This window comes from Eumetopias jubatus, unplaced genomic scaffold (genome assembly GCF_037043125.1).
Source record: "Eumetopias jubatus isolate StellerSeaLion01/CBP00866 unplaced genomic scaffold, mEumJub1_p1.0 scaffold_6, whole genome shotgun sequence".
NCBI classification, from domain to species: domain Eukaryota; kingdom Metazoa; phylum Chordata; class Mammalia; order Carnivora; family Otariidae; genus Eumetopias; species Eumetopias jubatus.
In genome coordinates, this window is record NW_028274812.1 from 15,548,492 (window position 1) to 15,836,849 (window position 288,358).

The 288,358-nt window shown below is 42.1% G+C and overlaps 5 protein-coding genes, 1 long non-coding RNA gene, 1 other non-coding gene and 3 pseudogenes across 11 annotated transcripts in view; 6 read left to right on the plus strand and 4 right to left on the minus strand.

Annotated features, from left to right (window-relative positions):
• Nucleotides 1-794: 794 nt before the first annotated feature.
• CCDC170 (coiled-coil domain containing 170) lies at nt 795-105,316 on the minus strand. Of its 3 annotated transcripts, none has more exons than XM_028103253.2 (12): nt 105,233-105,316; nt 85,878-85,992; nt 65,906-66,034; nt 64,314-64,570; nt 60,080-60,224; nt 54,215-54,400; nt 43,618-43,935; nt 35,683-35,883; nt 29,469-29,642; nt 26,659-26,892; nt 14,467-14,703; nt 795-2,023 (listed from the first exon to the last, which is right to left on the minus strand). In XM_028103253.2, the coding sequence occupies exons 2-12, from the start codon at nt 85,908-85,910 to the stop codon at nt 1,784-1,786; spliced, it is 2,154 nt and encodes a 717-aa protein (XP_027959054.1). In that variant the 5' UTR covers nt 85,911-85,992; nt 105,233-105,316; the 3' UTR covers nt 795-1,783. The 3 variants fall into 3 exon arrangements, with proteins under 3 accessions (XP_027959054.1, XP_087879965.1, XP_087879964.1); XM_088023838.1 differs by lacking the exon at nt 795-2,023 and adding an exon at nt 10,045-12,212; XM_088023839.1 differs by lacking the exons at nt 29,469-29,642; nt 35,683-35,883.
• A 362-nt stretch (nt 105,317-105,678) lies between these two features.
• LOC148164041 (uncharacterized) lies at nt 105,679-124,730 on the minus strand. The gene is made up of 4 exons (XR_015768293.1): nt 123,824-124,730; nt 116,593-116,667; nt 110,209-110,288; nt 105,679-106,050 (listed from the first exon to the last, which is right to left on the minus strand). It is a non-coding gene; the product is annotated as an uncharacterized LOC148164041 (long non-coding RNA).
• LOC114209370 (small nucleolar RNA SNORA70) lies at nt 120,424-120,557 on the plus strand. Its single transcript, XR_003609342.1, has one exon. It is a non-coding gene; the product is annotated as a small nucleolar RNA SNORA70 (small nucleolar RNA).
• LOC148164042 (large ribosomal subunit protein uL16-like) lies at nt 120,425-120,940 on the plus strand (annotated as a pseudogene).
• Nucleotides 124,731-126,668: 1,938 nt separating the features above from the next.
• DCPH1 (damage control phosphatase 1) lies at nt 126,669-139,750 on the minus strand. 2 transcript variants are annotated; one of them, XM_028103258.2, is made up of 5 exons: nt 139,419-139,502; nt 137,294-137,399; nt 136,557-136,801; nt 131,286-131,451; nt 126,669-128,428 (listed from the first exon to the last, which is right to left on the minus strand). In XM_028103258.2, exons 3-5 carry the CDS (start codon nt 136,589-136,591, stop codon nt 127,661-127,663), a joined length of 969 nt encoding a protein of 322 aa, XP_027959059.1. In that variant the 5' UTR covers nt 136,592-136,801; nt 137,294-137,399; nt 139,419-139,502; the 3' UTR covers nt 126,669-127,660. The 2 variants fall into 2 exon arrangements, with proteins under 2 accessions (XP_027959059.1, XP_027959058.1); XM_028103257.2 differs by lacking the exon at nt 139,419-139,502 and adding an exon at nt 139,507-139,750 and having other exon boundaries at nt 126,670-128,428.
• A 204-nt stretch (nt 139,751-139,954) lies between these two features.
• On the plus strand, nt 139,955-181,097 carry RMND1 (required for meiotic nuclear division 1 homolog). The gene is made up of 12 exons (XM_028103348.2): nt 139,955-140,078; nt 144,267-144,784; nt 150,576-150,684; nt 152,889-152,964; nt 156,881-156,920; nt 157,734-157,834; nt 160,041-160,147; nt 161,055-161,119; nt 161,834-161,910; nt 164,501-164,621; nt 179,982-180,098; nt 180,800-181,097. The coding sequence occupies exons 2-12, from the start codon at nt 144,281-144,283 to the stop codon at nt 180,839-180,841; spliced, it is 1,359 nt and encodes a 452-aa protein (XP_027959149.1). The 5' UTR covers nt 139,955-140,078; nt 144,267-144,280; the 3' UTR covers nt 180,842-181,097.
• On the plus strand, nt 157,550-157,670 carry LOC114209362 (U4 spliceosomal RNA; annotated as a pseudogene).
• An 11,112-nt stretch (nt 181,098-192,209) lies between the features above and the next one.
• Nucleotides 192,210-217,033, plus strand: ZBTB2 (zinc finger and BTB domain containing 2). Of its 2 annotated transcripts, none has more exons than XM_028103375.2 (3): nt 192,210-192,507; nt 208,730-208,914; nt 214,240-217,033. In XM_028103375.2, the coding sequence occupies exons 2-3, from the start codon at nt 208,742-208,744 to the stop codon at nt 215,609-215,611; spliced, it is 1,545 nt and encodes a 514-aa protein (XP_027959176.1). In that variant the 5' UTR covers nt 192,210-192,507; nt 208,730-208,741; the 3' UTR covers nt 215,612-217,033. The 2 variants fall into 2 exon arrangements, with proteins under 2 accessions (XP_027959176.1, XP_027959177.1); XM_028103376.2 differs by lacking the exon at nt 192,210-192,507 and adding an exon at nt 192,918-193,043.
• A 7,723-nt stretch (nt 217,034-224,756) lies between these two features.
• Nucleotides 224,757-288,358, minus strand: part of AKAP12 (A-kinase anchoring protein 12) — a 95,201-nt gene continuing 31,599 nt past the window's right edge. The window contains exons 2-4 of the mRNA XM_028103412.2: nt 267,891-268,005; nt 228,111-233,094; nt 224,757-227,436 (exon numbers count right to left, since the gene is read on the minus strand). Coding sequence (XP_027959213.2) covers nt 228,119-233,094; nt 267,891-268,005 — 5,091 coding nt within the window. The 3' untranslated portion in view covers nt 224,757-227,436; nt 228,111-228,118. The remainder of the gene's footprint in view (nt 227,437-228,110; nt 233,095-267,890; nt 268,006-288,358) is intronic.
• LOC114209354 (adenosine 5'-monophosphoramidase HINT1 pseudogene) lies at nt 239,254-239,632 on the plus strand (annotated as a pseudogene).

Genomic DNA, 288,358 nt, shown 5'->3' on the forward strand with positions numbered 1-288,358 from the left:
AACTCCTTTGGAAGACAGATTGGCTGTTTCTTTCAAAACTAAATATGCTCTTACCATATGAGCCAGCAACTATGATTCTTAGTATTTACCCGAAGGATTTGAAAACATGTCCACATGAAAACCTGCACCCAGATGTTCATAGCACCATTATTCATAACTGCCAAAACGTGGAGCAACCAAGATGTTCTATGAGTAGGTGAATGGATAAATAAACTGTGGTAATCCAGACAAGGGAATATTATTCAGTGCTAAAAAGAAATGAGCCTACCAAGTCATCAAAAGACATGGAAAAATCTTAAATGCATATTTCTAAGTGTAAGAAGCCAATCTGGAAAGGATACATACCATATGATTCCAATTGTATGACATTCTGGAAAAAAACGAAACTATGGAGACAGTAAAAAAAAAAGATCAATTGTTTTCAGGGGTTGAGGGGAGGGAGAGATTAATAGGTGGAGCATGGAGGATTTGTAGTGCAGTGAAACTACTCTGTATGCTACTAAAATGATGGGTATGCGTCATTATGCATCTGTCAAAACTCCATAGAATGTACAAAAGCAAGAGAGAACCCTAATGTAAGCTATGGACTTGGGTGATAATGGTGTGCCAATGTTGGTTCATTGATTATAACAAATGTACCACTCTGGAGGGGAGATTTTGATAGTCAGGGAGGCTGGGCAAGGCGGGGCAGGAGAGGGGAGGAGAGAGTATGTGAGAAATCTCTATAACTTCCACTCAGTTTTGCTGTGAACCTAAAACTCCTCCAAAAAGTAAAGTCTATTTTAAAAAAAAACTGTTTATTCAAAATTTATTTTTTTTTTATTTATTCTATCCTAGTCAAGGATTAAATGTATTTTTCCCCTAAGGATTTATAATCCTTTCCATTGTCCAAACCACTCAGTTCATTTCAGCTAAATACAATGAATAAGAGCAGTTCCAGAAAGGGAATCTGAGTCATTGAGACCAGTAGCGTTCAGTGCATGTACCTGAGTCGGCCCATGTAGCAAGATTAAGTCTCATGTCACATCTCTTCAGCAGCCACAGCACAAACAAGCTCTCATCGCTTCAAATCCAAGAACGCCCAATATTATTTAGTCAACTTTTTAGAGCTCTCTGGAAATGACTGAGTCCTTACTCTACTCTTCTTACTAACCACATGTTTTGGAAGAACACCATTAGGGTGCAATTGGCACTGATATTTTCCAAATAAAACATTTATTTCTGAAAGTATAAATTGTCTTATTTTTCTGTTGTAAGCACTGGTTTTGTTGGCAAATGGAAATATGAGTTGCAATTATTGTGGCAAGGCAGTTGGAGTGCCTGTGGGTTTTTTTCACAGCCACAGTGATGTCTTTCCCATCAAGCAGGAGTCCTGGCAACTCCCCAGGTACCTTCTGATAGATTTCTTGGCAATAGGACATGGGTCCAGGATGCAAATGTGCCACTTTAAGTTCTTTGAAAACTCTTCTCTTTCTCCATAGCCATGCATTTGCCATTGGGATGATAGTATTCGTGCTGTATTTTTATGACTACAGGTTTGGCAAACAGTCATCTTTCACAGCATTATGCATACATCACAGAGGATGTTTCAATCATCTATTGCTGCATAACGAACCAGTCCCCAAAAATCAGTGGCTTGAGACAATACTGATGCTATTTCTCATGATTTTGTGGGTTGTCTAGGAACTCCTTCTGTTCATTACTGGAGTCTACCATGTAGTTGCATTCAGCCGAAAGATTGGCTCAGGGTTGGACCCAACCAGAACACTGGGATGGCTTTGCTTCACTCTCCATGTGATCTTAGTATCTCTCTCCAAAAGACCAGCCAGATCTGGTCTTTCTTGCATGGCATCTGAGTTTCAAGAGGGCAAACCCCAGTGTGTAAGTGCTCATCAAACTTCTGTTTACACCATCCCTGCTGATGTCCCATTGTCCAAAGCAAGTCACATGGCCAAGCCCAAGGACTATACAAGGGCATCAATACTGGGAGGTGTGATTCATTGGTGGCCATCCATGTATCATTCTACGCAGAGGGAGGAAAAAATAATTATCTGATTGAACGGATTTAGTTTAGGAACAAAGGCATTAAATATGAAAACATAATGATTGGATATATAAGGGCTTAATATCAGTAATAACTAATATGTAAATGGACAGTTATGACACACCAGGCACTGGACTAAACATTTCACATTTATTATTCCACTTTACCCTCATACCAACTGTACAAGATTGGTACCATTACAAATCCTCATTTTATGGACAACAGAACCAATGCCCAGAAATGGAAACAAGCAGTAAAAGGTAGGGTTCAGGGTGAGAGTCCAGTGAGTACAACTCCAAAGTTCATGCTCTTTACCCCCGTATTTTCATACTTCTAAACAGATGGTGGAGAGGTCCCCACTGTAGTGACAGTGGCATGTCTTTCAAAATTCACCTTCAACATTAAACTGAAGTCAATCATCCTAGGTCCCAAACTAGTGAGTCAGAATGGCCTCCTGTCAGCAAAGCTCTCTGCTGAGCAGACTTCTTTTCTGCTTGTCCAATTCACCTAGATTTCTGGCTAATACACAGGCCCAGAGACAATTCCCTCTCATTTAAGGTAGAACACAACCTGGCCAGCCACCTGCCCCCCTTTCAGAGCCTGGCAACAGGCTCCTCTGTGGAGGAGGCAGAATAGCCCAGGAGGAAAACCACTGGTTAGACCACCCAGAGAATGATCTGACACCAGTCACTTAACCTCCCTTAGACTGTTTCTTCAGCTTTAAAAAGAGGCTAATAACAGTGTCTGCCTCAGAGAGTATAGGGGAAGATTAAATTAGATAAAGCTTACAGGGAGCTCAACTGCAGCCTCTAGTACATAAATAAATGGTAACTATTGTTACTAAGATTAAGTGCTTTCCAGAACTTCTTTGGAAGCTGCCTTTTCCTTGCCAGTCATATACTTTGAGAAAAGCATCCCAGGGGCTTTATCATCTCTGTGGAGGACCTTCTAAGGACAATCAGCAGAACCATGTAGACTCTGTGTCAGCTTATTCATAAGAAATAATCAAAGAAAAGTTTTAAAGAAGCTATTTGACTTGGCCAGGAAAAAAAAAAAGGCAACGTGATTCTCCAAAGTATGTGAACCATGTTTCCCAAAGTCATTTATTATATATCCTGTCCGTTTGTATGTCAGCTTAACCTCTGTACTGAGGATAATAAAATCAAATCACATGGGTGAGGAATCACATTCAAATGCATTCATTTAAATCTAACATTTTACTTAATTTTATGTATTCTTGCTAAAAGAAGAAAAATTCAAAAACAAATACTGAGTTAAGAGTCTTTTGTTTAAAGACACATAAACACTTGTAGATATTCTTTTTTCATGCATTTTACAAGGTTAGCATTCCTCACATTGCTCCAACCGTGCACAACTGGAGTTCCCCATGTTCAACCTCTGTTGCACCAAAATGGAGGTGCCTAGGGAAGTATTTTATGTCACGCACAAACTCTTCCAGTCCCTTTCAACACCACCACAAGCAAAAGGAAGCTACGGAAGATATGAAACCAGAATAATGCCCACAATTCCCTGTTGCTTACAGAAATCGAGGTCCCCTAAAGAGTGAAGGGTGGTTTAGGAAACTTTTAAATAAAATGGGAAACTTAAGTATCCACTCAAATGTCTCTTTGTCTAAAACAGGAAAATTTCAGTCTTCTCAATAAAGTCTGTTTTGAGTTATTTTTTTCACTTCCACACACCTGGAACAAATATGAAAGCAATAGAGACATCCTGGTACAGGAAAGAAAAGCAAGAGCTCAGTCTGCCAGAACTAAGTACAAGCTCCACATTCTTGCACTTGCTAGTTTAATGACCAAGAGTGAGCCCCATCATCTGTAAAAATGAGAGCCATAATTCCTCCTTTAAGAATTAATGTGAGGATTACATGAGTCATTGTAGATGAAAATGCTTGGTACACCAGTTGGCACAGAATAGGCATTTGTTAAATGTTTATTTTGTTCTGCCTTCTCAATACGCTTTTCTTTCTTAACACCAATTACCTTCAAACCTACAGCATATTAGGAAAAAGGTCGCTATGAAAACCTTAGTCATTGGCAAATATAAGCTTTTACCTAAAAGCTCTACATTAAGAGATTAAATTCTTTGCAAACCATAACAGCAAAATTAACAGCCTCCTTCCAAATGTGGGGCAGGTGAACTAATCATACGGTTCACATTCAACATACACCATCATGCTTTTAAAATGAATCATGAGATTTTACGCCTATGTGCATAATCAGAAACTTAATTAAAGGCAACTAATATTTTTTAGGAGTACAACAGTTGATGCACAAGTGCATTTGCTGCCAAGATGACCTTGTGAGCTTCATCCATCCTCTACCAAAAAAATCCCAAGATACCAATCACCCTTTCTCTCATTTTTTCCAGGTATGGGTCCAGTGGATCATTAGCACACAGAGCTATTGCAATGCTCTCATTTACAGAAGGAGAGACAGCTGCTGGAAGGACTGGAACCCATTCTCCTGATTCTCAGTCCACTGCACACTATGTCGTATCACTAAGTCCCTCTACGAGCAGCCTTCAATCCTTTTTGTTAACTTAGGGGCAGGAGAGGGAACATTGTTGATTGGCACCCAATATCCACTCCTCCCTTCTTGTGATCCAGTATTTTTTTTCCAAACTGCTAGTTGCCATCCACTAGTCTGTCATGAAACCAACTTAGGGGGTCAAGACTGACATTTCTTAATGGAGTGGCATAGCCTAGAGTAGCACTGAATTGCACAGCAAAGACTAGAATAGAATCTATCAGGGCATCCCATTGTCTTATGAATCTTTTATCTCAGGTAGACGTGAATGTGACTGTGTGTATGGGTGAGTTGAATTTTAGAGTTCATCAAATAGTTTGAAAAACATTGTTCTGGCATGCCTTTCTGTACCTCTGACATTGAGAAGCTGAATACTATGTTTCCCAGAATCCCTCCAGAAAAGATTCCAGGTGCAATTTGGGTTTTGCCAGTTAGATGCCCGAGTGTGAGATCTGGAAGATGACAGTGGTCACACCTCTACTCCACAGCTATTTCTGTTGGCAAGCAACGTGATGGACACTTGTGGTTTTCTGTGGCATCAGTGGCAGAAGACCCAGCATGTATGCTGGGTCACAAGATGTTTGGATTCTGGGAGGCAAGCACAAGGCATCCATTTCCTACTGGCCCAGATGGCAGCAGGAAATAGAGTTAGCAGCAGGAGGGGAGGCACAGTAAAAGTGGTAGCTTCCAGATCTTGGTAGTATCAATGATATTCTGGATCTTCTGGCTTTCTGACTACAGAAGTAGCAGCAGCAATCTTGGTGGTTTCATTCTATGGTGTGCCTTTGGGAATCGCTATGGAAAACTCAACCTCAAGTCTGTTCTTCAGCCCTCACATGATTCTGCAAGCCACTTAATACCCTATAATAAATCCTTTCTTGGTTAAGCTACTTGGAGTAGTGTCTCTTCTGTACTCCACTCTGCTAAAACTAACAGGAAATGTAAAAATAGAATAAAATCTTCTTTTGGTACCCAACACTATACTAGAACCTAATTATGTATCTCGACAGAGAATTCTGAAAAGAAGGAAAAAGCCAAATCGTTTAAGTCATAGATATTTGGGGGGTTTTTTCGTTGTTGTTCTGGTTTTTGTGGGTCCTATCTCACCAAGCGATCAATAAACACTTGTTCATTGATAAAACACATGATGGAAAAACACCAAATGGCTTCATACTTTCATAACTAGTTGCAAGGAGAATGAATGAATCTGTCTAAGGTCGGACAGACCTAAGACCCTAAAAAAAGGGTCCTGGAAAGACCCTGAGATGGGAATTTGGAGGCAGGGGTTTGTTGAATTGCACACTTAGAACAAAACCTGTAAGAAAGTAAGAAAACAAGACTGGGCAGAGGAAGCAGTTGAAGTGTGATGAAGTTGCCACAGAGGCCTTGGCTGATTTGGGGGCAGGGGCGGTAAAATGGGTGGGGGGTGTAGTTCTGAATCTGACATGACCCTTCAGAGTGGTTCTGAATTAAAGAAAGAAGGTCAGGTCTTTGTACCCCCCCACACTGACCAGTCACTAGACACAAACTGCCTTAGGGTAAAGTCTGTGACCCAGGATGAGGTAGCTCCCTTCAGCCAAGGGCAAGTCCTTGCCAGGAACTCAGCTATGGGTTGTCAAGAGCCAACAGCTCTGGGCAGCTGAAGAAGGAGTGCTTCAGTCCTAGACGGGGGCCTGGGTGGTAAATCACAGCATCTGCTCAGAACCCAGAGAAGTCTGAGTGAGTGAGAGATAATGAGGTATAAACTATTGTGGTGTTCATGTGGAAGAAAGAGTAGATAGATGAGGGAGAATACAGGAGGTAGAGCAGACATCAGCTGTGGGAAGAGGGAGAGGGACAAGTCAGAGTTCCCTCCCTAAACCCTGCCTTGGACACTTGAGCAGATGCCAGGCCATTGGCTGAGGAAGGAAGCCCAGGAGAGAAGTAGGTTATCGGCAAGAAGAGGATGGAGGCAGAAATTATAAATTCAATGTTGCCCATGTTGAGTGTGAGATACCTGTAGGATATAACAACATTCACTGAGCACTTGCGACGTCCATGTTCTAAGCTACGCACCTTATATACATCAACTCATTGAATCCTTATATAGGTATTCTTCTATGAGGAAACTAGTCTTGTTATTCCTATTCTTGTCCTGAAGCACACGGGTTTTCAAAGTGGTAAATCACCTGGCCCAAGTCACTCAGCAGAGCTTATATTTGAACCCAAGTCTCTTTTGCTCAGTTCCTACAGGGGTCCTCTCCACACCTTCCTACAGATGAAGAGAAGGGCAGGAATCTGATCTAGAGAGAGAATGGTTGGCATCATCATTGCAGAGATGATAATTAAAGCCACAAGATTAGGTGAAACTAGTTAGCGATATTTACAATAGCAGTATTATTTGCTAACATGTGCCAAGTATTCCCCATGTGCCAGGATATCTTCTAAATGCTCTACGTTATTTAAACCTAAGCAATCTTGTAAGATGAGGCCTAGGCTCCCAGGGCTGCGTTAACGAAGTTCCACAAACCTCATGGTTTACACAAATGTTTTGTCACACAGTTCTGGAAGCCAGGCGTCTGAGATACCAGCTGAAGCAGTAGAAGCAGAGACAGAGGGAAGTTGAGTTTTCATGGCATCAAAGGAAACCAGGATGCATGGGACAAGCAAGAGCACCTAGCCGTGAGAGCCACACTGGATCCTGCATTTGGCGCTCTAGTTGTTGGACCATCGACTACATTCTGGTTTCTGAGATGTATGATTGTTCCTCACTGAGTTCTGGCGGTGAGGTCAAGATTCCCACCCACGCTCATATTCACACTTATCGTTACATTAAACGCTCATTTCACTTCTGTTTCTTATAACCTTAAACTAATCCGACTCAAGCACCCAGAGAGGGAGAGGGAAAGAAATGGATTGAATGCCACATCATGGAAGCTAATGCAAAAGAATGATTTGAGAAGGAAATGGTCAATTGTATTACATGTTACAGAAAGATCAAGCAAAACAAGGACTTTAAAACTAACAGGTTTGCTAACAAAAAATGCGAGAGCTGGGTGAGTGGCAACAGAAGCCAGGCTGCCGCGGATGATGACGGAAATGGGAGGTAAGACCAGAAAGACAGCCATAGAAACCACACTTTCAAGTGGCTCGACTGTGAAGAAAGAGAGGGAAGTGAGGCCCTACCCAGAAGCTGTTGCAGAGTAGAAGGACTGATTTAAGATGAACACATTTGAATGCAGAGGGAAAGGAGCCATGTGAACATGAGGTTGAAGAGAGGACAACTGAAGGGATGAAGTTGCTTGGATGCAAGCGGCCGGGGGCAGGAAAGAGTCCAAAGCAGGAAGAGGGAAGGAGGCAATGAGGGGTGTGCACACATAGCAGGCTATTTTAGGATCTGATATTGAAGATATTTCCTGTAATGGCTTCTATTTTGTGGGTGAAATAGGAGACAAGATTATCTGCTGACGGTGAAGAAAGAGACAGGTTAAGAGCCTTGAGGAAGAGAAGATTTTCGTGAGTCATTTCAGAAAATGGCAGTGAGCTCTAAGTGGAACGCTGTGGAGGATTACCAGTTAGTACAGAGGGCTCGGGTGAGACCAAAAGACCTGAGTTTGGCATGCCCACCTGTGATTCCCTCCAGTCTCATCGGGTGGGGCAGGAAAAGCAGCAGAAACATTGTTAGTTGGGATTAATTGAAACCTGAGGGGAGAGGGGCAAGGGCACAAGGAGTTCAAGGTGTTGGGAAAAGAATGATTGAAGAAAGGAACCAGAGGATCTCTGCTGACCCCAGATGCCAAGGCTAGTAGGGAGAAAAATAGGAGAACCAAGGAGACTCAAAGAACAACTGTGTGGGGGTAAGAGATGGAGGTCTGCAATGGTAAGAGTTTATGGAGATTTGAAGATTTCAGAGGTGGAGAAATTGTAGGTGATTAGAAGACTCTAAATTGGACCATGTGTCATAGACCTGTGTTGTGTGCCTGTCCAGCTTCTCTTCTTTTGGGGAGTTTTCCTTCTGTCATTACATGTGCTTTTGGTTGAACAGATCACCCTGGAACCTCACCCCACCGCACCTCTGCTACAGGAGTTGGCATGGGATGATGCAGGCCAATGAGTTCATCCCCTGCCTAAAGTGCTTGGTTGAGGAATGAGTACATGACCAAGAAGAGATGATCAGACTCTTCTTTCCTGACATTCTTTCCCTGAATGTTGGAGGCAGAGTCTCTCATTTTCTCAGCTGTGAGTTGTAAAGATCACGTAGCTGCTTGTGGCCATCTTTCCAGCAGCATGGAGGAACCACCTCCAGAAGGAGAAAATGAGACCAACATGCAAAGACAAGCAAATTAAGGAGAAATGAAAGACGGGTAGAAGCGAGAAGAATCCAAGTAACAATTTTAAATCACTGGATCTAACCATGCTGAAGCTAGTCTACCCTAAATCTTTCAAATGAGCCCCCCACCACCACCAAATTCTCTTTGGGTGAAGTTCGTCTAAATATAATTTTTTAAAGATTTTATTTATTTATTTTTGAGAGAGAGAGCACAAATGGGGTATGGGGGAGGAGCAGAGAGAGAAGCAGACTTCCCACTGAGCAGGGTGCCTGATGCAGGACTCGATCCCAAGACTCTGGAATCATGACCTGTGCTGAAGGCAGATGCTTAACCAACTGAGCCACCCAGGCACCCCAACTGAAGGTAGTCTAAATTGAATTACTATAAACTGCAATCTAAGGTTTAAGTAGCTGAAACTAAAGGAGGTAAATGTATGGGGGTCAAGAAGGCCAAGAAACTAAAGATAGGGTGTTGTATGAGTTTTCCTTATGGGCACTAAAGTCATCCAAGATGAAGGCAGTACTTAACAGGGTGGAGAAGACGCCTATGAACCATCTGCAATAGTCTTAAGTAGGAAGAACAGACAGGATGTTAGTAGGTAACTGCAATGAAGACCAGAAGAAAGTTATGTATCTGTTAATAGGAGCCTCAAAGGAGCGATGGTTTTTATACAAAGGTGCAGGCATAAAGGTGTGGAGGCTGCATAGGGGAGAGAGAAGCATCCAGACCCCACTTACTGATGAGAAGCTAAGTGGAGTTGTGCAATAATGTGGATAAGATCGTTACTGCATAGAGCGGGCAGAGCCTTCCCGATCCAAGGTTATATAACCATGAAATGCTTCCCAGTGAAGAATAAACTCCACTTCTAAGTCCTAAGTATTATTACAATATAAATAATGGAGACACCATTTAACCACTTTTCAGCCCATCACCTCTTGACCTTGAATCACTCACGTTTATCAGTAAGACAAAACTACAAGGTAGAACTGAAAATTTAGATGGCTCAGGCTTCTTTTTTCTTCCTAATTGAGATGTTTTATGCATACATTTAAATGTCTCAATGACCAGAATAATAATCTCAAAGGTAATTATCATTCAAGTGTATTTGGTAGAAGAGTTGGTATTAAATATTTTAAAGGCCTATTTAGAAAATCTCATCAATCTAACACATTTTATTGGACAACATAAAATATACATGGGTATTATGGAAGAACAAAAATCTAACACAAAAATGTGAGCCTGGGTTGCCAATTCTAGAATGAATGCCACAGAGGGAAAGCTAACGATCAACTGGCATTTCAACAAGGAGAGAAATGGCTTTATTAAGGGCTTTCAATTTGTCCGAATGACAAATAGTTACTGTGTCTATGGACTATATATATAAACAGAACTTCTTTTTCTTATGCGTGTGTAGTCTTTCCACCAGAAATGGAAACATATTATTATGCCAGTTCATGGTTTTAAAGTGATGCTGTTAAAAGTATCTCTGAATAGCGTCGAAAATGAAATTTACAGAGAAAATAAGTGAAGTTCATTAAAGATTGTATTTGGAGAATGAAAACAGAGGGAAGGTATAAAAACAATTCCTCCATCTCTAAACACCCTCCACCTTTCCATGGCATGGATGAAACACAGCCACTCAGCAATTCAGTCCTCTAGAGACCCAATCGGTAAAGTCGCCTCTACCTCTCTGGGTGAGTGTGGGTCCAGACCAGTAGCCATTGCATCTTTGGAGTGGGGTGGCGGGGAGGGATCTCCAGAGACCACAGGCCTTCTGCTGGGAAAATACAAGGCCAAGTCTCCTGCCTGTTGCAGCCCTAGCTCATGTCCTCAGTCATGGCTGTGCAGGTATATTTAATCAGTCACAAATGCTACTTCATACTGTCCTTGCACGGGAGGGAGAAAGCCAGGCAACCCTGACCATTCCCCAGGGGACATCCTTAGTCATTCTCCCTCTGTGTGATCTGTCATCCAGCCTCTAAGTGTCAAACTCCTTTTCTTTCCTCTAGAATTTACTTTTTCTCTTAATATTTGAGTGTAATCTATTTCCCCCCTCCTTTAATTAGGCACCAATGCTTTTTTTCAGACATACTTTCATATGGCGAAAATAAGATAATCACCCAAAAAAGTAAAAGTTTTTCTCAATAAAGCTAAGAATATGGTTTCCTGAAAAATACTTGTGAAATAGAAATTTAAAAAGAAGGCAGAAAGGGATGGGAATTTGTAATAAAACCCTGATCCTAAAAAAGTACTCTTGTTGTCAGTACACGTGATATATTGGTGAGTAAACCTGGGCAGGATTTCTTCATCTTATAGGTTTCACATTAAAGGTTTCACTTTTAAAGGACTGAGACCAACCCTGTTCAAACATGAAAAATTACCACCAAATATAATCTGGCAGCAACATTTAAAACCGGTTGGCTTCTCATAGGACCTCAGACCTATGTATGTTTTATCCAAATAATTAGTTGTAATGCTTTTTAAAGAAATCATATGCATGACACTCATGAATCTCAGTCACTTTTTGGACTTGATTGAATGTATGAATGTTTGCCTTCCTTTATGGGGGCAACTTTCACCAGGATCACAGGATTTCAGGAGAAACTGGAGGAGTATAGAGTAGCAGAGAAGGCACAGCCTTTGATCAAGGGCCAACGTGGTAAGGCTGCTGGTTCAATCACTAACCAACTACAATCTTGGGTAGGTAACACCCTCTCTGAGCCCCAGAGAGGTTGTAAAATAAAACATTAAAGCTTCTCCACGTGACCATTATGAGAATTAAATTGGGTAGTAAAGCCCCTGACTCATAAAAAAAGAATCCCATAAATGCTAATCCCCTACCGCGCATTGCCCATTCTAGATATGCAATCTACTGGACTTCTTCTGGGTCCCAAAGTGCTAGCAAATAAAATAACAGCTGTTCTTAGTGTCAAACATTAACCTACAGCTGGCACCTCTGAGATCCTTTTTTGCAAATGATGGATTTGCACGCGCGCGGTCATCGAACTACATGGTATTCACACACTGATCAATGTCAAAGGCTTGGGGAATTTGTGAAATTGACAGTTGTGTCCCATCTCTTAGCTCCACCTCCCCCAAGAGAGATGGTATTCAATGAAGGAGTTTTAAGTGACTCTGTGGGTGCCTATCTCCCCCGGGCGTCACATCTTTGAGGCAGGCACAGGTGACAAAGTGATGCTGATGTGAATGGATCAGTCTTTCAAGACATTTGATGATTTCATAGTCTGGAAGCGCAAGACTGGTCATGTTCAAGCCCAGCATCTGGGAAACCACCTCCCTGAAGTCCACCAGCTGTAATATCAAACACACACACGAAGGGTGAGAACAAAATGTATCAACTACTGCTAGTCCAAATGCAACCAAACAAACAAACAAAAAAAAACCCGTGGAAAGCCCAGGTGTGCATGAGGTAGGCAAATCACTTCCTGTCTTTAATGTCAGTCCTCTCGCTTATAAAACAGAAAGGTGCCATCTACTAAATTACCTCTAACATGCTTTCATCCCCAACTTTCGGTGATTTCATAACCTCTTTTCTGATGAGTCAATTAGTGTGGCATTGGCTATGAAGTGAAGAATCTCAGTAGGCAACCATGAATGAGACCCTGACCTAAGACTCCGTGTTCTCACTTCCCAGTGGGAATAACCATACACCTACTTCTCAGAGCTGTTCTGAAATTTGGATCCAATGAGACAATGACTGTGTATGTGTTCCATATACTAAGAAGTGCTTTACAAAGGTGTGGTTGTACCCATGGGTGATAAGTACTTACCCACTGGAATTTTAACTGGGCATGGAAACTTTTTTTTTTTAAGATTTTAGATTTAAAATTTAAGATTATTTATTGGGCGCCTGGGTGGCTCAGTTGGTTAAGCAACTGCCTTCGGCTCAGGTCATGATCCTGGAGTCCCGGGATCGAGTCCCACATCGGGCTCCCTGCTCAGCAGGGAGTCTGCTTCTCCCTCTGATCCTCTCCCCTCTCATGCTCTCTCTCTATCTCATTCTCTCTCTCAAATAAATAAATAAACATCTTAAAAAAATAAATCTATAAAAAAAAGATTTTATTTATTTATTTATTTGAGAGAGAGAGAGAGAGTGTGTGTGTGTGTGATGGGGGTTGCTGAGGGAGAGGGAGAGAGAATCTCAAGCAGACTCCATGCTGATCGTGGAGCCCAACGTGGGGCTCGATCTCACGACCCTGAGATCATGACCTGAGCCGAAACCAAGAGTCGGGCACTTACCTGACTGAGCCACCCATGTGCCCCTGGGCATGGAAACTCTTAAGCTAAAGGAAGAACAAAGGGCAAGAAAGTATGAGCTGATAAAAACAAGAAGGACTGCTAAAAAAATGACCAGATCACATCACATGACAGCCTCCTTCACAACCCATAACGGCCTCCTTCACAACCCATAACGGCAGACTCTCTGGGACTACTCTCTGTCCATCACAATAGGAAAAATGGAGAGGTGGGGAGGTTGAAGACCATGGATGCAAATGTGCCTCAGACCCCTTAAATTCTCGTGCGCCGGTTGCTGTGATTCTGCGCTAGAGCAGAAGCAGGTAAGTCAGGGCTATCTGGGAAACCCCTTGCTAGAAGTACCTTCCATTTTGGAAAGATGTGACCCAATAGACATTGCCTCCAGGAAGAGTGCCTTCCAAACATTCTCACCCTGTCTTCCTTCACTTCCCAACCTCCTTCCCATGCTGAGTCCAGTTTAGGGGAACACAACACTCTCTCCAGCCTAGTGTCCCTGATGAAAAAGTTCCCCTCAAAGTTTTCTCGCCTTTCACATATGGTCAAGGCTCTTCATTCCTGAGAGGTTTCCCTCTGAGAACACATACTTTATAGTTTGGCCTTCCTCAACGCTGCCTGACACATGAGCCAAAGCAGAGGCAGCCGAAGAGGAAAAAAAAAAAGAAAATCCTAAGATCAGAGTCCACTCTGTGCCCTTTTGAGCTTCAGCAAGAGAGGGAGATGAAAGCCAAAAGCAATGGGGGTCAGGCTGCCCGGGGCAGTTTCTTTATGCTTGACCTCCTGATGTGCTCACCAGATAAAACTCTCCTCCTTACAACCAGTCAGCAAGTGAGTACGGTTTATGGCTTACATCTGGGCAAGGTTGACCATCGAGTCTGGGTGCCACTGTTTGAGAGTTGGGACAGTTTCCTGACACTGATCTCTGCTGAAGATAAGCTTTCCCTCCTGAGGTTGAAGCCTGGGATGATGCAAACTTCAGAGGCAATCAGTGAACATAATCAAAACCTCTCCACAACCAGAACCTGGCTTTCCACAGCCTTTCCACTGCTTTGATGAGAAGGTCTTTTTCTTTCCTACGATTCGTGCCATCAAACTGTGAATTATTTTTCTTAGCAGAGTAAATCATAATGGTCATTTTAATTCCAGAAAGATGTTAGAGGGCAAGCAGATACATTGAAACGATAAAGAAAGCTTTGTAAATTGTTTTTGAAGAAACGTATGAAAAATTATCAAGCTTTCGAATTGTCCCATCTTTTCCTAAACAAGATTTCACCCCCAGATTTCTACCCACCTGCTTTTCTCTTGTTTCTGCTTCTTCCAGACATTTTTTTAGTGTCTTCATTTCGTTGGTTACCACTTCCATTATCTTCCTGGCCCCCTCTTTATCCTCCTGAGTCTCAAGCTCTGCAGTACCCAGTTCTGACTTGACAGACATTAGCTTTTTCTCAGCTTTCTCCTTCATCTTCTCAAGTTTGTCTTTGGACTTATTTAGGTCTTCGGTGGCTTTGGTCTGTTCCAAAGTTTTAATCTATGAAGTCAAGAGAACGCTAATAATTTCTTTCGTATTTGTTTTGGACAATTGTATTAACAAGATAAACTAGAAGTCAATGAAATTCACTTAATAACTTTTTTATAAATAAAGAATGGAATCCATCCCAGTTATACAGACTTTGCTAAGCATACACGCTGGACAAATATACCTTAAGGCAGTGACAGTTTATAAACATGTCAGAGTACCATTATTTGGAAAATCAACGAGACAAATGGTAGATAGCACAATTCTAGGGTTAAATATTAAAATAAAATCTGCTGGTAGTTACACACAGACTCTAATGAACTCCATTGGCAAAAGCAATTTGCACTTTGGGCCCTACAAAAGGGTCGTCCCCAGCATAGAAACACTAGGAAAAGTAAAATATCGCCTCTGTTAGTGGTCTATGACAAGGGAGCCCAACTAAAATCCCCATAGTAAGTCTTCACTACTGCCATAAGGAAAATCTAGAACAGCAATATTTCAGAAGAAATGCCTTCTGACTTAACCAATGAGTATGGGAGGCATGAGGTGCCCATAGCATTCCACTACAAACAAGAGGAAAGGGATGGGGGTGCCTCTCTCTAGGAAGCAGTCCCAGGATCTTAAAGTCAACACAAAGAGCATCCTGGAGCATAAGGCACATTTTCTTTATTAGCTTAGTATTTAAAATTTTGCCAGATCTGCTTCCAAAAAAGAATTTGAAATCAAAAACTAATGATGTAATGTATGGTGATTAACATAATAAAATAAAATTTTTTTAAAAAGTTTGAAATTCTGACAAATACTATAACATGGAGAACTTTAGACATTACAACAAATAAGATAAGCCAGACACAAAAGGATAGATATTGCATAATTCCATTGATAAGGAGGTACCTAGGATAGGCTAATTCATTATAGAATTCCATCCCCAAGGGAGGAATGGGGAGTTATTTAATGGGCACTGAGTTTTGGTTTAGGATGATAAAAAGTTCTGGAAATGGATGGTGGTGATGGTTGTACAACATTGTGAACGTACTTAATGCCACTGAATTGTACAATTAAAAATGGCTCAAATGGTAACTTTTATGTTATGGATATTTTACCACATTAAAAAAAAAAGAATTGGAGGTAGTTTTACATACTTGACACAAAATTTTTAACACTGACCATTAAAAATAAATATGAACGAGCTACCATTTAACAACCTCAGGGATGGCTACAGTCAAAAAGAGAGACAGTCACAAGTGTTGGCGAGGGTGTAGAGAAATCAGAACCCTCACGTGCTGCTGGTGGGAGGTGGTACAAAATGGTGCAGCTGTGAGAAACAGTTTTCCAGTTTTCAAAATGTTAAGCTCAGAGTTAACACATGAGCTAGCAATTCCACTTCTAGGTTTATATATTCAAGAGAACTGAAAACTTCTGTCACACAAAACCTGTCCACAAATGTTCACAGAAGGACTATTCATAATCACCAAAAAGTAACAACAACCCAAATATCCATCAACCAATGAGTAGATAAATAAAATATTGTAGATCCATACAATGGAATGTTATTTGCCAATAAGAAGGAATGAAATACTGATACATGCTATGGATGAACCTTGAGAAAACTTCTGCTAAGGGAGAAAAGTCAAGTCACGACAGACCACTTACTGTATTTTTCCATTCGTATGAAAGATCTAGAAAAGGCCAGGGACTGGTGGGAAGGGAGACTGGGGAGTAACTGCCAATGGGTTGTTTTTAGGGGTGATGAAAATGTTCTGAAATTAGATAACAGAAATTTGCTTTCATCTACTATAACACACACAACTTCTGAGGAAATTTAGTTCCTTTTCCCACAGAGAGGAGGCCAGTGGCAGCCATGCCTGGACAAGTTCAAAGCTTTGAACTGGCTCCATGCAGGAGAAAGGAAATCCTCGGGAAACTGACAGCTGCTGTGGGACTTGCGATCAAGAAGGCATAAAAACCACCACCTCAGGTTTGAGAAATCCACGGGTGAGACAATGCCAACCACAGTTGAGGAAAGGAACTCGGAGTCAGTTTTTGAGCCAATGAAATGGCATTAGAAGACCCAGCACCTGAGCCAAGTTACTGCCACCCACTAAGTGCAGGTCTGCAGAGGCTGACCTTGCGGATCACTCATGGATTCCAGGTTATCAAAACCCATACTGGAAAATGAACAGCGTATCGGATACAGCATAATAGAGTATTACCTCAACATTGCTTCCTGGGTGTGATGATGTACAGGTGTCACATTGAAGAATACTCTTGTTCTTAAGAGATACCTGGTATTTGGGGTGCCTGGGTGGCTCAGTTGGTTAAGCGACTGCCTTCGGCTCAGGTCATGATCCTGGAGTCCCAGGATCGAGTCCCGCATCGGGCTCCCTGCTCAGCAGGGAGTCTGCTTCTCCCTCTGACCCTCTTCCCTCTCATGCTCTCTCTCATTCTCTCTCTCTCAAATAAATAAATAAAATCTTTAAAAAAAAGAGAGAGAGCGCTACCTGGTATTTAGGGGTGACATGTCACAATGCATGTAACTTATTCTCAAATGGTTCAGAAAAAAAGAAAACCTCCTGCCCCCATTAGGCAAAACAGAGCAATTGGTAAAAATGTTATTATGCAAATCATTATGTGAAGAATAAAATACTGTCCATTATACTGTTCTTGCAACTGTTCTCTAGATTTGAAATTTTTCAAAACAAAAAGTCGGGAAAGGGAAATGTCCCACGCATGATCAATACAACGTGCATCCTCGGGCGCCTGGGTGGCTCAGATGGTTAAGCGTCTGCCTTCGGCTCAGGTCATGATCCCGGGTTCCCGGGATCGAGTCCCGCATCGGGCTCCCTGCTCCTTGGGAGTCTGCTTCTCCCTCTGCTTCTCTCTCTCTCTCTCTCTCTCTCTCTCTGTCATGAATAAATAAAATCTTTAAAAAAAAAAATACAACGTGCATCCTCTCCGTAAACGTTTTTGAACACATACGTATACTTATTTATGAATTAGAAAAGCAGCTGCTCTAAATAATATAGTCTGTCGACTATCAAACTTATTACAAATTGGGGGACATGACACGAATGAAATGTTCATCAATTTTAAAACAAAGTTATCTCCTTTTAAAACAAAGAGATTCCCTTCATGTGCAAATTATCACATTGCTGCAGAGAGACTATGTGGCCAAGAGGGAATTTGCTGAGATTGGGACACTGAATTCAAAAGCTTGTATTAAAGGATACTTTCAGCCTTTCTGCTCAGATTGGAAAACCATTTACAGTGGGCTATCTACCAAAAGTGACGGAACACAGCTTGGAAAGCTAGAAATCCATAAATCAGGTCCTAATGAGAAGAATTCATAGCCAAAAATTTCTGAAAAATATGAGACTTTATCACAATCCTAAAGGCTGCTTCAATTCTTGTTATTGGGGAGCAAAGGCAAGCCATGGAGCTTTGAGCCAAGCCACCAGAACAGAACTAAAAGCCAGGGGATGACAGAGACCTCGGGGTCCTAAATCAAACCCAACAAACGAAATTCCTGGAAGTGGGGTGTGGCTAAGTTGGTTTCTTAACCCTCCGGAAGGAGCTTCCCAAATCCAGCCCAGAGTTCAGCAAGAGCCTGTGCTCCTAATGGTCTTCCAGTGGGGCAGAACTGGTCATCAACAAGACTGATGTGCCACCCAGACTCCAGCAGGGATAGAGAAGGCTCCAAGTGGCCTTTACGTCCAAGGAACACCCTATCTAGTGTCAGACTCCTTGAGCGGAAAAAAAAGTCAAAATCTGGTAAACAATTTTCTCTCATGTTAAAAGCGCCCAAGGCCCTGAAAGAGATGGTGATTGAACTTAAAATCTGATAGGCTGAATCCCCCAGAGGATTTAAATTCTCTAACTGGAGGGGTTTCGAGAAGCCGCATTGAAAAATGCAACCCTGCAGGAGCTAGGCGCTGCAAGCAGGTGCCCTGAAGACAGGGGGACAGCAAAGTGGGAGACTGTCCCTGTGGCCCAAATACATGCTGTGCCCCTCCTCCTAAAGACAGCCACAAGGATTTCAGCAGAAGGAAACTGAAGCAGAAAAGAGAGGAAGGTGTTCAGCTTGGCAGTGTGAACACACCTCCACTACCATCATTCTACAGCCCAAGAAGTTCTTCCTTGAAGGTTCTGCTTGGGGCACACACTCAAAGTAGGGAGAGCTCAAACTCAATCCCAATCTACTATTGGAGATCCATTGAGCCCAAGATGGTAGGTTACAAGAAATATATATAAAGAAAGGCTGCACTGACCAGGTTGGAGAAAGTTCTGGAGTGGAGAAGGAGCATGGGGAGCAGCTGTCTTGCATGGGAGATGATCAAGAGAGGTAGCAAGAGGGAGAGACCTTTGCTGCTGGCTAAAGAATGTTATTCCTTTTGGTGTTTACTTGAGAGACTACAATGAAGATAACAATGGCTTTTCACTAATTTTTGGTTATCTGACTACTGATTTGGGGGCACAGCTCCCTACTAAAATTGGGCCACGGGGTACAGACAGAAAGCTGATAACCTCTCCACCAAATATCATTCTTTCTTTTGTTCTTACTGCCCAGAATAGACCCATTTCTCAAGCTGACTTCATCTAAGGGAGGCCCGGGGACTAAGTTCTGGCCAATGGAGATACAAAGCATTGTATTGTTCCTGGAAAGTGGCCTACAGGGTGTCCTCCCGCATCTCCTCCTCGCTGGTGGCTGGAATGAGGCTGTAGCCCCGGCAGCTAGCTTGTGTTAGGAAGCAGCATTGAGGATGAAAGCTATTACTAGAACAGTGAGGCAGGAAGAACAAGCCAGGATTGCTGATGACCACAGAGGCATCCTGCTAAGCCCGGCATGTCTTCTTTTCTGTGAGAGAGGAATAAACATCTCTTCTGTCTAAGCCACTGTTATTACAGGGGTGTTCTAATATATTTAGCTGAAACTAATCATAACCGACGCAGGCTGAGAAGCAACTTGTGTTATAGGAGTTACACAAAGCATTTTCTGGATCCTCTGGAGTTCTTCCACATGATTTCAGTGCCTGCATTTGCATTTGTGCAAAGACCTACGTTTGTGCCAATTAGTAGTGCTACTTTAATTATTCTAGGTTAATGAGAAAAGAGCAAAGGTGGAGTTAACACATAAATAATAATGTGTTCATGCCAAGGGAAGGCCAAACTATGTCAGTGTGTACAAACAACATATCTGCAGCATTCAGTTAAAGCACAGGGTGTCCTTAGGCAACATAAACCACAGGCATGCCAGACTTCAGAAGAACCTGGGCCACAAGCAATTGATACTACACCTTCTCATTAATGGTAACTAGTGAAATAGCATAATCTAGCACATTGAATTAATATCGTTAATGTTTTCAATTCGACTTTTACACCTCATTTTGCTTTCTCAATTGGTCCGAATTTTACGGTGGTAAAAATGTAGCAAGATTAGGGCGCCTGTGTGGCTCAGTCAGTTGGGCTGACTCTGGGTTTTGGCTCAGGTCATCATCTCGGGATCATGGGATCGAGTCCCCTGTCAGGCTCTGTGCTCAGTGGGGAGTCTGCTTGAGATTCTCTCCCCTCCCTTTCCTCCCCCTCTGCTCCTCCGCCCCCAACTCATGTGCTCTCTCTCTCTCTAAAATAAATAAATAAAATCTTTAAAATGATGAAAAAATCTGTTGACCACTTTTTAAAAAATGTAGCAAGATTAAGAAATTTTTATACAGTGTTAAGTTTGTATATATGAAAGCAATATTATACTAAAATTATTTTGACTCAACACAGGGAGGGTAATCTATAAAAGAATATTATTCTTTCCAAAAGAGATTTTCTACAGTAATCATGTTTGCCTGCCAACTTAAAATTTAATAGTTATCTGGAAAGGTCTACACTTTCCTGGTTGAGAATTCAGGGGGAAATGTAGTGCATGAGTCTTAAAAAGGGAGACTGGGATAACCTAGGAGTCAAGGTCTTCAAGCATGGTTTTGCAACAGACAGAGAAATGCGCACAAAAACTCCACACAAATGTTCCTAGCAGCCTTGCTCATAACAACCAAAAAGTGAAAACAATCATAATGTCCATCAAATGCTGAATGCATAAACAATGTGTGGTATAGCTAAACGATGGAATATTATTAGGCATAAAAAGGAATTGTGATGGTTAATATTATGCGTCACCTGGGCTGGCCCACAGAACCCAGATATATGGTGAAACATGGGTATTTCTGTGAGGGTGTCCTGGGGAGAGATTAACATTTAAGTTAGCGGACTTTCAGTAAAAGTAGATTTCCCTTCCATAGCATGGGTGGGCTTCATCCAGTCCATGGAAGGCCTGAACAGAACAAAAGTGATGCTCCCTTAGCAAGAGGGAATTCTACCAGAATCCAGGCTTTAGACTTGAACTGCAACATGAGCTCTTCCTGCCAGCCTAGACTGCAGATTTTGAACTTGCCAAATTCTATAATCACATGAGCCAATTCCTTAAAATCAATCAATCAGTCTCCCTGTAGCCCTCCCTCTCTCCCCCCTCCCTCCCTCTACGATATAATATATATGAAATATATATGTGCACAACATGGATGAAAACTGAAGACAGACGAAGTGAAAGAAGCCAAAGGCAAAAGGCCACATATTATGATTCCGTTTATATGAAATGCCTAGAAGAGGAAAATCCGTAAGACAGAAAATAAATTAGTGGTTTCCAGACGTTGGGGAAGGGGAAAATAAGGAGTAACAGGGATAGGTATGGGATTTTTTGGGGGGGGGGTACTGGAAATGTTCTAGAATTAGGAAGTAGTGATGCCTGCACAACCCCATCAATGTATTAAAACCAGTGAATTGTGGGGGCAGCTCAGTCGGTTAAGCGTCTGCCTTCGGCTCAGGTCATGATCCCAGGACCCTGGGACTGAGCTCCGTGTTGGGCTCCCCGCTCAGTGGGGAGTCTGCTTCTCCCTCTCCTTCTGCCCCTCCCCCTGCCTGTGCTCTTTTTCTCTCAAATAAGTAAATAAACTCTTAAGAAAAAAAGCCGGTGAACTGTACACTTTAAAAGGGTGAATTTTATGGCCTGAATTTTTTAAGGTATAGGAATGTAGTTCAAATTAATATCTTTTATATCGACCTTCCATAAACGGCGAAATTAATTCTTAATTTAATAAGTGTAGTGGGCTGAACTGTGTCCCTCCCCCCCAAAAAAATAAATACGTGTCCACCCAGAACCTCAGAATGTGACCTTATTTGGAATAAGGGCCTTTGCAGGTATCATTAAGGTTAAGGCTCTCACGATGAGATCATCCGGGAATAGGGTGGCCCCTAAAACCAATGGTGGGTGTCCTTACAAGAGACAGAGAAGGAGGGACACACGAGGGGACAGTCGCCTAAGGGTGTCGGCAGAGAGGAATCCCGCTCGTGCAGGCAGTAAGCAGAAGCCCAGAGAGAGGATGGAGTGGATGGGCCCTCATCTTCCCCAAAAGGAATCAACCTTGCCAACACTTTGCTGTCAGGCTCCTGGCCTCCAAAATTATGAGAGAAAAATTCATGAAGTTAGCATTCACTCTGTTAGTAAGTTAGAGAGATCTCTGTTCTCTAGCGGAAGGCAGACTTAGCATCCCATGTTCGTGGTGAAGGGCCTGAGTCATTCCTGAGTCACTCAAATCCCACCTCTCCTATACCTTTCCTATAACCTTAGCTAGTAAAAAAAGTGGATCTCTTTATGCAAAATAAAGCAAATAAACACACAAGCCCACTTTATATACTCTCCCAACTCTTCCCCTCTCCATCCAAGTATTCCAGAAGAGCAGGCCACTGATTTTTGTTTCTACTTCTCCTTCACCCCTTAGCATTCTGGCGTTTGGCCTATTCTCAACGTCCTCACCCACGACCGTGTGCAATCGACAATACACATGCTTGACTCATAGGCGCCCAACGCCAAGCGCAGTGGATGGCCGTTCCCCCTCTACCTTACTGCCTCACTTGAGGCTATCGGTCACAGCCTCATTCTGGAGACCCCCTGCTCTTGCTCCATGTTTCTGTTTCTTTTTAGTCTCTTCCCTGATGACTGCACTCTCCCGTCTGAAAGTCTGCAATGGCTCCCCAGGACCCAGAAGACAAGTCCAAGCATCTTAGGAGACACACAAGGCCCTGGGTGATCTGGGCCCTGCCCGCTGCCCAGCTTCTTCTGCCACCGCCCCCTGACTCTGGACATCAAGCATGGTGTCAGCGGCAGCTGACCGAGCTTCTGTCCGCCTGCTGATTGCATCTGGTTATCACTGGGATCATCCCCTTCTTCGATCTATTCATGTAGACTTCAATTTCTCCGATTCCACGTCCACAATTTTTGCCATATCCACATATCACCTATGGTCATCATTTTTTTTCTTTAACTCAACCATCTTTTGAACTTACCTTAATTTAGTTCCATGAAAAGGAATTTTGTATGATTTCAGTAGAATTTGCCACAACTGGAAGATAACAATAAAGCAAACACGGTACAATGACCGTGAGGAGCACTGAGGCAGTATGGAGCAGCTGATCTCTATATTATACAACTGAAACTAATACAACTATATGTTAATTATCCGAGAATTAAAACTGTTTTAAAAAGAAGAAAAAAAAAAAACCCACTGTACAATGAAAACAAAACAGTAAAACTAGGTACTATTGCTTGTACTCAGCCCTGAGCTTAAGGCTTATTCTTTATTTAAAATGTAGACTAGTAAATGTTCTAGGGGCATAAAGACATAACAACCTCTAAGATTTTCTCCTTGATAGTGAAGGAATTGGAAGAAAAATTAAAGGGAACCCATCTTTCACCTCGTGATTGAACATTATATAGTGACCTGTCATGCAGCACCTAGAAGTATTTTGTGTGTCCCAAGAGCTATGTGCCCCACACCTGAAGATGTTGCTTTACCCCACGGACACTAGAAGAAGAAACTGGTAAACCTGACACTATCACCAGAACGACACATGGCATAATCACGTCACCCAAAGAGCAAAACTTAATTACAAGAATCAGGCTTGCCTGTGAAAGGGTACGTGGAAAGACCACTTGCAGACAATTATAATCATCCAGGCGAAACACAATGCAGATGTGAGGCAGATGTTGTTGCGACCAAACATACTCCTCAGATACAGGGCTCAATTTCCACCAGCTGTTTTCCCCCTTCTGCTATAGAAAGTGTGGGCTCCTCTCTCCCCAGCACCATCTCCAGCTTATAGGGCTGTCTTGGCTAAGGGTCCCAGCACTACTGTCAATACACATAGCCTGGAAGATGCCCTCCTCAGACCCACACCTCCAAGGTGCCATTCACCAGGAGCTGCCCCACTTCCAAAGCCACTCTTTCTCCACTCTCACCCAGCAGGTGCTGGGCCCTGTTCCCGGACGTTGCCAATGGGGAATCCCTTGTTCCATCATCACCCCATTGGCTGCTAGACTGTGAGCTGCCATGCTCCATGCAGGCCAACCTTACTCAGGCTCTGGAGGTGTGTGGTAATTCTAAAGGCTCCTCCAGCCCCACAGTACAAACTGCCACCCTCAGGAGTGATAAAATTAGCTACAATGGCAACTGATATTTGTACCCGGCTTTATAGTATATTCATTCACCACAGTATTCTATTTTAGCTGTACCGTATCTGGCCAGATGCGGAGAGCTAGCTGGAACCTGCCAGTTAATGTCACTGAGTCCTGACAGCCCTTCGTCGGGCCCAGCCCAGGTCATTCGGAGACGGAAGCTCAGTTCTTAGAAACTGGCAAAAGCAAGGCAGGCCTCCAGTCTCAGGGGAAGCAAGGGGCTCTGAGATGATAAGGGGACGGGCGGGGTAGAAAAAGCACAGCTGCAACCCAATTACGAGAAGAGATGCTCAGCCGGAAGCTGTGTAGATTTCACAATGAGGTTAGCAGTGAAATACACAGCAAGGTTGAGGCAACCCTGACTTTTTAAATTAAGCTTCTTAATTTCTCCCAAGGACAGAAAAGTACACTATATGAGAAGGGGAAAATTTGTTGGTAGGGACCAGATGTCTCCAGCCGCAGGGTGGAGGGAACCAGGGAAAAGAAGCCAAGCAACTCACACGGTACCTACCAGCACCACCGCACCTTGTTTCCGAAACACAGTTGTGGTCTTATGAGGAAATCCTCACTCAGGTCCTTCCTCTGGGAAGCCATCAGGCATCAGGCCTCCCCAATGTCCCCCCCACTTAGTCATCCTTAGCAATCACCCAGACCGCTCCATGTCATTCTCTTCTCCTCCGGCTTTGAGGAGTTCGGCAAGCTCGGTGCATGAAAATCCCCAGTGCTATCTACGCTTCCTTCCTATCACAGATTTCTTTGAGGAATTCCATTGACACATGCTTACAGTGAAACATGTCCCTTTTTTAATGACCGAATTTACTTCCCTGTTTTGAGATCTGAGTTCACTTTATTTATCATTCCTAGTCTATGCTCTGCCACCTGCCTATTTAACACCAATTATGGGAATTATTCTCATCTCTCCCCCCACATGAGGAAGCCAATGAATAGAACAGATTCTTCCCGGGCCCAAGGCTATAATAGTAGTAAAGTAGTAAATAATAGTAGTAAAGACATAACTTCTGATCAAGATTTTCTCCTTGACAATGGGAAGAATTGGAAGAAAAATCTAAAGGGAACCCATTTTTCACTTCAGGACTGACCATTATATAATGCCCTGTCATGTACCACCCAGAAACACTTTGTATCCACCACAGGACATTTGAAAATCTGGCTTTACAACACAGATGCTCCCTCGGCACCCCTGCAGCCCCTTCCAGCCAGGGTGGGGAGCAGTGGCTTGTGGACCCCCACCCCAACACCCCCCCAAAGATCAGTCTCAAGGTGTGAAGGGGTGTGGAAGATACTTACCTCAATATTTGCTCCTCAGTTTTTGCATCCCATCAGAAGATGCTTTCCCTTGTTTCCTGCTTTCCTTATTTTTAAATATGTCCCCTCCCCTGGCCTGTGTCTGCCCTTTTTCTCCTGGAGGGAAATAAGCCTCAACTCAGAAGGGTTTCAGGGGAAAAGAGCTAATGACTCAGAAGAAAAGAATACAATAGGAAATATTTCCCAAAATACTGTCCCCACCATACATATTTAAGCGCTAGCTTAATGCCAGGTTCCTTTTCCCTCTTGGTCTGTTTCCAGATTCAGAAACATTCCAGAAGTCCAGTCCAGAGCGCTCATCTGCAAAGAGCCAGGACATTATTCACACCTGTATTCACAACACGCACATCTGCCAGAAGTGATAGGTGCCTATGAAGTTACATACCCTTTCCAGGGGGCACACATACAGGACATTTAAAGATTCTGATTAAATTTGTTTAAGTTGTCATTCCTTTCTTCTCCTCAAATCCAGGAAGCACACTGCCCTGATCTGAGTACCTTCCTCCCTTCCGGGGATAAGGCATCTCACCAAGCTCATGAAACACTGTTGCCTGCCTGACTCTTCTCAGTGAACGGCTGTGCTCATTTGCTCACTTCTTCCTAAGCAGATTCCCACGTGATAGCTCCCTACGTGATCCCAAATACCACACTTGGGAGAAATGCTTATATTTTCTCTATGTCACATCACCCCTTTCGTCTCTTTTTTCTTTGAATTCCAGGATAGTTCCTACACGGTGTTCTATTCCTTCGAGGTGTACAATATAGGGACTCTACACTTCTACATCTTATTCAGTGCTCATCATGGGAAGTGGCTTCTTCATCACCCCCCACCACCGACATCACCCTTTTTTGATGGACTTTTCACGCAGCAACAACCATGGCTTGGGTTCAACTATCGAGGAGACTCTACAATGATCTAATATGCTGATTTGTGTAGCTTTTGCATTTCCCCCACAACTCTAGAAAACCAGAGGAAGCTTTTGTCCCTGTTTCTCTTCTGCTGTGTCTGTTGTGAGACTTCTACTCTTTCACATAAACTAAAGGGGTACCTTGCAAAAAGCAACAAGGGAACCAAGCTGAGCACTTGCCTTCAGCTCAGCCAGCTTGGCTTTGAGCTCCGTGTTCGCTTCTCGACACACACTCAGCTCCTTCTGCAGCCTCTCCACCCTCTTCTGCAACTTTCTTAGGGTGAGATTGGTCTCATCCCTCTCCACAGCCAAGGCCAAATGCACCTGCTTCTCCTCCTCCAGCTGGGCGATTTTCTGCCGCAGGAGGCTCATATGTAGTTCTTTGCTCTCCAGCCTTTCTTTCTGAGTCCTGAGCTGATATGATACAAACAGGGATTTTTTTTTTTAAATAATCATTGAACAGTCAGTAAATATAAATGAATCACTTGGATCATGTTGATCTTTATCTACACTTCAGTAAAACTAATTTGTAAACCACCAAAAAAGGTTATTGGATTCCTTTTCCCGATTGCATATTTTATTCCTATTTTTCCAAGAATTAATTTTGTAGCTGCAAAGGATGAGACAAAAGAGCCACAGAAGACACAGAGAGAAGTAGGCATTCAACATCTGATTCCCTCCCACAGTATGTACAGCATAATAGACACATAAAATTACTTTTAAAACTACTACAATGGGCTTATCAAGATCAGAATAGGGTAGAGAGACAAAATCCTCTCCACAACCCCATGGCAACTATACTGACACTGGTCTTTTCTAAAGGAAGCCAGAGTGCAGGTTAGTACCAAAAACCTAGACTGGCTAATTTCAATCCCTTAGAACCAGACTGAGCAACACCAAACATGAGAGTTGATATATTTTTAAAGTAAGCTATACCAGGGAGAGTTTAGAGAAAGCTTTGTTTACATGTTTAAAATCTTTGAAATAGAAGGGACATCAAGAAGGTTTTAGTTCACTGGTATCTTTATTATACGCCTGGACTATGCCATCCACAAACCAAGCAGAGAACAAGTTCTTCAAACAGCACTTATCACTCACAGTCAAACTTGATGAAGGAAATTATGGTGGTTTTTAAAAAAATATTATGGACTCTAAGGGGGGGGAAATCCTCCTAGGCTTCAAATGTCACATTTAGTGAGTAGAATATTAAGTACAGAAACCTCCTTCATCCATTGCAAACACTGGGAATTGGAATCGTGTAGAATTCTAGAATGTTAGAGCTGAAGACTGTCGCATTTTCGCTAATTATATACTCTGCATTTGTAAAGTGTTCAGAGATGTGAAGGGCAGACTGAAACGCAGGCTTGTCTATGACAGCATAGTCCATACCCAGATCCATCTTTAACAAAGCCCTTTTTGTGTTTCTCTAGCCAAATTCCCTTCCTTGAGCTTTTTCACGTCAAATTCCACTCTACTGCAAAATTACACTGGTAAGTTCTGTACACTGGTAATTTTAAAAATTATACAATACTTAAGAAGGAATGGTGTTGGATAAAGAAGAAGAAATCCATTATCTGAGGAGAACCCAAAGAATTATAGCTTAATTCAATGTCTCTGATGGTAATAGGGTTATCTGCTTTTTTTTAAATAAAATATTCCTAAAAATCCAGTAAATGGAGAAGAGGTCAAATGTGAATAGAGTACAGTCTATAAGCCAAGAGTTTAAACATGTATTTTATTAAAAATGAACAACCTCATGAGGAAGATATTATCCCCATCTTAAACATGAGGAAACAGAGACAGAGAGGTATGTGATTTGTCCAAGGTCACAGAGCTTGGTGGAACCAAACCAGGATCCCAGATGTGACTCATTACACAGCCTGTACACTATAATTCCACCACAGAATTTTCTCCTAAGAACTATTACAAGAACACATCTGTGTTTTGCTCTTTCACCAATGCCAATAATTATATAACTAATCATTATATTTTTATCCTTTTCATCCACTCATTCATTTATTTCATCTAAACTGTTTCTCCTCTTTTGAGTGAGTGGAAAATTAGCTCTTCTCCTCACTTTACTATCCAATGCAAGAGAGTTTATCCAGGGGTGCCTGGGTGGCTCAGTCGTTAAGCGTCTGCCTTCAGCTCAGGTCACGATCCCAGGGTCCTGGGATCCAGCCCCGCATCGGGCTCCCTGCTCCGAGGGAAGCCTGCTTCTCCCTCTCCCACTGCCCCTGCTTGTGTTCCCTCTCTCGCTGTGTCTCTCTCTGTCAAATAAATAAATAAAATCTTTTAAAAAAGAGAGAGAGAGAGAGTTTATCCAGTTGGAGACTGCTACATGTTTCCCAGCTCCCCTCATCTCCCTTAAGAATAAACAGTGAGATTCTTAGTGAGGGAAGTGGCTACCCAGAATAAAGACTACAGTTTCCAGCTTCCCTTGCAGCTAGTTTCAGCCATCAGAACCGTGGGATACAAATACAAGTTTACATAGAAAACTCTGGAAGCCTCCCGTCAAAAGACAGCTCACACATGCTCTTTTGCATCCCTCTTCTTCATCCCTTTCTTCTCCAAAATCTGTCTGGAACACAGACATGATGATTCTAGGTACCATTTTAACCATCAGGATGTGGACCACCCTAGGGATGGGAGATTAATGAGCTGAAATCAGCTGGGCTCCTTGAAAACTTCACAGAGCAGACTTGCCACACTCAACCTGAGCCGCCTCCCTCCAGAAATTTATGCGAGGTGAGGGGGCCACTTCTAGTCATTTAAGTCACTTTTATTTGGGGTTTCTATTACTCACAGTCACACATAACCTTAGGTGATATACTTACCATCCCTCAAACTTGAAACAGAGATTCAAATTCTAAATATGTATTTGTATGTTTCCTAACTACAGTGGCAAATAGAAAGGAGGGGTACATTATTTTTCAGTATTTAAGTCTCTCTGCAATTCCTTTTCTCAAGCAAGTTTCAATATCCCCTACCTTTCTCTGTAAATTGTGGGCGATAGTCTTGTTTTCAATGACTGCATTGCTCTCGAGACGGACCAGCTGCTCCGTGCGAGCTAAAACTACATCCAGACGCATGTCAAAGCCAAGTTCAGCAGCCATCTGGTCCAATTTCATTTTCTCTGAGAGCTGATCCAGAAATTTAAGATACTAAACCCAAGAACAAAAATTAAAATGAGACACAAAAACAAAATTAACAGGTGATCTCACAGGATCCCAAGCTTACAGATAGGTCTCATTAAACCCAGTCTGTAGCCCAGCCCAGGACCCCAGTGCCTGCTAATGAATTCCTGAACCACCCTGCCAGTTCCATGTCCTGCTTCTTGTCCAAATTCACTCGACTCTCCTTGTCAGTGATCTTGATGTTCAACCTAACATTAGACACTCTTCGTCACCCCACCGTGGGACAAATCTGGCACCATCCTGACTACATCCACATGTCTCTGTTTTGACTACTTGCCGATACCATGATGCCTCTTCCAGGTTAATCCAACCCCTGAGATCTACTCACTCACAAAACTTCCATGGCAATTTTTCCCACCTAAGTGGGCCCTGGCCTCAAATGTGAAAAAAAAAAATTACAACAGTCACCACTCCAGTCACTCCAAAATCAAAGCTCTTGCCATACAAACACACTTGGACAATGTTTTTGCTTTTTTAAGTTAGAATCCTATACAAAAAAACATGTCTTTAAGAGTTTTTAATGTATCATACTTTAAGGAATAACACTGTAAATAGAGCTATATCAAGGAAGTAAAGGTTCATATTTGAACAGGTTAGCGTCACAAAACTGTTCTAGGATCTTCCTCCACTTGATTTCCTTTTTCTTTCTTCCAAGTTTTAATTTAAATTCTAGTTAGTTAACATATAGTATAATATCGGTTTCAGGAGTAGAATTTAGTGATTCATCACTTACATACAACACTCAGTGCTCATCATAAGAGGTGCCCTCCCTAAAACCCATCACCCATCTAGCCCATCCCCTGCCCACCTCCCCTCCAGGAGCCCTCAGTTTGTTCTCTATAATTAAGAGTCTGTTTTATGGTTTGCCTCTCTTTTTTTTCCCTTAATGTTCATTTGTTTTATTTCTTAAATTCCACATATGAGTGAAATCATTTGGTATTTGCCTTTCTCTGACTGATTTATTTCACTTCGCATAATACACTCTAGTTCTATCCATGTTGTTGCAAATGGCAAGATTTCATTCTTTTTTATGGCTGAGTAATACTCCATCTCACACACACACACACACACACACACACACACACACACACACACACCCCACAACTTCTTTACCCATTCATCAGTCAATGGACATCTGGGCTCTTTCCATAATTGGGTTATTGTTGATAATGCTGCTATAAACATCGGGGTGCATGTATCCCTTTGAATCAGTATTTTTTGTATCCTCCATTTGATTTCTGTGGTTTCTGGCCATGCCAGCCAGAGTGATGCTTGCTGGATGAGTGAACCAATCAATGACTTTTCTGCATCATCACTTCACGATTTGGGTTCTCTCTTTGAAACTTGCTTCACATTGCAATAAGTACTCATCTATCTGGCATCTCTGAGGCAATTATATGTTTAAATAAGTATAATTTCCTGATGACTGAAGCATGCTAGTGTGAAGCCCAGAACTATCTATACTTTCAGTCATCAAGATGAAATTGTGAATATTTCCAAATTTTGCTGAATGGCATATCTAAAATTTAATCTCTTCTTTGGGAGGCACAGTCATAGCAAAATATTGCTTATTGGCTGTGTTACAAGACCATGGGTTACTGTGTTATGCTATAAGACCATAGGTTGCTTCTTTTGTTCTCACATCATCAATTTGTCACTTCTTTTTTTTTTTTTTTTGAAGATTTTATTTGACAGAGAAAGACACAGACACAGTGAGAGAGGGAACACAAGCAGGGGGAGTGGGAGAGGGAGAAGCAGGCTTCCTGCTGAGCAGGGAGCCCACTGTGAGGCTCGATCCCAGGACCCCAGGACCATGACCTGAGCCAAAGGCAGACGCTTACCAACTGAGCCACCCAGGCGCCCATCAATTTGTCACTTCTTAATGCTGTATCAGCTCTGCCCTTGGAATTACTCATTTTTTTTTTTTTTTTGAGAGAGAGTGAGTACACGAGTGGGGGGGAGGGGCAGAAGGAGAGGGAGAGAGAGAAACCTAAGTGGGCTCCACGCCAAGTGCGGAGCCCCACATGGGGCTCCAATTCACGACCCTGAGATCATGACCTGAGCTGAAATCAAGAGTTGGATACTTAATAGACTGAACCACCCAGGCACCCCTGGAATTACTCATTTCTAACATTTGTGAATGAAAGGAAAATAACTGCTATTGTTTGTTTTGTAAATAGAATCAGTACATTTCACATGGAGGTATAAAGCCTCTCTTGCTATGTCTACAGGTGACCCATCCACTTAGCATGCAAAGATCTATAACAGGCAAAAAGGGATAAAGACAGGACAAAGCCAACACCCCACAGAACAAGTGCCCATTTCAAGGACCTCGGCTGTGCCTCAGAAAGCGAGGGTTACTCGAAGGATTTACTGTACAGCTTGTTTCTTTGAGTCACAGATTAGCCTAGATATCTTCTATTCAGTGTGAACCTCAATTACCTATATCTAAATCTCAACTCTGTACAACTTAGATTTTCCTGTTTACACACCCATCCCCCTCACTAGGATGTGCATGTTGTAGGTGGTTATCTACAGAATAGTCACCGGGACGGAATCTGTTTACATAATTCGCTTTCATAACTGAGAGTTCTTTTCGCGCAGTCTCAGCGAAAATTAATGAGTCATTACAATGAAAAAAAAAGGGAAGAGACACCAATCTACCTAAAATTTTTGCCTTTTATTATGTTTCTTCATAATTTAAACACTATTTATTTAATTCTTCCCTAAGTGCTGGAGAAACCCAGAAAAAAAGAAAATAAAAATTTCCCCTGGCCTCAGGAATCTTGGAGTTGACAGGAGAAGATGAATTAAAAACTGAAGAAAGGGGCGGTGGGGGGGCGCGCCTGGGTGGGTCAGTCAGTTAAGCGTCCAACTCTTGGTTTCAGCTTAGGTGATGATCTCAGGGTCATGAGATTGAGTCCCATGATGGGCTCGATGCTGACTCTCTCTCCCTCTCCCTCTGCCCCTCCCCCCTGCACACACGCTCTCTCTCAAATAAATAAATAAATCTTAAAAAAAAAGTTAAGATAATAAACCTAAGTGCTGTGACAGACACAGACACATGTTGCATGAAGGAAAACTAAGCCTCTAAGGGACTCCCAGAGGAAGTGATTATTGGAGCCAAGTCGTCAAGGGACAGCTACTACCAGGTGAAGGAGTTAAGGAGAACATTCTCTCAGAGAGAACAGCAATGTGCAATATGGGATGTTAAGGGGGCTCTCTCCCTCTTTTTTTTTTTTTTTTTTTGCCAGGTAAGTGGGGTTTTTTACAAATTTGAACATGGGTATCTTTGGACTCAATCCCCCCACACCCTTGCAGGGCCCTGTTGGTCCGCAGAGGCCTTCAGTTTGCCACCGTGGGCTGGAGAGATGGCAGGGTGATGGGAAGCCTGGAGGGGGTACCTAGCCAGGTCACAGAATGCTCAGCCATGGTGAGAAGGAATCTGTAGCTGAGCCTAAGGGCCACGGAGAGCACCTGGCCAGTTTTAAGATGGAGAAAGGTAAGACTAGACATGCCTCTTATTAAGACCTCCCCGGCACAGCGGGGAGCTGTCAGGTTGCTTCTGGAGTCCGTGCAAATGACCATAATGCTCTGAGTCAAAGCACTACCACTAAATACAGAGTTGGGGGCAGAGGGTATTTGAGATATCTTAAGGAGATGGAAACTATAGTGTTTAGGAATTGCTTAAAAAGAGGGAAGCACTGGGGCATCTAAGTGGCTCAGTCATTAAGCGTCTGCCTTCGGCTCAGGTCATGATCCCGGGGTCCTGGATCGAGCCCCGTATCAGGCTCCCTGCTCGGCAGGAAGCCTGCTTCTCCCTCTGCCTCTCCCCCTGCTTGTGTTCCTGCTCTCGCTACCTCTCTCTGTCAAATAAATAAATAAAATCTTAAAAAAAAAAAAAAGAGGGAAGCATTATGGATGACTCTGGGGCTTTTGGCTTGGACACCTGGAGGCAGATGACCTGATCATCCCTGAGGCAGGAGGGGGCAAATCTGTGGAGAGGTGATCATTTCCATTTGGAATATGTTTAGTGCAAGGCATACGTGGGACATCTAGGTGGACAGTCCAGCAGTCAGGCTTCTTCCAATGGAACATACTGTATTCAGGGGCAACATGTCCTTTCAAACTTAAAATTTCAACAAACACACCTTTTTCAGATACCCTTCACCCTCCCCAATATCTCTAATCTACCCCTTCATTCATAAAACCACTACTTGGTCCAAACATTTATTAGCTTCCATTCTGCACTATTCGAAGAATCCCTCAGCTGGGCTCTCTGCCTTTAAGTCTCTAGGTCCTCAGAGCCAGTCTGCTTTCAGAGACTCAAAACCCTTTCTTTCTTTCACTTTCTTTTACTCTAAAACCTTCTACAGTGTCCTGTTACCCAAAGGATAAAGCCTTGGGAAATTAGCCTTCTCTATGCCAATTACTCCTACATGCTTGTAGAGTCTCGTCACGCCTCTGGCCTCACCGCGCACCATGTTCAGTCTCCCCGTGCCCCACTGGCCTCCTGAGCAGTCTGGCACATCTCCATTCCCTCCTCCTTCCTGCTGTTCCCTGTACCCTGAATCCCTTCCCCACCTCTTCTGCCTGACAAATTCCTACTCATTCTTTAAAGCCTCTCATGAATGCCACCTCCTATGTGAAAAGGGCTCATTTCCTCACACAGAAATAGGAACTTTACCCAAGTTCCTGTTGAATTTTATACCTATTTCCATTAATTAATTACTGTGTCCTCATTTGCCTGTCCCATCCACTTAGACTAGGATTCCCCACAGACCCCTTCCACATCTTTGCCTAGCCAACCCTCAATGCAAGCAAGATGTTTCCTCGGCTTTTTTAAGTACAGAAAAATGAGCATGAACGAGTCTCCAGGGTGCGGATTTTTTAACCTAAGCGTGTTTTTCATGCCAAATTCCAACCCCATTTGTCCTTTTCTTCCCATGCAGACTCCTGGGACCCACAAACATGTACCTTCCCATTCCATCCGATAAAACCTTTCTTTGGTCCTCCTGCTACATGTCTTTTTTTCCCTGCTCACCAGACTTCCTAAGAATCTCTTTCTACATCTCTAGCCTTCCCTTCTCACTCACCTTTCAACCCAGGGCAAACTGGCCTCTGTTCACCACTCTACTAGAAGGGGGGGTCCCGCCTCTTCTCACTCCGTTCTCCTTCTTGCCCACGGGGCTAGCGCCATTAGCATTTCTGAGTCTGTCCCTACTGTAACTTCAGCTTCACAGGGACATCACATCCTCTTTCCAAAACATCACAACACTCAAAGTCACTTATTAGGCTCCATATTCTACAAAGCAGAGAATAAAGAATCTTCCTAATCCAAATAAATCTAGTCTTCTCTCTTGCCACAACCCCATCAAGGGTGCAGTGTTGTAGCCAATTGGGAACAATCGCTCTGCACTCTGACCTAACGATGCACCTACAAGCTTTCATGCCCTTGCTCAACCTGTTGGCCCTACAGGATCTGCTCGCCTTCTCCACTAAAATCCAACTTCTCCTCCAAGGATGAACTGCATTATTCTCTCCCCTGTAAAAATCCTCCCCTTATCCAGAAGTCATCATTCCCTTCACTGAATTCCTACAGCATTTCATCAATCAATCCATCTCTTACAACACATACAGCTTCACCGTCACAGCAAATTACTAGAATGTCGGCCTCCTCTATTGAATGATGACCCTTTTATGATCAAGAGCCTTTTATGATCAAGGCTTTTATGAGATTTTATGATCAAGACCTGTGTGTTATTCATACCTTAGCCCTCAAATCATCAGGGTCTCATGTATGATGAGTTTAACTGGAATAATTTGACTCAAGAAAGCCCCCAAGAATGGGAAGATCCCCCAAAACAGTATCTGTTGTTCCTTGACATTTCCTCATTCCTCAGATGTAACTGTTCTACTGAAATACTATAAAATTCGGAATATTTTCAGGTAAAATTTTACACTGCAACAGATGTTTCTACCCATGGATATACCGTCAGGTTATTACTTTTTGTTTCTCAAAATTCAAGTGATCTCGCAAAACATCTCCAGAAACCAGCTCTCCCTCCAGGTGTGTCAGCTGACCCTGAAGAGTCTCCAACTTGTTTTCTGCTTTCTGGGCTCTCTGTAGAGCTTTCTGGTGAAACCCAGATTCATTTCCCAACTGTTCCACAAGCTCAGATATTCGGGCTTCAAGCTGGGAAACCATCTGGAAACAAAGAAACAGACAAGGATAAGCCTTGTTTTCAATGCAACAAAGTGTTAAAATCTAGTGCTCAGCCCAAGCAACATAACTATTTATAACACCAACTTCCAGATTCTTTGTAAAAATTAAATTAAAAAACAGGTAATTTGATAGCTGTCTTTGCCTCCCCTTGAAATAAACATGCATTCATTATCTAATAAAATATTTCTATTGGTATTTTTAATTTTTATATAATTCCTTAAACAGGTTACTTGAGAAATTTTATGGATCATATTGACTTACCCCTAAAACTGCCATTAATTTAGGAGTTTCAAAGCTTAGCTAGAAAAAAAAAAAGTTCAGACAGAAAATGCTTTTAAACCTATGTAAGTGTCATTCTCTGGTGAAACTCTTCCACCAGATATAGTAGTTTAAAGATTATACAGTGAGTTAGTTTTGATAGTAAATTTATCAGGAATTCAAGTGCATAAAGATAATTTTTCAAGCTTTTTTTAAATGTTCCATTGAATATTGGTTACTCATGCACCAAACTCCGGTGATGCTATTTCTGTGCTGTGTACTTAAGTAGTGATGTTATCATTTTAGCATTTGAGAGGTCAAATTTAACACAGCAACTCTACGTACAAGAAGGCAAGAGGATCTGATTGCTACCTCCTCTCCTACAAAATGAAATCACAGTTTCTCCATTAAAGGCCCCACTTCCCTCCACACACCCCTCACCTGCCCAATGCTTCCATCCCTTCCTGAAGTTTTTCTTTGTCCTGATATTCCTTTAATCAAGAACATTAGTTTACCAAACACCTCAGGTACGCTCTGAGAATAATCAAATTGATTCTACCAAATCCAGTTTTCATGAAACGCTGAATTCTATAAAAACACCAAGTTTGGGGTGATAAATTTGTTTTGTTTTGATGGTTTGTTTCAGAAGAGGGAAAGAAAAAAATAGATATTTACATAATACTCAGTACCATTCTTGCAAAACTGAAATAATTTGGGGCACCTGGGGGGTTCAGTCAGTTAAGCATCTGCCTTCGGCTCAGGTCCTGATCTCAGGGTCCCGGAATCGAGCCCCATGTCAGGCTCCCTGCTTAGAGGGGAGTCTGCTTATCCCTCCCCCTCTGCCCCTCCCCCCTGCTTGTGTGCTCTCTCTCTCTCTCTCAAATAAATAAAATAAAATCTTTAAAAATAATTTTTTTAAATTGAAATAACTTGATGGTTTTAGGTTTACAATTTCAGTTAAAAAAATTCTGCTTATCTATCAATAACCATTTTGTTTTGTTTCTTTATGTAGGCTCCACGCCCAACACGGGGCTCAAACTCAGGACCCTGAGGCTGCATGCTCTACCACCTAAGCCAGCCAGACACTCCTATCAATAACCATTTTTAAAAGCAAGAAGACACTCAAGCCATCCTCAAATATTTTGAAAGCCTATTATATGGAAGAATAATAAGGTTTGTTCTGAGTTGCCCTCAGAGCTTAAGGACTAACAGATATAAATCAGAGAAATAATTCCACTTCAGTATAAGGAAGAATTTCTCCTGGTCCCCATAATTACAAAGTAATACATGCCCACTATAAAAGATTCATTAAGGATTTTAAAAAGTATAAATAAGAAAAAGAAATAATCCCCACCCAGAGAGAACAACTATTAATGTTTTCAAATAGGGTGCCTATGTTGCTCAATCAGTTAAGTGTCCGGCTCTTGATTTCAGCTCAGGTCATGATCTCAGGGTTGTGAGATCAAGCCTCACATTGGGTTCCATGCCGGGCATGGAGTCTGCTTAAGATTCTCTCTCTCTCTCTCTCTCTCTCTCCCTCCTGCTCTATATTTAAATCTATTTTTATGCACTGTTAAAACAGAGTTGAGATACTATATTTGCAATTTTATGTCTTTGTGTTTACCTCATATTTTAAGCATCTTCCCATGTCTGGCAGTGGATTCCCAGTCACTGGAGATGGTAAGAAATTGGCCAACCATGTGTAAACAGTGTTATGGAGTGGACTGAAGGGCTGCAATCAGGAATGTTATACTATTAGATCTCTAAATGCTCTAATCCTGTGCTTCCATGGCTCTCAAGGTCCCAGGCCTGTAATTCAATTAATTCTATACTGCTGTGGGTACTTGAAATCAACTATTTGATGGCAAGCTGCTTAGTACCACATCCAAGGAATTATATTCTCCAAGGAAATTTCAAATTTAATTACAGAGTAAGAGCCTCCGAGAACCTCAGGTCGTTATTTCCTACCATCGGCACTTACTGATAATAGGTGTGATCTTAATGCAAGAGTCTTGGTACAATACACAAAGTAACTTACAAAACAACATCCATCAAACAACACCCCAAGATACTGACTTGGGGGAGGGGGGTGCCATTTACAGATATTACATTATCTGTATGTATTTCCCCGAAGAAAGCAATGCCTTCCACAGAGACTGATCAGTAAAGACTCCATTTTGAAGATGACCCCTCAGGCACCCACAGGAAGTTAAACCAAGGGAGTCTTAATGACCCTGAAGAAAGAAGAGGACATCTTGATGGAGACCGGACTGTGGCACGGGGTCTTTGGAGTCAAATAGTCCTGGTCTCGAGTGCCCATTCTACTCCTCACCAGCATGTGAACTGAAGCAAGTACTTTAACCTCTCTGAAACTCAGCATCTTTGCTTTGACGATCAGATGATAACTTAGATAATGTGAGTAGCACAGTATTGCACACCCAACTGAAGTTCAACACACTGCATTCATTCTGATCATCAGTATTACTACCCCAGTATGTTGGTTGAGTCGGTCCTATGCTTTTGTCATAAAGAGTTAAAGGGGCCCTGCAGGAATTGTCCTGTGTCATGTTTCTCAAACCACTGGCAGCCCATAGAACCTGTTTTTCAACTGAAAATCTTTCTGGGAAGCACAAATACAGGACAATGTGCTAAATCAAAGGTGAAAGGGTTGCTCCTGGATCCTCACCCCGAGGGGACCCAAGAGGGTTCCACGGAACTTGAAGACTCAGCATAGTATAACTTTTTTTTTTTAAGATTTTATTCATTTATTTGACAGAGAAAGACAGCAAGAGAGGGAACACAAGCAGGGGGAGTGGGAGAGGGAGAAGCAGGCTTCCCGCTGAGCAGGGAGCCCGATGCGGGGCTCGATCCCAGGACGCTGGGATCATGACCTGAGCTGAAGGCAGACGCTTAACGACTGAGCCACCCAGGCGCCCCAGCATAGTATAACTTTTTAAACCACTAGTATGGAGATGGCTGAACCATGCAGAACCTACAAACTGCCCTGACAAAAATTCTTGTGTCCAGAGAGGAGCAAACAGCTGAGAAGCTCTCCACATTCTAGGCGACAAAGAACTGAGCTTAGTTGGGTCTCGGTACATGTGACAGCACCATTTTTTTTTCCAGAGCTAAATGTACATAGATTTATTCAAATAAATTAACATCCCAATCTGACTCGGTTCTTGGGAACATCAAATGGGTGCCTGGGTGAATATACGTGTCTTGCCAAAACTGTAAAGATGGGTTGTGTTTTTAACACCAAGAACTCCAAAGAATCAGTAATCTTTTTATTTTTTTTCTTCTTTTTCTTAGTATCATCTGTTAACATATCCCTGATATTCCATGGGACAAAATGTGCCAGGGATGGGAATGGGGGGGGGTGGATTATAGTAAAGAAAACATACCTCATAAAATAAAAAGGCATGGAAGTAAATTATACTTCAACAACAAGCAGCCTGTTTTTTGGAAGTGAAGTCATAATGCCCTAAAAGAATTAATTCACTTGCCAAGGACAAGTAGTTGTTGATTTCACCAGAGAGGCACTTTTGCCCTAAGATTAAACCAAATGGAAGCACAAGAGTTCTAAACTGAGGAAGAGCCACTTGGGTCACTTAAGGACCAGTGCCTTTTGGACATAAAACTCTTTTCTCCTTATTCAAGCTATAACTTTTACTGAGGAAATACATAAACTATGGTGTCGGGAACCAGGAATAAAATATCAATCAAATTTTCCTTCCTTCTTATCCATTTGTTTGGGAAACCCTATTGACTGGCTGTCTCCACTCCCTCCACCTTTGTGCATGTCCACTTTTGCTACAGGTTAAATTGGGTCCTCCAACAAAGAGGTATGTTCAAGTCCCCCAGTACCTCAGAATGTGCCCTTATTTGGAAATTGAGTCTTTACAGACCTGGGCCCTAATGCAATACAACTGGTGTCCTTACAAAACAGGAAAAATTTGGACACAGAGACACACACAAATAGAAGGAAAATAATGTGAAGATACAGAGAGAATTCCATCCATAAGCCAAGGACTACATGAGGCTACCAGAAGCTAGGCGAAAAACCTGGAACAGATTCTCCCTTACAGCCTCGGAAGGAACCAATCCACCATGATTTTAGACTTCTAGCCTCCAGAACTAGGAGACAACACACCTCTATTGTTTAAGCCACCAAGTTAGTGGTACTTTGTTATGGCCATCCTAGGATATTACTACACTGTGATGTTGGGAGAACCAAAATCTCTACCTTTTCACTCTACCAGATGGCCCTGTCACCTGGAGTGGCCATGTAACATAATTTGGGGCAATGAAATGTCAGTGGGAGTCTGCCAAAGTTTCTAGGTAAATGTTTGATTTAGTGTATTGTAGGATTAAGAAGAGAGCAGAATGATTAGATCAGATGAGGGAGTGGGGGTGTGTGTGGAGCTCGCCTCAGGTCCTTTAGAGCCTCAGGCTGGATCCCCACGGTTCCCAGAGAGCCACTGAACCAAGAAACACTCCAGCAGAGGAAATAAAGCCCTATGTGTGCCTAAAGAACAAAAGAGCTGTCTAGATAAACATTTCTGAGCTTGTATGAATTGTCTTTAACTTAAGAAATGACATAGAAATCAATCATGATCATGTCCTCTCTGTACATAATCATTTCTCATCCACAGGATTAGCAGTTAGGAAACATCTAAAAGTAAGAGAAAAATGTTTGCCTCAAAATTCCACACTAAATCTGAAAATGTCGCAACTTTCTGTCATTGTGCAAGACATCATTATTTCAAAAACACCTGTTACAAGGGTACTGAAATTTCAAGGCTAAATAACATCTACGCTCATTTAGAATTCCTAGGAACCCAACAGTGGGGCATTCCTCTAGGAGAGCGGTTTCCAACTGGCGATAATCTTACCCTCCAGGGACATTTGTCTGGCGGCATCTTTGGTTGTTACAAATTGAGGGAGGAAATGGTGCAACTGGTACCTAGTGGGCAGAAGCCAGAGATGCTGCTATATACCCTACAGTGTACAGAATGGGCCCACGACAAAGGATTATCCAGCCTGAAATGTCAATAGTGCCAAGCCTGAGAAACCCTACTCCCAAGATCTGGTAATGCTTTTAAAAAGAGCACTTGGTTTTGCTGTAAGCAGAAAAGCAAGGAACAAGCAGAAATGACTTACTGAAAAAGTGTGGGTGGTGTCCTGAATTCTACAGAGAATTGCAAACACAGGAGAGTCAAAATGAACAGCAACAAGGTAAACAAGAAAAGCAAGGTTCAGAAAGTAGGAGTCGACCTGAAACGGCGAATTTGCCAGGCCCCGCCTAAACCCACCCTTGGGGCTCCCTGTGGGTATTACTCAACCGCTGAGTGTGTGTTTAACCAAGGCAACTGTCCAGGGGTGCACAGCCTCCTCCACAAACAGATTCATCAATTTGTAAATCTCCCATTCTTCAGAAACATTTCTAAGACAATATATGAAATCCATTTTCTCCTAATTTTACTTGAAGATGAGTCACACAAGACCCCAGCTATATGCTTGATTTCAGGCTTTTAAATAGTGAGAACAGCTATTGAAAAAAAATTACAGGGTAGAAGAGGCAGACAAAAGCACTAAAAAGACTCTGAATCATTCTGATTTTTATGGGGGGCTGGGGAGAGGCATAGCCAGCTTAACCAATTTACATCATTTTGCTTTAGAAAATAAACATATACATCATGCTGACAATTTTATGCCATGTTTCACATGCTGAATTAAAAGAATTTGAGGAAAACATTTGGGAAAACAGAAGAGGGAAGCAATAAAACAAAATGGTAAAGAACCATTAGCTACTGAAGTACATCGACTGCTAGTCAAGGTAAATAACTGACGGAAGTATTTCTCAGTCCTGGAAATAATTTTCTTCTCCAATCCAGTACCAATCACGAGAAAAACTGAGTTACTCTCAGAGACCTGCACATGTCACAGGATGACCATTTTATACCCACAAAGAGAATCCTACACTTGGACAAAAGGGTCACTTGGGCTGCTCCTAAGAACACACATGAATTTTGGAGAATGTTTTTTTAAGATTTATTTATTTATTTGAGAGAGAGAAAGAGTGAACGAGAGCAGGGAGGGGGGCAGAGGAAGAGGGAGAGAGAGCCTCAAGCAGACTCCATGCTGAGTGGGGAGCCCCACTCGGGGCTTGATCTCACAACCCTGAGATCACGACCTGAGCGGAAACCGACAGCCGGACGCTTAACCAGCTTCGCCACCCAGGCACCCCAAATTGTGGAGAATTTTTAAAGGGAACTGAAAATGTTTGATCATTAAAGGAAATTGTCAAATGCAATCATGAACTCTGGGTTAGTGATTTCTCTGGGTATTTTAGAAACATCAAGAGAGGGAAAAATTGGCATGAACTCATGGAAGAAACAGATCACAATGGAATTATACCTAGAATTTGGATATTGTTCACTTTAAAACCTCATTAATAAGGACTTCAATAATTTAGATTTGATGGTAATTTAAACAGAGTCAGGCTGAAGTTGACACAGCTAAGCAAAGCTATGTAGTAAAGGAGAATTGTTAATAGTATAAACAAGGTAACAAAATTCAACAATCCTCAGTCATATATGTGAATTAAAACATCTTTCTCCATGGGTTAAATAAGTCCCTTAAAAGACTGTTCAGGCACCATTATGAAGGAGGACAGAGAAGAAGAGAAGCAGGGGCAGCAAGGGTTAATGTTTATCATCATTATTGGCCAGGTAGTGTGTTAAGGACTTCACAACCATTATTTTTCATTTAATGCTTTCAGCAAACAATAACCTTATGAAGCAGATACTCTTCCAGGTCTAGGAAATCTTGTCTGCAATTCCGAAACCCAAAAGCATCTGAAAACTGATGGCTTTTTCCATCACTCACTTACTGATAAAGCTTGACCTGACGGGATTTGGCAGCAAACCCTACCCCAAAGTGCCACGAAGCTTATGGTCCCGGTGCATTCCACATGATGGAGCCGCCACGGGCTTTGCTGCAGAACGATGAATGTGGTTGATTATGGGGTGCTGCCCCACACCCCACTGAGGAGGAATGTGTAAGAGCATTCTCTCCATTACCATTCTGTGTTACTATTTGACCTTTCAAAACCCTGAAAAATTCTGAATTCTAAAACACATCGGGCCCCGGCGGGTTCAGACAAGGGGTGTGGCCCCAGAGCCTCCCTGTCCAGTGGATGAGAAAACACAATCTCAGAGGTTGTCATCTTAGGATCCTGCCCACGTCACACCTGGAGTGAGCGAGTGTGCAGGAGAGACAGGATTGAGCACACGTAGCTCTGACTCCAGAACCCACATCGTAGTCAGCTGTCACTTAAGTGACTCTCCAGGCTGCCAAAGTATGCTATATAATTGAAAGTAATAAAAGCCACATTTAAATGATCCAGCAAATTACTGTCCTCAAGAATCTTACAAGCAGCCACCTCCCACTCACCCTTTTCCTGTTCTCTTCCTGGCTGGTCATTTCTCGGATCCTTTCCACAACGGCATCCTCTGTGGGCCCCGTCATGTCCCCACTGCCTCTAAGCAAGGCGGCGACTTCCTCCCTAAATGAGGAGTACTGGCTTCTCGAGGCTGCAGCCGCATCCAGACTGGCCTCCAGACTCTTCTCCAACTCACAAGATCTTTTCTTCAAGAGGCTCAGCTCCTGCTTCGAAGCATCCCAGACCCGCTGGCCAGCAAGCAGCCTTTCTTGGAGGATCCTGACTTCCCTTTCAAGAACTCCTTTGGTCTCTACAGCACGGAGCAAGTCCTGAAAACAATTACAGACAGTGAAGACAGGAACCTTAGCAGCCACTGAGGGACGCTTGCATTTGCTTTTTATTTACCTTGCTTACAGACTTCATGGAGTGAGGGTTAATTCTTTACATTCCCTGTTTAACTGTAAGTTCCCCACCATCTTTTCCTAAAGTTATTGAATTGTAAAGGCGATGTCAGCTAACTGTAGGTGTCTAAGAAAGAGAAGGGATGTTAAACCAGAGCTAAGAAAAGGACACTGACCTATAAGCCTTTCCTGTGTGGACCTTGAGAAAGAATTAATAAAAACAAATTGCTGTCTAGCATGCTGGTAAAAGGCAATCCATAGATAGAAAATGTTTACAGAATTATCTGCTCTAAAGCTTGACATACATGGAAATTGATTCTGAATAAACAGTAAACTTTCAGAGTCCTACCTACTAAAAGCGTCCTATGCACTAAAAATTGTCTGAATAAAGATGCCTCCTTAATACTATTCTAAATAGAGTAGCGTTTTCATAAAAACATCATGGCATAAAGGAAAATCAGATCTTTCTTTCAACATTCATTTACTGTGTATCTCCTTGTCTCATAAAATGGATAGAACCTGAAGAAGAGAGACAGAAATATCCAGCCATTCGGTGGGTGGGAGAATTAAAAGTAGAGGGAAATAGGGCGCCTGGGTGGCTCAGTCACTGGGTGTCTGCCTTCGGCTCAGGTCATGATCCCAGGGTCCTGGGATCAAGCCCCACATCGGGCTCCCTGCTCCACAGGAAGCCTGCTTCTCCCTCTCCCCCTGCTTGTGTTCCCTCTCTCGCTGTATCTCTCTGTCAGATAAATAAATAAAATCTTTAAAAAAATAAAAAATAAAAGTAGAGGGAAATAAAGTACCACACTGAGAAAAATAATTTGAAAGCATATAATGTGTATTGTTAGGTCCACAAAAATAAATGAAGGGCATAAGGGAGGCTACCTGTGCACCTGCTTCTATGTACTATAATCTAGAAGGATCCAAAGAGGCATAAAAGGGGCATCTTTAAAAGTGATTTAAAAAAAAAAGCAACTTGTTCACAGGGATTTCTAAAATACCCGAGTTCACATTAAATAAGAATAAACAACTTGTTAACCAGCACTGCTACAGTACTGCAGCCTAGGTAACTGGCAAAAAAAATAAATAAATAAAATTTGTTATTTATTACAAATAGTATGTTAGGGTCAAAAGCAACAAAAAAGAAACACTATCTTTGAATAACAGATTCCATGTCTAAACAGGCCAGTAACATTTCAGGCTGTTAGTTAAAATGCCCTCATCCCTTTTGCACCAGAACTGAACTTCAGAAGGAATTTATCTCCACCAACAGCTTGGAGACAAGAAAGATGTTCCTTGAAATGCTACTTTTCTTTTCTTTTTAACCGATTAAATCTTTATTTTTGCAATTTCCTGTTCTTAGCAAGTAGAGAGAAAGACAAATACCCTGGGTGAAAGACAGGAAGACACTAAGACAACTGCTTTTATGCCCGTGCAGCTTCTCTCAAGTACGCCAAGATAATCATCTGCAAAGTGTTTTTTTTTAAAAAAACCCTCATTTTAAAAGATGCACCCCCAATTTAGGCTTGCAAAAAACAGGTTATCATTGGTTATCACATATGCCTGCTTTTTAAAAAAATTTTTTATTAACATATAATGTATTATTTGTTTCAAGGGAACAGATCTGTGATTCATCAGTCTTACACAGAGATTAAGAGTCTCTTATGGTTTGTCTCCCTCTCTGGTTTCATCTTGTTTCATTTTTCCTTCTCTTCTCCTAAGATCCTCTGTCTTGTTTCTCAAATTCCTCATATCAGTGAGATCATACGATACTTGTCTTTCTCTGATTGACTTATTTCGCTTAGCATAATACCCTCTAGTTCCATCCACGTTGTTGCAAATGGCAAGATTTCATTTTTTTGATGGCTGCCTAATATTCTAGTGTGTGTGTGTGTGTGTGTGTGTGTGTGTGTGTGTGTGTGTGTACCACAACTTCTTTATCCATTCATCTGTTGATGGACATCTAAGCTCCTTCCATAGTTTGGCTATTGTGGAAATTGCTGCTATAAACATTGAGGTGCACGGGCCCCTTCGGATCACTACATTTGTATCTTTGGGGTAAATCTCCAGTAGTGCAATTGCTGGGTCTACTTCTTTACTTTTTTTAAAAAAGAGAATATCTTACTTTTTTTTTTCTTTCTGGTGATTTTTTTTAAATCAAGGAAGTCCCTGGCATCAATTTGAAATAAAAAGTCATTGAGTGTGGATAGGTCATTAAAGAAGACTGGCCTTTTCAGAAAAGTAATGGCTAAACTAATTGTGGAACCTATTTCATGAAATGCTTTGCTTCTCAAGGTCCTGGCAACAGCTTCATTTCCCCCTTCCCTTTCGATACCAGTCCTTTTTGTGGAGAAGCCCCACTGCTGCTAATTAAATTATGGCTCTTAAGGTAGAGTCAAGGACACTTTATCACAAATACAGTATTTTAACACCTCACAGATCTCTTTTTGGATAGTAATACAATAGCTACTCAATTCAGGTAACCAGTATCAGTACTGGTGATAATAAATTAGGCCCCTACTTTACTTAGAAATGACCGTCTAACATGCAGTTAGAAAACTGAAGGTCCCAAATTCAATGATGCAGAGATGAAAATTAATTCTAATCCCCTCCAAGCCCTAAAACCCTCTAGAATAGTCTATGGAAACATCCTATGTTTCCATAGACTATTCTATGGAAAGAAAACCCCTAATGCAAAAGAGGGGAGTTTCCATGACCCAGGGAGTGATATTTTTAACTACATACAAAAGGTCCTCAAAATACACACAAAAAAATATATCAGACGCTTGAGTACTATAGACTTACTGTCAGTTTGAAGTGTGCTAATCAACTGGCAGCTTATGCCAGGAGACCATTAAACCAGTTAAAATATTCCAGCTCTGAGGAATTTGTTCCAACCCCAATATCAGACTATTGTCTCCCTGCCCTTGAGACAAGAGCCCAAACAGTCCCCAACAAATCCAAAGCACAAAACTTTATGACTGGTAAAAATCAGAAAACTGAATTTGTGGTCATAAAATACCGTGGCACGTGGCAACAGGCCGGATTTCTTTTCTGGACCTGTTTCAGCCCAGTGAACTCTATGGTGTTTCTCACATGAAGTGCAGGCCTGGGGAGCCAGGGGCAAGGCCTTAGGGACGGCCCCTGCCTCAGCGCTCTGATTAAGTGCTTCAGGATTTAGGAGCACTGGGCTGATCTGCTGTAAACAGAAGTCCTCAGACTACAAACGCAATTACCCACAGAGCTGGCAGAGCGCTGGAGTGGAGTCTGGTTGCATGGCTACCTCAAGGATCCACTCAAGTAATGTGACATCGGTATCACTGGCCAGGCCCTGGGGACTGCTGTCAGACCACACTGACACACAGAATAAGAAACAGGTAGCACCCTCTGAGCAAAATCAGGGCTGACCTCCACAAAGGAAAACATTTGCCAAAGAGGACAGCCCCTAGAGAGACAGTGATAGGGATGACTTGTTTAACCAAATTCTTTTAACTTTTCATTTGTCCTACCAATGCAAGAAATGAATAATGACCCCTTCACAACCACTTTTAACAAAAGCACTTGTAAATAATATGACTAAGGCATTCGATTTACCTTCCCAATTATATGCATCTCTGTGTTAATTCCCAATTAAATGCATTATGTGATAAAAGCATTCAAAGGTTTGTTTTTAAAATGCAATTGTTTCCTATTTTAGTGTTGCTAACTACCAAAAATACATGACTAATTATCATCCAGGTGGAGAACCTCTGTCTTGAGTTTAATTCATCCAACCTTAGAAGATTTTTGTAAAATGATGGGACGCCTGGGTGGCTCAGTCGGTTGGGTGTCTGCCTTCAGCTCAGGTCATGATCCCAGGGTCCTGGGATCAAGTCCCACATCGGGCTCCCTGCTCGGCAGGAAGCCTGCTTCTCCCTCTCCCACTCCCCCTGCTTGTGTTCCCTCTCTCGCTGTCTCTCTCTCTCTATTGAAAAATAAATAAAAATCTTTAAAAAAAATTTTTGTAAAATGAAAAACCAGTTGATTTTTTTTACCTACTGCATTTAAAATTAAGAAATAAACTCAGAAATTCTCCCCAAACATGTGCTCTTATACATTGTTGGTGGGAGTGTGGATAGGTGTAATTCTGGTATAAACATCTAACAAAATAGAATATGCACATACCCCGTGGTCCTGCAATTCCAGTCCCAAGAATAGATCTGCAGGATAGATTACTGAATATGGAAAATGACGTATGTGCAAAGTTATTCCATTACAACTAGAGGGTATTATGCTAAGCAAAATAAGTCAATCACAGAAAGATAATAATCATATGATCTTACTGACATGTGGAATTTAAGACAAAACAGAGGATCATAGGGGAAGGAGAGGAAAAGATAAAACAAGACAAAACCAGAGAGGGAGAAAAACCATAAGAGACTCTTAATCATAGGAAACAAACTGAGGGTTGTTGGAGAGGAGAGGGGTGGCGGGATGGGGTAACTGGGGGATGAACATTAAGAAGGGCATGTGATGTAATGGGCATGGGGTATTATATAAGACTGATGAATCACAGACCTGTACCTCTGAAACCAATAATACTCTATATGTTAATTAATCGAATTAAAATTAAAAAAAAAAATTTTTAAGTTATTCCATTACAATACAGCAAAAGATTAGGTACTACACAAATATTCACTGATATGTGACCAGTTAAACAAATATGAGACATCTGTACCATAGAACATATGTAGTTCCTAAAAAGAACTGAGGAAATTTTTTATGTACTGATATGGAAGACTCTCCAAGATACAGTCAGTGAAAAAAGTAAGGTACCTAACCATGTGTCTAGCGCCATTGTACTTACATAAAAAGAGCATCTCTCTAGAACCAAGCACAAGTGACTGCCAGTTCTGATCATCTCTAGAGAAGAGACCTGTAGCTGGGGGACTAGAAATGGAAGGAAGATATGATAGAACAGAGACAACTATGAAAACATCCAGGAAATTCTGGTCCATTTAAAGAGCTGAGTCAATAGTGATAGCAACACACACACAGACATACACACCCCTTAGGCTGTCCCAGTGACACCATCAACCTTGGAAAATAATAAAAATTCAGTGTAAGTTTGAAATTCTCATTATTGACAAACACAATACAAGTTGACAATGAATTTAGCTGCCTGTGAGGCCACTGTGTTCTGGGCTTCACTATAGTACTGCAAACGCTCCGCTCTGAACTGGTCAGATTGTGCCTGGAGGACCATGGACAGTTCCCAGCTGGAACTTTTAAGAGGGACATTGTCAAAATGGAATGGGTTCAGCATCACATGCTAGCATTACACCCAGAATAAAAACATTTATGTAATTGTGCTATTTAAAATGCTGTTTTAACTTATTTTGGATGCATAGAGTGAATCTAAAGGCAAAGCATGGAAGACTTAATTATAGTTACAGAACAGAATGTAAATATTATAAACCTTGACAATGTAAATACAATAATAAAGTAAAACTGGGAAGTAGAGAGAGGGAAGTAAAAGGCATTAAATTCTTCCACATTGTAGCAAAAAGTCTAAAAATACCATTTCATGTTGGTGAATCAAGAATAGAAATGTATTCCTTTAAAGTCTCAACGGTAACTGTCAGAAGCTAAAGTAGGAATGCCCCAGTGAGACTAGAAGTGGAAGGAGAGAGGGTTTTAAATTTTATTTCAGAGTCTTATGAACAGTTTCATTTTTTATAATACGAGAAGATATGATTTTAGTGTTTATTTTCATTTTAATTCCTCACCCAGAGGCTAGAACTCTCCTAACCTCACAGATGATAAGAAAGAAGTTTCAAAGTTTGAGAGATACAGACTGCTTAGCCAAAAGAAAAGACTTAGAAATCCACGACAGATGTCTGCAAATGCTTTGAAGTTAGCCATAAGAAAGCGATTTCAATTTATTCTATGAAGTTTCATGAAAACAGAACCACGATGAGGATGTACATTATGGGGATCCTGATTCTGACTTGCTATAATGAAGAATTGTCAAACAATTAGAACCATACAGAGAGGGGCGCCTGGGTGGTGCAGTCGGTTGAGTGGCTGACTCTTGATTTTGGCTCAGGTCGTGATCTCATGGTTGTGGGATCAAGCCCTGCATTTGGGCTCTGCACTCAGTGCAGAGCTGGCCTGGAATTCTCTCTCCCTCTCCCTCTGCCCCTCCCACCTGTTCTCTCTCTCTCTCTCTCTCTCTCTCAAATAAATCTTTTTTAAAAAAAAACTATATAGAGAATATGGACCTCCTTGTTCAGTAGTGGGTTCCCTGTCTATGGAAGAGTTCAAGTGAAGGCTGGAAACTAGCTAGACAGTGACATTTTAAAGATGATTCTGATTTCACATAGAGGGTTACATGATCTAGATTCTAAAAGACCTTAAGGTCACTGCCAACATCATGATTCCAGGATTGTAAAGAGACCTTCAATTTCTTTAGTAATTTATCCTGTCTAATAAATCCTCACTTCCAGGAACTTATTTCCATATGCCTATACCCTTAAAATAAATTTGTTTCTTTGGATCCCTGGGTGAATGTAAATAATTAGGAAAAGGAAATAAAAACACTGAGCATCAATTATGTGATGGGCATGTCCTGAGTACTTCGTGTATATTATGTCATCTAGTGCTAAGAATAATTTTAAGAGATGGATCCTTAAATTACTTTTCTATTTTACAGACAAGAAACTGAGGTTCCAAGAGATAAGATCATAAGCCTCAGATCACATAGCCAAATGACTCTGGAGCCCAGATAAAAACCTGAGAGCCTAGCCTCTTAACCACTCTACTCCCTGTGAACCGTCTCAGGCTGTTCTCTCTTCCATTCGCTACTTCATGGTAAAAAACCAAACAAGCAGAAGGGACATCCTTCCAAACCAGACCTACCAATATTCTTTCTTAGCTTCGATTCTAGCTACGAGAATTAAAGCTAATGTGAACAGCATGAAGGAAAAGAAGCTGTCTGAAATCCCATAAGTAAGTTTAGTTTCTGATCTGCTGATCTGAACTTGTATGGCCTATAGGAAATGTGTGTGTGGCTTGTTTTAGGGAAAGTGCCTACTCTTTTCAACACTGGATTATTTCAAAATAAATGAAAGAAAAACTGCCAATCTTTGATAGTTGTTAAAACATACTTCAATATTAACTACTTAAGATTTTCAAATAATATATTTACCATATATATAATAAATCACCTGGATTTTTATTTGGAAAATTTTCATAAAGTAAAAGTCATAAAGTAAGTAGAGTAATTAAGAAAATGAGAAAAGTTGTGTTTTGTAAAAACAGGACCCCAGCGTGCAAATACTACTACTTCTGCAGTCATTCTGGGCTTCACTATTAAAGTAAGTCCTACCACAAAAACAGAGCTTTAGAAAGCATTATGATGACTCTTTCTGAGGCCATTAATGTCAGTAAAACCACTTGACAGTATTTTTCGGTAGTCAATCTTTGGAGTCATAATCCTATGAATGAGCACTTTAAAAAGACCTCAAGTTTTTTATTGCCCTTTTTTTTTTTTACAATTTTTATTATTTTGGCAGGAACTTCATCCCAAAACGAATGTGTTTCCAAGTCTGAACAACATTGCATCATTTACAAGTAAAGATACATATAAGAAATAAGTTACGTTTTTTTTTAATGTGCTCTTATAACGCATTCTCATTTCCTACTGCTTATCTTCAGAAATGCTTTCTTACAGGTAAATATTAAATAATGCCTAGTTTTCAAGGCTTGATACTTTTTTTTTTAAAGATTTTATTTATTTATTTGAGAGAGAATGAGAGAGAGAGAGCATGAGAGGGGGGAGGGTCAGAGGGAGAAGCAGACTCCCTGCTGAGCAGGGAGCCTGATGTGGGACTCGATCCCGGGACTCCAGGATCATGATCCGAGGTGAAAGCAGTCACTTAACCAACTGAGCCACCCAGGCGCCCCAAGGCTTGATACTTTAATAACTACAATTTGTAATCAAATTCAAGTTATTCATTCACTGAGGAAATTTGCATAGCTACTTACTGTTCTTGTCCTGCTGACAAGATGGCATCAGACAGATATGTAGGGTATAGCTGACTATACATGGAAAGGGATTACTGATGACAGCAAAGTAACGTATTGACCAGGGTTCAAATCCCAGCTTTGCCACTTACGAGCTATGTGAACTTGAGCAAAGTACACTCAGTACAATGACTGTGCTAATGGTAAGTGATCAATAAATGGTGACTATTATACTAATGATTGCTGACAGTATTAATGTAAAAAAATCTGAGAGCCTAAAACTTCACTCAGAAGGCTCACTGGTAGGTAAGATGTTAAAAGCGTAATTTTGAAATAATTTTATGTATATTGTAAGACAAAGCAAATGAGTAGATATTATGATTAAGATTCGAACAATACTAATATAAAACACAAAGATATTAGGAAAACTCTAAATATCGCTTTTAATTAAAAAATACCAGTATTAGTTTATGACTAAAAATGTATTTCTAGCTCTGGTCACCTAAAGAAATGACAGCCCAAAAGCAATGAGCACACCGAGAGCCTAAATCTTGGTTTTAAGCACCATTCTCCAGGAAAAGGCACCAACGCTCCCTACAATACAGGCTGATTTTAGTTCTGTAATCTGAAAATTCTAAGTGATCCTAAGAGGCGATGACTTCTGTCAGAAAAAGCAAAGAACTGTTAAAAGACTAGAGTCAGTTTACAAGGTCACAGAGACCATCTTAAAGGGGCTGCTACTGAGCCAATATAGTGAATTTGGAGCACCAAAAAAAAAAAAAAAAAAGTAATTGATGGTAACACAGTGAGTAAATAAAAATCCATGGGTCCATAGAACTGAAAAGAAAAGAAATAAAAAGTTTTAATGCCAGCTAATAAGCAGAAGGAATGGTAAAATTAGAATATTACCTTTTTGCCACCCATGATGTAAATTAATCCAGACAAAAATCAATGATGATAACACCACTCAGTAAAGTCAATGGGGAACAGAAATAATCTGCCAGTTATCAGAAATAATATGCCCAGAGATACCTTATTTAACTGCAGAAGAAAAAAAAATGTCCCTTTATGCTAAAGAGATGGGCAAACTTAGTGTCAGCAACAAGGAACAATCTAGCATGACTTGCCTATAACATGAAGTCTACAACTTAAGCTTTGAAGTGCCCTTGCCAAAATCATTTAACCTGAATCCAGTCCAGTCATTTCCTAATTTTGAACTACATCTCCTTTACCACTTAATTGTCTCTTACGTACTTTGTTAACTGATTGCATTGGCTCACTTTTGCTTTTGAAAATTCACCATTATTATTAATCCCATAATTAGTTTCTTTGTCACAAAAATATAAAAATTTAATTGAAAGATTATATAGTGTTAAAAAACATACAGTATTAATTGGCATGCTCAAACAGAGCTTGGGGTAATTTGAAAAGATCAAGCAATTCATTGTACAAATAACGGTCTAGCATTGAGGAACTTCCCTTTGATGGTCTCTTCTAAGTAACACTCATCTCCTTCGACCCTGCAAGTATACTTCTAGGGTTTTTGTCTCACTGATATATTCTCATGCATGCCAAAAAATATAAGATTATTCATAGCAGCCTTGCTTATAATAGTGTGTGGTATATTACCATTTTGTGTCAAAAAATAAATGAAGGGAAAAATATAATGCAGAGCATGTTGCTATTTGTATTAAAATTAAAAAAAGAAAAAGAATAAGTATACACATCAAAGAACATTTCTAGAAAGGTATATAAAAAAAAATAATTGTTAACAGAGGTTGCCTCTGAGGAGAACAACTGGGTGGCTGGTGGGAGGGGTGGGGGTGGGGACAATTTTCACCATAAACCCTTATGTCTATTTGGAATTCTGTATCTGGTGGATGCATTACCTACTTTTCAAAAAAAGTTAATGTTTGAGCTTCAAAAATCCTTAGAGTCTAACTAAAGCAGGACAAAATTCTCTACAAACTCTACTTTTAAATGTGTTGTGTGTCTTTTTTTTTTTTTTCTAATTAGGAAAAAACTATGTACCCAACGGCCTGCTCGGGTCACCACGTCCCATGCTGCCACCAGCCCTCCTGCTGACAGCAGCCTTTTGAAACTGTGGTCAGTAACGCCAGTGTGCTCACCCACATCTGGTTTTCAATTTCTGGTTCATAAACATGATCGCAGGTGCACATGCACACTTCACATACTGTACCTGGTTCAGCTTGTCTTTCTCCTCGGTGCAGGAGGCAGCTTTTTTCTGCTCTCTGTTTACTTCTGAAACCAGCCTCGTGATGGTTTCTCTGCTAGCTTTTGCTTCCATCTCATGGACATTTATAGTCTCTTCAAGAGTAACAATCTGTCCTTTCACGAATGTATTTTCCTCGCAAAGCTCTCTAAGCTGCAGAGAAAGCAATTACTATAATATTAGCAATCCTATAAAAATTAGCAATTTCACACGGCTTCCTCTAAGCAACTCTGATCTATGTACCCCGCTGACTGCATGATCACATGAAACCAGTGAAAGCACTATCCCTCCATCCAGTCAAAAGAACACATTTTCAAAAGCAGCCTCTAAACTATTGTTATGCACAGACCCAGTGATCAAATTAAAATTAATCAAAAGATAGCTCCAGGCAACACTGCTGAGAGTCTTGCCAAAAGCTTCCCAACAGAGCAAGCGTCAGCAAGCCCCTGGCTTAAATAATAGAGGAAAGGTGATGTTCTACAGAGATTACAGCAGGGGAGGAAGCAAGGGACTTCTATTCTGCCCACGTCCACTGGCGCCAACTGCATGCAAGGCGCTACCTGGCACTGGGGGAAACACACACAGAAGAAAGCGGGACTCTTTTTAAAAAGAAAATCCTTCTAATTAATATAAGCATAGAAAAATCCTGAATAACATGCTCAAACAGTGGCTATCATTGGGATTAGCAGAGCTTTTCACTCTCTATGTTGTGCATTTGGGTTGTCAGCTGAAAGCAGGAGTAAGATCTGTAAGATTTACAAGGAGGGGAAAATGAAATCAGACAGGCTTATTGGCCCAGGGAACCAGCCCTGCAGACAGCTCAGCCTGGAGGTCCTCCTGGAGGGCCGTGAGGACGCCTACAGGAAGAGATGAGACCCCACATTATAGAGTCAGTATCTGGGGAAGTGGCCAGCCTCAGCACCCGGCCAACATGGTGCCCTGCTCCCAACTCAGGGCTGTTCCCACTCTCCTGAACACATTTCCGCATAATGTGTATGCTCAGTCCCCAACATCCTTCAAAAGTCCCCACCTCAAAATGCAAGCTGGTGCAGCCACTCTGAAAAACAGCATGGAGGCTCCTCAGCGAATTGAAAACAGAGCTACCCTATGACCCAGCAATTGCACTACTGGGGATTTACCCCAAAGATACAAATGTAGTGATCCAAAGGGTTACCTGCACCCCAATGTTTATAGCAGCAATGTCCACAATAGGCCAACTATGGAAAGAGCCCAGATGTCCACCGACAGATGAATGGATAAAGAAGATGTGGTATATATATATATATATATATATATACACACAATGGAATATTACTGAGCCACCAAAAAAATGAAATCTTGCCATTTGCAACAACAAGGATGGAACTAGAGAGTATTATGCTAAGGGAAATAAGCCAATCAGAGAAAGACATGTATCATAGGATCTCACTGATATATGGAATTTAAGAAGCAAACCAGAGTATCTTAGGGGACGGGAGGGAAAAGTAAAACAAGACGAAATCAGAGAGGAGATAAACCATCGGAGAGTCTTAATCATAGGAAACAAACAGGGTCACTGGAGGGGATGGTGGTGGGGGGATGGGGTAACTGGGGGATGGGCACTAAGGAGGGCATGTGATGTCATGAGCACTGGGTGTTATATAAGACTGATGAATCACCGACCTCCACCTCTGAAACTAATAATACATTATATGTTAATTAAGTGAACTTAAAAAAAGAAGTCCCCACCTCAGAGGGGCAAGCCTCGGCCAATCTGTCTCAACTAGCCTGCCACGCCTCTACCCTGCCTCACTCTCTATGCCCACAACCCCATTTACTAGGTGGGATAATATTGGATATTTGTTTTGTCCTCATTATCTTTATCTCACAATAACGAAACTTCTGGGAGAGCACAGATTTAGTCTTATCCCATTCACTGCGGCACCACCAGCACCCAGAATCGTGTCTAGCCTATAGTAGTCACTCACTAAATACCTGTGAAATGGATGTCAAACTAAGTCCTTAGGAACGCCTCTTTGGTTTCTTGGGGGGCGGTGCACATGGGGTTGGGAGAGCTATAAAAGGGAGGAAATGGGTTTTGAAATTGAAGGAGTGGTTTTGTTCCACTCCTCCGGGGAAACACCTGGGTGAGTGTTGATAAGATAGCAACCTTTCTGCTCTTGGCCAGTGATTTTTTTTTTTTTTTTTTTTGAGATGCTAAAGCCCTAGAATTCCAGTACCTGTTTTAAAATATAGTCTTTTGTTATTCACATATGGTGCGGTGAACAGATCTGGAGAGAGCTGCCCTTGAAAAGCAGTTTGTTACTCACAGTTTTCCAGAAGGGGGGGCACGCCCTGCCGTACAAGGCCGCGCAGCGAAGCATGGGTCAGTCAGGAGACAGGACAGCAAAGGAAAACAGAGGCAAGAGTCCTTGTTGTGGTTTGCATAGGAGCGAGTGAGCAAGGCGAGGTGAGCAGGTTCGGGACTAGCTAGTTAGTACCCTGAGGAGTGTAAGGGCTGTCCCTAGCTGTCGGGTACCTAGCCCTGTGGTGATCAGGGAAGGCGGAAGGCGGACAGCAGCCCAGAGCCTGATACAGAAACCGGCCCAGAGCCTGATATAGAAACTGGCTGGGGATGTGGGAGCGGCTGGTTTGCATATGAAAGCCAGGCTCCCAGGAGGATCACTGACGAGGAACTGGCTAACCCTCTGAGTCAGTCTCTCCTGGGTCAGCAAGGCCCCAGATGTCAAAGCATTGGAAATACAGAAGACAATGAGGCATAATTAATACAGTATCAACTCCCAGATTAGCACCTGGAGCTAGTCTCTGACAGGGGGAAAGGGTGTCATGAAAGAAGAAGGTTCTTCGTTCTCTTTTCTTCTCCCCATCACGTGGCTTTAAAAACAGTCTCCCGAACTGCACTGCACTGTGGACTTTCACAGCCAGGCTCCCGGTCACAGGTGTGCAACAGGGAAGAGGAGATGCATCCAGCACCCTCAAGGCTGTCACGCCTCAGCTATCAAAACCCATCAGCCAAGTGCAACACATCCTCAAGTTAACGGAAATGATTTTGCAGTTTTCTGGAAGTACAGTTGGGAAGCTTACTAATAAAACTCCGAGATGGGGCCTTTAAGACTGGCTGCATGGGTTAATGAAAGAAACTGAAGGAGACACAAATAAATGGAAAGATACTCTGCACTCATGGACTGGAAGAGTTGATACTGTTAGAAAGTCTGTATTGCTCAAAGCAATCTATAGATTCAATGCAATCCTATCAAAATCCCAATGGCATCTTGCAGAGACACAGAACAGTGATAATGTCTGTATGGAACCACAAAAGAGCCTCAATAGACATAACAATCTTGAGAAAGAACAAAACTGGAGGCATCCTGTTCCCTGATTCCAAACGATATTACAGAGGTATCATCATCAAAACAGTATGGTAACAACATAAAAGCAGACAATAGATCAACAGAATGGAATAGAGAGACCAGAAATAAACCCACACACATGTGGTCAATTAATTTACAACAAAGGAGGCACAAATATACAATATGGAAAGGACAGTCTCTTTAATAGGTGATGTTGAGAAAACTGGACAGCCACATGCAAAAGAATAAAACTAGACTACTATCTTATAGCACACACAAAAATGAACTCAAAATGGATTAGAGTTGAATATAAGGCCTGAAACCATAAAATTCCTGGGAAAAAAACACAGACAGTAAACTCACTGACATCAGTCTTGGCAATTTTTTTTTTTTTTTGATCTGACTCCAAAAGCAAAGGCAAAACAAAAATAAACAAGTGAGACTATACCACACTGAAAAGCTTCTACATGGCCAAGAAAACCATCAACAAGATGAAAAGGCAACCTACTGAATGGGAAGAAAATATTTGCAAATCATATACCTGACAAGAGGTTAATATCCAAAATATATAGAGAATGCATATAGGAAAAAAATACAATTAAAAAAATGGGCAGGGATGCCTGGGTGACTCAGTCAGTTAAACGTCTGTCTTCAGCTTGGGTCATGATCTCAGGGTCCTGGGATTGAGCCCCACGTCCAGCTCCCTGCTCAGTGGAGTCTGCCTCTCCCTCTCCATCTGCCTCTCCCCACTGCTCATGTGTGTGCACATGCTTGCTCTCTCTTTCTCTCTCTCTAATAAATAATAAAATCTTTAAAAAAAAAAATGGGCAGAGGACCTGAATAGCCATTTTGCCAAAGATGACATACAGATGGCAGACACATGAAAAGATGTTCAACATCATTCATCATCCAGGAAATACAAATCAAAACCACATGAGGTTTCAGTTTACATCTTACATCCATCAGAATGGTTAATACCAAAAAGATAAAAAGTAACTGTTGGAGAGGATGTGGAGAAAGAGGAAAGCTTGTGCACTGTGGGTGGAAATGTAAACTGGTACAGCCACTGTGGAAAACAGTATGGAGGCTCCTCAAAAAATTAAAAATAGAATTACCATATGATCCAGCAATTCCACTTCTGAGTATTTATCCCAAGAAAATAAAAACACTATTTAGGAAAGATATATGCGGGACGCCTGGGTGACTCAGTCCATTAAGGGTCCAGCTTTTGATTTTGGCTCAGGTCATGATCTCTGTCTGGACCGTGAGATAGAGCCCCACGTTGGCCTCCGTGCTGGGTGTGGAACCTGCTTAAAATTCTCTCTCTCTCCCTCTCTCTCTGCCCCTCCCCCACCACTTGCACTCTCTTAAAAAAAATAAGAGAATGAAACTTTGCCATTTGTGACAACATGGATGGACTTTGAGAGTATTATGCTAAGTGAACTAAGTCAAGAGAAAGACAAATACTCTATGCTTTCACTTATGTGTGGAATCTAAAAAACAAATGAGCAAACAAAACAAAACACAAAACACAAGCTCATGAATAAGAATAACAGAGTGGTTGTTGCCAGTGGGGAAGGGGTTGGGGGATACAGACGTCCAGCTGTGAAGTGAATAGGTGATGGAGATGCGGTGTGCAGCATAGTGCCTACAGTCAACAGTATCCTAGTACACATTTGAAAGTTGCCAGGAAAGTACATCTTGAAAGTTCTCCTCCCAAGAAAAAAATAAGTTTTTTGTAACCTTTCATGGTGACAGATGGTGACCAGACTTACTATGGTGATCATTTCACAGTGTATAGAAGTGTTGAATCATTATGCTGTACCCCTGAAACTAATATAATGTTGCATGTCAATTACGCCTCAATTTTAATAAAAAAGATTGGGGGCAAGGAGATCTGTCAGGAAGCAAGGATATGAAAGGTGTGAAATAAGCAAAGACAGGGTGGGACCTCCAACGTTGTCAGGTACCCTAATGAATCACTATGTGCCAAGTGAATTATTCGCTGATCCAACTAATTTCCACCTTACTGGCAACCTTTTTATTATTTGATTTCAATGGAAAATTAAAAAGTACTTTAGAACTAATCTTAACCTTATACTCAGTAAGTATCCGAAAAATGACACAGCTGGTTTTGGTTTGGGTTGCATGTGTGTATGCTTCTGTCTGTAACTAAAACAAAAAAACTCCCTAAAACACATTGTTAAGATGAATAATTAACTGTATTTGGCAACCTAAATATATTTTAGACAAAACAATTAATCTTTTCTGGAGAGTAATTAATCCCAAACAATGTTGGAAAGGATTTTGGAATAGAGCTCAGAGAGGTGAAAAGGTTTGTCCCAGGTCACAGAGTCAATTAATGCCATACTTGGGCTACTGTCCCATTCCTCTGCCACCCCCAGACTCAAACACAGCACTTCCGTTCAGGGCATATGTCAGAATGACCGCTACACTTATTGTCTTTTTCATGTGCATACACCTTTAGAATTAAATCTTCATCTGATGCCTTTTCATTCTTCTTCTCTGGATCTAAGCAGTCACCAAGTTGAGATAGAAATTCCTCATGTTTCCTGCAATTCTTCGAGACTTGATTCTTATTCTCCTCATTTTCCTTTAAACACTTTCTATAGGGCAAATAACACATACATCAAGTTGTAACACTATAGAAGAGATCATTCATCAAACAAAGTTCAGAACTTAAGCTCTCTGATCCAATCATCACTTTCATCACAACAGTTTCCTGGACACAGAGCACATCATTGTCATGTGAGCCCTGTACAGGAAGGAGAAAAGTCAAAGCCAGGCACCTACACTTAGCAGAAATGTACAAAAATCTTCATGGCATCTTAGATCTAGTAACAGCAAAGGAGACAGACTCTCTGACTCTTGTCCTTGACCATTTAGGATCTGCAGAAGTGGCAGGAAATCTCTAGATCACAATGGATGTATATAGTCATGGGTCTCTGTTGGGTCCTCATGAAGAAGGACAGTACTGCTATATTTCTTCTAGCGTATCATCCTTTGCTTTATTTTCAGACACTATGCAGTGATCTATATAAGGGTTACTTAGGGCATACCCTGGGTCAGGCCAAGCATAACTATAATAAAAAATATATCAGGAGCAGTGGATGATCCCCCTCTCTAGAAGAGAGAGATGTTCAATCACCAGCAAAGACCATTATTAGTTTTCATACATCCAGAGTGTTTAAAGAGTATTGAGATGGGCCAGTCAAGGAAAATCAGTTGATTATGCTCTGCTATGAATATTTCATTTCAAATCTCAGATAGGTTTGCTGAAATAGCACGGTCTATTTCTAATGCTTTAAATGTTAGAGACTAAGAGATCATCAAAAGACAGACATACTTTAAAGGCAAATTAGAATCATTTCAGTAATTTGGTATCATTTTTTCAGTACCCTAGATAATAAACATGATTATTGCTTTCCCTTTTTACCATGTTGAATGTTTACTGCAAATTCTTTCATTCTATTCAAAGATTAACAAAGCATGTAATTGCATACACTCAAAAGCATATCATATTTCTATTTAGAAAAATGTATAACAATAAAAGACCAACATCAATATATCTCTAAGTTCTTATTTTCAGCATATAAAAGGTAAAATTTATTCAGTCTCTCTGGCTCACGAAAAGCACAGTTAATGCTATGATGTGGATGGATTGATTTACATGTATGAATCCACCCATTCAGTCCAAGGCTTCAATCTTGCTTCTCCATCCCAAGTGTGGCTGAACTGTTCCCACTTCTATTTGCATTTCACTTGGACCCAACAAAGTCCTAGGAATCTACCCTAAGGACATAATCACATCAATGTGAAAATATGAATACAAATGAATACACTTGGTTTATAATAATTCTTTGAGTGAAACTAACCTGAATGTCTGCAAGAAATAACAAAAAGAACTGGTAAGTAAATTATGATATGTCAGGCAATGGGTACCATGGGCTATTAAAGATGATACCATGAGTGACTTTTTAAAATATGTATAACATAGGGGCGCCTGGGTGGCTCAGCTGGTTAAGTGCCCGACTCTTGATTTTTGGCTCAGGTCATGATCTCAGGGTCGTGAATCGAGCCCCATGCTGGGCTCCACGCTCAGCACAGAGCCTGCTTGAGATTCTCTCTCTCTCTCCCTCTGCCCTTCCTCCTGGCTCCAGATCAATCAATAAATAAAATCTTAAGAAATATATGTCTACAACATATTATTCAGTAAAAAACATAGTTCATTATATGATGTCAACTACCTGAAAACCTGTTCACCAAAATTTGAAGTATAGCTTTTCAGAAATCATAAGGTCTTGAATAATTTTAATATTTTTGGCAATTTTCTATATCTTAAAAAAATTTTTTTACAATTAGTACATATCACTTGTATTATTCATTTATTTAGTAAATATTTACTGGATACTCACTATGCACCAAGCCCAATCAAAGGTACTAAAGATACAGTAGTGAACAAAACAGATGAACATCCTTGCCCTCACGGAGCTTACGTTCTAGTCAGGAAGATGGACAGTAATCAAAATCAATGTATGTGAAATGTATACTGTTATAAAAAAACAAAAAAGCTGGAGAGAAAAAATTAAGCAGAAAAGGGAAGAAGAAATATTTGGCAGGGGAGCAGAGTAAAATTTTAGATGTAGTTACTCATGGAAGACCTGAGAAAGCAACTTCTGAGTGAAGACCTAAAGGGAGCAGAGGGGCAGCCATGCCGTATCTGGGGGAAGAGCTTTCCAGGCCAAGGGATTAGCAAGTGCAAAAGTCCTGAGGTAGGAACACACCTGTTACGTTCAAAGGACAGCAAAGAAGCCAGTGAGCTGAAATGAAAAGAATGGAAAGAGAGAATAGAAGCAAAACCAGGTCAGGATGAGCCTTCTAGGTCATAGAATATCCTTTGTCTTTACCCTGAGAGAGAAGAGAAGTCACTGCAGGCCTCTGAGCAGAGGACCAAAGAGATCTATTGTGTTTTTACAGGATCACTCTGGCTGCGAGGGTCACAGGCAGCAGCAGGAAAATCACTTCGGAGGCTACTGCAAACATCCCGGAGAGAGATGGTAGTCCCTGGAATCAGGTTAGTGGCAATGAGAGCAACAATGGGAAGTAGTCAAAATGTAGATTTATTCTGCAAGTAGAGATGAGGGGACTTGTTGAAGGATCAGACACAGAGTGTGAAAGAGCAAGAGGACCAAGGATGATGACCAAGGTTGTTGACCTGATGGACTAGAGGAATGGAATTATCACTAGAGGTGAGGAAAGGAGCAGGAGGGTTCTGTGGGAACAGCCGGAGCTCCGTTTTGGCCATGTTAAGTGTGAGATGCCCACTGGACATCCACATGCTAAGGCCCCGTAGGTAGTAAAAATATGTGGGTCTTTCTTGAGGTCTGAGAAGAGATCCAGGCTAGTCATAGAAATGTGGGCATCACTAGCATTTAGATCATACTTGAAGTCATGAGATCACCAAGAGACTGAATTTAGATAGAAATCAGAAGAGATTCAAGGACTGAGTGCCCAGGCACTCCAGTCTTTGGAAGTCAACGAGATGAGACGGGGAAAATGAAAGAGACTATGGCAGGGCAGCTAGAAATGAAAGATACAAAGCTGTCCTAGCAGCCAGAAGAAGCGGGTGGTTCAGAGAGAGAGACCAACTGTGCCTGACATACTGGTAAGTCAAGTGAGACAAAGACTGCCCATTTAGGGCACCTGGGTGGCTCCGTCGTTAAGCGTCTGCCTTCGGCTCAGGTCATGGTCCCAGGGTCCTGGGATCGAGCCCCGCATCGGGCTCCCTGCTCCGCGGGGAGACTGCTTCTCCCTCTCCCGCTCCCCCTGCTCGTGTTCCCGCCCTCGCTGTCTCTCTCTCTGTTGAATAGATAAATAAAATCTTTAAGAAAAAAAAAAAAAGACTGACCATTTAATCCGCAGTGTGTGGTCATGGGTCACCACAGTGAGTGGTTTCAGTGGAGGAGACCCGAGAGAGAAGAGAGAAGAAGAACTGGAGACAATGAGTCTGTACAAACATTTTAAGGAGTTTTGCTGTTAATGGGGAGATAAAAAGAGAACAGGAGTGGTGGTGCTGGGGTTTTTTGTTTTTTTAAGATGGAATAAGTAAAATAAATATCAAGCATCTTATTATTAAAGTTATTCATTACGCGCAGAATTTTAAAAGTATATTTTTGGAACAACTAGTTCCCAGTTTTGTCTCAATAATTATCTTTTGCCAGAACTAAGTGTGGAAAACTAAGGTTTCGTGAGTTTTCCGCATAAACGGGCAATAAAAGCTAACGAGGAGTGTTCGGGGTGGTCTGGAGTGGTCTGGGCTTCCAGGGTAGTTTTATAGCCAGCTCTTGAATAAACACCTCCCTCTGTGTGCCACTTCACTGCCTCTGGTTAAACCTCTACTTACAGAAAATCTTCCAAATTCAGTATATGAGCATTTGCAGCCCTAATCAATCGGACATAAATATGCTTAAGGACAATGCCTTGTTTGTTACGATTCCTGGTAACATTTGGAAACGAGCTTGAGAAAAAGTTTCAAGACTCCAAAGATATTTGAGCTTCAAGATTTTTTTTTTTTTCAAATTGAGTTCCAGGGCCAAATAAGGCAACAACACGCCAGTACCTTCAAGGGCATATCCTGCTATCAGGAGCTAGTATTTTCATGCTAACAACTACAAGATATATTGAAATACCCTTACTGTAAGTTCTCATCTAGTTCTGCAACTTTCTTCTTTAACTCCTGATTCTCCTTGATTGCAGTGTGAGCTGTGATTTCGGTTCTAATTTTAGAAGTGGTAAGTGCTGCTGATTCTTCTTCCAGCTCCTGAACTCTGTCTCTCAGGGAGGTGAGGAGAGATGATTTTCTAGCATTATTTTCTTTGTAATTCTCCATTTCAGCTTTCAACTCTTGACAGGAGGCTTCTTTCGAAAGCATCCTGGATCGGAGGTCCCGAAGCTAACATGGAAAAGCCATAAGAAGGAGGAAAAGACTTCAGTGGTGTTAAGTGTGAAGTACTTTTAAGAAACCCAAAACCATAATTTCAAATCTCACTCTTTCGTTCATGACTTAATCCAACTTTATTTTCTTTTTTTCATATTTGTATCTACATTACCAGATGGGAACATATGCCTAAACAATGGACTTTATATTCTGTCTCTTTCAAAACCAATTGAGCAATGTCTCGAGGTGATTTAGTGTCACTCAAGAGATATTTGTGGTGTATTTTGCAAAAAGCGATATTTTTCAATGGTAACTCATTTTCTAAATCTGCATTGCTGCTATTGCTGCTGACAGACAATGAAACGAGAAACCTATAAGCTAAGATATTTGTAATTTCAGGACCACAACTGGTTCCTAAGTAGATACAGACTGTTTGATATGTCACTGTATTTCTCCCACTTGCCTTCAGGATCCTTATCGTGGGCAATAAAAAAATATTAATAATAAAAAAATAACATTCCAATTTCTGGGGAAAATATGGAAGAAAAGGAAAATCCTTATAGGTTTTATACAAAAGAAACATCTTAACCTTTATGAATTCTGTGGCATCAAAATACTGAAGAACGTATACGCCCTATTAAGATATCAGAGCCACCCTATAAGAAAACTTTATGAATGCATGTACTTCTTTGGAACTATGAGTATACATGCATACAATTTTTCACACACACACACACACACACAGAAGGTATCAAATCATCTCAGTGGACTCCTGGCAGCCCAGTGAAAGGGCTAGTTACCTCACAAGCAAGCCCCGGACCCCTCAGGGCCACCAGGCTATGAGCAGAATGGTTCTAGAGAGACTCTCTCAGAAACTCCACAATAGACCTGATCCAGCCCAGAGGGAAGATGGATCCTAATCATCATCCTAGAATTTCCCCCAGCCAATCAGAACTAGCAGTAGGAAGGGATCCAGCATTCCATTCTAAGACCTCCAGATTGCAAGCAAACCACATTAAAGGTACACATTCAGGGAAATGCTAAAAATACCCCAACACCAAGGCAGCTTCAACCAAAGTCATCAGGTGCCTCCAGGTCTCTCAAGGCTGTGAAGTTCCTCGGACATCTGGGAACCAGCCAACATCACTTTGCTTTGAACCACGGCAAATGCATAACCTTTCAAGAGTTCTCTACAAGGGGAGTAGATGAACCAGAGGAATAAATACCTTTGCCAAAAGGTGTAAAGCTGTCCTATTTCTAATCACCTCTACACTCTGCTTCACTCTAGAAGAAAGCTTCACTCTAGAAGATAAAATGGCCCATTTCGAAGTCACGAAGATGCAGTCTTACCTCAGACTGAGCACATTCAAATTTGACCAAAGTTGCCGCCAGTTCACTTCGAGCGTTTTCGGCCGCATTCCGATAGTGGTTTAGTTGCTCCCGAGTGACTGGGACTTCCAAGGGATGGCCGTAAATTTCCTGACAGGGTTCCCCCAAAAGACAAAATATAAAGAAGAGTTTTAAACAATCTTTTTCTGTGCAGCTGTGCAGAGCAAGATTAAACACAGAGCATTCTTTGTAGTCCCAATGTCTCGAAAATGTTGCCCAGGCAGTGTCTCGTCCAGATCATTTCACTCTCAAAATTCTGAGGGAGGTGGGAGGCAGCCCAGGAATGAATGATGTGCTCTCCCAAGATGGCATTTAAGGATTGGCCTTTGCCACTTTAGAGAGCTTCCTTCCACCCAACTCAAATGCTACTTGACCTCTGACCAGAACCGATGATAAGAGTCCCCACAAAACTATCAGAAGAGACTCAATGTGACAACGTCCACAGCAAAGAGGCAGTTTTCATTGTCCTTCTGTTTCCAGACTACAAAAATGATCAACTCACCTCATATTTTGAATAAAGGGCATCATTCGTTTACCAAAGAGATTGTGTGAGTTGAAGGCAAACGGCTGCCTCCTTCCTAATTATTCACTATACCACTTATTCTCAATCTCATAGCCTATCTTGGGGTCATGACCCATGAAGTTGACTCAGATGAATGCGGGAGACCACGGTAGTGGAGTGGTGCCTGAGGAGTCTTCCCCCCATCCGCCAGGCAACAGCTCTCAGTTCCACGGATGGCAGCCAATGCAGAACTGCGGATCTCCACGTGGCCAAGTTTTTCCAATCTTTCAAGACAAGTCATATATCCAGACTTTCTGAAGTAAAAATTCCCAGTTTTTTCAGCTTGGCAACTAATTTCAATGTTTAAAAAAAGAAAACTATGATCCAAATAAACACATCTGCAGAGCAGATTTGATGGGTTTGGCCTGTGGGTCATAGTCTGCAACCTCTGGTTCTGTTACTTATGCCATGAGACCAGCCTCTTTCGAGAATTATTCCTGAGCTTGGACAGATACCTATGCCTACCTCTGTGAAGTTTCCAAGGCCTGTGGTCTTTGTGAAAGACACACAGGAAAGCCATTCATTTCTGAAGGAATACGAAAGAGGTCACATAAAGGAGGGTTTCCTGGAATTATCTACAAGGCCTCAGGGGACACACTAGTAAAACTGGTTTATGACTGCCCAGCTACTGAACTGCCAAAGACTACTGTTTGGAAATGTTCATGAATGCAAAAGTCATCTCAAAGCCCTTAACTTTATAACAAGCGTTGTCATGACTAGTGCGTTTCAATGCACAAAATGCCAAGCAAAACCTTCAGTGCACCTAGTAACAACCCATGTTTGCCAATCACAACATATCCAAGAAGATGGTAGGTATGTACTCCTGGGGAGAAAGCATAAAACGTTTAGCTACATCTAATAAGAGAACCACATCCTGTTCAGCCTCACTTTATATTCAGAAGTGACTTCCCCACCCTAACCACCACAGCTAGATTTCCTAAAACAGGCCACATAAGGACTTTGGTCACTTATGAGAGGTATGAAGTAGAGTGTGTATGGCACATCATTTTATTTTATGTTTTTAAAGATTTTGTGTATTTATTTATTTAAGAGAGAGAGCGCGCACAAGCGGGGGGGGGACAGAGAGGGAGAGAATCTCAAGTAGACTCCACACTGAGCACAGAACCCGACTCGAGGCTCAATCTTACAACCTTGAGATCATGACCTCAGCTGCAATCAAGAGTCAGAACCTTAACTGAGCCTCCCAGGCACTCCTGTATGGTACATCATTTTATAAAATTCATTAGGAAAATAAGTTCTTCAATAGCTATGATTATTTCTTTCAATGACTAGCATCCTTTTTCAGGAAATGATGTAATCATTCCATAATGTTCTATCTCCTTCTTATGAAAAAGCAGTGTCCACTGGACATAATATTAAAAGCCACACAAGACAGTTCAGATATGGCCCTTCATTTTAGATGGTTACAATCTAAAGCAGAACACTACCAAAAATCATTTACATCTTCAGATGTGCATGGGTGAGAGAAAAAACACGTTAAGATCTCAACGCAATGCATATCGGGACAGGGCTCATATTAGGCAGACTCCTGATTACTGAGTTTAGAAGACAGCTGCTGAGTCTAAATCACCCTTCAAAGTCCAGCAGCCTGGAGATTATTCATCAACAAATATTTACTGAAAACTTACTCAAGGTCAGGCACTGAGGTTACACCCTACTAACAAAAAGAACATTTATCAGACAACCACACTATTGATTACATAATTACAAACTGAAATGTGTGCAAGAAAAAAAAAAGAGAAAACAAAGAAAGTGACTTACCATCAGAGACGTGAGAAGGAAAGATTTCCCTAAAGAAGTGATGACTGAGTAGGTGCAACACACATCATTCAAATAGCCAAAAGTCTGAGCAAGGGTCCTGTGGCAGGAACATGCTGTGCGGTCAAAGATCTGAGCAAAAGCAGTGAGGCTGAGGGACAAGAGCAACTTAAGAACAGCAGCTTAAAAGGCAGCTCTGAGCTCATTCACTTATGGTAGTGCCAGGTAGGGCTTCTTTTTCAGAATATTTCTGGCTATTCTAACTTGTGCATTCTGCCATATGAAATTTAGAATCCACTTATCAAATTCCCAAAAATCCTGTTTGTATTTTTATTGGGATCGTGTTAATTTTATAAATAAACTTAAGGAGAACTGACATCTTTTAAATACCGAAGCTTCCAACGAAAATCACTTTTTTTTTTCCCATTTGTCCAGGAATTCTTCTATGTCTCTTAGTAGCTGTGATGATTAATTTTATGTGTCAACTTGACTGGGCCACAGGGTGTCCAAATATTTGGTTGAACGCTATTCTGGTTGTGTCTGTGAGACCGTTCCTGGTGAGTTTAGTATCTGAGCTAGTAGACTGAGTAAAGCAGATTGCCCTCCCCAGTGTGGGTGGGTCTCATCCAATCCACTGAAGGACTGAATACAACAAAAAGGCTGAATAAGGAAGAATTTGCTCTCAGACTGTCTTCAAGCTGGGACGTCAGTCTTCCTCTGCCTTTGGACTCAGACTCAGACTGGAACTTACTCCATCAGCTCTCCTGGGTCCCCAGCTTGCTGGTTACAGATCTTGGGATTCTCAGCCTCCATTATGCACAAACCAATTCCTTATCATAAATCTCTTTCTATAGACATACAGTAAGAGAAAAAAATTATATAGAGAAAACCCTGACTGAGTGCTAGAGACACCTCTGTGCTGAGACGGCTCTGGAATGTGCCACAGAAATCCATTCCTTCAAGACACTCGGAGGTCACCTGAGAAGAAATGAATGGCAGTAGCAGGAGAGGGTTACAGGGACAAGGAAAGACAATCCAAAAGCTGAAAGAAGAATACATGAATGTATTTCTTTATGACTAAGCTCTTCCATCTTAGCCCTTCAACCCCCCGCCAGATCCTTATGAAGTGTTTGTACTATCTCCTACATATCTCCAGTTTGGTTTGGAATTCTTCTTTCACCTGAGTTAAGAGCTGTGTTGTTGTTACGGCTCTTTATTTTCTGGGTTTGTCATGGATTTCTATTTCATTACTCCGTGCTCAGAGCACACTGTCTGCATTCAGGGCTGACACTCACGGGTGTAGCGCAGTGTGGTGGAGCAGTGTCCACTCAGAATTGGATCTATTCAGGCGGGGTGGTCCCTTTGCTCTACCAGCCATTACTCATTTTCCCCTATCATCCTTGTCTATGTTATTTCTATTTCAGGGAATTTACTGAGGTTTTTGTGAATGCTCAGTTTTATGAAGGTCTTTCGGGCACCTGAAAAGAAGGTGTATTCTCTGTCTTTGGGGCTTGGAGTCCAACATCTATGTTAGGTGTACCTTACTCATTATTTTAATTGGGCACCTCTAGCCCAGCCTCATTTCTGTCCTTTACTCTGTCATGAGCTGAGAGATGAGTTTAACCTCCCATCACTACTGTAAATCTCTATCACCTGGTACCGCTTGTTTTCTTGCTTTGGGAGGGCTGGTGCTGTTCGACTTGGTGTAAAGATTCACAACTTTATCTTCGTGGTGGGTTGTACCGCGTAGCATCATAACATGCTCACTTATTCCTTTCTGCTCTGAATCTAGTCTTTTCTCATATTGAGACCGTGATCCCAGATTTTTCTTTGAATCTGACTACCTATACCTCTGTTCCATATTTTTATGTTCATCCTTCCTGGACCACTTTGTTTTTTATGTCTCCTATGTAATACAGCTGTGTTTGGCTTTGCGATCAATCTTAAAATTCTTTTTCCCGTCCTGGATGATGTTTACACCTGTTCACCTGACAGATAAACTTGGTCTTAGCTCTGCTGCATTATTTTATGTTATGCTTCTTGTTTTGATCACTCTTCCAAAATCTTTCACCACACATCTGTTTGCTTTGCCTTCTTTGGTCGGATCATTGGGGAGGTTTGTATTTTTGTTCTAGTTTGAAGTTTAACCGTAACTTTAATACCTTTTAGACAACATCCACTAATTCACTACAATAGCCTACCTTCCCTTCCTTGCTCCTCTCGTCCCCTCACCTACAACTTCGAATTTTTTATCTTTATAATTCTCATTCTAAATACTTGCCAGTGTAGCACCAAAGTTACTAGATGGAAGAAACCAAAATGCTTATGCTACCTCTCCCTTCTTCCTCTCTTACGCTGGCTAGTCTTTTCTTCAGGGGATTCTCATAATGCACGTGCTCTGTCTCTTCTCTAAGTATTCCATTTTATTCACTTCCTCCCTGTTACTTGTTAATTCTTTATTTCCATTCCATCTCTCATATTCTTGCTATTTCTTCTCTATGCTCGCCTGACTCCCTGTGTCCCTTTCGGTCTTGCTTTTATTTCTGCGATGGCTTCACTTTTTTTGTCTTTTCTCTCCTGAATCCCGCCAGGTCACATTTCATCTCCTCTCCTCACCTTGCTGTATCCTCCTTGAAGTCCTGTATCGCTGCTTTCCGAATACGCTTCAGGCACATGTTGGCTTTATTCAATTGTTTTATTCACAATGAATGTTTGGTCACAAGTTTTCCTGCGTTGTTTCCTTTTTGATTGCTCATTAGAAGATGAGTGCTCGCTGGGCCAGCTGTGGAAGAGGTTAGTGTGCACACAGGGATGGGAAGGTAAAGTCACTTGGGTTCCAGCCAAGCAGGAGTTTCCCTAAGTAAGACTCAGGATTTATATACAACTTCATTTGACTTATCTTTCATTCCAGCCCATGAAGAGGGTTTATCACAATGCAGACTTTCCACGAGCCCCCCGCTCCACAGCTTCCTAGAAATCTGGCTCATGGCGTGATTTTTACTTGGCTCTCCCTCTCCTACTTTTTGGAAGCCAGGTAGGTGCAGAGAGGCTCCCATTGGCAGTCCACACACCTCCAACCTCTTTGGCAAACAAGAGATGTTGACTCAACTCCTCTGAGTCTGCCACTCATCTTTGCAAAATAAGCTTTCCCTTCCTACCCTCTGTAGCCAGGGTGCCTCCCGCATGCACCCCCCCTCAACCTCTGCTACTTGGGAAAAGCTTGCCGCCTACTTTGTGTTACAAGATTTCAGCCATCTCCTGGACAGGCCAACAATGGAAATTGTTTCTCATGGTCTTTGTTGCCTGAGGCTAATTTCCAGAAGTAGAAGGGAGAAATGCTATCTGCATGTCACCATTTTTAAACTAGAAGTACCTATATAGATTTTTTTTTTTTTAGCTAAATGGCCCTTTGGTGGCATTGAGGCATTAGGAAAAAAAATGCCCTTTTAAAAATTTTCATTTTGAAAAAAAAATCTAATTAAAACAATGTGATACTCAGCAGGAAATCAACAGAAAGACCAATAGAAACCCCAGGAACAGTTTTTAGTCTCCAGTGCTCAGAAGAATTTAGTGTATGAAGAAAAGTTATGCTATAAATAGTGGGGGGCAAAATATTGGTCAATAAATAGTGAAGCTAATTACTAAAGAAAAAAAAAGAAATTTTAGAGCTGTCTTACACATTATAAACCAAAGTAAATTTAAGATAGACTTGAAGCACTGAATATTAAAAATGCAATCATAAAAAGTACTATCAATTTATATGTATCTTATCTTGAAAAGGATTTTCTAAACATAGAAGCAATGAAAGAACATCAAGACAAAACTCACATATGACAACAAAATTTTAAAACTTCTACACACTAAAAATATATAAACAGAATTTAAAGTGAAGAACAAAGTGTAAAAATATTTACAAAAGTAATATAAAGAGTCAAAACCGTAATATGCAAAGAACCCATTCAAACCAATAAGAAAACAAATACCCTAGAGAAAAATTACATAAAAGAACTAACAACTATCAGAAGAACTATAAATGGCTAATAAATGAGAAGTATCCTTCTTCACTGGTCATCAATTAAATACAAATTATACTATCAGTGAGGTATTATTTCCGATCTTTAAAATTGATATTTTAAATATACTTAATATACTTAATAATTAAGAGACAGTTCTAAAAAAAAAAAAAGAGAGAGAAATAGTTCTGTGAGAAAGACATGCTGACATACTACTCATAGAAAGATAAGCTGGTACAAAATTACCAGAAAAAGGGGCGCCTGGGTGGCTCAGTTGGTTAAGCATCTGCCTTTGGCTCAGGTCATGATCTCAGGGTCCTGGGATCGAGCCCCACATCGGGCTCCCTGCTCGGCAGGAAGCCTGCTTCTCCCTCTCCCACTCCCCCTGCTTGTGTTCCCTCTCTCGCTGTCTCTCTCTGGGTCAAATAAATAAATAAAATCTTTAAAAAAAAAAATATCCAGAAAAAAAATGTCACCGTATGTATCAATGAAATTTACATTAATAGTATTTGCCCCAATGAGTTTCCTTCTTATAATCTTACCTAAAGAAATGGAAATACACCCAAAGATTAAATAGAAAGATATTCAGAAAGGCAATCATTAGCAAAATTTTCCAAATATATTCAATAGCAAAATTACAGACACAGTTACAGCTCAACAGAAGCATGCTGAGCTCTAATTGTGCTTGAAGAAAAAAAGAAAAACACACAAAATGTTACATTCACACAATAAAATTATATTCAGTCATTAAAAATCATCTTGTTGGAGAATCTTTAATGATAGGGGAAAATGCAATATAATTTTAGTGAAAAAAGACAAAATGTAAAATTGCACATACAGTTTCATCCCAGTCACATACAAAAATTTATAGATATAGATCACTAAATGACAGGCTGAAAGAAATTGTTTTGTATGTATCAGATTAAGGATTAAAACATCGAATATTTTTTAAAGATTTATTTATTTATTATTTGAGGGGAGGAGGGGCAAAAGGAGAGAGAGAGAGAGAGAGAGAGAACCTCAAGCCGACTCCCCACTGAACACAGAGCTAAAACCTAGAATATATGGAACACCTACAAATTAATAAGAAAATCACAACCCAATAAAATGAGTATACATATAAATAGAGAATTCTCATTAAGAGAAATACAAATGGCTGAAAAATACATAAAAAGATCCTCTAACCACCCTAATAATCAGGTGAATAAGAATTAAAAGAAAGCCACACCATTTTTGGTACATCAGTTTGGAAAAAAATAGAAGGTTTGATAATAATAAGTGTTAGCAAAGTATAAGGAAAGGGTTATCTTCATATGTAGCTGCCAGGAATATGAAGTGGTTAAGCCCTTTGGACACTCTACTGGCTTGACTGTATTAAAATCAATGTATTGAGGCGCCTGGGTGGCTCAGTCAGTTAAGCGTCCGACTCTTGATTTCGGTTCAGGTCATGATCTTGGGGTCATGGGATTGAGCCCTGTGTTGGGCTCCACACTGAGAGGGAAGCCTGCTTGAGATTCTCTCTCTCCTCCTCCCTCGACCCCTCCCACCCCTCGTGCACACACGTGCATGCTCTCTCTCTCTCTCAAACAGAAGAAACAGAGTTTAAAATAAAATAAAATCTATGTATTATATGGACTAAATGTAACTATCATCCAACTGAGCAGCTCTACTCTCCAATTATCTCCCCATGAAAAATACTCATACATGGGCATAAAAATATGTATAAGGATATTCATTATATCATTATTTGTAATAGCAAAAGCGGAAAGGGAGGAGGGCTAAAACCATATAAATTTCCATTGACAGGGCAATTACTAAAACAAGGCATTTCCATACTGTGGAATACTATGCAACACACATAAGCTAGATCTGTATGTTTGAACATAATAATATCTCCAAGATATATCACCGAACAAAAATAAGAAAGTGTAGATCCATGGTTTGATACCCTTTGTCATAAAACATAAAAGGGGGTTAATATACTATTTATTTTCTATAAATACATGTAGAGAGAGAAAAAAAAGGAAAAGGTCTGAGAGCACACACATCACCTCAATAACAGTACTTACCTCTGGTGGGGGGGGTGACACTAGAACTGGAGCTGCACGTGGGGAGAAGGCAATGGTTTAGTTTTTGCAAGAAGGATATATTTATGCATTACTTGTATAATTAAATATAATTTAAGAAAAGGAAAATACTGGAAAGAAAATGTTAACTATGGTTTTTTAGTTATCAAACTAGATTTTATTTTCCTCCTTATTCTATATGTCTGTATTTTCCAAATCCTTTACAATGACCATGTATTACTCTCATAATCAGAATAAATGTCTCCCCCTTGAATTCAGGAAAAAAAAAACAAAAAACAAGGACAAGAACAGACAAAACTCACAAACCCTGTGAGGAAGTGTCTTTATGAGGAACACGAGCACAAAGAAGCAACTCTAGACAGCAAAGAAAACTCAATATGCGTGACAGCGGACATCTCAGGGGGGTTGCTCTCTTAATTAAGCCTTTGTGTAGTTAGCAAAGTTTTTTGAAAATTCTTCAACTTTTTCTACAAGTATTAAATGATCCTCACTTCTAAAAAAACTAATTTTACCCTATTCAAAGTAGCAAGATTAAAAATTCATCCATTTGTCCTCATGTGAGGATAATCTAAGTTATTAGGTATCTCTCAGCTAAACCATGAAGCAATTTTATATTAATTTTAGAAACCATCTATGTATTATTTGATTCTGCTACTGATAGTATTATGATAATGACTGAAATTGACTCACAGGGTAGCTCATAGTATGTTCAGAATAAAGGATGGTTTCAAGGCTCAATGGCATAGAGGAGACATAAATTTATTCATAATTTAGTACACAATGTGCCCAATTATCTGACCTGGGGACAATGTCTTGGGCCAGTCTTGCTATGATATTTAGTTGTCTTATTATCCCATGGACAAAAAAATGGGAAGAAAATCACTGTCTGCCTGTGACACAAAAAATCTCCTAATCCATTCCTATTTCCCCATGCTATAACCAATCTTCTCTTTGTTCCGGCATTATTCCACACTGCAGTGCACAAGTGTGTGACCAAGGCTCTCCCAGTATGGAGTGCTTCCTGTAGCCTCTCTCTTTCTCCCTCCCCCTTCTTCAAGCTTCCAGTGCTGTCCCAGTGAGCAATCCTTTCTATGACCCCTCCCCTCTCTCCAACTTCTTCCCACCAAGTAAAGTTTCTTCCCTAATTTACAGCGCATAAATTAAGTCTTGCAAATTGTATTTCTCCAACATAATCAGGCCTCTAGTCAATTTTGGACCACTCATCAGCTCTTATCTTTTCTGGTCCCCTTACTTTTGTTTCTTTGTATATGTAGATTTGGTTTCTGGGACTCACTAGTGCCTGCAGGGCGTAGTGTGATGTGTGCAGAATCCAGGAAATAAATCTTAGCAGTTGTGGGGAAATTTTTAGAAGACATTTCTACACAAAATCGAGTTTTGTGGAAAAGCTGATCTATTATTTTCATATTATTTTCCAATTTCTTGCCTCTTGGATGTCACTGTTATTCATTTAAAAACCCTTCTAAGGAGGATGCAAGTGTAGGAGGACCCTAAACTCACCTCATCCATAGATACAGCTAGGTAACAGCCACATCAGTGTAAATAACCCAGAAAATGACCCAAAGACTGGCCAAACAGATTCTCCACAGTTAAATGTAGAGAAGAGGCCTCATAGAAGAGGATGGGAAGGGCAGAGACAAAGTCAGGAGGAAACAGACCTGCAGAACCGTCCCCAGAAGGCAGCGGTGGCGGGTGGGGAACACCACAGGTGCAGAGAGGGGAGAGAAATAGACTTTCACAAGAAGGAGCCTGAACAGGAAAGATGAATCCCCATAACATTTGGCTTTGAAAACCAGAGGGACCAAATTCTATGATTTTTTACAATTAGGGAGGCTTAAAACTTGGAACTTCAAAAATAGCAGGCTTGTGGGAGAGTCAGGAGCACAAGAGGAAACTGAGCCCCTGCACTTAAAGAGATAGAGCAACAAATAACCCCATGGAAATATAGCATGGAAGCAGGAGTTTGAAAAACGCCTGTGGTATATGGAACGGAGATTTGTTTACTAATCTCAGAGCATGGGTTACTGGGGCAGGGATTATTGGGCAACTTCTCCAGGAACATAAGAGCTGGTGGCACCATTTCCCTTCCCTCCTCCTCACCATAACCACACAAACCCCTGTGGGTATCAGCCCTGAGCCAACATTCACTACCTAACTTGCTAACAGTGTGCCCTACCCACATGTCTTCCTGTGGAGCCAGGCCAGTGTAAACCTTGCTAACACCACACATCCCGCCACCACACTCTGCTGCAGATCCAACCCAGCTACAGGTCCCCTCCCACCAGCGCAGACCTTGCTGGCACTGTGCGCCCCAACCCCCCCCCCATTCTCCTGAAGTTCGGTGCTACTGTATCTCTGGTAAACGCCTGATCTGACTCACCTTAAGCCCAACGTGGCCTCAGACTGGCCCACTAACACCACAGGAACCCAACACTGCCCACAACAGGAAAAGGGAGCCATTGCAGATGACGGGACTCACGGCAAACGGGGGCCTCAGCCACAACAAGAGGGTGAACGCAACACACATAGGAGACACCACTGAAGTGCCAGGTGCTGGTGAACAGGGGACACTGAAGTGCAGGGCACTACAAGACATCTTCTTTATAAGGCCATTATTTTCACTAGCAGAAGACATAGCTGATTTTGCTAACACAGAGAAACGCACACAGAGAGTTAGACAAAATGAGGAGACAGAGGAATATGTCCCAAGGGAAAGATTAGGACAAAAATCACAGCAAGAGACCTAAACAAAACAGAGGTAAGTAATATGCCTGATAGAGAATTTGAAGTAATGGTCATAAAGATATTCATTGGACTTGAGAAAAGAGTGGAGACCCTTAACAAAGAGATAAAAAACATAAAAAAGAACCAATCAGAGATGAAGAACTCAATATCTAAAATTAAAAATACACTGGATGGAATAAATAGTAGACTAGAGAAAGTAAAAGAATGAATCAGTGACCTGGAGGACAGAGTAATGAAAAGCAATCAAGCTGAAAAGGAGAGAGAAAAAAATGTAATAATAAATGAAAAGAGACTTAGGGAACTCAGTGACACCATCAAGTGTAATAACATTCACATTATAGGGATTTCACAAGGAGAAGAGAGAGAAAGGGGGGCCAAAAATTTATTTGAAGAAATAATAGCTGAAAACTTCCAAAATCTAGGGAAGGAAACAGAAATCCAGATCTAGGAGGAACCGAGAACCCCCAATAAAATCAACCAAAAGAGGTCCACACCAAGACACATAATAATTAAAATGGCAAAGTGTAGTTATAAGTGAGAATTTTAAAGCAGAAAGAGAAAAGAAACCAATTACATACAAAAGAAACCCCATAAGGCTATTAGCTGATTTTTCAGCAGAAAATTTGCAGGCCAGAAGAGAGTGACATGATATATTCAAAGTGCTGAAAGACAAAAACCTGCAGCCAAGAATACTCTATCCAACAAAGGCTATCATTCAGAATAGAAGGAGAGATAAAGAGTTTCCCAGACAAACAAAAGTTAAAGGAGTTCATAATCTAGAAATGTTAAAGGGGACTCTTTGAGTGGAAAGGAAAGACCGTAAGCAGGAGTAAGAAAATAGGAAACACAAAAGCAGTAAAAATAAGTATATCTATAAAAATCAGTCAAGGAATTCACAAAATTAAAAGATGTAAAGTATGACATCCTATACTAAAATGTGGGGGAATAGGAGTGAAGAATGGATTCAAACTTAAGCAACCATCAACTTAACTGCTATATGCATAAGATGTCATATATAAACTTAATGGTAACCACAAATCAAAGACCAGTAATAGATATGCAAAAAATAAAGAGAAAGGAATCCAACTGTATCCCTAAAGAAAGCCAGCAAACCTTGACAGAAGAGAGCAAGAGAAGAAAAGAACAAAGAAGAACTACAAAACGACCATAAAACAAGTAACAAAATGGCAATAAGTACATACTTATCAATAATTACTTTGAATGTAAATGGACTGAAGACTCCAATCAAAAGACATAGGGTGATGGAATGGATTAAAAAAAGCAAGACCCATCTATAGACTGCCTACAAGAGACTCATTTCAGACCTAAAGACACATGCAGATTGAAAGTGAAGGGATGGAAAAGCATTTATCATGAAATGGAAGCAAAAAGAAAGCCGGGGTAGCAGTAATTACATCGGACAAAATAGACTTTAAAACAAAGACTGTAACAAGAGACAAAGAAGGGCATATATAATCATAAGGAGAACAATCCAACAAAAACATGTATCAATTGTAAATATTTATGCATCCAACATGGGAGCACCCAAATACATAAAGCAGCTAATAACAAATACAATGGAAGTAATCTATAGTAATGCAATAATTGTAGAGGACTTTAACACTCCACTTCCAACAATGGATAGATCATCCAAACAGAAAATCAACAAAGAAACAGTGTTTTTGAATGACACACTGCACCAGATGGATCTAATAGATACATTCAGAAAATTCCATCCTAAAACAGCATATACTTTTCAAGTACACATGGAACATTCTCCAGAATAGATCATATATTAGGCCACAAAACAAGTCTCAACAAATTCAAAAAGACTGAAGTCATGCCATGCATCTTTTCTGACCACAATGCTATGAAACTAGAAATCAACCACAAGAAAAAGTCTGGAAAGAACACAAATACATGGAGGTTAAGTAACATGCTTCTAAACAATGAATGGGTCAACAAAGAAATCAAAGAGGAAATAAAAGAATACATCAAGACAAATGAAAATGAAAACACAACAGTCCAAAACCTTTGAGATGTAGTAAAAGCTGTTCTAGGAGGGAAATTTACAGCAATACAGGCCTACCTCAAGAAACAAACAAACAAACAAAATCTCAAATGAACAATGTAACCTTACACCTAAAGGAGCTAGAGAAAGAACAAACAAAACCAGTAGAAGGAAGGAAATAATAAGATTAGAGCAGAAATAAACAAAACAGAGACTAAAAAAAAAAAAAAAATAGAACAGATCAATGAAACTGGGAGCAGGTTCTTTGAAAAGACCAACAAAATTGATAAAACTCTAGCCAGACTCATAAAAAAAAAAGAGAGAGAGAGAGAGTCAGGACTCAAATAAACAAAATCAGAAATGAAAGAGGAGAAATAACCAACACCACAGAAATACAAAAGATTATAAGAGAATATTATGAAAAATGATGTGCCAATAAATTGGATGACCTAGAGAAAATGGATAAATTCTTAAAAACATATAACCTCCCAAAACTGAATCAGGAAGAAATAAGAAATTTGAACAGACCAATTACCAGGAAAGAAATTGAGTCAGTAATCAAAAAACTCCCAACAGGGGTACCTGGGTGGCTCAGTAGACTGTCTGCCTTGGGCTCAGGTCATGATCCTGGAGTCCCGGGATCAAGTCCTGCATCGGGCTCCCTGCTCAGTGGGGGATCTGCTTCTCCCTCTTCTCCCTGCTCCTGCCCTCTCTCTCGCTATCTCTGTCGCTATCTCTGTCTCTGTCTCTCAAATAAATAAATAATATTTTTTAAAAAAAATCTCCCAACAAACAAAAGTCCAGGACCAGATGGCTTCACAGGTGAATTCTACCAAACATTTAAAGAAGAGCTAATACCTGTTCTCAAACTATTCCAAAAAATAGAAGAGGAAGGAAAACTTCCAAATTCATTCTCTGAGGCCAGCACTACCCTGATACCAAAACCAGATAAATACACTAAAAAGAGAGAGAGAACATAAAATATAGGTCAACATCTCTGATGAACATAAATGCAAAAATCCTCAACAAAATATTAGCAAACCAAATCCAACAATACATTTAAAAAAATCATTCACTACCATCAAGTGGGGATTTATTCCTGGGATGCAAGGGTGGTTCAAAATTTGCAAAGAAAATGAAAACACTAATTTTAAAAGATGTACACACCCCTATATTTATTATAGCATTATTTACAATAGCCAAGATACGGAAGCAACCCAAATGTCCATTAACAGATGAACAGATAAAGAAGACGTGGGGTGTGTGTGTGTAAAGGAATATTATTCGGCCATAAAAAAAAGAATGAGATTCTTGTCATTTGCAACAACATGGATGGACCCAAAGGGTATAATGCTCAGTGAAATAAGTCAGACAGATATAGACAAATGCCATATGATTTCACTTATATGTGGAATCTGAAAAACAAAACAAACAAGCAAACAACCAAAAAACAGATTCTTAAATACAGAGAATAAACTGATGGTTGCAGAGGGGAGGAGGGTAGAGGGATGGATGAAATAGGTGATGGGGATTAAGAAGTACACATTTCCAGTTATAAAATAAATAAGTCATGGAGATGAAAAGTATAGCATAGGGAATAGAGTCAATAATATTGTAATAACATTGCATGTGATAGATGGTGACTATACTTACTGTGGTGAGCAATGAGTAATGTACAGAATTGTCAAATAACTGTGTTGTGCACCTGAAACTATTCTAACACTGTATGTCAACTATGCTTCAATAATAAGTTTTTTGTAAAAGCACACAATATATACATATAGGAACAGTACTATAAAGAAATGTACCAAAATAGATCAGTAACATTTCTGATTGGTAATAATGTGGGTGACTTTTTTTTTATTGCGCAGAGAAATAGTAACCAGAATAGATAAAACAAGATGAGGATGAGAAGAGGAGTGGTAATCGGAATAAAAATTTCTGCCTGGGTGTCCCATGAAAGCTCTGCAGAAAAGCTAATTCCAACTCTGGTCAAGTAGAGGAGCCTGGGAAGAAGGGTAGCAGGTACCACAGGCAAGAAACAGTTATGCTTAAAGATACATGGCAAGCTTAGACAAACCTAATTTTTCCATGTGACTGAGGTGTGTCTAGATATTAGACCCGGGTACTGTGATTCAGCTGACTTAAGGTATCTGTCTATTCCTTACCTGTCTACAGAGGACAGCCTTTGTCTGCCAGGGGAGGGACCCGGTCAGGTCTGCATGTCATCACTTCTACTCTGTGGTGTTGAAAAGCTTAGATCAGTACAAAGATGGGAGGAAGGGAGAATAGCCAGGAGGCAATTGAACCAGCCTACATCTATTTTTGGATGAAGCTCTGGCAAGGCCATTTTCAAGCCTCATGTTGAAATGCCTTACAATTATTACATCAGTTTAGAATATATGACAGTTGAAGATTTGGTAAGTTGGAGTTAGATAGATGAGCCCTCTACTCTCAAGTGACAGGATATACTTCACTGGTCTCAGCAGGAAGCTGGATCCAGCTGATGAGGAACACAGTCTTCATACCCAGACAAGAGGTTCAGAAATATGTTTCTGATATTAACCAAATTAATGGTGTCAAATGGTATTCAGGGGATCGGCTGAAGAATGTGCATTCATGCATTCTATGCTCGACTTCAAAATTATCCTTGAAAAACCAGGACCTCAGAGAGATGTCTACTTGGACCCCATTGCTTGGACTCTGCTATAAAAGTGCTTTTAATTTTCCCAGCACCATTTATTGAAGAGACTGTCTTTTTCCCATTGCATGTTTTTTCCTGCTTTGTCGAAGATTATTTGACCATAGAGTTGAGGGTCCACATCTGGGTTTTCTATTCTGTTCCATTGGTCTGTGTGTCTTGTTTTTGTGCCAGTACCATGCTCTCTTGGTGATCACAGCTTTGTAATATAGCTTGAAATTGGGCAACGTGATGCCCCCAGCTTTGTTTTTCTTTTTCAACATTTCCTTGGCGATTCGGGGTCTTTCCTGATTCCACACAAATTTTAGGATTGTTTGTTCCAGCGCTTTGAAAAATGTCATTGGAATTTTGATCGGGATGGCATTGAAGGTATAGATTGCTCTGGGTAGCATAGACATTTTAACAATGTTTATTCTTCCGATCCATGAGCATGGAATATTTTTCCAACTTTTTGTGCCTTCTTCAGTTTCTTTCATGAGTGTTCTGCAGTTCCTAGAGTACAGATCCTTTACCTCTTTGGTTAGGTTTATTCTGAGGTATCTTATGGTTTGGTTTTTTTGTTTTTGTTTTTGTTTTTAAAGATTTATTTATTTATTTTGAGAGAGTGAGAATGAGAGAGAGAGGGAGAGTACATGAGAGGGGGGAGGGTTAGAGGGAGAAGCAGGCTCCTTGCCAAGGAGGGAGCCCGATGCAGGACTCGATCCCAGGACTCCGGGATCATGACCTGAGTCGAAGGCAGTCGCTTAACCAGCTGAGCCATCCAGGAGCCCCTATCTTATGGTTTTTGGTGCTATTGTAAATGGAATCGTTTCTCTAATTTCTCTTTCTACAGTTGCATTGTTAGTGTATAAGAAAGCAACTGATTTCTGTGCATTGATTTTGTATCCTGCCACATTACTGAATTGCTGTATGAGTTCTAGTAATTTGGGGGTGCAGTTTTTTGGGGTTTCCACATAAAGTATCATGTCATCTGCAGAAAGAGAGAGCTTGACTTCTTCTTTGCCAATTTGAATACCTTTTATTTCTTTTTGTTGTCTAATTGCTGTTGCTAGGACTTCTAGTACTATGTTGAACAATAGTGGCGAGAGTGGGCATCCTTGAAGTGTTCCTGATCTTCACAGAAACGCTCTCAGCTTTTCCCCATTGAGGATGATATTCGCTGTGGGTTTTTCATAGATGGATTTTATGAACTTGAGGAATGTTCCCTCTATCCCTATACTCTGAAGAGTTTTAATCAGGAAAGGGTGCTGTATTTTGTCAAATGCTTTTTCTGTATCAATTGAGAGGACCATATGGTTCTTCTCTCTCCTCTTATTAATGTGTTCTATCACATTGATTGATCTGCGAATGTTGAACCACCCTTGTATCCTGGGGATAAATCCCACTTGTTTGTGGTGGATGATCCTTTTAATGTATTGTTGGATCCTATTAGCTAGGATTTTGTTGAGGATTTTGGAATCCATATTCATTAGGGATATCGGTCTGAAATTCTCCTTTTTGATGGGTTCTCTGCCTGGTTTGGGGACACAAAGATAAACTCAAAATGGATGAAAGACCTCAATGTGAGACAGGAATCCATCAAAATCCTAGGGGAGAACATAGGCAGTAACCTCTTTGACATTGGCCACAGCAACTTCTTTCAAGATACATCTCCAAAAGCTAGTGAAATAAAAGCAAAAATGAACTTTTGGGACTTCATCAAGATAAAAAGCTTCTGCACAGCAAAGGAAACAGTCAACAAAACAAAGAGGCAACCCACAGAATGGGAGAAGATATTTGCCAATGACACTACAGATAAAGAGCTGGTATCCAAGATCTATAAAGAACTTCTCAAACTCAACACCCAAAAAACAAATAATCAAGTCAAAAAATGGGCAGAATACATGAACAGACACTTCTCCAAAGAAGACATATAAATGGCTAACAGACACATGAAAATATATTCATCATCATTAGCCATCAGGAAATTCAAATCAAAACCACATTGAGATACCACCTTACACCAGTTAGAAGGGCAAAAATGGACAGGGAAAGAAACAACAAATGTTGGAAGAGGTTGTGGAGAAAGGGGAACCCTCTTACACTGTTGGTGGGAATGCAAGTTGGTACAGCCACTTTGGAAAACAGTGTGGAGGTTCCTCAAAAAATTAAGAATAGAGCTACCCTATGACCCAGCAATTGCACTCCTGGGTATTTACCCCAAAGACACAGATGTAGTGAAAAGAAGGGCCATATGCACCCCAATGTTCATAGCAGCAACATCTGCAATAGCCAAACTGTGGAAAGAGCCACGATGCCCTTCAACAGACAAATGGATAAAGAAGATGTGGTCCATATATACAATGGAATATTACTCAGCCATCAGAAAGGATGAATACCCAACTTTTACATCAACGTGGATGGGACTGGAGGAGATTATGCTAAGTGAAATAAGTCAGGCAGAGAAAGTCAATTATCATATGGTTTCACTTATTTGTGGAACAGAAGGAATAGCCTGGAGGACATTAGGAGAAGGAAGGGAAAAAGGAAGGGGGGGAATTGGAGGGAGAGACGAACCATGAGAGACTACGGACTCTGAGAAACAAACAGGGTTTTAGAGGGGACGGGGAGGGGGGATTGTTTAGCCTGGTGATGGGTATTAAGGAGGGCACGTACTGCAGGGAGCACTGGGTGTTATACAAAAACAATGGATCATGGATCATCACATCAAAAACTAATGATGTATTGTATGGTGACTAACATAACATAATAGAATTTAAAAAATTAAAAAAAATAAAAGTGCTTTTACTGAACAAGGGCTCATGTTAGGCCATTGAATTGCTTCATGGGTCTTGAAATTTATCATGGTTTCCTGTAGCGAACCATTGTGTCATTACCGAGCAACTTGTTTGCATTACCTTGTGGTCCTAGTGGATTGTGTGACCCCTGAGGATCTGCTTGGAAGAGCCAAGTCAAACAGGGGGCTACCTCGTGCCAGTGCACAGCCCCAAGAGCACATGTGTGATACTCTTTCCCATCATCTCATGCTTTCCCTCTTTTAATATTTCTTTACTGCATTTACTTTCTTTTGTCTTTTTGACATTGGAGGATAAATAAATCTGAAACTTGGGAGGGAGGTTAGAAATTATTCTGAGCTCTAGACCTTTGGTAACCTGCAAAGATTATGGGAAACACTAGCAGGGTGGCGACTTGCTTTTAGTTTATAATCCTGCCATGGTGTAGAAGTTGTTCGGTTATTGGGGAATATGTTTCAGAACGCCCGCACAGTCAAAAGGAAGGCAACTTTGGTTTGTTAATGCTACTGGAGAGGGACAGGCTGAAATGGGGCAGGGTGGAAGAATCTGTGGGCTTCCGAAACCAGCCCGCTGCAGAGGCAGGGGCTCAGCAGACGTCAATCAGCCGCAGGGGCTGATGGAATTTGGTGCAGCAGATGAGAACAGGCTGAGACTGCAGGGTGAATCGGATGGGAGGACTAGGGTATAGGTAAAAAGAGGGGTCATCCATCGATCCATTCATTCACTTACTCTACAAATAATTACTGAGCATTTTCAGTAAGGTCCTGAGTAGTGCGAGGGACAACTTAGCGAACATCACAGTCTTCTGCGGGAAGGAGGCATTAAATACTTAATTATGCACGTAATTTATTACTTGCTCTTGTGTTACGAGCTGTGAAGGAGAAGCCTCGGTTGCTACGGAGAATAACTGAAAGACAACACTGTGGTCAGAGGGAGTTTTGATCAGTCAGGTTCTGCAGAAAATTAGAGGAAAAATGGGTTAGGAAGACTTCTAAACTGCAAATATGAGAAGAGGACAGGTTTGCTAGGAAGGCGTACGCTGTCCATTAGGTGATTTTCTTCCTTGGCTCCGGTCCCTCTTCCACCTTGCCCGGCGGGCCCCTGCTGCGCACTGAGATGTGATGCAGCTGCTGGGCAGAAGGCAGGATGAGCTCTGGCCACAAAGGAGATTATGGGCTCTCTGTTTCAGAAAGAAGGGCTTCCGAAATGGGAGTCTACTCACTTTTGTCTGTCCTACAGAGCGCGCCGAGGACATCCTTATCCTCTTCTTGATAAGCCACGGGAATGGCTAAGCTCTGAGGTTTAAGGTTTGAAATCTGCCGTTAATCCAATCTACCCTGGACACAAAAGAGAGAAAAATTAATTCTAAAAACTTAATGGTGGAGCTTGCTTTGTCTCCTTGCAGGGTTCTTACAGGAAGGTGACACGTGATTTGATTTCTTTCTAAACTGAAACCTGGAGGGATTGATTACATATTGCTAACATTTCCCTGCTATATTATTATTATTATTATTTTACAAAGCAGGCCTCTGTGGAGGCTTTGTTGCTATCAGGAATGTGTAGGCTGGACCTCATGGCTTCCTTCTCACAGAACAATGCCACTAGAAGGGATGAAGTTGCAGCATTTTTACTGAGTTTTCTTTGGGCGGAGCTAAGGGCCGGCCACCCTGGAAGAGAAAGCAGGGATCTAGCGCAACACACAAGCTATGTAGGTCACTTTCTCCCTCTAGTTTGTCCTTGGTTGGTTGGAGACTTTTTACAGTTAATGAAAACATTAGAAATCACTGAATTCTCATTTTAATCCTTGAAGACACTATTCTGGCTATAACATTATTTATATTCCACTTATTTTCATGATGAACTTCCTGTCCCAAATGTAGTCAAAACGTTGTACTTGCGTAACAAATGCATTCCAAGTATTGCTGGGAACTCAGTGATTCTGCTTTCTGCCTCTCCTTTCTGCACACTGAGGTTCAAGTTTGGGGTTTCCTGTTGCCTCTGCAGCCAGGAAGGAATGCACAAACATAATATTCGGTTTCTTAAGTTTGAAGATTCGGATGTGAAAATTGAGAATCTAGTAAACCGGACTCTTTAAGCATACTTTCAGTGGTCTTTGACTTAATTAAGAATTAATCTTAATATTAAAATTAGAGTCACTTTTCTTTTAAAGATTGGAATATCACAAATGGAGCTACAATTTCCTTTCCCTGTGATCTCTAATCTGGACCCTCTTCCTCCATTCCAGAGGTAATTATTAGATAAGTTTGGTGAGCATCCACCAGACCATTAAAAAAATATTTTGGGGGGGCTGCCTGGGTGGCTCAGTCCGTTAAATGTCTGACTCTTGATTTTGGCTCAGATCATGATCTCAGGGTCCTGGGATAGAGCCCCGTGTTGAGCTCCGCGCTCAGTGGGGAGTCTGCTTCTCCCTCTCCTTCTGCCCCCCCGACCCCTACTCCCTCTCTCTCTCCCCCCTCAAATAAATAAATCTTTAAAAATATTTTTTCCATTTTTACTTATACCTATAGAAGATATATTATTTTAACATATATTTTTAACCATAAATAGTATGTTAGTTTTCCTCTCATTTATTTTAAAAACAGTGTTTTTAAGATCTATTCATGTTGCCCTAAATAGACTTAGTTTGATTCTTTTTTTTTAAGATTTTATTTATTTATTTGACAGAGAGAGACAGCAAGAGAGGGAACACAAGCAGGGGGAGTGGGAGAGGGAGAAGCAGGCTTCTTGCTGAGCAGGGAACCCAATGCAGGGCTCAATCCCAGGACCCTGGGATCATGACCTGAGCTGAAAGCAGACACTTAACGACTGAGCCACCCAGGTGCCCCAAAATTGAAATATTTTCTTAATGAACCTCTCATAATTTTGTGCACCCTCTGTAGCCATCAACCCACTTTGGGGACCACAGCCCTTACCTTCTACACTTGTTTTTAGGTCTCCCCCTTGAATATAAGCTCCACCAGGGTAGACCTCATGTCTGTTTCCCAGCACTGCATCCCCCGTGTCTGTAACAGTGCTGGGCAGAGAAGGCACTTATGAAATACATGTTGAGTATTAGTAACTGAATAAATGATTTGGCTACAAGGTTGTGGGTTCGAAGGCAGAACCTAGAAATTAATTATATTTGTATCCCTAGTGCCAGGTACCTTTCCTAGGATATGATGAGCACCTCCATAAATGTCTGTTGAGGCTATCCATTCAATATTTGTTAAATAAATGAATGGATGGAGGAGTAGATGAACAACAGAATGGAAAGGCTTATTCCCCTTTGTTCACATCTCTAAGGTTAGCATACCAAACATAAAAATACCTAGTTGCACTTACTTATTTATAATAACACCTGACTAGCCCTAAACCTAAACCTTGGCCCCTTAGAAGAAGTACAGGTGAGGGGCGCCTGGGTGGCTCAGTTGGTTAAGCATCTGCCTTTGGCTCAGGTCATTATCCCAGAGTTCTGGGATCGAGCCCCACATCAGGTTCCTTGCTCAGTGGGGAACCTGCTTTTCCCGCTGCTTACAACTCCCCATGCTTGCTCTCTCTCTTTCTGACAAATAAGGAAATAAAATCTTAAAAAAAAAAAAAGACTTCACTAAGGAAAAAAGAAGAAGAAATAGTAGCAATAGTAGTAAAAGTATAGGTGGAATTTCACTCATCTCTTATAAAAATAGAAAATAATAAACTTCATGTTTTTAAAACCAGCCCTGGCTAGAAATCAACCTAGAATAGAAATATGAGCTTTAGAAGAAGCTGGAGAGGAAAGGAGATAGTTGACCAAGGGGGAGGAAAGGCCATGAATTGTTCATCCACATCTTGTTAGATAAGGATAAAAGTATAAAACATTTATAAAATGTTTCCCTTGAAGGAACCAAAATTATGAATCTCAATCCTTGTTAGGATGAAGGTCCATTCCTATTTAATTTCTAATTTTTCTGAATCTTGTTATGAAAATATCTTAGCTAGTAAGTCTGCAATTATTTCTTTAACTCGTCCTGCCTTTAGAAGCTTGTTAGGGCCTGAGCAACAGCCAATCTTGATCTCAAGGTTTTACAGACCAGATGTACAAGGTTTTATATATGGGAAATTACATCAGTCGACTCTCTATAACTTCAGTATCTTTATTCTGTAACCTCGCTGATATAAGGCACTTAAATTCACTCATTAGTCAGAAAACATTAAGATCTTTTCCTTCAGATGTGACTGTAATAAATAACTCATTTCTAAAATTAGCATAAATGTGGAACTTTTCTCTGAAGCTCTTTAAGCAACGATTAGCCCCTCTTTGCTTATTTCCATTCCTACGGTAGTAAATACTTATCATGCTAGGTCTGTATTAAGCATGATTCAAATACCATGTTACTTAATTCCAAGAGCAACTATGTGAAACTGTTACTGCTATCTATAACAAGGAAATTTAGATTCAAACAGGAAAAAAATCTAATCAAATCTTACAGCTGTATTTTTCTGAATTTTCCCCTCCCCTCCCCTCCCCTCCCCTCCTCTCTTCTCCCCTCCCTCCCCTCCTCTATCAATCTCTCTTACTCTGGCTCCTCTACCCAAACACCTTATAGCCTGCTTTCAGTCCTTATATTGGCCTTCCCAAGCCTCAATCTAAATGAGTTCTTGTGTTATTTGATTTCATAGCAGCCAGTCCTTATCTTTCATATTATAACTATTATTTATATGATTAGTTATTTCATATCTACTTCCCCTGCTAGATTATGAGGTCCCCAGGAGGCAGGAAAATGCCTGTTTTGTTCACCACTATGTCCCCAGTGACTGGGTTTCAGTTAAATACTAAAAAATGGATGAAGGACCAAATGAAAGGGCACAGCCAAAATCAAAACCAGACCAAAGTCAGACAAGTCCGTCTGACTCCAAAGCCCAAGCTCTTAGTTACCATGTTGTTTTCCCATATATATCTAGTTAAACGTTGAAACAATCGTTTCTCCCTAAACTGAATTATTTTCTCACTCTCGATATTGCTGTATGCGAATCTGGCCATTGTAATAATGAGTTGCATTTCCATAAGTAATGTTAAGTTCAAAGTATAAAAAAGTATAAATTCATAATTAAATTTTCCAATTACTATTTGGAAGGTGCATTCTGTTTTCTACAAGTTCATAAATGTCATACAGGTCAGGTCCAGCCAATTTAGAAGCTAATATTTTAGTTCAATATAAAGTTCTATGAAGTTATTTTTAATCTGTTTATGTTAGCAAGATAACTTCTCAGACCGGATGCAAGGCAAATCACAAGCGAATTAGTTAACTTCAGGCCGAATTTTAAGCGCTAGCAGTTTTTCAGCATTCAAATTGGATATGTCCTCAAGGGAGTACTAGGTTTGGCAGTCAAGGCTAATAATGAATGCAAATTTGAAAACATGTCACAAATGGAATAGCTTCTGTGAGAGAAATGGTGGAAACCAGAATCTTCATTGACAACTAGATGGGATATTTTATTTATCATTATCCTATATACATCTTTTCACATGCTCAAGATTCTAGAACTCTTTCCAAATGGGATTTTTCCACTCCATATATTATAAAACACTTGATAAATTATTGTAAAGTGAAAAAGTTTTCAAGAAATAATATTTTAGTTCCTATGCGGAGTAGTGTGCTTCAAACTTTAATTAATTTATTCAAACTGGCTCTTCAGGAATGTTTCCCTTAGAAGGGACTTGAGATACAGTCTATCCCATCTTCCAAAAAAGTAATTCTCTAACACCATAGAATTGTCATGAGGAGACTTCATTTCAGTACTCAACAGTTCCATGTCAGCCTACGGAAGAGTAAGCAATGTTAAGATAATTTTTCCATTACCTACCTCTTAGTATTACCTCTTCTATTACTTAACAATGCTTTCTAGACAGAGCTTCTACACAGTTTCATCTCCCTAATGTCGCAAACTTGAATAAATAGAAATATTTTAATATTGGGGCACCTGGGTGGCTCAGTTGGTTAAGCGACTGCCTTTGGCTGGGTTCATGATCCCAGGGTCCTGGGATCGAGCCCCGCATCGGGCTCCCTGCTTGGCGGGAAGCCTGCTTCTCCCTCTCCCACTCCCCTCGCTTGTGTTCTCTCTCTGTCTCTCTCTCTCTCTCTCTGTCAATTAAATAAATTCTTTAAAAAAAAAAGAAATATTTTAATATTGCTTTTAAGGAAATGCCAGCCTACACATTTGCCTTCTTGAACAGGAGTATAAGCATTCTTCTCTACCCAGACAGCATGATTTTAAAATCATGAACCAAAAATGGACTTAAAATACTTGGCTAATTATTGGGGCATCTGGGTGGCTCAGTCGGTTAAGGGTCTGACTCTTGGTTTCAGCTCAGGGCATGATCTCAGGGTCGTGGGATAAGCCCCGCGTGGTGTCAGACTCGGCACTCCCAGCAGGGAGTCTGCCTGTCCCTCTCCCTCTGCCTGTGCTCCCTCTCTTCTCTCAAATAAATAAATAAAAATCCTTAAAATAAAAAACAACTTGGTAAATTACTATTAAAAAAAAAACAAAAGAGCCAATATGGCCAAACCCATGATCACTGTTTTTGGCAGCTATTCCCTAAAATTCTAATTGTCAATTCTAGATAATTCCATCCAGTAAGTCAACTCATTCCATTACTTGGAGTATATTGTGTGAGTAGATAGGGCCGGCCGGTGCAGGAGGATGTAGCTCGGGGCCCCTATTTAGAGGATCCACAGAAGTTTTCAAGAGCTATAATGCTCTGGATTTTCAGAAGAGGGCTTTCCAAAAGAGAATGCTTTAAAATATTTAAAATTTCAAAAGCATGGCTTTGCATATAAATAACAAAGCCTTGAGGATTCACAGCATGAAAATGATTCCTTTAGATTGTAGAGTAGAGAACAGTTCATGCTGGAGAATCATTTTCCCACCTGAAAGGTGATGTGTGGCTCCGGGCCCTGGAAAAAGGAGACATGGCCTGCACTTGGGTGTTGCCTGCCCTCTTGGGACCTAAGACCTGAGATGAGTGCGGAGGATAATAAAAACTCCTGCTACCTCCCTGGCTTCCCACAATGTTGCCCCTGGAGGTGGATGCCCGCCGGAGAGCCCTACAGGCAGCAAGAACCGCAGCTCCCCGGAGTGGAACGAGTGACAATGACTGAGTGACGGGCCCATGGGGCCCGCAGGCAACTCTGCCTTCTGTAGTCACTTCTCAAGCAGGGAAAGGAAACCCCACCCTGGTTCCCCATTTCCCCAAGGAAAGCAAAAAGGGACACAGAGACAAGACTACAGACGTAAAGGGACCTGGAATGGGAATAAGGAACCTGCTGCACAGCTGGACCTTGAGAAGCCAGAACAAAGCCAAGGACTTCAGCAGAGACCGATGTCCAAGCCCCCAAGGGAAGTCGGAGCCAAGGCGGCAGAGGATGGTCTTCAGCCCAAACGCTCCGCCCCCCGCCCCATGCCAAGCTACTCAAAACCACGCCCATCCCCACCTACAGAAACTTGGTTCACCTAAGGGAGATGGGGAGTGAGGAAAACCATGGGAATAAGTTCCCCTGAATTGACAAGGTGGTCTTTTTCTTCTAAAGGGAGGAAACAGCATCTCCTGGGTTAAGCCCAGTTAGAGAAAGTTGCATTTGCCAGCCTCAGTTACACACTTTATACTCACACCTATGTCCTCTCTGTACTTGAGGCACGGTCCAGAGAGAGCTAGCTATCCTTTGCTCAACACCAAAACAATAAAAAATTTAAATGTAAAAAATACCCTGATATGTGAGCAAGAAAGTAATAGCAACAGATTAACTCGATATTGCTCAGGTTCTAGAAATTAGAGGGGCAGAAAGTATTTCTCCAGAGGAGTCACTTCTTTAAGGCAGAGGTTAATGTACTTCAGCATTAGGGATAAATGTTATGAGAAACCTTCCTATGAAGAAAGGCTCTGCATTGAAGATGCCATCCATTGTGTATCAGCACAATAACACTTCACACTTGTTTGGAAGGCCGTGGCCCAAAGTGGGGAGTGCTGGGTGTGAGTTGTGAGGGTAAGGGTGGGTAGGCTAAGTTTAGCAAAGACTGACTATTGGTCAGGTGGGCTGCTGTAACAAAATACCACAGACTGGGTAGCTTCAGATAAGATGTTTATTCCTCACAGTTATGGGAGGCTGGGAAGTCCAAGATCAAGGTGTCGCTGATTTGGCTCCTGGTGAGAACTCGCTTCCCAGCTTGCTGATGGTCATCTTCCTGTGGTGTTCTCAAAAGGCAAAGAAAGTTCCAGCCTCTTCCTCTTCTTATAAGGACACTCCTCCCATCATTGGGGCCCAGCCTCATGACCTCATCTAAACCCAGTCACCTCCCGAAGGCCTCCTCTCCAAATACCATTACACTGAGGGTTAGGGCTTCAACATGTGAACTGGGGAGGGACACAAACGTTCAATGAACAACAGACTGCACGTTGAATTGCATAGAGTGGAAACAGGTGAATTCAAAGTAGAAGCAGTTGTGGGGCACTGGGGATTGAAGTAGTTGATTCACATTTCCATTCACCAGTGATGTCTGCCTGATTTCTTCCTACTTCCTAATAATCCAGGTCCACATTGACCGATTCCAAGCATGGAAGCTTCCAGAGGTCTCTGGGAAGAACAGTTCTACCTCCACTGCTGTCTTCTCCTCCTCTGTCATCGATCTACCTGATGACGCCCCTATCTTTGTATTTTCCAGAATGGTTAAAAAAAAAAAAATCTGGTCGTATTCCCAGCACTGTTGGGAATGATGCTGTTTTTTATTTTTTCCTCTCTTTTAATGCGGTTCAGAGAAGCAGCAGACAGAAGCACACAAGCTCAGTCTACTATCTAGAGTGAAAAGCCCAGATCAAGTATTAATACTCCAAAGAGGACACTGAGGCCCAGAAGGGTTAAGGGACGTTCCTAAGTTCTCACCTTCACCAAACAGTGGGGCTGACTTATGCCATGTGTTCTCACTTACTATTTTATATATGTTTCCAGTATAAAATATTTTGGAAATTATGATTAGTTTATTAATATTTCTTAGAAAACTTGGGGTGGAAATGAACCTGAACACATAAAGAAACCAGACCTGGAGAGATTAAGTCAGCTTATTTCAGAGTGAATAATATCCGGGTCTCTTCACTCCAAGGTTAATATTCTTTTGAGGCCAACAAATATTTGCTCAATAAATGAATAAAATGATGAGTAAACAATTTTCTTAACAGGTGCCTATCACAGGAAGACCTTATTCCCTTCAGATCTTTTCAGTTTTCCTGTCTGCTCCCCCTCAACCATTGCATATTCAAATTTAATGTTTTAAAAATTCCTCCTCACACTCTCCCTGGAAAACCTCTTATTTCAATGGTTGTCTTGAGAGGGGCGCCTGGGTGGTTCAGTCGTTAAGCGTCTGCCTTTGGCTCAGGTCATGATCTCAATGGTTGTCTTGACAAAAAGCAAAAAACAAACAACAAAAAAACCCTCTTATTTCTCTGGCCTTCCTTTATTCGTGACTTCAAGAACCATCTATGTGCTGAGGTGCCCCAGGTATATGATGATGCCCACCTGAAACCTCTCTATTGGGCTCAGGATCTACACCTAACTGCCCAGGGGATATCACCCAGAGATCACAGACACCTCCCCCCCCGGAACATGTCCAATCCTGAACTCATGCTACTTTCCCTCAACCTGCTCTTTCTCCATCTCAGCGAAAGGCTACAAACACCCACCCAGTTCCTTGAACCAGAAGCCCGTACTTTACAATTTCTCTCTCTTGCCTCCCAGTTCCAACGCTTCTGTCTTGATTCTCACACCTAAACAACTGTTCACTTTCAACGTCCGTGTATGCCTGCCATGCTAGTCTAGATTGCCACCACAGCCTCCAGAGAGTCTCTTCAACCTCAGACTTATCCCCACCCTCACCGCCCCCCACCAAGGGCCTAGTCCATTTGTAGCCAAAAGATTCTTTTTATTTTTATTTATTTTCTTAAGTAGGCTCTAGCCCAACATGGGGCTCGAACTCTGGACCCCGAGATCAAGAGTCACATGCTCTACTGACTAAGCCAGCCAGGCACCCCTAAAGGGATCTTTTTAAAATGCAGAACTGTTCAATATATCCCAAGACTTAAAATTCTCCAGGGGCATCCCTTGCCCTTAGGGCAAAATCCAAATTCCTATAAAGTCCTGTATGATCTGACCATTGCCTACTTCCCCGGCTTCCACACCCATGACTTCTCACCTCACTGTGCTCTCCAACCACACTCCAGCCACACTGGCCTTCTGTGGTTGCCTGAGTGGACTTTGCTTCCTCCTCTCCCACAGCCAGCATCCATGCTTTGTGCTGTGGAGAAGACATATCCAACACAACTGCCCCCGATCCTTTGCCTCGCTGACTCTTACCTTCCACAGCTCAGCTTAAAGTTCACTTCCTGGGGGAAGACTGCCCTGACCACCAAATCCGGGGAACACTTTTTTTTAATTAGTTTCAGAGGTGGAATTTAGTGATTCATCAGTTGCACATAATACCCAGTGCTCATGACATCAAGTGCCCTCCTTAATGACTGCTACCCAGTTACCCCATCCCCCCACCCACATCCCCTCCAGCAACCCTGTTTGTTTTCTAGAGTTCAGCGTCTCTAATGATTTGCCTCCCTCTCTGTTTTCATCTTATTTTTCCTTTTCTTCCCCTATGTTCATGTTCTGTTTCTCCACATATAAGTGAAATCATATGGTAATTGTCTTTCTCTGACTGACTGGTTTCACTTAGCATAATACCCTCTGGTTCCATCCACATCATTGCAAATGGCATGATTTCATTCTTTCTGATGGCTGAGTAATATTCCGTTGTGTATATATACCACATCTTCTTTATCCATTCATCTGTCGATGGACGTCTGGGCTCTTTCCATATTTTGGCTATTGTGGACATTGCTGCTATAAACATTAGGGTGCAGGTGCCCCTTCGAAACACCATGTTTGTATCCTTTGGATAAATACCGAGTAGCGCAATTGTTGGGTTGAAGGGTAACTCTATTTTTAATTTTTTGAGGAATTTCCATACTGTTTTCCAGAGTGGCTGTACCAGTCTGCATTCTCACCAACAGTGTAAGAGGGTTTCCAGGGAACACTTTTGCTCCTCACCTGACTTGACCTCCCTTGGGCATGTGCCACACAAAGCACACTCTCCTTGAACTCTCCTTACTCATCTCCTTCACCTCTCTGCATCGCTCCCTCCTCTGACTTACCTGCCCCCCCCCCCACAGTCCCTCCTGCAGCTCGTCCTCCTTCACCACTCCTTAACTTGATATTTTCTGGGGATCTGTCTTCAACCCTTTGTCACCAGAAACACCTTCTCTGGCCAGCTTCCTGCCCTGCTGAGATTTCAGCCAGTCTGATGGCTCCCAAATCTGCACCTCTAGCTAGAGATCCATTTCCAACCATCTACTGAACATCGCCTGAATGTCCTGCTGGCGCTTCAAAGTCAACATCACCTCCCCGCCACCACCAGAAGCCAAACTTGCCCAGCTCCATCCTTGCCCCTGGTCTACTAGAGCACCCTGTGTAATTGTTTTTGTATTTCCTGCTAGATCCTTATCTGAGACCATGTCTTTACTCTAGGCATGCTTTCCACCATCATTTTTTAAACTTTTATGTGTTACCATTTATTATTTACTGGACTACACTGCAAGCTCAATAGTTAGGAAGAGCAAGTCTTCTACTTTGTCACTACATTTGTTGCAGGCACATGTTTCTTAAGTTTTACTTCAATCTTACAGTAAAGTTGCAAGAATAATCCAATAAACCCAAGTATATGCTTCACTTGGATTCGCCAACTATGAGAACATTTTGCCACATCTGACTGATTGCTTTCTCCATGAGTTTATTACAACTATGACTGCTGAACCATGGGTAATTTGCCGACATCATGGCCCTTCACCCCCAAGTACTTCAGCATGTATCTCGTAAGAGCAAGAACATCCCTTTGCATAAAAGAGTCAAATTTAAGAAATTTAACTATGGCATCATATCATTCACCAATTATTTCAGAAATGTTCTTTGGAGCATCTGTAACTGCATGGCGTGTGTTGTCAAGTACCTTTAGTCTGTCTGACGTGCAACGGATCCTCAGCCTCTCTTGGACTTTCATAACATCAGTGATGAGATGAACTGACATACGGCTCCTAACATGGTGCACTGAGAATACAACATCTCTCATAGAGAATTACCATAAATGCCAAAAAGGATTAAGCTGAATCTATGAGGGAACACTGGACATACCCCAACTGAGGGACATTCTACAAGCTGCGCTCTTTTTAAGCACATTGCCCTCATTCCATTGCCCTCATTCCTGCCTAAGGGCCTGTAGCTGCCCTTGTGATTACTGAGAACATTCCTTCTTGGGATCATTCACAACTCAGCACAAACATCACCTCCTTAGGGAGCCCTTCCTACCCACCCTATCCAAAGTAGACCTCACCCTTTACCCCAGCTGATCTTGACCTTGGCATCCTGCCTTAGTTTCTTGTTTTTTTGTTTTGTTTTTTTAAAAGATTTTATTTATTTGACAGAGAGACACACAGCGAGAGAGGGAACACAAGCAGGAGGAGTGGGAGAAGGAGAAACAGGCTTCCCGCTGAGCAGGGAGCCCAATGTGGGACTCGATGTGGGGCTCGATCCCAGGACCCTGGGATCATGACCTGAGCCGAAGGCAGACACTTAAAGGCTGAGCCACCCAGGAGCCTCGTGCCTTAGCTTCTTGTTAAAGCATTTACCACTCTCTTTTTTTTTTTAACCATAAATTAGCTTGATTATCTATTTCTTTACTTTTTTGTTATTTATTTCCCCCACAAGAATAAAACTTTTATGAGAACAAGACTTTATCTAAAACAGCAACTGTTTGGGATGCCTGGGTGGCTCAATCAGTTACATGTCTGACTTTTTTTTTTTTTTTAAGATTTTATTTATTTACTTGACAGAGAGAGAGAGACACAACAAGAGAGGGAACACAAGCAGGGGGAGTGGGAGAGGGAGAAGCAGGCTTCCCGCGGAGCAGGGAGCCCGATGTGGGGCTCGATCCCAGGAACCTGGGATCATGACCTGAGCCGAAGGCAGACGCTTAACAACTGAGCCACCCAGGCACCCCATGTCTCTGACTTTGATTCAGGTCATGATCCCAGGATCATGATCCCAGGATCCTGGGATCAAGCCCCACATTGGGCTCCCTGCTCAGCGGGGAGACTTCTTCTCCCTCTCCTCCCTGCTCCTGCTCTCTCCCTCTATCTCTCTCTCTCAAATAAATAAATAAAATCTTCACCAAAAAAAAAAAAAGGGAAGAATTTCTGTATCTTCCGTGCCTAACAAAGAGCCTAGGATTCAATGGGAGGTTGCCAAATAGGTGACTAACATGACATGTGATTCACTAAGCAGAATATTTCTGATTCAGATTTCCTCCCACCTTCTCATTTTTGCTTACTTCAAATGTTCACAAGATGTCGACATCAAGACTTCCTTTTCATATTCTCCTCTACTGCCCATTTCTTTTGCCCTGAAGTAGAAGAGACTTAGGAAATGTGACAATTATAGTCAAATAGAAATATAGTCTGAAAATTGTTCCCCTTTGCACTGATACTGAGGTTAGGCTATGATGGCCTGACTATGCTGAAAAATGCATTTCTGCACAAAGTTAACAGGGAAGATTCAAGAAGGAAATCACAGGGTAGATTCCATGAAAAGGAAGTGATTTCAGTTACTCAGAAATATAAGGCATATATTTATTTTTATAAGCAATATTTAAGATATTTTATTCAAGCACTAATTAAACATGCCAATATTGAAGCTACAACCAATAATTATGCTGGTATCGGTAAGAAAAAAAGAGTATAGTGCTACTGGTCTACCCCAGCAATGCCTTTGAAGTTCTCTGCCTTAGATCTAAGCCACCAAAGTACCAATTTCTAAAGGGGAAAAAAAACTGGAAGCAAAACAAGGAGGAAAAAAAAACACCTTGGATAAAGTACATAGCATAAATAATTCCTAGGGCAGCAAACGGTACTCCCTTCTTCAATTAAATGTTTTTAAGTTGTCCTTGAACACAGAAAAAGAAAATCTTTATAACGAGTCAACTTAATTCGAGTACAAACCAAGGAGCACTCCCTATTGTTTCAAATATACGACACACTGTATTTGGTAACATTAAGTAAACACACACACATTTAAAAATATGCAAACAAAAACTTGCCCTGTTTGGTGTTCAAAAAACTCTCCTACTTGTCCTTTTAACGCTTTCTCTTATGCTGCATTCCAAAGCCAGGTGGTCAAAGAGAGATTAGGTAACAGGAGAAACCAAGTGTTGGAGTTAAAATCAACAAACTTAGATATACAAATAAATTAAGCGGTTATCATTTATTTTTTTAAACATTTTATTCTGAAATCATTTTAGACTTAGAGAAAAGTTGCCAAATTAGAACAGAGTTTCTGTATAGCCTTTACCCAGCTTCCCCTAACGTTAATAACTAGGATAAGCAAGGTACATTTATTAAAACCAGGAAACTAACACTAGTACCACACTCTTAACTAAGCTACCAGTTTTTCCACTATTGTTCTCTCTGTGGTCCAGAAACCAGTCCCAGTCCCTTCATCGCATTTGGGGTTGTGTCTCCTTAGGTGTAGGAGTGTCCTTGACACTTTTGAGTCCTGTCAGTTATTTTATAAAAATCCTTCAAGGTGGGTGTGTCTAATGTTTTCATTGATCAGATTGTCGTCATTTACATTTGATAGTAGAAAGTCCTTATTTATTTACAAGGGAAAAACATGTAATTACTGATCTAGTTCAATCCCTACCAAGAGAGTACATATTCCAGGATTTCGTCCAATTGATTCCTAGTCTAAAGGTGTTTTTTCCCTTAGAAAAAGAGAAAAGTCATCCTGTTAACTTTCACAGCCATATCCCACATATCTTATATACTATAATTCTTCTTCACAATAACTTAAACAAGCCTGTATCTTTAGTTTTTTTAGTAGCTCTCTTACCAAATTTTCGCCTGGTTGCTATTTCAGATAATAACAGAGGTTTGTTGAAGAAGTTCTACTCTAGTTTGGATTTGTCTCTATGTCCTTATAGATTTTGTTTCTGTCCATTTTTATTTTGCATATTTGAATACCAAGTTTGACACCATGTTATTGCATATACATTTAGAATTCTTACACCTTCCTGTGGAATGAAAATTATTATTATGAGATACTGATATAATTTGTATAGTGACTCTCTTTACTTCTAGTAATGCATTTTTGCCTTAAAAGTATTTTGTATATTGTTATATCTAATCAGCTTTCTTTGGCTTTATTTTTGGCGTGATGAATCTTTTTCTAAAATTTATTTATTTTAGAAAGAAAGACAGTGTAGGAGTGGGGAGGGGCAGAGGCAGAGGGAGAGAGAAACATAAGCAGACTCGGTGCTGAGCCTGGAGCCCACATGGGGCTCAATCTCATGACCCTGAGATCAGGACCTGAGCCAAAACCAAGAGCTGGAGGCTTAACCAACTGTGCCACCCAGGCGCCCCATGCCTGATGAATCTTTTTATACACTGTGCTCTCAACTTCCCTATATACTTCTGTTTATATGTCTTTCATAAATACCATGTACCTAGATCAAAAAAATTCAATCTGACAATTGTGTCAGTTAACTGAGCATTTTGTCCATTCTCCTTTATTGTAATTACTGCTATATTTCTATTTATTTCTACCATCATTTTGTTTTTTCTTTTTTCTCTGCTTTTTCTGTTTCTTTTTTTCTTTCTTGCCTTTTTTTGGGGAGATTTAGGTTTTTTTTTCTTTAAACCTAGGATAGGGAGGCTTCTAACTTAAATTCATACGAAGACATGTGATTAGAGTCATATCTTTTCTTAAGCTTTAGTTTGATTAAAAGGAGGAGGGGGAAACAAAAAGAGCAAACCAGAAGAGGGAAGAAATGAGTCTTTAAAAAGTAGAAATGGGGGGGCACCTGGGTGGCTCAGTCGGTTAAACCTCTGCCTTCAGCTCAGGTCATGACCCCAGGGTCCCGGGATCGAGCCCCATGTGCTTCTCCCTCTTTCTCTGCCCCTCCCCCTGCTCATGCTTTTTCTCTCTCTAAGTAAATAAATAAATATCTTTTTTAAAAAAACTATTTTTAAAAAGTATAAATGGATACTACCTCATACCCACTGGGATGGTTACTATAAAAAGAAAAAAGAAGGAGGGAGGCAGGAAAGAAAAACGTAAGTGTGGACAAGGACGTAGAGAAATTGGAAACTTCGTGCATCGCTGATGGCAATGTAAAATGGTTCAGCTACTATGGAAAACAGTATGGTTTTGCCTCAAAAAATTAAAAATAGAAACACCATTACCATCCAGCACTCCCAAAAGAATTGAAAGCAAGGTCTTGAAGAGCTATTTGTGCACCTATGATCAAAGTAGAATTATTCACTAGAGCCAAAGGCGGGAACAACCCCAGTGTCTGTGCACAGATGAATGGATAAACAAAACATGATATATACACACAATGGAATATTGTTCAGCCTTAAAAAGAAAGGAAATTCTGCCATGCTACAACAGGGATGAGTCTTGAGCACATTATGTTCAATAAGTAAGGCAGTCACAAAATGACAAACACTGCGTGATCCCACTTATATAAGGTACCTAGTGTAGCCAAATTCAGAAACAGAAAGTAGAATGGTGGTTTCTGGGCCAAGGGAGAGAGGGGAATGGGGACCTATGGGTTAGTGGGTATAGAGTCTCAGTTTTCTGAGATGAAACGGTTCTAAAAAAACAGAAGTTCTAGGCATGAATGGTGCAATGGTTGCAATATAATATAAATGCACTTACTGCCACTGCACTGTGCACGTAAATATGGGTAAGATGATTTTCTCATAATTTTTTTAAAAGTGGAAATAGTGGGGAAATAAAGGGAAAACTGATTTGACTTCCTTTATAACTATACTACTTCACCAGCTCCAGGTCTGTTGCTCTGAGGACATATAGCTGTTGATAAACTGTTGCTACCTACATTTTCTTCTCAGAACAACCCCATCAGACAGTTAGTTAATCTGTTTCACAGAGAGGAAAGAGACTTGCTCAAAGTCCCAACAGTACTATTTACTGGAGCCTCAACTTTGGTTCAGGTCTTCTAGGTATGTGAAAACACTGACAGAGCAAAGGCATCTCTGATCTGTTTTTACCAAACGACTGTTGTAGCTTTTTGCTCACTGGTATTATTTTAATAATCTGGTAACATTTTTCAGCTTCCATACCTTATTTCTTTTTTTTTTTTCCATGCCTTATTTCAAATGCACAGCGAAGTTGCACTGTTCTGCTCAAAGCTCTATTTGTAAATTTCCCAGAAGCATGTTTCGGACTTCTGTGCTTGAGCTGTTATACTTCAAGTCACAACATTGCTCTCAGTATTCATCATATTTTCTAGCCTAGTAAAGCTCTACTGATGATTTGATTAGAGGTAAACCCAACTTGAGAAAAATGCCACATTAAATTTGGGTCATGGCTGATACCAACGAAAGTCATCCGTTTCTGTGTCTGTTTTTCTTGGTTGTGAACTCTTGATTCTTCACTGAGAGCAGAAACTGTGTCAAATTCATTTTTTTACCCTCAGTACCCCACACAAATCCTCAATTTCTGTTTCTTGAGATGGTGACTGAGGTATTATTAATGGAGGTGTCAGTGATGGCAGTAGGGGGTAGATGCCAAGGCAAATTCCAGGGTTACAGAGAATAAGAAGAGCTAATATTAATAAGCACTTAACTCTGTCAGTTTGGGTGGATTAGATATATTAACTGTGAAATCCCAAAACTACACTATGTGGTAAGGACTCTGATCCCATGTTTCAGATGAAGAAACTAATAGTCAGAGACATAAGTAATTTTTTTGCCCATGTCATCACAGATAATAAAGGGTATAATCAGGATTGCATGAACACAGAACTAGTACCTTTGGTCTCTGCAGTATTCTATGTCCTCATACAGTTGCATACTATTATATTTTATTGTTTTCAGTACATGATGGTGTGGTCAAAAAAGGACTAAACTTTCAAAAGAAAGATATTTAAGTCCCAGCTACAGCAGCTGGGAACTGAGCAAGCCATTTTCACAACCATATAATGGGAAATTCTTGCCTTGCCTACCTGAGTTTTAAAATTGTCTCAGATGAAGTATTTAGCAAACTGAAAAATTAACTTTAATAAGTGCTGATCTTTCAGCTTCTACTTTTAGTGTCAGTAAAATTTAGGTCTTTCAGGTCAATTAAAATCTTGGGCTTGGTGAATATTTTCTGTTTTTTTTTAAAAAAGATTTTATTTATTTAGAGAGAGAGAGCGTGCGCAGGCACGCAGAGGGGAGGGGCAGAGGGAGAATCTCAAACTGAGTCCAAGCTGAGGGTGCAGCCCCATGCTGGGCTCGATCCCATGACCCTGAGATCATGACCTGAGCAAAATCAAGAGTTGCATACTTAAACAATTCAGCCACCTAGGCACCCCGAATATTTTCCTTTATGTAGGCAGTAAAATTTATCCTAAAAATCTCAATATGAATCAATAAGATTACTTAATATGATCACTTACCTATTGTTAAAGCTTTTTTTTTTTCACTTTTACAGTGGAAAACTCTGGCAAATACCACCAATCAGGATCACCAAAAGTGGAACAAAGTGACATCATGCACCTCGTGGTGTGATACACTGAGACATATCACTTCACAGTATTTCTACCAAAAATCTAATGAAAAACAATCAGACGAACTTATTCTGCAAGACAAATGACCTAGACTCTGTAAAAATATCAGTATCATCAAAAACAAAGAAAGATTGGGGTGCCTTGGTGGCTCAGTCGTTAAGCGTCTGCCTTCGGCTCAGGTCATGATCCCAGGGTCCTGGGATTGAGCCCCTGCATCAGGCTCTGTGCTCAGTGGGAAGCCTGCTTCTCCCTCTCCCACTCCCCCTGCTCGCGTTCCCTCTCCTGCTGTGTCTCTCTCTGTCAAAGAAATAAATAAAATCTTTAAAAAAACAAAAACAAATAAAGATTGAGGAACTATTCCAGGTTTATAGAGACTAAAGACACATAACTAAATACAATGCATGATCCTGATGTGAAAAAATATTCTGCAGTAAATGACATTATTGGGACAACTGGCAAAATATTTTAGATAGTATACATTCGATAAAGTTCCTGCAGCAATGTCAAACATCCTGGGTTTGATCATTGCATTTTGGTTGGAGAATGCCCTTGCTCTTAGGAGATACCTACTAGAATATCTGGGAATGAAGGGTCATGATGTCTATAATTCACTTTCAATTGTTTCTCCAAACAAATATAAATAATATAAAAATACTAAATACTTATGCATGGGCTAACATTCTTTTTTTTAAAGATTTATTTATTTGAGAGAGAGACAGAGCACGAGTGGAGCAGGGGCAGAGGGAGAGGAAGACAGAATCCTCAAGCCACCTCCTGCTGAGCACAGAGAGATGGGGGCTCGATCCTAGGACCCTGAGATCATTACCCAGGGAAATCAAGAGTCCAAGGCTCAGCAGACTGAGCCACCCAGGTGCCCCTGGGCTAACATTGTTAATTCACAGAGCATGCCATATTGGGATAAAATTTGCAAAATGTCAAATGAAAAAAAAAACTTTTATTTGTACAATATATTACTAATTTTCCACAATAAGCCTGGAATCAAAGAAATCGAAATATAGGTCAGATGTAAGGCAGCAATCAAAGCTTCTAAATATTAGAAGAATTCCTAAAACATGCTGGAGAATCCACCCCATGTTTTGAATCGAAGAGTGTCCCCCAGAGATTTCTGTGGTCCAGTATGGTTAGGCTGAGGACAACTCTTAGGTTAGCAGCTCTGCCGAACACAATTCCTTCCCTGTCTCTAGCAACACCCCAGCACGCTGTGCCTGGTGGGACCCTGATGCCAGGTCCAAGAGGGGATATCTAACCCTGGTTCAGCCAGCCCTAACTTCGTGTGTGTGTGTGTGTGTGTGTGTGTGTGTGTGTGTGTGTGTGCGCGCGCGCGCCGCGCGCGCGCGTTACAGCATATCTGATGCCCCAAAGTCCCCAATGCCAAGTAATTGAGTAAATGGATCCAAGGACAACTGAATGATTGTTACTAGGGTGACCAGCAACAAAAAGGCCAGCGACCTTGCTCAGGACCACCATTAATCCTACCACACCAGATTTTGAAGAAATTGCTCCGAATCACTTCTAGGCAAGTAGTGTAAGTTAAACGAAAGGGGTGGGGGAGTCCGCGGGGCTACAGAAGTTGTCTTTAGAATTTCACCCGTTTCAGTGGTCAGAGAAGCAAACTGAAATTCAGACGAACGTCACAAACTCACGACCTGCTCCTAACTTCCTAAAATTAACCGGCCGCCGGCCGTCCCAGTCCACTTCCAAGGCGGAGCCATACCCACTACGAGGGACCCACGCACTGGGAACGAGAAGTTTGCAAACACCCAGCGCCCGGACGCCCCTCGGCCGTCCATCCCCGGGTGCTCGGCGCTGTTCCGAGAGGCCGCCGGGGCCACCCCCGTGCGCGGCCCGCGGGCTGGGACGTACCTCGGGCGCGGGGGCGGACGGGGCGCTGCGGGCGGCGTCGCCGGCGCGGTCGGGGCGCCTGGAGCGGGAGGAGCGCAAGCGGCCGGGAGCGGCGGGGGCGGGTGCGGGTGCGGATGCGCGCGCGTCTCCTCGGGCAACTAGTAAACACGCGCAGACGGCGCAGCCCCGACGCTGGCGGCGCTCGCGGGACCTGGCGGCCGGCGGGGCTGCGCACTCGCCGCGTGGCCCCGCAGCCTTGGGCCTCTGAAATGCGCCCCGGGCGGCGGACAGACCCCGATCCTCCCGACCGTGTCCTCCGGCGCGCGGGCGGCGCTGAGCCGCGGCCTCGGCGGCCCGGTGTGGCCAGACCTAGCCGTGACTGAGCGGCAGACACTGGCCAGAAGGCTGGGGGTCCCGGGTGAGAGAGGCCGGTCTTCGCCGTGGGACTCCCCACCCCTTATCCCCCCGCCCCGCGAGCGCGATGCCAGGTCTTGTCCTTCAGCCAGGCAGGCACAAGTGACAGCGAGTGGTCAGTGTTATGGTCAACGTTCCCGTGCTGGTGCGTGAGAGCTGGAGGAGCGAGCTGACACAAAGGTCAAGAGGCTTTATTTAGCACCTACTGTATGCAAACGCTCTGCTCCTTCAGGCTCCAGGGCCGGCTTCGAGGGCGCGCAGGCTGTGCGGGAGAGTCCCGCGCTTGATTTAATGTTCGGCTGTTCCAGCCTTGACATTCTTAATGATTTTTGGACAGGGGACCCTACATTTTCATTTCGTACGGGGCTCTGCAAATTAAGTAGCCTGTCCCGGTGAGCGTTCTTGGATTTGACCTTCTCAACAACCTGCAGGAAAATATAATAGTAATACTGGTGTTAGTAACAGCCATAGCTTCTAGTTATGAAATACTTACGTGTTCTTACAAGAGCTATTCTAAGTGCTTTTCCAGGTGCGATCTCATTGAATAAAACAAGATTATCAAGTGGACATTAGAATAATCCATTTTTAAGATGAAGAAACAATCACAAAGAAATGAAATAAATTGCTCACCAGTGTAGAGCTGGTCAGGGGCAGAATGAGGATCAGACCCCAGACCATAATACTCAAGCACAGAGAAAGTGAGTATCCTGCCTAAGGTCTCACTCTTTGTAGCAGAATCTAAAAATGGAACCCCACATACCTCACTTGAAGGCCCTTGGTGGACCTGTGTGCTGTTCTAAAATTGAACAAAATCAGAAAGATAGCAGCTCTCCTTGGATTCCATCCAGTTATCCTACCTGCATCCATTATTGGCTGAGGATTTCTTGGCCTTGACAATGGTTTCTGTTTTTACAGTTCACATTGCTATATATCCAATCCACAATCACCTCAAAGGCTTTCACTTCGACCATTAAAAAAAAAAAATCCTTAAGGGAAACTAAGGCTTTCGGAAATTTCCTCTTAAAATATAGTATCATTTGTAGTAATCCATGCTTTCAAGTTGCAGTTTTTCCTTGCAGTGGAATTACTACACACTTTTAAACTTTTCAATAAAAAGACACTGCCCGGGGAAACACATAAATTGATGAAATTCCAAGGCATCTGGCAGAGAACCAAGCTGAGAAAGTCCCTTCCTTCTTAACTCTGCATCCAGTTGTTTCAGAATTCAATTTTATGAAGTCAAATTCTGCTCACTGTAATCAACTTTGTAATTCTTCTTCACAACACAAGATATGAATTCCCACAGTCTTTTTAAAAGTCAGTGTTGGTTGGAGCACCTGGCTGGCTCAGTTGGTAGAGCACGTGACTCTTGATCTCTCAGGGTTGTGGGTTTGAGCCCCATGTTGGGTGTAGAGGTTACTCAAAAATAAAAATCTTTAAAAAAAATTAAAAAGTCAGGGGCACCTGGGTGGCTCAGTCAGTTAAGCATCTGCCTCTTAATTTCAGCTCAGGTCTTGACCTCAGGGTCATGAGTTTGAGCTCCGCTTTGGGCTCCACGCTGGGCATGGAGCCAACTTAAAAAAAAAGCGCTGGTGATGGATGCATTCATTAACTAGATGGGAGGAATCCTTTTACAATACATGCGATGATCACCACTGTGCACACTTGATATATCTTACAATTTTACTTGTCAATATACCTCAATAAAGCTGAAAAAACAAATATGCACAATAAAAAATTTTATTCAGCGTTAAGTAGATTTTTCTCTAAGTGACAGCAATGCACTTTTGTGTAAGTGGGAGCAGACAAAGTGCTTGGCTTGCCCCCACCCAGATGCCTTTGAACTTTCTGGGATGCCAAGACATGAGCCAAGTGAGCCTTTAAGGCAGCATCTGATGATGTGTCTTTGAGGGTTGAGAGGGAGGATGGAGTCTGGATGTAGGTCTGAGCTGGAGCCTGGAAGGGACGAGCTGGTATGATGGTGACAGACCAGGCAGGCTGGCATCAGGGCGCCCCAGGCGGGATGATGGTTTAAGCAAGGGAGAGAGGTCCAAATGCACAAAGCAAGTTCCAGCCCAGATTTCTCACCAAACTGCGTGCCTGGACAATTTATATTATATCCCATCATACCTCAATACAGACTTCTATTTTTCTTTGTAACATCAAGAAAGACCAAAAGCTACCAGCTGTGTGACCTGGTACATCTAAGTGCATCTTCCAGGTTAGATGCCAGGCTGAGTTTGGGCCATGGTGTGTAGGAACTCTTCCGCTGCCCAGGTTTTGGAAGAGGGACGTTGGGAAGCTTGCACCTGGAGGAAGACAACGGGGCAACAAGAGGTGGGATCTGTTGGAGGAGATGGAGGCGGAGCGAGGAGGTCTTCCAGAGGGGCTGTCATGGAGCAGCTGAGGGCTGGCCCTCGTGCCATGGGGGTGCAGATGGGGAGGTGGGGGAAGGTCTGGAGTCCCCAAACTTCCAGCCAGGCTGGAATTGGGGTGAAGCCTGAGAGGTAGCGAGGAGATAAAGCAGAGGAGGGAGGAAGAGAGAGAGTTCAGCTTGGGACAAATTTAGTCTGAGGTGCTGATAGGGGAAGGCAAACATTTTGCAGTTCGGGAACAGGAAGTCCTGGGCACATCCAGCTTAAACCAGAATTTCCAGCTCATTCGGCTATAATGTTAAATTTTATCCTGAAATATGTTTATAAACATGGCCCTGCTGAGGTATATGTTAAATATCCTCTTGGAGATGAGATAAAAATGCCTCATGAGTAGCTCTGGGAGGCAGTGAAGAGCTTTCTCTCTCCTGGCACTTGGGCTTTTATTTTGGAGCTTTCTTGTAATGTCACAAGTTTATTGCTCTGGTTTCTCCTTTTGTTGGTTTGCTTGTTTGTCCTGCAAATATACGTTTCTCATAGGAAAATTTGTAATACGATAACTTTGGGGGCTTTTACACTTGATCTTAGCCAAAAGGCCGAGAAGCGATAATAACTTTGCGGGTTTTTGACTTATATTTCAAAACCTGTCGCTGAAACCACTCCTATGACATTTTAGTTGTCTGAAGATTGTTTTAAAAGTCCATATTTGATTTAAATATTTCTCTAAACAACTGAATGAAACATGGCCAAAGGCTGCAAGCAATTAGTGTAGTTGAAAGCATCAGATTGTGAAATTGTGAAATTCTCTGAAGAAAAATGAAGCAATAATGCTCAGAAAAATATTTTGGCTGTTGTACAGCAATAAAATCTTTAAAAGAGAAGTTTACAATATTGAAAGAATATCACTGCTATATTAATTCCATAGATGTGTTACTGAAAAATTAGAACTGATCCATATAGTTGGCAGAATTTTTCCCAGACAAAAGGCAGCCCTCCTTGGGAGCTAGAAATAATAGACTACCAAGTGAAAGTGTTATCAGGTCAAGCATTTCCCCTGCTGTAACAAAACTGGCAATCAGTAGATTTCCCCTTAACTGAAATCAGACTGTAAATGAGATCTAGTTCTTTTCGTATGTATGGGGGGCAGGGGGTGGGGGGACCACCAGCAAAGTATAAGCTTGTATGAGAGATCTTTTCCTTGTTTAAAAATAGTAAAAGTCCTTGGGTTTATCCCAGGACTTTGAGGCCCTCAAACATAGGTTAAGTGGACAGACTCTGGAGTCAGGCTGCCTGGGATGAAACCCTGGCTTTGCCATTGCCTGGCCTTGTGATCTTGGGTAAATTTCTCCACCTCCTTGGGCCTCTTTCCTGGTGTGTACTGTAGAGGGAATAATAGTAGTTAACCCACGGGATTGTTGTAAGGATTACATGAGTTAATGCCTGTGAAGTACCCAATACAGAACCTGGGACAAAGTACAAAGTGTTAGCTGTTAGCACTGTTCTTTTAAAACACAAGAGTAGTAAATTTCCTCTCAAAACACTGCAAAAAGGACTAGAAAAGCAAAATTGTTTACTCTTATTCTAAATTGCTTAGAACTTTGAAAGATCATTATCTTTTTTTTTTTTAAGGTGGGGCGGGGCAGTGGGGGAGGGAAAGAGAGACTCTCAAGAGAGAATCTTGTGGAGCTCGATCTCATGACCCTGAGATAATGACATGAGCCAAAATCAAGAGCTGGACACTTAACCCACTGAGACACCCAGGCGCCCTGGAAGATCACAGTCTTAAAAAAATTTTTTTAAACTACTCAGTATATACGAACAAATTCTTAAAGCACTTTCTTTACTTTGAAAAATCAGGATATTGGAAAGGGTTTGTAGGTAGCAACTAGCAGCAACAGAAGTGCCTTATCTCCAAGAACTTAGAAATCAATTGGCCTCATTCGATTAAACCAAAGTAGAGATATGCAAGATACTAAAGACACTATTTCCCCAGCCAAGACAGGACTGTAACTTAATTGAATACAGTAACACGCATAAAGAGGGAATGTGGTAATCACAATAGAGGTTATTGTACAACGGGAACTTAGGGGAAACGCCCCGGATCTCAAATGTTAATGTCTTGTCCACTTGATACTTTATTTCTCATCAAAATTAATAAATAAGCTTTGGAGATTTTAGAAGATCCAGATTCCACCCTCAGAGCCTACAAACCTGTGGCTATGGTCTCCCCATCCATTCACAGGACATGTTAGGAATGTTCCAGGAACAGGACCCTAATGTCACAGCATACTCTAAAACAGCAATGAAAAAAAAAAAATGAATGCAGTTCTTCGGGTTCTTTTTGCTCCTACAAGTTGGACCAATTGGTCTTAAAGGACCCATGTTAAAAATTCCACCAAAAGGGGTGCCTGGGTGGCTCAGTTGGTTAAGTGACTGCCTTCGCCTCAGGTCATGATCCCAGGGTCCTGGGATCGAGCCCCGCATCAGGCTCCCTGCTTGGCTGGAAGCCTGCTTCTCCCTCTCCCACTCCCCCTGCTTGTGTTCCCTCTCACACTGTCTATTTCTCTCTGTCAATTAAATAAATAAATAAAATCTTAAAAAAAATTTCCACCAAAAAATATGATAATTTGCCAAACATTCCATTAAATCAACTTTCAAAAGCAAATGTGGTTTCTAAATTAAGCAAAATCCCAGCTTCTGCTGGATCTTTAAAATGTCTTTATTATTTTGGAAAATCTTATGGGTTTGGGTGGGAGAGTGTGGGATTTTCCTGACCTCATTTTAGACACGCTTTAAATTTCTTTTAAAATAATGCCAACTTTCTTTCAAAAAGCAACAAATAATTCTTGTTAATAAAACGTTTATAAAAGTTGAGGGTGAAGAGTTTCTCATATGCACTGCTCTGGCTTCTCAGGATTGGTCCTGGCTTCCTGCTGAGGTTTTCACAGAAGTAATCAAAAACATTTTGATGATTTTTCTGATTCAGACCAAGCTAGATTTTATTACCAACTGAGGTTGAACCAACTGTATTATATATAATATATATTAAAACTGTAATATATAAATAAAGTGATCCTCAGCTACTCCTCTCAACAATATCATAAAAAAAATTAGCCTAATTTTTGAAAAAAGATTTTATCTTCTGATTCCAGAAATTTGGCGTCAATTAAAATAACCTCTTTATAAGCTTACATTACTAGTCATAAATGTCCTTGGTCTATAAAGCTTCCTCTAGTAGAAGAGAAAGAGAAGGAAGCAAAATACAGAAAGCTGAGCACTCAGGTAATCCTTTTTCTTTTTTTTTTTTTTAATGAATGCCTTAGCTCTTCCCAGGGACGGATATCTCTTGAGGTCGTTCCTCAAAGTTTCATCGATACAAAACACTGATTTATGAGGGGAAACTGCCTTTATTTCATCAGCTAAATCAGCCACAATTACTTAATACCTGCTCCACACAGAGCAGTGATCAGAATGGACAGTGAGTTAAAAACAGAGGAAAAGGTATTTTAGTCTAAGCTCCAGGACCATTTTATAACATGTATGTGGAGAAAAAAAGAACCCTCTGAATCCATTGCCATATGTTGCAGTGTTCACACATAGCCACAAAACCGCCTGACTTGCCCCACAGCAAAACCAAAGCCAGGGCCCAGGCTTGTGTTTCCATTTTGACATCACAACCATCTATGTGGCAGAGACTGGTTAGCTATTCACTAAGCCTGGTTAGGTGTGACTTTGAATTCTGGCCTTGAGTATGTGGGTGGAAGTGAAGCGCATGACTTCCGGGTTTGGTCCCTAAAAACCTCTTGTGGGATTCTGTGTGCCCTCTCTTCTCCTGTCTTCTGGCGAGATCCTGATTCCAGAATGACCTCCACATATGAGAGGTGGTAGAGCCTCCAACAGCCTGTATCCCTGAATGTCTGCATAGAGCAGATAAGCCATCACCTCCCACACACCCATCCCGGCCACCTGGACTTCTAAGAGTACATTCTATTCTGTTAAACCACTGAGCTCTGGGTGTTTACACGTTATAACAACTAGCATAACCTTAACAATACAATGTGTCATTTTTCAAACACAGAAAACCAAAGCAAAAAGACGTGATCCGGCTGAATTTTGTTGGAGAATGTTAGACATTTATGAAAGGAGATGTATTATGACTTCCTTTTCATTTTTTAAAAGATTTTATTTATTTGAGAGAAAGAGAGACAGAGAGAGAGAGAGCGTGAGCAGGGGAAGGGGCAGAGGAGAGGGAGAAGCCGACTCCCCGCTGAGCAGGGAGCCCAATTCCCCGATTCAGGCTGGATCCCACAACCCTGAGCTGAAGGCAGAGGACTGAGTCACCCAGGCGCCCCTCATTTTCATTTTTTTAAAGCAAAAAAATAAAGCATTTGAATAGTGAGTAAAACTAAACCTGTAAGTATAGATACCATTAGAAGAAAACATGGAGAGATAACATTATTGAAGGGGAATTATTTTTATTTTTTTTTTTAAGATTTTTATTTATCTGACAGAGAGAGACAGAGAGAGAGAGGGAACACAAGCAGAGGGAGTGGGAGAGGGAAAGGGAGAAGCAGGCTTCCTGCAGAGCAGGGAGCCGGATGCAGGCTCGATCCCAGGACCCTGGGATCATGACCTGAGCTGAAGGCAGACACTTAACTAAGACTGAGCCACCCAGGCGCCCCAGGGGAATATTTTTTTTTTTTTTAAACCAATCTGTAGCACAAGTAGCTGCGCCCGCCCACCCGGTCCCCTATGCCGTGCACCAGAAGAGCATCTGTCTAGAGGGAAGGCCCTTCATTCATCCAATAAGGTTTTCAGTGTATGGTTTCCCACAGAGTCACCCTCCCTCCCTTTTTTCTGTGTAACACTTCAGTGAAATTTTACAGGGAAGCAAATATATAAAACACATCATCTTGGCACTGCTCTGGTTGCAGTGAGGTTGAAAATCTGGCTCCAGGCCCAAACTGTTCCAGGCATCCCTGGAAACAACCTAACAAAACCCCAGCGGCACTTAGGAGCATAGTTTAAAAGCCACAGTTTATATTAATTCAATCACGAGACAGCAGGTACAGTGAGACTAAGCATCCTTAGTTTCTCTTATAATGATTGCCTTGTCATCTAACCAGTTTATCTGCATTTTTGGAAATGATTTAAATTTTCAACCTGTGTAACATCCTACATAATAGACTCCATTTTCCTTTAAAATATTTTTTTTACATTCATCTTTCTTCCATTTTTTGCTACCATCAGCCTAGTTCAGGCCCGGATTGCATGACTCCTTTGTCTGAGTTTCTCTGCAATTCCCCAGTCCATCCTGCACACATTCTCTCTCTCTTTTTTCAGAGCTTTATTTATTTGAACGAGAGAGAGAGAGAGAGCAGAAAGGAGGGGCAGAGGGAGAGGGAGAGAGAAACAAGCAGACTCGGCACTGAGCTTGGGGCTTGACGCAGGGCTCCATCTCACGACCCTGAGATCACAACCTGAGCGGAAACCAAGAGCTGGACAATTAACCAACTGTGCCACCAAGGTGCCCCTGCACACATTCTCTTGAGAGTCTATTCTCTATTCAGCAGGATGAGTGGACTTTATGGAATATAAATTGGAGCAGGTCACTCTTGCTCAAAACCTTCCATTGGCTGCCCATCACACTTTGAATAAAAATCCAAAGGCTTTTCAGTAGCCCCCAAGACTCTTCATGACCTGGCCTCATCTCTACTCCCCTGGCTACTCCATCTACACCTTCTTGTTTTTGCTCACACTTGGCAAGTGTGGTCCCAGCGGGGACCACTTTCCCTTTGCCTCCTCCTCTCACTTTCCCGATTGGCCACGTGGTTCACTGATGTATTTCATTCAGGTCTGTGGTCAGATCTGACCTGCTCACAGGGCTTTCTCAGTCTATTTCCATTCTATTCTGTCTTAAATAGTCTCTTCTTCTACCCCACTACCCAGAGCATATCGCTTCCTGACGTTAAATCATACATGGACTTGTTCGTTTCCCCTCACTGGATATAACCTCCTTGAGGATGGAATTTTTATTTTGCTCATTACTATATCCCAAACACCTAAAACAGTACATAGCATGTATTTTTTTCTCAGTAAATAATTCTATAAATGAATAAATGAATACCCCAGAGAGTGCACAGGACCTGATTATTACCCTTTTCTGCTCAAAAACATTCAGTCCCAACATTATCAAGCTATGTTTCCCTTTTGCAGCCTTCTTTCCCGTCTCAGAGTCCCCTGGATGTTGATACAGCAACATGGATGACTTTCAAAGGTATTACGCTGAGTGAAAGACACGAGTCTCAAAATGTCAATATTGTATGATTCCATTTATATGACGTTCTCAAAAAGACAAAACTATAAGGACAAAGAACAAGATCGGTGGTGCCAGAAGTTATGGGTGGGGATAGAGGCTACTTTATAAAAGAACAGCAGCGGGGGGGGGGGGCGGATTTTGGGGGGATGATAGAACTGATCTGTGTCCTGATTGTGGTGTTTGTCAAGAATCTATACATGTGTTGAAATTCATAGAATTGTACTCCAAAAGAAAATAGTCAAGCTTATCATGTGATAATTTAAAGAAATAAAATATAAATATGTAAGAAAAATACTTTTTAGTCCTGTGGATCCTAAGATCCAGAAAATTTGAGTTTTTGCTGTCCCCCACCTCTTGCTATGATTTTCCTGCCCCCTCCCCACCCTCTCCTGTGTAACCTCTCCTGTTTCTGTTCCCTTTGTTAAGTCTTTCTCTACTGGACTCTCCAGTCCAGTCTTTTACAACAGAACTGCCAGACTGATCTTTCTAGAACATGACTTTTACCACTTCCCTCCTCAGAAACTCCCTATCACCTACAGCAGTGGTTTCTAAGCCTTTCTCCTTTTAAAGTCAATGAATCTTTGTTCAACTGGAATTTTTCTCAGGAGCCCAGTATGCAGATTAGACCAATTTGGAGATTTCCCTGGTTCACCTAGTTGACTAGGGGTGGGGTGCTAGAGTCCCGCTAAAGGGCCTCCCCATGACCCCCATCTTACACACCACCCCAAACCCCCAAAGTACCTCCACAGAATCCCAGGAACTCCTAGAAGCACAGATTGAGAACCAGGAGTCAACAGGACAAAGCTTAACTTTTTAGAGTTGTGTTTCTGATCTCTGAGATCTTACTACTCGTCCTAAAGAATTTATGGGACCATGGAAAAGGCAGAGGACTTGGAAGCTTTTCGGTTCAAGCCCCAATCCAGCCACTGACTAGCTGTGCGGATCTTGTTGAGCTTCTATTGCCCCATAGACCAAGTTAATGTAGTAATAACCTCTCTCATAGTGCTCTTGTGATGACATGACATAGTATGTTAATTCTTCTGTTTTGCAAAATGTATGATAGAAAAGTATTATTATTATTATGGGAGGCAATGTAAGTGGTGGCAAAACTATGGGTTTCGGCCCTTTTGACCTTGTTTAAATACAGGTGCTGTTGCTTGCTACTATTGGAGTTTATTCTCTCAGTTTATTATTGCATGTGTAAAATGGAGAGAATATACTATCACATTAGGACATGAAAACCTTCAGGGGATGCCTGGGTATTTCAGTTAAGTTAAGCGTCTGCCTTTGGCTCAGGTCATGATCCCAGGGTCTTCATGGGCTCCCTGCTCAGCGGGGAGCCTCCTTCTCCCTCTCCCTCTGCCCCTCCCCCTGCTCATGCTCTCCTGCTCGCTCTCTCAAATAAATAAAATCTTAAAAAAAAAAAAAAAGGAGGGGCGCCTGGGTGGCTCAGTTGTTGGGCGCCTGCCTTCGGCTCAGGTCATGGTCCCAGGGTCCTGGGATCGACCCCCACATTGGGCTCCCTGCTCAGCGGGAAGCCTGCTTCTCCCTCTCCCACTCCCCCTGCTTGTGTTCCCTCTCTTGCTGTGTCTCTGTCAAATAAATAAATAAAGTCTTTAAAAAAATTTAAAAATAAAAAATAAATTAAAAAAGGAAAAGACAATCTCCAGAAAAAGAAGAGGGGTCTCTCCTTCGATAAGCCTTTTTTTTTCTACACTGTGGCTTATTCATTCCTCAATTAGAAGCCTGAACCTCCCGCTACCCTTCACCCACTTTGCCCATCCCCCCCCCACTCTTCCTTCTGGCAACCATCAGTTTGTTCTCCGCATTTATAGGTCTAATTCTGCTTTTCGTTTGTTTATTCATTTGTTTTGTCTTTTAGATTCCACATGTGAGTGATCTGTATGGTATTTGTCTTTCTCAGTCTGACTTATTTCATTTAGTATAATATCCTTTAGGTATTACCCTTGGAGTCCTGTTGCTGAGACAGGCTCCTCAATATAATAAAATATTCCTCCATTCCATGAAGAATTTCTGTCTACAGTGCCTACAGTCTACAATGTGGAATATTTTCAATCAATTATTTTAACTGAAAATAAATTGTATCATTTGGTTCTTACTTAACAACATAATTATATCTCTAGCAACCCATCTGTAACATTAAGTAGCAGGATAATTGAACACCTAACTGAAATTAACGCAGTTAATTAGTAACAAAGCTGGGATGGGAATTCAGATTCCTTGCCCAGTTACTAACTCTTTGAACAAGAACCCACCTTACTAATGGAAGGTGGCTGGTAGGTCTTCTTTAAGATCACCATTATTGGGGCTTCAGAAGTTCAAATCACATTCTATTTGGGAATTGATGAGAAAAGAATAGAAATATAGAATTAAGGCATACTTTTACAGATCAGTATAAAATTGCGCCTCATTTAATTTGAAACAACTTATCAGTACTGCAATCAAAGACCAGGCAAGAATTGAGATAATTTACATGAACAGATTTTGGATTTCACCAAGATAGCAAAAACAATTTTTGTGTCATCCCTCTGGTTGGAAGAATGAGCCAGTTCATTCTTGTCAAATCACTTCCATCTGTTCACAAAAGTAATTTCCCTTCAAAATAACTACCCACTTGTTTTCAGCTGGTTGGTGGCCTGAAACATGAGAGGCTTCCATTTCGTTACTGGATTTGCTGATGTTCAGCCCTATGAACCAAAGTTCTTAGAGAAGACTCTCTTTCTCAGTGTAATGTTCAGCCTGTTGTAAAATTCCATGAATTCGTGTGTGCCCAAAGATACCAAATGTAATGATACAGAAAAACAATCCCTATTTCTGCCCCACCTATTCTAGATCATTATTCTAAAATGTAGCGATATTTAGAGCTGAGTTTTTTTTCTACTTCTACTAAGACTTCAACATATTAATGATTGATAATATGGCTTATGATCCATATAATCTCATGACTCAAATTTCTAATGATAGTATAGTTACTCATTTTTTTCAAGATTCATTCATTTGAGACACAGAGATACAGAGTGAGAGAGCATGAGCAGGGGGAGAGGCAGAGGGAGAGGGAGAAGCAGGCTCCCCGCCGAGCCAGGAGCCTGATGTGGGGCTCGATCCCAGGAGCCTGGGATCATGACCTGAGCCGAAGGCAGACACTTAACCATCTGAGCCACCCAGGCACCCCAGTATATTTACTCATTTTTAAAAAATTTAATTACATGTTTACAAATTACACCTACGGCATAATAACTTCAATAAAAGCCATAACTTGAGTTTTGGAATTTAGCAGATTGGAGTTTAAATTATGGCTCTGTCATTGACTACTTGAATGGCCTTGTGCCGTTACTTGAAATCACTGAGACTCAGTGCTCCTGCATGTATAACGGAATACAGGTATTTGCCCCCAGGGTTTCTATGAGGATATTATGCCACATTATGAGTAAAGCACTTAATACCGTGCCTGGAACATAATGCTCCATAAATGGTATCTATTCTGATTTTTTTAAATATTTTATTTATTTGAGAGAGGGAAAGAGAGACAAACAGCATGAGAGGGGAGAGGGTCAGAGGGAGAAGCAGGCTCTCCGCTGAGCTGGGAGCCCGATGTGAGACTTGATCCCAGGACTCCGGGGTCATGACCTGAGCTGAAGGCAGTTGCTTAACCAACTGAGCCACCCAGGCGCCCCTCTATTCTGATTATAACACATCTCTATATGCTTGATACTCACTGATTCTCAATAATTATCATAATATTGAAAATATATGTGAAAGAAATTTTGTTGAATTTTGCTTCTTGCTTTATATTTTAAATAGCTTTCTGGTTTCCAATTTTTAGGATTTTTAAAATATTTTTAAGATAAGAGTTCTAAATAAGAAAAAACACTCCAAGTACTTTCTCATCTCTTGAAAAAAATCTCCTAATGATAAAGTTAAGGATGACTCAACCCATGTGTACGTGTCAGATTTTTTCCACTTCTTCTAAGGACCCCTGGAAGGTACCAAGCTGGATAACAGATAATTAACATTAAGTGAAGGCTGAGATATGAAGAAAAAAATACAGTATAATGTGCTTCCTCTTTGCCTAAAAAACAAAAACCCTATAAAAAATAAATCCAGTCATGTCTTCCACCAGCTTTGAGAAAAGGAAAGGAGAAAAATTGGTGGGAAAGGAGAAAAATAAGAGCAGGTGTTCTTAACTGTTTTTGTGCTATCAACTTCCCCAAATAGTGTCTTAATTTTTGACATAATGATGAAACAATAATTCAAGATGGCTGAAACAACTGTTATATAATATGAAAAGACCTATGATTTCCCCAGGTGACAAAGGGACAGGTACCACTAATATTGCTGAAGTTTATGGCCCCTATACAAAATTGAAGGAAATACTTTAGGAAGCCATGTAAAAACCTAAAAATGTGCTCATTATAATTGTAACTATATAAATATAGAAGAACATGAAAGGGAATAAGCTGAAAAATTGGGACTGAATTATGGACCTTTTAAAACTTTTTTGCCAATATTGCTGCAATTACAAATCATCAAAAATCGTCAAACCATAATAATTTACAATTGACATAAAAAATTGAAGGAAATAATAAATTTCAATTTAGGATTAATGAAAATGAAGATGAAACTTTTTCCCAGTCAAGTTTACAGACTGCCTGGATACGTCTGATGAACCCCCTGGACACCACTTGTTTCATTTCTGTATTGAAGGCATACCACGCCCAATTTGTATATTTTTTTTTTTAAGATTTATTTATCTGAGAGAGAGCACGCACAGGGTGGAGCCGGGTGGGGGGGGGGCAGAGGGGGAGAGAGAATCTCCAGCAGCCTCCCGACTGAGCAGAGAGCCCGATCCAGGGCTCAATCTCACACCCCTGAGAATCATGACCTAAGCTGAGATCAAGAGTTGGTCACTTAACCGACTGAGCCACCCAGGTGCCCCCTAATTCATAACTTTTTAAATGTAAGGTATAATTGGAATATTCGTTCCTTTAAATTTTCTGAATCACAGTAAAAATTAATTTGCTATATTAAAATTAACCAAATAAGAAAACAAACATAGTAGTGCTTTTTCTCTTCACGTAAAGGTTAAATGAATGGAAAGCAATTATTTTTATTTTCTTACAAAGTTTTTTCTAGGGCGCCTGGATGGCTCAGTCATTAAGCGTCTGCCTTCAGCTCAGGTCATGATCCTGGGGTCCTGGGATCGAGCCTCACATCGGGCTCCCTGCTATGCAGGAAGCCTGCTTCTCCCTCTGCCTCTGCTGCTTCCCCTGCTGTGCTTTCTCTCTCTGTCAAATAAATAAAATTAAATTAAATTAAAATATTTTCTAGAGTGACTTTTCTATATTGTTAACAAAATTCTCTTTTTTTTACTTTTCCTGAGTTTTAATTTTATTTTCTCATCTATTTTTATATACTTCTATGATAAACCACTATCATATTTTGTTGCAAATATTATATGTATACATAAAATTTCAGCCAAGAAAGGAACGAGGACATAATTTTTTTGTCATTGACCTTACTGCATTTTGCCATGACAGACACCAGAATCCTAGTGGTATAATGATTTTAAAGTTGAAACCACAAGAATGTGTGCAGTCAACAATGAAAATTATACTCTGCCAGTTTTATTTTTGTTTTTTTTTTGCTGAAATCTACTTTGCTAAATAGTACAGGAGGAAAATCCAGCCACTTTACTATGCTAAAGGATCTCCCCCTTGTGCCTAAACTTTGTATTGAACTCAAAAGGATTGAAAGTCACGATATATGGCATGAATTTAAAAAAAAAAAAAAAAAGAGTAAGGAAAAATGAGACTTTCCTTCTCATATCAAGCAGTTTCTCAATATTGAGGGTTTGGGGTTGTAAGTCTAATACAAATACCATTCTAGCAGGACCAGAATAATTGGATAGCTTCAAATAATTTGCAGTAACTGAAGACTTACAAATCTTAATGGGAGTTAGTTGTCCAAAGATGTTCATTCAGCCTCTTTTATAATAGCAAAAGTTTTGAACAATCTACGTAACAAAAGAAAATACGATGTAGCTCTATGATGAAATGTTTATAGCCATTAAAAATCACATTTTTGATCTGCAGCCAATTAAGCCGACTGTGCTCTTTGTCCATGGGGGCCCAGTGTGCCATGGCTGCAAACAGTAGCCTCCTTGGTAGTGTATACAGCCTGTTGATTGTATGGGTTGCCCCAAGGGACCTTGGAGACAGCCCTTTCCAGTGGATATTGAGGTCTGACCTCATGCTATCTCCAATCTAGGCTGCAGACAGGTATGCGGGGTGCCTTTGGAAAGCCCCAGGGCACAGTAGCCAGGGTCTACATTGGCCAAGTCATCATGTCCAACCATACCAAGCTGCAGAACAAGGAACATGTGATCGAGGCCCTACACAGGGCCAAGTTCAAGTTCCCTGGCCTCCAGAAGATCCACATCTCCAAGACATGGGGCTTTACTAAGTTTAACGCGGATGAATTTGAAGACATGGTGGCTGAAAAGGGCTTATCCCAGATGGCTGTGGGGCCAAATACATCCCTAATCGTGGCCCCTTGGACAAATGGAGGGCTCTGCACTCATGAGAACCTCAGCACTGCCCCCTCCCTATTCATGCCCACCAATAAAACCTACTTCCTGTCAAAAAAAAATCACATTTTTGAGGCAAAGGGAACAAAAACAAAAATGAACTAATGGGACTTCATTAGGATAAAAAGCTTTTTGCATAGCCAAGGAAACAGTCAACAAAACTAAAAGGCAACTGGGGCGCCTGGGTGGCTCAGTCGTCAAACATCTGCCTTCGGCTCAGGTCATGATCCCAGGGTCCTGGGATCGAACCCCGCATTGGGCTCCCTGCTCCGCGGGAAGACTGCTTCTCCCTCTCCCACTCCCCCTGCTTGTGTTCCCTCTCTCGCTGTGTCTCTATCAAATAAACAAAATCTTAAAAAAAAAAAAAAAACTAAAAGGCAACCTATGGAATGGGAGATATTTGCAAATGACATATCAGATAAAGGGCTAGTATCCAAAGTCTATAAAGAACTTATCAAACTCAATACCCCCCCAAAAAAATACTCCAGTCAAGAAATGGTCAGGAGACACAAACAGGTATTTCTCCAAAGACATACAAATGGCTAACAGGCACATGAAAAAATGTTCAATATCAGTCAGCATCAGGGAAATAGAAATCAAAATCACAATGAGATACCACCTTACACCTGTCAGAATGGCTAAAATTAACAAGTCAGGAAACGACAGATGTTGGCGAGGATGCGGAGAAAGGGGAACCCTCCTACACTGTTGGTGGGAATGCAAGCTGGTGCAGACACTCTAGAAAACCGTATGGAGGCCCCTCAAAAAGTTAAAAATAGAGCTACTCTATGACCCAGCAATTGAACTACTAGGCATTTATCCAAAGGATACAAACATAGTGATTTGAAGGGGCACACGCACCCCAATGTTTATAGCATCAATGTCCACAATAGTCAAAATATGGAAAGAGCCCAGATGTCCATTGACAGATATATATATATATACCTCTTGTGTGTGTATATATATGTACACACACACACACACACACACACAAAAATGGAACATTATTCAGCCATCAAAAAGAATGAAATCATGCCATTCACAACTATGTAGATGGAACTAGAGGGTATTGTGCTAAGTGAAATAGGTCAGTCAAAGAAAGACAAATACCATATGATTTCACTTATATGTGGAATTTAAGAAACAAAACAGATGAACATAGGGGAAGGAAAGGAAAAATAAGATGAAAACAGAGGGAGGCAAACTATAAGAGATGCTGAACTCTAGGAAACAAACTGAGGGTTGCTGGAGGGCAGGTGGGTTGGAGGATGGGGTAACTGGCTGATGGGCATTAAGGAGGGTACTTGATATCATGAGCACTGGGTATTATATGCAACTGATGAATCACTAAATTCTACCCCTGAAACTAATAATACACTATATGTTAACTAAAATGAATTTAACTAAAAATTTTAAAAATCACATTTTTGAAGAATTTTTAACTATGGGAAATTGACCACAATATAATATTGAATAAAGCAGTATTCAAAAATACATATATTTATGGAAAACTCCCAATTATATAATATATACTTCTTATTCATTCAACAAGTATTGTTTGATCTAACTGATCAGGCTAACAGACCCATTTCATCCTTTAGACTTCAATGTAAATAGCATCACCTCAGAGGCTTAAAAAATTATTTCCAATGCTAAAATTCATCACCTATCCATCAGTCATTCATTGCCCCAACCGTGTGTGGGACAAATATGCAGAAGCCACAGTGTGTAGCTGCCCCAAGAAATATACAATTAATGGGATTCAACACTTTAGAAATGTCTTCTGTATGAATGATTTTCCCTCTTATTTTCTAAAAGGTCTGAAAATGGAGTGGATATTAAAGAAACTGGAAGGGAGGAATGTGACCCACCAAGAAAATCAGAAAGGAAGAACAATGTGAATGGTGGTCTCTAAGGGATGGTTTAGCTTAACCTGATGCTATACTCACAACAGCATCTCCCTGTCTGCAGATTACCAAGGAAGGGAAAAGATCAGGTTTTATGGAATATCAGGTGGCCACTAGGGGGTGCTAAAATGCTAATATCCCTGCACGACTCCTTTTCCTAGGGGACTCTGGATTTGAGATTGAATATAGTTCAAGTTGACTAGAAATAACTTTTCTTTTTCCAGTAAAATGGTGAGAATGTGACAGGTCACATGATTCATAGGAGACCAGGGATTAGAAATCCAGTATGTATGAGTCCCAGGCCATTACTGAGTCCCAGGCCATACTGCTACCCAAGGGAAAAAACAAAAACAAAATCTCCAACAAACTTCTATCCCTCCAGCAGGAACTACTTAGCAAATTAGAAAAAAGTAAAATAACAACAACAATAACAACGAAACCAATTAACCAGACAAAAACTTCAGGAGTTGGAAAAAATACTTCATGGTTAAAAAAAATTTTTTTTTCAGACAGTAGGATCCTTTTTTATCTTAGGCATGTAAAAAATGTCTAAATATGGAGAAAAACTTAGAAATACATACATAAAAAGCAATCAGGGTATTTGAAGTTGCTAGGATTATGTTCTTGTTCTTCCCATTTTTTTCCCTCTGCTTTATTCACTTTCTGTAATTTCAAGATATCACTGATTGCTTACCATGGCAGACATTACATTAACGCTTCATTCAGGTTATAAGACATGCATGTGTAGAAGTGTTCAGTCTCCCCAACACCTACCCCCAGTTCAGAAAAGAAAACAAAAATAGTAGAGAGGAGAAGAAAAGTTTTATGGAGGGAGAGGCTCTAAACAAGACTCAGTGGGGGTGTGGGCAGAAACAACTGTCAGAAACATGGGTGGGAGAGAGAATTTTAATTTTTTTACTTTAATTTTATAGTAAATTATACTTTAAGTATAACTCTGAATTATGTTTTTGATCCACTCTGAAGTTCTCTTACCCTTTGAACTATGTTGAGATTGCCTTTTGTGGTGGTTATTTCTTTTATAGAAACGTGACCTTGAGGTTGAACAACACGGGTTTGGGCCTGATAAAGAATCAAAAATATTACTGCATTTTATCCAACACAAAATACTGCCTCAAATTATAGGAATAAAAGCTGGATCCCCTCAACTGTTTAATCAGAAAGTAACATAAACCCATAAAGTATAAACTACCATCCTCCCCTAATTATTTACCTGCCCTTCTTCCATATTTCCATCATAATATATATAAGATACTGGATCTATGTCTTGATAAAAATGTATTGCATGAAATGTAATGGCTGCTTTATCCAGGAGTTACTTCATACTTAACCAAGTATGGTATCTGCAGATGAAACAATTGCAGGAGCTATTTTGGGAAAGTTTCTCCAAGATCACTCAACCCCACGCCCAGTGGACTCCAGAGCCTCAGCTTTCCCCGTTATCCTACTCTGGAGCTATGCCAAACAAAGAAGGGCCAATCATGCTGGGTTGAAATAAGTGGGAGAGCAGAAGACTGTAGGCAGAGCCCTAACCATTGGATGTTTCTCTCTCACTTCAGTGGCCCTGAAGGGGATGTTAAGAAGCAGTTCAGGGCGCCTGGGTGGCTCAGATGGTTGAGCATCTGCCTTCGGCTCAGGTCATGATCCCAGGGTCCTGGGATCGAGTCCCGCATCGGGCTCCCTGCTCCTTGGGAGCCTGCTTCTCCCTCTGCTTCTCTCTCTCTCTCTCCCTCTGTCTCTCATGAATAAATAAATAAAATCTTTAAAAAAAAAAAAAAGTAGTTCAAAAACCAAGGCTTTGCAATGAAAGAAAAAGTAGGTAAAAGGATTTCATCAAAATAGAAAACTTTTGTGCTGTAAACAATGCCATCAAGAAAGTGAAAAGACAGAAGAAAGAAGAAAAAGAAAGAAGAAAGAAAAAAGAAAGAAAGAAAGAAAGAAAGAAAGAAAAGAAAGAAAGAAAGAAAGAAAGAAAGAAAGAAAGAAAGAAAGAAAGAAAGAAAGAAAGAAAGAAAGAAGAAAGAAAAAGAAAGAAAGAAAGAAAGAAAGAAAGAAAGAAAGAAAGAAAGAAAGAAAGAAAGAAAGAAAGAAAGAAAGAAAGAACGAACGAACGCGAAAGAGAAAAGACAAGCCACAGGATGGGAGAAAATATTTGCAAATTATGCATCTGATGAGATGTATGCAGAATATATAGACACTCTTACAACTCAATAATAAAAAGATAATCTAATTTTTAAATGGGCGAAGGTATTAAAGACGTTTCTCCAAAGAAGATATACAAATGGCCAATCAGCACATGCAAATATGCTCTAATATGCTCACCATTAGTCATTAGGGAAATACAAATCCAAACCACAATGAGATACCTCTTCACACCCCGTAGTACACTATAATAAAAAACACAGATAATAACAAGTGCTGACAAGGATATGGAGAAACTGGAGACCTCATGCATTGCTGGTGATGGGAAAAATGGGTGAGTGGGAGTGGGATTGTGATTGCGACATCTGGAGACTGACGGCAGCTACCCCTGTGCTGAGCACAGCATAACGCATGGACTCGTCCAGTCACTATGTTGTACACTGGAACCTAATGTAACACTGTGTGCCAACTAAAGTTCAATTAAAGAAAGTCAACCCAGGGCGCCTGGGTGGCTCAGTTGTTTGAGCGTCTGCCTTCAGCTCAGGTCATGATTCCAGAGTCCGGGGATCGAGCCCCACGATGGACTCCCTGCTTAGCGGGGAGTCTGCTTCTCTCTCCCTCTGCTCATCCCCCTGCTTGTGCTCTCTCGCCCGCTCACTCTCTCAAATAAATAAAATCTTAAAAAAAAAAAAGTCGGGGTGCCTGGGTGGCTCAGTCAGTTAAGCGTCTGCCTTCGGCTCAGGTCATGATCCTGGGGGCCTGGGATCGAGCCCCACATCGGGCTTCCCGAGCGGGAAGCCTGCTTCTCCCTCTCCCTCTGCCTGCCACTCTGCCTACTTGAGCTCTCTCTCTCTCTCTCTGTCAAATAAATAAATAAAATCTTAAAAAAAAAGAAAAGTCAACCAGTTAAACTACAGGTGGGTCCTACCCCTGCTAAGCATTTTTTAAAAATTCCATCTTGAACCGACTTCCTCTCCCATAGTGCTACTTTTCTTGCTTGCTCATTTGCGTCCTTGCTTTTATAGGAGAGGGTGAACTATTTCTTCACAAATCCTAATTTCATGTTCTTAATAAAACATGATAAAAACACGGAGCACTTGGGTGACTCAATCGGTTGGGCGTCTGCTTTCAGCTCAGGTCATCATCCCAGGGTCCTGGGATGGAGCCCCATGTCAAGCTCTCTGCTCAGCGGGGAGTCTGCTTTTCCCTCTGCCGCTGCCCCTGCTTGTGTTCTCTCTTTCTCTCTCAAATAAATAAATAAAATCTTAAAAGGAAAAAAAATGATAAAAAAAAAAGATCCATTCTCTGGAAAATGTAATATATTACACCATAGCCCACACTGTGGCTATGAAGTCAATATACACATACAATCGTGTTTTAACTTATGTTAGAAAGTATCTACAAACAATTCTAATATGCTCACTATTTTAGTAACTTAATGTTTAAAACAGGAACACATGTAGATAAAAGTAAATTCAAAATGTGCAGCTTTGTGTAAACATTTTACAAAACTTTTTAAAAACACTTAGCAAGGACATAGACCATAACCTCATTTATAAGTGACATAATTTAAGAACTGCTTTGGCAACATGTATACTATACATTACCAGTTTCTTTATTACATAGACCTCATATTTAATCTTCCCTTCTTGACTTTCTCCCACTGGAAAATAAAACCAAAAAGATTTTCAGTACAATTCATTTTATTATACCATCAAGAAAACATTTCCAGGTTTATTACCGATTTCAGTTTCAAAATAAACTGACTGAAACTTATAGCCTTTAATATCTAGTGGTCATCAAAAAATTGGTAAGTATATAAAAAATTAACCTAGTACTCCAATCTCAATGCACAAGAATCTTTTCTATCTAAAGCATTTTTTTTAAAAACTGCAGAACAATCTAAAAATCTGTTCATTTAAAGCACTTATGTATTAAAATAATATATTTTAGTTAGTTATGGATATCACAAATAGAATGTAAAGGGTTATCAGTTCTTCAAATATCATTTGTTTCATTCTGTTCGATTTTGAGTTTCCTGCTATCCATTGCACAGGTCAATCAAAATACAAATGCGTGCAAATTAAACAGGTTATTTAAAATGAAATAAAGTTCAAGGAGAACAAAATTTAGAATTAACTTACGAGGTAATCTTTACTTTCATTGTTCAAGTATCACAGTTCTAAATGCCTCTCTTTTCAAAGCCTATTTCATTTAAGATGTTCGTCTTCACAGAGCCCTTATTTCTAGAGCCTCAAAACAAGTTAAATAAAATCCCATGCTTCCTAGAATATTAAATACCATGCAGCATAGCATTAAAAGAACGTTAACTAACTTTAAAAGCAGAATTCTTATATTTTACTTTCTGACCAATTAAAAATAAGTTCATTAAAACCACTTGAAATGATGCATTTAATTTGAAATAAATTACTAAAATTCCAACATAAACATAAATATCTATAACTAGCTCAATCCATCTATCGCCCAAACAATGTAGCGGGCCAAAATGCCCAAAGAGAAAGCATCCAGAGCGTATGGAAATGAACACTGAGAAGCCAAGCTCCCCAGAGCTGAGGCAAAGCAGCCATGGGACTCAAATCACACACTCCTTTTGGGGACGCGAAGTGTCTGTCATCTCTCTCTACACAACTTAAGAGTTCCTAAAGCAAGTCAGAGTGGACCATCAAACTGAAATACCCCATACTTGCCAATGGTCAGCCAGCTGGGCTCAGTGGCTATGTACTGTTCAGCCTGCCCCGGCCGCAGCCCAACCTGAACCTCAGCTTTTAAGGTTCGTATGCTGCAGAGAGGGGCAGGATGGAAGCCGCGCAGAGCCTGATGAAATGGAACAGTAAATTCCCACTTCCTATCGCCTGTCAACTTCCTATAGTTCAAATCACCCTTGAATAAAATTAAATGTGCCTTCTGTAGTTCAGCATACAAGTCAGGAGCAACCTGAGACATTACGCAGAATTCATGAGGCAGAGTCCAAAATATATGATCATGGTAAACCCATCTGCCCACTTTAATATAGGTTTCCCAGTCAGCCCCACACTTGGACATCCACTTATGATTAGACCCTTTCACTTGTTCAATTAACCAGTTAAAGTCACGGATAGTAGTATCAGACACAAACCACGGAATAGTTTTTCCATAAAAATGGATCTCAGTAGCCAGTTGAGAGGACAACAAAAAGTCAGCTAAAACTAAATCCGTAACAAGTTCAAACCCAGCATTATCCAAAACAATATCTACTCTGGTAATAGATGCTTTTCCTCTTGTTTTCTTGCAGTTGTTAAGCAGCGACCAAAGATGTTCCATGTCATTCACTAAAATCAAAGGTTTTAGTTCCTCCAAAGAACTCATTATGTTGGTTTTCTGAGAACTGGTTTCCCCGCCTGATAGAGACAGATCACACTTATTCCCCCACAGTGAAATCTGAAAAAGAAAAAGTATAAAACTTTTACCCTTGTTTTGAATAACCAACAAAAACTCTATTGTGTAAAATGTGGGGGGAGAGGTTGCTAAAACAATTCATAAAATTCATTTCTACAACATGCTTAGTATAAAATATCCATCAGATCTACACCTTCCTAATAATGCAAAGACTGTGTTTCCATCATGATGTATAAACAGGGTTAAGACAATGAAACATTTAATTGGTCACTATGTGATAATTTTTCTAAAAAACTGGTTTGAATGATGTTAATGATCTGTATGGCTTAAATCAGAATGATTTTGCATCTTGTAGATATTAGAATATGATCACACTGTAAAAAGAGGTTACAAAGTTTACTTAAAAATCCAAAGTCAAGAGAAAAGTACCCTTTTCCCTCCTCACATTCCTCCCCAAACTGCTCAGTTTCTTTTACTAGTTGTATAACATTAGGACCAGGCAAACTCTCTGGGATTTAGGTCTCTTACTTGAAAAATAAAGAAATTGGGCAACGTGATGTCTAAAGACCCCTCCAAATCGAATCATCTATTACTCCACTTTAAATTGAAATAATACTTCAAGTTTATTTTATAGAAAATGGTACATAGCCCCCCTTTTAAGCTATAATCAAATTACATGTTTAAGATTACAGGCTCTAGAATCAGACAGATGTAGGTTCAAATCCCAGCATTTCCAGTTAACAGCCATTGGTAAAGTATACATGCTCCCTAAGGCTCAGGTCCCACAATGGAAAAATGACATAATACCAGCACTGACCTTGTAGAGTTACTGTGAGAGGTGACATAATACGTTTAAGTAACACACCCAATACTCCATAAATATCAGCCAAAACAGACTCTACCTCGGGTGATTCAAAATAAGAGGAAAATGCACATTCTAAGAATATTATTTTTTAAAAAAGACAGATGAATGGATGTTTCTAAGTATGACGCTTAAATAGTAAGAGTCCATCTGATGCAGAAACAGCGTTGTGGGCCACGGCACCCCTCAGCTGACATCAGGGTCTCTGTCCGCCACCCGCACGTTTCCCTCACACCACCTTCCAGTTTGTAATTGCGTGTTGAGTTGTGCCATTATTTGTCTATATTCCCTTGAGATTACAAGTTCTACGATAGCAAGGATTGTCTGTTTTCCCTGCCATCACAGGCCCAGCATCCAGTTTGACAGAGCAGGTGCTGAAATGTTTGTGTGGACAGTGGGGGTGTTCCCTGGCTTTTAAAAACAGATCAACGTTCCCTGCAAACTAATATACTTTCAGGTTTCTTATAGGAAGTTAACCTGCTGGTCATCATGAGTACTAACGGAAGGCAACTCTTGCCTCCTTTACTTGGCCACATTCGATGACAGAAAACAGAGTGGTATTCCTTCTTCTTCACAACTTAATATACTCATGGGACAAAGACATACTCAAAGACTGTCCCCCGAAACAATGGGCCAGCTACAGGTAAGGACTGACATGTTACTGCTTTTCTTTTTTCTTTTAATTCTAAACTAAGCATAAAGGATAGTTCCAACTGGGGGAAATAACTAAGCTTATTATTTAACAATACCCTGACAACTTTTCTTCCAAACTCAAAATAAGCCTCAAAATAAGCCCCTCTTAATCATGCCGCTTACTCTGCTTGCCCTCAAAGTTTTATCAGGATTCTGCAGTCTCTACTTTCAAAGTATTTCCACAATACTGGCGACAAATTTTAACACCTCTTCTTGGTCCAGTCATCCCTCCCTGAGTCATGTTAATAACAGACTTCCCCAATGTCTAGCCTTGTACCCCTTCAGTGTGTCCTGAGAAGTAATCCTTGAAACAAGTCCATCCTTGTTACTCCTCTGATGAAAACGCTCTAATAGCTCCCCAGTGGTGGCAATGTGAGTACAAATGGAAATCTTACCTTTGCTTAGGCCTCCGTGGCCCTTCCAGGCCCCTCACCTCACCCATTTCCTGCGGGATCCCCATGCAGTTTCTCTCACACGCCTGCCAGTCCCCCACCTCAGGTACCCTGGCAGGAACACTCCCAGACCTGCATGTGACCCACTCCCTCGCCTGCTTTGCCTCTTTCCCTGACACTTTCTGAGGCCCTTCCCTGGCAGCCCCACTTAAAACTGCACCCCTGCATCTCCCCTGACATCCCCATCGCCCTGCCCTGCTCTCTCTTCATGGCTCCTAATAGCATCTTTCTGGAAATGTTTCTAACTTTTTCTGGGAGATGAGGGCTGGGGATACTGTTGTGTAAAACCCCACATCTTCAAACAGTTCTTATAACACATCTTAAGGATGTGTTCGAATGAGAATTGAAAACTAAACTTAATGCAAGACTGATGAAAAAATGCAATAAAACCATGTTAAAGAGGCCACTGACCACCTGATGTTTTCACCTGATGATAACAGCAGGCTGGTGCTCCACGCTGACACAACTGAATCTACTTTCATTCTCACGTCAAAGGACAACGTATACAGTGCCATCCTCACTTAACAGAGAGATTAAGTAACCTCCCTCAGGTCCAGCAACAAATAAGGGACAAAACCAGCATCTAAGTCTGAGTAAGGCTAGGCCGACCAAATGACTGTGGAGTATTCTCTCAAGAATGACAGAGGCTATGTAGCCAGAGGACTCCTGTGCCACTAAAAATCACCTCCAGCTGAAGAGATTTCAAAACTCATTTTCGGAGATTAAGTGGATTTTCAGCTCTTGAATAACACCATTACTAAAATGATAAAAAATAATCAATTATAAGTTAAATGACAATATATACACGTGCTTTGTTGTTAAGTCAATGCCACTTTATTTTTTAACCGTTTAAACACACAAACATACTCAGGAGACCAATTATCACATTTACCTGAAGAAGTTTGAAAAATTCATCTTTCAGCTGACTTTCATCTAGGTCTCTGATGGCTGTTACCACCTCTTGTAGATGAGTACACAAAGCAATGATGGATTCCTGCGACTCAAAGAAATTTTGGTCTTTTGATTCTTTAAATACATCAAAGTCATCAATTGGTGGACTACAGGAGGAGAAAAACATATAGAAGAAACATTTATATAACTCTGTACCTTTTTTTTTTTAACATTTGGGTAATTGCAGTTCTTTAAAGGAAAGAGAGTAGAACCTTCTAATCTCAAAACTTACTGGTAATAGATACTGTATGAAACATAAATCAAGTTACAGAAAAATGAATAATTATCAAATTACACAAAATAAATCAATTTGATCAAATTACACAAAAATAAATACCCAAACTCATTTTAGTTAACTAAGTTCCCTAATCAAATATTTTACTGGAATTTGAAATAATTATAGTGATATAGCCATAATCATTACCCAGTTAGGGTTTCCAGAGCAAAAGTAGAAAGAAACAATATTTCAAGATAATTGCTTTAGTTTAACAAACATTTTTTTGGGTGCTAAATGTGGCAGGGTCCCATGAAACAAACCTATGTATATCAATATTTGCACACAATATAGTAATTACCAACAGAGTCAAACACAGAGTACTATGGGAACCCAACAACCACTTGAGAGAAATCATAAAATATTAACGTAAATTTTATTATAACAAATTTTGACCACATGTATGTAGTTTTCTGGTTTTGACCAATGGTGATATGTGTCAGGGCTTTATGCCGTCCAAAGAGAGATCAAATAATATTAATACTGGCCTAAGAACAACATAACGAGCAAAATATAAATAAGAACATCATGGACTTTAAGAACCAAACACAAAAGACATTCAGATCATCTGATCTTCTAAATTAGCAACTTTTTCCACGGGTCATCTACCTTAGGATAAAAACAATGTGACTGATGTGGGACTGACTTAAAAAAATACATACCAGAATTTATACATCCGCATGATTGCTGTCTCCTTCCAGTCTCCCTGGGAAGCTACACCCTCATTCCAAGGATGCTGCCATTGTTCAAAGCACTTTTGGAATTTTCTTTAGAACTTGTGGCACATTATTGAAGGTCCTATCAGTGATAGCACATCTCTATCCCTTGGAGTTTATTTGGAGCCAAAAGTCACTCAGAGCAATTTCACTAGAATGACGTGTGTAAATGAAATGGGAGTAATAGATTTTTTTTTTTAAGATTTTATTTATTTGACAGAGAGAGCACAAGTAGAGGGAGAGAGAGGGAGAAGCAGGCTCCCCGCTGAGCAAGGAGCCCAATGTGGGACTCGATCCCAGGACCCTGGGATCACGACCCGGGCCGAAGGCAGCCGCCTAACCGACTGAGCCACCCAGGCATCCCTAGATTTTTTTTTTTAATCAAAAATGAAGAAGGACTAAAAAATAGCAAGACTAATTTCTTTTTTAGGCTGTACACTGGCTCTGAAAGAGGCTCCAAGGAGTTAAAAGACATCTTTAGCAGTGGCAGCCTGCTAGAATAAATCAGTCTTTCAAGGTGACTTAAAAGATAATTATTTGGATGCACAGGTTCAAGTGCAGGGGTGAGCAAACTGCAGCTTGCAGACCCCATGTGGCCCACCACCTGTTTTGTATGACCTGTAAGCTAAGAATGATTTTTATACTTCTGTGTGGTTGAAAGAGTATTTTATGAAACATGAAATTCAAATTTCAGTGTCCATAAATACCGTTTTACTGGAGCATAGCCACACTTGGTCATTTCCGTATCATCTGTGGCTGCTCTGCATCGCAAGGACACAGCCAACTAGCTGCAACAAAGACCATGTGGCCCCCACAGCCTAAAATGTTTACCATCCCACCCTTTACAGGGAAAGTTCGCCAATCCTTGTTCTAATGTTTTATTAATAAATCACTAAAGCCATACCTTGAGTTAAGAATGATTTTTAAGGGTAACTCCTTGTATTTAAGGGTAAACTCATATACTTATATATGATTTCCAATTTTAAAAATGTTTGCTATTTTAGAATCTACTAAAGCTATATATGTGCACAAACTATGACCCGGGGGTTCACTCCTAGATATACACCCAAAAGAAATACATGCGCCTGCTCAACAAAAACATGTGTTCGAAGGTTGGTAGCAGCATTCTTCATAATAACCCCAAACTGGGAACTACTCAAATATTCATCAACAATAGAATAAACAGACTGTGATATATTCATATAACACAATACGATATAGCAATGAAGATGATTTACATTTATATGCAACAATACGGATGAATCTCGCCAACATAACGCTGAGTGAAAAAAGCCAGACACAAAATTATATCCAATACAATTTCATTTAAATGCAGTTTAGAAACAGGCAAAACTAACGCAGGTCAGGATAGTGCTACCCTTGAGGGGCAGGAATGGCAGGGGCCATATGCAAGGCTTCTTTGGGGCCTACTAAGGTTCTGCCTCTTGATCTGCGTGCTTGGGACATAAGCATCTTCTGGTAAAGATTGTTGAACACTTAAGATATGTTCTGGATGTATATTACACTTTAATAAAAGCTTTAAAATGTCTATTTTCTCCATACTTTCATTTTTCAATATCTGAAGTATATTTACTTATTTAAATTTTGCATATGACTGACATTTTGAGTCTTAATTTAGATTACTCAACTATTTAACTCTGATACAAACTAAAACATACCTCTTTTTTTTTTTTAAGATTTTATTTATTTGACAGAGAGACACAGCAAGAGAGGGAACACCAGGGGGAGTGGGAGAGGGAGAAGCAGGCTTCCCGCTGAGCAGGGAGCCCGATGTGGGGCTTGATCCCAGGACCCTGGGACCATGACCTGAGCCGAAGGCAGACGCTTAACAACTGAGCAACCCAGGCACCCCTAAAACATACATCTTGACAAAGAAAATTGTAAGTATGTTTCAGTATAAGGGACAAAATCAACATAAACATGTCTTAAAGATAATGTGTGCTTTGGGATCCTAGAAAAGTAAAAACCCTTCTTTGGTCAATGGAGTTATCACTGGCCCAGGGCAGGAATTCCTCCTCCGAACTGGACATTTAAAAACTTTCAGTACTAGTCTACTGTAAGGTATTTCTTCCTTACACTGACCTAACACCTGAGTTCTGATACAAATTGCCTGACTTTGAGTGTCTGCCACAGAGATCACCTGAGGAGAGTTCTACATCTATGACTGACTTAACATTCTTGTTCCTGCAACTTAAAGCTAAATTTTGCCTCGACCCCTTTTAACAAGCTGTTCCCGAACCCGTAGGTATCAATCCAGGACGTGCAGAATCTCCCTGAGGCGTGGAAAGAAAAACTGCTGCCCAGGTCCCACCGCATACAAATTAAACCATCAGTGTTTATTTTAAAGAATGATTTCAAACCCTGTATGTTAAAAAACAACAACAACAAAAAAAGTCTCCCCTAACTGGGTTATAAATGTGTAGCCAGGTTTGTAAACTTCTACCCTAGTTTTTTTAAATTCTGAACCCGATCTACCTCTAAAATCAAACTCAGAAACATATTCCTTTTACCTTTCTAACTTCCAAACTCCCCCAGCCCCGTGCAGAGCCACCCCGTGTTTCAATACTTCAGCAGCTTTGGCTCATACCATGGATGTTTTCCAGAATTATGAAACCATCACCCAGAATTTCAGACTCTCCTTAGTCCTTGACAGAGATCCAAATCTACTACTTGGAAAAAGATGGTTTAATGAGGGCTCTAAGCTGACTTACATAGACCAGGGTCAAGTACTGGCTATACCATTTCCTAGCCATGTTAACCCTGGGCAACTTATCAACAGCATTGGACCTCCATTTCCCCAACCAAAACCATAATAATACCTGCACTTCACTGGGCTGCAAAGTAACTGGAACATAGCTGTTGTTCAATACATGACAGTTCTTAGTATTGGCTATCGTCTTGCTTAGGTGCTTCCCATGTGCCAGGCCAATGCGCTAGATATTTAATAGTTTATTTTGCTTTTAGAGCAAAAATTCTAAAATACATTTATTCAGCAGTGGGTGCAGGATGAGACATAATTAATTTAATTAAATACACTTATTCAGCAAGAACAACAAGTTGCGACTTTAAAAAATAATTTCTAGGGGCGCCTGGGCGGCGCAGTCAGTTGAGTATCTGACTCTTAGTTTCAGCTCAGGTCATGATCCCAGGACCCTGGGATCAAGCCCCGTGTTGGGCCCGTGCTGAGCACGGCGTCTGCTCGAGATTCTCTCTCTCTCCCTCTCCCTCTGCCCCTCACACTTGTGCTGTTTCTCTCCAAAATTAAATTAATAAAATCTTAAAAAACATTTTTAATTAAAAAATAATTTCTAAAGATTAAGACAGAAAAAGCTAATGAATACACTCAAATTGTTTCCCCAAATAATTTTTTTATTTTACTATTAGTGCTGGTTTGATCAATTGCTTTTAATTATTCTTTCCTATGCTTAGGGACAGATACCAAAGAATTCCTCTTATTTAGCAAACCTGTATTTTTGTAACCAGTGACCTAAAAGGATGATCCACATTACATTTTCTTCTGCTCTCTAAATCAGTTCTGTATCAGATTTTTCCTAGGAAAAATTAAATTAGTATAAATAAGCTTATAAAAAGTGATTTTGATATGTATTTAACTTTTAAAATCTGTCTCTAGCCATTAAAAAAAAGAGCTAAAAATTAAGATAGTGCAAAAAACACTGTAGTGATTCACTGTTCTGTTGACTCCTCATCCCAAATTAACTGGCATATTATCTATTTTTATAAACAAAACATGCTTTATCCTGTCTTGTTTTACCAAAATAATTTTTTCAAATAATTAACATTTTTTGCTCAATACAATTTGTTTTACTCTAAAAGCCTTCCTAAGAATTTTTAACTAGTTCCCACTTCAGATATTGTATCTTTTTTCATATTTCATTTTTAATAATTTCTATACCGAACGTGGGGTTGGAACTCACAACCCTGAGATCAAGAGTCGCATGCTCTACTGACTGAGCCAACCAGGCACCCTCAGATATTTTATCTTCCATCTATTCTGGGCAACTGGGTTGTAATTGCCAAGAATCTCGTACCAGTAACATCTGCAGAAACATCCAATACTGCCATTAATATCTATTGAATGGAATTCTAGCTTCCACTGGTTTTTATTTTTAATCTTATCATTTTATAATTTCAAAAAAGCATTAAGTCATCTAAACATTTACTTATCTAAATGTTTACTTACCTCTGGATAACTGCTTCATGAATTCTACGATACATGTAGCATTCTACAAACAACCAAGGTGAGTAAAACCACCTGGGTTTTCCATCATTTTCATTTAAAAGACTCTGCTGATACTCTATGTACTGATTCCATATGTCAGTATCAACAAACTTCTCAACAAAGGGGATTATTGGTTTATCTGTTTGCAATTCATTTCGTAATTTAGAAAGAAGAGAAATTGCTTTCTTTTCGGCTTCTGTGCCTTTCTGCAGAAACATGAAAAATTTTTTAAATACTTAAAAATATGTGAATAATCTGTATTTAAATATATAATTTATATATGTAAACAGTTAATTCATACAGGAATAAGTCCTCTAGGATAACACATTTTTAAGGTCCTAAAGAAAGAAAAAAATACTAGATTTCAAAGCTACATTTTATGTCTTTTACAAATCATAAACATTGAAATTCAGAATTGTTAAATTGAAAATCAAAGAACACACACATTATCCTGTCTTATCTATTCTGCCTTTTTTGTTTAAGTTTCTTCTAAGGAACCAGAGTTCTCCAAGGAGGGAGGAATGATCCTTACCAAAGACGGAAAACAACATCTTCTTTTTTTTCTTTTAACATATAATGGTGATTAACATAACATAATACAAAAAAAAAAATAGTAACAAAAAACCCAAAGACAGAAAACTGCTATTGTGTTTCTGTTAAAGAGTTAACAAAAAATTAAGGTGAAAACACAATATTACCTCTCCATGTTTCTCAAAAAATTCACTTTTATGTCGATGCAATGTATCAATAGCCTTGGTTAAGATCTGTGGTATTCTGTCTTTAATTGTAAGATATGCAAACGATCTAGAAAAGAGAGTCACATACACAGTATATTACTTAGCGTTAATACCAGCAGATTGGCCATCTTCCAGTTTCATTTGAATTAAAATTCCTTTTCATACAAGCATTATAAAGTAAGCCACCATTGTTCGACTACTATATCAAGACAGGAAAATCCGAGAACTTCTCTGGTGTTACATGTCATGAAAGCTAAACGTTCTTTGTGCTTCAAATCCCAGATTCTCCCCTTGAGACTGTTCCATGATTATCTCTCCCATTCACTTCCTTTCAGACTGTTCCATGATTCTTATCTTTCCCATTCTCTTCCTTTTATTTTCTTGAATCAGAAACTAACTTAATAATGTGATAGGACAGAAAAAGGATTTATCCAAAAAAGAAATCAGGATCAAAGAATTTATACTAAAATTCAAACAGGCGCTTGTTCTGGGTTTATTACTTACTAAGTGACTTCACATACTTAGACGAATGAGGCAACGGATGTAACACTGTGTGAAAGCCTCTAATGTGCTAGAACATCAAGAATGAAAGATATTTATAAACCTGCTTTTCTCTTTTCTCTTAGTCTATATTCTTAGCCAATTTTAATTCTCTTCAAAGGTCTTCCCTCCTGCATTCTCTACCTGCACAATGACTCCATCCATCCTACTCCACCCTCAAACAAAATTAAGGCATGTCACCATCACACTCTCCCAACCAAAGAACAAAGAATCAGGAGACTTTCTAGAAGTGTCAAAGAATGAAAAAAGTTGGAGGAAAAACTCGAGCATACTTGAATTAAAAAAAAAAAAAAAAATTTAAGGTACTCTGGATTTTAGGCCTACAAAAACCAAGATTTACAAATTATCATTTTATATATAATTAATTTTTAAGCAAATGCATGATTCAGTTAGAAAAAAGACTTCAGGAAGTAATGAAATTCTGTGCATTTTTAGAGCACAAAACTTAGCTGATCAGTTCATTTATATCTTCAGATCACCAGAGACAAAGTACAGTAGTTAAGTTTTGGGGGAGTCAGAAGTTACATGCAGATTTTCCAAAGAAGAGGTAAGGAAGGGGGTCAGAGCCCTTAACCTCAATCCACCCCCACCTTGTGTAAGGGTCAACAGTACTAAATGTCCTCAAGAGTTTCCTCAAAGACCCGCATTTGTGGGGGTAAAGACCAAGGTCAGGACTAAGGTAGAGCCAGAGGAACCTAGAGCTCAAAATTTAAGGTTCCACACACTCCCTTTTATTTTGCATGACTGAAGAAGTGCCTGCTCAAATTCTGGGCCATTGGTGCCCCTCCAGCCTCAATCTACTCCCGTTAAGGTCAATTTCCTCTACGTGTTTGTTTTTTTTTTGCAATATTTTGCAAGACATATCTCAAATATAAATTTGGCCATTCAATTTATACAAATAAATAAATATTTCTTATGGTCGTCCACAACTTTTATCTAGAAATCTGTGACATGACGCGTAAAAAGCGAAAAGCCGCAGGCATTGATAGATCACGAATTAATCTCAACGGCAATAGGAAGAAACATATTTCTCGATAAATCTGAGATTCCTAACTTTTGCAGAAAAATTTAGCCCTCCAAAAGTGCGTGCGAATGAATGAATGAATATATATGTATATATGTGTGTGTGGCTATGTCAACGTTAACACCCTGAAAGGGGATAGAGGAGGCATAAACTCTCAGGACGGTCATGAGTAAAACAAAAACAGCAGCATCGGATCACTTGAAAGACAAGTTAACTGTTCGACGTAAATTATAACATAAGCCTACTAAGAGGCCTGAACAAGGACCGTAGAGAGAAGCCGGGTGCCCGGAGGATTTCGGCGGGGTGCACAGTCCGCTCCCAGCAGTCAGGGAGAAGGCTGGAAGCCGATCCGAGTCCGCAGCCCGGAGCCCGGCGGGCAGCCGCAGCCAGCAGGCTCGCCCCCTGCCCCGGGCCGCCTCGCACCCCGCGCGTAGAAGGAGGCCGAGCCGACGCGCGCGGGACCGGGCGCCCCCGACCCACCACAACTCCCCTAATGGCTACCCAGAGGTTCCCGACGAGGCCCGGCTTTCCGCAGAAGCCGGGAGGAGGAAGAGCAGCGGAGGGACTGGGCGAGGAAAGCGACACGAACCCTTCGTCCTGTCCCGAGAGAGACGCCGGAGGCCCAGCCATCACCGCCGCCGAGCCGGCGCCGACGCTCGCGTCGCATCCACTGCAGGGAGAGAGGAGGTTCCGGCGCCGAGGAGGAGCTGAGAAAGGGAGGGGCATGGGTTAAAAAAAAATGCGTTTGAATGAAAAAACTTTATTTGGTTCCCGTGGAAGAGACAAACAACGGCCGGCGGGAGGACGAGGAGACCTTCCGGGGACGAGGGCGGGGACAGCGGAGGGCGACGAGAGCAGCGGAATAAGGAAGCGGGCGGAGGCGGAAGCAAGCAGGGACCGGGAGGTCCCAGGCACTAGGGAGCGGAAAAGGTCGGGGCGACGCGGGTCACGTGGTCCGGCAGTCACGTGCACCCGGCGGCTCCCGCCCCGCCCGGCCTGGAGTTCTGAGCGCTTGCGCAGTGCGGGCTCTGGGAGGGTCGCCGGAGCGGCAGTGCAGGCTGCAGGAAGCGGGAGATTCGGGTACCGCTCTTGTCTCTTACCTGCAGCCGGGTCGCGGAAGCTTGCACGCTTGGCACATCCCTCTTCTTTTCCAGCAGAGAGGTCAGTGCACTGCCTTTCCCTACCCAGCTTGTATGGGCGCTCACAGCGGTTCTCACCTTTGATCCCGGCCACTCTGAACCGCTCGGGTCACGGGTTTCACCGGAACCGCTGCGGTGATCCTTTGGTTGACTTAGCTGGGAGTAAAAAAGCACGCAATCCGTAAACACTTACTGACCCTTTTTTTGAGCCAGTGCATAGCGCTTACCGCAAAGATTAAAAAAACAAGAAAAATGCGCTTAAGGAATTGGAAGGCATGCTCCCAAAGATGAGCGCCAGTTATCCGTTGAATCGTAAGCTGGCTGATACTGTTTTCTTATTTGGTATTACTGTTAAGAAGTAGGAAATGTGCCCAGTAACTGAGTAGCTGCCTTGTATTTCATTTAGAAAATATGAGTTAAATACCTACTGTATACTGGGCACTGTGATCACAGAAGACACAGCATGGAAGGAAGACCGATCTTATCCTCAAGAAGCTTACATTCTACGGAAGGGAGAGAGAAATATATTCTTTCCTCTTCTGTTTTCTCCTTTAGCTTTGTCACTATTTTTTTAATAATTTATTTATTTTTTTTTCTTAATAATCTCCACACCCAACATGGGGCTCAAACTCACATCCCGGAGATCAAGAGCCCCGGGCTCCACTGACCGAGCCAGCCAGGCGCCCCTACCTTTGTCACTACTTAACATATATTTTACTGACTTACCCAGTTTATGCTGTCATCTCCAATGTGATGTAAGTTTCAAAAGATAGGGATTTTTGTCTGTTTTATTTTCATGCGTATTATCAGCAATTAGGACAAAGTCTGGCACACGGTAGGAACTCAGTTCATCTTTGTTATGAACTGACAAATTAGAAATACAAGGCATTCAAGTGATGTCCAATGCAATGGAGAAATTCACAGTGGAGGAAGATAGTCGGTTGTGCATTTTAAATGAAGTGGTTTGAGAAGACTTCACTGGGTAGAAGTCTGTTGGAGCAAAGATCTGAGGCAGGTGAGGGAATGAGCCTTACAGATTCTTAGGAGAAGAGCATAAGAACAGTCAGCACAAAAAGTACCCAAATCCATAGTGAATGGAGCAAAATGAGCAAGGCATAGAGCTGTAGGAGATGTTGAGGTGGAGATAAAGGGCCAGAGAATGTAGGACCATGCATCCATTTTAAGGTCTTTGGCTTTTATTTCAAGTAAGATGAGAGGCCAGCATCAAATCTGGTGCAAGAGGAAAGATGTGATCCGACATAGATCTTCAAAGGATTACTTTAGCTGCTGTGTTGAGAAGAATCTGTAGGAGGCGAAGAAAGAAACAGGGAGACCTGTTAGGTGGCTATTACAGTAATCATGGGAAAGACAGCAGCTTGGACCAGGGTGGTAGCAGTGTCAGTTGAGACCGGGTGCAAATAAAGCCAGTGGGATTTGCTGACCTATTGGGTATGGGGAATGAAGAGGCATGGTGGATTGTAGGTTTTTGCCTTTAGCAAAGATGAGAATATAATTGCTATTTTGTGAATGGGGAAGACTGTGGGAAGATTTCAGAAGCTCAGTATTAGGCATGTTATGTTTTTCATGCTTATCAGAGCAGTTTAGGAATAAATATTTGCTATTTATCGGAGTGACTTAGGGATAAATTTTTGCTATCCATCAATGTGTAGGTTGCATATAAGGAGCTGAGAATAGAGAAGGACAGTGGCCCAAATACTGAACCATGGTGCTTTTGATTGTTGAGGGGATAGGAAAACACAAAAGAGATGGAAGGTACAACCAATGAGGTAGGAGGAAAATGGCCAGTGTCGAATACCAGAAGCCAAGTGAAGAAGGTGCTTCCAGGTGATCAACTAATCTGATGTTGCTGATAAGTCAGGTAAAATGAAGATGAGAAGTGACCATTGGACTTAGAAATATGGAGGTCATTGGTGGCCTTGGCAAGTGGGTTTTGGCGAAGTGGTAGGGATGAAAGCCTGACTGAAGTGGATTCAAGAAAATCAGAGGAGTTAGAGACAGTTAATAAAACTCCTTTTAAAGGAAAGGAACTGAGAGAAAAGGTATAGTGTATGGAAGGAAAAATGGGGTCAGGGGAGAGTTGTTTTTATAAGATAGAAATTAAGGCATAATCATATGCTAATAAGAATATGCAGGAAAGGGACACCTGAGTGGCTTAGTCAGTTAAGCATCCGACTCTTGCTTTCAGCTCAGGTCATGATCTCAGGATCCTGAGATTGAGCCCCGCATTGGGCTCTGTGCTCAGCACAGAGTCTGCTTGTCCCTCTCCCTCTGCACTTCCTCATGCTCTCTCTCTCTGTCTCTGGGATACATAAATGAAATCTTTAAAAAATTTCTGCTGAAAAGAAGGAAAAATAAACAGCATGAAAGAGAAAAGAAGGGTTTAACCATTCCTACTAGAGGCAGGAAGGGATGAGACGTGGTGTGCACATGGAGGACCTGGTTCCAGATGAGACCACGGGCCGCTCATCTGTGGCAGCAGAAGGGAAGACAAAATACATGGGCACAGAAGTAGTAGGAGGGCAGGTGGATCATGGTGAGAGCTTGTGGAAATTCTCTTCTGATTGTCAACGAAAGAGGAAGCAAGATCATTATTAAGAATGAGAAAGGAAGAGGAGACATTGGAGGTATGAAGAGAGAGCACAGAATAGACTCTGGGAGGGAAATAAGTTATGGTTATTGAGCAGCATGAAGGGTGCTCCTGAAGGAAGCGGTCATGATTTTAAAGTGAGACCAGTTGGCATGGTTGGTTGGCTGGTTGTCTGTAGCCACGTTCAGAGGCAGGCACATATTAGGTGAGTTATATTTAATTTTGGTGGATGTGATGTGACATGGGCACGTGGAAGAGAGAGGGATGCAAGGGATTTGAGGTCTATGGGGGAGAGAGAGAGAGATGGTAGACCACAGAATATATACTGAGCGTGGCAAAAGTGAGGTGTGGGGAATGAGGGGTGCTAAAAGGGTGTTTGGATCATTGAATTGTTAGGTCCTATTGGGGTTGAAGAATTGCTGGAATTGAGGAAGAGGAGTGAGTTTGAAAGACCAGACATGGAGTTTGGAGTAGAATGCTTGAAACCGAGCCTATGAGGTTGCAGTTGCTGATAACGCACAAAGCTTATGCAGAGCTTTTAGAGTAATTAACAATCTAATATACTTGTAACCTTTAAATTTAGTTTGTACAATTAAAATTTAACTTTCCTGAGATGTGCCCCAGTTTTTAACAAAACCTAAATTTTGTGTGTGTGTTGAACACCTTAAATGCTACATCTGCCTTTCTCTGCAAAGACAGAGAGAAAACACACTTCTTGTTTGTCCTGTCGCTTTTGCATTCTTTGTCCTAGTGCTTTATGTGGCTTCTGTATGAAGGCAGTCTTTAGTTTCAAGGTAAGAATTTCCTAGAAGAGAATAGGAGAACCAGTGTATACAAATTTCTAAAATTTTTTATAATTAGTTTCTTTAAAACCCTCTGGTTCAACTGGCAAGGAATAGTACTAATTAAAGGTGAACTATAGCTAGCTAGTTGGACTAGAACTAAACACAATTCCAGCTTTTGAGATATTTTGAAAGCAGTAGCTTCTAAACATTGCTGTGACTCGCCCTGGTCTTCTTCCTTCTAGAGGTAGGTAATATAGCACAGTGGTTACTGTGTCATCTTTGGAATTGGAAAAGCCTAGGTTGTAATTACATTTGTATTTATTATTTTAACCTCATTCTTTTACTAGATTTAGGTTAAGGTGTATTTGTTTTGCAAATGTTTTTACAGAAATATGCTTATTACCTATGGTGAGCGCTGTGAATTGTGTAAGACTGATGAATCACAGACCTGTACCTCTGAAACAAATAATACATTATATGTTTAAAAAAAAGAAAGAAGATAGTAGAAAGGGAGAAATGAATGGGCCGAAATCGGTGGGGGAGACGAACCATGAGAGACTATGGACTCTGAAAAACTGATGGTTTTAGAGGGGAGGGAGGGAGGGGGATGGGTTAGCCTGGTGATGGGTATTAAAGAGGGCATATATTGCATGGAGCACTGGGTGTTATACCCAAACAATGAATCATGGAACACTATGTTAAAAAAGTAATAATAATTAATTTTTTAAAATATGCTTATTATCTAGGAGAATATTGTGTATATATGAAAACATGTAAAAACAAAAACACCTTGAACTTCTAATTCTTTTTCTTTTAGCTTGGGTTGTGGTAATGTCAGCCAGACTGTTCAGAGCCCTGGCCAGATCTCACTGTATTTTATCAGAAGTATGTCAATGCCAAAAACTTGTTCATCGAACATTAAAACCACTTAAAGAATTTGAGACTACAACATGCAGCACCATGATGAGAAGTCAAAACGTGGATTTGTTCTTTCCTGGTACAGCAGCTGGTGGTTTGAGTAAGTCCCCGGTCCTGGAAATGAATCAGAAAATCTCAAATACAAGCATACTCTTTCCATTAAATGCTGTGCATTGCCAAGATGGAAGAGTGCACCTTCCAACCAGGAAATCTTTTGGTACTCACAGGAAAGTGACTCACAAACCGAATCTATTAGGTCCTAAGTGGTTTATAAAAATATTAGAGCGGCATTACTCATCTCCATCAACAGAAACACTTGTTTCTAAACAAGACTTTCCGCAAATCAAGAGACCACTAAAAGCATCGAGGACCAGGCAGCCATCCAGGACCAACCTCCCAGTTCTGTCTGTGAATGAGGTAAAAATGTGTGGTCGTGGCCCAAGGTGGGACTTGATTTCACAATCCTGAGATCATGACCTGAGCCCAAATCAAGAGTCAGACACTTAACCGACTGAGCCACCCTAGTGCCCCAGGGAATCAACATCTTAGTTTTAAGAATCAATAGTACGTATAAAGACAAAGTATAGGCAATTAAATATAAAAATATAGTTTATGAAAAGATTAGTTATTGACTTAAGGAAACTTAGAGGAATAAGACTAGTATTAAGTCCAGTGTTGGAATGGTACTGTAAAAAACACCCATTTAAAAAAATTCAAACTAGGAATTCATCAAATTAAAAAAATCATTTTTTAGTAGCTATGTAGACAGGTAAGCATTCATGAGCCTGTGGTAACTGTATGGAATCTGGTAGTGAAATGATATGGCAAGGTACAATCAGAAAAGACAGAGGTTTTTGCTTTTTTAGCCTTTGAGGGTTGAAGGGGGCTTTTTTATTCACTGTTAAGAGGTTTATGGGAGTTTCTCAGCTACACTGCATTTCCCTTCTAAATGATCAATATTATTTAAGGTCAAGATCAAGCCCTTTGCTAGCTTTTGTATGTTGCATAATACCTAGAATGGTGCCTTTTACTTAATAAATGTTTATTAAATTGGAAAAGAAGAGAGGCAAAGGGATCTTTGATGTCCATGGTCATCAACATTAAAAATGGGAATGTAGAATATTTAAAGCTTGATCAGCCTTCTGAATCTATCAGAAAACAGGTTAGATTGTCTGTCTTAAAATCTTGATTCTGAGAAGTAGACCCCGAGCGTGTTTAATTTGTGTTGTTTTGTTTTGTTTTTTTCTTACTGCATAGTTGACTTCCTTCAGAAAGGCCTATACATCTTCACTATTGATCCTCAGATTATTAAGTTAGGAGTTGATCCATTCATTTATTTTTGTTTTTAAGTAATCTCTGCACCCAGTGTGAGGCTTGACCTCATGACTCTGAGATCAAGAATCACATGTTCTTCCCACTGAGCCAGCCAGGAGCCCCTTGGAACATTATTTCTGATGATCGTACTTTTCATAGGCGAACACAGTCTTGAGGTGTGCCTAGGTACTCTATCCCCAGGGCCAAAGACTGGCTTTTATCTGCCCCAGATGGAGGGCCACTCCATTTCCACATGGGCGTCATGGGGCTGGCAAACCCTTTGTGGTGGTATAGCCCTTTCTCCCCCTCTGGACTGAGACAGGAAGGACTCTGCTTTGTACCAGAGAGCAGGTGTGCTTTGTCTGGATCCCCACACAAGCTCCTGAGCTCACCCTCTTCCTCTGCCACACAGCACGCTCCCAGAATTGACTGAATGAGGTTAATCACCCTCTCTACTGGAATCAAATCTTTCCCTGGTGTCATTTGCAGATATTAACCTACTAAGATACTCAACCCATGTGTCATTGGCTCATAGTGTATCAGGGCAACAACAGTGCTTCCTGTTGGTGTGTCCTGTCTCTCAGGAGGAGCCTGCTGGAGGATGACAGCCACTGTTCTGAGCAGCATGGGGACAGGCACAAAAGGGAAGATGCCAGGTGCCTGCTCGTGGTTTTCAGAGGAACACCCCACTGTGTACTGCAAAGTTAACTAGTGGGTTGTTAATAGTTGTCTCTTCTTAGGTGGGTTTTTTAGAAAGCATCAGAATGTATTACTTGTGGTAGAGCTAATACTATTTTGTGAATTTTTTGTGTCAGGTACTGGTATGTGTGCACACATGCCTATGTGTACTGTGTATACAAAAGGCTTTCTCACCACGGCAGGTAGTCAGAAATTTGAAAGGCAAAGCCTTGTACTGGTAATGTAAAATGTATTTGTGTTTTATAACTTTTATCTGCGATCTATACATAACAGGGAAAACATGCATTTTTCTTTCCGCAGTCTAGAAGCAACATTACAGTAATGCATTAATTTTCTTCAGTACTAGAATGTGAATAAAAATAAACTTTCTTTTTCAAGAAAAGTGTTCCATCAGAGTGTGTGATGCGCTAAAACAAGAATCATATATAGATTTCTAGCCCCATCTGCTAGAACATGTTTTCTGTGGCTAGAAAAATGAAACACATATTGAAACACCGTCGCTTTCTTGGCTTTGGGTTTTAGGGTTTTGTTTTCGTTTTTTTAACATTTTTAAAATAGAAAGGCCTAAACTTAGGTGTTAAATCCAGTAACTATTTTAGGTTAATTTGGCACAATAATTCATTTATTTAAGAACGAGTTGTTGATCCCTATCCTAAACCCTGAAATTTGCTCTCTCTACATATAAATATGTGATTCATTATAAAAACCCAGAAAAAGACATGTATAAAAACAAAAGCTTCTCACAATGTAACAGTTTCATTAAGGGGGGGGGGATGTGAACACAACATACTCCATGGGCCTTTCTTTCCCTTTACCAAATGGATTTGAGTACAATCTTGAAACATAAAGGATATAAAGCTAAAAAAAAGATCTAACAAATCAAACTGAAGAACTTTGTGAATCATTTATTAATAGAAGAAGCCATCAGTTGTTTAAAGAGAGACTGAGATCCGAGATGCATAAGGAGGATACAGAAAGTGGTGTGGCAAGCCAGATAAGCTGTGTGACCCTGGCCAGAACTGTGAGCCAAACCAAACATGAGACAGTGAGAGAGGGAAAGGTGACAATCTTCAGAAAGTCTGCAAAAATCCTTGGAATGGCTAAGTAAAAACAGATTGTGTTTCAAGATTTATTTTTTTTTAAAGACTTTATTTATTTATTTGACAGAGACAGAGAGAGAGGGAACACAAGCAGGGGAGTGGGAGACGGGGAAGCAGGCTTCCCGCCAAGCAGGGAGCCCGATGTGGGGCTTGATCCCAGCACCCCAGGACCATGACCCGAGCCAAAGGCAGACGCCTAACGACTGAGCCACCCAGGCACCCCTCAAGATTTATTTTTAATCTCTTTGGGACTCAGAATATATTTTCTCACGGAAGTGGTGGCTGAATGCCTTGCCTTGTCCCATCCTTGAGAATGCAGAGTAGTATACCTGCTTAGCACGGACGAGTCTGGTCCGTAACAGATGATGGTGAAGCAGACAGGAGACAGCAGGGAGTGGGAGGGCCTGGGTGCACTGGAGAACTGGGGCCCCCTCCTCCACCTTAGTTGATCATTGCCAGATCTTCCACTTGATCAAAAGGTGGTGGAAATCTGGGTTTTGTGTGAAATCTCAATTTGTTGATGGTGAATTCAAAACTTAAAAAGACTAGATGGGTCACCTTTTGAGTTGGAGTTTACAATTCTGATTCTAGAGACAGTTGGCTTCTGCCACTTTCGGTACAGTTATGGAAAGATCATTCACTGGACTAGTTCTTGGACTGGGGCCCCCTTATCGCCTCATCTCTTTTTTTTTTATTTTTTTTAAAGGGGCCTTTTTTTTTTTAAGATTTTACTTATTTACTTGACAGAGAGCAAGAGCACAAGCAGGGGAGCAGCAGGCAGAGGCAGAGGGAGAAGCAGGCCCCCCACTGAGCAAGGAGCCCTATGTGGGGGCTCGATCCCAGGACTCTGGGATCATGACCTGAGCCAAAGGCAGACGCTTCACCAACTGAACCACCCAGGTGCCCCAATTTTTTTTTTTTAATTTTTTTTACTAGGCTCCACGCGCAGCCTAGAGCCCAGTGCGGGGCTTGAACTCATGACGCTGAGATCATGACCTGAGCTGAGATCAAGAGTCAAGACGCTTAACCAACTGAGCCACCCAGGCATCCCTCTCCTCATCTCATCCTTTTCGTGCTTCCTGCTCTTCTCCATCCGGCCCAGACTAAGCATGTTAACTGTAGTAGTCACAGAAATAATTCTCACATCCAAACTAATATGCTGTGATTTTGCTTGGCAAGCTTCAGTAAATTTGTTGGGTCTCCTGCAGAGCGGAGCCTGCCCACTGTGGCCATACCTGATGCCCGTTACCAGAATTCCTCTCTTTCATCCAGCTTAATCACATGTCCTGTCAGCTCTTTCTAACTCCATAGAGCCTTAAAAGAACATAGTGCTAGCATTCTAAACTGTAAGCACGTGATTGATTCCTCTGTAACTATCCTATCCACACTCTGCTCTATGGATCCATGTGGTTTGTACATCAGCATGTTCGTACCTTCAGAGTGACTCTGGGACTCAGCTTGTCAGATACCTACCTGCAAAAGGTGTCCTACATTCATGTATCCTCACATTCAACAGCAATTGCTGTTCGTCTGAACAGCAGTTTTTTTTTTCTTCTAATTAAGTTAAAATCATTTTGCTGATGAATGGATATTGGATTGATTTTAGGTTTTTCAGTTTGTGTGTATCCTCAGGTCCTCTGTTTATTCCTCTGCTACTTTTTAAGCCACACATTAAAACGGCATAACAGATTTAAGGAAAAGGCAAAGCAGAGTTAGGCCATTTCCTGAGACAGGGCCAGGAGTTAGGTAACAAATGTGGGAGAGGGGAAGGAATTAATATATAATATATGACTTTTCTGAAGCTTTGTACTAGGAATGTAACAGAAAGGGAAAGGGTTTAATGTTGAGATGAGTAACTCCTAGGAGTAAATTTTGATTCAGTGACTCATAAACCTCTTTTAACTGGTGGTGGGCCAAAGCAGCATATGTATCAAATAAGCATAGAATGACCCATGTTCTGATTGGAAATATAAATTATGAACATATGAAAATTCAGATGTAAATTACTTGATAAGCTTTTTCACCTCTCATAAATTTTCATGGTTTAAACATACCCGTACGTGCAATAGTAATAACTATAATCTCACAAATACTGACCATTTGTGCTAGCCATGATTCTGAGCAGTTGACATTCATCTGCTTGTTTAAACTTCACAACAATCCTATAAGTAGGTATTTTGTCATTCTGATTTTTTTCTTAAAAACTATTCAGATTCTGTACTGAACTCATGAAGCCTTTGCCAGTAGCTTTGAAGTCAGTGGACTTCATCCCCTAGTAAATACATTTTACATTATATGTACTTAGACATGCATAAGTGACAAAAAAAATACTTCATGAAATAACATTTACCTGTACTCTGAATGACGTACTATAATATTTTCTATTTTGTTGTATTTAATTCTTTTCAAAAGCTGGTTTAGGACAAGTAAATCGGTAGCAGGCCTCACTGGTGGGTTGTGACTTACAGTGTGACAAAAGCACTGTGCTGTGCCGTGTCCCTTACCCTCTGTGTGCTGCACACACACAGCACAGATGGACACGTGTGTACACAGATGAGACTCCATGCACTAACGAAACCCAGACACATCCTCGGATAAACACAACTTTTTGTTGAGTAGTAACCACAGTAAAAGTTCTGTACATCCTTTGTAGGTTTAATCTCTGTGGTACAGGGCTAGTGACATATTAACAAATGGCCTCAAATAATAGTGTTGCTGTGAAAAAGTCATGGAAACGCAGGCTTGGAGAGACTGTAAATATCATTCCACCCAGGGCCATATGATGCCTTAATCCTCTCCGTATCTTTTGTTCGATCCGCGCTCGCAACACCACCACTCGGGGAGCCCCTCTCTTTTCTGAATAGCCCATTACATCTTTTTGGTGGCTGGCAGGAGAAAGTCCTTTCACAGATTGGGCTGAAATCCATCTCCCTATTCTTTCTCTTCACCCTTATCGTGTCCCTTGTATGAACCTTTGAGACATTTAATGAAAACTCTCAAGAGCTTGCTTTGTAAAATGGAGTCCTGGAAGGTGATAGCCATCAGACATTTTTAACCTCTTGGTAACCCATGTCATGCTAATCTCGCCAAAACAGGACCTGATGCACTGCACAGCGTTTGCAACTGCAGATGAATATCATCTCGGGACTCTCTCTCAAGATCTGGCCTCCCATGGTTATGTTGAAGTAACAAGCTTGCCTAGAGGTACATCTTCTTGAACCTGGGGCCAAGTATGGTAAAATGTATTAGAAAATAATTTTCCTATGATATGCCTTAAATATGCATTTGTTTACCTTCCATTTTCTACTTAAAAGATTATATCAGGGGCACCTGGGTGGCACACTTGGTTAAGCATCCAGCTCTTGGTTTCCGCTCAGGTCATGATCAGGGTCGTGAGATCGAGCCCCGTATTGGGCTCCGTGCTCAATGGGAAGTCTGCTGGGGACTCTCTCCCTCTCCCTCTGTACCCCCCCCACCACACGCTCTCATGTGCGTGCTCTCTCTCTAAAATCAATCTTTAAAAAAAAATAAAGGATTGTATCACAAAAATGATGTTGAGTCTCCTTATACAAATGGCAAAGATAAGAAATTAAAATGTATTTACGGAGAACTTAGCTCTCAGATTAAAATCAGTATGGTTTATTAAGCTTTATTTGTAGGATCACTGTGACCTGGGATGATCAAAAGCTGTGACACTTCATTTCTGTTGCATTAAAAAGTTGTTTAGTGTTACAGAAGAACCATGCAATTAATAGAAATGTAGGGAGAGCCTTTATAGAAAAATTTACCAGTACAATCCAATACTTTAAAACTAACAAAATTAACAAAAAGAGAAATATAAGGAATGTCAAAAAAGAGAATTAAACTTAACAGGATTTTAGGATAGTATCAGGAAGGATTCTTGAAAAAAATAGCCTATTTTATATTAAAAAATAAGTAACTTGGAACACTGTGATGGAAATTCATGAATTTACCACAAAGTAGCAAAAATAGCAGGTTGAAAACCTCCCTGCTACATAGACAATTTTTCAGTCATTGACCCCATAAGAAACACTTGAAATGTCATTGTGCTCTTTCAGCCGTGGTGATCGGAACAGACTCTTTGTGCTATTTGATGGTAGAAACAAGCATAATTGATTGAGAAAAACAGAGCTATGTCCAGAACCATGAAGATAAAAAATTTTCCAGGTGTATCCTTGACTGATTTCAAAGGCTGTCAGCAGGGTGACCCTGTGCATTACAGCCTGGCTAGCTTCTAGTGCCAGGCCCGCTGCCCTGGGTCTTTTCCATGTCATTTATGTTGCTCTTGGCTGCGTAGGTGAACTTTGCTCTCTGTAGGATGTCATGCTTAGGGAAGTTAGAGCTCACCCAAAAAAAGTAGTGTAGGATTTGGTTTTTATCTGAACACCCCATTCCCCAACCTCTACTAGGAACTCTGAAATTTTGTTGGTCATAATTTTAGGTTCAGGTAATTTTAGGTTTTGCATATTAACATTAATATATTTGTTAGCTGACATATTTGTGTATATTTATAATTTATGTTATAGAATATTTTATACTTAAAACAAGTATTCACTATGCTAATATATAAAACAACTACTTGATGAATATATGTATATTAATATATATTTAATAATATTTAAAAGGTTACAAATAGTTAAATAGTTACAGGTGACTACAGTGTTCTTTTTTTTTTTTAAGATTTTATTTATTTATTTGACAGAGAGAGACACAGCAAGAGAGGGAATACAAGCAGGGGGAGTGGGAGAGGGAGAAGCAGGCTTCCCGCGGAGCAGGGAGCCTGATGTGGGGCTCGATCCCAGGACCCCGGGATCATGACCTGAGCCAAAGGCAGACGCTCAACCAGCTGAGCCACCCAGGCACCCCTACAGTGTTCTTTCTCATGAATAACTTTGAACTCAGATATGTTTTGAAATGGTCAGTATCTTTGTTTCTGTATATTTTCTGTTGTCTCACACTATATATAATTTAAAATTCATCAAAATGAAAAGTTTGAGAATATTAAAATTATGTTAACAAAATGGTATTTAAAGGAAGAGAATTTTAGAAAGTTTAATTCTTGAATCTTAGTTGTATTAAAACTAAGACTTTAATCATTAACTGGACTAGTGATTACTGAATGAAAATGGGTGTCAGTGAGTGGTTTTAAATAGTACTAATAATAGTGTCACAGGTGTTCCAATGTTTTGTGAAAGTAATTTCTTACAGTCTTCTCATTTTCATATGTTAAATGCTTTCAGAAACCTAAAAATGGACAGAATGTTACAGAGCACTTAATGGTATATGAAGGAATGATCATAAGGATTTTATTAAAAGTTCATAGGTGACTTGTAAACCTTGAGTCACTTTATGATGGTAGCTTTTCATGCCTTTGTTTTAAATCACAGATGCAGCAAATATTTTGGTGATGGGTGTGGAACACTCTGCTAAAGAAGGTGATCCTGGAACAATATTCTTCTTCAGGTAAGACAAGAGAGCAACCCTACTAGGAAATGGGACTGTGGTCAGATAATGTGGTCTTTTTTTTTAACTCTCTCCGAGGGGTAGAACCACAGATGGTTTATTTTTATCTTTCTGCATTTTGTACCTTTTCTACATTGTAATTTTTTTTCTTTCTCAAATTTTTATTTAAATTCTAATTAATAACATATAGTGTAATATTGGTTTTAGTGATTCTTCACTTCTATATATATGTTACACCCAGTGCTCATCATAACAAGTGCCCTCCTTAATACCCATCACCCGTCCAGCCCATCCCCTCACCACCTCCCATCAACCCTCTGTTTGTTCTCTATTGTTAAGAGTTGCCTATGGTTTGTTTCCATCTCTCTCTCTCTTTTCCCCCCCTTCCCATATGTTCATCTGTTTTTTCTTAAATTCCACATGTGAGTGAGATCATACGGTATTTGTCTTTCTTTCTTTTTTTTTTAAGATTTTATTTATTTATTTGAGAGAGAGAGAATGAGAGATAGCACAAGAGGGAAGAAGGTCAGAGGGAGAAGCAGACTCCCCGCCGAGCAGGGAGCCCGATGCGGGACTCGATCCCGGGACTCCAGGATCATGACCTGAGCCGAAGGCAGTCGCTTAACCGACTGAGCCACCCAGGCGCCCAGTGTTTGTCTTTCTTTGACTGACTTATTTCACTTAGCATAATGCTCCATCCACGTCAATGCAGATGGCAAGATTTCATTCTTTTGATGGCTGAGTAATATTCCATTGTGTATATACACCACTTCTTTTTTTTTTAAAATATGGTTTCTTTTTTTTTTAAGATTTTATTTATTTATTTATTTATTTATTTGAGAGAGAGAGAGAGAGAGAGAGAGAGCATGAGAGGGGGGAGGGTCAGAGGGAGAAGCAGACTCCCTGCTGAGCAGGGAGCCCGATGCGGGACTCGATCCCGGGACTCCGGGATCATGACCTGAGCCGAAGGCAGTCGCTTAACCAACTGAGCCACCCAGGCACCCTATATACACCACTTCTTTGTCCATTCATCTGTTGAAGGACTTTTGGGCTCTTTCCATAGTTTGGCTATTATTGATACTGCTGTTATATGTATCGGGGTGCATGTGGCCCTTCGGATCTGTATTTTTGTGTCCTTTGGGTAAATACCTAGTAGTGCAGTTGCTGGATCATAGGGTAGTTCTGTTTTCAACTTTTTAAGAAAACTTTATACAGTTTTCCAGAGTGACTATACCAGTTTGCATTCCCACCAACAAGATGGTTCCCCTTTCTCTGCATCCTCGCCAGCATCTGTTTTATGTGTTGCTAATTTTATCCATTCTGACATGTGTGAGGTGGTATCTCATCATGATTTTGATTTGTATTTCTCTGATGCTGAGTGATGTTGAGCATCCTTTCATGTGCCTATTAGCCATCTGGGTGTATCCTTTGGAGAAGTGTCTTTTCATGTCTCCTGCCTATTTCTTAACTGGATTATTTGTTTTTTTGGGTGTTGAGTTTGGTAAGTTTTTCATAGATTTTGGATACTAACCCTTTATCTGATATGTCCTTTGCAGATATCTTCTCCCATTACATAGGCTGCCTTTTAGTTTTGTTGATTGTTTCCTTCACTGTGCAGAAGCTTTTTATCTTGCACAGTTTTGTTTCCTCAGAGTATGTAAAGCATCCTACTTTCCATTCATCTTCAGGGCTCCCTCCCAGACTCATGCTACCACCCTGCTGTCTTTTCTTCCTTTTTTCTCCTTCTGCAACTCTTTTGCTTTAGTATAGACCACCTTACCTCTCCAGAGACAGCAGACTGGAACCCTGAGTCACATATACTTACTCCTTTTCGTTAAAGGTTGTTTTAACACCAAATACTCCCAAGTAGCTGAGTGAGAATGGTTATGATAATAGAAACCACTTAAAATAATTTCGTCTTGTCCTCACAGCTCTTGAGGAGCCCTATTATTCCCATTTTGCAGCTGGGGAAACTCAGGTGAGAGAGATTAAGGGAATTGCCCACAGTCCTGGGATTGTTCTATGACAGAACAGAAACACATGGAGTGTCTGTAAGAACCCAAACTTTGATAAAATCTTTGTGATAACAGTGCTCATGGTTGATGATAACTGAGCTCCAGCTTGGTTCCTGTCAATGCCTTACCTTCCTTTTGACATAACTTTGGAGATAATCAAGAGTTCAACATGTGGCCCAAGTAGAATAGTGCCCTCTTTGGATTTGAGGAATTTGGATTTCCGAGGGCCTTTAGATGAACACCATCCAGTAGAAATACAGTGCATGCCTCATATGTAATAATACATATTCTAGTAGTCACATTTTTAAAAGTTAAAAAAAAAGGTTTAATTTTAAACACCAATAATAATATATGTCGCCTGAAATGAATTTTAATAATGTGTTTTATTTAACCCAACATATCCACAATGCTTTCATTTCAACATTCAATCAGTCAGTAATTAATTAGATTTTTCCACTGTTCTTTTCACACTGAGTCTTTGAAACTCCCTGCGTGGTTTTCGTTGCCAGCATTCCTCGGCGTGGACTAGGCACATTTCAAGGGCTCCGTAGCCCACATGGCCTCCGAGTGCCACGCAGCACAGCCCAGCTTCCTGAAGGCAGAGGGGCATGATCCCAAGACCTCTCATCTGCCCACAAGTGATACCCTGAAGGAATACTCCTCTTGCTGTGGCTTTAGATACTAATCCCGTCCACCTCCTAGACCCTACAGGGGTGGGTTGCCACAGCCGGCTGCCTGGTCCCCCCTGCCTCTCTTCTCACCCGCTGCCAGTCTCTTTCCCTGTCACAGACAGGAGCAGTGTTCAGTGGGCGCTTCTGATCCCTACACTCTCCTGCTTAAAATTCCATGGAACTTGACCAAACTCCTTGTCCCTGCCTCTTTGGCCTGATCGCCTACTGCTTGCTCACATCCACAGCCTTGCAGACAACTAGCTGTCTATTCCGAGATGCAGCCCTGCTCCCTCACACCTTCTCCCTGAGCCCAGGGCGTTCCCTCTGCCCTGTTGCTACCTCCCGTTTTCTCCTTTGGCTTAGCCCTACATGGGAACGGGGCCTCCCGCGGACATCCTAGAGGACATTCTGCGTAACTCTCCAGGCACTCACCACTCTACCCGCAATTGGAGGTCTGTCTGTCAGTGTTTTCTAAATCAGGAGTTCCTCCAGGATAGGAACTAGGCCATACTCATCTTTGTATCCGATGCAAAGTGCTGACCCACACATATGCTAATAAGCACCATGCTTAAGAAAGGTTTGAATGATGGGGACCGCCGAATTTTTACCTTTCCTTCCTCCAGTGCAATAACCCAGAGCCTTAACTTCTCTCTCTCTCTCTTTTTTTTTGTTTTGTTTTCTAATTTACCACCAAAAAAAAGCTCAACATGTCAAACATGTCATTCAGAGGCCTCCTCTGGCTTCATCGTACTGCTCCAAGCACTGTAAGGATGGGCGGCCTTATTCCATGGGTGCTTTAATTTATCTCCGTCTCTGTATTCCACAACTATTAAAAGCATGATCCTTTATTCTTTTCCCCCCCTATAGCAGAATCTGCCTAATGAGAGCTAAGACGGGTCCCAAAATTTTCCTTATTCTGTACATCAGAATTGAACCAGGTATGAAACAGTCTAGATACATGAAGTTATATAGTATTACAATGATACTTACTTTGCAAGCCATGTGAGAAGTCGTGAATTTGGGGGAGCAGGTTTTATCAAGAGTTCAATAATAGCTCTTGTTTTAGCAACTCCATCTAGGAACCATAATGGCAAATAAGTAATAAGTCACATTTTTAAAAATTGTCTTCTGGATATATTCTAGAAGTTACCTAAGCATGACTTTATGTATAGCCCTAAAGAATATATTTCCCCCATTAACTTAGTTGGTTCTTTTATTCTTTTAAATCAGAGAAGGAGCTGCTGTGTTCTGGAATGTGAAAGACAAAACTGTAAGTATACATAAAGTATAAAAGTGTAAAAATTTAGTTTTCTGAGAAAAAAATATTAATTATCAGTCAATAATCTGAGCCACTAGAAGATAAATTAACAGATAATCCACAACTTACTTGCTCTGTATTATGTGATATTTATCCTAGTACTTCTGTCTTCTAAAATGATTGTATTTTGGGGCACCTGGGTGGCTCAGTCGGTTAAGCATCTGCCTTGCTCAGGTCAGGAACCTGGAGTCCCAGGATCCGTGCTCAGCAGGGAGTCTGCTTCTCTCTCTCCCTGTACCCCTTCCCCCCACTTGTGTGCTTGCATGCGTGTGCACTCTCTCTCTCAAATAAATAAAATCTTTAAAAAAAAAAGAATTCAGGAGAACAGAGAGAAATTGTCACTTTTTATTCCTTGATATTGTTTAAATTTTTACATTTTTGTAACTTACATATTTTTTAAAAAGATTTAAAGGCTACAAACCATAATGTTACTAGTTGGTTTTCTTTGGGTTGTGGAATAGGATCATTTTAATTAACTTTCCTAATGCTAACCTGTGTTTTCTAAATATAAAAACTATATATTCTCCTGGTGAGTTTAATATCACAAAGAATTTGCCTTTTCCTTAAAAACTAAACAGAAGAGCTTTGCACAGTGACAGGATCGTAGCCAGTGAGGTTTCTCTGATGCACGAGTATTGCTAATTTAAAACTAATCAAGAGAAACGTCCTCAAATGTAATGAAAAATGTTACAAGCGTTAACCCTATACCATAGTTCTGTACTGAGAGAGTCCGTATAATTCTGGGTTTTCTTCCTTCTCTTCTAGATGAAGCATGTGATGCAAGTCTTAGAAAAGCATGAAATCCAGCCCTACGAAATCGCCCTGGTGCACTGGGAAAATGAAGAGCTTACCTACGTAAAAACAGAGTAGGCAGCATTTTATCAAGTTGACAAAATGGCATCAGGCAGTGGAGGCAGTAAACAGCTTATGCACCTGGAGACTAATTTTAAGACAAAAGTCATTGGTACAAATCTAAAGCCTAAACAATATAATAAATATTAGTAGGTAAACATAATTATTTGAACTTGTCAGGCTACCCATAAATTAAAATAAATAGTATAACCCCAAAATGCTAAGTGTCCTAAGGAGCCTGAATCAGTAAAATGATCTGTCTTCATCAGAATGAACCTAGCAAGTTACTCTAGTAAAGGTTTCTCATAAGTAAGTCCATTTTTCCCCTCTTGATTTTGCATATGTTACTAGTTGGTTTGATCTAGGAGAACCACTGGTAGAAGTGGGGGTGCCTGCAGGAAGTGGGGGCCTTACATAGCATTCCCAGGGAAGATAGGTGGATGGGCAGCATCCCGGCTGGTTTTCTTGTTTCAGCAAGCAGGGGAAGATGGAGAGAGATGGCAGTGCGAACAGGATGGAAAGGCCTTTTTCCTTGGGGAGTTACCTGTCTAGTGGAATATGGAAAAAGAATTGTTTGTAGTCAAGGAAGTGATGAAAGCAGAGCTTTAGGAGAATTTGGAAGTGACACCAGCTGTAGAAAGACAAGATGGGGTCAGAGCTAAGTAATAACAGGCAACAGAGACAAACTGCTTGCCCTGTACCAGGCACTGTTCTAGGTGCTCTCCAGGCAGCCTTTCATTTGGTCCCGACAAAAAGCCCTACAAATGGGGTGAACCAGCTTTCGGACAAGGTTCAGAGATGTTTCGTCCTGCCTAAGGGCACCTGACCAGTGAGTGAGGGCCTGGGCCCAGAGTGGATGCACTTGAAAGTGAGGATGTGAACCTGAGAGACACAACAGAGGAAGAGCTAATAGAATTTTATTAATTTTCAGGGCGCCTGGGTGGCTCAGTCTGTTGAGCGGCTGCCTTCGGCTCAGGTCATGATCCCAGGGTCCTGGGATCAAGCCCCACATCGGGCTCCCTGCTCAGTGGGAGGCCTGCTTCTCCCTTTCCCACTCCCCCTGCTTGTGTTCCTGCCCTTGCCAACTCTCTCTGTCAAATAAATAAATAAAATCTTAAAAAAAAAGAAAGAAAGAAATGGGTCCTATAACCAAACTATGAGAATTTCTGCTCTATTAAAAAAAAAAAAATTTTATTAATTTTCTTATTAAGCACTTGGCCTTGTGGTTACGCTTCCCATGACCTTCCCTTCTGTGCTCTGTTTCCAGATCAGACTGTTCCGAGGCACCCGCAGACACGCATGCACTCATGCACACTCATTATCTTATAGTCTGTGGAGGAGTAAAGTCCCCAACTGGGGTCTCTTTGGATCCCAGAGTCCATGTTTGGTTTCGCCAGAAAGCCCATCACGGCGCCACCGCCGTGGCTGTTCCGTGAGTCCTGCCGGGGGTCCCAGCTGTTTGCTGCCTCAGGCGACTCTGTAGCATTGGCCCGGCTCCTTCATTAAAGCATCCTGTCACCTCTGCTCTGTCTTGCCTTTTCTTTTTCCTTCCACCTGGGGTTGTCAGCACATTCTGTCTCACTGTGTCCCATTGGGTCCACAGCTTTGCCCATCTCTTGCCTCACATCTTCTGTGACGGTTTACCCTATATGTTTCCTATTTGCCTCACATTTATGTTCCCAAGTTCCCACCCTTTCCCTGCCTCCCAGTCCTCCCAAAGCCCCTCACTGTTTCACCACTTCCCCACCTCCCTCCCCGCTCCCACCGTGTCAGTGTGACTTTGGATATCTAGACACTGTGTACATAGCTTTATATTCAGCATTTGATCCGTTAGCAATTTATTGTGGTCATTTTTCCTCTCTACAAAACATCAAAACACACTTGTTCATTTTGGCTATGTGGATTTCCTATCAATGAACCATTCTCCTATTGAACATTTAGCTTCTTTCCTGATTTTTTACTGTTAAACATTTGACCATAAAAAAGTTTTCCTACACAGTTCTTTCTTTGCGTCTTTGATTATTGCCTTAGGATAAATTCCTAGAAGTAGAATTACTCAGATCAAAGGGTATAAGAGCATTTATAAGATTCTTGGTACAAATTGCCAAAATGACCTCTAGAAAGAGTATAAGGTGACTACTTCAAAAGAAAAAAAAATTTTTTAAGAAAAAATAAAGAACTTTTTAAGATTTAGAAGATATTTTTTTTCCCTTTTCACAGGGGACAGTCGAAACTTCACAGAGGGGAAATCAGATTAAATTCAGAGCTGGATATAGATGACGCCATCCTAGAGAAATTTGCTTTCTCGAATGCTCTTTGCCTTTCAGGTAAGTTAATGCTACTGATCAGAGAAAAGTGTTATATAGTCTTCATTTCAGCAGGGAAGTTTAAGCATTCAGTAAAGATTTAGGCATGTTTTCACAGATTACTTAGCACAGCCTTAACATTTCTTTTCTTTCCCAGAGGAAAAAAAACAGAGAATAAAGTAGAGTTGTCTGTGCTGAAGCTATTCATTCTTTATTAACTGTACGGGTAAAACTTACCCTCTCCAAAAATATTTTTTGTACCATCGTTATCCGCTTTGTTTTCCTGTCCTCTTCTGCGTGGTGGTGGCTCTCGGGTTGTCCCTAATCCAGGCAGAGAAAGCCCAGTGTGACTGGGTGCAGGCCTCTGGGGAGAAGCGCACGCCGGTTCCTCCCAGCAGTGGGTCGGAGACCCATGCGCTGAATAAAACTGCAGACGTTCTCTAGGAATTGTATGGCCCTCCCCTACACTCGGCTGCGGCTGACGTGGCCTTGTCCACGCCACTCCAGGAGGCTTCGGGGGCTCGTGAGCTTTACACACAGCCCTGAGGGGAGAAGGAGTAGGAGGGACGGCGGGAAAGGCCTGGTTCCTGCTCCGTCCACAGAGCCACACTTCCCTTCAGGGTGTACCTTATCCTCTCTGGGTTTCTGAGATGCAGCATCAGAAAATCAGGAATTCTACCAAATAGTGCTCTGGTCTGCCAGCAGGGCTTGGATATCTACTGTTTCCTCCCTCCTTTTCATTTTAGTGCTATCCTTGATAATGATAATGAACTGTGCTTAAGTTTCACTTGCACATTGTTAGCACATTTGCTTCTTAAACTCTTGTTGAAATGGTGGTGAAGGTACCGGGCAATTAATTATGCATTCTGTCTAAACATGAATATGATGATGAGAAAATGTTCCATTGTTATTCATTTTTTCCCCCCAGTGAAACTGGCTATTTGGGAGGCATCACTGGATAAATTTGTTGAGTCTATTCAGTCAATTCCAGAGGTAATTATACCAGTTTTATGCTTGTTTTCAAGGATTGAGCTCTATTTGGGAAAAATACTGTTTTCCCACCCTAACAATATACTTAGGAGTGCAATAAAGTAGTAATAAATGCTAGAAAAGCTACACTGAATTTAAGTAAAAACAGAACATTCATTATATCTAAAATTAAAAAATTTTAGATATATATTTTTTTTACTTTTGAAAACTTAGAATTCTGATTACTTTCTTCTGGTGGTGTAATATTTTTAACATAACTATGCTTTTTTAAAAAGTGAGGTATTTCCTCTCTAAGGAAGAGGATTATGACCAGTCTTCTTGATTGAAAAGTGTTTTGCTGAATTATGAGACAGATAGTGGCTTGAAAAGTACATATTAAGTTATATCAGAATACGCCAAAACTCAGGTTTACTGTAATTTTGTTTTTACTGTGAAAGAATGACAGAGTTATACTTGGGAAGAGAGGCCCTGCTTTTTCAATAAGAGATTAGAAATGTAGATCCTAGAAAATGCTATTGAGAAGGGAAATGGAACAAGGGAATATACAATTTCTACCTAATAAGATGTTGAAATTTCGAAGAGAAATGACTGAGAGACATCAACCAAGAGATGTATTTACATCTGCTCTAGAATGTGCTTTATGGTCCTGTCACTTGTTGGAGATATGTTTGTATGGACGTATGTATGTATGTGTATATTTTTTTCCCTCCCAAATAGGCTTTAAAAGCTGGGAAGAAAGTGAAACTATCTCATGAAGAAGTTATGCAGAAAATGGGTGAACTCTTTGCCCTGAGGTAGAATTTTCTCTGTAAATAAAATTAATGTATGTGTGTAACAGTCTGAAAAAGACATTCCTGTACGTGTATGGTGAAAGGCGAGCGTGTGCCCTGATGGGAAGTGTATGCACTTTCACCTCACAGATGTTAAGCCGGCAAGGGGGCTCTTACCCATTAGAGGCACTTGGGCTGTACTAGGACTGCCCTGCAAGAAATTCTGTGTTCGCCCAGACATCACAATTAATCTACATTAAATCTATGTAAAGAAGCCCAGTAGATGCTCTTTGTGGGTAGAAAGATATATTCTAGAATTTGGGTAGTGGGAATTTTCAGTAAAAATATCTCATTGCATCTGGAGAATATAATGCTAAGCAAAATAAGCCAGTCAGAGAAAGACCAATACCATATGATTTCACTCGTATGTGGAATTTAAGAAACAAAACAAATGAACAAAGGGAAAAGAGACGAACCAAAAAACAGACTCTTAACTATAGAGAACAGATGCAGATGTTGGGGGGGCGGGTTGTAGAAATAGGAGAAGGGTACACTTATCATGACGAGTACTGAGCAATGTATCGAATTGATGAAGCTCCATATCGTACACCTAGTATAACTAATATAACACTATAAACTACATTGGAATTAAAATAATATATATATTATATATAGGAAGTAAATAATACATATATTAAGATAATATATATATTATTGCATGATATTGCTAAATAGAAGCAAGTGCTCCAGAAACGTTACATACTGTGTGTCAACTCTTGAGACGTGCCGTGAGGTGCCAGAGCTGGGACAGATGCTACAACAGTGCTTTTTTTTTTTTTTTTTTTTTTAAGGTTTTATTTATTTATTTGAGAGAGAGAGAATGAGAGATAGAGAGCACGAGAGGGAAGAGGGTCAGAGGGAGAAGCAGACTCCCCGCTGAGCAGGGAGCCCGATGCGGGACTCGATCCCAGGACTCCAGGATCATGACCTGAGCCGAAGGCAGTCGCCTAACCAACTGAGCCACCCAGGCGCCCACGACAGTGCTTTTTTATCCCAGGATTAACCTCTTACACTGAAATAACTCCTTTAGCTTTATTGGGTATGGATTCCGTCACATTCCCTCTAGGGCATACAGAAAAGGAAAGCAAGAGGGAAGTTAGGGCAATGCCAGCTAAGTCCCAGCCGACCTGTAAGACCTCATCCATTTTAAAGATGCTGTCTGTTCTCAGAGATGGGAAGGAACGGTGTCTTAAGACTGGCGAAGGACATCAGTGCATCATTTTAAAGAAGTTTCTGAGAAGGTGTTCAGTTTATTCCATTTCTGCAATTTGCCCAGGATTTATGGGATGAAACATCCTGAATCTTGGCACGCTTCTCACCATGCAGCATCGCTCAGTGTCTTGTCCCTCCAAGTACACGGCACGAGCTGCTAGGGATTGCCGTAAAGGGTTTGAGAGTTGTTCCACATTTCCCCGCAGGGATTGGCCTAGAAAGAAGTGGTCCAGGATTTCTTCACCTCTGCATTCCTCAGCTCATCTGAAGCCTTGAGCTCTCTAAGAAGTGGGGTGGAGACAGTCTCTATCCTCTTCTCTTGGTAATGCCAGCAGAATTTGATATGGCAGATGATAATCCTATCAAAACTCAGAAGTTAGGATTAAATATACGTAGGTTTGTGAACAGTTTCTGTAGTCTTACTGTTCTTATCCTAAGTTTTCTTCTCTTTACCATAAAAGTGCTTGTGTGTTATTAAAAGGAACACGGTAAATCTATGAATAGGTACATGGCAAGTTACAACATTGGGTGAAAAATTAAGTCCAAATTATGTATGGTACGATCCAATTTGTGTAAACAAACAAAAATGAGTATTCATCTTTATCTCGCTCTGTATGCATACCACACATACACATGAATGTATGCATGGAACAGGTCTGGAAGGACACAATAAAGTGTTCATGGGGCCTCAAGGATTTGAGTTGTGTTTTAGGGTAAGAGGGCCAACTACTGTTTTCTGAGTTCTTCTCTAGGGCTTTCTTTGTTACAGTGAACAACTCTATATATGTTACTTCTGTGCCTTAGATTTTCATTTAAAAGAAAGCATAGACCTCTTACGTAAAAAGGTAGAAATTAAGAATGTGTGTGTATGTGCTTGTCCAGTGTTTGCACGAACACTGGGAGAATGGAGAGTAAGCTAACAGTGGTTCCGTGTCGTGGGTGGGAGAAAGGGAAAGATGGGAAGAAGAATAGGAGTGAGATTTGTCAGTTTACCTTTTCTCTCTTTTTTTACTTTTAAGGCATATGATTACCTATCCATCAAAAAATGTGTGTATCTTGTAAAAGTTAATGAAAACAGAAAAAAGCTCAGAAATTGAAAGCAAAATGGGGTTTTTTTTTTCTAACTACTTCATAAATAACATTAACGTTAAAGATTGAGTTAATTTGGTTGCAAATTTTGAAATTCTTATGTAAATCTTTTTATTTATATATTTCTCAGAAGTATTACAAAGGTCAGCATTAACAAATATCTTCGTAAAGTACTTTGTAAAAAGAAAGAAAATAGGGACTGTGATTTTTTTAATTCAAGATAAAAAAGTTAAAATTTTTGTTTTTTTTTAAGACACCGTATAAACTTGAGTTCAGACTTCTTGATCACTCCCGATTTCTACTGGGACAGAGAAAACCTGGAACAACTTTATGATAAAACTTGTCAGTTCCTTAGCATTACTCGTCGAGTTAAGGTATGTATTTTGCACTTTTACTGAGAAAGACACATCTCTGCTTATAATTTGTGTGACCATGTGGAAGAGTAAATGTGTTTAACTGGTTTTGGAGAAATATCTTGTTTGACTTTGATTCAGATCTCTGGATTTCCCCTTCCCCATCTCCTAGATACAGACAGTTTTCAATACTTTTCTTTATTGCATCAGAGAATATTCTGATACTTGCTCTGCAGACTAGGTAAAAGTAGTGAGAGTTTAGAGGCCTACTCTTCCTTCAGCAAGCTCTTGTCAAGTCTCAAGCAAGACCTGAACCCAGGAGTTCATGGGTCCCAGGACTGTGATCATGGCAGCAAGAATAGAAATGAATTCAAGAAGGAATCCTCTAAGACAAATCAAGCAATTGGAGGCCAGGGACAAGGAAGAGTCAAGGATGACTGATGTTTGACAGGGAGGAAGATGGCAGAACACAGACAGGTGGGGCCAGGGGAGTGGAGGAGCAAAATTTAAGATACGTTGCGAGTAAGTGGCAGGAAGCCCTCCAGTGAGAACCATCACGCAAGCATTTAGAAGCATGGAAGCAAAATTGAGAAGAGTGACCTAGGTATCAAGAGAACGATGAAAGTGGGTGGAGGTGGTCATGATGGAGATAAACCACGTGGGGAAGGAGGGTAGGAAACAAAATGGATATTGTACGACGTATGCACATAGTTCTATGACCTTTTATTACGTTGAGGTCCACGTAACCACGCGGTCAAATGCAGAGCTGTTCTGTCACCACAAAGATCTTGACCTGCCCCTTTCTGGTCACACCCCCTCCGCTCCCCACCATCCCGAACCCCTGGTATGAGTAATCTATTCTCCATTTCCGTAATTTTGTCATTTTGAAAATGTTCTATAAATACAATCCCTACAGTGTGCGACTTTTAAAACTGACCTTTTCTCCTTGAGCATAATGCCCTTGCCATCCATCTAAGTTGTCGCCTGTGTCAAATCCTGCCCTCCTGTGCGTTACTTAAACATTTTTTGGAATTCCATTTTGATTTATCTATCTGTATATTTTTAGTATAACTCTTTGCATAGATATTTAGTGGTTGCCCTAGATATTATATTATACATACATAGCTTATCACAGTCCACTGGTTTTGACATTTTACCAGATTAAATCAAGTACAGAAATCTGCTATCCTTTACATCCCTTTACCCTCCAACATTTACAATATAATTGCCTGAACTGTTTTTCTGCAGATACCGAGAACTCCATCGCTGTTACAATTTTTGCTTTAACCATCAAATATAATTTAGAAAACTCAGGAGAAGGAAATTCTATTGTATTTGCCTATATTTTCATTCTTTGTGTCATTTTTCCTTCATGATGTTCCATGATTTCTTTTATTGATTCCTTCCTGTTTCAAGAACATTTTTTAGTTATTCCTTTAGGATAAGTCTGTAGAAACAGATTCTCCTGGTTGTCTTTTCTCTGAGACTCTCTTGATTTCCCCTTCCTTCCAAAGGATATTTTCACCAGCTCTAGGATTCTGGGCTGACCATTCTCTTCCAGCACCCGAAAAATGCTGTGGCGTCTAGTTCTAGGCTACTGGGTTTCTGATGGGATAATGTGAACGTCAGGTCCTTTCTTACACTCCCACACGTATGTGAGGCTCTGTTCACCTGTTTTCTAGTCTGTTTCCTCTGTGTTGTTCGTATGGGATCATTTCCATCGATCTGTCGAGTTCACGGATTCTTTCCTTCATCACCCTCATTCTGCTGCTGAGCCCATCATTGGGTTTTTTATTTTGCTTACTGTATCTTTCAGTTCTAAAATTTTCCTATGATTCTTCTTATGCTTTCTATCTCTTTGCTGGGACTTTGGTTGTTTTTTTGGGTCATTTGTTTCAAGCATGTTCATAATGCTTATTGAAGCAGTTTTATGATGACTACTTTAAAATTCTTGTCAGATAATTTCAGCATCTGATTTATCTTGATGTTAACATCTACTGATTATCTTTTCTCAGTCCCTCCCACTAAGTTAGTACCTCCAGTTTCCGTCATTGCCTCAAGTGTTATGTTCAAGTGTTTTTGCTTCATATACAAGGACCTCCATGTTCTCTCCTCTTTTTCAATCTTATTTCCTACCACTTCCCCTCATTCATCCTATGCCCCATCAAAAATAAATGACTTACGGTGCGCCTGGGAGGCTCAGTTGGTTGAGCATCCTGCTCTTGATTTTGGCTCAGGTCATGATCTCAGGGATGTGGGATCAAGCCCCGCATCGGGCTCTCTCCTTCCCCCAGCTTGTGCGCATAGGCCCTCTCTCTCAAACAAATAAATAAAATCTTAAAAAAAAAAAAAAAAAGGACTTACGATTTCAGCAGCCCACCATGCTTCATGGAATGCTATGGCAGCTCTGGTATCTACAAACTTTTCTCCAGGCCAGACATTTCCCCTTGAATAACAATATCGAAGTTACCTTAGTTGTCACTGACCTATGTGGTCCCAACTACAGTTGTCACTGACCTTGTCACCACCTCTGCCTGTATGGGCGCCTTCCAGCACAGGAGAGCAGAGGTCATTGCCAGCAGTCAGGGAAAGAGGCCCATCTTTAACTATGTCACCTTTAGCTGACACGAAAAGATTGATCAGTGATACTATAAGATTCAAATTTCAGTGGATTCCAAAATGGTTTTAGAGACTAAATGTCTTAACTAGACACGATTTGACAATCCAGGTGTCCGGTCGAAAAGCATTAGATTTGCATGGTTGTGGATTGGGCTGAAGTTCCAGAGGCTCTAAAAGGGATGCCAAAAGCTTTACAGAGTTGAGGGATCTCCTGTGATTGTATTAGTTAGCTATTACTGTGAAACAAATTGTTCCAAAACCGACTGGCTTAAAACAGCACTGTGTCAAACCCTGCCTTACAGTCTATGGGTCAGGAACCCGGGTCCAGCTTAACCAGGGCCTCCAAGTCTCTCTCAAGGCTGCAGTAATCTCGGGGATCGGCTGGGAAGGTGAACTTCCTAGTTAACCCATGTGTTGTTGACAAGACTCAGTTCATCTCAGGGTGTTGGGCTGAAGCCTCAGTTCCTCACAAGCTGTTGACCAGAGGCCTCCCTCAGTTCCCTGCCCCATAATCTTCTCTGGGGAGCAAGCCCCTCCCACTGTGGCAGCTTGTTTCATCAGCCCGAGCAGGTGAGAGAAGGGGGCGGAGCACTACCAAGGCAGGACTCACAGTCTCTTGTAACCTAATCACAGCAATTACAGCCTATCACTTTCGTTGTATTCTCTTTGTTAGAAACAAGTCACTGGGCCCAGCCCACAGTCCAGGGGAGGGGGTGAACGAGGACCTTTGGGTGGCATCTTAGAAGTCTGCCTAATACAGACGTCAGATTTTGAAAAAGATGGAGAAAATTTTAGAAACCTACTTAGTAAGCACTCTGACCCCCATCATCCTCACAGTGCGGTTACTTTAAAGATTCCCTGCTTCATGCCACCACCGGAACTGCCAGCAAGCATCACTGGTCTCGTGTTCTGAATCATCAGTAAGCCAACTGCCACTGCCACGTGGCTTGGGCAAGAAGGTTGATGCCAAAGAAATAATCTGATCTCTTACCTGGGAGGTGGCCATTTTTGTGTCTCTCCTCCCTATACAAGATGGGATTATTGGCATCAAGTCTACAACTGAGGACACCTTGAGTGAAGAATACCTTGACAACAAAATGGTCAGCTAATTCATGGCCAAGATCAAGTGCAAACATAAGAAAAACATCAGTGAGAACAAAAGGGCTCTGTAGGCTCCACCCCCTCTACTTGTAGTATGCTGAGCACCCCCTGTCTTCCAGTATCAAGGCCAGTTTAAGATTGAGTCCCTCCATGAAAGGATTGACGTGTAACCACTGTCACACATCAGCAGTTGGGAGAATCAGATGCTACCCAGTCTCTGGCACCCTAGACCTGTGGAGAAAGCCCCATGCAGTGCCAGCCAGACAAGGCACTAATCCCTCTGGGTGGCTATATTTATAGCCCCAAGATTTAACATCTCCTATGAGAAGAAGTAAAATTGAATTTATTCACAGATGACAGGATCTTATATGTAGAATGTCCTGAAGAATCTACAGAAAAGCTACTCCAGGGATGCCTTAGTCGGTTGGGCGTCTGCCTTCGGCTCGGGTCATGATCCCAACTGGGATCGAGCCCCGCGTCGGGCGCCCTGCTCCGCGGGGAGCCTGCTTCTCCCTCTGCCCCTCCCCCTGTTTGTGCGCTCTCTCTCTTTCTCTGACAAATAAAATCTTAAAAAAAACCTACTAGAACAAATTAGTGAATTTATCAGGTTGCAAAATGCAAGGTCACTTATAAAAAGTAATTTTCTTTATACTACCAATGAACAATTGGAAAATGAAAATTATGGAATACCATTTACAATAACATCAAAACGTCAGATTACTTAGGAATAAATTTTTTTTATTTTTTTTTAAGCTTTTATTTATTTATTTGACAGAGAGAGAGCAAGAGAGGGAACAAGCAGGGGGAGTGGGAGAGGGAGAAGCAGGCTTCATGCTGAGCAGGGAGCCCGATGCGGGGCTCGATCCCAGGACCCTGGGATCATGACCTGAGCTGAAGGCAGATGCTTAACGACTGAGCCACCCAGGTGCCCCTTAGGAATAAATTTTTTTAAAAAGATTTTATACATTTATTTGACAGAGCACAAGCAGGGGGAGCAGCAGAGGGAGAGGGAGAAGCAGGTTTCCCACCGAACAGGGACCCCGACGCAGGGCCCAATCCCAGGACCAAAAGCAGACGCTTAATGACTGAGCCACCCTGGCACCCCTCAGGAATAAATTTTTTTAAAAAATAAGATCTGTACCCTGAAAACTACAAAACATGGCTAAGAAACTAAATGAATGAAGACATACACCTACCATGTTTGTAAAACAGACGACTCAATATTATAAAGATGTTACTTCTGGAAATTGACCTGTGGATTCAACTCAATCCCTATCAAAATCTCAGCAGGCTTTTTTTATTTTAGAAGTAACAAGTTGATTTTAAAATGTAAATGCAAGAGTCCTAAACTAGCCAAAGCAATTTCGAAGAAAGGACAAAATTGTAGGACTTTTATTATCTGATTTTAAGACTTGAAGAAAATCAAGCTGCAGTAATCAGGATACTTGAATATTGGCATAAGAACAGACATATAGATTAGTGGAACAGAAGAGAGTTGAGAAATACACATATAAGCAATTGATTTTTTTTAAAGATTATAGTTATTTGAGAGAGACAGCACATCAGCAGAGGTGGGGGCAGAGGGAAAGGGAGAAGCAGACTCCCCGCTGAGCAGGGAGCCCGATGTGGGACCCGATCCCAGAACTCCAGGATCATGACCTGAGCCGAAGGCAGTCGCTTAACCAGCTGAGCCACCCAGGCGCCCAAGCAATTGATTTTTGACAAATATAAATCAGTTCAGTAACAAAGGGATAATATTTTCAACAAATGGTGCTGGAACAATTGGATAGCCGAACAGTATCCTTTAATTCACACCATTTTAAAATGGATCAGAGAGGGCGCCTGGGTGGCTCAGTTGGTTAAGCGACTGCCTTCGGCTCAGGTCATGATCCTGGAGTCCCGGGATCGAGTCCCGCATCGGGCTCCCTGCTCAGCGGGGAGTCTGCTTCTCCCTCTGACCCTCCCCTCTCTCATGCTGTCACTATCTCATTCTCTCTCTCAAATATATAAATAAAATCTTAAAAAAGAAATTAAAAAAAAATGGATCAGAGACCTAAATATAAAAGCTAAAATTATAAAACTTCAGAAAGAAAATATAGGGGGAAAGCCTCATGACCTTCAGCCAGGCAAAGATTTCTTAGGACAAAAAAAAAAAAGCATGAGGGGCACCTGGGTGGCTCAGTTGGTTAAGCGACTGCCTTCGGCTCAGGTCATGATCCTGGAGTCCCAGGATCGAGTCCCACATCCGGCTCCCTGCTCAGCAGGGAGTCTGCTTCTCCCTCTGATCCTCCCCCTTCTCATGCTCTCTCTATCTCATTCTCTCTCTCAAATAAATAAATAAAATCTTAAAAAACAAAAAGCATGAATCCTGGGGGGAAAAACTTCGTGAGTTGAGCTTCATCAAAACTAAAAAACTGCTCTTTGAAAGGCACTGTTAAGAATATGAAAAGGCAAGCCACACAGCCTGGGAGGAAACATTCTCAGTAGACATACCCGACAAAGGACTTATCCAGCATATACAAAGAACTCTTTCTACTCAATGTTTAAAGGACAGCCCAGTTTTTTTAAATGCGCAGAAGAGGGGCACCTGGGTGGCTCAGTTGGTTAAGCAGCTGCCTGTGGCTCAGGTCATGATCCCGGGGTCCGGGTGTAGGGCTGTCTGCTCAGTGGGGAGCCTGCTTCTCCCTCTGCCCCTCCCCCTGCTCACCGTCACTCTCGCTGGCTCTCAAGTAAATAAATAAAAATTTATTTAAAAAATAAAAATAAATATATATAAATGAGCAAAAGATTTGAACAGACACCTCACAAAAAAAAAAATAATGCAATGGCCAAATGAGCATGAAAAGATGTTCAACGTCCTTGTTCACCAAGAAGTGCGATTAAAACTACAATGTGATTTCACTACACACCCATTAAAATGGCTAAAATTTAAAAGACTAATGCCAAGTATTAATAAGGATGTGGAGCAATTGGAACTTCATTACTTGTGGGAATATAAATTGGTACAACAGCTTGGCAGTTTTTCATAAAATTAACCATTGTGTTACTGTAAGAGTCAACAATTCTACTTCTCTAACTATTTCACCAAGGAGAAATGAAAACACATGTCCTCATGCTGTCATACACAAATGTTCACAGCAGCTTTATTCATAATAGCCCAGAACTGGAAGCAGTCAGGTGCCCATCAGTAGGTGAGTGGATAAACAAATTGTGGCATATCCATACAGTGGAATACCACTCAGCAACAGTAAGTTAATTACTGATCCATGCCACAACATGGGTGAATATCAGAATCATGCCAAGTGAAAAAATCTAGACACAAAAACATGTGCTCTTGTATTTCCGGGATCTAGAAAGACAATTCGAATCAATAGGCACAGAAAGTAGATCACTGATTCCTTGGAGCTGGGGAGGGCTGAGTGGATGGGGCTATAGATTCCAAAGGAGCACAAGGGAACTTTTGGAGGTGATGGAAATGTAGTGTGGGCAGTTACAAGGGTATGCATTTGTCAAAAGTCTTCCAGTTGTGCACTTAGAATGGCTGCATTTTATCCTGAGTAAATTATGCCTCAGTAAAGCTAATTTGAAAATAAAGCATCTTGTGAGAATTCTGTAATAACAGACTAAACAAAAACATCAGTGTTGATGAGACACATTCACTGGGGACAAGTTTGAAAGCACTCAGAGTTACTGCTCTTGGATGTCTCTCTTTCTCTTGGAATGGAGACTCATGATGGAATCATGATCGGTGTGATGAGGTATAAAGTCATTGCCACCAAGCAGATGCAGACCTTCTCTACCTCTTCTGATAATCAGCCTGCTGTGCTTAATTGAGTCAATAAGAGTGGCTGAGCAATAACCAAGATAACCAGCTGCTTCCCCAGCCCATCCTGTCTTCCCTCAAATCATGGTTCTGTAATACGGATGCCCAGAGTGTCCTTCACATGTCCCCCGTGGACAAGACTACAGGAAAGGAGAAACAAGATCATGGTCACCAACTGTGAAGGTGGTTTGAGGGTATTGCTCAGAGGAGAGGTATAAAGATAAGGCTGTCTTTCAAGAACTTCCTCAGCGTGAGTGGTACGTTCAACAGGAATGCCAGAGTTGAAGATAAGAAAGGTCAAAGCAGGATCAATAATGAAGATGAAGTGCGATGAAATCATCAACTAGCGGGACAAAAATCAAACTGCTAGGAAGGAAGGGGAAACCTGGACAAAGTGCCACTGCATCATCACTCTGCTAAGCCAGGAGGGACACCTCCAGTGGAGACACCATTGGAGGGCTGACTGCATAGCCCAGAGACCCGGTGGGGTGGAGTCCAGTCAGTCCCCAAATTGGAAAAGTCCTGGAACAAGTCAGTTCTGTGGCAGTTTTTTTTTTTTTTTTTTTAATCTCGTATGAACTAGATATAACGAAAGTACTGCTGGCTTCTCAGTCCTTAACTCAGTACATTGGGAGAATGCATACATTGCAGTTAATCAGAATAAAAATTAGAGTCTTTTTAAATTTCACACCATCATAGATACATCTGTAGCGGATTTTCAAGTTGATGTGATTTGATTTGTTTGGTACCTTTGAGCCAGGACCATCCCTGGTTGCATTTTGCCTAATGAGCCCAAGTGTCACGTCCTTGGGAAGGTTTTGCATCTGGTCTGTGCCTCTGTGTTTATGGAGTACTTTGTACAAATCCCTCGCGTGCAGCCCTTACACACTGCATCTTCGCGTTGTGATTACGCGTACAGACCGGGTTCCTGGTGAGGGCCTTCTTCCGGTTCATAGACCACCACCTTCTTACTGTGTCCTCCCATGGCAGGAGAGAGAGTGCTGTCTCGTGGCCCCTCCTCTTCCTGTGAGGACACTAATTCCATCACACTAATTCTTCCATGCCCTCATGACCCCATCTATACCTGATCACCTCCCAAATGCCCCATCTCCAAATACCATCACCTTAGGCATTAGGGTTCCACCATAAGAATTTAAGGGGGACACAAACATTAAATCCATAATACCAACAGTCCCCGAAACTCCACTTTATTTTTTCTTTAGGAGCTAAAATTCAAGACTCATTTTAATTATCTTTATAAATTACATATTTCTACCACATCTTTATTGGATTCTAAGTTAGGAACTGGGGCAAGATAGCTAAAAGTAGAAGAAGCAATGTATTAGGGGGGAAAGGGACTTACAGGAAATTGGAGCTACACTCGTGGGATTCCCCCTCTCCTTCCTTAAAACACAGCAGCAAAAGGGATAGAAGCTACTTTCCCCCCCCAAATATCTAAATATATGATGGGCACACCAGAGACGGAGGGATTATTTGGCTCATGGGCCCAGAGGGCAAGGGATGTGGATTGGGACCTCTAGCGGGTAGTTGGCTGCGGGGCATGATGGCCACATGGGTTTGAACTACATTTCACTTTATCTAATGGACTTGGACATTCTGTTTCTGAAAACTCATTACATAGCAACTAAAACTTTCGCTCATCAGAATTCCTTTGGTAACTGACAGTTTTTATGGAACTCTCCTCACATCTCACATCCCACTGAATCTGTCTCCCCTTTAGCAGAGGTACCCAATTATCATTACCGTCGCCACCTTCGTGGCTTGATTGAGTCGTTACAGCTAATTGTTCTTCATCTCCCAGGCCCGCTCTGAGCCATCTTTTTGGTGTTAAGTCTTCCACGAGTTACCAAGCATACTTAAAAGTTCCCAGACTATGCTTCTCAGCGTATTTTCCTTTTTTTTTTTTAAGGTTTTATTTATTTATTTGAGAGCGAGAGAGAACACAAGCGGGGGTGGGGGGGCGCAGAGAGAAGCAGACTTCCCGCTGAGCAGGGAGCCCGATGTGGGCCTCCATCCCAGGACCCCGGGATCATGACCTGAGCCGAAGGCAGACGCTTCACCGACTGAGCCGCCCAGGCGCTTCGTCTCAGCAGCGCTCCTCTTTGGTTCCATGACTTCTGCTCCCGTGTTTCTTGATGACTTTCAAGTACATACCTCCGTTCTCTGCTTGCCTTCCAGGTGTTTCCCATTGCCTACTAAATCACACACGTCTTCCACACTGACATATCTCGTAGTATCCCTTTGAGAGTCGGTTCTCTGAGTCACTCCACACTAGAATGTCGGCTCCCTGAGATCAGAGACCAAGATTATTTTCTTCCCTGTTATCTTCCCAGTTCTTGGGCAAGGCCTCACATAGAGCACATGCTCAGTAAATATTTGTAGAATTAATCGGTGATTAAGATTTCAAAATGAAACCCATGGTATTCTCCCAGAAAACACTGAACCTTCTCTGTTCTCCCTTTCGGCTTGTGGCAGGACCACTGGCCTCCTCCCTCTGTCAGTCAACCAGAAAACTGAAAGGCGTGGTGGTTTCCTCTTTCTCCTTCACCCTCCACGTCCAGTCACACTGCCCTTTTCATTTTCTTCTCAGTGCCATTCGTTCATTAACAGATATTTACGGAAAGTCTGCATGATAGGCCCTGGGCTGGTGAAACGGGGATGCCATACTGAGCCCTGCCTTCAGGCCCCCCGCCTATAACACTCCTGCTGCCGCTCCCCACCTTTCTCCTCTGGACTATTCTCAGACCTTCTTGACTGTTCCCCAGCCTCTCCGCTGGACCCTTTAGCTGGAAGGCAGAGATGTGTCTGTATTATTCACCACTCCATCTCCTCTGCCCAGCACAGTGTGGTCCACACAACCAATATTTGAAGACTGAACAAAGGACCCCACATTACCTACAGAATAAAATTCCAACGTTGCAGCATGGTGTAGTAAGTTTCTCTTGGGGCTGTAACAAGTTATCCCAAACTGGCTTAACATGAATGTATTGTATGACAGCTCTGTAGGTCAGAAGTCTGACATAGTCTCTGAGCCCAAATCAAGGTGCTGGCAGCGTTGTGTTCCTTTCTGGAGGCTCTGTGTAGGAAAAGGTGCTTCCCTTGCCTTTTGCAGTTCCTACAGGTTGCCCACATTCCTTGGCTTGGAGCCCCTTCCATGTAACAGATGAGTTGAGGTCTCCTCACGTGGCATCACTTTCCTAAGCTCTTGTACTTGCCGGTTCCACTTTTAAGGATCCCTGTGATTCCACTGGACCCTCCCCCGCCCCCAGATAATCTAGGTTTATCTCCCTGTCAGGGTCAGCTGATTTCCAACATTAATTCCATACGCAGTCATAACTCTCCTTTGCCATGTCCTATTCACAGGTCCCAGGAATTAGGGGCTACAGTTCCTCTCACAATTTGGCACTAACTTACCTTTTTTTTTTTTAAAGATTTTATTTATTTATTTGAGAGAGAGAGAGAGAGAGAGAGAAACAGCATGAGGGGGGAGAAGGTCAGAGGGAGCGGCAGGCTCCCCGCTGAGCCGGGAGCCCAATACAGGACTCGATCCCAGGACTCCAGGATTATGACCTGAGCCGAAGGCAGGCGTTTAACTGACCGAGCCACCCAGGTGCCCGGCACCTGCCAATTTAGAGCCTACTTCACATTTACCACCTCTGTGATACCATCCCTGTTTTCTCGTGCTCCCTCATCCGTGTGCATGTAACATGCGTGACTCTATAGCTAAATGAAATAGGAAGCATGCGCTAATGGGGACTCTATTGCTTGCACACCACAGAAAAGTTTGAACGAGCTTACCTATCTATCACCACGTACTGCTGAGAAGAACAAGGCTAGAGTGTGGGAATGGGGAACGTCTGTCGCACAGACCCAATTAAATCAGTCAGGACTCTTTCCTCAGCACCTTCCCCAAGGAGCCAAGTTGGCGTCCTTGTGGCCTTCTCTGTGGGAATGGGAGAAATGGGTGTGGGAAGAGGGAATTTCCAAGCTACATTTCACTCTGCCTGGCAACTTCAAAGGACTGGATGTGTCCCACGCTTTGGCCAACCATAGGGAAGTGGGCATTATGGTTGGCTAAGCCTGGGTCATACAGCCACCCCTTCACCCTGGGGCTTTTGTGGGGAGCGCTGGGGAGGGTGTCAGGTAGGTGCTGAGATCATGGTTGGCCACATCCGGTGGTTGAAAATAGTGGAAGATAACTCCCCAAGGTGTAGGGGGCCGGGGGGAAGGGTGCTGAGCTGCCAGCAGATGGCTGTGAGGCCGAATGAAGTAAGTGCTAAAACAAGGAAACCAAGTGCTTTAGGAGCACCGAGGAAAGAGCAGGCTGGGAAGGCAGAGATGCCATCCTCTGAAGCATGACTGGACCAAATGATCTGGGATTGTTTCATGGTATTGAGAAGGCAGTGGACTGGTAAAATGTTTAAAAGCTGTTGAATAGGGGAGTGACATGATCCAATCCAACTGCTTAGAATGAGAACTCTGATGCCAGTGGGGGGCGGGGGCAGTGGATCTGTTCTTAACAAATAACGAATATTTCATGTAGTATTAAGGAAAGCTAACAAGGGGATAGATTCAAGACTGTCCACCATGGGGCATAACTATAGGGAGTGGGAATTAGAGATCAAAGATCTCCACCCCAGGGGTGCCTGGGCGGCTCGTCCGTTGAGCGACTGCCTTCAGCTCAGGTCATGATCCCAAAGTCCCAGGATCGAGTCCCATGCCAGGCTCCCGGCTCAGCGGGGAGCCTGCTTCTCCCTCTGCCTGCCACTCCCCCTGCTGGTGCTCTCTCTCTCTCTCTCTCTCTCTCTCTCTCTCTTTGTGTCAAATAAATAAATAAATAAATAAATAAATAAATAAATAACGTCAAAAAAAAAATAACCTCCACCCCAGGTGACTGGGAAGACGGCGTGACCTGATCGGAGAAAGGGAACCTAGGCCAAGGGATAGACTTGGACAGGGTGTCAATTTTAGTTTGAGAAACATTAAATTTGAGGTGTGGTCAGGAAACCCATTAGATGTTTTATAGGCAGTTAGAATTTCAGTCAGAGAAGAAACCAGAATTAAACAGTTATATTTGGGAGTAGAAAAGAGATAGTAGTTTAAGTCTTTCCCAAAATGTGGGATACATATGCTTGTCCAAGAGATGAATTTAGGTGACACATGGACCCTGAACTAGTTTGGTTTTAGTGGTGTAGTGGCTCCTGGTGGACCCTCTAGTGTATGCTACTCCCCTTTCCCTGGCGTCGGGCTCAGCTTCCTGTAGGCAGCACTGTTTCACATCACACTGCTGTCCATTTATGGCGATGACAGTTTACTTTTAAAATAAACAAATTAAGCAAAGTCTTCTGGAAATTACGTACTGGTGGCACATACACATCACAGAAATAGTGATGGTGGGATGCAAAGTTTAGGGAGCGTCTACACAAACCGAAGTGGATGAGATGGTGCAAGCGGAGCGTGGAGCTAGAAGGCAGGAAGGAGAAGATCAGGACTTTGGGAAGCGTCATCTAAGGGCGAGAGGAGGTAGAGAAAACCCAGGAGGAGATGCCGTCAGAGGTAGAACCTGGGTCTTAGCGGAGAAAAAGCCAAAGGAAGTGTGCGTTTCAAGGTGGTGTCAAATGCTTGAGTTCACCGAGGTTTAGAACCAAGAAAAGTTGTTAGATGCACTAACTCGGAGACATTTGGAGGTTCCAGAAGAGTGGCAATATGCAACTCCGAAGGGCTAAAGAATAAACTCGGTGATGAGGACGTGGAGGAAGAACGCGTCTGTTTAGTCAGAGGTAGAAGAAAATGCAAGAGGGTCAGGCCCACACCTTCAAGGGAGAAGCAAGCCTGAGGATGAGCATGTTGGTAGACCAAGATCCGAGCAGCCAATAGAAACAGAAAGGAGGGGAGGAAGGGAGGACAGAAGGCGGCACTGTTTAAGCATTTACACAGAGTAGAAACTAGGGGATGGCCACAAAGGCAGGAAGCATGGCGAATATATGCTTAGGACTGTGGTCCCTTGTGTTCTCATTACTGAGGCCGTTTATCTGATTTTTAAGTATTTATTTGGGAGAGAGGGAGGAGAGAAAAAGCACAGTGGGGATGGGGTGCAGAGGGAGAGGAAGAAGCCAACTCCCCACTGAGCAGGGAGCAGGACATGGGGCTGGATCCCGGGACCCTGAGATCATGACCCAAGCGGAAGGCAGATGCTGAACCGACTGAGCCACCCAGGCGCCCCTGAGGCAGTCTTGTGCGCTGTGTACAACCATAGCACATACGTCCATAGTACATAAGGTACGCTGGCGGAAGTCAGTCCCCAAACATGCGTCTCTGACGATTGTCTCAAATTTCCAGACCAAACCCCTTGCCCTCCCCATGCCCCATAAATAATCAGGGGGAATCAAACTATTTTAAAAAAGGTTTCCAGGGCGCCTGGGTGGCTCAGTTGGCTAAGCGACTGCCTTCGGCTCAGGTCGTGATCCCGGAGTCCCCGGATCAAGTCCCGCATCGGGCTCCCTGCTGCTGAGCGGGGAGTCTGCTTCTCCCTCTGACCCTCCCCCCTCTCGTGTGCTCTCTCTCTCATTCTCGCTCTCTCAAATAAATAAATAAATAAATAAATAAATAAATAAAAACCTAAAAAAAAAAAAGGTTTCCAGACTTCTTCCCATTTCCAAAAGAAAGATTAAGGAGGTACAACTACCAGTGGTCACATCCAAGTCTTAAATTCAAAGATTCTGTTTTCTGGGGGCGCCTGGCTGGCTCATTCTGTAGCGCATGTGACTCTTGATCTCGGGGTCATGAGTTTAAGCCCCACATTGGGTGTAGAGGTTACTTAAAAATAAAATCTTTAAAAAAAACAAAAACCCCAAAGATTGTTTTCTGTGACCCTGCCCCAACCAGCATGTGGTGGGGCATCAGAACCCAGAAGCTCCACAGTTCAGCACTAAAAGCAGTGCCAACTAGTGGCAAGTGTGCAGCAGGTCAAATGGTACGGTTTGGAGGTTTGCACAGAACCTGAACAATTTTAGAAGGTAATCAGTTTTTATCATCTTTTGGGCGTTTCAGCCACAATGCATGTTTCCAATTTGCCTTTTTTTTTTTAAGATTTTATTTATTTGACAGAGAGAGACACAGCGAGAGAGGGAACACAAGCAGGGGGAGTGGGAGAGGGAGAAGCAGGCCTCCCGCCGAGCAGAGAGCCTGATGCGGGGCTCGATCCCAGGACCCTGGGATCATGACCTGAGCTGAAGGCAGATGCCCAACGACTGAGCCACCCAGGCGCCCTCCAATTTGCCTTTCTTAACTACTAAACTCCCAAGGCCAGCTACCAAAAACTAGGACTCAAAAACTTTATTTTTTACATCTTCCATCAAAATCTCAGGAATGTAAGAGCTTCAGTAGGTAAAGTACTTCTTGCAGTTCAATCTGCATTACAGTGTCTCTAGATGGATTCAGATGCAGGCTCACATTGGCAGGTTGCCTTGGGGAGAGAACGGAGCAAGAATTGGAGGATAAATTCTGTTTACCTATTTCAGACCTTTGGAATTTTGATATGTGACGTGACTTAGTTCTTAAACTTGTTTAAATATAAATCCAGGGTACTGGGGCGCCTGGGTGGCTCAGTTAAGCGACTGCCTTCGGCTCAGGTCATGATCCTGGAGTCCCTGGATCGAGTCCCGCATCGGGCTCCCTGCTCAGCGGGGAGTCTGCTTCTCCCTCTGACCCTCCCCCCTCTCATGTGCTTTCTCTCATTCTCTCTCAAATAAATAAAATCTTAAATATATACATATATAAATAAATACAGGGTACTTCCTAAAATTTTTCTAATGCAGGTTATGAATGAAAAACTTCAGCACTGCATGGAGCTGACAGATCTAATGCGGAATCACCTGACTGAGAAAAGGGCGCTCCGCCTGGAGTGGATGATCGTAATCCTTATCACCATTGAGGTAAATAGATGAAAACAAGGGCACCTGGCTGGCTCAGTCAGTGGAGTATGCCACTCTTGGTCTCGGGGCTGTGAGTTCAAGCCCCACATTGGGTGTAACTAAAAAATAAATAAAAATTAAAAAATAAAAGGAAAATAAAGATAATTTGACATAGAAAATGACAGTGGAAAAGAGCATGGCTTTGTTCTAATTACTTAGTCTATTTGGAAGTGAGGCCCAAGTTTCAAGTAACTGTGGTAATATTGCAAATGCACAAAGTGTGATTTTTGGAGGAGTTCTGTATTTGAAGATAGCATTTAGAGAAAGTTCTAGCTGCAGATTTATAATGTACAACCTAGCAGCAAGTACCTTTGCCTCACATCTGCAGCTTGCCATGTGGGAAAGACTTCAGAAGCGTTTTTAATTAATCACAATTTTGGAAAAATCGTTCTTTTTATAAACATTGGGTTTTTTTTGTTTTTTAAGATTTTATTTGACAGAGAGAGACAGCGAGAGAGGGAACACAAGCAGGGGGAGTGGGAGAGAGAGAAGCAGGCACCCCATCAAAAGGGGAGCCCGATGCGGGGCTCCATCCCAGGATGCCGGGATCATGACACGAGCCGAAGACAGACGCCTAATGACTGAGCCAACCAGGCGCCCGTTTTAGTTTTTACCAGTAATTTGCTATGAAATTAATCAATCTCACTTTTTATCACCCTAAGGTAATGTTTGAGCTGGGACGAGTATTTTTTCTGATCAAGTGATAACCAGAGAAAAGTATCAGTGCAAGAGATACTCAAGTTCTACAATCAAAAATAAATGCTCACTGTTGGGGGAATCTATTTAATTGGTATTTAATATTTTTTAAATCAGTAAGTTGTGATGATCTTTTTCAGCTCCTGTATGTACTTGCTGCTTGAATAAAAATTATGAAGAAGCTGGTGTTTGGGTCTTTAACACTAAGAATTTGAAAGGAAGATATTTTAAAAGAACTATAGAAAGCTTAACACCTAGGAAATCTAGGCAAAGATACTTATTAAAGCCAAAAGGCTTAGATTTTGGACACTATCCCCTCACCTGTCTCCAGGAAATCCCAATCCCAGCCCTAAGAGAACCATACAGGAAACTCTGGTGTTGAAGTAAATACGTAAGACAGGTTTGTGATGACAAGACTGAGTTTTATGTACCTACTTTGGATGGCATAATTTCAGTATGCCTGCTCACTGGCACTTCATTTATCAGTACTATCCATGCCTTTACTACCAATCTAGTCAAAATATTCTTCCCACACATTTTTTTTTTTAGTTTCACACATACTTTGGGGAAATGAAAAAATGCCAGGAACAAAGAACTTGATATTTATGTGCTTACCATCTTGAATTGATAAACATGTTTAAAAAGCAGGGCACCTGGGTGGAACAGTTAAGTGTCCAACTCTCGGTTTCAGCTCAGCTCATGGTCTCAGGGTGGTGAGATCGAGCCCCATGTTGGGCTCTGCCCTCAGCACATACCCTGCTTGAGACTCTCCCTCCCCAGTCCCCCCCCATGCTCTAAAATAAATCTTTAAAAAGTAAATTCCTTTTTATCTTCATTTTTATGCATAACCCCCACTTGTCCCATATGCTTCCCACCACAATGAATTTAAATTTTTCCATACATTATAGTTCACCGTTAAGTGGGGGGTTAGATGCACCCACCCCCCAGTTGAAAATCTGTATCATCTTTGACCCCCCCAAACTTTACTAATAGCCTATTGACCAGAAAATGTACCAATAATTAACACATTTGTTGTTTTTACTGTATTCTTAAAAATAAGGCAAGATAAAGGTTGAGAAGATGTGTTTATATACTCTATGTACTGTATGGAAAAAACCCATCTGCATATAAATGGAACTGTGAAGTTCAATGAAACCTGTTATTCAAGGTTTATATCCATGAATACAGTATTACTGTTCTAAATTGAGACACTTAATTTTGCAATTTAACTGCTACACAGTATTTCACCTTGAGAATACACATCAATCTATACCCTATTTTTATGTACTTATTTGCTCTAATAATGCAAAGGTAAACATCCTGGTACCATTTTCAGCACACTGCAAGAGTCCTTGAGTAGCAGTCTAAGGTACCTATAATCCCAAGATTTCCCAAGGAACATGTGGGCATGCAGAGTTCAAGGAATGCTTTCTAGATCCTTAGGTTCCACAGAAGCACTTACATAAAGCTGCTGTGCCTGGATACACACCTGCAGCCAATGTATGAAGGCTGTCTCCTTTCCCATCTTCCCTTCTCGCCCACCTTCAATTTTAGTTTGGCCCACTGTATTTAAATACCTATAAATATATTTAACCTACATTCAGACCTCTTTGGGAAGTCAACAAGAACACAATTTGAAATATTGGTCAACAAAGCTTTCTAATTTAATGGGAACCATATAATCCCCCACCTATTAAGAGGGGCATTTCCAATAAAGTTTTACTCCAAGTATCAATATGTACAATTGCTGTTTGGGTCAACTGTGTGTTAATTACAACAATTTTAACAACAAAATATGAACATCTGGTGCCTTATGGTCATGGCAAAATCTAACAATTTACATACAAATATGCTACAAAAAACAAAAGGATAATCAGTAAGACCTTCAAGCATAAAAATTTATTAGGTAAACATTTTGGGGGGGGAATTAAGTTTTTAAAGGAACAGTGTTAAATCTGAATTGTTTACTTATGTTTATTAAAGCAATCATGGTAGACACCAACTCATTACAGTATTACATTCCACTAGATACACTAAAGACATATAATACCTTTATTTTTAAATCAGTATTTATGATTCATCAGAAACTGCATCTTTTTCAGCTACTTAAATTTATGATAAAAGCTTCAACTTTAGTTATAGGAAAGAGGTGTTATTTTTTTTTAATTATTTTAGGTTATGTAAGGGGATTTTCATGTTCACAACTTCTGTAATATCAAAATGACCAAGAAATCCTACCAGAAGACAGAGAGCCTCAAGTACATTCACCAGTGGCCTTGGAAGCACTCCTCAAAATGTTATCAAATTTCTATCACTCATGAGAATACAGTGATTAAGACCAACCTGGATTTGAATTCCTCACTACCACCTATTAGTTGAATCACCTTAGGCCAATCACTGAACCTCTCTGGGTCTCAGTTTCTTTTGTAAAATGGGCTTAACAGTACCCCTACCTCTTAAAGAGTTGCTGTGAGGATTAATGGACTTAACATACATGAAGCTATGAGTTTACTGTTACTACAATCCATCTGAGTAAAAATCCACAGGATTCTGAGATTAAATGTTGGTTGAATCAAATCACTAGCGCCCCCCCCCCCCCCGCCCCAGCTTCGAATCCAATTGAGAAACATCATGAGAGGCTTAAAGACTGACGTTAGCGAATCCTGCACCTAAATGGATGGAGCACTTCACTTAAATAAAAGTAATATTTCCACTGTTTAAAATGAGTTGGCTATTCAGTGCAAGCCCCAAAAGGCTTTTAAATTGGACACATTTTGTATGTACCAGGCAGCCGCCAAGAGGCATTCTGGGTGCCTTCTCACATACCACAGCAGTCAGAAGCAGGAATGGTTTTTACATATAAAATCAATCTATTACAGTATCAGAAACTTTTTTTTTGCCAAAACTTAATCTTTTCACTTATTTTTAATTATTCCTCGGTCTCTCACAGCAGTTTTTCCCAAGTGTGGTGCTCCGACCAACTCCATCAGCAAACACCTGAGTGTCCATGATTTATACAGATTCCTGTATTCTGCAATCAGGATTTCTGAGGCTGCAACTAAGGAATGATTTTTACAACTCTCCAAAACATTCCCATGCTCACTAAACTGTGAGTACCACTAACTAAGACTATTTACTGACTTGTCCTCACTTTATAGATACAGACTTTCAGTAATTCATTAGCACCCTCTTGCTCCATTTAATGTAGTAAGTACAGGGGATTCAATTCTCTTTCTCCAACACAATCTCCTCATGCTCTCCTCTCCTCGCCTTTACAAATTGCAAGTGTGGGGCCCGTGCTGTGAGGTGATAAAGAGGAGTAGACCAAGCTTTTCCAAATACTTCCAATCCAAATCTATTAACTTTCAATTCTCACCACTGGTTATGAATTGCCATTTTTTTAAAGAAGATTTAAGGTCACTATTCCAAATTCCCTTTCCTCATGGGAGCTCTCCGGGAGGGTTTATTAACAAAACGGGATTTTTTTAACTCCTTCTGCACAATCTGAAACCCAGATTTGGGGCACCTGGGTGGCTCAGTCACTAAGCGTCTGCCTTCGACTCAGGTCATGGTCCCAGGGTCCTGGGATCGAGCCCTACATCGGGCTCCCTGCTCCGCAGGAAGCCTGCTTCTCCCTCCCCCACTCCCCATTTGTGTTCCCTCTCTCGCTGTGTCTCTGTCAAATAAATAAAATCTTTAAAAAAAAAAAAAAGAGAGAGACTCAGATTTAAATGTTTCTTTATAAACAAAATGTTTCAGGGTACCTGGGTGGCTCAGTCAAGTGTCCAACTCTTGGTTTCTGCTCAGGTCCTAACCTCATGGGTTGTGGGACAGAGCCCTGAGTCAGACTCAATGCTCAGTGGGAGTCTGCTTGAATATTCTCTCCCTCTGCCCTTTCCCTGGCTTGTGCTTGCGCACTCTTTCTCAAATAAATCAATCCTTTTTTTTTTTTTTTAATTTAAAAATAGGGGCGCCCGGGTGGCTCAGTCAGTTAAGCATCTGCCTTCGGCTCAGGTCATGATCCCAGGGTCCTGGGATAGGGTCCCACACTGGGCTCCCTGCTCAGCAGGAAGCCGGCTTCTCCCTCCCCCTGCCACTCCCCCTGCTTGTGCTCACGTGCTTGCTCTCTTCTGACAAATAAAATCCTAAAAAATAAAAAATAAAAATAAAAAATTTAAAAATAAAAACAACATGTTTCAACATGCCCTAGACTGTTAAAATAAAACAGGCTGGAAAGCATGCAGAACTGTAAAACCTACTCACAGAGATACTCAGTTCTTTCATGTAATACATCAAATACTTATTCAGAAGTTAGGATGTGCTACTCTGGGCTCCAAGATACAGTGGTAGAGATGACAAAAAGGGCTCTTACTTTCCTGAAGCTTACATTCAAATAAAGGCAGTAGAAAAACAAACAACTAAGTAACCTGCTTAAAGATAGAGATGCTCTACTACAAAGAAATCTAAAGAACTGGTAGAGGGGTGGTATGAAAAATGAGAAAAGTGAACACAATAGTTAAATAAAGGAACCTAAAATTTGTGCAATATTAAGACAGCACTATTTGAACTGAAAAGCCCAAAACAGGCAAGATTCTGTTTAAGTATAAACTTGACTTTTAATCTAGCTTCTATACATGAGTCTTAGAAACTTGCTTACCACAATTTTTTTTGAATACTGCTAATATAAAAATATGTACTAGACTGTTTCTTGAACTCATCACATGAAGACTTACAGAGGGCAACAACTAACAAAAATGATGTAATTCCAGTCGAATCGAAGCCACCAGGCACTAGTCTTTAAATGCAGAGTATTGATCTCAATCTAAAAAGCCTCATGTGGTTTGGGTTCTGGTTACCTTAGAGATTTTTGACTCTAAGCACTCTGATGGCAAGTAAGATTAGTTTGAATACTTGTCCTGTGGTTCACTAATGAAATCTGATAAACTGGAATCCTTTAATTTTACGTGGCCCTTTCAGATCCTGGATTTCCTGGCACTGAGGGGTTTCCTGCAGCAGCTAGACTCGCAGTGCTAGGCTGGGAAAGGCCTGGGCAAAGCAGCCAGCTGGTTATCCTATCTTCAGACCACATTTTAGAAATTAATGTTTAGACAGACAACTTTTTCGAATGAGGACACTCCTGCCACTCCACAGATCTTTACTATGGATAAACTAACAAAAATGGGAATCTCCCCTTGCCAATGATCAATCATTTTCATAAAGAAAAACAAGTCAATATCATAGACACAGTTATAAGGGGAAATAGTTTTTCCCTATAAATTTCATCACTGATTTCATTTTTTTTTTTTTAAGATTTTATTTATTTATTTGAGAGAGAGAATGAGAGATAGCACGAGAGGGAAGAGGGTCAGGGGGAGAAGCAGACTCCCCGCCGAGCAGGGAGCCCGATGCGGGACTCGATCCCGGGACTCCAGGATCATGACCTGAGCCGAAGGCAGTCGCCCAACCAACCGAGCCACCCAGGCGCCCTGATTTCACTTTCAAACATAAAAATCCCAAGTCAATTCTATAAGCCAATTTAAAAAAAAAAATTCTTTCAATTATCAGTGACTATCTCAAAAATATATTAATAATCTTATGTACTGAGGTATTGTGCTAAGCCCCCTTACACACACTTTATTTTATATACACACAAACCTATGAGATACATATATTTATATAATATGTATTTTATATATATGTAAAATAATATATATGATCATGTCCTTCCCCCACTGGACTGTGACCATCTTAAGAACAGATATTAAGTAAAACGAAAAACTGAGGCTCAGAAGTGAAGTAATGCCCAAAGCCAAACAACTTAAGGTACAGAGAACATGATTCCAACCTAGATTTGACTCCAACGCCTATATTCTTCACCAATGTAAATATCCTATACTCTCTCCCCGCCCCGTTCATAAGTACCAACCACTCTGCCTCTTCCAATGATGCCAGAAAGCTATTGTTTATTCATTCTATTCCTAACTCAATACATTAACCTAACGTGAAAATGTCAGATGAGTAAAACATGATTCTAGAGCAGCACGGCCCAACAGAACCTTCTGCAATGATAGTAATATTCTATATCTGTGCTGTCCAATATGGTAGCCTACACTAACATGTGGCTAATGTGACATTAATTTGCATAGCCACATGTGGCTAGTAGCTACTGAATTGGACAGCACACTCCTACACTAATAATATAAAAAGAATGTGCATGCCATAGAAAAAAGCAACTTACCACAACACAATGGCAACTCAACAATAAAACAATTCAAGGTAGATGTATAATGAAGGAGTAAAGCTGAGAAATGCAGAACCACTTGGGGTGCCAGGGTGGCTCAGTCGGGTAAGCACCGACTCTTGATTTCAGCTCAGGTCATGATCTCAGGATCATGAGACTGAGCCCCACATCGGGCTCTGCGCTCAGCCCAGAGTCCGCTTGTGCCTCTCCCTCTGCTCCTCCCTGTGTTCGCTCTTGCTCTAATAAAATCTTTAAAAAAAAAATGAAATGCACACCACCAAACATGTCACAAAACTATTTTTCAAACATCTATTCACCCTTCAAGATTCAGTTTACATACTAACTTCATTTATACTACCACTACACTTCAAATATGTGTACTGTAGAACTGTATATTAAACACATGACTGTGTCCTCCCCCACTGGACTATTAAGCATCTTAAGAACAAATATTAACATATACAGCACCAGCACCTCCCTCCAGAGGCTTTCCACAACAATAAACATGTTTTTCATTCAGTTCTAGTGGGGAAAATTATCTTCTTATGTCCTTCAACTACAAATTCAATTCTGCAAGCATCTGAGTGAGTACGAGCAATATCTAGAAAAGGGAAGTCCCTATAAAGCATTTACGGGGGGGGGGGGGGGGGGGGGATACAAGATCCAGGTAGACAACAAGAGGAATCAGGTAAGTATGTGCTTTAGGGCAGACCAGCAACTGTCAGGAGTCCTGACGGTAAGAGAAACTGGAAAGCAGTTTAAGAACAAAGCCACCATTATCCAACTCTACAATAGCAAAAGGTGTAAGATAATTTACTGTATCCCCAATCTATTACTCAGGAAAGTCTACTGGATTTAAAAGAAAAAAATCAAGGAAAGCTTTCGAAATTTATCCTGGCTCCAAACTACCCATATCAGGGTCCCATCCAAATTCTTACACCACAAAGCCAAAACTAGTCTTAAAACAAATCTTACTAGATCCAAAGTTTCCATGACAATCTCACAGCAGAAAGTGGTATTGTTTTCTTTCATATAGAGATCCTGATTATCTTTGTTATAACATCTTTTTAGGTCCTAAAAATGTGCTATTTGGAATAGTTACACAGTACAATCTCGAGGTCTGTATATGTGCAGCATCTGGAGCTAACAGTAAGTAGTCTGAATTAATTTCCTAAGTACATTCTGTTTCCTCTAAGAATCAACAGGGAGCGGGTGCTGGTATGAGAAGTCTGCAAATTCATAGACATCAAGGCATTATCTGTAGGCCAAATAAGTTGAAAGTATTACTATCATGTAGAAGTTTGCAAACCAGGAGAGGCTGGGAAACAACAGTTCTATACTATAACTTCTTCAGATTTTTAAAAATCACCAACAAGTTTTCTCATCTTAATCGGTACACAGATTTTTCATGACAAAAATCGGAGAAAAATCTGTTTAGTTTTCCTAGACTGAACGGCCATGGGCTGGTTCATTACTTAACTTCTTTGAGCCTCCCTTCTCAAATTTAAGATTGAGGGTGTGAGACTAGATGCCCTCAGAGGAAAATACTGACTTAATTAACTAAGATAATTACTTACAGATTGACTTCAACAAGGCTTCTGGTTCAATCCTAATTCACCCATAAACAGGAAAAATAGAGAACTGTCGTAGTTATTAAATTATGTCATAAATTCTTTGATACTCCACCCTTCAAGACACGGAGCTTAATTCCTATGCCCTTGGCTATAGGCTGGACTTAAGTGACTTTCTTTTAACTAATAGCATGTGGCAGTGGTGTGGCTTCCTCCTTGTTCTAGCTTCGATTACTTGCCCTGAAGGAAACAAACTACCACCATGTTGTGAGGACACTCAAGCAGTCCATTGGAGAACTGAGACCAGCCAACTGCCAGCATTAACTTGCTAGAGTATGAGCGACCTGGGAAGCAAATCCTCGAGCCCAGTCAACATCTTGACTGTAACCCTCATGAAAGACCCTGACCCAGAACCACCAAGCTAACCTAGTCCAGATTCCTGACCCACAGAAACTGTATGAGATAGGCAAATGTCTATTATCTGAAGCCATGAAGTTTTGGGGTAATTTGTAATAGCAAGAAAACTAATCTACCAGTGTTTTTCAAAAAGTGGACCTTGATTCATCTGTAACTGATGAAATGAATTTAAACCACCACCATCAGGTTACAAGTACTATTTCCTGAAAACTGTTTAAATTTTACATATATGTGTATTCCAGGTAGCATTTAATAAAATATGTATCTTAGAATTATAACTAAAACGGTATGAAACCCAAAAGCCAACGCTAACAGGATTAAAATGAAAACTTCCCTAAAGCATAGGGAATCCTTGCAGGAATATGGACTCAGTAACAACCAACTATAAAATAAGCATTTCCTATAAACTTTATAACCAAACCAATGAGATATAAGACACTCTCAAAATACATCTTTTCTGACTTATATTTTAAACTTCACACAAAACACAGAGGGCGTGGTAGACTTAAACATGTAAAAACATGTCATTTTCCTAATTCAAGAGGCTACCCAGGAGGACATCCTTATAAAATTATGCGGTGAAAAAGCTGCTCTGGGATCTACCCACATCTATTATTTCCTCTATTACTTTTATTATCAGTGTTAAAGGAACTTCCACCTTCCACCTCAGCACACATGCACAACAAATTTTTGCCAAAAAGGAAAAAAAAAAAAAGCTAAGTACACTACTATTAAATTGCTTTCTGCCCGCTGTCCATTTCTCACTGGAATTATCCTCTTTAGAATACAAGCAAATGCATACTTTTCTAATTGTATTTCAGCATAACATGCATCAAAACTTTCAGCAGCACATGACTAGAATATTTATGCATAATTCAACTTTTGATGAATCCACTTAGATTATTTGCTTACACTGTGATTTTCTTTGAAGTAAATGTGTGAAACAAATTTACCAAATTTATTTTCCAAATACCAAAATAAATCAGTACATAAGCACTAAACAGATGATTTAACTTCTTATTTTTCTTGTTACTGAACTCAGGGCATTTGTGCCTCTCCCACAACCAGACTGACAGCTTTCCTTGTCCCAATCCTGAGATACACTACTAGTTCTTTGCAATGACTATTTTCTCCCCAACCTTTGCATATGTATCCACCTAAGTATTTCCACTTCAGCAAATTGTAGGAAGCAGATATAACTTGTACAGAATTCCTTATAATGCTATTACTTTATGATGGTGACTAAAAATCAAAATAATTAGCATACTTGGCAAAATTCAAGTACGCATGCCTATGCCTTGAGAAAACTGGCAGCAAAGCAGCCCAGTTCTAAAGTCGAGAGCCGCAGTTCCTGAAGAGAAGACTAGGATGCTCCTGACAGCACTTTCTCTAGGAATGAGATCCAGAGTTTCAGGAATAACCCTGGTTTTTTTCTGTACCACTATATGAGAGTATAGAACTGGGAAACTATTCACTGGTCTTAAGAATAAGCAGTTACTTTGAGACTCAAGGCCAATACTCTAGACACAGTGGCTAAAACTAATCCAAAACTTTAGCATCGGTTTTGCCCACTTTTTCCTTTAGTTTCCCTCAAGTCAGGTCAGTCTCCATATAAGCACTCCATCACACCATAAACTTGAAAGTTCAGTCAAGGTCTAAAAGAATTAAGAAGGCAAATATCTCTGACGGTCTACCAATGAGAATAGTTAATCACTTTAGTTTCCCAATAAGACAGACTTCAACTGCAGAGCCACTCCAAGGAACCTGGCATGCCAGCCTGAAGGCCAACTTTGATGTGTTAGTGATAGTGCACTAGGAAATACTTGTATCAGGGTCAGAATTTAGTTTTGCAGGCAGACATTTAACCACTCATTTATCTAGCTGATCAAAGAGTAAGAAAGTTCAAGGCAGGTATGTATGAAATCTATTATTCACTTTTGGACCACTAAAGTTACACAGCTGCTTATTTTGTCTTCAAAGAAGGACTTAGTCATCAGGAGCCCTGGGTATAACTGGATTACTAAATCAAACTCACATTTTTAGGAGGGGGGCACTTATGTATGTTAAATTGTCTTAAGTTACTAATCTTGCTTTAAATATTTTGGGAAACATGTGCCAGAGCTCTGTGCTAAAGTCTGGCCCTGTAAACCAAAATGAGTTCAACATCAAATTAACTGAATTGCATACTTTAAAACCAAAGAGAATCCTGGGAACCAGTGCTACCTCCATTTCCTTAATAAGCCATACTCTATTTAAGTCTCCAAAATCCTAGGTATGTAAAATACAGAAATCATTAAATCGTCCTCAAAAAGTTAAGTTGTATTTCCAAAGACAAATAAAATTCTAGCAAAATGGAAACACAAAAATAAACCTCAAAATGTTAATAATGACCACCAGAGAATCTAAGTCCCCTGCCTGCCATGTACCCTGTTTCAGGACCTCCAAATTTAACAGAATGGCCAACTCTAAATCCACTCTAACAGTACCAGAGACCAAAACTTAACAGGCAAGTAAACTGTTCTTAAGTAACAAACATGCTTTGCCAACTTTTTTTTTTGTTTGGACCAACGAGCTATAAACTAAGACATAATTACCGAAATAAGCATCAAACTCCATCCTAACAAACGTATGACATCACACTCAGCTGGTCTGTAAGGCAGCACTTGTACCTCTTTACACACAGCACAAACTGACATACCGACTTCGGTACGACTTTTCAATTCCACTGGTGACAGAAAATTATATTAGTGATTTACAAGTTTCTCCCTAGCTCTCCAGTCCACTCATTTCAAGTCAGGATGAAAACTCGTGACACACGGGAAATAAAGGGACAAAGGTAATGGCCAAGAGATGTCAAGCAGAAGCTTGCAGTAGGATCCGAGCAGTTCTGCATCCCTTCCCGGAGCATCTCCAGGATTGTCCTACCTAAACACTTTATGTAAACATGGGGCTTGTGACTCAAGCCTCCAGCCCCAATAGGTGGAGAGAAGTTTCCTCGCCTCGGCTGCACATGGTTTGCAGAAGTTTGGCTGGAGCAGAGCGGAGCCTGGGTGGGAGCGGCAGTGTAGTTAGTGCTGCAGGCGGCGGCGGCGGCGGCGGCAGAGCAGCAGGAGGCGGAGGCGGGCGGGGGGAGGGGAGGCGGCTGGGGGGGCGGAGGGGGCTCTTGCCGCCACTGCTCTCTCGCCGCCTCTCCCCCCCGGCGGGAGCCGCTCTCAGCCTCTTTGCACTAGTCGCTCCGCTCTCTCGGTCATGTGACCTTAACGTAACCGGACAGGAAAAGCCCCGCCGCCGCCGCCGCCGCCGCGCCGGAGACACCGACCGCGGCGGCAGCAGCAGCAGCAGCAGCGAGAGGCAGAGGCGGCGGCGGCGGCGGCGGGGAGAGCACGGCCAAGGCTGCCCAGTGGTGCCTCCTCCACACCCCCCGCCGCAGCAGCACCGGCGACAGGTAAGCGCGCAACGCCTCCACCTCCCGGGGCCGGTGCCCACGTGCCGCCCCCGGCCCGGGCTCCGGGAAGGCGAAGGGGGGGCGGGGGCCACCGGAGCTTGCAAACGGTTCCGGCACCAACGGTGGCAACAAAGAAGACGAATGACCCCCGTCCCGGGGCTCCGGGTGAAGGCAGGCGGAGGGCCCGGACCACACGGGGACCCAGTTCTGGGAAGCGAGGGCAAGGGCGCCCCGCGGGGGCGGTGGCGGCTGCGCCTGGCGCCGGGGCTCTGGCCGCCTGACAAAACCATCCCCCGGAGCCAGGCGGCGGCGAGTCGGCGGCGGCTCCATCCGGGGCTTTGCGGGAGGGGGAGGGGACGGAAGCCGAGAGGGCGGGCGGCGGATCGGAGGGAGGGAGGGAGGAAGGGGAGGGGGGCGATTCGCGTTCCGTTCCCCGTTGCCGGTCCCTCCCTTCTCGCCGCCACCGCGAAGTGCGTCCCGAGCGGCGGCGGCCGGTGAGCGTCCCGCGCTGGAGCCCTGAGAGGCAGGCCCGTCAGGTGCGTAATCCTTCCGACGCCTCGCCGCCGCCTCCTGCTGCTGCCGCTGCTGCTTCTTCGGCGGCAAGGCCGCGAGCTGCGGAAGTGGGTTTGGGGGAGGGGAGCGGAGAGGGAGGGGGAGGGGAGGGATCCGGTCCGACCGGAGCAGGCCCGGCCTCTCTGGCGCTTCTCCCAGCTGCAGCGGCTCCTACAGCTGCTGCCGCTACTGCTGCGGCTCCGCCTCCCCGCTCGCGGGCGGGGGCGCGCACGCGCGCTTCCGGCCTCCTCGGGTCTCGCGCTGTCTTCGGCTCTCGCGCGCGCTCTTCCCCTCGCCCTGTCTGACCACCCCCCCGCCCCCGGCGCCGGAGCTGTTGCGCCAGCCGGGGCGTTGCGCACGGCGTAGGCGTCGGCATTGTGTTAAACTCCGCGGGACTTGGGGCGAGCGCGCGCGCGCACGCGGGACTGAGGGAAGCGGAGAGCGTGCGGCGCGGCCGGAGTGCGTCGCCCCTCCCCTCTCCTCCTCCCAGCCCCTCGGGGATGGGGGCGGGGCCGGGATGCGCGGCGTCCCGGCCCGCCGGGCCCCTGCCGGTCTGGCCGGCCCCGCCCCCGCCCGGGCCCCCGCCCCCCGGGACGGGGCGGGGCGAGGCAGGACTGGACGGCCGTTGGGCCGCTTGTCTGCGGGCGGAGGAGAGATGTAGGCCTCGGTGGGCGCCGCCCGGGTGGACCGCTGCGGCCCGGGCCGCGGGTGTGGGCGCGTTGGGCCGGCAGCCTCCGGCTTCCGCTCCGCTGCCGATCTGCGCCTCAGCTGAGGCCGAGGTTAGCTCGGAGCTGCGCTGTGGTTTCTGGCTGCTTTGCCGTGGGGCGTGGACCGGCCTCCGTGCCGCACCCCAGGCCGGCGCGGCACTCACACCCCGTTGGGCTCCGAGAAGGGGAGGCTGGGGGCGCGGAGGCTGCTTCCCGGGCCCAAGGCGTTTTTCCGTTGTAACGGAACCCCCAAACCATTGATTTTTAAACAGGCTGCAAAGAGATCTGATAATACAGGTGCTTAGGAAGCAAGGTTTTTGTCGCTTTTAGCTGGTAGTGAAGGGGGGGTTGATTAGAAAGCAAGGGTAGCTGAGCAGGCAAGAAAATGGGCAGGGTGAAAATGCAGGTAGTTATTGCTAGGCCATTTACTGCACGAACTTCCAACTGCTGAACTAATGATGCCTTAGGGAATTAATCCCTCTTCTCCCCCCCCCCCCCCCCCGCGCGCCACCGGCTGCTGTGTTCATTTGCTCTTCATCAAATACAATGGGCCCACTTAGTGTATGAGTCTCAGTTCTATTCATTTTCATAGGTTATTGTTTCAGTAAATAAAGCATAAAAAAGGTCACAATTACTGGCTCACACAGAACTTAGGGGTGCTCAGGGTTCCTTTAAATGGGCTGCCCTGTCCTTTTTAGGACAGACCTCCATGTAGACCCTGATGGAACCCTGCACTAGCATTTTAGTTGGAGAGGCCTGAAACTTTAATAGAAAATCAGAATTAAGACATTTTAAATGCTCATTTTTGTGATTTATTACAAACCAACATTAACTGTTAAAGTAGATTTTATTTTGCATTTTAAATAACCTTGGTGTATATCCAGGGTGTTTTCAAACTGTTGAAAGGTAATTTTTAAGAAAAAAGTTCCACATTCCTTTAAGCTGGGCATTTCTCAATAGATTGGTGATTTATAGAAGTTTATTTTCTAGCCAAAGAATTGACCTGATATTGACACCATGGTAAGATCTCAAGGTACAACTTATACCAGTGGTAGTAATTGCCACAAATGAGTAGTTGAGGAATCCTTTAAAGGGTGGCAGATAAACCACCCTTGAAGCTTTGTTGTAATGTATAGTCCCGCCACTTGCCAGTTTTAAAGCTTCTCTCAAAGAGGGTGTAACTAAGTGGTGCTCTGCAAACTTCCACTGAAATACTCCAGCAGCAGAGTAAACTCAAGGCATGTTTTAGGCCACAGAATAAAAGCTGCCACAATGACATTTTCTTTTTTATCATAATGATTAATATGAACTTTGCACTGTCCTCAAAGAACTGCACTTTTGTTATATAAAAATTATATATATAAAATATAAAATTTTATTCACCTTAACCCTCGAAGAAGATGCGCCTTGTAAGCACTGCATGTCCTGTGCACAGGGATATGCTTTCCCCTGCTTGAGAATTCCTGACATGGAGGTAGAAAGTGAAGGAAGCCTTCAAGGCTGATATGTGGCATTGGCTTGGGGAATGGCTTTGGAGTTGGAGACTCTTCTGCCATCTCTTCTTAACTGTCTTGGTGCTTCATCCCTAAACCCACTGACCTTTCCCTGAAGTAACTTTGAAATGTTGAGCAAGTGGTGTGGTTCCAGCCTGTCACGGTGAAAAGAACTGCTGGTCTGCTGGAGACTACCATAAATTTCAGAAGGCATATGGCCAAAATGGGAATTTATTACTTTTCCTACTTCCTCATGGTTGCAAAGCATGACTAAAAACCTAAAAGGGAATTGAGAATTTTTATTTTCCTGAAAAAAAAATTGTAAACATTCTAAGCATTAGAACATTTTCTAAACCTTTTTTATGCCCAGGTTATAATTTTATTAGCAAATTAAACTTAAATACTTATAATATTACTGTGAGTCAATAGTAAGTAAGAGTCAGTGTTTTACAATGCTAATATGCCATTACGGGATGAAATCAGTAGCCATAGAATACTTACCAGGAGTTGGCAGTCCAAGAGAGTTTAGGACCATTTTTTTCTATGTCATAAGGCCAAGTTAGAGGCTGTATTTATGCTCAAATACATAATTCCCAGTTCACATGAATGAGGAGGTATGCATCATATATGACTTTCTCACTTCAAGAAAGCTCAGTGTGCAAAGACAGGAATTTGTAAAGCATTTTTAGGTATCTAAGTACTTACAAAACAGCTTTTTTTACAGAGGTACAGTCCCTTTAAATTGTGTACCCGCCTAAGTTCTGCATCAAGCAAGGATGAACTATCAGAATCATCTGAGAACAGTTTCAAAGTCTGTTTGTGTTCTACATCATGCCTATCTGCTTAAATTCTCTGAGACCCAAAGTGATTCTGAACAGGGGTTGTCTTAAGTGTGGTCTACACACTGTTCTGAGTCTCCAGGACCCCCTCAGGGTTCCACGAGGTCGAAACAATTTTCATAATAATGGTAAGATGATACTGAACTTTTTAGCTGTTGACAAAATGTGTCAACATTGGAAAGATCTGCTGCATAGCTCACTGAGCTGAAATTTTCCAGTGACCAATGGGTGATGTTCAGAAAAACCATGCATGGGTAAAAGATCATTTCAAAGTGCAAGATAGAGCAATGAATTTTACTGTAAGAGAGTAGGAAAATTTCATTCGTTATGTACTTTTAGATCATACTGCTAACCTTTAAGAAACTACAACTTGTCAAGTTTTGGTGTAGTATCAAAGAAAAATATCCACAATTACCTGGAAAAGCTATTAATATATTTCTTTCTCCAACTACATATGTGGGTAAGGTTAGATTTTCTTCAGTACTCAACCAAAACAGTTATCACAACAAAGTAAACGGAGAAGTAGAGTAAACGTAGAATCCCATTGTCTTCCATTAAAGAGATTTGTAAAAATAGCAAATTAGATTAGGTTTTAAATTTTGCTGTGTGATCATATGTAGCTTTCCTGAAAGTTGATTATAGCATAATGCCTTTAGAATTATCACTTTAATATCAACTCCATGAGCCATAAATCTCTGACTTGGTTCTGCTTGGCACAAACTGTCCCGGAACTGCCTCCTTCTGACCTTCACTTAGTAATTAAAAAAAAATAATTCCAAAGTTAACGTCAGCAGTCTGTAATTGAAAAGACAATCTCTTACAAATCCAATGGTTTTCCCCAAAGTCAAGATACGTGCTGTTGATTAGTTTATGTCCCACCTTTTTCTAATTTCTATGGAAAAGGATTGACTAATGTTAAGAACAATACACCAGCCTGTCACCACAACTAATTAAGACACATTTCCTCGCTTTGAGATACAATTTAAAAACATTAAAATTCAAATGACCAGCCTCATTCAGGTTTACTTTATAGGCCCTAAATATTAATTATTAATACTACTAATTGAAAAAGCAGTTTTTTTCATCCTGGTAAGTGGTCTGAACTACTTGAAAGAATCAATCTTACTTGTGGGTAGTGCTTTTTCTGTTACTGATGTGTCCTGTGCATTACAGTATTCATTTATGCTTCACTTAAATAAAATTAAGGACTTTAGAGGACCCTTTTAGTGCCCTAGAAATGGGTAGTCTAAGTGGTATTTGGTATCTTAGGAGAGCTATTATCTTTATAAAGTGAGTCATCAATTCCCAAAAGCTGCTTTGGTCTCCTCTTCTTATACTGAAAATGTAGGAGGAAGTTGGGTTGTCAAAATATAATGTGATTATATTTGACCCACTCAGCTGTACCTCCAAAAGATGAGTAACTTAAACATAAGGATCAGCGCCACCTGTGCTGTGAGCACTTGACATCTAGGCAGTATCACTTTATCAGTGTGGGAAACAGTGGTGAAACATTAAATAATACAAATGGTCATTTATATTTAGCTCCGAAAAGTGTTTTTTACGTATTTCAGCATGTCTCTCACGGTCTCTGAATTTGCTTAGGTTAAAAAAAACTAAAAAAAAAACTTTGAACGCACATACATGCATAAAGAAGGCATTCTATGAAAACCCACTTTTAAGAATTGCCTCCCCTCAGGATGCCTGGCTGATTCATTCCATAGAGCATGCAACTCTTGATCTCAGGGGTGTGAGTTCTAGCCCCCATGTTGGGTGTAGAGATTACTTAAAAATAAAATCTTAAGGAAAAAAAAAAAGAATTGCTTCCCGTCTTCCATCTCCATCTCCGTTTTTCTTCAGTTCCTTTCTGCTTACTATTCTGATTTGAGAAATTTTAAAAAATGATTTTTTTTAAGATTTATTTATTTATTTATTTGACAGAGAGACACAGCTAGAGAGGGAACACAAGCAGAGGGAAAGGGAGAAGCAGGCTCCCCGCTGAGCAGGGAGCCCGATGCAGGGCTCAATCCCAGAACCCCGATCATGACCTGAGCCAAAGGCAGACACCTAACGACTGAGCCACCCAGGCGCCGCAAGACAAATGATTTTTTTTTTTAATTTAGTTTAGCTTTTTGGGTTTTTTTAATGTTCCATTTGTAGTTTTAAATGGTTGGGGGCTTTATATAGGTCTTCCGTTTCTTGTCAAGATTTCATGTCGGCCCTCCGTGACTCGAATTACTAGAACTCTGGGGACTGATCTATGGAGCCAGGTAGTGCAGAGGAAAGTGTGTGACATTTACACCCAGAAGACCAGAGTTCAGTTGACTCCTGTTTACAGTTGTAACCTCTCTGAACTGTCATGTAGTGATTTCACGTTGGAGTCAGATACACCCGGCTTCTCCAAAGACTCTCTGACATAAATCCCAGCGGGGACTCAGGAGCTCCAGTCCAATATAACACGGGTACTGCACACCTCTACTTGGTCGTCTCTAAAGTATCTCCGTCCCAGCATGTCCGAACATAACCTCCTGATCTTCCCCACCAAGCTGGCTTTTTGCCTGTGTTCCATCTCTTGGTGGGAATCCCCATGAGCTTTCTAGTTACACAAACGAGCAATCTAGTAGGGGTTATCTTGGACACACTGATTTCCCCCACCCTCCTCCATCTAATTCACCACCCAGTTCTGTTGAGTTTTTATCTTCTAACTACCTTTCAAATTCCATCCCTCTCGCTCGGTCGGGATCGCCACCACCCACTCTTGTCATCTCTCTTCTAGACCCCAGAAAGGTCGCCCCTCTCACCACTTCAGCGGGTCTCCCCTCACCTGCCTCTTCACTTCCCAGTCAAATTTGGTTAGCTCTGCAGTGCAGCCATCTTATCGCTCACCCTGCAAAATCCCCTCTGGTGGCTCTCGTTGTTTTTCAGAAATGGACCAAAATCCTTAAGAAGACCTGAGTCTCCACCTTCGCCTCGCCTCATTCTTTTCCGGCTCTTTGACCTTCAGTCACATGGACCTTCTCCCAGTTACTCAGCGGCATCTTGCTCCTGCCTGTCTTAGGGCCTTTGCAGATTTTGTCCCCCCAGCCTGAAATACTCCCATCTTTGCCCAGTTCACTCTTCTCATTCTTCAAATATCTGCTTAACTGGCATTTTCTCAAAAAAGCCTTCCTTGACCTCCAGCCCCAAAATTAGACACCAGCTTCATGACCTCATAGTTCCTTGTATTTTTCTTCACATTGTAAATTTGTGTGCTTGTGTGATTCTACCCTTGAACTCTGTACTCTGCATACCATGTAAACACTGTGCCTGGCACCTCGGAACGCTCTCAACAAATGCATGACTACTTCCCAGGTCGGCTTCTTAACATCTGGACTACATGTGGGCAAGTTACTTAACTTCCTAAGTCTAGTAGATTTCTGCTGGAAAGAGGGCAGTTGGTCCTTGGCACATAATAAGTGGTCATTTATTATTAATGCTGTGGTTATTAATATTATAATTAATATTGAAGAGTGACAAAATGACATACCATGGTATTATTGAGGATTAAATGATGAGTGTAAAGAGTTACTGTAAAATATAAAGCACTATTCAGAACTTACTGTTAGCATGAAGAAACGTGAAGTGATTTTGATTTAAAAATCAAACACTTCGCTTTCTGCCCGTGGATGCCACAGAGTAAGCATCGTTAAAGGCTCCCCTCCCACCACCATCATGTCTAAGTCAGAGTCTCCCAAAGAGCCTGAACAGCTGCGAAAGCTCTTCATCGGAGATTTGAGCTTTGAAACAACCGATGAGAGTCTGAGGAGCCATTTTGAGCAATGGGGAACGCTTACGGACTGTGTGGTAATAAGAGATCCAAACACCAAGCGCTCCAGAGGCTTTGGGTTTGTCACGTATGCCACTGTGGAGGAGGTGGTTGCAGCCATGAACGCAAGGCCACACAAGGTGGATGGAAGAATTGAGGAACCAAAGAGGGCTGTCTCAAGAGAAGATTCGCAAAGACCTGGTGCCCACTTAACTGTGAAAAAGATTTTTGTTGGTGGCATTAAAGAAGACACTGAAGAACATCACCTAAGAGATTATTTTGAACAGTATGGGAAAATTGAAGTGATCGAGATCATGACTGACCGAGGCAGTGGCAAAAAGAGAGGTTTTGTTTTTGTAACATTTGATGACCATGACTCTGTAGACAAGATTGTCATTCAAAAATACCATACTGTGAATGGCCACAACTGTGAAGTAAGGAAAGCCCTATCTAAGCAAGAGATGGCTAGTGCTTCATCCAGCCAAAGAGGTCGAAGTGGTTCTGGAAACTTTGGGGGTGGTGGTGGAGGTGGTTTTGGTGGGAATGACAACTTTGGTCGTGGAGGGAACTTCGGTGGTCGAGGTGGCTTTGGTGGCAGTCGAGGTGGTGGTGGACATGGTGGCCGTGGGGATGGCCATAACGGACTTGGTCATGATGGAAGCAACTTTGGAGGTGGCGGAAGCTATAATGATTTTGGCAGTTACAACAATCAATCCTCAAATTTTGGACCCATGGAAGGAGGAAATTTTGGAGGCAGAAGCTCTGGCCCCTATGATGGTGGAGGCCAATGCTTTGCCAAACCATGAAACCAAGGTGGCTATGGTGGTTCCAGCAGCAGCAGTAGCTACGGCAGTGGCAGAAGGTTTTAATTGCTGCCAGGAAACAAAGCTTAGCAGGAGAGGAGAGCCAGAGAAGGGACCGAGAAGCTACAGGTTACAACAGATTTGTGAACTCAGCCAAGCACAGTGGTGGCAGGGCCTCGCTGCTACAAAGAAGACATATTTTAGACAATACTCATGTGTATGGGCAAAAAACTCGAGGACTGTATTTGTGACTAATTGTATAACAGGTTATTTTAGTTTCTGTTCTGTGGAGAGTGTAAAGCATTCCAACAAAGGGTTTTAATGTAGATTTTTTTTTTTTGCACCCATGCTGTTGATTGCTAAATGTAATAGTCTGATCATGATGCTGAATAAATGTGTCTTTTAAAAAAAAAAATCAAACACTTCTTCCAAAATATAGCTCCCTTTAAATTGAGGTGAATTTTTTAGGTTAATCTAGGATAAATAGAAATTGAACTCTTACCCCACATCACCCAGCTAGCCAGGGGCCAAGAACTCAACATTCTTCTCTCTGAACATAGAGTTTTTAATTTTTTTAACAAATACCAAACACCAGACAATATGCTAGGTACATGGAATAAAGTAATAAAAGATAAATAAGACTTGGGACTGGCTTTCTGAAAGCATCAGGCAGACACAGGTAAACTGGAGTGTTCGCAGATGCTCCAGAGGCCAGGAGAGCCTCCTAATCTTGAGGGTCAGGGAAATCCGCAGAGGGCAAGTAGGGCTAGGGCTGGAGGAAAAGGGGAGGCAGTGAGTGGTGGGTCCCTCTGGGAGGGGCATGTTTGAAGGTCCGGCATAGAGGTTCTAAGGCCCCATTCGAACAGGACCCCACTCCTGACAGTGGGAGTAGAAATCTGGTGCTAGGCTCAGCTTTGAGAGTGCAGCCTCTGAGCAGTGAGTGTTGTGGACGGCTCGGAGCCCAAGAATGGCCTGGGCTTCAGGGCCTTCTGGTTAAAAAGACAAATGCCTCCTTCAGCTTATCTCAGTTCATCCAGCATTTCCAAAGTGAGTGAAATAACATCATTTTGTCTCCATTATCATCAACATACTCAGATGAAACTGGGTTTTTGGTGATGCCTGGATTTCAGAACAAGTTGGTTACTTAATCACTTCGTGCAGATCATCAAATGGATGATCTTATATCAAGAAAACAATTAGGCAAAAAAAAAAAAAGAAAAAGAAAACAGGCACAACTTAATGTCATAAAGTAAAATTTTATGTTGTAATGTTTTTTTTTTGTATTGGGAAATTTTTCTTCCCTGTAATGAATACAGCGCCAACAGTCCTTCCTTTAGAAAAATATTCTAACCTTATGTCCTTTTTGCCCGTTTACATTTAGAAGCCCCCCATCCCTACAGGGCAGGTGACTACTTTATGTCTTTTCTTGAAAAATAAAGAGGGACTGCTATCCTTTTGGACCCCCAGTTTCAAGGTTGGTTGGTCGGTTTTTAGTAGGTCTGTGAAACCCGCAAGCCTGAAAGCGTTAGTTTCATCCAGCACGAGAGCATGTTGTGCAGAATGAGGCAGGGATCGGGCCATGCAGGACCGGGTAAGCTGCGCTGAAAAATTTGGGTTTCCTACTAAAGGAAGTAGGGAATCACAGGAGGATTTTAAGCAGGATCTTAACATCAGATGTGCCCTTTGGAAAGGTCATTCTGGCTGTTCTGTGTGGACGGAGTCAAGAGCTAGAGCTAAAAGCTGGAGAGATGAGTAGGGAGGCAGAGCTCAGGTGTGGCCTTGGGATAAGGAGTTGACGTTGGTGGGCCGCGAGTGACTGAAGAATGAGGGAAGTGGGGCCCTGAAAGGAGGAACTGAGATTCCTGGGTTGGTCAGGAGATGGATGGTGGCGCCAGGCACTCAGCCGGGGATGCGGAAGGAAGGGTTTTGTGTCCGTGGCGTTTAGTGTCCTTTGGAGGAAATGGGGGTGAGGGGAAGGGGGATTTGAGTTGTTTTTCCTATTCTGAGCTGAGGGGTCTGTGGGATGGCCCAGTGGGAGTGGACTGGACCCCACAGAGAGTCCTCAGAATGAGAAGTAGGCTGTGGGCCAAACGCAGGGGAACATCAGCAAAAGAAGAATCCCTGGTGGGGATCAAAATAGAACGGCCAGAGGTGAGAGAAAACCAGAGCACAGCAGCCTCAGAGCCCGAGGCAGTGCTTATGGAGCAGGAGGAAGGGCATTAAATGCCGCAGAGAGTTCGAGCAAGCGCAGTCTGGGCGGCTGGGGAGCGGAGGTCCTCGGTGACCTTCCTGAGCCATCTCAGTGCACAGGGGCAGGAGAGATGCGGCTCGTGAGCTGCGGATGGAGGCAGGAAGCAAAGAGCAGACCTCCATTTCCACAAAGGAGGGTGGCCTCGAGCAGAGCCCCCCATGAAGATGCTGCGGCCTCAGCCTGTTAAGAGCACGCTGAGTGGAAACGGCTCTGAGGGGCCGTGATGAGGAAAGAAGATTTAGGAAAAGGGGGTGCTGTCAGCTGGGCAAGGGTGGGGAGCACTGCCCGAGATGCCCTTCTCGTGGAATCCAGGCTGGGGACTCTCCCACCCCATTTTCTCGGACTCATTCACATGTGACAGACTGTGGGGCGGGGGGAGGGTTGTTCTGATTTTTCTCCCTGAGAAAGGTTTTTTTGGGTGTCCAAAGTAAGATTTTTAAGGATTTATCTATGCAGGGGCGTCTGGGTGGCTCAGTTGGTTAAGCGACTGCCTTCGGCTCAGGTCATGATTCTGGAGTCCCAGGATCGAGTCCTGCATCGGGTTCCCTGCTCAGCAGAGAGTCTGCTTCTCCCTCTGACCTTCCCCCCCTCTCATGTACTCTCTCTCTCTCATTCTCTCTCTCAAATAAATAAAATATTTTAAAAAAAAAGAATTTATCTATGCAGAGTTTTGTCTTCCCTGTGTGTCTTCCTTGTGTGAATTTTGAACATAAGACTCATTCTTTCCATGTTTCCTCCTCTCATTTGGTTTTTTTCATATCCTTGAGACTCCTGTACTCCTTGAGACTTCTTCTCTGTCTATGTGAAAGACATTTTCAGTTTGTTTCCTGTCCTAGATCAAATAGGAAATCTCTAAATCAAGATTCTAGACTAACTGGTAGACCCCCTTAAAAAAAGAAACATTTCAGTTTTTTTCATGGCTCCATTCTTACGGGCTGCAAAAAAAAATTCTTACCTTAGTCTGTTTGGGGAATGAGAAGCAGCTCTACCTTTTGCTCTAGCGAAGGAGATTTTTCACTGTAAGAACAAAAACTTCAAAATCCTACAAAATACTGATAAGTTTGATGACATTACAACATAAAATTATGTCAAAAATCTCTATAAAACAAAATTAAAAGAAAGTGCGAAAAATGTTAGCGACTGGTGTGATGAAAGGGCTCATGTTTATTATATACAAAGGGTTTTACAGATCAATAGGAAAAAGACCACCTGATAGAAAACCGGGCAGAGCTCACGAAGAGATACAAGAGGAGATGTAAATGATCAATAACATAAAAATATACTTCCTCTCATCATTAAACCCTTAGAAGGTAAGAAAATGAGAATGGATTTGGCAAAGATTCCTTTAAGAAGTGGTAATACCCAGTGCTGGCAGAGTGTGGAGAAACCGGCGGGCGCGTGGTTGGTGGGGGGGGGAATGGATAGACAGCTCACGATTGTGTGTCCGTGATCTTTGAATGTCTTATCACAAATACATATGCTTAAAAGCGGCAATAAAAATAATGTTTCAGATTTGATTTTAAACACACTTGCGCATAGCACATTCTAACAAATCAAACAACCCTGTTTAGATCTCACTTCTTGCGCTTACTGATTCTATCCTCATGGGCAAACCAACTGACTTCTCAGCCTGTTTCCTCGGTTATAAACTCTGCGTAGCAATATCCCAGATAAGTTAGTGTGCAGGTAAATGAATAACATACGGAAATGAACGGTCAGTGGTAAACACTCCATAAATAATAGCCACTCTTGTCATTGTCATCAAGGAATAAATGGTAATGTGTTATCACACTTGAAGCTGCCGTCAGTGAAGTGACACCTGGAGCTGCCTAAGCTCACATGGGGAACCTGCTCAGAGACAGAGCGCAGGAAAAAGCAGCTCATAGCAGTGTGCTCTCAGAGGATGTTACACTTTCCTGTAGAAAAAGGCAGGTTAGTAAGATGGAAAAGGAAGTATTCTGGCACTTTTCAGCCCACAGCCTGGAAGATAAGCTTCTAACGTTATATCCTGGTAGCGGTCAGGTTAGAGTGATGCTTCTGTGTAATCCCCGTTACCTGCAACCTGGCGCCGACTCGTGTTTTCATCATGAACCCCAGGCCTTGTTTCTGTCACCCCTTCGTCATCTTAGTGCTTTCACTCCTCTGACCTGCATAGAAAATACTGGGAGAACTGAGGTTCTGATCCATTCCGTGTATGTGGACGTGTAAATGAGCCTACGGTCCAGGTCTCTGAACCCACATTGCTGCTAACTTAGGTGACCCTCCTCCCTTTCATACTTGGAGATAGCTCTTTTTTTTTTTTTTAAAGATTTAATTTATTTATTTGACAGAGGGAGAGAAAGCACGAACAGGGGGGAGCGGGAGAGGGAGAAGCAGGCTCTCCGCTGAGGCGGAGCCTGATGCGGGACTTGATCCCAGGACCCTGGGAGATAGCTTAACCATCTGAGCCACCCAGGCACCCTTGGAGATAGCTCTTGATAGAAAACGTGAGACTGGACCTCCTCCATCCTTGCTTTGTGACTTGATTGGTCTCTCAAAGTATTATTCCATTTCATTCTTTTCTTTTAGGTCACACTTGTTAATTCTGAATCTGCCAGATCATGCCTAGAATAGAAAGGAGAGTGGGGAGTTCAGTACCAGCTGAGTAAGAATTGCCACGGGTCTGTTCTGTTTTGTTTTGTTTTTTTAAAGCTTATTGATAATGCATTCTCCACAGTAGCTTTCCTAAGCATCATAGTTACCCATTTCTTTTTAAATCTGGCTAAATTAGTTAATGTGTAGTGGGACTGTCTTTTTTTTACTTTTTATTTTGAGATAACTATAAATATACATGCAGTTACAAGAAATAATAGAGATCCCATAAACCCCTTAACCGAGTTTCCTCTGATGGAAACTTCTTGCTAAACTGTAGTTGCACACCACAACCAGGGTGCTGCTGCTGATACAGTTGAGCTCAGAACATTCCTATCACAAGGATCCCTCGTGTTGCCCTTCTATAGCCAAATCCATTTCCCTTCTGCTCCCCTCACCCTCTCTTCCTAATCTGTTCTCTTCTCCTGTGATTTTCGAGAATGTTATAGCCAAGGAGTCCTACAGTATGTGACCTTTGGGGATTGGCTTTTTTCACTCCGCAGAAAACACCCATTTTGCTGTGTACATGTATCAGGAGTTCATTTCTCCTTACTGGCTGTGTGGTTTCCTGTGGTGTGGGCATCCCACACTGCTTAACTGTTCACCCACTGAAGGACATCTGGGTTGTTTCTAATCTTTGACTCTTAGGAATAAAGCTGCTGGGGATGTCCACGCATAGGGTTCAGTGTGAACGTAAGTTTTCATTCTCTGGGATGAATGTCCATGAGCCCTGTTGCTGGGTGATATGGTCGTTGCATATTGATTTTTTAAGAAACTACTGTTTTCCAGAGTGGCTGCACCACTTCACCTTCTCCCCAGCCGTGTTTGAGCAGTCCAGGTCTTTGGTATCCTTGCCAGAATCTGCTGTTGCTGTTATTTTTTACTTTGGTCATCTTGATAGGTATATAATGAAATCTCAGTGTGGTTTTAATTTGCTTTTCCCCAGTCGCCAACGAGGTTGAAGGTCTTTCCAAGCCTTTATTCACCATCTGCATAGCCTTTGGGGTGAAATGTATCTTCAAGTCCATTGCCTATTGTCTAATTATATTTTTTCCCTGTTGGATTTTGAGAATTCTTTATATATCCTGTATACCTGTCCTCTGTCGAAGGTTTGCAAAGGTTTCCAAATATTTTCTCCTGGTCTTTAGCTTGTCTTTTCATCCTCTTAACAGGCTCTTTCACAGAACAAAAATTTTTAATTTTGATGAAATCCAACTTACCAGTTTCTCCTTTATGGATTGTACTTTTGATGTTCAGTATAAAAGCTCTATATCTAACCCTAGATCCCTAAGATTTTTCTCCCACTTTTCCCCCAGAAGTTATAGTTTGGTGTTTACCTTTGAGTCCATGATTCATTTTGAATTAATTCTTATATAAGGTATGCAACTTTGGTGAAGTGCTTTTTTTGTTGTTTTTTGCCTACTGGGAGTCCGGTTGATCTAGCACCATTTGCTGAAAAGATTGTTCTTCCTCCACTGAATTGCTTTTGTGCCTTTGTCAACCATTAATTACGCATATTTATGTGGGTCTACTTCTGGGTTCTCAAGCTGTATCATTGGTCTGTATGTTTGTCCCTTCAACAAGACCACACTGTCTTGAATACTGTACCTATTTGATACATCTTGAAACCAGACTGATTTGTCCCACTTTAATATTCTTTTTAAAAACTATTTTAGCTATTCTGGTTTCTTTGGCTTTACATTATACATTTGAGGATATTCCTATCTATATCTACAAAAAAAATCTTGCGAGAATTTTGATAAGAATTTTGTCGAACCTATATATGGACTTGGGAAAAATTTATGTTTTTACTATGTTGAATTTTCCTAACCATAAATACAGTATATCTTTCTTTAGATATTCTTTGATTTCTTTCTTCAGCGTTTTAGTCTTCAACATACAAGTCCTATACATGTTTTGTTAGATTGACAACATATAATGTATTTCAGTATTTTAGGTGATTGTAAGTGGTATTTTATTTCTAACTTCAGTGTCCACAAGTTCAAAGTTAGTATACAGAATTACAATTGACTTTTACATGTTTATCTTAGAGCCTCCCTGTGGTGTTGCCAAATTCGTTTGTTAGTTCTAGGAGTTTTTTGTAGATTCCTTGGGACGTTCTAGGTAACAACCATGTCATCTGGAAATAGGAACAGTTTTAGTTCTTTCTTTCCTTTCTGTATGCCTTTTATTTCCTTTCTCGTTTTATTGCACGAACTTGAACTTCCAGTACTATGTTCAGTCGTGAGAGCGGGCCTCCTTGCCTTGTTCACAATCTTAGGAAGCATTCGCTCTTGATAACATTGAGTCTACTGTTAAGTATAATGCTGATCTGTGTGTGGTGGGCTGTTCTAAATGTTCTTTGTGGGAAAGGAGCAGTCTACTGATTCGATGCACCGTCTCCTTTAGAGGCAGTTCCCCTACTATATAGATGATTCAGGCCAAGTGGTTTGCTAGGGTAGAGTGGGAGAATGAAGACCTTAGAATTTGGAGTCAGAACATTCCGATTTAAATTTTGGCCCCCCTACCTTCTAGCTAGATGGCCTGGGCAAATTACTCACACCTCTCAAAGCCCACTTCCTCGTCCACGAAAAAGGGAGAAAAGAGCGCCATCCTACTTCCTCCAAGAGCGCAGGTGTCCAGGGAAGTAGGGGCGTGTTCTTACAGCCCCTGCCAGGGGAGCCCTGTCCACACAGCGGGAGCTGGAAAATTGCCTTCACCCTGCCCTGCTGTGGCCCCACCCCAGCACGTTGATTTACTGATCTCTATGGAAGATTTGACGACTTCTGATAGCTAGATCATTAGAATTTGCATTTGGAATCGTAAACTAAAAGATTAACTGCTCTGGGGATGTCTGGAGCGCAGACAGCCGAGTTCATTTCGCAGCTCAGCTCGTCCCCTCACCATCTGTGTCAGCTTGGGCAGACCATGTCACCCCCGAGTCCACGGTAAATGCCATCATCCGTGAAATGGGAGTGAAGACAGAGCAACAGGCTCACAGGGCTGCTGTGGAGGTTAAATGAGTGAATTGGTGTCACGTTGTTGGCATGACATGTTAGCTGTGGTCATTACTATTGGTGACTATAACGGACACATACTTACTTGTGAATCACCTTTCTTAAAAAAAAATTGTTTGCTTTGCAGATTTTTAAAAAAATGGATTTGGCCAACCATGGACTTATTCTCCTGCAACAGTTAAACGCTCAGCGAGAGTTTGGTTTCCTGTGTGACTGCACGGTTGCCATCGGCGATGTGTACTTCAAGGCACACAAATCAGTTCTTGCTTCATTCTCCAATTACTTTAAGATGTTGTTTGTCCATCAGACCAGGTAACTAACGTGGTTGATAATAATCTAATGCCTGTAGACGCTGAACTTCATGGCCCTCTTCCCCTCCGAACCTGCTCTTAGCCCATCCAGACCATGGGGCTCCCCTCCTCTCCCTGGAATCCTAGGCCCCTGGGCTCCCAGTTTTCCCTCGTGACCTCACTTGCCCCCTTTGCCCATCTTGGTTACTTCCACGGACCTTCGAGCCCCCAGCAGCCCCTCCACGCCCAGTACCCTGGCTAGGTGTCCCCCCCAACAGCAGGATGGGCAGTGGCCTCCTGAATCCCTTTCTCCCACTCCTCCAGCCCCAGCCCCCCGGACTCCCCGCACTCCTTTCCCTATTTGTATCTTTATCTGTCGGTCTAGTGAGAAGCTTGAGGGTATCAGTTCCCCAGTTTCCTTCTTTTCTCTCTTAAAACATCTCAATCCCAGTATCTTGGCTTGATCTGTCCTTCCCATCTCGGAGAAAAGGACCCTCGATGTCTAAGGAAAAGTGATCTTCCTCCAACTCTCAGGCTGCAGATCCTACCTCTTACTCCTTGTTCTGTACTTTTCACTGCAGCCCCCCTCCCCCCCGCACCCGAGTCTGAAGGAGCCACGCTCCCCTGCCGCCCTGACGGTGCTGCCTACCCCAGCTTCTCCTCCGTCTCACCTGAAGGTGTTCAGAGGGCGAGCCACAGCCTTGCTGGAGCTCCCTGCACTGCACCCCCCGACCCTGCCTCTCTGGTGGCCCTGTGGCCTGTGCTCCATCCCACTGAAATCACTTCTCAAAGGGCACCTCTTCATAGAAACCTCGGCTCTTCTCAGCCTCTGGCGTCCTTGTCAGCACTTGCTACCGCTTGCTTCTTCTTTTTAAGGGCCGTCGTCTGCACTTTGATAATGCAGAACATTCCCTGTTTTCCTGCCCTCTGCGCGGGAGCCTTCGAGAGCCTGCCGAGTTTTGGTCTTGAGCTTTCCATGCTTCTTTCCATGTGCACTCTTCTGAGGGGGGCTTGTTTCTCCTGGATTTGACCTCCACTGGAAACCATAAGTTTACAGCTCTGGCCTTGACCTTTCTCTGTGTCCAGGACTCTGCTTCCCAAGGCTGCGAGGCTGGCTGCCCGAGCGGTAGAGTCGAGTATCTGCGTGTCTGAAGTGGAATTAGGCCTTCCCACGTCCTTCCCTCACTTCCCTGTTCATGTCCAAGTAACCTGCACTTGAAATCGCTCCAAAACCCCACTCTCTCGGTCCCCAAATCATGTTTCTCTCACAGTCCCTTTTGCATTAGCCCTCTCCTCCCCTTCTTACTTCCTCCCATTTCCTAATCATTCCTGTCAGATGAATATTCCTAAACAGCGCTTTGATTGTATGACACCTTTGATCAGAAGCCTACTCCGTGGTGCTACTCCTTTGATCAGAAACCTAGAGGATATCCATTGCATGTCAACACAGCACACAGATCCCTGCTTCTCTTTCAAGGCCCCGCAGGCTGGCGGCCTGACCTCCACCCTGCTTGGCCACCGCGCCCCCTCGGCCCAGCCCCTGAGCCCAGCTCCGCCCCCCCACCTCTTCCGTGACCCCTCCCCACAGTGATCCAAAGCCATCTCTTCCTTTCTCACATTTCACAGCAAGATCAGCACATTTTCCCTGTGTTGTTCTTGGTGGACTTATCTCCCCTCCTCATTTGTAAGTTTCCTGAGGGCAGAGACCGGGTTGGACCAAGCTTTGTGGACGCCCCAGTGTATAGGTCAGGTATTTGTACAAATTTAAGCCACTTGTTAAGTGTCTGGAGGAGCAGAATGGGTGAAGAAGAGGAATAATGGCCAGCCGAAGTTGCTTTGTCTTGCGACACTAAGGCTATTCCCTTTTACCTCATTGTCAGAGACTGACTTAGAAGTTTCAACACAATGAGTTAACCTGTCTTGAAAGGGGGAAGATTTTCATTTTGAGGAGTAAAAGAATACAGTTTAATGAGTTTTAAATAGATGCAAGAAACTTAAGTGGAGAGCATTTAAATGCCTTTGTAAAAAGGAAATGTGGTTATCTGTGTAGATCAGAGTCCCAAGTGTTACTGGGCTGGAGGCGGCACGCGCCATTTCTCTTTGAGACAAAGCAAATCAGGGCAAAAGCCAGAGGCAGGCTTTTCAACCAGAGCCTTTTTTGCAAGGCACTGTGAACTGCCACCTCATGATGCAAAAGGTGGGCTGAGATTACAATGTTTTCACACTTGGTTTAAGAGTGTTTTATTGTCTGTAGTACCACTAGATGTCTCTGTCTCGTGTGCAGCACCCCAAGTGGTTAAGCTTTAAATCTTGTAGGGCTGCAAACACAGAGCTCCCCAAACTGCAGAGAGGCAGGTTTGGCTCAGCACAACCTTCTGAATGAGGTAAACATTGTTTAAAATTAATTATTGCCCTAGTTCTTTAAGCCCTTCTTTGACTTTGAGATTCTAGCAAAGGAAAGATTAAAAATGCAAATTACTGCGAAAGTTTGTACAAAGGGCTTGTGCCGGTGCTGAAACCATATTTTTCCTGTACAAGTGTTGTCTCAAGCAGACACCTACAAATCAAAGCATGCAGGTGTAATTATCTTGTGGAGAGCTATGTCCTTCCAGAAGGGCTTGGAAATGACCAAAGTCCGGGGCCCATAGCGCGCAGAGAGGCCTAGCTGCCTGGGAGGGAAAGCAGTCAAGGATGGAAATTGCTGGAATGTGACCTAAGGAACTTTTTTAAATAACTTTTTTTAAAGTGTTTCTATGTGTATATGGGTGCATGTGTTCTTCCGCTTTAAGAAAAAAAAATTGAAATCAAGATAATTGGTTTCTGGGAACCTCCCAGGGCCCTAGGCGCTGGCCTTAAATCCGAGCGACTCGCTGCCTCCCTTTCCCTGGTGGTTTCTCACCAGCCCCGTGGGCCCCTTCGGAATCCTTCTCCCTCCAGCCTGGCGGGGTCTCCCAGCCCCATTTATTCGTTGCCTTCGGAGATTGCACACAGTTTATAAAACCTGAGCTCTGCTCAGTCACCACCCATCACTGGCAGGGGACAGACGACAACCTGTACAATAACAAATGAGGGAAAATCATAAAACTTATGACAAAATTTTGTTGGGAAGGGGCCCTGCTTGGTACTTACCACTCACAGATGCTAAAAAACACAGCCCTCCTTGGGATTTTCGGCCCTTCTCTTCTCTTTCTGGGAGGCAGAGGGGGGCTCACTGTCCCTTCTGCCTAGAGGAACATTCCCTCCCAGCAGAACAAAGGTGCCCTGTAATCTCCTGGGAGTACTTCGTATCTCTGAAGGCCTGTGGTTTCCCAGTTCTCTGTTTTGGAGGTGATTATTTACATGATTAAAGTATTCTTCACCACACATGATCCCTTAAGTTTTGTTTTGAATATTGAACTTCCCTAGAGCCCCTTAAATGCATTCTAGTGTACACAGAGTATTATTGGCACTCGCCCTGTGCTTGAAGGGAAGACCACCTGTAATTGCATTCCTATTTAAAGGAATATAAAGAGAGGACTGTAAAAAGATTCCAAAGGAAGATGAGTGATCTGTCTTTTTAAAAAAATAGAGTCACAGAAGCTCTGTTCTTTCTGCCATCAAAGTGCTGCTAGTTTTTATGCATAATCTTTATTCTTTGACTTCCATACTTCGTAGGCAGACATTTTTCACATGATTATTTGTATGCAGTCATCTTGAAATATACACACATTGATGGCAAGACAGGAATTAGTCAAATCTGTTCTGTCACAAATGCTATTAAAGTCACTCTTTTAAAATATAGAATAAAATGTTAAATTTGGAAGAGCAAGGTATACTGTTACTTTTTTAGCATATCGGGAAATATTTATCGATAAGATAAACAGCTAAAGGAGACAAAAAGAGAATAGTAAGAAGTGGTATAATCAAAAATGATTATAAATTCTAAGAACCTAATTAAATAATCCATTTTAAAAAATGATTATACATTCTAAAGGCATTCAAGGAAGCTGTCTTTGAAACTGCATTGTCTGTAGAATATACTCACTCAGTGGACGACAGCACATAACTCATACTATATAGATACAATCATTGCTTTCTAATGATGCATTAGAATTTCTGTCATTAGTGATGGTTTAGGAAGAATTCTTTGGGACTTCTTGATTCAAGCTGCTTGATCAGAATGATGTTTCTGGAATGAGGCAGACACTAGCGTCTAAAAGTTAGAAAATCAGCTGCTTTAGGTGCCTCAGATAAATCACTGGACTTTTGGGGATCTCAGTTTCCAGATCTGTCAAATGGGAACAATCCAGATCTGCCTTAACTACTACACAGGATCATTTTCATGCTCTAAACAATTTTGGTGTCATGGGTTTCGAATGAGACCGAGATTTAAATCCCTCTTAGGAACTCTGATACTGAGAGCAAGGCATGAATCTCTTTGAGCCTCAATCCCTTATCTGTAAAATGAGAATTAATGGCAGTTTAATGAGATCATGGCTGTAAAGGCCAGCTGTAGTTCTGTTGATGGTGGTGGTATTTACATTTGGTAAGGAAGGGAGTTGTCCTGGAACCGCTTTTTAATACAGTCCTGCAATACTGGGAAGGTGATCTGACCCCATTTGACCTAGAATGTTCCTCCATACCTTCCTACAGGAGATAGATCAGAGAGTAGAGAGTTCAGAGCACCAACAGAATTAGGTTTTATTTTTCTCTTACTTTTGTCGTGTGGCTCTTAGCACTTGTTCATACTAGCCCAGCCGCCGCCGGCCCCCCCCCCCCCCCGTATCATTTTACGAATGAAGAAGCTTTCTCATCAGGTAGATTGTTTGATTTGCCTTAAAAGATCTCCTGCTGAGCTCTGGATGGCATTGGATCAATAGAAAATCATAGACTTTTAGCGAAAGATCTGCCAGGTCAACGGTTCTTAACCATGACTGGGTCACAGGCCACCTTCAGACTGATAAGCAATAGATTCTCTGCACAAAACACAAAATTTTTTTTTTTATAGAACTCTTGCAGTTCTATCTAAAACTACAAGATGATAGAGTTTCACGTAGACTATTAGGAGAAAAACTGCTTCAGGAGTCTAAGAGTTAAGGTGTCATATTTGCTTAACATGAACTTTTTCCTTCTCGGTCCTTGAAAATATATTTATTGTATCTCTCTGTTCTTAATACAGTTAAATTACATAGGTTCCAGTTATCTCCCCTGAGTATTCCATTTCACGAAACACTTAACAGTAAGAAACGGGAAATGCTCTTGTTTCATTTGCCCTTAAAAAGTGGCCCATTTTTTTCTTCAGCGGTCATGTTCTCATCGGAGACGTGGGTTGACATTTACTTACAGATTGTTCACTTGTTTCTTCCAGTGAGTGTGTCCGTTTGAAACCAACTGACATACAGCCAGATATTTTCAGCTATCTCTTACATTTGATGTACACTGGCAAGATGGCACCTCAACTGATTGATCCTGTTAGATTAGAACAGGGGATCAAGTTTCTGCACGCCTACCCACTGATCCAGGAAGCCAGCCTGGCCAGCCAAGGAGCCTTTTCTCATCCCGACCAAGTCTTCCCCCTGGCCTCTTCCCTGTATGGCATTCAGATTGCAGATCACCAGTTGAGACAAGCCACCAAGCTTGCCTCCGCCCCTGAGAAGCTCGGGCGGGAACCCCGGCCACAGCCGCCCAGGATGAGCCAGGAGCAGGTGCCTGAGGCCTCCCAGCTCTCGCAGCTGACTTCAAACCTGGCCCAGGTGACTCGGACGCACCTGACTCCCTCGGACCCCCTGCAGACCTCGCTGTCTCCAGAACTCGTTTCCACTCCTGTGCCCCCCACTCCCGCTGGGGAGGAGGCCAATCTGGAAGCCTCTTCCTCGGACGAGCAGCCAGCACCCCTCACCATAGCCCACGTCAAGCCGAGCATCATGAAGAGGAACGGGAGCTTCCCGAAGTACTACGCCTGCCACCTGTGCGGCCGGCGCTTCACGCTGCGGAGCAGTTTGCGGGAACACCTCCAGATCCACACGGGGGTCCCGTTCACGGCCGGCCAGCCAGGAGAAAGCCGGGCGCCCCTCTCTCTTTGTAGCAACGCGGCCGACCTGGGGAAGGACGCCATGGAGGTGCCCGAGGCCGGGATGGTCAGTGACAGTGAGCTGCCGCACATCTCCGACTCCCCCATCATCGACGGGCAGCAGCACTCGGAGACGCCGCCGCCCTCCGACATCGCGGACATCGACAACCTGGAGCAGGCCGACCAAGAGCGCGAGGTCAAGCGGCGCAAGTACGAGTGCACCATCTGCGGCCGCAAGTTCATCCAGAAGAGCCACTGGCGGGAGCACATGTACATACACACCGGCAAGCCCTTCAAATGCAGCACGTGTGACAAGAGCTTTTGCAGGGCCAACCAGGCGGCCCGGCATGTGTGCCTCAATCAGAGCATCGACACCTACACCATGGTGGACAAACAGACCCTGGAGCTCTGCACGTTTGAGGAAGGCAGTCAGATGGACAACATGTTGGTCCAGACCAACAAACCCTACAAATGCAACTTGTGTGACAAAACGTTCTCGACTCCCAATGAGGTGGTTAAACATTCATGCCAAAACCAGAACTCGGACGTTTTTGCCCTGGACGAGGGGCGGTCCATTCTCCTGGGCAGTGGGGACTCTGAAGTCACGGAACCTGACCACCCGGTGTTAGCTTCCATCAAAAAGGAACAGGAAACAGTGTTGTTAGACTGAATGTGACCTACCTTTTTAAAAACTGTCATTTTTACAGAGACTATCTCCTCTCTCTTTCTCCGCCCTCCCCCCCGCCGACCCCCCAATTCAGAACTGTAGTTCTCCATGGCATGATACAAACAGGTCCCCGGCCCCTCTGTCCTTCCCACCCCCTCCCTGTCCCCAGCCCTTCCTCCGCAAAGGCTTTGTGCATTATAAACCTGGAACATACTTACTTCGAGTCAGGGGATATTGGAGAGATAATGGTCAGTAGTACTTATAAACTCAAATAGATTTTGAGACGTTTTAGATTATTTAAAAGCCTACTTGGAACTAATGAAGGGTATATAACAAAACAAAACAACTAGAATGCAATTTGGTAAGCGAAAATTATGACTTTCCCTGGGTAATAAGTCTTCCTTCTCAGAAAATGGCAGAAAATACAGCATGCTTCTTAAAGATACCGCTGGGCTCTGTACTATGCAAAATCTAGAAGGTGTGGGGAAACTTGAAACCCAAGCAAATGTTCTTAGTATTTATCCTCCAGGTCTTATTTCAGAATGCATCCTTTGAGATTATGTCCAGTCAAGAAAAATCATTCGCTAAGAAATCTACTTGAACAAAACACAAAAGAGAAAAAGTAATAATGTGATGGCAATCTTAATTTTTGGATAAAACATGACAAAGCTGTGAGTTTGTGTGTTTGTAAGAGAAAACGTGTGGATATTTGCGATAAACAGGTGTATTAACGCACATGCCTTATCAAATTGCTGGCTTCTTTCAAAGTTGAACAAGAACAAAATTCTCTGTTTTAGTTTCTGATAAATCTGTTGGTTGTTTTTAAAATCAGATTTGAAAGTACTATTCTATAGATTGTCTTTCTGAGTAAAAAACGACATGCCATTCCAGCAGCTGCCAGTGTTAAATTTGTTTTAGCACCGACTGGCTGCTTTAAATCAGTGTATGTATGCAGGAAAGTGCATCTCAGAGGGGAGGTTGTGAGCAGAGCATGTAGTAACTTTAATGACTTTAAATGTTAATGCTGATAGTTTACTGGCAAGATTCATTGAAGCATCCAAAATGGCAGAGAAAAATCAGGACAAAAAAACCTAATTGCTGTTTGGGGAAAAAACTTGATTTTGATGTTTCATCTCCACCTTTTTTTTTTTTTTCCTTTTTCTTTAAACACCTGAAATTTTCCTCCATTGGCCTGAAAGCAGTAAAACGCATCCATTAATCTTTCCTTAGGCCAGTAACAGAATGGTCTGACAGGACAAAACAGGAGCCAGAAATAAGGACCGAAGGGAAAAGGGAAGCTAGCTGTGCTGTATGTATATGTTTAAAACTGAATATCCCGTCATCCTGTTTCATGTATAGTTGAGTTCTCAGATTTGTAAGTTTTTATACATACTTTCATTGAATAAACATTTAATTAAATGGGTATTTTATTGTATCTGCATATTACTCTGTCTCCCCAAAAAGATGCCAGGAGGGGGACGTGGTCTGAGGAGGCATCTCCTTGCTGTACCCCTCCTTCTGTCTGCAGAACTTTGGGCAGGCGGGTCCCCTCACTTGAGTGGCATTTTCCACCTCTGTACGACGAAAACCAGGTAACCCCTGGATCGGCAGATTGTGGGAATCAAATGAAGAATCTGTAGGAGGGTGCTATGGACAGTCCAAGCTTGGCCAGGAAGAGATCGGGAGGTCATCCTACCCAACTTTATTTTACGAGGAAGAAAAAAAAGACTCCAAGAGGGGTTTACCTAAAAATGACACAAAGTCGTGCTACATAAACCTAGACTTTTTTTTTTTTAAGATTTTATTTATTTATTTGACAGAGAGAGACACCATGAGAGAAGGAACACAAGCAGCAGGGGTGGGAGAGGGAGAAGCAGGCCTCCCGCCAACCAGGGAGCCCGATGCGGGGCTCGATCGCAGGACCCCGGGATCATGACCTGAGCCAAAGGCAGATGCTTAACGACTGAGCCACCCAGGCGCCCCTAAACCTAGACTCTTAAGTAGTGAAAGGTTTCCACCTAGTTCATCTTTTTTTTTTTTTAACTATATTCACTGAATCTCCCAATTTAAATGAGAGTCTTGTGCCAAATTAACTTCCCTGAGTATCTGGGGAAGGGAAATCCGGGCATGTCCCCGCTGCCCTCCACAGCGCTCCCGGCAGCTATGAAGGGACCTGGGTCACGGCCAGGGGCTCTTAAAGAGCAGAAAGTCATGGGAATCACGAGGGATCTGGTGGGTGAGGAGAGAGAGCGAGGCTAAGATGCCAGCCAGCCCCAGCTCACTTCCTGCAATTTGGTGGAGGGGGGAGGGCAGGAACTGTGTGGTCAGCTACTCATTATGGGTGGTCCAGGGGCTCTTACCACTAGCTTGTGGCTACCTGCTCTTGTGACAGACCTGCCAGTCCTCCGCACCCTAGGATGCTCGCTGGCTCTTTAATCACAAGAGGTTATAAATTTAACCATTTATTCTTAATTTTTGATGGTCCCAATTTAAACAAGCTTTGGAAATTTCAGTTGATGGTGGGATCGGTCTGAACACCTAAGCTTCAGCACTTTTTTTTTTAAGATTTTATTTACTTATTTATTTGAGAGAGCAAGAAAGCACATGAGAGGGGGGAGGGTCAGAGGGAGAAGCAGACTCCCCGCTGAGCAGTGAGCCTGATGCGGGACTCGATCCCAGGACTCCAGGATCATGACCTGAGCCAAAGGCAGTCGCTTAACCAACTGAGGCACCCAGGCGCCCTAGGTGTCAGCATTAATTGGCGTTGTCACTCTCCACGTTTTAGCCCTTATTAACACCTCTGCTCCTACCACTTTTCCATTCATAGGGAAAACAATTAAAAGTGATTCATTCGTTCAACAGATACAGCTAAAAAAATTTGTAAAGTACTGTAGGATTTTACCTTACCATGGGAAATAATGGCTGTAATGGGAAGAAAGCCTTGCCATCAAAAGGTATTTGTTAATTATTCCCCAATAAACTGGAAAGTATATACATATATAAAGTTGCTTTGGATAGTGATAGAAGAATGGAGAGTGGAGTGGACCCCAAACATCCTCCTTTTTAAAGTCATGGGGGGACACCTGGCCGGCTCAGTCAGTGGAGCATGTGACTGTTGATCTCGGGGTTGTAAGTTCGAGCCCCGTGTTGGGTGTAGAGATTACTTAAAAAAAAAAAAAGTCACAGAAATCAGCCACTATTGTTATTTGTAATTTCCCTCCCAAGAAAGGGAAAGAGCTGAGGCATGCAGAAAGAGCCCTTCAGTTCAAAATGTCAGGCCTTGGTCAGGCATTTCAGGTAAAACACTGAATTGCTATGTTTAAAAAAGATCGAGGCACTTAGGAGGATGGTCCGGGAGGATGGTGTGTGGGGGGCGTGGGAGGAGTACTTTCTATGACTTGACTGGGAATTACGGTGGGGGAGGGGGAGCCCTCTTCACTCATTCACTAGTAAGGAATGTTGAGACGAACTTACTTGTATGGAGAGTAGTTTATTGGAATGGAATGGAACTTGTTCTTGAGGTTGACTGCATTTTTTAGGACAATTTTCAGAGTCCTCAAAATACTTAAATTGCATTTTGCTTTGCTTTAATTCTCCATTTCAGTCTGGAACAAATTATTACTATCCATCATTGGCAAGTAAGCAAGATTTAGGCTTAGAAATCTTTGGGTAAATAAAAAACTGTCTTAAGATATAGGTCAACTACTCTGCCTCTTCTAGAACCAGCTCCTTAAACACAACTGGAAGAACATCAACTAAACCGTTAACAGCTCTCTAAATAAAAAGTAGACTCAGAATCTTTAATGTGAAAAAAACTGGACCGGGATGAAATGATATTCTGTGGTTTCATTCTCCTTGGACCAAAATAATTCTGAACATAAAACATGGTTATTCTTGACCCAAGTTTGTGCTATTCTCTGGGAAATACATAATCACCTGCCCTGCCTAATTTCCTGGCAGTTATGAACATCGCTCCTTGTGAGGAAGGCATTGTCAATGGAAGGGCTGAGTGGGGGAACGTGAGATCCTCAACTGGGTTGTCTGTGTGCTAGGTGCTTTCATTTACTCCCAATCATCCTGGCAGGCATGTGTCCCGTTTTTATAAATGAGGAAATTGAGGCCCAAAGAAATTAAATAACCTGAGGTTATCCAGCCATATAGACAGCCAGGATTTTAAACCCCATGTGGCTCCCTCAAAAAGCAATGCTCTTTCTACTCCCCCAGGGATGTTCTACACCCAACAGGCACCTTTGACCAGCCCTTGGCAATCAACAAGTCCTGTATTGTTGTAACTGACAAGCCTTTGATTCAGCAAAAGCAAGAAGTACAAGGCATGGATGGCTTTCCTTGCTCATCTGACCTACTTTTTTGTATTTGGTTTCAGACCTAGGTTTGTCCAAATTATATTAAGAGGGGGAAAAAAAGATATTTTCCCAAATGTGCAAACACTTCTATGGGCTAGAAGCAATTGCTGGGGGAGAGGTGCCAGGCACAGGGGAGAGCTTTTTCACCTGTTAACCCATTTGTTCTGCTATTGAGGCAATTAACTTAAATCCGTTCTAAAACCTTATATTACAGGGCGCCTGGGTGGCTCAGTCATTAAGCGTCTGCCTTTGGCTCGGGTCATGATCCCAGAGTCCTGGGATCGAGTCCCACATCGGGCTCCCTGCTCAGCAGGAAGCCTGCTTCTCCCTCTCCCACTCCCCCTGCTTGTGTTCCTGCTCTGTCTCTGTCAAATAAAATCTTTAAAGAAACAATAATAAAATAAAACCTTATATTACAGCAGTGGTCCTACAACAAGCACATCAGAATCTCCTGGAGGGCTTGATAAACACACTTTCAGCCCGGCAGAGTATGTGATTCAGTCCGTCTAGGGTCAGGCCCAAGAATTTGCATGTCTAATAGGTTCCCAGATGAGATGACGATGATGATGATGATACTGGGAGCCACATTTTTTTTTAAAGATTTTTATTTGAGAGAGAGCACGAGCAGGGGGAGAGAAGTAGACTCCCCACTGACCAGGGAGCCCGACGCCGGGCTCTATCCCACGACCCCGGGATCATGACCTGAGCCAAAGGCAGATGCTTAACCAGCTGAGCCACCCAGATGCCCCCAGGAGCCACGTCTTGAGAACCATATATCATTTCTGCTATATTACTGTCCTTTCCTGGTTCTACTTGCTTCTCAGAATTGCAATAACCGGGGGAACTAATAAGGGGCCAGACAGGGACCTGTGACATTTCTAGCATTCTGCTTTCTTTGAAGCAAAGTGCTCCTTAATGAGATAGATATATGCTCTGTACACATTGGCACAGGAGCCCTTAGAAGAAATGGGCTTTATTCTAGACCTCCCTCTTCTCATTCTAAATGCCCCTGTAACCTGTGAGCACAGAAAAGAATGAAGCTGAAGTAATCAAATACCCTAAGTAGTTTTCAGGGAGGCCACCTAGTTTCCTCCTTGGTAAAAGAGGCAGGGATCCAGCTGAGGACACAAAATGGCATTAGGTGGTTCATTAAGGCCACACAACCCCTTAGAGGTAAATACACAGCCCCCATTTCCTAAGCCAGGGCCCTTCTGCTACCATCACAATACCTGGGAAACCCTACCTAGCTGTGAGGCGTTTCATTGTATTTCTATAATTTTGTCAGCAAAAGAAAAGGAACTCAAGAATCTCATCTTTGCAGTTAGGCAGTGTCGCCTATAAATAGACAAATGTGGGAGAGAACCGGGAGCCTGCATGATACAGCGTCCAGAGGAACCTGGGACTGACCCAGGACACTGCAGGCTTGGTCCCTCCCACAGGCCCTCCACCCCCAGGTAGCGTGTCTCTCCTGCCAAGTCTCCCTGGGGAGAGGTGCAGCAGGCCACAGAAGCTGAACAGGCAACAGGGAGGAAAGAAAAGAAATGCAGATGACACACAGTGGCTGTTTCATGTTTAAAAAAGAGCGCGTCTTAATAAGGTGTATCTTCATAACATTTTAGGAAGATCGGTGTCATTATTCTGAATCTACCAAAACCTTCAAGGAAAGGTGGTCACCAGCAGTCATGACGTTGGCTCCGGAGACGGTTTTATTTAAATTTCTCTTTCTAATTACTAATGTGAATGCATTGTGGTGCATTTTGCTTTCTAGTTCTTAAAGCACGTTCCCAACAGGAAAATCTTGTGAAGCATGTAGTTGTAAGTTCTGAAATGACACTGCTGTGACAAGGTAAGGAGCCTCCTCTCTCTCAGTCACCCAACCAAAGTTTGTGTGTGAGATTTTAAGACACATTGCCAGGATCCCTGTAGGTTATTTCCCCTCTCTGGGTCTCCCAGGACATAGAACAGAAGCGCCATTGCTGTTTTGTTGGTCTCAACTCTTTTGAGACCCACATATCCAGCTGCTGATCCTGCATTTGTCCTTGGAGAGCTCACGGGCCTCTCTAATTGAACATTTCCCAAACTGATGATTATCCCCTGGCCCCACCCATGACAGGGCTTGGCTCCATATGCAGGCTGGTAACCCAGAAACTTCCTTCTTCACCCCACATAGTTCCCACGGCAGTTAATGAGGTGCCATGCCCTGCTGATTCTACCCTCCTAAATCTCTTGACCTCATGCACAGCTCACCAGCCAAACGGCCACTACTTTAATGTCAGCCATGATCAACTCCTGCCTGGACTTTATACTTTTGCTGGTCCTCCTCCCAACCTCCAGTCTTCAAATCTCTAGAAGCTGGAAGCAATTCTCCAGATGCATTACATTTTTTTTTTTTGAAGATTTATTTGAGAGAGCGTGAGCGAGCACGAGCGGTGGGAGGGGTAGATGGAGGAGCAGATTCCCCAGAGCAGAGAGCCTGACACGGGGTGAGGATCCATCCCAGGACCTCAAGATCATGGCCTGAGCCAAAGGCAGAAGCTTAACTGACTGAGCCACCCAGGCACCCCTGAGATGCATGACATTTTAGGTAAAAACTCCTTTCTTATGAAGGGCTGTCCCGGGCCTTGCAGGATGACAAGGCCCCAGGGCCTCAACACATTTAAATTCCAGTAACACCCTTTCTTACCACTGAAACCAAAACCGCTACAAGGGAATAGACTAAACAGCACCACAACCCCTAACACTTCCTTGGGAATCCCTAACACACACAAGGATATCGCTTCACTTCCCTGCTAAGTTATCTTAATGATTTATAGCAAGTCTCACTCCCTAAAATGGCCCACTGGCCGACTCTGCAATATTATTTCTATAAAGTCTTTCGAAAGAACACAAGTTATGTTCAGGTTTCAAGTTCTAGAGGAAACCCCACCTGCTTTTCCAGGTATCAGGTGAGCTCCTGAAGCTAACAGGGATGAGTAGAATCAAGCACAGTGTGGTTTTTTAAATTAACCTAATTTATAGTATTGCCTCTGTGCTAGTTAATTATACCAAGTTATTTGAAATTAGAATAAAAGGTTGAGTTAGAGGTAGGCTTTAGTACTCAATATCCTGCCGTGGGAAAATAGCATGTTCAGTCCTATTTCCTTTATTTAGGAAATGCTATTCTATCTCTGGTCTCCAAATATGAGTGTTATGGTGAAGCTGTTCTTTCTTAAGATTTATTCATTTGAGAGCGAGAGCGAGCGAGCACGAGCAACGTGGTGGGGAGGGGTAAAAGAGGGAAAAGCAGACTCCCCGCTGAGCAGGGAGCCCAATGCGGGCTCGAACTCAGGACCCTGGGATCATGACCTGAGCCGAAGAGAGATGCTTAATGGAGTAAGCCACCTAGGAGCCGCTGAAGCTGCTCTTAAGACGTTAATGTAAAACTTGTGTTCCAATTTTCAATGTCAACAAGCAATGGAAGAACATGCTAAGTTTTGAGATCACCTCACTCATAACTGGAGGTAGGGCACTGGAACACTGTCTTACTTATAGAGATCTAAAAAGTAGGGTTGAGGGGCGCCTGGGTGGCTCAGTCGTTAAGCGTCTGCCTTCGGCTCAGGTCATGATCCCAAGGTCCTGGGATCGAGCCCCGCATCAGGCTCCCTGCTCGGCGGGAGGCCCGCCTCTCCCTCTCCCACTCCCCCTGCTTGTGTTCCTGCTCTCGCTCTCTCTGTCAAATAAACAAATAAAATCTTAAAAAAAAAAAAAGTAGGGTTGATTTCTAAGCTGTGACAGCATTAAAAAAAGTCACGACTACCTTCACCACCATGCCATCCCCAAGTCCTGGTCACCTTAACCAAAACCTTCTAAGTTAAAAACAAAACAAAAACCCTCAAGTGACTTAAAAGCTGGTGGGTTTTTTTTTTCTTTTTAAAAGACTTTATTTATTTGACAGAGGGTAGAGAGAGCACAAGCAGGGGATGCGGCAGGGAGAGGGAGAAGCTGACTCCCCGCTGAGCAGAGAGCCTGACATGGGGCTTGATCCCAGGACCCCGGGACCATGACCCGAGCCCAAGGCAGACACCCAACCGAGCCACCCAGGCACCCCATTAAAAGCTGGTGGTTTAAATCTTAGCTTTCTCATACATAAAACTAGGACCCAGATCCTCAGAGAATTTCCAGTGACACAGGTGGAGATGGTAAGGAATTTGGTGGGGGTGGGGGGAGAAATCTGCATTTACACAAGAATTATGCCAGGATGTCCAGCAGCAGATCCATTTCCAGAATCACATTAGAAATGAACAGTCACATAGGCTTGAAGTTACAGGACTCTGGTTGTGTGTTCAGCTTCCATCCTATCGCCACCTGGGACTTCTGGGGCTGGGTCCATTTCCTTCCTTGTAGAGCTGGGTGAAGGGTTTCTAACTCCGCTTCTAGTTACTGGTTGGGATTTCGGAGGAGGTCTGTGTGACTATCCAAAAACTGCATTTTGGGGAGTTTGAGGTCAGCCAGAGGCTTAATGAGATTCTAATTAAAGGGCTCTTGGCCTCCAAAAGGTTAAGAATCACTGATAGTTTTTTGTGCATTGTACACTGTCCCAGGTACATTCCAAACTCCCATGATGCTCTGTGGAAAATGTTGCAAAGGATGGATAAGTAATTAAAAGAAGAAGTTAAATGTGCGATGACTATCACACCAGTAGAGAAAAGTAATCAAAACTGAATTAAGGTGAAATTACAGAAAGAAAATCCATGGCATTTAATTAGGTTGCATTTTATTTAGATAAATGAAAATTTGCCCCCAAACAGAACTAGTAATCAAATATTGTCTCAGGTTAAAAGGAAACTGCTATGTTTGAAGCTTACACTGAAAGCTAACATTTCCAGCCCTTGACTATTTGTAGCTCCAAACACCAAAGGAAAATACTGGAACACAGTATTCATGACAGAGAGAGGCAACTCATGTGTACCATTAGCAAAATAACCTGAGGGGGAACATTTTATATTCCTCCATTACAAGAAGTGGTGAGAGTTTACAAGTCTTGCATTGCATTCTATTGTACATGGTTCCACAGTAATGCCAAAAATAGCAAAATATAGGCACTTGCTCCAAATTCTGCAGTTTACATTTGGTTATTATGTACTTCATAAATTAACAGCAGCTTTAGAATTATAATACAGAATTCTATTTCATGCTACTGTTAATAGTATTTCCTCCGGTTAATGAAAATGTTGCTTAACAGACATAGGTATAGAGCTCGTACAGAGGTAATCCGGGGCACATCCAGACAGGAGTATGAAAGCACAGTCACTGCTGGAAAACCACTTGCCAAGGCCAGAATGGCTTGGCCACAGGTGGTCCGAGAACAGCAAACACAAACAGAACGGAGTGGGGGGGATGGGATTTAAAAAAACAAAAATCACTTACCACTTGACTACATGAATCTTTAATTGGTTCAAAGCGAAGCTTCCTCCTGCCATAGAGACGAAGTTAGTGTTTGGACCTATCAGGAGCCCCTTACAAGTTGCTCTCATTTACAAGGGCCTCTTGGTCGATCAAAAACTGACACCAGCACTTGGATTTTTTTTAAGTCTCAAGTTGGCAAAAGATATTTAGATCAGAGGGCTTTTTTTTTTTAATTTGGGGATTTTGAAGTTTAATAATAAAGAAGCTCAGATGACTATTATATAGGAGACTAACTCCTAGAAGGATATTAAACATTTACCAACTATGAGGCCATATACTGTTATCTGAGGTGTCTCTCTAATATGGCCCTTTTTTTGGTCGTCAGGTTTGTTGATCTAGGATCAACTACTTTCTAACAGCCTGTTTTCCATCTGCTAAACTAGTCTTTCTAGGACATTTTAAAGTCATTAACTAGCAGTCGTAATTTCAGTTTGCAAACTCAAGTTCTGAGTTTGAGTGCAATTTAAGATGTCTCTGTGGCCAAGCTATTTCTATGTGTGAAGAAGTGGGACACTACATAGGTAATTGTGGCCAAAGTCTGATGAAGTCTTTTACATATTGGCATAAATCACAAATCATTTTGACATTTAAAAAAAAATTCCCAAATCGCCTGATGGACAAGGCATTTTTACTATTAGGCCTTCTTAAAAATTTCTTTTTAGATTTTTCTCATTGTTTAAAACCAAAAACAATAAAAGAAAATTGACCTTTTCAAGAAGACACCACCAGATGGTAGCACTGGATCAGTTCTGTCAGTCTGAAAAGCTCCTGGGTCATCTTCGATGATGCCTCTCTGCTGGGAGTTCCTCTGAACATTACCTCAAACCGATATCCACAGGTGACACCATGTAGTGACCACACTGGAAACTTCTACCTTATCTGCTTTTAGAACTCAGGAAACATGCCCCAGGCTTCCTAGTATCTAATAAAACCAGCAAATCTAAGTGAAGCATATATTTTATTTAAATCAGTCGTCAAATCACAGTTTATCCAAATGAACATGATGCAACACTGTCCTCCAAAGAGTGGGCATAAATATGGCACAGACACAATCCAGGACCTATCAAAATACCATTTGTCTAGAACCTGACTTTACTTTGTGCTGTGTGTGAATGTCGTCCAGCATAGAAGAGTAGAATCAAAACCTTAAAACAGCCAATTGTTTTCTTGATAAGATGAAAAACATTTCTCACTACTTTGCCTCGGGATTTAAGCACATCTCTCCAAACAGCCTCAACAATTCAGAGAAAAGGCTTAAAGTTAATCCACTACTGAAACAAACTCCCTTCCAACCCCCACTGGGCTAGAAAGAAAAATTTCACAGTAACAATGGAACATTCTGTATGTTCCCCCCCTCCCAAAAAAAGGCTTTTTATTTTTAGCACACTGTGCATAATGGGAAAGTGACCAATTTTAGAGCGGTAGGAAACACAGACCCTACTCCTTAGTGGATTTTAAAGTACAAACTATAGCTTCTGATCAGGAATGTTGTCTGTAGGAGGCTGTTTTCACAGGTTACAGCTGAGGCTTAGAGCTTCCCAAGGCTTGACCACGGCTGCACGCCCCGCCACGTCCTGTGCAATACAAAAGGAATGTACCATACTGCACATTTCCTTAATGGTTAAGAAAAAAAATATACAACAGATACAGAAAAGGAGGGTTATTTAAAACATACATATAAATACATAAAGGAGGATACTCCAGTTTGAGAAGCAGAACTAGGTTTGGCCAACTCCAGTTCCAGGTTAAGAATTTAGGACCTTAAGTCAGAAACATTGTAATATGGTATCAAGGGAAAGAAAGGGGGTGGCCCTGCGAAGAGGGAGTGTTAAATGGCTCTAGTTCCCGATGCAGCCTCAGGATTGTCAGGGTGCTCCAGAAAGGAGGTCAGTCAAGGGGCCTGTTCTTCGGTTCTGAGTCTGAAAAACACTGGTTTCGAGTCTCGTCAGCAGCGTCCGTCCATCTCCTCCTGCTGCTGCTCGTCTTCACATTCTGGTCTTGCAAACCCGTGGGCTGGACCTGCAAGAAGAAGGAAGAACCGAAAGTCAATCAAGTGTCTCCTCCTCCCTCGTTCAGTTCAGGGGCAGTGGAAGCCCTCAGAGCAGAGTGCCGCCCCTGAGAAAGTGAGGGGGTCAGGACCCACGGCAGTTCAGGCTGGGCCACCCCAAAACTTGGGGCCTGTGGCTCCCCAACACCAACATTTGGGCCCATCACACGCACTGGGAGATTTTTAAATGCCTGTTACTACTGATGGGGGGGGGGGATTTTTTTTCCTAGAAAGCTATCAACCAAAATTTCAAGCTGTAGGAGGATATCAACTTACTATGGACTTCTGGTTATTAAGAAAAATTCAATAAACTGGCTAGTATGGTGCTGGGAGTACAACATGTTTCTTATGCCTTCAAGCCAAACACACACATGCACCCTTGTGCACATGCACATGCCCCTTCATTTTCTCTGAAAGCAGGCGCATGGGGGTAAAATGACCTCACTGTTTTCATGACACCACTTAAGACTGAATGACAGGGCAGTGAGGGAAAAAAGGGAACCTAGATCTTGATTATTCTTTCCCCAACTAAACGTTCTGCATAAAGTCATAATGATTCAAACTCCTGCTTCCCTAATAACAAATTTTGCCATCACATGGCAAGAAAGGGAAAAGATTGTTTTAGGAGAAAAGGAAGCTTGCTTACGTGATGTTTTAGGATCCTGTGGGTTCTGATTTTGCCAGTTCTCCCTCCTGTTTCTGAGTGTCGTCCTGTGTTTGGGTTTTGATCTCTTCTTCTGACTCGCTGTGGACTTTTCCTTCCTGAAATTCTACTTCCTGGCCACCTTCCTTCTCCTTCGGTGTTGGTCCATCTGTGTCCGGGGACTCTTTGCTTAAGCCTCCTGGGGACCCAGCATCTTCCAGGGCTGACTGCTGGTTCTCAGGCTCATCAACAGCATCACCTTTTTCATCTTCGTGGGATTCAGAGAGGGACTCCTCTATCCTTCCTTCTAACCCGGCACGATCACCATCTTCTAAAACAGACTCGGCCCCAGTTGTTTGTTTCTTTTCCTCAGACGGGAGAACTGCCTCTTCAAGCTGTTGGTCATATACGCTGGAACGTTCTACCTCAACACTTGTGACCTCCGCCGAAGCTTCACTCACAGCTTCGGAAATGTCAGAATGGGTCTGTTCCACGGTGGTTAGTGTGGATTCTTCTTTGGCTTGTGTTCCATCCTGAGCCTGAAGCTCTTCTTCTTCGGTCTCAGTGTGCGCTCTCACCTCCTGGGTGTCCGAGATCATCGGCTGAGCCTGTGTCTGGAAATCAGCGGCTGTTTCTTCCGTGCTTACTAACTGGTCAACAACTGTCTGGATCACATTCTGTACAAGTTTACTGCTCTCAGTCTCAAGTTTCGAAATCTCGTTTTCGGCCTTTAAATCCTTTCTTGTTTCGCTCCCTTGGACTTCCTGACACGCGGCCGGCCCGTCCTCTTCATGTGAGGACGGGCTCTGGGGTGTGGTTTCATCTCCTTCCAGATCAGCACTGATACCTCCAACAGGCTCAGCTGCTACGGTCACAGGGATGGACTCTGGCTGAGCCTCAGTCCCTGTGGGCACCTCGACATCCCCTGGCCGGGCAGTCAAGGCTTCTTCATCTTTTTCAGAGGATTCTTCTTCTGGAACGGACTGTGCATCTGCAGATTCCAGAGTTTCAGCGGCTTCTAAAATCTTGACAGTTTGTCCTAAGACCTTCTCCTCCACTGCTACGGCCGTTAGAGTAAAGGACGCCTCCGAGCTCTGGACTTGAACTTCTGTGCGCACCGCTTCCTCCTGCACTAGCTGGGGAGAACTTTCTTCCCAAGCGGTAACCTCCTTTTCCCCGCCGATGACGGCCACACTCTCTGTCTGCACCAGCTGCTTACTAAGCTCATCAGATGTGGTCACAGCTGGTTTTTGCTCAAGTTCCTCTTCGGTGGCTTGAGTTGGCTTTGCTTCCATTTCCTCCCTCTCTCCTTGAGCTTCCATCTCTCTCTCCACTGGTGCGGGAGATGGTGTAGGGCTCTGGACTTCAATACCGTCATCCTTTTGAAATTCAGGTTTTCTAGTAGCTTCCTCTTTCAGGGCAACTTCACTTGTCGCTTCCTGACTGCCGGTTGTTTGAGGGTCTGCAGATGCATCGGGGCCTTTGAGAAGCGGTTTCTCTTGGCTCTCCCTGTCGGTGAATTGGCCTTCCTCTTGAATCGCGTCCGTCTTTGAAAGAATGGGTACAGTTTCCACTGGTATCTCTTTGTCTGGATGTTCTAGAACCTCTTCCATTTCTGAATGTCCTTTATTTTCTTCTTGGGATGGAAAACTAGCAGGTGCTGGAGGCACCTGTTTGGGTGCAGGAACTGCCTCTGCTTCTGGGACCTGGGACGGTGTACCTGAAGCAACCTCAGTATCTTCGTGCTTCTCCAGGATCTGCTCTTGCTGTGTTACATGGAGAGCTTCAAGATCTGCTACTGGGGTGCTTCCGTTGGTCTCGCTGTCTGTAAGGGTTTCAGCTGAGTCAGGAGCAACAGCCTGTTCCAGGATCAATTCTGATTTTACCCCAACCAAGGTTTCAGCTTGACAAGTGGTTCTAAGCTCACTGGACTCTACACTGTCTGTGACTGGAAGAACTTTCTCAAAGCTTTCTGGGGTGGCCTGTAGGACTACTTCCCCTTGTGTCAAAGTCTCAGCTTTAAATTCTTGTGCACGTACTTCCAACACTCCATCTGTCTCTTTCTTCAGGTCTAGCCCTTGAGAATCCTCTTCCGCTTCTTCGACCTTCTCTGGTACTTTGGCTCCTCCTTCCCACACTGTCTGAATCATGTCTTCTGGCAGCGGTGATTCTTCTCGAACTTTTTCCGCAACTGCCTGCAGGACCTCTTGAGTCCGCCTCTCTTGGTCTTCCAGGTCTGGTACACTGCCTTCCACCTCCTGAACGGGTGTTGCTTCCTCTGTGGTGTCTGGAGAGTCGGTGAGCTGAGAAACAGCCGAGACCATGTCGGCGGTCTCTTCAGCACCAGATGCTTCTGCTGCTTCTTCAGCACAAAACGCCTCTGCACCTTCTGCAGCTGTCATGGCTTCCGAAGTTAATTCCGCCTCACTCACAACTGTGTCATCAATGGCCTCTTGACCCTCTGGCAGAGTTTTGGTAACAATGGAGGTTTCCTCTGCAAGGACTTCTCCTTCAAATACCTCCCCAGATAGGGGTTTGGCTTCATCTTCTGTTTCTTCAAGAGGTTCTGTCACCGAAGCGGATATCCAAGATGGCGACCTCTCTTCAACACTGGAAACAGCTCTTGCCCCGTCAAGGACAGTCACCGTCACCCCATGAACAAGACTCGTACTGAGCTCCTCTGACACAGAAACAGCTACCTTCTGCTCAGGCTTCTCCTCACTTTTTTGGGCTTGCTGTGCTTCAGTTTTCTCCCTTTCCACTGCATCATACTCAGACAGAGGTACCACGGCCGGGACATCAGAATCATCTTCGTTGACCTCTGCTGGCCCTGCATCTTCAACAGTGGCTTGTTCTGCTTTCCCATCTGCCCTTTTCTTCCTTCGTCCGGGAATAAATTTCTTAATGGAGACCCAAGACTCTTCTTTTCCAGGCTCAACATCTGACGCTGAATGTTCTATACCAGACCCAGGTACAGAGTCTTCACTTTTCTCTTCCAGTTTGGACTTGGATTTTTTTCTCGGAGTGACTAATCTTTTAAAGGACTCCCAGGTGGAAACTCCCTCCCCTTCGGTGGGGCTTCCAGCTTGCTCAGGTGAGGAGCTTCCTGGCCCTTGATCATGTTCCTGGGAACTGGCAAGGGCAGTGTCTGGTCCTGTGTCTTTGTCTTTTCCTGCATCATCTGCTTTCTGGCTGTCTCCTCCCATTGCTTTCAGTTCCCCTTCATCATCAGAAGATGATGCTTTTCTTGCTCTTTTCTTGGATGACCCCACACAGATTAAAGCTTCCCAAGATACTGAAGTATCAACTTTGCGCTTGGGTTCTTCTGGCTTCTGCTCTTCTCCATTTCCTTTGGCTTCCTCCTGCATCTCAGAGGCCGCACTCTCCGTGGAAGACAAGGTGGCACTCTTGACTTTATCCAATTCATCTTCTTTATCACTTTCAGAAAGCCTTCTGACCCGTTTCTTGGGCGTCACCATCTTTTTGAAAGATGCCCAGGGAGTAACACCTTCTCTCTTCTTCTCCCCATCAGAAATAGTTCCTTCCTCGGCTTCCCCCTCCTGGTGTGCGTCCGCGATGCCTTTCTCTAGACACGTAATCTCCTCTGGTTCCTCAGGGGACGAAGCAGAGCTCTCGCCCTTCTGTTCATCTGTACTATCTGGAGACTCTGCTGCAGCTTGATGGTGCTCCCCCAACTCTTCATCCCCTCCTTCCCTTTTCCCTTTCTGTTTCTTTCCAGAAAGCTTTTTTAAGCCAGTGCTAGTAAAAAGTTTCTTTAAAGGGCTTCCTTGCACTTTCATTCTCTCTTGTGAGGACAGCATGTCCACCTCACTCGCGACGCCCTCGGGGTGTGCAGAGGGCGCTTTCTCCTCGGGGCTCAGGTCAGTTGGCTGGGCGTAGTCCCCCCCAGGGGCGGACACTTCTTTTATCTTCCCCAGCTCCTCAGCAGGTGCGGCTTTCTCGAGCTCAGCCTGTGTCTCCACCCCCTTTTCAGCCGGCAAGGGCTCTCCTGCTTCTTCTCCCTCCGCCTTCTCCTCTTCTGTCTTGGTCTCTGGCATGCTAACGTGGACGTCAGCAACAATCTCTACTCTATCATCAAACACTTCTGTTGCTAAGGGGGCAGGTTTCTCTTCGGGGGATCCCAGCACTTGATCTTCAGAGGGCAGCTCGACTTTTTCATACTCCGCTGACAGTCTGGCAGCGTTAACACTCTCGGTGATCTCCTGTGGGTGCGCTTGCTCAGGAACATCCACTTTCTCAGAGGCGGCGTCTGTCTTTTCCTGTTCTTGCGTGTCTACTTTTTCTGGCTCTGGGTCCTTTTTCTTCTCTGAAGCCTCCAGCTTCTCCTCCTTAGGCTTCCTGAAACTGGTCTTTTTTCTCCAGCCAGCCCACCCTTGAGTGAAGAATTTTTTGAAGGGTGATGCTGTTTCACTGGCCACTGGACTAGTTGGAGAGTCTGGAGATTTGGTGGGTTCTTTCTGTTTTTCTTCCCCTTCCTCTTGGTGTTCCTCTGCTGCTTGACCAGACTCAGCCTGAAGAGAAATCTCTGTGTTGCTTTGATCACGCATAAGGGTTTCTTGGGGTTTCTCTGTGGATTGTTTTAGTTCACTTTCTTTGGCTGTTGCTTCTCCGGTCTCCTGGCTGGGCTCCTGGTGGTCACCAGCCCCGTCTGCCGCTCCCCCTCCTTCACCTTCATCTTTTTTGACAGTGAGTAGCTGCACAGTGTCAGACTTCTCGGTCTTATCCTTTTTTACAGTGAATTTAAAACCGACAAACTTAAACACCTTCTTAAATCCAACATCATTAGCCTGGGACTCAGTAGGTTGTATCAGCTCTTCTAAATTGCTTTCTGAAGAAGGAATCTGGTCGATGATTTCAGGCACTTCCTCCTGCCCATCCTTTGCCATGTCTTGAACAACCACGGAGCCAGCAGCCATCGCTTTATCTGAGGCTCTTTCATTCACATCTTCAGACTCTCTCTGTCCAACTATTTACAGAAAAAGGAGAGCAGTGGAGAAGAATAAAATTATTACGGTTCAGAAAAATTACATATGTAAAAAACATAACCAAGTAATAGTTTCTTTAATGTCAGGCAATTTCATGATAGGGTAACAGTCTTCTCAGGATTTGTAAATCTCAGTCCATGAGGCAGCGTCTACTTCTTTCAAATGACCTTTAAAAATTCAGGTTTACAGATACTACTCTGCTCCTTCTGTTCCCTGTGAAGGAAAAATTAATATGCTCAAGTACCAGAATACTAGTTACATGTAAGTAGCTGCAACATCACTAAACTGGGGCAAGCAGATGGTGTAGGTTCTGCTGCAACGGAAAATGGAATCAATCATCACACCTGTGATCCAGAATCCAACCCGTTTTAGAGAAATAAGCTAACTAACAACAAAAGAATCTAGACAAATCTAAAGGAGGGGCATTCTACGTGACAACTAGCTGGTGGTCTCTTTAACAAGTCCCAAAAAACGAACCGGAGCTGCATGGGGAAATTCCAGACTGGGGTAGGGAAAGTACAAGGAACAATTTATCCTGACAGATACAGGAGGTGCTCAAAAGTGTAACACAGAAACTTGAAGAATCGTTATGTTGTACAACTGAAACTAATGTAATGTTGTAGTTCAACTATACTCAAATAAAAAAATACAAAATTTAAAAAAAGGTGGTGCTCAAAAGCTGAGAGAGGAATATCAGAGGGAGACAGGAAGTCAGCTTGAAGGCACCTCCTGCTAGACAAACACTGAAGCATAAGAATAATGACAAGGATGGGGTTACAAAACACTGAACAAAAAAAGAATCCATGGATCAAGAGTGATACTAAAAAAGTAAACAGGGAACAGGGAATACTTCTTCATGAAAAGTGCCAATCAATAAATTTAGATATAATTTCCACTTTGATCTATAGTCACTCATTCAAATTTCAAAATTCTACTGCATCAAGATTCACATTATTAAGGACAAGAGTTAACAAAAATGGTCCTTTTATAGCCGCTTACATATAGGCTCCTCCCAGACAATGGTAAACAGCTGTTCGGCTGTGAAAATGTGGAGCATTATAGTCTTTGAAGATGTATTTTTGTCATTCATCAAGTACGATCCACTTACATGAAATAACTTAAGTGGATTTTCTTTTATAGTTATTTGGGGAAGAGAAAGCCATGTTTTAGTTCAGTTCGTCAGTGGGGTCAATTGAACTGGACTTTTTCAATTGCTTAGAAAAGTAAAAAAATCATTTCTCATTATGTTCAACATAAAATAATATGCAACACTGTTTCATGGCAAGTGTGGTTATGAGAAGTTTTACTGTTTTGAATGTGGCTGTGACTGAATAAATGTGGAACTAGTCATATCACCATTAAAACCAGCCATTCAGAACCAAACCAAACAAAAAAAGACAGGAGTTAGGGGAGAAGTTTTTATATAGAAAGAACTGGAACGCAGAGCAAGGAAATTGTCTGATTTGCGATAACTTAAATGGTCATCTTATTTGAAAAAGCTTAGTTGTCTGTTTGTCATCAGATTAAGAAAACTGCTCTTTACCAGTATCTTTGAGGTAACTCATTCAGTCAAAAATCCAGAAATGCTAAAACCATTGGGTGAAAAGTTGTCAGGAAACCTACAGTTTTAGAGTATCAACACACAGATCAAAAGGAAAACCTTCCTTGACGGTGGAGAAATCTGACACATACTGCTTTAAACTTAAACAACCCCAATAATGGAACAAAACTATCATTGTGCTTTCTGATGTGAGGCACTGAGAAGGCCAATAGATCACTTATAGTGCTCCTGCCAAAAATGCTTAATGGAATCTAACTGTGAGTAAACAATCAGGTAAATCAATGAAGGATATTCAGTACGACAACTAGCCTGGCTGGATATGTCAATGTCACAATGGACAAAAATCAAACAAAAACCCAAGTAGACTGTCTGCAAGTAACTTTCAAATAGTTTAAGGAGAGAGACTGAGGGTGGGGGGTGGGCAGGAGAGAGACTATGCTAGAATCTCAGTAACTGGTGAATTAGGTCAAGGGTACATGACTATATTTGTCTATAGTTTTGAAATGTAAAAAATCATTGAGGGTTTAAACAAGCAAATCAATGAGATTTAACAAAGGGAGGGAGATATTGTGCTAAATTAATAAATTTAAGAAGCATAACAATAAGACATACTGGGCATATGCAGTCCCAGAGTTGGTTATTAGTTAGGGCAAACTAGTCAAAGGGCACTTTCTGCTTTTTTTGGGAAAATGTGAGTGGTTATGATTTAGGATTAGATGAGATGAACTTTTCCGAAGAGAAAAGAGTTGAAATTTGACCAAAAAAAAAAAAAAAAAGCAGGTTACCTAACAGTATATACAGTATGATTCCATTTTGGTTTACCCACCACCACCACACCCACCCTTCCCTACCCCCTGGCACAAACACACCCCTCACATGATCTCTGGGGGATAGAAGTGTGATTTAAAAAAAAAAAATTTTTTTTAAAATATTTTTAAAGATTTATTTATTTCAAAGAGAGAGAGAGTAAGTGAGCACAAGTGGGCGGAAGGGGAGAGGAAGAGGAAATGATCTCAAGCAGACTCCCCACAGAGCATGGAGCCCAATGCGAGGCTCAATCCCACTACCCCGAGACCAGGACCTAAGCCAAAATCGAAATGGATGCCCAACCAACTGAGCCACCCAGACGCCCCTGTGATATTTTAGTTTTGCTTCTATGAATTTTCTAATTTTCTCTAAGTCAATTAAAATGATCACAGAAAAGGTCTTAACACAATTATAATTATATATTTAATACCCACAGCATAAAAAGAAGCTTAATAATTATAAATAGTATCCATACCAATACTTAGAATGTATCCATAAATATACGAAATACAGATATATTTGGAAATAAATATACAACATGATCTTCATGGGCTCGCAGTCAGCTTGAGATTCTCACTCCCTCTCCCTTTGCCCCTCCTCTGGCTCGCTCGCTCTCTCTCCCCAATAAATAATTTGAAATACTTTTGTTAATTTCACCAATTATAAAAGTACATTCATGAAAAAAACTTTCCCCAAACCTTTTTAACGTAACACAAGAGATGTGACTTTTTTTTAAAGATTTTTATTTATTTGATGGAGGGGGGCAGAGAGAGAGCACAAGCAGGGGGAGTGGCAGGGAGAGGGAGAAACAGGCTCCCCGCTGAGAGACCAACATGGGGCTCGATCCCAGGACCCTGGTATCATGACCTGAACCCAAGGCAGACGCTTAACCGACTGAGCCACCCAGGCGTCCGAGATGTGACTTTTTTAAAAAGGTGTACAATACCATTGAAACTACTAGAGAAAAAAGTCAAACCCCAATAATAAACTCCATGCTAGTACAAATTTACTAAAAATGTGCACAAATATTGGGGCACCTGGGTGGCTCAGCCGATTAAGCGTCTGCCTTCGCTCAGGTCATGGTCCCAGGGTCCTGGGATCGAGCCCCGCATCAGGCTCCCTGCTTGGCGGGGAGCCTGCTTCTCCCTCTCCCTGCCGCTCTGTTACTTGTGCGCTCTCTCTCTGTGTTAAATAAATAAATAAAATTTAAAAAAAGGTACACAAATATAAATTAAACTTCCTGCTGGCAAGCATGAGAGAAAAATAAACACTCATTAACTAACCTTTCTAAAATTCACTGGAAAATGCCGAGACATTTTTGCTAACATAGTGGGAGAAAATAGGTGTCAAACACACCATTTTCCTCCCCCTTTTCCCTCCATGCTCCCAAATCTGTTTCAATCTGAAACACTTCTTCTTAAATTCTGGTATGATTGGAGGAATGTTTACAGTCACAAGTAGAGAGACAAAAACAAAGAGCCGCCAACTGGCCGAACGAAACGTCTACTGACAGCGCCCGCTAGCCTACCAAAACTGAGACCATCTCTTTAATACAGAATGGTATATGGGCTGAACACATTTCTGTAAAGAGGGGCATAGGATCACAAGAAAAAAACAGGTTAAATCCTAACTGGTCAACCCACTGGTCTGCAGTCTCTACTGCCCTAGGTAATCCTAGGAGATCGCCTTCTGGGTGCTCAGAGTGGCCCTCAAAGCCCACCCGCCCGCCGCGTGTCCCGGCGGACCGCCGCTGGGGGGCGCGCTACTCACAGCAAAGGTTACTCCACCAGGGCATCGCGCGCCGCCAGCCGGCAGAGAAGCGCTACAGGGGCGGGGGAGACCCAGACTTCTCCCAGCTGCCCCATCGCGGAATGGACACTGGTGCCGCTGACGAGGGCGCCCTCTGGGGGCCACCGCGTGCGTCACAGAGAGCACAGCGTCCTCGTGGCCCAGGGGCCCAGCGCTCTGACCTCACAAGCCTGCAAGGAGAGCGCCCCGGGGGTCCTTGCATCGCTCCAATGGGTTTCTTCAAACGTAAGCACACCCAACGTCTGAAAATCATCATGGCTAAATGACTGCCAAACTGCTAGACCTCAATACTGTTGGATTCCTGAGCTGCCTCTCTGATCTGTAACACTGCTCGGTGGTAAACTCCAAAATCGCAATGCATAGCGATGGCCCAAGGGATAGCGGGACCCTGCACATGGCATGGTTGGTTTGGTTGTAAGAACTTTAATTTCTTGAGTTTATGCACAAAAACTGTGTACCTCGTGCACGTTCCCATTACAGAGCTCACTTAGAGTCACAATGCCTTAGGGCTTGAAGGAAGAATTCACCTTGTACTTCCAACCGGGGAATAAACGGACTTCAAATATGGTTATGTGGTTATTGCAAAATGGTACAACCACTTTCGAAGACAGTTTGGCAGTTTTCCCACAAAACTAAACATTTTCTTACCATGATACAGCAACCCTGCTCCAAATGAGTTGGAAACATGTCTACACAAAAACCTGCATATGAGGCGCCTGGGTGGCTCAGATGGTTAAGCGACTGCCTTCGGCTCAGGTCATGATCCCGGGGTCCTGGGATCGAGTCCCGCATCGGGCTCCCCGCTCGGCGGGAAGCCTGCTTCTCCCTCTGCCTCTCTCTCTCTCTCACTGTCTCTCATGAATAAATAAATAAAAAAAAATCTTTAAAAAAAACCCTGCATATGGATATTTATAGCTATGTTTATAGTTTTAGTCATATTGCACACTTGGAAGCAACCAAGATGTTCATTATATGAATGGATGAGTGAATAAACTATGGTACATCCAGAAAATACAACATTATTCAGCACTAAAAAGAAACGAGCTAGCAAAGCCATGAAAAGATATGGAAGGAGACTTAAATGCATTATCACTGAGTGAAAGAAGCCTGTCTGAAAAGATTGCATACTGTATGATTCCAACCATATGACCTTCTGGAAAATGCAAAACCAGAGACCATTAAAAAACCATTTTTTTTTTAATTAAAAAAAAAAAATCAGTCCTGCCAAGGGTCGGGGAAGGAAAGAATGAATAGACCACGGAAGATTTTATGGCAGCAAAACTATAGTTATCCCTCGAACAACATGGGTTTGAACCATGTGGGGGTCCTTATACGTGGATTTTTTTCAATAAATACAGCACAATACTGTAAATGTATTTTCTCTTATGATTTCGTTAATAGTATTTTTTTCTAGCTTACTTTATTATAAGAATAGAGTGGATTATATATATAACATGCAAAATGTTAATCAACTATTTATATTATCAGTAAACCTTCTAGTCAACAGCAGGCTAATAGTAGTTAAGTTTTGAGGGAGTCAAACTTTGTATTTGGATTTTCAACTAGTAGGCCCCTAACCCCATGATGTTCAAGGGTCAACTATACACACATTATGATACTCTAAGGGTAGATACATATGATTATTATATCATTTGTTCAAAACCCACAGAATGTACAACACCAAGAGTGAACCCTAAAATCAACTATGAGCTTCAGGTGATAATATGTCCATGTCGCTTCATCAGTATCACTCTGGTGGGAGATTTGATAGTAGGAGACACTATGCATGTGGGGGGGGGGGGCAGGGCGCATACAGGAACTCTGTACTTTCCACTCATTTTTGCTATGAACCTAAACTGCTCTAAAAAATACAGTCTAGTGCACCCCCGCCCTCTGCCCGCCGCCCCGGCTCCTCCCTCCTCTCGAGCTTCTCCCCGGGGCGGCCGTGCGGGAGGAGGCCGAGATGGCAGATGAGATCGCTAAAGCACAGGCCGCGCCGCCTAGTGGCGACACGATCTTTGGGAAGATCATTCGCAAGGAAATCCCAGCCAAAATCATTTTTGAGGATGACCAGTGTCTTGCTTTCCATGACATTTCCCCTCAAGCACCAACTCATTTTCTGGTGGTACCCAAGAAACCTATATCTCAGATTTCTGTAGCAGAAGATGATGATGAACGTCTTCTTGGACATTTAATGACTGTTGGCAAGAAATGTGCTGCTGACCTGGGCCTGAAGAAGGGTTATCGAATGGTGGTGAATGAAGGTTCAGATGGGAGACAGTCTGTCTGTCATGTTCATCTCCATGTTCTTGGAGGTCGGCAGATGAATTGGCCTCCTGGTTAAGCATGTTTTAGGGATAATTTTCCCTCCTCTGGGCAATGGTCAGTATCTCCCAGTTCCAGTATGTTAAACAGTATACTTACTTTTGTCTGTGTATGGAGATTGAGGAAATAATTTTTAAAACCCATACATAATAAAAGACAATGTTGCATGGTTAATAAATAAATAAATAAATAAATAAATAAATAAATAAAACAGTCTATTTTCTTAAAATGGTCACAAGACTTGGCCAGAGTCATAGTAGGGGTGTGGCATCTCTGGTGGGCCAAAGGCTGGAGGGGGAGCATTAAATAGGAACAAAACAAAGTTTGTCTTTTTTAAAAGAAAAATTAATCCCATATACTTTCCAAGTGCTAAAATGCTTTATTTTCCATAAATTACATTTTATAATTTATAATTGCCATTTATGACGAGAAAAAGTATTGAGACATGTCAACTCCCATTCTTAGTAGATGGAAAAACTGCTATTATGTCTGATGTAAACAGCACTTTAAATTCGATTTCAGTATAAAAAAGCTGTTTTTGATGGTTATAGTCATGCTATTAAAAAAAAGAACGAACACATATATCCTCCTCACCCACTCAGATAGTCAAAAGATCGCTCGACCATCACTTTGCAACCATTACGGTAAAAACTGGATAAGGCAAGAATCTATGGGTGTTAAGTGGGGGGATGGGAGAGAGTGGGCAGGATATTTACGTGCTTACTAGTTGTAAGGGTGGGGAAACCAGGCAAAACCTAACATCAACCTCCATTAGGGCCAGATGCACATTGTGTGTAAAACCTTCACAAGGATACAGCAGCATCTGTGGCTAAGAATGCATAACCTAAAGTGAAAAAGGAAGAAATAAACACAAAGGAATGCAGTGGAAATGGGGAGAGGAGAGCTAAATGCTTCAAACATGTCAATGTCTCGGGGCGCCTGGGTGGCTCAGTCGTTAGGCGTCTGCCTTCGGCTCAGGTCATGGTCCCAGGGTCCTGGGATCGAGCCCCGCATCGGGCTCCCTGCTCCGCGGGAAGCCTGCCTCTCCCTCTCCCACTCCCCCTGCTTGTGTTCCTGCTCTCGCTGTCTCTGTCAAACAAATAAATAAAATCTTAAAAAAAAAAAAAAAAAAAAACATGTCAATGTCTTAAAAAACAAAGACTATAGAAATGTTCCAGATTAGGGACACCTGGGTGGCTCAGTCAGTGAAGCGTCTGCCTTCAGCTCAGGTCATGATCCCAGGGTCCTGGGATCAAGTCCCGCATCAGGCCCCCTGGGAGCCAGATTCTCCCTCTGCTGCTCCCCCTGCTTGTGCTCTCTCTCTCTCTTTCTCTCTGACAAATAAATAAAATATTAAAGAAAAGAAAAAGAAATGTTCCAGATTAAAGAAGCTACAGAATGTAACACATAATACCTGATCCACGGATGGATCTCACAATGCAAGGTAAGAAATGCTAAAACGGACATTGTTAAATTAGCTGACAAAATTGCAATAAGGATGATAGATTCTACACAATTATTGTAATGATGTAAATACAGGACACTGATACTGTATTATGGTTATAAAAGAGAATATATCTCTTCTTAGGAAAGACACGCTTAACTATGTATGAATAAATGATGTGGATAACTTATCCTCAAAAGCCTCAGACAAATTTCTATCTCCTGCCTAGGTAAGAGATAACAGGAAACTGTATGCTGGTTTGTTTTGTTTTCCAACAAATAATGAAGCAAATGAAGTACAATGCTAACAATACATGAATCTAGATAAACGGTATATAGATGTTTCTTGTACTTCTTTCTTATTTTTGCAACTTTCTCTAAGTTGAAAGTTACTGTTTCAAAAAATCACCCAGGGATGTGCGAGATAGATAAAGGTGATTAAGAGGTACAAAATTCCAGTTATACAATAATCATGGAGATTAAAAGTACATCACAGGGAATCTATGGTGATAGATGGTGACTACACCATCATGGTGAGAAGTAAGTAATGTAGTATAGAGTTGTTGAATCACTATGTTGTACGTCTGAAACTAAGATAACGTTATAGTTATACTTCAATTAAAAAACACTTCGGAAGAATGAACAGGTGCAAATAACTAATAAAAATACAGAAAACAACAAAAATGGAGAGGGTGGTGGTTGTAGAAGACATTGGATCTTAACCTCACATCATAGACCATATGTTTTATCAATGTATTTTTTAAAGATTTTTATTTATTTATTTATTTATTTGATAGACAGTGAGAGAGGGAACACAAGCAGGGGGAGTGGGAGAGGGAGAAGCAGGCTTCCCGCTGAGCAGGGAGCCCGATAAGGGACTCGATCCCAGGACCCTTGGGACCATGACCTGAACCGAAGGCAGACGCTTAACGACTGAGCCACCCAGGCGCCCGAGAATGTTTTCTTCTGGCTAAGTTATTCAATAGTTTTCAAAATTGTGATATAATGGCCACAAAATTTATTTTTCCGTCCTCCTATTGGTAAATAATTTCTTGGTCCAATTTTTCATCATTACGCTCTACAATAAACATTCAGGTGTATAAATCACTGTCCAAACCCCTGAGCAAGTGTTTGAACAGAAGAGGGCAGTATTGAATAGTTTTCAACTCCGCCAGGCTAGGAAGCCTTGCAAATTTCCTAGACCCGGGCCAGAAAACGATGCAAAAACCTACCAATCCATAAAGCTTAGGTGCCTTTTCAAATTCTCTATAGTTGAATGCCCTATTGTACTATGTGTACCTCTGTGACTCCCGACACAGATACTAAGGAAAAAAACGGGGCACAGACATCTTTAGTTGGCTCCCTCCCTCCCCTGTTCTTTATTTGCACCCCATGAGGATCTAGACCCTTTACCCCATTTTGGACCAAGTATGGGTCAAACAGGACTGCAGCCCTTGTTTTTGTGTTGCACTCCGTCCCCTGCTTTTCCAGGCCAGCAGTATGCAGTACGTTTCCCAGGTGCTTGGCAGAAGGGGGAGATCTCCAGAAAAGACCATCCTCATTCCCATCTGGGTTTTAGTTTGTGGTTAGCAGAAACTTTTTCCCAGGCATTTTTAGGCGCTGTCCACATGCTGGTTCTTTTTTAAAGATTTTTATTTATTTATTTGTCAGAGAGAGAGAGAGAGAGCACAAGCAGGGGGAGCAGCAGAGTGAGAGGGAGAAGCAGGCTCCTCACTGAGCAGGGAGCCCGATGCGGGACTCAATCCCAGGACCCTGGGACCATGACCTGGGCCAAAGGCAGACGCTTAACGACTGAGCCACCCAGGCGCCCCTGCATGCTGGTTCTGAATGAGTTAAAGATCATAGCCTGGTAGCAAACCTGCTGGCCCGGTTTGGCAGGGTTGCTGCTGCAGTGGAGGCAGTAGGTGAGAGACAGAGAAGGCTGGTGATGATAATACCTTCCAGGAAAGGGCCGCATTCACCTCCCCAGATTCGCACAGGAGAATCCATTCACAACCAGACTCAGAAACGTTTCATTAATAAATTTACCTCCTCTGCTATAGTTTTCAACACATCAGCTCCCTCTAGTATTATCTTAGATTTGTCGGATTGAATAAGAAGAGGACAATCAAAAGGCTTGATCATCTAAGCATCACTGATTCGGGGGTGCACTTTCTTGGTACCCAACAAGTCCTTCCCCAGAAACAACTGATTTTAGAGTAGGCCTTTCTGACACAACATGTAAGTATCACTCATGGGGGATTTAGAATGATCCAAATTATCCACTTTGAAGAACACTGCTATCAATCCAGCAAGATTCCCAAATGCCCATAAAGTCTAAACACAGGGCTCATTTACCCACTGCTGTGGTGACTGGGCTCGAAACTCCACATTCTCACCCAGAGTCAAAGATAACAGAAGGCTTGGAAAGGGAGCCGGTCTGCTTTATCAACAGGAAAAGCCTCTAAGAGATAGAGTTGGCAGATGCTGGTGCCCCCCACACCCCAAAGCCATTTAAAAGACTACAGTCCTTACCTTGGTCCACACACTCATGAGCCCCACACTTCCCACCATGTTGCCTGGGACATGGTTTTGCTGACATATTTTCCCACCTCACCATCAGTGTAAACAACATCATAGAATTCTTCCTTCTCAAATAAACAGTATTACAGAAACCATGCATTTCTATTCCCCCTTTCTGGGAGAAGACTCTAATCATATGCCTGTGTGAGAATATACGAAAAGTATTTTTAATGATGTCTCAAGACGAAAACTTGAATGGTATACAAATCCCACTTTGGTAGAGAATCATTAAAGCTTTTAGGTGTTACTTTCTAGAAAACTGTTTAATCTCCAGATAAATGTCCAGTTAGTCAACCCCAATTTATGAAATCAATCAAAGAGATCTCTAAGGTGCACAGACAAATTTACATTTTCCTTATGAAACTGTCATCATCTGCCTACTTCCCAAGTTTCAAAAGGCACATATCCCCACCCCACCCCCAAAGTCAAAGTACCCTCATGGAGGCTGTGCTCCACACAGACACCCCACCTCCAAACTCCACAAACGCAATAAATAGTTGCAGGTCCAAAACCTACAGGGTCTGTTCTCACTCTTCCAAATACTTAAAAGAGATTAAGACATAAAAAGTATACTTGTTTCTTCTACTGTGAGATGTTTAAAAGAAAAAAAAAAGACAAGAAATATGTCATATTATGTACTGCAAAATTTTAATGCTTTTATCCAAGCATAGCTCTCCAAGTCCGTGGCACAACGGCAGTCGTTTTTGTCAAAGAAAAAGTGCAATATTGCAAAAACTACAACATTAATTTTTTAAGTTTAATGTAACCAGTGCGCTCTGTTCTGCAGGCACATCAGGCCTGCTTGCTGCTGACATCTGGATCTGGTTAACTTTCTCCTACGATCTGCAGCATTGTCCTGGATTTTGTCCAGAAATTCTCTACATTCTAAATCCATCCCTTATATCCTACACACCCAACGCCCCATGTTGTCATGCTCGTTAACCACAAAACCTCGAAGGGGAGATCTTAAACCAGGATTAAAACTCAGAGAAGCAGAACCCCGTGTAGGAGGGGTATAGGTGACGGTCCCCGTTTGTCCCGACCTCAACAGTGATGCTGAATGGTCCCTCATACATCTGGCAGGCATACAAAAACGGGGGCACTACCAGAGCCATAGTAATACCCTTTACAAAGTACTCTACAGCTGTGCTTCTTAGTAGCTGAGGAACACCAAGAAAAACTGAGTTGTCATCTGTATTTATTTTTTAAAGATTTTATTTGACAGAGACACAGCGAGAGAGGGAACACAAGCAGGGGGAGTGGGAGAGGGAGAAGCAGGCTTCCCGCTGAGCAGGGAGCCCGATGTGGGGCTCTGGGGCTCGATCCCAGGACCCTGGGATCATGACCCGAGCCGAAGGCAGACGCTTAATGACTGAGCCACCCAGGCGTCCCTTGAGTTGTCATCTTTAAAAGGGGGTTAAACACCCACTTTGTGCAGGGTTATTGTACGGAATAATGAGAATGGGCACTCAGTAGGTGGTAGTTATTACTCCAGCAGGTATGAGGGTACTCATTTCAATGTCTCACAAGTCTCTACAACTAACCAGCCTCCTTGGCAGACAGACGCAGCCACGCGGAGGTATATGTATATTTTTTTTTATCTTGTCAAAAGACCTGCATAGAGAAAGGCAATATAAATCATCTAGAACTTGCCTGAACATTAGAGGACTCTTACAAAGAGTAATGCTGCCCTAATTCCCCAGGATACTCCAGTTAGTCTCGATAATGTGAGTTAGAAAAAATAGGGTACATATTTTCAAAGTATCTTTCAAAATCCAATAAGCATTTTTTTTCTGGCATACCATTAACAGGCTGGTTGGGGAGACGACACCACCATCATCCTATGTGATCACTTACTTTCTAGTTTTTTGTTTTGTTTTGTTTTTAATTTATTTAAGTAATCTCCACACCCAGCATGGGGCTCGAACTCAGGACCCGGAGATCAAGAGTTGCATGCTATTCCAACTAAGCCAGCCAGCTGTTTGTGCCTTTTTTTTTTTAAGATTTATTTATTTATTTGTCAGAGAGAAAGAGATCGTGTAGCAGGGGGGTGCAGCAGAGGGAGAGGGAGAAGCAGGCTCCCTGCCTACCAGGGAGCCCGACTCGAGGCTCAATTCCAGGACCCTGGGATCGTGACCTGAGCCAAAGGCAGACGCTCAACCAACTGAGTCACCCAAGGTGCCTCCTATTTTCCAGTTTGTAAGCTAAGTATTACTCATGTGATGTGAGGTTGAGATGTCAAGAAAGACCAAGTGTGTATGAGAATATGCCATCATTTCATAATTCAAGTTCTGCTGCCTTCATTTCACTGGTCAGGGTGGGGGGGAGTAGGGTGGGGTGTAACAGTCCTGTAAGTGACAGCATTTCCTTACTTTCAGAAAAGGAAACTCGTTCTGAAGTACAAAAATATTATCAGTCTGATCCCTTCCTGTTCACTGTGAAATTTAAATGTTCCAAGCATAACGTAACACCGAAGAGGACTAGAGTAACTCTCTTTCACATTATTTAGATGAGTAATCTGATATTTAATTAATATTTAATGCCACTTTAAAAAGCCTTTGTTGCTTTTCAAGATTCTGACCAACTAAAGACTGGTCATTGTAAATCTTCCTCATCAGGATAACTTACAGAGGGGGAAAAAAATGACAGTTCAAACTCCCTTGGTCCATGACAAAATTTGCTGTTAAGAAGTAATTCTGTGCGGGCGCCTGGGTGGCTCACTTGGTTGGGCGACTGCCTTCGGCTCAGGTCATGATCCTGGAGTCCCGGGATCGAGTCCCGCATCGGGCTCCCTGCTCAGCGGGGAGTCTGCTTCTCCCTCGGACCCTCCCCCGTCTCATGCTCTCTCTCTCTCTATCTCATTCTCTCTCTCAAATAAATAAATAAAATCTTAAAAAAAAAAATAAAATAAAATATATGTAACATTCTCTTACCAATTTAATGTGACATATTGTTATACCAAGATTTATAATAAATTCAAATGGTTTAAAAAAAAAAAAAGAAGTAATTCTGTGCACTTTCTTATTATACTAGGGAAAAGTACCAAATTTTGTCCATCCTCCATACCAGCATTGTAATGGAAGAGAAACTGAGAAAGCAATAGATCTAGTTAACTTGAAATTACCTGAAAAATGAGACCATCCTTCCAACTGTTTCCATTCGTCAGTCCGTTGGGATGATCTGAATCAATTTTTGAAAGCCCTCCAAATACCCCGTTTCTTACCTCTTAATTATCTCTAAAAAGAAACACCTCTCTTTCCCATAAGAAACTCAGCATGTGATAAAGCAATCAGGGAATGAATATAAGGAAGATCACGTTATACACAAAAAGCACCCAGAAGAAAGTTACAATCACTGAAGACCCACCCCCTAGCCGTGACACCCCACAAACCACACTCTCAGGCAGCCCCTCCCAGGGTTTGGCATGGCTATGTTTCATTCAGAGAAAAAGTAATGATCTGGAAAAAATGAAACATTTTTGTTTTAATTTATTTTATTTTGTACAGTCTATTTAATAAGAGATTCTAGGTATCTCATAAACATTCCTGCTATACAAATGGTAGAAAGGCTTATGGCATTAATGTGAGGAAGGAAATCTCAAAGTAAACAAGCTAATCTATAGGAAGTGAGAGATATTTTTAGTTTTGCTAAACTTTCACATTCATTTAAAATTCCACAGAAGAACCAGGCTTTGCAGAAGCCATTTTATTGAGAAAAATGTGAAGTCTAGAAATTCTATACAGCATTTTTAAGAAAGACGGAGATCTGATGAGCAGTGATCTCCAACAATTAGAAAACAGCAGGTCTTAGAAATCTAAATTAGCCAATGGGCGTTTATGCTTGAGTGGTACAGGGAGAGAGGAGAAAACAGGCAGGCAAGTTCCTAAGGAGTCAGGCTACAGCAAAATTGTATAAACGATCAAATATCAAGTTAGAAGAGCTGTCGGTGCTTTCTACAACTCATTTGCTAAACGTGCGAATTAAATATTACAATTCATACTTACAGCCAGATTTCTAGAAAGCGTGTTTTAAAAACATACATTTTTACTGTTAGTGCCTAAATGTGGTTACCTGCTAGCCATCAATTTTACACCAGGTATTCGTTAAAACCACCATTTAAACCAGAGCTAACATCTTAGTCTCCTAAATCACCATGTGCACCTTCACTGAAAGTTTCTAATAAGCAGGTCAAAATGCCAAATATCCTAATTTTGCAAAAACAGGAATTTACTTTTTTAGGACTACAACCAGTGATTAGGCTTTCACAACCTACCTGCAAGTTCACCCCAACTAACACGTTTCTGCCCCCCTCCCCAAGCGCCCCAAATACATTCAAGGTCTCCCCAAAGTACAGTCAGGAAGATTCCTGCGTAGGCAAAAGGAAAACGCTGGGCGTGTTGCGTTCTTACTGAGCCAAAGAGAGAATGCTCTTCTGATTGGAAAATCAGCAAACACAGAAATGAATGCCAGCGTGTTCAGCCAGGGACCTCGAAGCTCTCTCCACCCAAATGCAGGTTCCAGGGAAGGAAGCATTTATTCCACCTGCCACGGAGGGGGAACACAACAGCCTGGCTCCTGCCTTACCTGTGATTGTGATGATCCCCAGCATATTTAATAGCACACCTCCAGATGACAAGAACAGCTGGTCCTCGCCCTCCTTCGGCGGTTGGCTGACGCAGCCCGGGATCTTGCCAACCCCGTGCAGTCTGGCTGCGATCAGAAAGAAGTGCGCGCCAAGCCACCCCCAGAGGATTAGGGAGAATTAAAAGTGCCTTCGGAGCCGCAGCAAAAAGAAGCAAAACGAGACCAAAGATGCATTTCCCCGGCTAATTATAGGAGAACCCACCCCCGCCGCCCACCCAGGCCCCGCCCCCTGGCACGGCGCGCGAGTCATGTGTTTCATTTTAAAGAAGAGGAGCCCTCCCTGGAGCTGGTCTCCGCTAATGGTCAGCGAGGCTCTGCAGAGAGACCCAGGGAGGGTTTCAGAGTTGCTGGGCTGAATAACCCAGAGTCAGCAACATTTTATCTCAACTGTTACTTCATTCCTGGCGCCGATGTACTCTTGCGTCTCAGCTTTCAGCTTTACTTAAAGCAAATAACGGCACAGATACTACGTTCTACGACCACTGTTTTTATACCGCGCGTTCTGTTCCTTGTTTGTGTAAAGGCTGACGAGGTGCAAAACACGGTTCGCTTTTTAGCACCTATAGGATTTTACATTTTCACCACCTGTTGGACACACACGGGCTGCACTGAACTGAGGGATGGCAACTGATCTCCGTTGTCCCATTATTTCAAGTCCTTGAGAAGGGTGTTACAAGGCAAACCTTGTGTCTTCAACGCTGAATCAAGGCAACTTGTAAAAAGCCCAAATACTGGAGCAGTAGGTGTGGGGTTTTTTTGTTTTGTTTTTTGTTCATTTAATGGTACAAGTTAACTAAATTTTTATTTATTTTTTTTTAAAGATTATTTATTTATTCATGAGAGACAGAGAGAGAGAGAGAGGCAGAGGGAGAAGCAGGCTTCCCGCCGAGCGGGGAGCCCCATGCGGGACTCGATCCCAGGACCCCGGGATCATGACCTGAGCCGAAGGCAGACGCTTAATGACTGAGCCACCCAGGCGCCCCAAGTTAACTAAATTTTTAGATCAAACTAGGCCATATTCCAAAATATAGACACTATCGAAACTCTAATATTCAAGCACACGGCATGGAAATCAGTCAGAAACCATATCAAACTTTCACAAAATTTCAGACAGCATTCTCAAATTCTTTCTTCCTGAAACTTTAGAATGTTCCATATAAAGACACAAGGTAGGTAGGTGATAAACAAGTCTTACAATTTTGGCAGGCTTTTGTATGTCAATGTTCTGTGAGGGTAAGTCCATTGAGGCCCCCTGGCTTCCTCCCCCTTTCACCCTTGTCCCTATTTATCACTTCATGCCTTGCCTGCCTCACCTCATTACCACGGGCTCTCCCCCTAAGCAAACAAAAGAAACGTTTTACCACTGCTTTTCTCTTCAGACGGAGAAGCTCAGGTCTTATTCATTACTGCTTAGGGGGGCAGAGAGCCCTGGGGGGGACCTGAGTGGGTGCAGTAAAGAGAAGGGTGGGAGAGAAGTATCAAGAAAGAGCTGAGCACAGGGATGCTGGCTGGCACCTAGTTGCCCCTTCTGGCCACCAGGAGGCGCAACGCACCAGGGTCAGGCAAAGATGAGCAAAGTTAAGGAGGCAGTGTAGCTAGTAATCAGACCGAGTTACAAAAACCAGCTTCAGCCTCTCTGTTGACGTGGCTTCCCTCTTCTATTCCAGAGAACACCCAGCCAGGTGGTAGATGCCCCAGGGAACGGAGTGATGAGCTCCCTGTCCTGACACCTGTGATCTGATTCCCAGGGCAAACCACATCCTAACCTTGCATCTTCCCTAGAGGACTCTTAACTGGGGTTCACAAATTGCCTCAATTATACCGAGAGTCTGGTGTGTGTGAAATACTGCTGGTGGAATGGTCCCTCTGTAGTCCACACAGCTAAGTGGTCTGCATTTCTCCCCTGCTCCCACATACGCCCCCAGCCCCGGGCCTGGGGAGTCCTGGCTATACAGATCATGGATAAAAGAGCCTCTGGAGGCTGCACTGGTGGTCCACATTAAATGACTGGTCTACAGCCTTCCCAAGCACGTCTATCAGCCCAAACAGTGTGTCCCCAGGTTCAGCCCACACCCGTTCCCTGAACTGTCCCAGGAGTCCCTGGCTACCTCAGGGATCTGGGGTCTCAGTTCTGCCTCATTTCTCGGCACCAGCTGTTGGGGACAATACATGGCCATCATCTGGTGCCACCTCTGAAATACACCTGTTCCACTTATGGGCACGTCTGTCGATTCTGACCTTGCTTAACTGTGCTACCAGGTCCTTTCCTTCCTAGAAGCCTAAGAGCTAACAAAACCACAAACAACAGCTGCTCCACTGGGCTGGACTGGGAGAAATGTCATTAGTTACCAATTTAAGGCCCCAAATAAACATTTACAAAGATAGACGTATTGCTGTGTGATTCTGTTTAAACTTTTTTCTTTTTAGGACATTGGTAAAGACACTGACACATCTAGGGCGCCTGGGTGGCTCAGTTGGTTAAGCGACTGCGTTCGGCTCAGGTCATGATCCTGGAGTCCCGGGATCGGGTCCCGCATCGGGCTCCCTGCTCGGCAGGGGGTCTGCTTCTCCCTCTGACCCTCTTCCCTCTCATGTGCTCTCTCTCTCGCTCATTCTCTCTCTCTCTCAAATAAATAAATAATAAAATAAAATAAAATAAAATAAAATAAAAAGACACTGACACATCTAATCTGGCATTTCTAAAGAAGTAGTTAAAACCACAAGGCAGAGCAAGAGATCATCAGGTGGCAAGTAGCTGACTCTCTCAGCAGAGAGTTCTCCTTGGATGTCCACCTCTTAAGAGTAAGCAAGGACAGGGCTGCCACCTCTGTGTGTCTGCATTTACAAAAAGTCATCCACGAGGGAGCTCTGTCTAGCTACAAGCTCAGAGTACACAGCAAGAGACCAGGAGAAGGGCAGGACAGGGATGATAACTGAAATGAGAATGAGAAATACTGTATTTGAGGCTTATGAATTTGAATGACAGCTTAATGGCTTTGTAACAAATAACCCCATTAAAAATGTGCAAAAGATCTAAGTGGACATTTCTCTAAAGTACATACACAAATGGCTGATGAACACATGAAAAGACACTCAACATCATTAGCCATTAGGAAAATGCAAATCAAAACCACAATGAGATACCATTTTACACCCATTAGGATGGCGACAATCAAAAAGATGGACGGTAACAGGGAATCGAGAAATCAGAACCTTCATACATTGTCAGTGGAGATGTAAAATGGTGCAGCTGCTTTGGAAAACAGTCTGGCAAGTCCTCAAAATATTAAACATAGAGCTACCGTATGACCCAGCAATTCTACCCCTAGATATATGGCCAGGAGAAATGAAAACCCGCATCCATGCAAAAATCTGTACAGGAATGCTGATAACAGTATTCATTATTCATAGTAGCCCCAAACTAGAAACAACCTGAATATCCATCAACTAATGCATAGAAAATAAAATTAGGTATATCTGCAAAGGAGAAAGTTATTCAGTAATAAAAAAGAATTAAGTATACATGCTATAACATGGATAAACAACGAAAACATTGGTAAGCGAAAGAAACTCGTCACCCAAGAGCACATATTGAAAATTTTTTTTAAGATTTATTATTTTGAGAGAGAGAGAGAGAGAGAGAAGGAGTGGGAAGGACAGGGAGAAGAAGAGAGAATCTCAAGCAGACTCAGGGCTCGATCTCACGACCCTGAGATCAGGACCTGAGCTAAAACCAAGAGTCAGACGCTTAACCGACGGAGCCACCCTGGTGCTCCTGGAAATATTTAATTCCATTTATATGAAATGTCCACTCAAATTGGACTAGTGGTTGCCTAGAACCAGAGGTGGGGAGAGGGAGGGATTTTGAGAGGTGGGGAGAGAGGGACTGACTGCTAACAGGTTTGGGGGTTAAGAGAGGATCAAAACGTTCTAAAATTCCTTGGGGTGATGGTGGTACCATTCTGTGAATATACTACAAACCACTGCGATGTACACTTTCAATGGGCCAATTGAAATATATGAATTATATCTCATTAAAGCTTTTTTTTTTTTAAGGAATTTTACATTAATTCTGAAGACTCCAGGGGCCCATTGGAGGCTTTGGAGCAGAGCTGACACGTAATTTGAACTGTGATATTAAAAAGGTAACGGGGCAGTAATGCCAAGGAGGCTACAGGGTAAGGTAGGACGGGCAAGGCATCTACAGGGAGCAGAGCCCAGGAGATGGGAAGATGCGCTGTTGGGAAGACGCCCCTGAGGCCGGGGGGGAGACAGCAGTAGCTGTGCAAATCTACGAGATCATCCGAACGGAATGATGGATGCAAAATAAGAAAGGTCTGGAACCCGGAGAAGAGGAAATTTGAAAAAGGGTGGAATACGGACAGAGATTAGAGGCAATCAGGAGGAAATGGCATCAAAGTCAAAGGTGGAGAGGATTAAAGGTGGAAAAGGTGGTCGGCAGTCTGGTGCGTCACACAAAGCAGGGACACGGGAACTCGAAGAAGCCTTGGTCTGGAGGGTGGGAGAACCCGCAGACAAATAACCACCATAAAGATGAGTGCTTTACTCTCTTTCCTGAGAGGGAGGCGACAGGGGCCCGTAAACCAGTTCCCTAACTGCCTGCCTCCAAGGGGGCTTGAGTACTAAACCCAGATATGGGAACCGGGGAAATGCGGAGATGGACACCAAACCCAGGCCTCCGCACCCTGTTTCACTGCCTTTCCAAGGTGGCATCAACTTGGAGGAAAAGCAACCAAAAATCCTCGAGGTCTCTTCCCCTGGCAAGAAGAGAGCAGGTGAAATCTAAGGGAGCGTCTTCACCACTGTGACTCCTTTACAAGGCTTCAAGGGACGCCTGGGTGGCTCAGTCGGTTAAATGTCTGCCTTCGGCTCGGGGTCCTGGGATGGAGTCCTGGAGCCCCACATTGGGCTCCCTGCTCAGCAGGGAGTCTGCGTCTTCCTCTCCCTCTGCCCCTGCCCCGCTCGTGCGTACTTTCTCTCTCTCTCTCTCTCAAATGAAATCTTTAAAAATATATATATTTTAAAAAATAAAAAGCTTCAAGATAATCTAAGGGTGAGCTCAAAGCTGCCCAAAGAGATGAACACAGACACTGTCTCAATGACATGGGCAAGTCATGTGCAGGATGGGTAGGTTCTCCTGGGCTCTGCCCCCATGACAAATACCAGCTAATCGAATTTTATGGTCCCGTTGAATTGGACATGTTTATATAGACATGGTTCTTCTAACTCAAAGTCCTCAAGACAAATAATGTGAATAGTTCCTCAAAGGGACTGTCGTAATAACAGAAAAGCTAAAAGGGGATTTAAAAATCACTTCACAATACAGTTTAAAACAAAGCAAGGGGAAAATATTTAAAAACGCAATAGAAATAATAAAAATGACATAATTTAAGTATTATTTCTCCCCTTATTAAGTCCATATTGTTACATTCTTTGATTTGGCAATTCTGTTTCTGTGAAATATACCAAATGAGAGGCAGAGATTTATGTATGAGAATATTTATTCCTTGGGGTATACAATATTTGAAGAGCCTAAGTGAAAATGGTGTCTCTACCCCTTTGGTGGAATATTTGGCAAAAACAACATCTTTGAAGCAGTTAATGACAAGGAAAATGGTGACATGGATATAGAAGTCCACACCTCTTTCAGGGTAAAAAGCATGATATAAACTATATATTGAATATAATGCCAATTCTGCTTTTTAAAACGCATACATGTACATTAGGCTGAGGAAGAAGGCCCGGAAAGAAAAATAACAAAAGCCAAACATAGCAGAATTATGGGCAATCTCTCTCTATTTTCCTTTTATTTTTTTTTAAGGTAGGCTCCACACGGGACTCGAACTCACAACCCTGAGGTCAAGACCTGAGCTGAGATCAAGAGTCTGATGTTTTACCAACTGAGCCACTCAGGCGCCCCAATATTTTCCTACATTTTACAAATCTTTCACAGCATTGTTACTTTCATGGTTAGAACGCAAGCACATTTGACACCTGGCTTTGGGTTGGACAGGGTGGGGTCCAGCACTACCAGATCCTGAATCCCAGAGCAATGCCTCTGATATTCTATAAAACTGCACAGTGGTCCAAAATATCATGATCTTCAACTCTCCAATCACTGGAACATAGAAATTAGCAAGCTGAAAGGAGATTAAAGTTTAAGTGTAATCTTTTAAAAATTATGAAATTAGAATAACTTCCAAATCTGGTCAGGTACATGAATAAATAGGAATCAATTCTTTCCTGAGTGCCTTGTGTTCAAATCCTCCATTCATCTTAAAAGTCTGAACACCCCTGTCTTTGATATTGTCAAGAGGATTCCAAAGTCTGAAAAGCTAGCTTCTGGTTCTGATTCTGTTGGCTACATGGTGAGGGCAAAATATTGAAGTTTCTGGGCTTCAACTGATGGGAGAATAAATATATCACCCACAGGAATGTTATTCTGAGGTGCAATTGAAGGTTAACGCTAGCACTACTGAGTGTATTCTGGAAGCAGAATAAATGTTAGCTATTAGCTCACTTTAAACCATGCACTTCTCAACAGGGGTGATAAAGAAAACTGGTTCCTGATGGGGAGGCTATTTGTGTATGAAGCATAGATAGATGATAGATTAGATAAGATAAACTGATATACATCTGTGTTATTCAAATATTATGGAGGGGATGCTAGGAAAATAAAAGATTCCTTACTGGAGCGATAAGGGGAAAAAAGGTTGAGAAATACTACTTTCAATATAGATAAGCCTCATTTTGAAGAATCCTTTGAAAAATATTTCTGGAAAGACAAGAATGCCCCTTTGTCATCAATTTTTCAGAAATGCATCCTTAGAAGAGAAGTATCCTCTTGTGTGATCAATCACTCTGGTCATCTTTTCCTCACTTTACCAGAAGAGAAAGAAAGGATCTTAATGTGCCTGAATTCTTTTTTTTTTAAAGATTTTATTTATTTATTTGAGAGAGAGAATGAGAGACAGAGCACGAGAGGGAAGAGGGTCAGAGAGAGAAGCAGACTCCCTGCCGAGCAGGGAGCCCGATGCAGGTCTCGATCCCGGGACTCCAGGATCATGACCTGAGCCGAAGGCAGTCGCTTAACCAACTGAGCCACCCAGGCGCCCAATTTGCCTGAATTCTCAACAAAAAGGAGTCAGGGAGTTGGGGTGGGGTGGGGGGAAGAAGCTGAAGGTAGACTCGAACAATGGTGGTGATCGGACCAGCACCCTCCACATCTGTCTTCCTGAATCAGGGTGTGAGCCCCCAAGCGAGCCACATACACCACTTCAAATATTAGAGTAGCCACATGAATATGAGTTAAAAAAAAAAATAAAAATTGAGGTTAATTTTATTATGCTTTATTTAACCCAATATTAACATAATGTTAGGGCAACATGGACTCAGTATAAAAAATGATTAATGAAAATATTTTATTATATGTAATATATTATTACAATCTTTTTGTTGCACTGTCTTTGAAACCCAGGATGTATTTTACTCACAAAGCATATCTCAAATAGGATTAACAGAATTTCAAGTGCTAAATAGTGACATGTGGCCAGAGAACAGCTCTGAAACTTCAAACCTAACTGAACGTTCCCCCTTTTTGTCTTTTTCTTTTTTTTTAAAGTAGGCTCCATGCCCAACATGGGGCTTGAACTCACGACCCTGAGATCATGACTCGCAAGCTCTACCTCTGAGCCAGCCAGATGCCCGAACGTTCCCCTCTTTCTGTCACTTCGCAAATGACAATCCTATCCCTGCTTTAATTTCCTAGCCTTCTAGATAGAAATTACCCAATCACAGAATCCCCCGCACTACCTCAGTGTCCAGTTTAGAGCTGACCCTTCTGCTCTCCTAGAATTCTCCAGCATAAGCCCAAATCCTATAATAAGGTCCTCCCACCTCCCCATTACTGGGGCTCCCATGCAGGAATCCCTCCATTGGTTTAGCACTTAAATAAACCTAACTTAGTTGGACTACAGATGAGTTCTTGGTGGCCTCTACATGGCAAGGAATAAAATTCCCATTGATAGATTTAATTGGTACACCTGTCTTTTCCATTGTCTCTTAATTTGTTAATATAGTTGAATTAATATGTTTAAATATATTATTTTTTCCACCAACTTTTATAGTACTCATATACAATAATAAAGTGTTTTAAATGATTTTTACTCAAAAGGTCATCCTATGAGTATATTTAGATCAGCTTAAAAAGTAATTACAAAGCAAAAGTTGACACTTGCAAAAGAAATATGTTTAAGCTATAGTCACATGAATTACAGTTCACTTGCAAAGATGCCTTTTTCTACAAATCTAGAGGGTGACAGCTAAAAGCATGAAGTTTTTTTAAAGTCAATGTAAAATTTACTGTCGAGATAAAGAGTAAATTCTGCATGACAGCGTATTTATCTTTTACTCCCTCCAGAAACCATACTCATGGATCATCAAGACTGAATGGATACACTCCACGGTCAGAGAAAAACAGAAAAGATAAGAAATTTGCAGTGGCAACTGGTTCGAGCACCTCAATATACCTGCATCCTAGACTAACAGTGGAGAAAGTAACTCCATTTATGCTATAGAAATCTCCTAAAGCCTCAGTAGACCTAAAGCAAATAGATTTAGGTTAAAAGACCCAAGACATGGATGAATGGATGAACAAAATGTGATATATACAAACAATGGATTACTCCTCGGCCTAACAATGGATAGAAATCCTGTCACATTATTACAACTCAGCCAAACCCTCAAGACATGAAACAGTGAAATAAGCCATGCACAGAAGGGTAGATCCCTCCTATATGAGGTACCACAATTTTAAAAATCTTATTAAAAAAGAAAAAAAGACCCTCAGTTCCCCCTCCCACAGGCTGTACAGCCAGACCCTCTTCACTCACCTGTCCCAGAGATGACAGGAGTGAAACTTAGTCTCCAGGCCAGGGAAGTGGGAGGTGGGGGGAGCAGAGATTCAAAGACACCAAGCACACCATCATGAAAAACAAGAGGAGTTTATGCACCCCACTCCCAGACTGTCTCCCTCCCTAGGCTCCAGAAATGAGCCTGAACACTCCCAGGAAACAAGAGTCTTCTTAGGGGAATTTGACCAGCCCAAGAAAAGACATGTTAAGATCGATCAGATCACCATCCAGGAATGGCCACATTGCCCCAGTAACACAAATCCCAACCAACTTTTATTTATTATTATTATTATTTATTTATTTTAGAGAGTGGGAAAGGAGAGAGAGAGAGCAAACATGAGCAGGGGAGTGGAGCAGAGGGAAAGGGAAACAGAGAATCTTAAGCAGCCTCTATGCCCAGCATGGAGTCTGATTCGGGGCTTGATCTCATGACCCTGAGATCGTGACCTGAGCCAAAATCCAGCGCCAGACGCTTAACTGACTGAACCACGCAGGTGCGCCCCCCAATTTTTAAATATGACAAACCAGCTCCCAAATCAGATATGTAACAAAAACACCTATTATGAAAGACAAAAAAGCAATCTGAAAGAGACAGAGGCAATGCAGAGAAAGAAACCTTCAAATCAATCCTCAGAAAGATAATGCAGCCAAGAAAAAAACAGGATACTTCAACAATGAATGTTTAGAAAAAAAACTCAGTTCTTAGAAATTAAAAATAAGATAACAAAATGAAATCTAGTCTTTAGGATATTTTCCCAGAAAATAGAGCCAAATACAAAGAGATAAATAATAGAGAAAAAAAGTTCTAATGAGGGCCCTTCTCAAAGGTCTAAATCTGAGTAATGGTAATTCCAAAAAGAGAGCAAAGAAAAAGAGGGGAATGGATGAAATAATTTCCCAGAAGTGAAGGGTTTCTCGACTTAAAGAACCCAGCGTGTGATAAATGGAATCACAAGGAGATCCATCACTAAGATTTTCAGAACATTTTTAGGACAGAAAGGACACTATTAAGCCATCTGAGGGATTAAAAAGCAGGTCAGCATCAGATTCTGACAGTGATACATGTATCAAGACACAGAAAATCCTGAGTAATGAATGGAAAAACTAACACAACTGGTGGGTGTTTAGGCCCAAATTTGACACACACGTGGAAAATGTTGCTCTTTCGTAAAAAGTTCATTCACCGAGCTTAGACAATGCGGCCACTGACTGAGGGCTCGGCAGGAAGCTACTAATGTGGAAACTAAAGCATCCTCCATTTATTTGTGACAGGCAATTATTTGCAAAGTGGAGATTATCTTACTCTGATCTTTAACTACTGGATCCCATTATGTAGGCTGTGTGATGAGGATCCTGATGAGTGAATACCAAGAGAGCAACTGTAATTCCAACATAAGAAATATGTATCAAAGTATATTGACATTTTCTTCATGCTACTTGGCTTTGGCTCATTTAGCAACATCCTTGATAAGGAGACACTCCTTTATATGCTTCTCCATCAATGTACTTATCTCCTCTCTAAGCCATTCTTTCAGTACATAATACTCGGTGGAAAGCCAACTACGTTCTCACGTTCTATAAAGAGTTGGAGAAATTAAATGATTTGTAAAAGGCGGGAATATTGAAATTGAAACCCAGTTACGCTTGGCAGGCTTCCAGCAAGCACATTCATACTCAAAATATATAATAAGCCCCGGGCATTTCTCTTTAAATGGGAGACGGCTTATTTTCTCTGGCAATGTTTTGCCTAGAGAAGAAAAGATTAAAGGAAAAGACAGGATAAATGTTTTCAAACACTTAAAGGGCCACCATGTGGAAAAGGGAGGTGAGTTTGTTCTATACAGTTCCAGAAGGCAGCACAGCTAGGGGGAGGCATGTTCTCCCTGAGGTGGAGTAACTGGTTTCCTGTTATGGAGAAACTCCCGAAATCTGTGTTTGAGCAGAAGAGACTCCTGAATGGGGGCCAGAGCCTGGTCTAGACCACCTCTAAGTTCCCTTCCACCAAAGCCACTAAACCGGACTTTGCAGTTCTGTCAATCATGAAGACAGGTGTTCCGGGCTGAACTGTGCCCTCCCCAGATTCAGATGTTGAAGGCCCTAACCCCCAGCACATCAGAGTGTGCTTGTATTCAGAGAGGGGATCAAGTTAAAGAGACCGTTATGGTGGGTTGGGTCAAATCCAACCTGACAGGTATCTTTATTTTCTTTTTCTTTCTTTCTTTCTTTTTAAGATTTTATTTATTTATTTGACAGAGAGAGAGAGAGAGAGAGTACAAGCAGGGGGAGCAGCTGAGGGAGAAGGAGAAGCAGGCTCCCTACTGAGCAGGGAGCCTGACTCAGGGCTCAATCCCAGGACCCCGGGATCATGACCTGAGCCAAAGGCAGACACTCAGATATCTGAGCCACCCAGGCGCCCCTTTTTTTCTTTTTTTAAATGACAGGTATCCTTAAAAAAGGAGACTGAGACACACAGATGCCAGTGGTGTGCACATATAAGGGAATGACCGGACACAGTCAACAGGTGGCCATCCCCAAGCCAAGGAGAGGCCTCAGAGAAAGTACACCTGCTGACACCTTGAACTTGGACTCTGCAGCCTCCAGAATTGGGAAGAAATAAATTTGTATTGTATAAGCCACCTGTTCTGTGGTATTTTATTATGGCAGCTCTAGCAAACTAATACAGCAGGGTGACTGCCCTGTGCTTGCTTTGTCATTCTAAACACTGCAGGCTCAGACATGTGAAAGTAACCAGTCCATTCAATTAATTACATCTTGCCTATAACTAGTCACACTGTCCTGACATGTTAACTACAAAAGCAGTTTGTAAAAATTCAAACTGTGGAAAAGCTACATTCAAAATAAATAAATAAATAAATAAATAAATAAATAATCAGCTGAGATACCTTGAAACTAATGATTTGGGAAGAAATATACCTTTTATGAAGACTTATACTACTCTAAATAAATGACGAATGAGGAAAAAGAAGAGAAAAAAAGAAAAAAAATTCAACGTGTGGTACTCAGGAAAAAGACTCAACTGATAGGCTAAAAATATGGCAGAATTTAAACCCAGAGACTACATCCTCTCTAAGTTACCTAAGCACCATTATTATATAACATAGGGACATTGTGCTCTAGAACATGCCATTGTTGGAAACATTTGGGGGTTGCTACATTAGGTGAAACTAGATTTTTTAAAAAATTTATAATCTCACCCAACCTGGGGCTCAAACTCACGACCTTGAAATCAAGAGTCCCATGCTCCTCCAACTGAGCCAAGCCAGGTGAACCTAAATTGGAACTGTTTTAAGGATGAGTCAGTCTAAGATCTAAAGGACTGTCAAATAAATGCAATAGCTAAAAAAAATTTAATGTTTCCATTATGGCTTAGTCACAATTAAAGAACCAGTAACCTCAGACCACTTCAGTCCCTCCAAGGAAAGGGTCTGAAGCTTGACATAACACAGACCAGCCTATAGACCATCTCGCCTGCGTGCCTTCTCACGTGGGCCAGAATACTCACCCGGCTCAGTGGACTGGGAGAGCCTCGAAACTATAGCTACTTATAGGTGAGTCTTCGAAGTAACTCAAGGTTGAATGACAGTCTTCAGGGCAAATAGAAATGGCACTTACCAATATCTGTCACTGAATGGGACCCATAACCAATCCTATTACATAATTTCAATCTCCCATACAGGGGGAGAGCTATGTTACCTTGTAGCCACATTTATGAAACTACTTAGCTTTCTTTCTTACCTAAATGATTATCTACTGAGACATTCTTGAATAAATTCTCCCTCTTGAACTTTTCATTAAATTAAAACTTCAAATCTAGAAGATGATTTTTTTCTAAAGACTTTTTTATTTTTAAGTAATCTCTGCACCCAACGTGGGACTCAAACTTACAACTCCGAGATCAAGAGTCGCATGCTCCACCCACTGAGGCAGACAGGCGCCCCGAATCTAGAAGATGGATTTCTGAGATCAGACTAGAAAGAAAAAGTGTTTTTACAAAAAGGCATAATGAAATTACCATGTAGATTCTCACCTGCCTAAGGTCACTGGGGTGTCTTCAACAGCTAACCCATCATTAGCATAGTGCTAACCCACTAGGAATACTGAGGTTACACAGTCCCAGAATTTCAGAGATGACTGAGGATGCTCTTTTTACAAATGAAAACTGATGGTCAGCGAGATAAAGGGATAGATTCAATTCAAGGGTACACAAAGAAATAGTGACTAGAGCAGCCTTACCCATGGTTTTGTCCCCTAGAATGAACTAAAAGGGGCAGAGGACCAGAAGTCCTTGTTTCCTCATACCCCCATCATTTATCAAGTTAGAAGGTTCTTTGGACTGCCAGACTTGAATATACAGTTTGAGGGAGAAATTCTTCCCTGTATAGGTTAGCTGTTAATTACTAAAAAATAAATGTTTCTTTAAAGATGAAAGCAGTAGTTACTTGTTACCAGAAATTTGTCAATGACATAAGTAATTTCATAGAGGAATGCTAAAAAAATTCCTGCAGAGCGGAGGAATGAATAAAAACCGGTTCCCAGAAAATGCAAAGTACAGTACTCCTGCCGATGTTCAAGGGTTATTTTGTGTTTCCCCTAGTTTTCAAAACCTTACAAAACAGGATACAGCTTGAGAAAATGTCATGCAATAATATTGTATTCGAAATACCAAAGCGGGGGTGGGGGTGGGGGGCTCTTTGTGGTTTGAGCACTCACATTGGATAGCATTCCTGAGCAGGTCAGGGTCTGACCTCACCTTTCCAGGCAACACCTGGATAACCTAGAGTAAGCACCTGTGACAGCACAGCATGGTATGTGGAGAAGGATCCAGCTTTGTGAGTGCTAATGCACCAAAGAAAAGGGGGCGGGGGGGGGGAGGGGGTAAAATCTACAAAGTTGTGGTATTTATGCGCAAATGATACAAAGGTGAAAAGTCAACAGATGCCCTTCTCCCATGAGCAAAAAGGTCATATTGTTAACTCTAGCTCTTCATTTATTCAAGTATTTCTTAAGCACTTACTAGGTGTCAAACACAAGGTTTAGCCTCGGGGGACTCAGCATGGAAGCATCTGACAGACCTCCCACGTCAGCCCAAGAAATCTCTGCCCTTGTGGTTCCTATATTTTAGCAGAGCTGGAGGTAAGACACAGTACATGAACCACGCTGCGTGTTGACAAACGATGTGGGAAAAAATAAAGGAGGAATGGAGGGTAGTCATCTGGGCAAAAGGCAGGTATGTTTTCATGAGAATAAATAACAAGGTACCAATTTTGTCTCCAATTAAAATAGAGAAGCCATTGAATCGTGGATTTCTTCACAGCTGGGAGAGCAGCCTCTCACAGAAGAACATGTATTGGCGGGGGAGGTCATCTTCTAACAGAGACATGGAAAGGATCTTAGGTACTCACTGTCCAGATAAAGCTATTAGATGATCAAAAAGCGATGAACTACTAGTCATTCCAGAATGGATTTTCTGTAAGGTAACAAGGTCCACAGGGAGTGCTGCGATCGTTTGGCAGTAAATAACCTTTTGGCCTTTCCATATCCCAAAGGCACTAAACACCAGAATCTGGTAGGTTTCAAACAGCAAATTTAATAAAAGCTAAGACAGTGACATTAAGCACAATGAGGAAAATGAAATTCTCCCATAATGTTGCAAATGAAGTTTCTAGATAGCTGAGCAAGGCATACTCCATTTTTGTTACTGTAGCTGGGGGATAGTATCTAGAGGTAGAAAAAGTAGGATCCTGCAGAATGTAAGAAACACTCTAAAAGACTTCTGTTTTAAGTGACAACATTTGGGGGTTTTCCTGTTCTTAAATTTTGCTTGGGATCTTAGAGGGTTTTTCCCAGGATTGCCTCCCATTTGCAGTAGTGACCCTCCTCACCATTTTTTAAAGATTTACTTATTTATTTATTTATTTTAGAGAGAGAGAGAAAGAGAGAGTGGGGTTGGGGCAAAGGGAGAGGGAGAAGAGAATCTCAAGCAGACTTCCTGCTGGGAACGGGGAGTCCCATGTAAGGCTCGATCTCAGGACCCTGAGAACATGACCCGAGCCAAAATCAAAAGTTGGATGCTTAAGGGACGGAGCCACCCAGGCGCCCTCCTCCTCATCATTCTGATCAGCACAACAAAGCCTGTCTGCCTGGCTAGCTGACTGCTACTTTTAATGCAGTTGGCCCCAGAGTGGCAAATGCCAAGGGCAGAGCACCACAACCACTCCATTGCTTCTGGGGTAAATGTCCTCACACTCTGGGTATGCAAATAATATAAAGCACATGTGAACAAAAATTTAAAAAACCAAGGAAATGACTATTGTTTGTTCATACAAACGGTATGACCTAGGGAGATGAGGAATCATGGCGTTCACCTGCTTTATAACATCTGCTGTATCTACTTTGCAGAGAGGCAAATCTCAAAAAGAAACAAGAAACTGCCTTGTAAATGATAAATTCAAATTATTAAGATCAGAGACAATCACCTGTGTATTTGCACATGGCAATGAGTTGAGTAGGCACTTTAATAAAAAAAAACATATTATCCAGGGGCGCCTGGGTGGTTCAGTTGATTAAGCGTCTGCCTTCAACTGAGGTCATGATCTCATGGGATCCAGCTCCCATCGGGCTCCCTGCTCGGCGGGGAGTCTGCTTCTCCCTCTCCCACTCCCCCTGCTTGTATTCCCTCTCTTGCTGTCTCTCTCTCTCTCTCTCTGTGAAATAAATAAATAAATAAAACCTTTAAAAATATATAGTATCCAAACAAAGAAGGTCTTAAGTTTTTTTTATTTGGTAATACTGAATTTTCCCATCTGTTTGGGGGAAAAATGCATGCAACAGATACTAAAGTTAAATTTTTTCATTAATCTGAGTTTTTAATTTGCAAAAGTTTTAAATATAAAATTGGACCTGGATCCACATGTAATGTTTTAAAAATCATTTGTGTTGAGGCATTTAACTCATAGAAAATCCAGGGGCCACAGAATATAGAAAAATGACAGTTTGGGATGAAGGGGGCTTTTTTAAAATCTTTCAACAAAAGCAGATTTTCCACAAAACTAACAGCACTTGCATGACCCCTGTGAATGCCGGAAATAGCATGGCATGAAAGAACTTTCTAGTTGGGAAAAGGCTGCTGCTGGACAGAAGCAGTTTTAATAAACGGTAAATCACCTTAAAAAATTCAGAAGGACAAAACCTCCGAGGCTAAAGTAATTTACTGTGAATTTTTTTCATTTTTTTTTTTTTTAAAGATTTCATTATTTGTCAGAGAGAGAGCACAAACAGGGAGCGGCAGACAGAAGGAGAAGCAGGCTCCCTGCTGAGCAAGGAGCTGGATGTGGGACTCAATCCCAGGACCCTGAGATCATGACCTGAGCCAAAGGCAGAGGCTTAACCGACTGAGCCACCCAGAGGTCCCATTTTTTTTTTCAATAATTATTTGTTCTCAACCCTGATTGTGTACCTTCTAAAAGATGGCCCATGGAATTATATAATCTTCAAGTCCTCTCCAAAATTGCCGTATACATTTCTAATCCTGATGCACAGATTAGAAGATGTTTATTTAGGAGGCAGTTCCTATCTTCTGTCATTTGAGGAAAGTTTACAAGGAAACAGGATTCCATTTTCATTATAGGAAGAGGAATGGTTCTGAATTACCAGTGTGTCCGGTTTCAGAAAGAAAGCAAACAAGTCAAAGTCAGAAAATATTTTCATATCTGGCTTTGTCTAAATACAGTCAGCCACTTTAAATTAAAAACCCTCTAGCAGGAACGCCCCTTGTTCATAGTTTTCTCCCATGAACTGATCCACGTATGGCAGGACCAAATCCCACTGTTGGTCAATCCTCCTAGGGAAGAAGATGGGTCAGATCTATTCTTACTGATGTGGACAGTAGTAGAAACCAAGGTCCCTGCAATCCTACGATTAAGTGTTACATACTAAATTATGCCTTTGTTTATACATCCTAGTAAGCTTCTGTGTAGAAGGAAATTCTGGAAATAACCATAAAATCTAACCATAGGCTATTACTGTAGTCAAAAGAAAAGCATGAAAAGGGGCGTCTGGGTGGCTCAGTTGGTTGAGCGTCCAACTCTTGGTCGTGATCTCAGGGTCATGGGACTGAGCCTCTGTGTCGGGCTCCGCACTCAGCGGGAGTCAGCTTGGATATTCTCTCCCTCTGCCCCTTCCCCCACTCTCTCTTTCTCTCAAATAAATAAATAAATCTTTAAAAAAAAAAAAAGGCATGAAAAAGTATCCGTGTTTACAATGCCAGGCAGGCAAAAGGCAGAAGAAAAAAACAAGTGCACCAAGCTTATTACAGATGCTAATAAGCCAATGGATTAATAGTTCCTTCCGCCTAAAAGCTCATCCTAAAGGCAGGGCCTGGGGTGGAGACCTCTGCAGCCCTAGGACACCCACCAGTCTTTTCCTAGGTGACAAGGCCTTTTCAGGATCTTTTGAAGGACAAGGTATATTAACTACCACTCTTGTTGCAAGAAATCTTTGCTATTTGCTCAGAGCCCCAAGGCCACGATCAGAAGCCTGGGTCAGCTCAGGGAGACCATGGAAATAATCATCTGCTAAGGCCTGTCTTTTCTCCTTCTCTACCTTCTCTTCTCAATCACGTACATCACCATCATAGAGGAAGCCTGCCTGACCCAGGGGCTCCCTCGATGGCATACGTCAGTGATCCCACATTGCTACCAAATATTTGCTTTCACAGCCCTGTTACCTAGCACACTTGCCTCTCTGGGTTTTCATTCTACTCTTTGCTCAGGTGACGCTGTGCCAATAGACAAACCTGTGGGCATGCCCAGCACGGTGAAGGCACAGCGGTTAAGAGCTTGTGCTAGGTAATTTGCTGACCTGGGTTTGAAATCTTGACACCGATATTACCTACCTCATCAAAGACCATAATGCACAAAAGGCAGAGTTCCAGGACCCAAAGTAAAAACTTGCAAAGTGTTGGCTGTTATTACTCTCCTCACTTTGGCCCCCATCCCTTGTCAATAAATCTAACCCTTATCTCCCCCAGTCCCAGATCTTACCCACGCTCTGACCTCAAATGACTGCACCACCAGAACTCAGAGCAGCTCTCATTTCTTGCAAATTCATCTGATACCCACCATGTTACCCTGTCTTAACCCTTCCCTTTATCTTGTGTACCCGTCTATAGACCCGCTTCCTCTCCCCTGCAATGGGTAAGTGGTGGGCTGTTTGTCAGTCTGTTCATCTTCCCTGCAGCACTGAGCACAGTGGCTTGGCCAGAGAAGGCTCCAGACCTGCTGTGGCTTGACTGGATTCAAAAGTTGCCATGGGAAGGACAAAGCATGGGACTTTGGAATTTGAGTTGGGGCCATTCCAATTCTTTTGGTGGAGATGATTTGAAACTTTCACACTAGGTCATGCAAATCCTCCCTTCTGTGAGACTGTATATATTTCTAACTTTATATTGTGCCTGTGGTGTTATATATAAAGATCAGTCTTCCCACCAACTTCAAAAGCAGCTCGCGGCTTGAAGCAGCTCCATGGGGGCATTGAACAAGAGGAGAAACAGGTTCCACATGTTAGGAGTCTCATTTAACCAAGGCAATGGCCAGTCTCCTCTCCTGGGACTTTCCCCTTCATTTGTCTTAATTCACATTGCTTGGAAGACTCACTTCACTCCATGCCAAATCATCATTTTTATGCATCCTCGATAGTGGTTGTTAAATTACTCCTCTGTTTATGATTGAACGGAATGATGAGACAAGAACTCGAGAGCAGAGGACGTTTCTTCTTCAACCCGGGGCGCTTCGACTGAGGCCTACCAGTCAAGGTGCCTGCTTCTGACCCGAAGGTGTGGTCCCTGCGACCTCACGTGGGCTGACTCGAACTAGTGACAATGTGGTGATTCACTTTCCCATAACCATGCCTACGGGGCCTCTAGGCTCAAGAGCTAAAAAAACATGCAGCAAATCATAGTTCGGGCAAAGAGCGGCATGCACCCTGAAAAATACACTTCTAGAAAAATCTGTGCAAGGGAAGCAGGCTTCTCGCCAGAGTGAGAGATACCGACTCTTAAAGCAACCACGACTCTGGGGTTTCCAACAAGAATTCACATCAATACCAGACAACTAATTGCAACCAGGCAACAATTAAAACAAAACAAAACACCACCAACCTAAGTTCCAGACAAAAACATCTAAGAAAGACGAAACATGACTACATTTCCTATACCCAGATATTGGCAGAACTTCCTATACCTGAGTGTTGAGGCCACCCAAAAGGTCTGATAAATACTTCCTGGGGCGCCTGGGTGGCTCAGTCGTTAAGCGTCTGCCTTCGGCTCAGGTCATGGTCCCAAGGGTCCTGGGATCGAGCCCCGCATCAGGCTCCCTGCTCCACGGGAAGCCTGCTTCTCCCTCTCCCACTCCCCCTGCTTGTATTCCCTCTCTCGCTGTATCTCTGTCAAATAAATAAAAATCTTTAAAAAAAAAAAAAAACAACTTCCTTTTGCAACCAATGGATTGCTTTTGTTGTCAACCTCATCCACCCCCAGGCAGGACCACTGTATGGTCCAACCAGGCTAGTTTTTATTGTTTCAGCAGATTCATAGCAGGTATTGTCAGCCCTAGAGTCCCTACTTCTTCTGCCCAGAGACTGAAAAGGCGCTTACCATCTGTGACAGTGGCTTCTTCCTCCTGGCCATTCAGGGCTCCCTCCTGGGGACTGAACTCTTCTTCCTCAGTTAAGCCATTGGCACTAGACAGCTGACCATTCTTCTGTAGGAGCTACGGGGAGAAAACAAAACCATGTAAACTTACTTTCAGTGATGATGAAGATTTAAGTCATTAGTCTGGAGGATCCAGCTACCTTACAGAAGGCACCCCACGAGCTCTTATCAAGCAGGTAGGGCTTTGTATCTGGGTCAATGAGCACACCATTCCACTTATCCAAACACCAGGCATGATCTACACACCCACCATTCCAGGCCTATTTGAGATATAACAATGAGTAAGTCAGGTGTGGCCCCAGCCCCTTTGAGCTTACAGACTACTAAGAAAAGTAGACTTTTAAAAATTGTTTTTTTCAGGGCACCTGGGTGACTCAGTCGGTTAAGCAACTGACTCTTGGTGATCTCAGCTCAGGTCTTGATCTCAGGGTTGTGAGTTCAAGCCCAGGGATGGGCTCCGCGCTGGGTATGGAGCTACTTAAAAAAAAAAAAAAAAAAAAAAAAAAAAAAAATTTTTTTTTTTCTTTAAAACAATGTTTCCTTGTGATTGGATGCAGGGTATGCATATTTGACCAAAGTATACCTAAGTGGCAATGTGTCCTTCTCAGGAAAAAGGACAGACATGGAACTAAACAATTAGGGCAACGGTCATGATGGAAGAATACGAGAGCCAGTCACCAACAGAGGAGGAAGTACAAATAAAGCTAAATCTCAGTCCCCACAGGATGGGCGTGTGACAAAGGGTATGGGGAAGCAGAGAAGGGAGGTGAATTAGGAACCCCATGGTTCAAAGACCAGTGTACCCAGAGACAACACAAAGACATGGGTCACTCGTGCTTTTGTGAGTCACTGATTTTTCCTTACAATATTACTAAAATGATCAGTTGTCCTCTACCCCAGAGGATAGCCTGTGCAATTGATGTTTTCCGTTGCAACAACAGTAGACATATAGATATGCCCGTCCATCATTTTGTAAATCCTGAGAATATAGGTAAAAAGTTTTGAGGGTACGGCAAAAAACAGTATAATAACTATTAGGAACGCCAGGATTTCAACAAAGCTTTACAGTTCGTATACATTTCTCATTTTATCAAAACCAACTTAGGCGGGTGGTAGCATTTCCATTGTACAGAAGAGGACACTGGACCTCAGTGTGATCAGAGGCTGGGGTTGGCTGGCCACAGGCCCCACAGCCTAGAAGGGATTCACCATGGCCCGAAGGCCAGCACTCATCAATAACGACTTCCAGGGTTTTCCCACGGCATTAGAGATTATGGAAGGACCTGTTGCTATGCATAATGATAAAACGCCATTAAGAGTATTCCATAGTACCCAGACCTGCCTACTCCAAAGAAATCTCTAAACCACGGCACTCTACTTGGCATGACTCAATGATGCTTCCAGGCGAACGGAGCACCCTGGCCAAACCACTGACTTCGATTGGAGGCTTGAAGGGACAGCAGGTTCAAGACAGTCAATCCAGAAGACTCGAACTGAGCTAAATCGATTTCACCTAGCTGTTCCCGGCTCCCAGCAAAGCTGCCCTTCAACGGCATGAGCTGCTTCCTGAAATAATACCACTGTACTTTAATACTTACTCTACAGAGGGCGCCTGGGTGGCTCAGTTGGTTAAGCGACTGCCTTCGGCTCAGGTCATGATCCTGGAGTCCCCGATCGAGTCCCACATCGGGCTCCCTGCTCAGCGGGGCATCTGCTTCTCCCTCTGACCCTCTTCCCTCTCGTGCTCTCTATCTCTCATTCTCTCTCTCTCAAATAAATAAATAAAATCTTTAAAAAAAAAAATACTTACTCTACAGAAAGAATAGTTGGCTTCAAAATACCCATGCTGAGTCTATTTATTAGACAGAATACTCAGATTACATTTCCACTGTAAGTCTTCTCTTACCAAAATATGAAAGACAGGAGGCTTAAGTGAAACCTAAAGACAAAAGCAGGGGGAGGGGAAGGTCTCCACAATGCCCATTAGCAAAAATGTCAGCGTTGAAGAGTATTTGGACTAAAAATCACTAGTTATGTGAACACGTCAGGCTCAGATTTGATTAATAACGTGAAGAAGAGCTAGAGGACGAAAGCAGGGAACACATATGGGGTCCATGGAAACACAATGAATCTAACCTAAAAAAACGCTTACGTAAGCACCATGATATGGCAAACTAAGTGGGGATCATGGGAAAGCAGGTTTAACGTCTCCATTTTTCAACCCAATAAACCGTCCCCCTTGTTTAGTCATCAGAAGTCTCAAGTTTTACAGAGTTCAGAGTCCTAGAGAATTTCCATAATTCTTGAAGGACGTCTCATAATTCTTTATGAATTGTCAAACTCAAATTACCTTAACCGGGAGCCAAACTGTCTTTGTCTTTAAACGTGAAAGACCTATAGGATTCAGACACAAACTTTCCTCTACCCTTACATATAACAAAGCACGTTAAATGACATCAAATGAGTCTTAAAATCGGAGATCGCTGCTAGCCCTCCTTATATACAAAGTGTGATAATTATGGATTACTTATTCCCAGGGACCACAGGGCAACTGTCTCTACTTCCAAAAGGCACTTGATGTATTAACTTTGGTAGCAGACAACTGATGACAGGGACCATTATTAAAACTGAGTTTTGAGCCACTGTTATTATATGCATAGCTTGGGTCGCAATGCAAGGGGACCATCCAAGCTCAATCTCCAGTGAGCATTCAAAGCCCATGACAGACCAACCCTCCACAACAAAAATGGGGCTTCATCCCTAACCATATTCGGATTATTTCCACCATTCTATGTTTCATTTAGAGATGCTATTTACAAAATCTCATGTGTCCTTGTAGATGGACAAAAAGAATGTTTGCTTTTTTTCCCCATCCCCAACCATTTATATAATTTATACTATTGTTCAAGATTCAGGTGCTTCTGAGAGCTACCAGTAAGTTAAAGTCACCTCAAATGGTAAGAAATCAAACCCACTGTTCCTTAACATTAAAGTCCTATCTTTACGTGTATATATATATTCATAAGCATTTGTAAAAGGGGGAGAACACACGCTTTTAGGCTTTATTTATTGGGGGGGAGGGGCACAGGGAGAGACTATCCAAGCAGACTCCCTGCTGAGCACGGAGCCCAACCGAGGGCTCAGCCTCATGACCCTGAGATCATGACCTGAGCAGAAAACCAAGAGTCAGGCACTTAACCAGCTGAGCCACAGTGTCCCGAGAATTACACGCTTTTTAATACATGTCTGGCTTGTCCTCAGTCATCCTCTCTTTTGTCTATAATTCAAATGCCCACAGAAGAGAAGGATTTATTTATCAGTTATGCCGAGGTAAACACAGAGAGGCAAGGACACAACTTAGTGACAGGGAATGGGAATGTTGGAGCCAGATGAGGTATGAGGTATGAGGGCCATCTAATTCAGGGAAGAAAGCAGTCATCAGGATTCAAGTTTCCAAACAAGAAAGAAAGAGGAAATGTCTACTATTCTTTCACACAGCTTTTTCCATTCCTTTTGAACTTACTTTTACACTTGTACAAATATGGTTATAGAACCTTGACTCCTGAGATAGACATTAGACTTGAAAGACATGCTCTCTGCACTTAACACAGTGAGCACCAGCAAACCTCAATTCCCACTGGATTTGTGCTTCAAAAAGCGTAAACGCCTCTTTTGAGCAAATCAAAACCCTTAATGTTTTCAAGCTTATATCCTTTGAGTGGGTCAGCCAGAGTTTATTCCTATAAAGTATTACCACATTACAACTCAACAAGCTTTAAAAAAAAAAATCTCAGTGCTTCCAGCAACAGTGTTTTCCTCTCATTCCTCTAAGAACAGAAAATATCCAAAATGGCAGCTAAAGCATTGCAAAAAAAACTTACCAGACTTCTCCGTTCCTCTTCCTCCTCCACAGGACTGCCCACAATTTGCTCTGAGCCCCTTTGCAGAGTAAGCAGTAGGAGTATCGAGCTTTTTTGTTTGTTTTTTAAAGTAGGCCCCATATCCAGGGCGGGGCCCAACATGGCGCTTGAACTCACAAACGAGAGATCTAGACCTGAGCTGAGATCAAGAGTTGGACGCTTAACCAACTGAGCCATCAAAGCACCCTTCTTTTTTAAGAATTTTATCTTTAAGTCATCTCCTCACCCAACAGGGGGCTCAAACTCACAATCCCGAGAGTAAGTTGTCATACTCTTTACTGACTGAGCTAGCCAGGTGCCCCAGGATTATCAAGCTCTTTACTGAATGAGTCAAACAATGTTCAAACAGGTGAGTTCTTGACACTCTCAGGACGTTGGGGGTAGAGATGAGCCTGCAGAAGTAACTTCTTCCGCCACAGAAGTGACGCTCTCTGCCTACATCCTCATTGGATGACCACCAGAGGTGGGACTGGCCCCACAGTCCTGCCGTGAATGGGCTCTGACCAGCGCAATTCTGGCAAAACCCAAGAAGCAGAACTGTTAAGCGGATATTAGCAGGAACAACCAGAAGTCAATATGACAAAGACCCACAAACAAATGATCAGAATAAAAAAGATTATCTGGGGGGGAATTTTTAGTCAGTTTTTAAAATTTTTATTTAAGTAATAAATACACCTAATGTGGGACTCGAACTCATGACCCCAAGATCAAGAGTCGCATGCTCTTCTGACCGAGCCGCCAAATACCCCCATCTGGGGAGTATTTTAAACCCCTAATAAAACTTGTAAAGAAAACACTTCAATGTCTTTTTCTTCATTCTAATAGGCAGCGTTTTGAAGGTAAGCCTTTAAAAGTGTCAAACAGAAAAAAAATAGAAATCAGAGTATAAATCAGTAATGTCTTTGGAGAGCAATTTGGAAATAGCTATAAATAATTTAAATGTGCATACCCACTCCAACACACTATTTTTTTTTTTTTAAGAGAGAGAGAGCACGCACACGCACATGTTCAAGCAATCGAGAAGGGGAGGCAGAGAGAGAGGGAGAGAGAGAATCTTCAAGCAGACACGGAACACGGAGCCGGCACAGGGCTCTTATCTCGTGACCCCGAGATCATGACCTGAGCTGAAACCAAGAGTCAGATGCTTAGCTGTCTGAGCCACCCAGGCGCCCCATCCAACATGCTATTCTAATGGATATGGCTTTACATACTTGAGGTATAGGTACAGTGATGTACAACACACAATCCATGTAACAGCATCGAAGGGAAGGCAGTAAATCTAGAGACACATGTGGGTAGATGTCTCCAGTTTAAGTGGGAAAAGCAAGTTACAGAGAATGTTTGATTCCTTTATGTGTTTAAAATAAGACAAAAATAACCCACAAATAGGGAGGCAGGAAGGGAAGGGAATGAGAGGTCTCGGCCCGATCTCTGTCTAAGCAATTAACATAAAGAACAAAACTCTAGTAACACTACACAAAATCTTTAACAAATGTTGCCTTTGTAGACTTCTTTGTTTTGCACTGGTGTTGGGGAAGAGACAGTTTTCTTTTTTTATTGAGAGGTGTAACTGATATATAGCATATGAAGGCATGGTTTCCTTTTTATTCATTTTATCATTGCAAAGGTGAAAATACTTGGAGAACCCTAAAATCTGTAGATTCTAGGGCTATAAGCATGCTAATCACCTGGCTTTCCAGGATTCACAAATCGTTTCAAATCATCTGAGCAATGATGGACCAAACTGCTCTCATGAAGCTTCCACCCCTCTGTTCATATGATCTCCAAATGTGATTACCATATTAATAATGTCCTCGGCCACACCATTAATCAAAAACAGAATTGGGGCGCCTGGGAGGCTCAGTCGGTTAAGCGGCCCACTCTTGATTTCGTCTCAGGTCATGATCTGAGGGTGGGGAGATTGAGCCCCAGGTCAGGTTCCACAGTCAGCTCGGCGACTCAAGGATTCTCTCCCTCGTTCTCCCTGCCACTCCCCCTGCTCGCTCACTTGCTCTCTCTGAAATAAATAAATCTTTAAAAAATATATATTGACCAAGACCCAGTCAGGAACATCACAGCTCTCCTGCAGGCTACCAGAGGCTCCCGATATATTGATATGTGTATTGTGGACCCATTTCACAAATGTGATTTATATACATTTGCTAATTTAACCTTCTGCCTTAAGGCAACTACTACCATCACCCCCACTTTACGGACAACCTAGGAAGGCGAAGCTGAGAGGTACTGCAACCAAAGGGACTGAGCCAGGATGTGGGCAAGCTGACCCGAGCTGCACACACGGCCTCAATTCGGGAGCGTTCTCACCCGGGCGTGGAGTTTCTTAAGCACAGAATTCCTCACTTGGGAAACTCATCTCACAAAAATGGCACAGGCTGTAAGAACACAAGTCATCATGACAATGCCAACCAGCCTGGGTTATGCTTAAGCAAAAAGTTTTCCCTCTAATTTAGAGGTCATTTATAGAACACCAACAGAATTATGGGTTTCAAAAGCTTTGCTTTTCTTTTATAAAATAACCATTTTTATTTCAAAACTAATTTAAGCAGAAAACTTTGTAAAACCTAATCTAAGCAGAAGCTTTATAAACTCCAAGTCTAAACACAGTATAAACCTTTAGGACAGAGAGTGAAGGACAGAAGCGGATGCTTTACTAAATCATAGTAAAACTATACTATCCTGAACTATGGGATCGAATTCCTATAGCTAAGGTCATTACAAAAGAGTAAGAGGAAGAAAAAGATTTTTCAAAATTAACTTCAAATCAGAAACAATTCTAAATATCCAAAATTTGGGGAATGGTTATAGCCTATCCTGTAGGCATTAAAAATGGTACCTACAAAGTGTATAAGAGTATGGAGATGTATTTTATGTTGTGGAGATGTATTTTATGTTGTAATAGTCAATTTAAAGGGCAAACTGAACAGTTTTTGTAAAATAACGATAAATACATAGGAGAACATACTGTAAAATAGCAACATTACCAAACTGTTAATATCGTAATGTATCAAAATCACTGGGGAAGGAACTATGAATATTTGATATCCTTTATTTTTCTATTTTTGTGTTCTGTTCTTTACCTAAATAACACGATTACTTTTACAATTGGGTGGTGGGAGAGCTTTTCCTTTGCAAGTTATTTTGTTTCAGTTTATTTTTAGTATGGGCAAAAGGCAGCTAAGAAAATTTTGCTTTACAGTGAAGCATTGTAATTCTAATTTCTACCAGTCACATGAATTTTCATGGGAAAACAGAATTGCTTTAAGAAAAGAAACTCAGCAGTGAAACCCTTTTTCAGGAGTTTGTTCATGCAAACTAATCCATATTCCCTCCTCAAGGGAAGATAACACAGTGGGCTCAGAAGGACTAGAGAGCTGGGTACTCTGGGGCAAGATTAAGTACTTCAATTTGGCATTTTGTCATTGTCCCGTCATTGTCTTAGCCTGAAACATGGTGGCTCCAGACCAGCAAAGGGGAGGTGGCCAGGAAAGCAGGGTCTAATCTGCGGCCTTGTGCATTATTTAGCCTCTTATTATTAATCTGTGCATTATTTAGCCTCTCTTACCTCCCGTTCTCTGTAAAATGAGTAAGAATTTATTTTATCTACCTCACAGAATATTTGGAACATCCCCCAACCCATGTCATAAGTTTGTAATAAGTCAACTGTTAACTAAGTTTTACCTGTTTTTATTATACAGGTAATTTGCTGTCAACAGCTATGCTCCAAAGGGAAGTACCTGTCCCGGGCCCATTTCCCCTTCTAAAATGAAAGCTGCAAGAAATTCTTGCCTGACTGGGCCACCCGCTGCACTCAACAACATCTAACATGAAGACTTCTAATCCTCTAATTTTCTAATAGTCTGGGTAGGAAAAGGGCAAGGCAGTTTACATAAAGGTCTAAACGGAGGAGAGACACCAGAGTTGGTTTTTTGTTTTTTTTTTTTTAACCACAGAAAGTATGGGGGACACAGCAGAGACCACAACACGGTTCCTATTAGCTGTGGAACCTTTGCTCTGAGCTCATTCTCCCAATTATAAATGGGGACTAAGACCATCTCAATTTTTAGACTGTGTGAGATTCAAATGGAGTAATATCTGGGCAGGTTCTCATTCTTAATTGAAAAGCTCTCAGAGAAGCCACCGTGTGAGCCTCAGTCCGCTTGCACAAACCAAGGTATGTATTTTACTCCAATATTTTTATATCATATTAAGGCCACCTTTTAAAAATTCCCATTCTTGCAGTGAGGAGGGTATTGAAGGAGTCAGCGTTAGATTTCAAATGACAAGGGGATCCAACAATATTAGACACAGCTGTGTACATAGAATGCATTTTGCTATACCCGATCCTGCACACAAATGGGGTTGCAGCTCAAGATTATATATTGATATATATAATATATATATATTATATAGGCACCACTAGAATAAGATGGCCAGAGCCTGGGAATAGACTTGGCCACAAGGAAACAATGACTCAAGAGATGCAGGCTCTCCTGCCTGGGGATCCTGGTTGGTCTGACCCTCAGGTAGCAAAGGCAAGTTATCCTGCTACAAGAAAGAGACTGTACAGGACCCCACCACCACATGTACATAGAGCTGCAAGATATTAATGAGCCCATTTATCAAGACCGCTTAAAAAGTTGACCATCTGGGGGTGCCTGGCTGGCTCAGTTGGTCGAACATACAACTCTTGATTTCAGGGTTGTTGAGTTCAAGCCTCATTTTTGGGTGGAGATCTAACATAAAAGTAAAAAAAAAAAAAAAGTTAACAATTTTTATGACTGAAGAGTTATTTTATATAAGTCAACAGCCATAGCTCCAAACAGTATATTCAATCTAGAACCAAACTGTCCAAACAGTGCACAACTGAATATGGTGAAACTATTTCAGCCCTCCCTTTTATTTAAACACAAGCACAGAGAATTTCCCAAACTATTTTTAAATTTCTAGAAATAAGCAGAAGGCTAAATGCAGAAACTGATGACTCCACCACTAATGCATATTTATAAAAATTTTAGATGAGCCACAGCCCTAATTTTTGTGAGCTAACTGGATTGAATTCCTTAATCCCTCTATGCTTTCCCCTACACAGCCATGCTTTGTAACAAGTTAGCCTTAAGATGCTCTGTCTCCGTATGAAACCATTCTACCCCAAGGGCAGTCCATCTCTGAGATGCAGAAATAAAACTTATGAAAACAAGAGTTGTGAAATAATTTTTAAAGGTTTTTTTAAGATTCCAAAAAGTTGTCAATTCTGTAATGTCTGACAATAATAATGTGGTCACCTTATTTTATAAAGCCTTCGACTATTAGGTGTATAATGACTGATCTGCAGACAACATATCTTGTATTTGTTTTAAGATAAGCAAATAAAATTTGACAAAATAAGATTGGGGCGCCTGGGTGGCTCAGTCAGTTAAGCATCTGCCATTAGCTCAGGTCATGATCTCAAGGGGTCCTGGATGGAGCCCACTGGTGGGCTCCCTGCTCAGCAGGGAGTCTTGCTGCTCCCTCTTCCACTGCCCCTCCCCCTGCTCACACTCTCTCTAATAAATAAAATCTTTTTTAAAAATATATATTTGTCAAAATAAGATTAGTAAAATGTTGATCACAGCTGAAACTGGGTGATAGGTACATGGGTGTTTGTTATACTATTCTATATTCCATAAATTTAGAAAGGATGCAAGGTAATACACACACACACACACACACAAAAGGAGCCCTTTAAACTTGCAAGGCTTTTTAGTGCTCGCTTCGGCAGCACACATACTAAACTTGCAAGGCTTTTTTTTTTTTTTTTAATATTTTATTTATTTATTTTGACAGAGAGAGAGACAGCGAGAGAGGGAACACAAGCAGGGGGAGTGGGAGAGGGAGAAGCAGGCTTCCCGCTGAGCAGGGAGCCCAACGCGGGGCTCGATCCCAGGACCCTGGGACCATGACCTGAGCCGAAGGCAGACGCTTAACGACTGAGCCACCCAGGCGCCCCCTTGCAAGGCTTTTTAAAGAGAGAAAATGACCTGCTTCTCAAGTTTCAGAGATACTGTCAAAACGTTGCACCAAAAGCTCTTCAAACTACATGAAACTGAGAAGACTATATCCCTGGGCCAGGAGTGGTTCTAGTGACCTCTAAAAATAAGATGTTTTCAGGGCGTCTGGGTGACTCAGTGGGTTAAGCGCTAACTTTTGATTTCAGCTCAGGTCGTGATCTCAGGTTTATGACTTCAGGGGCTCCCTGCTCAGCGCAGGGTCTGCTTGAGAATCTCTCTCTCCCTCTCCCTCTGCTCCTCACCCCTCCCATCCCACTTGCACACAAGCTCTCTCTCTTTCTCAAAATAATAATAATTAGTAGGATGTCCTTATTTCTGAGAAATGACGTTTGGAGATCTTTTTCTGATCGCGATTTTCTTCCTGAAAGAGGCCCTCCTATAAGGCAGCAATTTCATCTCTTAAAATACTGATGCCCCGAAGCATCTGATCTTTAAATAAAACCTCTGCTTGCTTTTAATTTCATGCTACGTCTTCCCACTCATCTCTTCAGCAAAACAAAACCAACAAACAAAAAAAATATCTCCTTACTGGTTATTGACATTAAACAAGACTGAGTTCAGCTGAAGACCCAGAAAAGGGGGTGGGCGTCTCATCACCATCATCTAGAGTCAATGTGGCTCTCTTCCCTACAGCCCCAAGTAAAGAAAACACACACTCTGACTAATCATGATTTTGAAATTTCAATGCTGACTAAGTAATGTTTCTGGAATATGATCTGCACAGCACATGAGCTTGTGGGTCCTAAATGCCACTTAGTGAAGGGTATTTAATACCAAATAGAGTCTCTGGCCACTGTCTACAAATCTCTGATTTCCCTCTTTTTTTCTTTCTTAAGCAGTATTCACCTTTATGATTTCTCTATTTCTTGTAATTTTCAGGAAAATTCATTAAAGTCCTTAATGTAGTTTCAGGAGGAATAGCCCAGAGTCACCCCTAGACATGAGAAAGAATGAAAGTTGGGGCGCCTGGGTGGCTCAGTCGTTGTGTCTGCCTTCAGCTCAGGTCATGATCCTGGGGTGTCCCTGCTCGGCGGGGAGCCTGCTTCTCCCTCTCCCACTCCCCCTGCTTGTTGTTTCTGCTCTCGCTGTCTCTCTCTCTGTCAGATCTTAAAAAAAAGATTTTATTCATTTATTTGACAGAGAGAGAGACAGCAAGAGAGGGAACACAAGCAGGGGCAGAGGGAGAGGGAGAAGCAGGCAGAGTGAGGAGCAGGGAGCCCGATGTGGGGCTCGATCCCAGGACCCTGGGATCATGACCTGAGCCGAAGGCAGACGTTTAATGACTGAGCCACCCAGATGCCCCAGTAAATAAAATCTTAAAGAAAAGCGGGGGGGGGGGGGGGGGGGAATGAAAGTGAAGAGAGACCCATGAAAATCACTAGTTAATGCTTTTAGCATGCAAAATTAATTTAATTCAACTGAATGCTAGTATTCAAGTAATCAAGAAGTTAAAAACAGAAAATAATATATCTCATATTTTTATGTAAATCCCAAGGCCTTGGCCACTACAGGTGAACTCTATTGGTAATGTTAAGTACAAACTAGGCCTCTAAATCTCAGTGATCAGCATTTTTCAAACTGGTATCCAAGAATATCAATATTCTAGGTCTATCAATAGCAATGTGCCAGGTATTACCTCAGTAGTATTCTGGGCTCAAATCATCTGGGAAAACTGATCTAGTGGAGTCTTTAGTGTGCACTCTGAATCTCTAAGGGGGAAATCATTTTAACATTTTAAGATTTTATTTTTAAGTAATCTCTATACCCAGTATGGGGCTCAAACTCACAACCCTTACATCAAGAGTCACGTGCTCTACCGACTAAGCCAGCCAAGTGCCCCCACTGTAGCATTTTCCAAAACGGACTTGCCCACTGAACGCTTGAGTCCCATCTATTAACAGCCCTTGTAACTAAAGACACCAGGGTAAATGCAGTATGTTTTTTCAGCCAGATATTCCCGTACTTTAAAAAGTTACAGTTGTTTTAAAAAATATTAAAGATCTTCAGTTCTCTGGGAAAGTATGTGAAAGAAAACAGCTCTAAATCTGGTGAGGTGGGAGATCCACCATGCTGATTTCAGACAAAGGGAATTTATAAGATCTCTGCTTGAGATGAGGGAAATAAAAAGTACCACCTACCAACTACAGCAATTCACTGTGTGAAGAGGGTCTACGAGAATGCCAGTACATGAAAGGCCTACCTGGCAATGTCTGGAGCTCCCACCACATTTAGGTCTGTATCGTACTGAAGACAGAGAGATGCTCCATAAAACAACAAAAAGAAACATGTGAATCCTAGACACCACCAGCATCCTCCTGTGTGCAAACTACATGCTGAAAATGCAGGACATGAGGCATTCCAGATGTTCTCCACCCCAAAATATGCCTCATCTAGGTGGTGGTCCTAACACCCCTGGCTAAGAGCCACGACTCAGCCTCATAGAATCAGAACAGAACTCTTAAGGGTTCAACTTTAACTGTGTTCTTCCCCACCGCCCCGCCCCCCACCCCGGACCCGACTTCCCTTTAACCAAGAAAAAATGATCCTACTTATGTCGGATCACTGATACAACCTTCCTAATACAGATACTCAAGTGACCCATGGTTGAACGGGTGTGTCCACTTGGGGAAACAGACTAAGCAGCCCAACAATTCAAAGTTTTGAATTAACCACTTTCAGGTTAATTACTTTCTTGTTAAGCTTCCAAGCAATGCTGAACTTGCATGTTTAACTGTAGTAGGTACTTAATATCTATTGGTTACTTATTTGACTGTGGACTCTCCAGATCTGGCCAAGTTAGACACCTCAGGATACGGTTCCCTAAAGCATTATTTTCTAGTGTAATAACATATATTATGAATGTCTAAGACAGGTTATTTTCCCCCCTCTTTGAGTTGTTGCACCTGCAAGATATACAAGGTAAATCAAACACTTGCCATATGGATGTCATAGGCCCCTGCAGATCCCAAAGGCAAAATAATCAAAGTATTACTATGAAGAGAACAATGAACATGAGTAGCTTAAAAGCACAAGATTGGGGCGCCTGGGTGGCTCAGGCGGTTAAGCATCTGCCTTTGGCTCAGGTCATGATCCCAGGGTCCTGGGATCGAGCCCCACGTCGGGCTCCCTGCTCGGTGGGAAGCCTGCTTCTCCCTCTCCCACTCCCCCTGCTTGTGTTCCCTCTCTCGCTGTCTCTGTCAAAAAATAAATAAAATCTTTAAAACAAAGTGTTCTGAAACATGTCTGACTATTTTCATGCCCTGTTTCTTCTGAGTCCCTGTACCAGAGTTCATACTCGTTTGGTTTGTGGTAGATGCAGAAGTCAAGATCCCAATTCCCGCTTCATCCTACACACCACGTCACATTCAAGTCATTACTCTGGTTAAGATCCTCTCAAAAGGACCTGTTCTTAGGTAGCAAAATATTCTATCACATCCTTGCTTAGGAATTGAATACTACAAAAGCTCTGAAATCCACTGCATGCCTTAGAAAGGCTAACTAGTTTCTTAGCTTGACAGATCAACAGTTTTGACAAAGGAGAAAACCAGCATTATCTCCAGTAAAGTTTAGATTTTAAGCTTCAAAACACCTTTAGGTGCTAATATTACTTCTTCTAATCAAAGATGTATCCCTATGACATGAGCATCAGTAACTTCAGAGAGGGAGTAAGTTATGAAAAATTTTCAGCACTAAACTTTGCACAATCAACTCCAATATCCAAAATAAAATACACATCTGGGATTGAGTGAGTGTCCAGTGGTAGCAGCCCATCACCTATATATATGTAGGAGGGAAGGCAGAGATGGAAAAGTGGAAGACACACGAGGGTGTCTTACAAGAAGCTCTTCTCCCATCCTGATGAAATTGTTTAATTGCTTGTTCTAAGCAGCCCAAAGCAGCACAAATTACCACCTCTTGCAGGTTCCACCCCAGTGTATGGAAATGAGAGTAAGTTTACTGCAAGCTTTGCCCAACCTAAGTAATATTTAATTAGGAGCATAATTGAGGTCAAAGTTAAATAACATACATTATCAGTATGCAAATTCAATGGCTGTACTGCCTTTGAACTATATTGTTTAAAATAATAGCTGATTAAAATCCAGGTGGAGCGAATTTATCACTGTTGCTACTTCAGTTCTAAGTCTGTGCTCCCTTTGACTGAAAGAAAATGAACACACAAAACTGCCTGTCGAATGAACTTAATTTCTAAAGATGGCCCATCTAAGATAATGTGATTTACCGAAGAGCAGACAACTGCTATCCCACAATGTTCAACTCCAAATTATTTTTAGCGTGTAATCACTTTAAAAGATCCTGATAGAGACTAGAAAAGCAACACATTGCTATTCCACAGAGTGCCGTGCCGTGTTTTCTACGTAGCATATCTATAGCTTCCCAGGCTGAATTTTCAACTGCTTTTCAATTGATTAAATGTCGGCCTCACATCCGCTGCTTTCTGAAGCCTGCCAGGCAGGGGGTCCCACTGCCAGAGCCTCTCTGGCCCGGAGCTTTTAGGATGGAAGGCAAAGGCACTCAGCAAGGAAGGACGCGAGGGGGCCGGTGAGAACTATGTTAAGCCATCCTGAGGGCCGTCCAGAAACGCCTCCTTCGATGTAAAAAAAAAAAAAAAAAAAAAGCTAAAGAAAGTTTCCTATATGCTGTGGCGTGGATTATTTAATAAAGTTATTAAACATCTAGCTCTGATAATGGACTTGAAGACGCCATTTTGGAGAATCCATTTAGGGTTGGTGGATGATTAATAGCAGAATTAAAATGATAAACTGAAATGGGTTTCTCTGACGTGTGGGCTTCGCTCTGTACTCCCAGAGTTCAGCCGGCCGGCTGCAGACCCAAATACAAGTGATGTGAATGCAGTCCTGCCGGGCCTTGAGCACAACCAGTGTTTAACAGGGAAGTCGGCTCGCAGTCAAAGACAGCCTCGGCCCACAGATTCAGAAAAGGCAGGTGATGGGGCGCCTGGGTGGCTCAGTTGATTAAGCGACTGCCTTCGGCTCAGGTCATGATCCCAGGGTCCTGGGATCGAGCCCCGCATCGGGCTCCTTGCTCTGCGGGAAGCCTGCTTCTCCCTCTCCCACTCCCCCTGCTTGTGTTCCCTCTCACGCTGTCTCTCTCTCTCTCTGTCAATTAAATAAATAAATAAAATATTTAAAAAAAAAAAAGGCAGGTGATGGCAAGACCATTCCCTTAACTGGTAAAAATGCTCTAGCACCCAGCGGGATGGCGTAGTGCAGTAAATGGAAGGGCATGGGCATCCCAGCCGAGCCTTCTTTATGAGCCGTGAGACATCTGAGCACATTTCTCATCCCGAGCCTACAAAGTGGGGATGACACCCCACCCCGATGAAATCAGAATGGTACCAGGTATTTGAAGTTTCCAAAGCTGCTCAGGTGATTCCCAAGGGCAGCCACGGTCTCAGAGTCAGGATACCGACCACAGCAGACTGTCCGTTGGCAAACGGAGACACTGGGTTCGGTCATTTGCCACAACTGGAAAACAGCCCTCAAAGGGAAAACACATCAGAATGCAGGTGAGTTTGTGGGATGTAAGTTTACAGGCACAGGGACTCGGTTTCCCTGCAGGTAAGTTTACGGGGAGGGGGGGCGCGGGGGGAGAGGTAAAAACAAGAAAGTGATGAAGGTGGGGAGGGAAGCGGAAAGGGAAAGTGGCATTTCATAAAGACAGTGAGGCGGCCTCACTGCCTGTTGAGCCCTTAGCGCCAGGGATCAATCAGCTTGGCTTGAACTTTTCCTCTGCTATGGATTTAAGAGTGGAGGCGGTATAGAGGTGAGGTGTGGGGGGGGCGCAAGTGCAAGAGAAGAGAGGACAGCAGGCACTGCTTCTCATGTCCGGCCGGCCAGCCAGCCCGACACTTGGCTCATCACGGTGTCCAGCTGGCGCAGCCGTGGTATGCTGGAAGGATCTGTCACCCAGCCCCCTTACCGAGGGCTCAGCAAAGACAGCATCTCGGCCTCCCAGACACTTCCCGGTGATCCTGTCACCCAAATGGCCTTGATCAAGCTACTGGGACTCACGGAGAAGGAACACCATGATTCTAGGTCCCATAAGCATGCAAAGACACTAAAATATTTTTTTTCCATAAAGAAATAGTGACTGTTCTAAGCACAGGTTTAAATTGGTTGATGTGTTTCTTCTGTCAACAGTAAGCATCCAAGTAATCTTGTTCAGATGCCTCTTCCCAAACCCTGCCTTCTGGACGAAGGAAAAGATATTAAAACAAAAACAAAACTGCCTCAAACCCTAAACATACTAGTCATTGTTGTTATCCAAGGAATAGAGTCACAATCCAGGTGACACAACACATGTCTCTGCAAGTTAAGCATCTCTTGGTCTTTGTTCTGCATGAGCTTAGACAAGCCTATTAATAAACCTGGAGAAGAAAGCGACATCTGGGACGCCCCTTTGCCCTCCCATTACAAAATCAAGCCCCCACAGTATCTATACTGAAGAGCGACCATGCTTCTTTTCTCTAGGTAAATCTCAACTGGCTTAGACTGCATTAATAAAGACATTCTAACAAAGACAACACCTAGAAAGAAATATGGCAGCTCTGCAATCTTTTCTTTCCTATGAAGATTTATTTTAGAGAGAGAGAGAGAGAGAGAGAGAATGTGTGTGTAAGTGGGGGGAGGAGCAGAAGGAGAGAGAAAGGGGGAGAGAGAGAATCTCAAGCAGACTCCCTGCCGTGTGCAAAGCCCCATGCAGGGCTCGATCTCACAACCCTGAGATCATGAGCCACCCAGGCACCCCTCCTGCTTATTTTCCTGGTTTTTAAAAATTTCTCAAAGTTCTTAAATAAGTTACACTGCACATACACCGACTTTCTTCTCAGGATCTACCTAACTCTACTGGAAGTTGTTTCTAAAAAGCAGACATCATGAAAAGCTTTATCATTGGCAAAGCCCTATGAAAAGCACACCAACTACACGTTTCTGTTGTTTGCTTGCTTGCTTGATTTTGCTACCCAATTTATTCCCTCATACTTCTGCTTCTGATACATACAGAGTGGTCAGAATATTCACTAATATATAAGCAAGCACTCTAAAACGCATTACCTAACTACACTCAGTCTGGCTAAGCAATGAATGTGCAGAGAGACAAATCTGTATCACCATCTCCTCAGCAGGGGGTGGAGAGTATTAGCTTGCATCTCTTCATCTGCACTCGTCGCTGGTAGTTAATTATTACTTGAATATAAGTGATCATATACAAGTGCATTTTCCAGTAAAAAGGGAATCCATTAACCTAATTTATAAATCATAAGTTAAACCTGTCAAAATAGCTTTTAGAGCTGCCAGCAATCATGGAGAACATGTAGTAATGCTCTTAATACCTTGATTTTTAGCTTTATAGGGGAACACAGAGCAGTGCTCATCCCCCACATAAACACACACAAGCATTCATTTGGGAGGAAATCACTCTGTCAAATGCAGACGTTGTTACTTCTGAATGGGTGTGATTAGGGTGGGGGGCAGTGAGACACAAGACAGAAGTATCCCAAATCTAACAAAGATATGAATTAAATATTTCAGCAATTGTGAATTCTAACTACCAACTTTAAAACAGCACTTAATTACCATTAGCACCTGTTGTTTGAGAAGTCAGTTTAAACAGCGTGCTCGTGGTTCTTTAATAAATCTGCACCCATCTCAGCTGGCTCCACCAGTCCAACAACTAGGGGATCTTGGTCAGGTCCACACTGACAGCTCTGGTTCTTGTTTTAGTCTATAAAGTATAAACCCAGAACTCTGAGCTCTAACCTTCTAATCTCAATCAGGACAAGGAAATGATCGGCTTTGACACCTGGATAGACAGAGTAGACTAGCTTGTTTTGTCCACAAATGCTTCGATAAATAACTGGCATCTAAACAGAGATGGCCAGGGCGCCTGGGTGGCTCAGTTAAGTGTCTGCTTTCGGCTCAGGTCATGATCCGGGGATCTTGGGATCGAGACCTGTGTCGGGCTCCCTGCTCAGCGGGAAGCCTGCTTTTCCCTCTGCCTCTGCAGCTCCCCCTGCTTGTGCTCTCTCACTCTCTTAAATAAAATCTTCTAAATATAAAAAAAAGAAACAGAGATGGCCAATTCCTTACCCACATGGCAAAAAACCTCATAAAAGCAAAGTAAATGATTTCCGGAGGAAAAGATTAAAGATAATAAAACATAATTTTATTTTTGTGATATACACCAGAGTGAAAGAACTGTAAGATTTTATTTATTTGAGGGGCGCCTGTGTGGCTCAGTCATTAAGCATCTGCCTTTGGCTCAGGTCATGATCCCAGGGTTCTGGGATCGAGCCCCACGTCGGCCTCGCTGCTCAGCGGGGGAGCCTGCTTCTTCCTCTCGCTCTGCTGCTCCCCCTGTTTTTGCACTCTCTCTCCCTCCCTCAAATAAATAAATAAAAATCTAAAAAAAAAGATTTTATTTATTTGAGAGAGTGCACACACAAGCAGGGGGAGCAGCAGAGGAAGAGGGTGAGGCAGAGAATCTCTGACTCACGCTGAACATGGAGCCCGATGCGGAGCTCAAAATCAGGACCCTGAGATCATGACCTGAGCCAAAACCAAGATCAGACATTTAACCAAGTGAGCCACCCAGGCACCCCGAAAGAACTACATTAAAACGACATCTTTCCAAAGGTATCACAACACTGAAAAGTATTATGAGGATGAAAAGTAGATAAAGTAACAGAGGCACCTATGCAAGATAGAGCTTAGGTTATTGTAAATGCCTTCTTTCCATCATTACACACATTTTCTAGTTCAAATGTCTTGTCTAAGCACACAGAATTTAGGGTCCTTTGAAAGGTGTTATTTTCCAATTTTATCTGACTTTAATCTACCCCCCCGTTTTGGTATAAAACAGATTTTTCTAAACCAGAGTAGATTACCAGACAAGTTACTGCAAAAAAAAGAACTTTGATTGTTTTAATAATCATTTGTCTGAAGTGTGTGTTTTATTCTCCTAAAAAGCATCCTTTCCCTTTTTTTTTTTTAAATATTTTATTTATTTGACAGAGAGAGACACAGCGAAAGAGGGAACACAAGCAGGGGGAGTGGGAGAGGGAGAAGCAGGCTTCCTGCCGAGCAGGGAGCCCGATGCGGGGCTCGATCCCAGGACCCTGGGATCATGTCCTGAACCGAAGGCAGATGCCTAACGACTGAGCCACCCAAGCGCCCCAACACATGTTCATTTTCTAAGAATCTGTCAAAGCTATACTCTTTGAAGTTTGTCATGCTTTACTGGATGTCAGTTGACATAAGCAAACTTAAAAACCGCCCAAACCATCAGTCTGGCCGCAAAGTGGACAATGAAATGAAAGAAGCCAAGAATGGAGGCAGGGAGATGGGAAACAGGGAGGAGACCCTGGGGACAGCAATACCTAATCTGTCATAGATTCGAGTGAAGCCCACAGGACCTGACACTGGAAAATGGACTACCAAATTGGAGGCTTGATTATAAGTAATAGTTTGAGTTCAGAAAAAACTCACCCTGTTCGTGGTTTCTAAACCTGGGCTTTGTCTTTATTCTCATTCTCTCCCACCTCCCCAGTTCTGTGGGGTTCCTTAATCTCTTGATGCCGGTTTTGGCCATTGATAGAAAGAGGATTTACATGTTTGTATATGTTAAATGCTTAAGAAAGCACCTGACACATAGTAAGCATCCAATTAATTTCAGCTATTAACATTACAAAGAATAAGTCACTGCTTTTCTTGCCCTGTCCTTCCATTTGGTCCCAACAATTGGGCCATCTTTTCTCAATACTACTCCCTCCCAGGAAAGGAAGAACATCCTACGTGCAAGAACCTAGACACTTGGGGATCATCTTGGGCTTTTCTGCCCCTTGTTCATCCCTACACTGATGCACCATCAAGTCCCATCATTTTTCATGTTTTCAATGCTGTCTGCATCCACTTTGATTTCCGCTCTAGCTCAGGTGTCAACACTGCACGTATGATTTACTGCAGGCTGCTGTGTCCTGAGAGCTGACCCCCCGGTTACCTTCTCGAGTTTTCCATCTGCCATGTGTCTCCCTTACTTCCTAAACCCTAACTCCTCACCACCTGTAGCAGCAGACAAAGCCTCCTTATAGAAGAGCCTCTACTTTCCATTTGCTCCCATTACTCTCCTTCCTAAAGGCTCAGTCTTGGGCTAATCGGGAAGAAATCCTCAATTTTGCCAGTCACCTCTGCACTTTTATGCAACATGAGTGCAGGCTATGCTGTGGGAAGCTAGCAACAGCTAAGCCAATAAGAAAACTCTATTATCAACTCATGAGTTTGGGGATCCAGCACCTTACCCATAATACGCTCTAAGTAAATTACTGAATTCACATTTGACTAGCCTGAACGTCGAGAGTAATAACATAAAGTGGAGAAAGACAGCA

Coding starts and splice junctions, on each gene's coding strand:
- CCDC170 (XM_028103253.2), bottom strand. CDS start 85,910: ATGTCCTCGGCGCGCTCTGTAGGACAGACAAAA. Junction 64,571..65,905: donor TTGAATGTGCTCAGTCTGAG/GTAAGACTGCAT, acceptor TTTCCATGTTAG/CTTCGGGACCTCCGATCCAG. Junction 14,704..26,658: donor CCAAGCTGGCTGAGCTGAAG/GCAAGTGCTCAG, acceptor TTGACTTCATAG/ATTAAAACTTTGGAACAGAC.
- DCPH1 (XM_028103257.2), bottom strand. CDS start 139,643: ATGCCCCTCCCTTTCTCAGCTCCTCCTCGGCGCCGGAACCTCCTCTCT. Junction 137,400..139,506: donor CTCTCGGGACAGGACGAAGG/GTTCGTGTCGCT, acceptor TCTCTTTTCTAG/ATCGTTTGCATATCTTACAA. Junction 128,429..131,285: donor AATTTTTCAAACTTCTTCAG/GTAAATGTGATA, acceptor TTTCTTTTTCAG/ATTTCACTGTGGGGGAATAA.
- RMND1 (XM_028103348.2), top strand. CDS start 144,281: ATGTCAGCCAGACTGTTCAGAGCCCTGGCCAGATCTCACTGTATTTTA. Junction 150,685..152,888: donor AGTAACAAGCTTGCCTAGAG/GTACATCTTCTT, acceptor TTTAAATCACAG/ATGCAGCAAATATTTTGGTG. Junction 161,120..161,833: donor CTATTCAGTCAATTCCAGAG/GTAATTATACCA, acceptor CCTCCCAAATAG/GCTTTAAAAGCTGGGAAGAA.
- ZBTB2 (XM_028103375.2), top strand. CDS start 208,742: ATGGATTTGGCCAACCATGGACTTATTCTCCTGCAACAGTTAAACGCT. Junction 208,915..214,239: donor TTGTTTGTCCATCAGACCAG/GTAACTAACGTG, acceptor TGTTTCTTCCAG/TGAGTGTGTCCGTTTGAAAC.